Below are 265398 nucleotides of genomic sequence, written 5' to 3'. Positions count from 1 at the left end.
AAAGAACATGGGGAAAATTGAGTGTCTGTGACTGCATTTTTTGGGGAGGGTGGGTGGGTGAGGATACGATCTATGCTAGCACTGTCCAATAGAAGTTTCTGCAATGTTGAGAGTGTTCTAGAATTCTGTGCCATCCAACATTGTAGCCAAAAGCACCATGTGAGAAACTGAATGTTTGATTTTTTTTTTTTTTTCAGACAGAGTCTTGCTCTGTCTCCCAGGCTGGAGTGCAGTGGCTCAATCTCAGCTCACTGCAACCTCTGCCCCCCGGGTTCAAGAGATTCTCGTGTCTCAGCCTCCCGAGTGGCTGGAACCACAGGCGCGTGCCACCACACCTGGCTAATTTTTGTATTTTTAGTAGAGACGAGGATTCACCATCTTGCCCAGGCTGGTCTCGAACTCCCGGCCTCAAGTGATCCACCCACCTTGGCCTCACAAATTGTGGTGTGGGGATTACAGGTGTGAGCCACCGTGCTTGGCCTGAAGGTTTAAATTTAAATAACTTCATGCAGCCAGTGAGATTCCCAACGGAATCTGAGACCCCATTCCATGACATTCGTAACAGGCTTTTCCCTTCTCATTCACTCATTCAGCCTTATTTATTTATTTATTTATTTTTATTTTTATTGTTTTTGAGACGGAGTTTTGCTCTTGTCGCCCAGGCTGGAGTACAAATGGCGTAATCTTGGCTCACTGCAACCTCCACCTCCTGGGTTCAAGCGATTCTCTTGCCTCAGCCTCCCAAGCGGCTGGGATTACAGGCATGCACCACCATGCCCAGCTAATTTTTTTGTATTTTTAGTAGAGATGGGGTTTCTCCGTGTTGTACAGGCTGGTCTTGAACTTCCAACCTCAGGTGATCCGCCTGCCTTGGACTCCCAAAGTGCTGGGATAACAGGCGTGAGCCACTGCGCGTGGCCAACCATATTTATTGAGTCCTTGTGTTGGGGACAGCAGTGAGCTAAACAGATAAGGATTCCAGCCCTTGTGACACTCACCACTCAGTGGCAGAGATGGACAAGGAACGAAATAAGTGAGTGAACTTTATAATAGGTCAGGCGGTAGGAGGGCAAAGGAAGAGACTGATGTGGACGAATGTGAGGGCTGCAGGGTTTGTGTTTTTGTTTTTGTTTTTGTTTTGAGACAGAGTCTCACTCTTGTCACTCAAGCTGGTGTGCAGTGGCACGATCTCAGCTCACTGCAACCTCTGCCTCCCATGTTCAAGCAATTCTCATGCTTTAACCTCCCAAGTGGCTGGGACTACAGGCGTGTGCCACCACACCTGGCTAATTTTTGTATTTTTTATTTTTTTTAGTAGAGACAGGGTTTCACCGTGTTGACCAGACTGGTCTCGAACTCCTAACCTCACGTGATCCACCAACCCTGACCTCCCAAGGGTTACAGGCGTGAGCCACCGCACCTGGTGGGGCCACAGTTTTTAATAGGGTGGTGAGAGGAGGCCTTTCTGAGTGACATCCAAGAACAGAAGAGAGAGAGGTCAGGAGGGAACCATGTTGAGTTAGGGGGAACAGCGTTCCAGGCAGTAGGCACAGTCTGTGCAAAGGCCCTGGGGCAGGACCGCACTCTGCCTGTTAGAACAGCAAGGAGGCCCAGTGGCTGGAGTAGAGTGAGCGAGAGGGAGGGAGGAAGGGAGGACAGGGATGGCTCAGAGAAGGGAAGTGACTCATCTAAGATTCAAGGTCAGTGGAGAGTTGCCTGGTAACCCTCAACTTCTGAGTGGCCTTGAGTAACAAAATACCTCTGGTCTTGGGGACGAGTCTTTGTGATTTTGTACCACATCCTTTTTTTTTTTTCTTTGAGACATAGTCTTGCCCTGTTGCCCAGGCTGGAGTGCAGTGGCGCGATCTCAGCTCACCGCAACCTCCGCCTCCCAGGTTCAAGCGACTCTCCTGCCTCAGCTTCCCAAGTAGCTGGGATTACAGGTCCATGCCACCACACCCAGCTGATTTTTTTTTTTTTTGTATTTTTAGTAGAGACGGGGTTTCACCATGTTGGCCAGGCTGGTCTTGAACTCCTGACCTCAAGTGATCCTCCCGCCTTGGTCTCCCACAGTGCTGGGATTACAGGCATGAGCCACTGAGCCTGGCCTAAAAAATTATTTGTTGTTGATCTGAAATTCAAAGTTCAGCTGGAATTTTTTTTTTCTTTTCTGTTTTTCTCTTTCTTTCTTTCTCTTTCTTTCTTTCCTTCTTTCTTTCTCTCTCTCTTTCTCTCTTTCTCTCTTTCTTTCTTTCTTTCTTTCTTGAGATAGGGTCTGGCCTTGTCTAGGCTGTAGGGCAGTGATGCAATCATAGCTCACTGCATCCTTGAACTCCAGGGCTCAAGCAATCCTCCCACCTCAGCCTCCCAATTAACGGGCCACCGGCGCACGCCACGGTGCCGGCCTATGTGTAGTCTGTTCTGTTTCTGTTTGTGTTCAAACTGACAACCTTACCCCAAAACCCATGTCCCTTTCTGCCCCGCAGCCTAATCCTTAGGTCATTTCCCAGGCTTTTGGGGTTCCTTGAGGGCAGCATCTGCTGAGGAGTCCCCTCAGGACTGCCACAGTGTGAGAGGTAAGAAATAGCTACTGTTGCCAGGCGCGGTGGCTCACGCCTGTAATCCCCACACCACAATTTGGGAGGCCAAGGTGGGTGGATCACTTGAGGCCGGGAGTTCGAGACCAGCCTGGCCAACATGGTGAATCCTCATCTTTACAAAAAATACAAAAATTAGCCAGGTGTGGTGGCACGTGCCTGTGATGCCAGCCACTCAGGAGGCTGAGACACAAGAATTGCTTGAACCGGGGGGGCAGAGGTTGCAATGAGCCGAGATTGCACCACTGGACTCCAGCCTGGTGATAGAGAGAGACTTCGTCTCAAACATAAAAAAAGAAAAAGAAATAGCTACTGTTGGCCGGGTGTGGTGGCTCACGCCTGTCATCCAAGCACTTTGGAGGCCAAGGTGGGCGGATCACCTGAGGTCAGGAGTTCAAGACCAGCCTGACCAACGTGGTGAAACCTCGTCTTAAAAAAAAAAAAAAAAAGAAATAGCTACTGTTGACCTGGCGCGGTGGCTCAAGCCTGTAGCCCCAGCCCTTTAGGAAGCCAAGACAGGGGAATTGCTTGAACTCAGGAGTTCAAGACCGGCCTGGCCAATACGGTGAAACCCTGTCTCAACCACAAATACAAAAATTAGCCGGGTAGGGTGGCGTATGCCTGTAATCCCAGCTCCTCCAGAGGATGAGGTAGAAGGATAGAGACTGGTGGGGGCGGAGGTTGTAATGAGCCAAGATGGCACCACCGCACTCCAGCCTGGGTAACAGAGCAAGACCCTGTCTCAAAAATGAAAATGAAATAACTGCTGTTTTCTGGGCTATTTCATTACGTTATACAGTAGCCTTATTCCCATTTTCTTTTTTAAACATTTTTATTTATTTATTTGAGACAGAGTCTCACTCTTGCCCAGGCTGGAGAGCAGTGGTGTGATTTCGGCTCACTGCAGCGTCTGCCCCCCAAGTTCAAGCCATTCTCCTGCCTCAGCCTCCTGAGTAGCTGGGATTCCAGGCACGTGCCACCACGCTGGGCTAATTTTTATATTTTCAGTGGAGATGAGGTTTCTCCATGTTGACCAGACTGCTGTCAACCTCCTGACCTCAAGTGATCCATCTGCCTCAGCCTCCCAAAGTACCCGACCATGATTCTTTGGATCAGGAAACTAAGGATCAGAGAGGCAGAGTGACTTATCCCAGGTCACACAGCCAGAAATTGCCAGCCTTCGGGGTTTGAACCTTGGGTTATCTGTCTTTCAGGTCTTTGGCTTCTGTTTGTTTGTTTTGTTTTTTGTTTTGACAGGGAGTCTCACTTTGTCACTCAGGCTGGAGTGCAATGGCGCGATCTCAGCTCACTGCAACCTCCACCTCCTGGGTTCAAGCAGTTCTCCTGCCTCAGCCTCCTGAGTAGCTGGGATTACAGGTGTGCACCACCACACCCAGCTAATTTTTGTATTTTTAGTAGAGTCAGGGTTTCGCCATGTTGGCCAGGCTGGTCTTGATCTCCTGACCTCTCAGGTAATCCACTCACCTCAGCCTCCCAAAGTGCTGGGATTACAGGGGTGAGCCGCGGTGGTGCCCGGCAGGTCATCGTTTTTGACGCTGCCTCCTCTTTCTCTTCTTTCCTTCCCTCTCCACCCCCTCCCGCTCAATTCTGGGACTCCTAGCTCTTTCTCACTGAGAGTAGGGGAACAGCGGTAAGCATACTGCCACAAGGTGGCACTGCTGGTCCCAGATGGGTCCCTGCCTGGCCCAGGTGTTCCTTTTCTCTCCTTTGACCCTTCCTTCCCTCCATCCATCTGTTTTCTTTCTTTTTTGAGAGGGAGTCTCGCTCTGTCGCCCAGGCTGGAGTGCAGTGGCGCGATCTCGGCTCCCTGCAACCTCTGCCTCCCAGGTTCAAGCGATTCTCCTGCCTCAGCCTCCCAAGTAGCTGGGATTACAGGCAGGCACCACCATGCCCGGCTAATTTTTATATTTTTAGTAGAGACAGGGGTTTCAGCATGTTGGCCAGGCTGGTCTCAAACTTCTAACCTTGTGATCTGCCTGCCTCTGCCTTCCAAAGTGCTGGAATTACAGGTGTGAGCCACCGTGCCTGGCCTTTTTTTGTTTTTAGTTTTATTTATTTATTTATTAGTTACTTTGTCTGAGACAGAGTCTCACTCCGTCACCTGAGCCGGCATGCAGTGTCGTGATCTTGGCTCACTGCAGCCTCCACCTCCTCGTTTCAAGAGGTTCTCCTGCCTCAGCCTCCCGAGTAGCTGGGATTACAGGCACCCATCACCACGCCCAGCTAATTTTCGTATTTTTAGTAGACATGGTGTTTCACCATGTTGGCCAGGCTGGTCTCGAACTCCTGGCTTCAAGTGATACGCCCACCTCGGCCTCCCACTGTGCTAGGATTACAGGCGTGAGCCAGCATGCCCGGCCGGGGCCTGGTCTTTATCTTGGGTGCAGTGGGCGGCAATGTTGGATTCAGGGCAGGGGAGGGCCCTGATCAGGTCTCTGGGGAAGGGGCCTGTGAAATGTAGGGACTGGCAGGGGCCTGAGGGACCTGGAGGGGCCAGTGGGAGGTGCTGGCCCATGCCGGGTCTGCAGAGGGTGCAGGCAGAGGAGAGAGAGAGAGACTGCAGCCGGAAAGTGGACAGGTGAGGCTGACACAGGCCTCGGGTTGGGGGTTCAGGGGACAGGGCCAACGCTGAGGCAGGGACCGAGCAGAGGAGCATACTGGGGGATGTGGATGAGGGTGAGCTCCGTTGCCTCTTCCAGAACCCCCAGCCTATGGTTGCGGGGTTAGCAAATAAAAATACAGGACACCTGGTTAGATGCAACTCTCAGCTACACAGTGAATACTTTTCTCTTCCCTTTTGCGACAGGGTCTTGCTCTGATGCTCAGGCGAGTACGTGGTCAGGGCTCACTGCAGCCTCGACATCCCGGACTCAAGTGATCCTCCTGCCTCAGCCTCCCATGTAGCTGGTGGTACAGGTGCACGCCACCACACATGGCTCATTTTTGTATTCTTCATACAGGTGAGGGGTCCCACCATGTTGCCCAGGCTAGTCTCAAACTCCTGGGATCAATTAATCCTCCCACCTTGGCCTCCCAAACTGCTGGGATTACAGGCGTGAGCCACCACGCCTGGCCATGTGACTAATTTTTAGCATAATGTTCCAAATATTTTGAGACATACTTATGGTAAAAATCTTTTATTTAACAGAGTTTGGTGGCTCACGCCTGTAATCTACATGCTTTGGGAGACTGAGGCAGGAAGATTGCTTGAGCCCAGGAGGTCAAAGTTGCCGTGAACTATGATGGCACCACTGTACTCCAGCCTGTGTGACAGAGCAAGACCTTGTCTCAAAATCAATAATTCATTTTGGCCGGGGACAGCAGCTCATGCCTGTCATCCCAGTACTTTGGGAGGCTGAGGCGGGCAGATCACTTGAGGTCAGGAGTTGGAGACCACCCTGGCCAACATGGTGAAACCCCATCTCTACTAAAAACACAAAAATTAGCTGGGTGTGGTTGTGGACGTTTGTAATCCTGGCCACTTGGGAGGCTGAGGCAGGAGAATTGCTTGAACCTGGGAGGCGGAGGTTGCAGTCAGCCAAGATGACACCACCAAACTCCAGCCTGCGCGACAGAGGGAGATTCTGTCTCAAAAAATAATAATAATGGCTGGGTACGATGGCTCACGCCTGTAATCCCAGCACTTTGGGAGACCAAGGCAGGTGGATCACCTGAGGTCAGGAGTTCGAGACCAGCCTGGCCAACATGGTGAAACCCCATCTCTACTAAAAATACAAAAATTAGCTGGGTGTGGTAGCGGGCGCCTGTAATCTCAGCTGCTCAGGGGCTGAGGCAGGAGAATCTCTTGAACCTGGGAGGTGGAGGTTGCAGTGAGCAGAGATCGCACCATTGTACTCCAGCCCGGGCAACAATAGCAAAACCCTGTCTCAAGAAAAAAAACAAAAAAATCCGCAAATAATAATAATCATAACAACAATAATTCATTTAACTGACTGTCTTGTAATTAACCCGGCAACCCAGCTAGACCTTGTCCACGTCGACTCCAGCCACGTTGTGGCTCCAGCGAGCGGACGGACACCTGACCAGCTGTGGTCCTCCGGTGAGAAGGCAGAGGATTTTGTCTCTGGCAGTTCAGGCTTGCTGCGGGAAGCCAGGGGTCTTTTAACATGCAGGCCCTGGTCTGTCCCCACCCCCAGGACCTCATGGCGCCAGCTGCCCGCTGCCCCCTGCAAGGCGATGGCGGGTGTGGGGGAGGGGAGCCGCTCTGAGACCCACTGTCCCCTCTGTCGGCCTCTCCCAGGCCAGGAGTGTCCTACTGACTTGCACGCACGTACATGGAATGCCTGAGGGGACCTGGGGCCAGGCCTCTCCAGGCCTTTGTCTCCTGCGCCCTCCAGCCCTGGTGGCCCGTCCGGCTCTAAGCTGGACATTTAAGATGTCCTGCAACTCCCGCGAGTCCTGCAGGCAGCCGGGCAGCTTCCTCGTCCATGTCCGCGAAGGACGGAGGCCTGGGGCAGCCGCCCGGGAACCAGATCCCACGGCCCTGCCATCCCATTCCTTGGGGCCGCAGCCACCCGCCTAGCTGCCCCCTCCCTGGAGAGCCGTGTCCAGGGTGGCCAGGCCCGGCGGCTCTGGGCACGGCCCTCCCGGTGCCAGCTGCCAGGATGTGCCAGCCGCGTTGGCGGAGAGAGAACAGGCCGTTCTTGGCTCTTCCGGCTGCCTCTTTGTTCCCGGGGCGGAGGTGGGGGGCTGTTGTCTTGGCAACCAGCCCCTTTTCCCCAAAACAGTCACTTGAGGTGAAAACTGGGGACACCTCAGGCCCTGGGGGTTCAGGTCAGGAAGGGTCCCTGGTCACCTAAGGTGGCCGAGGACCTCCCTCCTCCCCGCCGGCCTGGCTTCCTCGGAGTTCATATTTCCTGGACGAAGGGGGAGGCTGGGTCACCCCCCCCCTTTGGGGATTGGAATGCCGGAGGTGGTGGCAGCAGGGGGTGGACATTCCCGGAGGGGCAGGCATGGTGGTAGTGGCAGCTGCTCGTCCCCTGGCTGTCCCACGTCCCCCAAGTGGGAGGCCGCAGCTGGTGTGGGTGACTTTGGTTCCCGGGGCAAGGGAGGGTTATTTTGGGAGTGGGGGCCAGGGAGAATGAGAGGCCCCTCCACGGGGCAGGAAGTGGGGCGGCCCCAGCTGCATTCTCCCGTTGGCCCACCTGGCGTGGCGGGTACTGCTGCTGCACAGGAAGCGTCCCCAACGCCCGCCTGTGTGGTCCACTGAGTCTAGGGCCTGGAGGCAGGAGGCAGCTGGTGAGGAGGGGGCAGGGCCCCACTGTGGGGGTCTGCAGAGCAGATCAGAATCTTCCAGAAGAGTCTGCTGGGGTAATGGTGGTGACTGTAGAGTGAGCGGTGACTTTGGTTCAGGCCATTTATATGCATTGGCTAGTTTAATCCAGCGTCTTGAATGAATCCCCCTTTTACACCGGGGGAAACTGAGTTTCAGAAACAGAAGTGACTGGCCCAAAGCCATTCAGCAAATAGACAGCAGAGGCCAGGCATGCTGGCTCACACGTGTAATCCCAGCACTTCAGGAGGCCAAGGCGGGCAGATCACTTGAGGTCAGGAGTGTGAGACCATCGTGGACAACATGGTGAAACCCCATCTTTACTCAAAATACAAAAATTAAGCCGGGCGCGGTGGCTCAGCCTATAATCCCAGCAGTCTGGGAAGCTAAGGCAGGTGGATCATGAGGTCAGGAGTTCAAGACCAGCCTGGCCAACATGGCGAGACCCCCATCTCTACTAAAAATACAAAAATTAGCTGGGTGTGGTGGCACGCACCTGTAGTCCCAGCTACTTGGGAGGCTGAGGCAGGAGGATTGCTTGAACCCAGGAGGTGGAGGTTGCAGTGAGCCGAGATCATGCCATTGTACTCCAGCCTGGGTGACAAAGCAAGACTCCGTCTCAAACAAACAAACAAAAAAGAAAAAACAAAAATCAGATGGGTGTGGTAGTCGGTTCCTGTAATCTCAGCTAGTTGGAGGCCAAGTCATGAGAATTGCTTGAACCCAGGGCAGAGGCAGAGCCGAGATCGCACCATCGAACTCCAGTCTGGGCAACAGAGAGAGACTTTGTCTCAAAACAACAACAGAAAACAGCATGGGCCGGGCGCGATGGCTCATGCTTATAATCCCAGCACTTTGGGGGACTGAGGTGGGCAGACCGCTAGAGCCCAGGAGCTTGAGGTTGCAGTGAGCTATGATAGTGCCACTGTACTCCAGCCTGGGTTACGCAGCCAGACTTTGTCTCAAAAAATAATACTAATAATAAATACACAGTAGTACTGGGATTCTCATGCATAGCATTCACTGTGAGACACAGTAACTGCACAGAGGCCTCCAAGTATATACTGTGCAGTTAGCTCTCAGCCAGGGGACACCAGGTGACCTCGGGGGATATGTGTGGTTGTCACTACTGGGGGTTACTCCTGATATGGAGTGGGTGGAGGCCAGGGATGCTGCTCAGCACCCTTCAGTACCCAGGATGGCCCCACCACAGACAAAGAACCCACCCCTAATGTAGAGTCATGCATGGCAGCTCACACCTGTAATCCCAGGACTTTGGGAGGCCGAGGCGGGTGGATCACCTCAGGTCAGGAGTTCGAGGCCAGCCTGGCCAACATGGTGAAACCCTGTCTCTACTAAAAATACAACAATTAGCCACCTGTGGTGGTGGGTGCCTGTAATTAGCTACTGCAGAGGCTGAGCCATGACAATCACTTGAACATGGGAGGTGGAGGTTGCAGTGAGCCGAGGTCACACCACTGCACTCCAGCCCAGGCAACAGAGTGAGACTCCGTCTCAAAAATAAATAAATAAGCTGGACACAGTGGCTCACGCCTGTAATCCCAGCACTTTGGGAGGCCGAGGCAGGCAGATTGCCTGAGTTCAGGAGTTGAGGACCAGCCTGAGCAACACAGTGAAACCTTGTCTCTACTAAAAATACAAAAAATTAGCTGGGCGTGATGGTGTGTGCCTGTAATCCCAGCTACTCGGGAGGCTGAGGCAGGAGAATCACATGAACCCAGGAGGCGGAGATTCCAGTGAGCCAAGATCACACCACTGCCCTCCAGCCCAGGCAACAGTGCGAGACTCCATCTCAAAATACATACGTACATTTTAAAAATGTAAAAATCGATTTTGCCTATTCCATTTTTGCTGGTTGTAACTTGACTACTAGGATATTTATTGATTTATTTTTTATTTTATCTTATTTATTTATTTTTTTTGAGACGGAGTCTCACTCTGTTGCCTGGGCTGGAGTGCAGTGATGCGATCTTGGTTCACCGCAACCTCCGCCTATTGGGTTCAAGTGATCTTCTTGCCTCAGCCTCCCAATAGCTGGGATTACAGGCTCATGCCACGATGCCTGGCTAATTTCATTTATTTATTTATTTATTTTGGATACAGAGTCTTGCTCTGTCCCCCAGGCTGGAGTGCAGTGACCCAATCTCAGTTCACTGCAAACTCCACCTCCCGGGTTCAAGCGACTCTGGCCTCAGCCTCCCAAGTAGCCGGAACTACAGGTGTGCACCACCACACCCAGCTAATTTTTGTATTTTTAGTAGAGACAGGATTTCACCATGTTGGCCAGGCTGTCATGAATTCCCCACCTCAGATGATCCGCTGCCTCGGCCTCCCAAAGTGCTGGGATTACAGGCGTGAGTCACCACGCCTGGCCTAGGAAATTTAAAATTACATTTGTGGTCAGGTGTGGTGGCTCACACCATAATCTCAGCACTTTGGGAGGCTGAGGCAGGCAGATCACTTGAGGTCAGAAGTTTGAGACCAGCCTGGCCAACATGGTGAAACCATATCTCTACTAAAAACTGCAAAAATTAGCCAGATGCAGTGGTACGTACCTGCAATTCCAGCTACTCAGAAGGCTGAGGCAGGAGAATCACTTAAACCCGGAGGTGGAGGTTGCAGTCAGCCAAGATCGCACCACTGCATTCCAGCCTGGGTGACAGGGCACGATGGCTCAGGCCTGTAATCCTAGCACTTTGGGAGGCCGAGGTGGGCGGATCACTTGAGGTTAGGAGTTTGAGACCAGCCTGGCCAACATGGTGAAATCCCATCTCTACTAAAAGTACAAAAATAAAAACTAGCCGGGCATGGTGGTGCACGCCTGTGATCCCAGCTACTACTCACAAGGCTAAGGCAGGAGAATCACTTGAACCCAGGAGGCGGAGGTTGTGGTAAGCTGAGATCATGCCATTGTACTCCAGCCTAGGCAACATGAGCGAAACTTCGTTTCAAGAAAGTAAATAGGCCCGGTGCAGTGGCTTATGTCTATAATCTTAGCACTTTGGGAGGCTGAGGCGGGATGATCACAAACTCAAGAGATCGAGACCATCCTGGTCAACATGGTGAAAACCCACCTCTACTAAAAATACAAAAATTAGCCGGGCGTGGTGGTGCTGCCTTGTAGTCCCAGCTACTCGGGAGGCTGAGGCAGGAGAATCACTTGAACCCAGGAGGCGGAGGTTGCAATGAGCCAAGATGAAACCACTGCACTCCAGCCTGAGCGACAGAGGGAGACTCTGTCTCAAAAACAAAACAAAAAAAGGTGGATCAGAGCAGGGCAGACGCAGGGGACAGGGAGGAGTGGGAGATGCTGGGCAGTGTGAGGACAGAGCCTGTATGGCTTATGGATGGATCGCACATGGGCAGATGGCACAGGCTTATCACCAGGAAGACTCTGGCATTGATCCCAAGTATGGGGGGGGGAGCCTAAGCTGCTGTAGGCAGAGGTCCGCAGGATCTGATTCGGGTGTGAGACCCTCAGAGCAGTCCCGGGGCTCCACAGCAACCTCTGTGAATTACACCGGCACAGAGTCACTCCCCCTTTGTACTGTCATATCATGGGCGGTATTTCGTTCTGTTTTGTTTTTGAGACAGGATCTTGCTCTGTCGTCACCCAGGCTGGAGTGCAGAGGCACAGTCATGGCTCACTGCAGCCTCAATTTCCTGGGTTCAAGTGATCCTCCCGCCTCAGCCTCCTGAATAGCTGGGACTACAGGTCGGTGCCACTACATCCACTTAAACATATATATATATATATATATATATATATATATATATATATTTTTATTTTGGGGACGGAATTTCAGTCTTGTTGCCCAGGCTGGAGTGCAGTGGTGCAATCTTGGCTCGCTGCAACCTCCACGTCCCAGGTTCAAGCAATTTTCCTGTCTCAGTCTCCCGAGTAACTGGGATTATAGGCGCACACCATCACGCCCAGCTAATTTTTTATTTTTATTTTTAGTAGAGACAGGGTGTCACCATATTGGCCAGACTGGCCTCAAACTCCTGACCTCAGGTGATCCACCCGCCTCGGCCTCCCAAAGTGCTGGGATTACAGGCATGGGCCACTGCACCCGGCCCAGGTTTTTTTTTTTTTTTTTTTTTTTTTTGTAGAGATGGGGTCTCACAATGTTCCCCAGGCTGGTCTCAGATTCCTGGCCTCAAGTGATCCTCCTGCCATGGCCTCCTAAAGTGCTGGGATTACAGGAATGAGCCACCATGCCCAGCCCCTTTGGTACTGTTGACATCTGGGCCAAACAATTCCTGATAGTGGGGGCCATCCTGGGCACTGCAGGGTGCTGAGCAGCGTCCCTGGCATCCGTGCACTCCACGCCAGTAGGACTGGCTTCTCCCCCAACTCCCTGCAGTCGTGACGGCCAATACAACCAGACATTAGCAGAGGGGAGAATCCCTCCATGTGGGACCCGTTGTCTTGGCACTATGAGACCCCAGTAGGCTGGGGCAGACTTAGGGTGGAAAAGGAGGGCTATGCCGGGGTTGGGTCTGGGGACGGAAGACATGGACGTCCAAACTGCTAGAGTTTGGGGAGGTGGCTGACCACGTGCTGCCCATGCCACGACTCATCGGAGAGTCACCTGTGCAAGACAGAGGGCTTCCTCCCGGTAGAGACTGATAAAGCTTTTTTTTTTTTTTTTTTTTTGAGACGGAGTTTCGCTCTTGTCACCCAGGCTGGAGTGCAATGGCGCGATCTCGGCTCACCGCAACCTCCGCCTCCTGGGTTCAGGCAATTCTCCTGCCTCAGCCTCCTGAGTAGCTGGGATTACAGGCACGCGCCACCATGCCCAGCTAATTTTTTGTATTTTTAGTAGAGATGGGGTTTCACCATGTTGACCAGGATGGTCTCGATCTCTTGACCTCATGATCCACCCGCCTCGGCCTCCCAAAGTGCTGGGATTACAGGCGTGAGCCACTGCGCCCGGCAGCTTTTTTTAATATTTAAAAGTTTGGGTGCTTAATTCTGGTGATCTGGGCTCACGGGTGACACTGTCCTCTGGCGGCTGGCCGCTGTCAGAGTCCACCGAGGCGCTGGTGATGATGATGGGAACCTTGGCCTTGAGGCTGGCCAGGGACCAGGGCAGGTGCACGGTGACGGCCAGCTCATAGCGAGTGTGCATGATGTCACCGTCCCGCGTGCCGCCGCTCACGGGCAGCAACAGCGGCAGCTTGAAGGTGCTGACGATCTTGGTGGTGTTGAAGCGGGTCATGGGGGTGCCGGCCTCCTGCCGCAGAAGCTCGCTGCTGTCCAGCCGAGACCGCCGCTCCGCGCCGGGCGTGAAGCCCTCGTGCTGCACGTGGGCGTACAGGGCGAAGATGACCGTCTTGATGCATTTGCTGGTCTGGTTGTTGATCTCTGTCGTGAACACGACCTTCTCTCCCGGCGTGAAGGTGTTCTTTTCCATCCGGATTTGCAAGCAGACGGTGCCCCGGCGGCAGCAGTCGTAGGAGACTTTCTTCTCAGCCTCCACAACCAGGGGGTTCTAGAAGAGGAGGGTGTGTGGAACAGATGACCGTGAGGGATCAGGGCCACAAAATCCACTCATCTGTCTTATCCAACCTGGGAGCTCCGCAAAGCCTCTGGGGCTTTGGGGGATCTCCGAGGAAGAGGCACTAGATGGAATCTGGAGCCCTGGGGATTTTGCAGCTAAAAACCTGGAGTCCTCTCTCCCATCACCTAGTGTCCTTTTTTTTTTTGAGACAGAGTCTCGCTCTGTCGCCCAGGCTGGAGTGCAGGGCTTTGATCTCAGCTCACTGCAACCTCCACCTCCCGGGTTCGAGCAATTCTCCTGCCTCAGCCTTCCAAGTAGCTGGAAATACGGGCATGTGCCACCAAACCCAGCTAATTTTTGTATTTTTAGTAGACATGGGGTTCCACCATGTTAGCCAGGCTGGTCTTAAACCCCTGATCTCAGGTGATCCGCCTTCCTCAGCCTCCCAAAGTGCTGGGATTACAGGCGTGAGCCACTGCACCTGGCCTTCTGTTCATCTTATAAAAAAATAATAGTTGCAGTCGGGCGCAGTGGCTCACGCCTGGAATCCCAGCACTTTGGGAGGCTGAGGAAGGCAGATCACGAGGTCAAGAGGTCGAGACCATCCTGGCCAACATAGTGAAACCCCGTCTCTACTGAAATACAAAAATTAGCTGGGCGTGGTGGTGTGCACCTGTAGTCCCAGCTACTTGGGAGGCTGAGGCAGGAGAATTGCTTGAAGCCAGGAGGTGGAAGTTGCAGTGAGCTGAGATCGCACCACTGCACTCCAGCCTGGTGCCTGGCGAAAGATCATGACTCTGTCTCTAAATAAATAAATAATAGTTGCAACCTGCTAAATGGATTTTTTCTGATATTGCCGATTTCTATTCCAGCCTATTTCTATTCTTGCCTAGTCCTTGTTTTATAAAAATATGGCAGGGTGCAGTAGCTCACACCTGTAATCCCAGTACTTTGGGAGGCCAAGGCAGGTGGATCACCAGAGTCAGGAGTTCGAGACCAGCCTGGCCAATGTGGTGAAACCCCATCTCTACTAAAATTATAAAAATTAGCTGGGCGTGGTGGCACGTGCCTGTAATCTCAGCTATCTCGGGAGGCTGAGGCAGGAGAATCAGTTGAACCTGGGAGACCGAGGTTGCAGTGGGCCGAGATGCAGCCCTGCACTCCAGGCTGGGCAACAGAGTGAGACTCTGTCTCAAAAAAAAAAAAAAAAAAAAAAGAAAAGAAAAAAGAAAAGAAAAGAAAAGAAAAAGAAAATGCTTATATTCCACCAAATGGATTTTTGCAACCCACTCCTGGGTTGTGACCTGTGGTTTGAAAAACATTGCTGGCCAGGCGTGGAGGCTCACGCCTGTAATCCCAGCACTTTGAAGAGGCCAAGGCGGGAGGATTGCTTAAGCTCAGGAGTTTGAGACCAGCCTGGACAATATAGTAACACCATGTCCCAAATAAATAGGAAGAAGGAAAAAGGAGGAGGAGGAGGAGGAGGAGGAGGAGGAGGAGGAGGAGGAGGAGAAGAGGAAGAAGAAGGAGAAAAAAGAAAGAAAAACACTGGGCCGGGCGTGGTGGCTCATGCCTGTAATCCAAGCATTTTGGAGGCCAAGGCGGGCGGATCACCTGAGGTCAGGAGTTCAAGATCAGTCTGACCAACATGGTGAAACCCCGTCTTTAAAAAGAAAAAGAAAGAAAGAAAGAAAGAAAGAAAAACACTGTAGCAGGAAGTCAGGTATGTTGCCTTTTTGAGAACCCAGGCAGATCCTTGACCCCCTCTGACCTCACCTCCCACTTTCCTGCCTCTGGCTTCTCTTCAGCCTTCCCAGGAGCCCCTGGAGCTCCCCTTCCTCTCCTGAAGGCTAATTGCAGTCAGTTTCATTCTAAATCCCTGCAGTCTTATTCGAAAATTCGTAACATGCGTTAGGACCCTACAGGTGTGAAAGACCCACTGCCCTAACTCAAGACAAAGCTGGTAGCTCTGTCCAGGTCCTGAAGGAGGTACCAAGAGCTACCAACGTTCTTTTATTTCCAACTGAGCTATTAAAAAAAAATTTTTTTTTTGAGATGGAGTCTTGCTCTGTCACCAGGGTGGAGTGCAGTGGTGCAAAGTTGGCTCACTGCAATCTCTGCCTCCCAGGTCCAAGCAATTCTGCTTTAGCCTCCCGAGTAGCTGGGACTACAGGTGTGCACCATCACACCCAGCTTGTTTTTGTAGAAACAGGGTTTCACCAAATTGGACAGGCTGGTCTTCGAACTCCCAACCTTGTAATCCACCCACCTCGGCCTCTCAAAGTACTGGGATTACAAGCTTGAGCCACTGCACCTGGCTTAGACAGTTTCACTCTTATTGCCCAGGCTGGAGTGCAGTGGTGTGATCTTGGGTCACTGTGACCTCTGCCTCCCGGGTTCAAGCGATTCTCCTGCCTCAGCCTCCTGAGTAGCTAGAATTACAGGCACACACCACCACGCCCAGCTAATTTTTGTATTTTTAGTAGAGACAGGGTTTCACCATGTTGGCCAGGCTGGTCTTGATCTCCTGACCTCATGATCAGCCCACCTTGGCCTCCCATAGTGCTGGGATGACAGGCGTGAACCACTGTGCTTGACCTTAATTTTTTTTTTTTTTAAATAGAGATACCGGCCAGGCGTGGTGGCTCACATCTGTCATCCCAGCACTTTGGGAAGCCAAGGCAGGCAGATTTTTTCAGGTCAAGAGTTCAGGAGCAGGCTGGCAAACATAGTGAAACCTCGTGTCTACTAAAAGCACACAAATTAGCCAGGCGTGGTGGCGGGCGCCTGTAGTTCCAGCCTGTAGTCCCAGGCTGAGGCAGGAGAATCACTCAAACCCAGGAGGCAGAGGTTGTATTGAGCGAAGATCATGCCACTGCACTCCACCCTGGGTGACAGAGTGAGACTCTATCTCAAAAAAAAAAAAAAAAAAAAAAAAAAGCCAGCCCTCTGACATTTGTCATCGCCCTAATGCTCTGATGACAAATGACTCCCTGGAGGGGCGAGGTGACTCTGGCCAGTGTCGCTCCTCCCACCTCGACTTTGCCTTTCCCTCGACTCAGGAAGGGACCCAGAACGAGTCCCGTGTTCAGCCGAGCGGAGGCTGCACGACCTTTCCTTCTCCTGGACTGAGGCCACCACCTCCACTGTCTGAGAGGTCAAAGGCCAGCGCTGGAGGGCTACTGAGTGTCCGGGCGTCTCTCCCATCCTGAGGGTCACGGTGGGGCCTCTTCTTGGCTTTTCCCAAGGGCTGTGTCTCCTCCTTGACAAGTGGACATTTGGACCATTCTCCTGGGTGGGGCCGTCCTGGGCACTGCAGGGTGCTGAGCAGCGGTCTGGCCTCCACCCACTCCATGCCAGCAGCACCTGCCCACCCAGCTGAGGCAAACAAAGATGTCTCCTGATATTGCCAAATGTCCCTTATGGTGATAAAACAGCACCAGCTGAAAACCACTGACTTAGTTCCTGCCCTTGTTTCTTTCTTTCTTTCTCTCTTTCTCTCTCTCTCTTTCTTTCTCTCTCCCTCTCTTTCTGTCTCTCTCTCTTTTCTTTTCTTTCTTTTTCTTTCTTTTTTTTGAGATGGAGTCTCGCTCTGTCGCCCAGGCTGGAGTGCAGTGGCCCCATCTCGGCTCACTGCAACCTCCGCCTCCCGGGTTCAAGCAATTCTCCAGCCTCAGCCTCCCGAGCAGCTGGGACTACAGACGCGTGCCACCACACCTGGCTAAGTTTTTGTATTTTTAGGAGAGACGGGGTTTCGCCATGTTAGCCAGGATGGTCTCAATCTTCTGACCTTGTGATCCACCTGCCTCGGCCTCCCAAAGTACTGGGATTACAGGCGTGAGCCACTGCAGCTGGCTTTGTTTCTTTTTTAAAAGAATATTGGCCGGGCGCGGTGGCTCAAGCCTGTAATCCCAGCACTTTGGGAGGCCAAGGCGGGTGGATCACGAGGTCAAGAGATCGAGACCATCCTGGTCAACACGGTGAAACCCCGTCTCTACTAATACAAAAAAAAATTAGCTGGGCATGGTGGCGCGTGCCTGTAATCCCAGCTACTCAGGAGGCTGAGGCAGGAGAATTGCCTGAACCCAGGAGGCGGAGATTGTGGTGAGCCGAGATCGCGCCATTGCGCCATTGCACTCCAGCCTGGGTAACAAGATTGCGAAACTCCGTCTCAGAAAAAAAAAAAGAAAAAAAAAAAAAAAAAAAAAAAAAAAAAGAATATTGGCCGGGTTCGGTGGCTCCTGCTTGTAATCCCAACACTTTGGGAGGCTGAGGTGGGCGGATCACCAGAGGTTGGGTGTTCGAGACCAGCCTGGCCAACATGGCGAAACCCCATCTCTACTAAAAACACAAAAATTAGCTGGGCGTGGTGGGGCATGTCTGTAATCCCAGCTACTCAGGAGGCTGAGACATGAGAATCACTTGAACCTGGGAGGCGGAGGTTGCAGTGATCTGAGATTGTACCACTGCATTTCAACCTGGCCGACAGAGTGAGACTCTGTCCCAAAAAAAAAAAAAAAAAAAAAAAAGCTGGTGTGGTGGCTCACACCTGTAATTCCAGCACTTTGGGAAGCTGAGGCAGGTGGATCATGAGGTCAGGAGATCAAGACAATCCAGGCCAACATGGTGAAACCCTGTCTCTACTAAAATACAAAAAATTAGCCAGGCATGGTGGTTTGAGACTGTAGCCCAGCTACTCGGGAGGCTGAGGCAGGAGAATCACTGGAACCTAGGAGGTGGAGGTTGAAATGAGCTAAGATTGTGCCACTGCACTGTAGCCTGGCAATAGAGCAAGACTCTGTCTCAAAAAAAAAAAAAAATATATATATATATATACACACACACGTATACATATATATATATGTACAGACACATGCACATATATATATATGTACAGACACATACACACAATTTTATTTTACTTTAGAGATGGAGTCTTGCTCTGTCGCCCAGGCTGGAGTGCAGTGCTACAAATGTGGCTCACTGCAGCCTTGACGTCTGGCTGCCCTGAGGTTTCTGACTCACCTTTTGTGAAATCGCGGGGCCTGGGAAGCTGCCAACACCCTTCCCTTCTCCCTATGGGACCGTCTCTGTCCCCTGCCCGTCCACCTTCCCTCTTCCTCCTTGGAGCTTGGAGAATGTTCCCATCCCCGCCTCTCCCCCATCAGTACCTGGAATGGGGTTTCTTTGTGGAAGGCAGAAGACCCTTGAACCATTAAGTACATCTTCTTCTTGGCTAAAATGTGTTCCCGGCCCATGCAGGAAGCTTGTACGAAGTAGAAGATGTGGCCGAATTTGCTGGTGAACGAAGAAGGAAGCCGGGGAGGCAAGTGGAAATGGAAATCAAAGGTGTGGCTGCCTGCGCTTAACCAATTATCTGAAAGCAAAACACACCGATGCCATCAGAAGGTTCTAGAATCTGTACTTGGGGGCTCTATTTTAATATTTATTTATGTATTTTTGAGACTGGGTCTTGCTCTGCCGTCCAGTCAGAGTGTAGTGGTGTGATCTCAGCTCATTGCAACCTCTGTCTCCCAGGTTCAAACAATTCTCCTGCCTCAGCCTCCCGAGTAACTGGGATTACAGGCATGCGCCTCCACACCTGGCTCATTTTTCTATTTTTGGTAGAGACATGGTTTTGCCATGTTGACCAGGCTGCTCTTGAACTCCTGGCCTCAGGTGATCCGCCCAGCTTGGCCTCCCAAAGTGCTGGGGTTACAGGCATGAGCCACTGCGCCCGGCCAGAACTAGCAATTTCTCACCACCTACTGTATACCTGGCCTTATTCTAAACCGTTTATGTGCCACTAAATCATTAAGTCCTTAACACAATCTTATGAAGTAAGGCCTCTTCCTATTCCCATTTTATAGATGCGTTGGCCAGGCGCAGTGGCTCACACTTGTAATCCCAGCACTCTGGGAGGCCGAAGCGGGCAGATCATGAGGTCAGGAATTCCAGACCAGCTTGGGTGAGATGGTAAAACTCCATCACTACTAAAAATAGAAAAAAAATAGGCCGGGCACCGTGGCTCACACCTGTAATCCCAGCACCCTGGGAGGCCGAAGCGGGCGGATCCCCTGAAGTCAAGAGTTCGAGATCAGCCTGACCAACATGGAGAAAACCGGTCTCTACTAACAATACAAAATTAGCCAGGCATTGTGGTGCAGGCCTGTAATCCCAGCTACTTGGGAGGCTGAGGCAGGACAGTCACTTGAGACTGGGAGGTGGAGGTTGCAGGGAGCCGAGACCACGCCATTGCACGCCAGCCTGGGCAACAGAAGTGAAACTCCGTCTAAAAAAAACAGAAAGAAAAGAAAAAAAATTAACTGAGCATGGTGGTGCTTGCCTGTAGTCCCAGCTACTCGGGAGGCTGAGGCAGAGAATTGCTTGAACCCAGGAGGCAGAGGTTGCAGTGAGCTGAGATCGTGCCACTGCACTCCAGCCTGGGCGACAGAGTGATACTCCATCTCAAAATAAATAAATAAAATAAAAATATAGATGGGCTAACTGAGAGACAGAGAGGTCACATAATTGCTCAGTATGAGAGTCTGGTAAGTTGATGTTTGTCCCCAGGATATTTGCATGGCTGGAGTCCCTCCCATCGCTTGGTCCTGTGCTCATTTGCCCACTCTTTGCACAGCGCTCCTCTGGTGAAATAGACCATCCTGTCTAAAACTGTAGAAGTCTAAAGTGGCCAGGTGCGGTGGCTCACACCTGTAATCCCAACACTTTGGGAGGCCGAAGTAGAAAGCTTCACTTGAGCTCAGGAGTTTCAGACCAGCCTGGGCAACATAGGGAGATCTTGTCTGTACAAAAAATACAAAAACTAGCCAGGCATGGTGGCATGTGCCTGTGGTCCCAGATACTCAGGAGGCTGAGGTGGGAGGATCGCTTAAGCCAGAGAGGTTGAGGCTGCAGTGAGCTGTGATCACACCACTGCCCTAGAGGGGGACAGATCAAGGCCCTGTCTCAAAAATAAATACATAGATAAATTAAATTAAATTACACTTTGTTCTCCCAAGTGTTGGCCATGTGTTCTGCTTGACTGCATAATACCTGGGGATAGCCCGGGCACGGTGGCTCACGCCTGTAATCCCAGCACTTTGGGAGGCCCAAGCAGGCAGATCACGAGGTCAAGGGATTGAGACCATCCTGGCCAACATGGTGAAACCCTGTCTCTACTAAAAATACAAAAATTAGCTGGGTGTGGTGGTGTACGCCCGTAGTCCCAGCTACTTGGGAGGCTGAGGCTGGAGAATCGTTTGAACAGGGGAGGTGGAGGTTGTAGTGAGCCGAGATGGCGCCACTGCACTCCAGCCTGGGTGACAGAGAGAGACTCTGTCTCAAAAAAAAAAAAAAAAAAAAAAAACACCCGGGAATATCCCCACAAACACGTTTTGAAAAGGACATATAATAACACCCCACAGCTCAGCAGACTCTCTGACATTTGTTAAGACTTCAGATCTGAATTGCTGGAACTGAGGACTTTCCCTGGAACTGAGGACTTTCCCTGGAACTGAGGACTTTCCCTGGAACTGAGGACTGTCCCTGGAACTGAGGACTTTCCCTGGAACTGAGGACTGTCCCTGGAACTGAGGACTTTCCCTGGAACTGAGGACTGTCCCTGGAACTGAGGACTTTCCCTGGAACTGAGGACTGTCCCTGGAACTGAGGACTTTCCCTGGATCTGAGGACTGTCCCTGGAACTGAGGACTGTCCCTGGATCTGAGGACTGTCCCTGGAACTGAGGACTGTCCCTGGAACTGAGGACTGTCCCTGGAAGGCCTCCCTCCCTCTTCTACCTCCACTATCTTTTGCTTTTTTGAGATGGAATCTCGCTCTGTCACCCAGGCTGGGGAGCAGTGGCAAGATCTTGGTTCATTGCAACCTCCAGCTCACGAGTTCAAGTGATTCTCTTGCCTCAGCCTCCCGAGTAGCTGGGATTACAGGCATGCACCAGCACGCCTAGCTGGTTTTCTGGTGGTTTTTGGCAGAGATGGGGTTTTGCTATATTGGCCAGGCTGGTCTTAAACTCCTGACCTCAAGTGATCCTCCTGCCTCGGCCTCCCAAAGTGCTGGAATTACAGTCATGAGCCACCACACCCGGCCTACCTCCACTGTCTTACTCCATGAATAAAGGACTCCCTACTTTGTCTCCTGGGGTTTTGCCGTCAGAGTGAAACTTAATCTGTAAAATATTAAGACTTTTTAGGGGCCTCACAAAGGCAGTCATAGGACTAAGCATTTTCCAAGGAGACTACTTGGAACCCTCATTTTGAATATCTAGGTTCTGATCAGCTCCTTGTGTCTTCTTCTTTTCTTTTTTTTTTTTTCTGAGACGGAGTTTTGCTCGTTACCCAGGCTGGAGTGCAATGGCGCGATCTCGGCTCACCGCAACCTCCGCCTCCTGGGTTCAAGCTATTCTTGCCTTAGCCTCCCGAGTAACTGGGACTACAGGCGTGCGCCACCATGCCCAGCTAATTTCTGTATTTTTTAGTAGAGACGGGGTTTCACCATGTTGACCAGGATGGTCTCAATCTCTTGACCTTGTGATCCACCCACCTTGGCCTCCCAAAATGCTGGGATTATAGGCGTGAGCCACCACGCCCGGCCCCCTGTCTTGTTATTTTCATGTTTTGTGCATCTCCTGGTCATTGTTCTACATGGCTTCCCTCCTAGGGAGAAATCAGATCACTGCCTATTTCTGGTAGCCCTGGAGGTTCCTTGATTGACTCCTGGATGTGTTTATTTTCCAGATCCAGGTTCCTGTCATGGCTAGGGGTGGCTGGTGGCCTCGTCCTTACCCTCCACTGGGAATATCTTTGTCTTATGCACGTAGTCTGCCTTGTTGTTGCAAATAACATCCCTGCTGTAATCTCGGGATGCTCCAGCTTCTTCACTCCACTCGACGTAACCCCTTCCCACGAGCTCCACCTTGACCATGGGGTCCACCAGGGTGCTGTTCAGGGTTAAAATCACCTGCCCTTTTATGCTGGAACCGGCCAGGTAGATTGCATCCTGGGGGAGCACCAATTCGATCGATTTCACCACAGACATGGGGGTTGAGGCGGTAGAGAAACATCTCTCTCCCTCCCCCATGTCCCTGAAATTTCCGGTTCCTTGGCCCTAGAAAGGTAATCTATCTATGACATCACTCAGCTCAGAGTTCCGGGAAGGTGGGGATCCCAATGGCCAGGAGGGGAGGCAAGCCTGTTGGTTAGGGTGGGTGGTTGCTTGGGAAATTTGTAGTCCCCACTGGTTCTTTTTTTTTTTTTTTTTTTTTTGAAATGGAGTCTCACTGCCACCCATGGCTAATTTTTTTGTATTTTTATTTATTTTAATTTATTTTTTGAGATGGTCTCACCCTGTCACCCAGGTTGGAGTGCAGTGGCCAAATCTTGGGTCACTGCAACCTCTACCTCCCAGGTTCAGGCAATTCTCCTGCCTCAGCCTCCTGAGTAGCTGGGATTACAGGCACGCGCCACCATGTCCAGCTAATTTTTTGTATTTTTAGTAGAGACGGGGTTTCACCATGTTGACTAGGATGGTCTCGATCTCTTGACCTCGTGATCCACCCGCCTCAGCCTCCCAAAGTGCTGGGATTATAGGCGCCGTATTTTATTTTTTAAATTTTTATTATTATTATTTTTTGAGACAGAGTCTTGCTCTGTCGGACAGGCTAGAGTGCAGTGGCACAATCTCGGCTCACTGCAACCTCCTCCTCCCGGGTTCAAACAACTCTCCTGCCTCAATCTTCCAAGCAGCTGGGATTACAGGCACATGCCACCATGCCTGGCTAATTTTTGTAGTTTTAGTAGAGACAGGGTTTTACCATGTTGGCCAGGCTGGTCTCAAACTCCTGGCCTCAAGTGATCTGCCTGCCTTGGCCTCCCAAAGTATTGGGATTACATTCGTGAGCCACCCTGCCCAGGTGCATACACACTCATTTTCATCTTAAAGACTCTTCATTTATATTGGTCATTTTTTTTTTTTTTTTTAAAGAGACGGAGTTTCGCTCTTGTTACCCAGGCTGGAGTGCAATGGCACGATCTCAGCTCACCGCAACCTCCGCCTCCTGGGTTCAGGCAATTCTCCTGCCTCAGCCTCCTGAGTAGCTGGGATTACAGGCACTCGCCACCATGCCCAGCCAATTTTTTGTATTTTTTAGTAGAGACGGGGTTTCACTATGTTGACCAGGATGGTCTCGATCTCTTGACCTCGTGATCTACCCGCCTTGGCCTCCCAAAGTGCTGGGATTACAGGCGTGAGCCACCGTGACCGGCCCTATATTGGTCTTATTGGAAAAAACATACAGATATGGCCAGGACCTGAAATCTGGTGTGTACTGAAGTTACTTCAGGGCATCCTGTGCGTAATTTGGACATTGACGCCATCAGGAAGCAACAACTCCCTGTATGATTGACATTTCTCTCTCTCTCTCCTTTTTTTTTTTTGGAGATGGAGTCTTGCTGTATCACCCAGGCTGTAGTACAGTGGTGTCACCTCAGCTCACTGCAACCTCCGCCTCCCGGGTTCCAGCGATTCTCCTGCCTCAGCCTCCCAAGTAGCTGGGATTACAGGCATGCACCACCACACCCGGCTAATGTTTTGTATTTAGTAGAAATGGGGTTTCACCATGTTGGCCAGGCTGGTCTCGAACTCCTGACCTCAGGTGATCCGCCCGCCTTGGCCTCCCAGACATTTCTCTTTATGCCTGCATCTCCCCCATTGTATGGGAAGTCCCTCCAGGGTGAGACTTTGTCTAAGTGAACATTGTGCTCACCGATGTCTGCGTGACCCAGGCAGGATCTGGCTCAGACAGGCGCCAGGGGTAGGGCGGGATTAATGAAAGTTTGTTGAATGACTTAATGACCTCTGAGAATGTATCATTTTGCAAAAGGGAAACTGAGGCCCTTTGGACTCTAGCAGTTATTCCTGGCACCTGATTTGCATGTGGGCTGGTGCCTGAGAGGGAGGGACGTTGAATCATAGGAAGTGCTAGGAAGTACCCATACTCTAGCCTGGAAGGCCTCGTTCCTTGTCTTGGCTGTACCTTGCTTTATTTTATGTGATGGCATTTGTGGTATTGACATCTTGTTTCCCTAAGTCAAGCTTGTCCAACCCTCGACCCACCGGCCACATGTGGCCCAGGATGGATATGGCTCAACACAAATTCATCAACTTTCTTAAAACATTACGAAACTTTTGTGCAATTTTTTTCTTTTTTTTTTTCAAGACGGAGTTTCACTTTTGTTGCCCAAGCTCAGCTCACTGCAATCTCCACCTCCAGAGTTCAAGAGATTCTCCTGCCTCAGCCTCCTGAGTAGCTGGGACTACAGGTGCGTGCCACTACGCCTGGCTAATTTTTGTTTTGTTATGTTTTTTGAGACAGAGTCTCGCTCTGTTGCCCAGGCTGGAGTGCAGTGGCGTGATCTCGGCTCACTGCAATCTCCACCTCCAGAGTTCAAGAGATTCTCCTGCCTCAGCCTCCTGAGTAGCCGGGACTATAGGCGCATACCACCACACGCCTATTTTTAGTAGAGATGGATTTTCACTGTGTTAGCCAGGATGGTCTCGATCTCCTGACCTCGTGATCCGCCGATCTTGACCTCCCAAAGTGCTAGGATTACAAGTGTGAGGCACGGTGCCTGGCTAGTGTTAGTGTATTTTATGTGTGGCCCAAGACAATTCTTCTTGTGTGGCCCAGAGGAACCAAAATATTGGACACCCCTGCTCTAAGTAGTTTGTGAGCTTTTTTTCAGAGATGCCTGGAATAGTTTGTTACTCATGTTTTTAAATGATTCACTTGAACAATTATTACTGTTTTTTGAGACAGGCTGGAGTGCAGTAGTGCAATCATGGCTCACTACATCCTTGATCTTCTGGGCTCAAGAGATCCTTCTGCATCAGCCTCCTGAGTAGCTGGAACTACAGGCGCACACCGCCATGCCTGGCTCATTTATTTTTATTTTTTTTTAGAGACAGGGTCTCACTATGTTGCCCAGGCTGGTCTTGAACTCCCCGGGCGCAAGAGATCAGCCTTCCTTGGCCTCCCAAAGTGCTGAGATTACAGGTGTGAGCCACTGCACCTAGCTGGGCAATTATTAACCTGAGCAAATTTGAGAAATTTTGACTTTCTCAAGGTGATTAGGGAACTGGAGCCCTCGATCAACAACCCTCAATATCTTTCCTGCAGGAGAGCTAGATACCTCCTCTGTGATGTTTAACTTCTGCTAGCCAAGGTGCCTGGGCTGTGCCCCTCACCACGTGTACATGAAAATGTATTCCCTGGCCAGGCGTGGTGGCTCATGCCTGTAATCCCAGCCCTTTGGAGGCCGAGGCTGGGGTATCACCTGAGGTAAGGAGTTTGAGACCAGCCTAACTGAAATGGAGAAACTCCATCTCTAATAAAAATACAAAAATTAACTGGTTGTGGTGGCGGACACCTGTAATTCCAGCTACTCGGGAGGCTGAGGCAGGAAAACTGCTTGAACCTGGGAGACAGAGGTTGCAGTGAGCAGAGATTGCACCATTGCACTCCAGCCTGGGCAACAAGACCGAAACTCCATCTTGGAAAAAAAAGAAAAAGAAAAAGAAAAGAAAAACAGGCTGGGCATGGTGGCTCACGTCTGTAATCCCAGCACTCTGGGAGGCTGAGGCGGGCAGATTACAAGGTCAGGAGATTGAGACCATCCTGGCCAACATGGTGACACCTTGTCTCTACTAAAAATACAAAAATTAATTGGGTGTAGTGGCATGCGCCTGCAGTCCCACCTACTCAGGAGGCTGAGGCAGGATAATTGCTTGAACCTGGGAGGCAGAGGTTGCAGTGAGCCAAGATCATGCCATTGCACTCCAGTCTGGACACCAAAGCAACACTTCGTCTCAAAAAAGAAAAAGAAGGCCGGGCGAGATGGCTCAGGCCTGTAATCCCAGCACTTTGGGAGGCCGATGCAAGTGGATCAAAGGTCAGAAGTTCGAGACCAGCCTGGCCAATATGGTGAAACTGTCTCTACTAAAAACACTAAAAAAATTAGCCGGCCGTGGTGGCGGGCGCCTGCAGTCAGCTACTCAGGAGGCTGAGGCAGGAGAATTTCGCTTAAACCCGGGAGGTAGGGGTTGCAGTGAGCCAAGATCATACCATCGCACTTCAGGCTGGGGACCAAAGCAAGACTCCATCTCAAAAAGAACAAGAAAAACGTATTTCCTCTTTCAGCCGTGTTGAGTTTTTGCGACAGTGCTGCAAGCAGATAATATGCTCCGATGGAAACAGGCTGGGTTTCTGTAGCACGTGCCTTCATTTTGGAGGGGCTCAGGCGTCCCACGTCCTCAGGTGGGCCTGCTCACACCTGTGGTGTGGTTTCTACCTGGCCAATGGCTGAGGGTCTGGGATTGTGTGCGGTAGCCTTGATCGTGTACTCAGGTTGCAAACAGTGAACGTAGCACCATTTGGACATCGTGGATTAGAATGCAGGAGTTTCCCAAGGCTGCTCTGACAAAGGACCTCAAGCTCAGTGGCTGGAAACCACATATTTATTAATTTTTTCGTAGACAGTCTCACTCTGTTGCCCAGGCTGGAGTACAGTGGCTCCATCTCAGCTCACTGCAACCTCCGCTTCCAGGGTTCAAGTGATTTTCCTGCCTCAATCTTTTGGGATGATAGGCACACACCACCATGCCCAGCTAATTTTTGTATTTTTAGTACAGAAGGGGTTTCACCATGTTGATCAGGCTGGTCTGGAACTCCTGACCTCTAGCGATCTGCCCGCCTTGGCCTTCCAAAGTGCTGGCATTCCAGGCGTGAGCCATCATGCCCGGCCCACACATTTCTTATCTTACAGTTTGGGAGGTGAGAAGTCTGAAATAAATTTTAGGGGCAGAGCGGGCTCTAGGTGTCTGTTTCCTGCTTTTTCTAGCCACCCGAGGCTGCCCAGCTTTCTTGACTCTTGACCTGATCATTCCAAAGCCTGCTTCCACTTTCCCATCACCTTTGACTTTGACCTTTTCATATCCCTGTTTCACTTATTAGGACCTCTTAAGAACACTGGGGCCACCTGGATCTCCCAGGAGACGCTCCCCAACTCAAAATCATTAACGTAATCACACCTTCGAAATTGCAAAGTCCTTTTAGCTGTGTTGGGCACAGATCCTGGGGCTGAGGACGTGGGGGTCTACAGGCGCCTATCTTTGGGGGTCATGATTCTGTCTCGTATGTAGGGACACAGCTGAAGTCCCGCTGACCAGATAGAGGAGGCTTAATAGATGCTTAAGAAACTGTTATAAATAGCTAAGTGGGAACTCAACGTTTTTCTGCTCACAGATCTCCAGCTAAAGACCAAAGTCCTCCCCTGTGGCCTTCAAGGTATTATATATCACCCCTCTGACCTCAGCTCCCCCTCCCCTTTGCTCAGTCGGCCCCAACCACAGCAGCCCCTTCCTGCTCCCTGGACACCTCTAAGCCTTTTCCGGCCTCTGGGTTTGACCTTCCCTCCTAGACCCATCTGTCCTTGGAGTCTCATCTCCCATCCCAGCTCAAATGTCATCTCTTCCGAGAGGCCCACCGCAGTGGCCCCAGTGAGAGAGTATCCTCTCTCCCCGCCCCCCCTCCACGTGGCCGCTGGTCCCTCTCTCTTATAAGGAATCGTCTGAAATTATCTGATGTATTGATTCATTTCTTGCCTGTCTCCCCCAGATAGGAATTTTCCCTCCCTGAGACCACCAACTGGGTCTGCCATGTACACTGCTGGGCCCCACAGCTCTGAGCAACCTGTCCCGCTGCTTTGTACGTGTACAGCCACGGGTGACTCGTGTGCCCGCCAGGACTGGTCAGAGTGGAATAGACAGGGCGGAGGGGGCAGGGCAGCCCTGCCCGCCTGGACTGCTCGGAGAAGGCGGGAAAACGAGGCGGGAAAAGACAGCAAACAAGCCCTGCGGGTGGGTAGGGTGGGGAGCGTTGGCAGGACCTGATGCCAGGCAGTCGGGCTTGGGGTGATCAGGCCAGCCATCAGGGTGCAGGTGGTCTCCTAGGGGCCCCCCACATTCCCTCGCAGTATTTCCACATTGATTCTGGCCTTCTTAGACCTACTGGTCAACGCGTGCCTGAGTGGGGGGCTGCGAACGGACTTGGACTTAAGACGTCTGTACCCTGGGGGTCCCCAAGGCTCCTAGGGGGACCCACGTGCGGGGGGTGACCAGGCCCTGCCACGCAGCCCCTTTGCCCGCTGGGCGCGCCCAGCAGAGCGCGCAGGACTGGGCGGAGCCGCGGCCCGCTGGGCGGAGGCGCCGTGGACAGAGGCGGGGGCGCCCCCCACCCTCTTTCTCGCTTCCCGCCACTGCGCCGGCCAATCAGGAGGCAGGCGCCCGCCCCCGGCACGGCCTCCTGCGGCCCCGCAACTCCCAAATGCCGAGTTTTCGCGGGAAAAAAATCAGAGCAGCTGGCAGCGCGGCGGGCAGCGTTTGCTGAGCGGGCACTTCGAGTTGCACGCACGTCCGCGCGGGGTCCGGGCCACGCACGCGGCTCCATCACCATCCCCAGCCGGGCCAGGCGCGCAGGCAGACGAGGGGTTCGCGGTGACTGGAGAGGTGAGCGGGCGGGCCGGGTCGGGGTGCCAGCCCGGGCCGGGCACACGGGGCTCGGGTGCTTTGCAAAACTTTCCCGCGCTACGAGCGCGGGCGCACGCGGGTCCCGCACACTGTCCCGGGATCCAGGGCCTCCCCTTCCGCCTAACGCTCGGGGGTCGCTCCCCGGCACACACCCGGCTCTAGCCGGGACCAGCGGAGCGGGGCAGGGGGTCGAGCGCGCCGGGTGGGGGAGGTCCCGGCGAGCGGCTGGGGAGGATGTCAGGCTCCGCGCCTGCGCGCGGGGTGCCCCGCGATTCAATTGTCGCGCCCGAGCCCGATTTCGCGCGCCCTGAGTTCCCCGGGCGCGTCTGGGCCAATGGGGAGCGAGCGGGGCGGGGCGGCCGGGTGCGGCGCAGCCAATAAGAGGCGGCTCAAGTGAAGGGGGGCGGGACTTGACGAGCTGGGGCCCTCGGTCGTCCCGGCGCGCGGGGGTGGGCGTGGGCTCGATAGCGCGACCCGCGCGGGCCGGTGGGAGTGTGGGAGGGACGCCGGGGGTTTGGGGTCCGAGAGAAGGCAAGCCACGGGGTATTGGGGGCCGAGGTGAGTCGCGGGGCGCGCGTGGGGGGGACGGGACGGGGCGGCCGGTTGCCATGGCCACCGCGGGGCGGGCCCGGTCGTGCACGCGCGCGGGGGGGGGCGGTAAGGAGGGGGGGCGCGGGCACCCGAGGGGTCCCGGGGCCTGCGGGTCTCGAGTGGGATCCTTCCCTCTCAGTCGTACTTGGTTGAGTTCCCCCCGGGACTTCTGAAGTTCCAGTCCGCGCTGGACTTTTGGGATTCCCTCTTCCGTAAATAGGAATCCGAGTAATGAATGAATCAATGAATGAATGAATAAACGAACAAACTGGGCCACTTGGCCCAGGCTTCCCTCCTCTGGTCGTGGGTGTTTTCCTCTGGAAGGAGGGGTGGGTTGGGTTGGGTGGTCTGAGATCCCTTTTGCTTCCCTTTCAATTCCGTCTTTTCATTCTCCTCCATCCTCAATTTTCAACACTTGGCTAGTCCTTAATGCATTAAGTCCTTTATTTACTGTGTCTGGCCCTGGCCGGGGTCTGGCTGTATATGGAAACTGGGAGGGCATCCTGGGAGTTTCCTGGTGTCCACAGATAGGACAAAAGCCACTCCAACTCCTTAGAGCATGGCATGGCTTGGAGGTGCTGGTGAAACTGATCTGGGGTTTTTGCTGTCCCTCCCCTCAGCGCCGACACCATGTGGATCCAGGTTCGGACCATGGACGGGAGGCAGACCCACACGGTGGACTCGCTGTCCAGGCTGACCAAGGTGGAGGAGCTGCGGCGGAAGATCCAGGAGCTGTTCCACGTGGAGCCAGGCTTGCAGAGGCTGTTCTACAGAGGCAAACAGGTACACCCGCCGCCAGCACCTTTGTTCTATGCCTGGTCCAGGCCCTGCGCCTCTGCAGCCACCACCGATACTTTCTCCCCCTCACCTCCCCCCGCAACCTCGTCCGGTCCCACTTCACCTCTCCCGGAAGAAGTCCACAGAAACCTCAAATGCCTGCGAGAGGAAGGAACAAAGGCAGGGCTCCAGATTGACACGCTGGGCTGGCGGCTGGCCTTCGAATCTATAGACTCAGGGCTTTTAAACTTTCTTCTTTTTTTTTTAAAGCTCTCCTTCAAAATAATGGCTAGAGAAAGAAGTTTTGGAGGTGGCCGATGGAAGGCTGAGGAATTTTCAAGAAAGGGCCCAGGACCCATCCCGTAGCTAGGACGGAAGGGACCAGGTTTTCTTTTTTAAACATCTACCACTGATAGCTCACAGCCTGTGCCGGTTAAGCGTCAGACCCCCAGAGTGTTTTTTCTAGAAATTTGGATTAGCTTATTCAGAGTCTGGGGATGGCGCTTGCTAATCAGGAATTTCCGCCACTCTGGGCCTGCTGTGCTGCCGCTGCTGGTGACCTGGGGCGTGTGGTCCCCGAGGGGTCCGCCGGCCCGCCTATGTCTCCCTCTGTTCTTTCCCAAGCCCCTCGTTGCGTTTAAAATGGCCACCTTCGATTTCATAGCTGCCACATTTGGGATGCTTCCTCCATTGACACCTGCGGGGGGGCGGTTCTACTTTGGCTGATGTCTTTGTTGGGGGACTGTGGGCACCTCCTGTGTGTGGTTTCCCGGCAGGATGAGACGGTGTGATCGAAGGTGTGGGTCCTGTCAGCTGGAGTTGGTTGGACGGTGGGGACGGGTGTAGACGGCTGGAACTGGATTAAAAGTCGTCAGTTGGGCTGCATGTACCCCACTGTGTTGTTGGATTTTGAACCGGGTACTGCTGCCATCTGGTGTCTAGGTTGGAAAATAAACACCGCCCCAGGCCAGGTTTTTTGGGGGCTGGGAGGTTCCTGCTTGCTCACTCCAGATGAGACCTGATGATTAATTTCTTTGGCTTGTGAGCCATAGGAGACCTTCCTTAGTCCTCTTCCCGTAAGAGACATGATGACTTGAGTCTTAAGAATCTGAGTTAACCTGGCCTACCCCGGTCCAGAGAACTTGGGGAGCTGACGGTACAGCCGCGTGTGTGCGTGCTAGGGAGAGGCAGGGGAGAGGCAGGGCCGGGCTCCACCGAGGAGCTCCGCCTGGCGCTTTCTCCCTCCTCCTGCCATGCGTGCTTCCTTTGTGCCTTCCAAACTGATTTTGATTTGCCGCTCGGTCTACTGGGTCAGCACAGGAGGCTTCATTTCAGTTGGGACCTGCTAAGTTCATGGCTTAGCTCAATGGCGGGTTGGACTCTCACCTCCCAAATCCAGGAGAGGGGCTGATGCTGAGTACCCACTCTGTGCCAGCCACGGAGCTAGCATTTTAATTCTTGCATTTTAACCATGCAGGAAAGGGAAAACACGTAAACAGAACTGCCATGTAGATTTCACCATCGGCATTCTGACGTATGAGTTTTCTCCTGAAGCCCTCTGTCCATCAATCCATCCTGTTAGGATGCATTTCAAAGTAAATTGCAGACGCCACTCCACCTTACCCTTTCTGACTGCAGCCACGCCATCAGTAACTAGAGTTCAGTATTTGTTTTTGGTTCTATTCTCATTGACTTTTTTTTTTCTTTTTGAGACAGGATCTCACTCTGCCCAGGCTGGTGTTGTGGCACAGTCTCAGCTCACTACAGCCTCAACCTCCTGGGCTCAAGCAGTCCTCCAGCCTCAGCCTCCCGAGTAGCTAGGACTATAGGCATGTACTACCTTGCCTGGCTAATCTTTGTATCTTTTGTGGAGATGGGGGTCTTTTTTTTTTTTTTTTTTTAGACAGAGTCTTGCTGTGTTGCCAGGCGCCAGGCTGGAGTGCAGTGGCGCGATCTCAGCTCACTGCAACCTCCACCTCCCGGGTTCAAGCAATTCTCCTGCCTCAGCCTCCCAAGTAGCTGGGACTACAGGTGCACGCCACCACGCCCAGCTAATTTTTGTATTTTTAGTAGAGATGGCTTCACCATGTTGGCTAGGATGGGCTTGACCTCTTAACCTAGTGATCTGCCCGCCTCGGCCTCCCAAAGCGCTGGGATTACAGGCGTGAGCTGCCGCGCCCAGCGAGATGGGGTCTTATCTTGCCTAGGGTGGTCTCATGGGGTCAAGTGACCCTCCTGCCTCGGCCTCCCATAGTGTTGGGGTAACAGGCGTGAGGTTCCATGTCTGGCCTAAAAACTTTGTATACAGCCGGGCGCGCCAGCACTTTGGGAGGCCGAGGCTGGTGGATCACGAGGTCAAGACATCGAGACCATCCTGGTCAACATGGTGAAACCCGTCTCTACTAAAAATACAAAATATTAGCTGGGCATGGTGGCGCGTGCCTGTAATCCCAGCTACTCAGGAGGCTGAGGCAGGAGAATTGCCCGAACCCAGGAGGCGGAGGTTACGGTGAGCCGAGATTGAGCCATTGCACTCCAGCCTGGACAACAAGAGCGAAACTCCATCTCAAATTAAAAAAAAAAAAAAAAACTTTGTGTACAGTGAAACGGAAATGGGTGTTAGGCAGACCATTTGAATAATTTTGACAAATGTCTACACCCATGCAACCCGAAACCCTTGTCTGCCTTCATCTGTAACATATACTTGATTCGTACGATAACGTCTGCCACATCTCTAAGTTTAGCATGGCAATGACAGGGACACGTATAACACCTATGTTAATTAGACACAAACATTGTGCTTTTTTTTTTTCTCTCTTGAGGCAGAATTTCGTTCTTGCCCAGGCTGGAGTGCAGTTGTTCGACCTCAGCTCACTGCAACCTTCACCTCCCAGGTTCAAGCGATTCTCCTGCCTCAGCTTCCCGAGCAGCTGGGATTACAGGCGGCCACCACCGCGCTCGGCTCATTGTTTTGTATTTTTAGTAGAGATGGAGTTTCCTCATGTTGGCCAGGCTGGTCTCAAACTCCTGACCTCAGGTGATCCACCTACCTCGACCTCTCAAGGTGCTGGGAGTACAGGTGTGAACCACTGCGCTCAGCCACGTGTATTGTGCTTTTGTCAGGATGTCGGCAGTGATGACACCTGGCCCTAGCCCTGCTGGAACTCAGCGGGACTGAACAGGGAACCGGGATTTGAACCTGGGACTTTAGTTTCTGAGGCTGGGCTCTCAACATGAAATGCGTCTCCCAGGTCAGCTCTGGTAGTTATGAAAAGATTCCATGTTCCTATGTAACCTTCATGACCGCCTCTTAGTCCCCTTCCCCTGTGGCTGTTCCCCACGATGTAGCTTTGAAGAGACCATGTCGTTGCTTCTGTCTTCTGGGCCTCAGAGAGGTGATGCAATTTCCCCACTTTCACGGCTGGGTAAGGGACCTGGCTGCAGGGAGGTCCGGACAGCAGCGGGAAGTGGGGACAGAGGCACAGAGCAGCCCCTCCCAGCGCCTGAAGTCTGCAGGCGCCCAGGCTAATGTGATAGAAAGCAGCAAGGTTCCCAGTGGGCACTAATGGGCTATTGTCTTCACAGAATGTTCTAGAGTGGGCTAGGTGTGGTGGCTCATGCCTGTAATCCTAGCACTTTGGGAGGCCGAGGCAGGTGGATCACTTGAGATCAAGAGTTTGGGACCAGCCTGGCTAACATGGTGAAACCCTGTCTGTACTGAAAATACAAAAATTAGTCAGGCACGGTAGATTACGTGCCTGTAATCCCAGCTACTCGGGAGGTTGAGGCAGGAGAATTGCTTGAACCTGGGGAGGTGGAGGTTGCAATGAGCTGAGATCGCACCATTGCGCTGCAGCCTGGGCGAAAGAGAGAAACTCAGTCTCAAAAAAAAAAAAAAAAAAGAATGTTCTAGAGTGTTCATAATCATTTTTTTGCTGCTTAAAGAAACCTTTGCCTAGTGGCCCAAGGTCTGCAGTGAAGTGGATGGAGACCTCGGAGCAGAAGAGAGTTGGGTTTGCCCGGAACATGTGGGATCTTGTGGTGGTCTCACTTGGTCTGAATAGGGTGGCGGTGATGTCGCTTGATTGGCGGAAAGGCAGGGAGCTGATCGGGGCAGTTGGTCCCTACCTAGGCAACGAGAGAGCCATCTGCGGCACCTCCCAATGTTTTTTTTTTTTTTTTTTAGACAGAGTCTTGCTTTGTCGCCAGGCGCCAGGCTGGAGTGCAGTGGCGCAATCTTGGCTCACTGCAACCTCTGCTTCCTGGGTTCAAGCAATTCTCGTGCCTCAGCCTCCCGAGTAGATGAGACTACAGGCATGTGCCACCACACCCAGCTAGTTTTTGTATTTTAGTAGAGACGGGGTTTCACCGTGTTGGTCAGGATGGTCTCGATCTCTTGACCTTGTGATCTGCCCGCCTCGGCCTCCCAGAGTGCTGGGATTACAGGTGTGAGCCACCGCGACCGGCCAATCTTTTTTTTTAATTGGCTGCACATCAGAATAACAATAGCTGTCCTCTGCGATGCCTTTAACCTGCTCGGGTACAACATCCTGCACTATACATCATCTGTTCGGCGTCCCTGACCAGAGACTCTCCAGCTCCCACGCCATCTTATTTCAGACAGGGCTGATGGCCACCACAGTGCAGCACAGTGAGAATTTAGTGAGGTTATGGATGTGAAGGGTGGAGGGAGCCCCGTGCCAGGCTCACGGTCAAAGTGAAATAAATCACTCAGCAGAGGGTCTCTCCCACTCGCACTGTGGGTGTTTGGGGCCAGATCATCCACTGGCTGGGGCCGTCCCGGGCTCCGCACGGTGCTGAGCAGCACCCCTGGCCTCCACCCACTTCATGCCAGGAGCACCCTTTCCTTACCAGGCATGACAACAACAAATATCCCCCGACACTTCATTCCTCAAAGGCAGTATCGAGATCAGTCTGATGCCTTAGTCGAAATGGTGGCTCAGGAACGGCCTTGGAAGGGTCACTTGTCACAGTGATGCCTCGGGTGTCCCCGCTGCATGGCCCCCTCGCAGAGACCTGCCCCTCTGGCTGCAGGAGGGAGGGTCCCTGCCACCAGCTCCCACTCACTGTGGCATCCCTCCCTGAGGAAGGCTCCCCGGTAGAGGGCGGGGTCTCTGTTAGGATTACTCACCGCTGCTGTCCTGGCCCCAAAGCAGCTGTAGACAATCTGTAAATGGGTGGGTGTGGCTTTGTTCCAATAAAGCTCGATTTATAAAAGCTGGTACGGCAGGGGGCGTGGCTCATGCTTGTAATCCTGGTACTTTGGGAGGCTGAGGCATGTGGATCACCTAAGGTTAGGAGTTCAAGACCAGCCTGCCAACATGGTGAAACCCACCCCCACATCTCTAAAAATTACAAAAATAGCCAGATGTGATGGTGCGCGTCTGTAGTCCCAGCTACTCAGGAGGCCGAGGCAGGAGAATCGCTTGAACCTGGGAGGCGGAGGTTGCAGTGAACTGAGATTATGCCACTGCACTCCATCCTGGGCCACAGAGTGAGATTCCCATCTCAAAACAAAAACAACAAAACCAAAACAAGACAGGTGCAGGCTGAATTGTCCCCGTGGACATAGTTGGTCAATTAGATTGCATGTTCACTCCAGCTTCAGTTGGTATGTCTGGGTTTTGAGAGAAACTAGGTTTTCCTTCCTCCCATCTCTCCCTCCGTCTGGAATGTGCTGGAACAGGTCCCCAGAGCACTGTGTTGAAGTCTTTCCAGGTCAGGGGTTCTTGGACTCAGATGGATCTCAGGACCCCTTTACATCTTCCAGAATGATCCAGGAGCCTGTGTCTGTGTGGCTTCTGTTGGATATTACTGTCTTAGAAACAGGCTGGGCGCCGTGGCTCATGCCTGTAATCCCAGCACTTTGGGAGGCCGAGGTAAGAGGATCACTTGAGGTTGGGAGTTCGAGACCAGCCTGGGCCATATAGCAAGAACCCCCATCTCTACGAAAAAGTAAAAAAATTAGCTGGGCGTCGTGGCGCATGCCTGTGGTTCCAGCTACTCGGGAGGCCAAGGTAGGAGGATCACTTGAGCCTGGAAGGTCGAGGCTGCAGTGAGCCAAGATTGTACCACTGAACTCCAGCCTGGGTGACAGAGCGAGACTCTGTCTCAAAAAAAAAAAAAAACTAAAATAAATGGAAAGCTGAGAAATTCAGAGCCCAGGAAGACACGCGTGCTCCCTTTTTTAGCTGCCAACATGGCGGAGCCGTGCCTGGTGACGCAGCCTCCAAAGATGCCCCGTGCCCTCCTGAGACCACAAGGGAAGGTGGCAGCGACAGTGATGGTGGTGTCTTTGTGGCAATCATGTTGACCTCGCCGACCCCTGAAGTGCTCCTCTAGGGTCTGTCCTCAGCGGTGGCCGGGCCGGGTCGCAGGGCAGAGTCCCGCTGTCACTAGTCCTCCACCCGTCCCATGTCCCGTGTGCTGGGATGCCCTCGAGGTGCTGTCCATGCCGCCGCCGCCCCGCCCCCACACCTGTGGGTTGCGTCTCTGCCGTGTCTGGGATCCTCCCGCATCGGTTTTTCCTTCCTCCCATCTCTCCCGCTGTCTGTCTGTCGTGGCTGCACCTGGGGTTGCCGCAGAGGCGCTGAGATGAGCCGAGCAGGAGCTGTGGCTGCCCCCCAGGAAGGCAGAGCAGTTGCTCACTTCCTTCCCCCCAGGTCTCGTCAGGCCCCTGCAGGCACACTCGCTTCCTGCTGTAGGTCCCTCTTGGTTCAAGGCTTACATGGTCCTTGCTGAGCCCCTAAAAGCCTGGTTTCTATCCCCGAAGTTCCTGTCCCTAAGCCAAGTGGAGAACAACACTCCCGAAACCCAGTGGGAGTGAGTTTTTGCCCTGCCGTGCCGCCAGGCAGCGTTCTGAACCCTGAAAGAGAGCCCCCGAATGGCACGATGCGGTAGGGTAGGAAGTGGGCAGCTCGGAGGGTGCAGCAAGCTTTTAGTCTTAAGTTTCCTTTCTTTTTTTGAGACTGAGTCTCGCCCTGTCACCCGGGCTGGAGGGCGCGATGGTGCGATCTCAGCTCACTGCAACCTCCACCTCCGGGGTTCAAGCCATTCTCCTGCCTCAGCCTCCCAAGTAGCTGGGACTACAGGCACCCGGCTAATTTTTGCAATTTTAGTGGAGACGGGGGTTTCACCATCTTGGCCAGGCTGGTCTCGAACTCCTGATCTCTTGATCCACCCACCTCAGCCTCCCAAAGTGCAGGGATTACAGGCGCGAACTATTGTACACAGCCACGAGTTTTTCATTTAATGGCTCTGTGATGGTCCAGTAATGACGCTGTAATTCCCTAGTTCTTGCAGTGGCTTTGGGGAAGACCTTTCATCTGGGTATTCTGTAACTTATTTACGAATTTATTCATGCTGCTGAGCTATTTGGTTATTTTTGCCATTAGATACAAAGTTGCAGTGAACATCTTCCATCCACATCTTGGCACACATGGGTGATGGGCTCAATTCCTTGGAGTGGAGTTGAGTCAGAGGGTACATGTGTTTTAATTTTGTGATTTTTAATTTTTTTTTTTTTTTTGAGAGTGAGTCTTGCTCTGTCACGCAGGCTGGAGTGCAGTGGCACGATCTCAGCTCACTGCAGCCTCCGCCTCCTGGGTTCAAACGATTCTCTTGAGTCAGCCTCCCAAGTAGCTGGGATTACAGGCCCCCGCCACCATGCCTGGGAAATTTGTGTATTTTTAGTAGAGATGGGGTTTCACCATGTTGGCCAGGCTCATCTTGAACTCCTGACCTCAGGTGATCTGCCCACCTTGGCTTCCCAAAGTGCTGGGATTCCAGGTGTGAGCCACTGCACCTGGCCCTATCTTATTTTATATTTTATATTTAATTTGTTTTAATTTTTTTCCTTTTTTTTTTAAGACGGGGTTTCACCATGTTGGTCAGGCTGGTCTTAAACTCCCGACCTCAGGTGATCTGCCCGCCTTGGCCTCCAAAGTGCTTGGATTACGTGGTGGCTCCAAAGTGAGCCACCACGCCCGGCCTGTTTTAATTTTTTGAGATGGAGTCTTGCTCTGTTGCCCAGGCTAGGATGCAGTGGTGCAATCTCAGCTCGCTGGAAACTCTGCCTCCTGGGTTCAAGCAATTCTTGTGCCTCAGCCTCCCGAGTAGCTGGGAAGACAGGCGCCTGTCACCATGCCCAGCTAACTTTGTGTTTTTAGTAGAGACAGGGTTTTGCCATGTTGGCCTGGCTGGTCTTGAACTCCTGACCTCAGGTGATCCACCCGCCTTTGGCCTCCCCAAGTGCTGGGATTGTGTCCGGCCCTTTACAACTTTAGAACAATTACTGCCTTACTCACCATGTTCTCTCTCACCTGTGGAGTCAGAACTTAATAACCAAGCTTCCTCCTCCCGGCTTCGGGTTGTGCAAGCTTCCTCCTGCCCGCTTTGGGGCTCTTCTGGAAAGTTCCAGGCATCAGGAGGCAGCCTAGCCAGCTTGTGAGTTGTGTTGTGGGGTCAGGACTTTGTGCCAGCCTGGGCCAGGTTCACTTCCCTGCCCTGTTCACCTGTCTCTTTTTTGAGACGGAGTCTCACTCTGTTGCCCAGGCTGGAGTGCAGTGGTGCAGTGGTGAGATCTCGGCTCACTACCGCCACTACTGCCCACGTTGAAGTGATTCTCCTGCTTCAGCCTCCCAAGTAGCTGGGATTACAGGCTCTTGCCACCATGCCCGGCTAATTTTTGTATTTTTAGTAGAGACAGGGTTGCATCATCTTGGTCAGGCTGGTCTTGAACCCCTGACCTCCTGCGCTTCGGCTTCCCAAAGTGCTGGGATTACAGGTGTGAGTCACTGCGCCCGGCCCCCCTGTTCACACAGTTGTACTGGGAGACCCTTCCTGTGTGTCCTGTGTAGCCTATCTAAGCAGGGTGCTTCTGCCTCACCATTCCAGTGCCAGAAGGGCTGGAGTCATGGAGGGGGTGGGTGGTCAGGCCCAGTGAGGTGGCATGGATGCCTGTCCCTGGCAACAGACATGAGGGGACAGGGTGTGGTGCAGGCCTAGCTCCCTCAGCTGCTCCTGCAGGTCAGGGGCTGCCCACCAGCCTGGCTGCCCAGTCCACAGCCCTCGCCCCCGTGCCCACCCGCTGCCAGTTCTCATCGGCCCTGCCTCCCTGCTCAGCTCTGCCACCCCGGCCTCCCCTCCTTGGTCCCTCTCCTCCTCCACTTGGCCTCTGTCTGAGTCCAGCATGACAGTATGACTGCCTGGCCCCCTCCTGCCTCCGTCCGCCCCTCCTGCTGCCCTCCGCTGTCCAGGTCACTTGGTTTGTGGCCCACCTGGCCCCCGCCACCCTGCTGGCTGCCTGCTCTCCAGGCCGCCCCTCACCCATGGCTGTGCGCCCAAACTGTCCTCTGTCTGGGTGGGGCTGGGACTGTATTTCCTGTTCCCTGCAGTGGGCCACCTTCCCTCCGCGTGCGCCGAAGCCCCTCTGCTCGGCTGCCCCTAGCTGCCCCGTGCAGCTGAGCTGTGAGTGCGGCCTGTCCGCCCCTTCTGCTGGCCGGCGCTCAGGTTGCTTAGGCTGTTTCTGGCAAATAACGCTGCTATGAACACAGGGTGAGCAGCTGCCCCTCCACGCACGTGGCCTTCAGATTCACGTGAGGGCCGCTGTAGCTTGGGTGCTCGCTGTGGGTGATTCTGCCCTCCAGGGGACCCTGGGAGATGTCTGGCGACATTCATGACTTGGGTGCTCCTCATGTGGAGTGGGTAGAGGCTAAGCACCCAGCAGGGCCCAGGGTGGCCCCACCCCAGAGATCGATCCCACCCCAAATGTCAGCTTTGGCAAGAGGGTTGTGCCCGGCCACAGACGGGCTGGTCCCGGATGCAGATGAGTGCCGTGTCCGTTCCTCTGAGCGCCGTGTGGCTTTTCCCATGCTGCCCTCCCTACCCCAGTGATACTGGGGGCACTTGTCTCCCCCCAACTTTTTTTTTTTTTTTTTGGAGACAGAGTCTTACTCACTCTGTCACCCAGGCTGGAGTGCAGTGGCGTGATCTCAGCTCACTACAATTTCCGCCTCCCAGGTTCAAGCGGTTCTCCTGCCTCAGCCTCTCAAGTAGCTGGGATTACAGGCACCTGCCACCACCCCGGCTAATTGTTTTGTGTGTGTGTGTGTGTGTGTGTGTGTGTGTGTGTGTGTTTAGTAGAGACAGGGTTTCACCATATTGGCCAGGCTGATCTTGAACTCCTGACCTTGTGATCTGCTCCCCCTTGGTTTCCCAAAGTGCTGGGGCGCTTGGCCTTTTTTTTTTTTTTTTAGGACAGAGTCTTGTTCTGTCCCCAGGGTGGAGTGCAGTGGTGTGATCCTAGCTCACTGCAACCTCCGCCTCCCGGGTTGAAGTGATTCTCCTGCCTCAGCCTCTCGAGTAGCTGGGATTAGAGGCACCCACCACCACACTTGGCTAATTTTTGTACTTTTAATAGAGACAGGGTTTGGTGATGTTGCCCAGGCTGGTCTGGAACTCCTGGCCTCAGGTGATCTGCCCATCTCATCCTCCCCAAATGCTGGGATTACAGAGTAAGCCACTGTGCCCAGCCTCTTTTTAAACAAATGAATAAACTTTATTTTCTTTTTATTTTTTGAGACAAGGTCTCACCCTGTCACCCAGGCTGAAGGGCAGTGGCGCTATCTCGGCTCACTGCACCCTCCGCCTTCTGAGTTCAAGCGATTCTCCCCCATCAGCTTCCTGAGTAGCTGGGATTACAGGCCTGTGCCACCACACATGGCTAATTTTTTTGTTTTTAGTAGAGAACGGGTTTTACCTTGTTAGGATGGTCTCAATTTTCTGACCTTGTGATTTGCCTGCCTTGGCCTCCCAAGGTTCGGGGATTCAGGCGTGAGCCGCCACGCCCGACCTGCTTCATGTTTTAAATAACAGCTTTATTATATCCTGGCAGTTCACCCAGTGACAGTGTACAGATCGGGCGCATTCCTCGTTGTGTCATCATCACTGCAGTCTATTTTAAAACCTTCGGTCACCTTGAAAAGACCCTGCACCCTGTTGCAGCTACTGCCCTGTTTTTCTGCTTCCCTTCCCGCGGCCCCTGGAACCCTGAAATCCCCATCCTGCCTCTGACTTGGCCTGTCCTGGAAATTTCATAAAAATGGGATCACGCACCGCGTGGCCTTTGGTGTCTGGCGTTTCTCATTGAGCGTGACGTCCTCAAGGTGCATGCACGCTGTGGCCTGGGTCACAGCCTTGCTCCTTTTGATGGCTGAGTCGTATTTTATTTATTTATTTTGAGACGGAGTTTTCCTATTGTTGCCCAGGCTGGAGTGCAGTGGCTCAATCTCGGCTCACTGCCACCTCTGCCTCCTGGATTCAAGCAGTTCTCCGGCCTCAGCCTCCCGAGTAGCTGGGATTATAGGCATGTGCCACCACACCCGGATAATTTTGTATTTTTAGTATAGATGGGGTTTTTCCATGTTGGTCAGGCTGGTCTTAAACTCCTGACCTCAGGTGATCCACTTGCCTCGGCCTCCCAAAGTGCTGGGATTATGGGCAGGAGCCACCACACCTGGCTTATTTTATTTATTTATTATTAATTTATTTATTTTATTTTTTATTTTGGCTTATTTTATTTATTTATTTATTTATTTATTTATTTATTTATTAAGATGGGGTTTCACCATGATGGCCAGGCTGGTCTTGAACTCCTGACCTCAGGTGATCCACCCACCTCGGCCTCCCAAAGTGCTAAGATTACAGGCGTAAGCCACCGCACCCGGCCGGCTTATTTTATTTTTTAAGACAGGGTCTGTTGTCCAGGCCAAGTGTAATGGTGCGATGTCTGCTCACTGCAACCTCTGCCTCCCAGGTTCAAGCGATTCTCCTGCCTCAGCCTCTGGCGTAACTAAGATTACAGGCATGAACCACCAAGCCCAGTTAATTCTTGCATTTTTAGTAAAGATGGAGTTTTACCATGTTGGCCAGGCTGGTCTCACCCTCCTGATCTCAGGTGATCCGCCCTCCTTGGCCTCCCAAAGTGCTGGGGTGACAGGCGTGAGCCCCGGGCCCGGCCTGAGTCGTATTTGAATGGCCACGTTGTGCCGATGCACCTACCCGTTGATGGACACCTGGGTTGCTTCCACCCTTGTTGTGAGTGACGCCGTGTGAACATGCGTGGACAGGTTGAGGTGCCTCTTCCTATCCATCTGTGTCACCTCTCCCTGAAGCCAGCTGCTCTGTGTTGGAGAGCGGGCCCTGAGCCACCTCATGGCACCCGGGCAGTGCCCAGCATGTTGGAGGCACTCATTGCTCGCTGGGAGAACAGAGGGGCTGAAGCAGGTGTTGGTGGGTTCTCGACGTCCACGGTGGGTTTCGGAGCAGCCCTTGAAACCGTTGTAGCTACAGGTGGGTGGGTGTGTACGTGTTCAAATGGGTTTTTCTGAAGCTGGGGGATTGCTTGGCTGAGCCCAAGAGTTCAAAACCAGCCTGGGCAACACAGCCGGACCCCATCTCTACAAAAAATTAGCTGGGCATGGGTGAGTGATGTGTGTCTGTGGTCCCACCTACTCAAGAGTCTGAGGCAGGAGGATCGCTTGAGCCCGGGGTTCGAGGCTGCAGTGAGCTGTGATTGTGTCAGTGCTCTCCATCCTGGGCAACAGTGAGATTGTTTCTCAAAAAAAAAAAAAAAAAAAAAAAAAAAAATCAAGCCAGGTACAGTGGCTCGTGCTTGTGAAGTAATCCCAGCTCTTTGGGAGGCCGAGATGGGTGGATCCCTTCAGCTTAGGAGTTTGAGAGCAGCCTGGCCAACACGGCGAACCCGTCTCTATCAAAAACAAAAAAAAATAAGCCAGACATGGTAGCTCATGCCTGTAGTCCCAGCTGCTCAGGTGGCTGAGACACAAGAATCACTTGAACCCGGGAGACGGAGGTCGCAGTGAGCTGAGATGGCACCACTGCACTCCAGCCTGGAAGACAGAGTGAGACTCCATCTCAAAAAGAAAAAGAAATTTTTTTCTGGAAAAGAGGAGTCAGCCTTTATCAGGTTCTTAGGTTAATGGTGAGCAAAGAAAGAAAGCCTGCAGAGAAGGGCCTTGGCCTTCACCGTGACCCCGACGCAGTTTGCATATGAACAGCCCTCAGGCCTTGGAACCCCAAGGGGCAGGAGGAGGAAGAGCTGACATTCCCTGTCTGTCTCTCTCCTCCCTTTGCCTAAGGATACTCCTTCTGAAACAGCCACATGGTGATGTCTGGGGGACATCTGTGGTTGTAATGACTTGGTGGACGCCAGGGATGCTGCTCAACCCTCTGCAGTGCCCAGGATGGCCCCACTGTCCAGCGCACAAAGGGAGAGACCTGCCCCACCCCAGAGCGGTCAGCCCTTATTTCAGCCATGCCAAGGTTGAAAAACCTGTGTTAATTGCATGGAGACCAACTGAGTCCAATCCTGCTCACACCAGGCAGCAAGATAAACTCACGGCGGGGCAGGCGGTAGAAACCAGGGGGACCCCCAGCTCCTGGGATTCGCCTTCTCTCTCCCTCCCCACTCAGTGTGTGGGTTTCAATGTGTGCAGCTTCCTGGGACCTTAGCAGGGCAGAGCATCATGGGATAAGGAGTCTCAGCCGGGCGCGGTGGCTCACGCCTGTAATCCCAGCACTTTGGGAGGCCAAGGCGGGTGGATCATGAGGTCAAGAGATCGAGACCAGCCTGGCCAACATGGTGAAACCCCGTCTCTACTAAAAATACAAAAATTAGCTGGGCATGATGGCGCGCCTGTTGTCCCAACTACTTGGGAGGCTGAGGCAGGAGAATCGCTTGAACCCAGGAGGTGGAGGTTGCAGTGAGCCGAGATCTCGCCACTGCACTCCAGCCTGGGTGACAGAGTGAGACTCCATCGCAAAAAAAAGTCTCTTGGGGACCTGTGGAATCCCTAACCAGGGGCTCTCACCCAGGGTGGTTTTTATACCCTCCCCATACTACTGGATGATGTCTGGGGACATCTGTAGTTGTCAAAAGTTTGGGGAGTTCCTGGCGTGGAGTAGGTGGAGGCCAGGGATGCTGCTCAGGTTGGGACGGTGGCCAGGATGGCCCCACCCCAGAGAATGATCCAGGACCTGGCCCCAGTGTCCATGGTGCCAGGGCAGAGGAACTTGTTTTTTGGGGGGCATCTAGATGGCAAACCACCAGGAGGGGTCCTTGTCGGGTGCTGGTGGAGCGTGGAGGGGCGGCTTCCGACAAAATGCCTCAGCTTCTCCGTCCGCCAGGTAGGGCTCAGGTGATGAGCTCCTGTTTGTACACCTGCTGAGCCAGGAGACCTGGGGCCAGGCTGTGGAGCCAGGCTCAGGACGGGCCCCAGGGGATGAGGGCATCAGGATAAAAGCTCTCACGGGGACGGGTGGAGCTGAGGGTCGGAGGAGCTGCCGTGGTGGACGCGATTGGAGCTGGAGCCTTACCCAGGAAGCTCATGATGCTGGCACGTGCCTCCTGCCGTCTGGGTGGGACAGGGTCTCTCCCTGTGGGCACTGGACAGTGGGGCCGTCCTGGGTACTGCAGGGTGCTGAGCGGCAACCCTGGCCTCCACCTACTCCATGCCAGGGGCTTCCCCCAGTGGGGACAACCACAGATGTTCCAGACGTGGCCCAGCGTCCCCCGGGGTCTGAATTGTGTTTGGTTGAGAACCAGGGACGGAGGTGACACATGTTCACTGTCACACAAAAGCTGCTGTAAACACGAAGGAGGAGTAACTCCCGAGACCCCGGTGTGTGCGTGGTGTCCCCTCGATGATCTTTTGTGCTCCTGGGTGCACCCTGCAGGTGGTAGCAGCAGCCTTCGCTAGAGGGTCCCAGGGCCTGACGGGAGGGACTGCCGTGCCACTCGTGAGCGGGACTGCCCCCTGGCATGGCCCAGGTCTCATGGCCCTTTGATGCAGATCGTCCCCCCCTACGAGGGCGGGGACGCAGCCTTTGATTCATGACTGGCACCCACAGATGCCTGCCTGGCGCTAGGTGGCCGAACACCCTCTGCCTCTGATGTCCCTGCAGATGGAGGATGGCCACACTCTCTTTGACTATGAGGTCCGCCTGAACGACACCATTCAGCTCCTGGTCCGCCAGAGCCTCATACTCCCCCACAGCGCCAAGGAGCGGGACTCTGAGCTCTCTGACACCGACTCCGGGTGCTGCCTGGGCCAGAGTGAGTCGGACAAGTCCTCCACCCATGGCGAGGCGACCGCTGAGACGGACAGCAAAGCAGGCCTGGCGGACAAAGACATGTGGGATGAGACGGAGCTGGGGCTGTACAAGGTGAGCCTCTTCTCCGCAGCCCCTTTGGGGTCGATGTTCTCCCTGCCGTTCTGGCCTTTGCGTACCCAGGGCCCATGAGAGGGGCTTCCCATACCCCTCTCCAGCTCTGGCTGGGCAGGAATGGCCAAGGGGTGGTTTCCTGCTTGTTCCTTGAGGGGGACATGGTACCCTGGGATTCCTTTGTGGCCCCCCCAGAGCAGAGTCTGTGTGGGGGCCTGCACATGTCTTCTCTGTGAACCTTGCAGTGCCTGTGACATTTCTGAATTGCTGCCACCACCTACCTAAGATCAGGAGGTGCCACAGAAAGACCTGGGTTTCCAGCGTTTTTCTTTTTTTTCTTTCTTTGAGAGGGTCTCACTTTGTCACCCAGCCTGGAGTGCAGTTGTATAATCAGCTCACTGCAGCCTTGAACTCCTGGGCTCAAGTGATCCTCCCACCTCAGCCTCCTGAGTAGCTGGCATTATAGGCGTGTGCCACCATGCCCAGCTGATTTTATTTATTTGTTTATTTATTTATTTAGAGACTGAGTCTTGCTCTGTTGCCCAGGCTGGAGTGCAGTGGCGTGATCTTGGCTCACTGTAACCTCTGCCTCCCGGGTTCAAGTGATTCTTCTGCCTCAGCCTTCCGAGTAGCTGGGATTACAGGCACATGACACCATGCTTGGCTCATTTTTGTATTTTTAGTAGAGACGGGGTTTTACCACGTTGGCCAGGATGGTCTCGATCTCCTGACCTTGTGATCCTCCTGCCTGGGCCTCCCAAAGTGTTGGGATTACATGTGTGAGCCTCCACGCCTGCCCTATTTTATTTCAATTTATTTTTTAATTTATTTTGAGACAGAGTCTCACTCTGTCACCAGGCACCAGGCTGGAGTGCAGTGGCACGACCTCAACTCACTGCAACCTCCGCCTCCTGGGTTCAAGCAATCCTCCTGCCTCAGCTTTCAGAGTAGCTGAGACTACAGGCGAACACCACCACGCCCAGCTAATTTTTTAGTATTTTTAGTAGAGATGGGGTTTTACTATGTTGGCCAGGATGGTCTCAATCTCTTGATCTCGTGATCCGCCTGCCTTGGCCTCCCAATGTGCTAGGATTACAGGCGTGAGCCACCGCGCCTGGCCCTATTTTATTTTATTTATTTTACTTTATTATTTTTTTTCTGAGATGGAGTCTTGCTCTATCATCGAGGCTGGAGTGCAGTGGTGGGACCTTGGCTCACTACAACCTCCGCCCCTCGGATTCAAGTGAGTCTCTTGCCTCAGCTTCCCTAGTAGCTAGGATTACAGGTGTGCACCACGATACCCAGCCAATTTTTTGTATTTTTAGTAGAGACGGGGTTTCACCATGTTGGCCAGGCTGGTCTCGAACTCCTGACCTCATGATCTGCCCACCCCGACCTCCCAAAGTGCTGAGATTACAGGTGTGAGCCACTGCACCTGTCCCTATTTTATTTTATTTATTTATTTATTTATTTTTTTTTTGAGACAGAGTCTCACTGTGTCGCCAGGTGCCAGGCTGGAGTGCAATGGTGCCATCTCGGCTCACTGCAACCTCCGCCTCCCGGGTTCAAGCAATTCTCCTGCCTCAGCCTCCCGAGTAGCTGGGACTACAGGCACGCACCACCACGCCCAGTTAATTTTTGTATTTTGAGTAGAGACAGGGTTTCACCACTTTGGCCAGGATGGTCTCGATCTCTTGACCTCGTGATCCGCCCACCTCGGCCTCCCAAAGTGCTGGGATTACAGGCTTGAGCCACCGTGCCCGGCCTATTTTATTTTTTAATACACAGTCTCACTCTCTCTCCCAGGCTGGAGTGCAGTGGTGCAGCCTTGGCTTACTGCAACCTCCACCTCCCAAGTTCAAACAATTCTTGTGTCTCAGCCTCCTGAGTAGCTGGACTTGCAGGCGTGCGCCACCATACCCCGCTAATTTTCGTATTTTTTGTTGAGACAGGATTTCACCATGTTGGCCAGGCTAGTCTGGAACTCCTGGCCTCAAGTGATCCTTCCACCTAAGGCTGCCAAAGTGTTGGGATTATTGTGAGCCACGGCACCCAGTCTGTTTTATTTTTTAGCAAACACAGGGTCTTACTGCCCAGGCTTGTCTTGAATTCGGGGCTCAAACGATCCCCATGCCTCGGCCTCCCAGAGTGCTGGGATTCCAGGTGTGAGCCACCACGCCCGGCCTGGATTTCCAGCTTCTCTTGACAAATGGGCGGCTCTGGTGTCTCAGAGCCTCCCAGCAGCTGTGGCTGAAGCTGAGTAGCAGGGGCCTTTGTTAAGATGGTCCATGCCCCCAGCCCCACACCCCTGTCATCCATGCTGAGCCGGGTTTCTCATGGGCGGTGGTTCCCGGCCTGGAAGAGAGACCCTGCTGTGGGCATTCGAGTGTGAACCCCGGTTCCGGAGCATCCCAGCGTCCGAGGACCAAGGGGGATGCCAGCGTCCCCTCGTTCCCTGCAGGTCAACGAGTACGTCGATGCTCGGGACACAAACATGGGGGCGTGGTTTGAGGCGCAAGTGGTCAGAGTGACGCGGAAGGCCGCCTCCCAGGATGAGCCCTGCAGCTCCACGGCCAGCCCGGCGCTGGAGGAGGACGTGATTTACCACGTGAAATACGACGAGTGAGTCCTGCGGGGGGCGGGCCTGGGCACTCGGGGTCTGTGGCGCGCGGCCTTGGCTGCGGGTGTTCAGGCCAGAGCCCGGCACTGTCTTGAGATGGCAATCAGGGTCTGGGGCCCCACCCTCGTGTTTCTGAATGGCACACAAGGCTGCCCACTCAGGGACCAGCCTGGGGACCCGAAGCTGGCTGCCCCCTCCTGCGTCTCCTCGGAGGGGTCTGCTCTGCTCAGCTGTTAACACTGCCACCCCATCAGTTTTTCTAGTGGTTTTTTTTTTTTCTTTTAATGTGAGATGAAGTCTCACTCTGTTGCCCAGGCTGGAGTGCAGTAGCGCTATCCTGGCTCACTGCAACCTCCACCTCCCGGGTTCAAGCAGTTCTCCTGCCTCAGTCTCCTGAGTAGATGGGACTACAGGTGCACGCCACCACGCCCAGCAGTTTTTTTTTTTTTTGTATTTTTAGTAGAGACGGGGTTTCACTGTGTAACCAGGATGGTCTCAATCTCCTGACCTCGTGATCCGCCCGCCTCGGCCTCCCAAAGTGCTGGGATTACAGGCGTGAGCCATGTGCCCGGCCCAGATTTTCTGTTTTATTCCTTCTTCCGGGTTTGTCATCTCTCTCTCGTCCCAACCTGACTTCCATCTTCAGTCCTTACACAAGTGTTTACTGGGCACTTTCACTCTGTCGCCAGGCTGGAGTGCAGTGGCGCGATCTCGGCTCATGGCAACCTCCGCCTCCCGGGTTCAAGGGATTCTCCTGCCTCAGCCTTCTGAGTAACTGGGACTACAGGCGCCCACCACCACGCTTGGCTAAATTTTGTATTTTTAATTTAATTTTAATTTTGATTTTAATTTTTTGAGACAGTCTCTCTTGGTTGCCCAGACTGAAGTGCAGTGGCGAGATCTTGGCTCACTGTAACCTCTGCCTCCCAGGTTCAAATGATTCTCCTGCCTCAGCTGGGATTACAGGCACCCGCCACCATGCCTGGCTAATTTTTGTATTTTTAGTAGAGATGGGTTTTTGCTGTGTTGGTCAGGCTGGTCTCGAACTTGACCTCAGGTGATCCACCTGCCTCAACCTCCCAAAACATTGGAATTACAGGCGTGAGCCACCACGCCTGGCCTCTCCTCTTGTTCTAAAGACACCAGTCCTGTTGGATTGGGGTCCACCCTGCTGCAGTGTGATCTAGTGTGATACGATTTCATCTACAAAGGTTCTACCTACAGCAACCCCGTTTTCAAAAACGGTCCTCTTTGTGGGTGCTGGGGATCAGGGCTTAAACATCCCTCTTTGCAGGGGCATGGGCAACCCATAACAATTCTGTACCTGGAGCATGCCTTACATAGCTGTGTGCTCTCAACACCAGCAGATGAGCCCATTGGGAGGGGGCCTCTGCTCACTGTCGTGAGCGGCTGTCTCCACCTCGGCTCGCTTCCCCTTGAGGGAACCAGCCTTGGTGTTACCGTGGGATCTAAGGCCAGGGCTTTCCTCCCAGCTACCCGGAGAACGGCGTGGTCCAGATGAGCTCCAGGGACGTCCGAGCGCGCGCCCGGACCATCATCAAGTGGCAGGACCTGGAGGTGGGCCAGGTGGTCATGCTCAACTACAACCCCGACAACCCCAAGGAGCGGGGCTTCTGGTACGACGCGGAGATCTCCAGGAAGCGCGAGACCAGGACGGCGCGGGAACTCTACGCCAACGTGGTGCTCGGGTGAGCCTCGCAGTCCCGGGGCGAGGCCTCCCTCTCTCCTTTCCTCGCTTCCCGGCTGCCCAGCCCCTTTCGGGGTCCCGGGAGTGGGTCTGAAGCCGTCTAGCCAGCGCTGTGTGTGCCAGGCCCTTGGCCTCCGGCCTGGCCTTCCTGCCTCCCCTCTGGCGTCCAGTCCTTGCTCTGCTCACTGCTAAGGATCTAAGGCCAACCAACTGCGCCCTTGGGTGCCTCTGCCCAGGGAACCGTTTCTCACCCCCGGTCCCTGACAGGCACAGTTGTCAAGCTTCCTTTTTCTCTTTTTGTTTCAAATTTGGTGAATAGGTCCCATTTTCTTGGTCAACTTTCAGAAAGCACCCAAGACCACACGTGAAGATTCTCCCTCCTTTACCTGGTCACCCAGTTCCCCTTTCTGGCGACACCACCGTAACCAGTACTTTGCAGGAACGTTCTGTTCATAAACATACACATCAAACCACATGGTTTAGGAGAGGCAAACTGCCGTCCACGGGCCCACTCCGGGCCTCTGCTGGGACAAATAAAGTTTGATTGGGACGTAGCCACGCCCGTTTTCATCTTCCTGCCTGAGGTTGCTTTTTTGTGTTATAAGGGCAGAGCTGCGTAGTTGCCACAGAGACTCTGCCTCCAAAGCTGAGAATACTTCTTTCTGGCCCTTTGCAGAAAAGTTTTGCCGAGCCCTGTTCTTCCTTGCCTCGTGTGTGTGTGTGTGTGTGTGTGTGTGTGTGTATGTGTGTGTGATAAACTGTATGTAACAGAAAATGTACTTTTTTTTTGAGACGCAGTCTCACTCTGTCATCAGACTGGAGTGCAGTGGCGCGATCTCGGCTCACTGCAACCTCCATATCCCAGGTTCAAGTGATTCTCCTGCCTCAGCCTCCTGAGTAGCTGGGATTACAGGCACGCGCCACCATGCCCAGCTAATTTTTGTATTTTTAGTAGAGACGGGGTTCCACCATGTTGGCCAGGATGGTCTCGATCTCTTGACCTCGTCATCTGCCTGCCTCAACCTCCTGAAGTGCTGGGATTACAGGCGTGAGCCACTGTGCCCAGCCTTTTTTTTTTTTTTTTTTTTACTTTGAAGTTGTTCCATGAATTTTTTTTTTTTTTAAATAGTCTCCCTCAGTCGCCCAGGCTGGATTACAGTGGCTTGATCTTGGCTCAGTGCAGCCTCTGCCTCTCAGGTTCAGGTGATTCTCCTGCCTCAGCCTCCCAAGTAGCTGAGATTACCGGCGTGTGCTACCACACCCTGCTAATTTTTGTATTTTTTTTTTTTTAGTAGAGTCGGGGTTTCACCATGTTGGCCAGGCTGGTCTTGAGCTCCTCACTTCAAGTGATTCATCCACCTTGGCCTCCCAATGTGCTGGGATCACAGGTGTGAGTCACCACGCCCATCCGAAAATTGACCATTTGAATCATGTTTAAGTCTACAGTTTAGTGGCATTAATTGCGCTTATGTTGTTATGCAGCCATCTCCAGCACTTTCTCTTCTTCCCAGACTGAAACTCTGACCCTGTGAAACACTCACTCCCCAGCCCCGGTCACCCCCTATCCTACCTTCCATCTCTGTGAATCTGATGACTCGGGTCGCCGCCTAGGAATGGGACCACACGGGGTTTGTCCTTGGGCATCTGCTCCCTGACATCACTGAGCGTGATGTCTCCGAGATGCATGGAGCCGTAACCTGGTCAGAATTTCCTTCCTTTGTGGCTGAGTGATAGCCCGTGACATTGTCTATAAACCCGAGTGTCTGGGCAACGGTGTGCCAAGTACAGGTCCTGGGTGGGGACGTTGATGGCACATGTGTGGCCTGGCAGGGAGGTCAGTGAGCTGCAGGGCAGGGATAGGAGTGGCCAGGGCTACGGGAGCCTCCTGGGTCTGTGTCTTCAGGACGTGCCAGGGTGTGGTGTGGAACTGGCATTTTTTCTCTGCTAGGGGCAGTTCTGAACCTGAGGTTTTCTGAGAAACTATCTGGATTGCTACATGGAATCTGATTTTTTTTTTTTTTTTTTGAGACAGAGTCTTGCTCTGTCGACAGGCACCAGGCTGGAGTGCAGTGGCGCAACCTCTGCTCACCGCAACCTCCGCCTCCCGGGTTCAAGCAATTCTCCCGTCTCAGCCTCCAGAGTAGCTGGGACTACGGGCGCGCACCACCACGCCCAGCTAATTTTTGTATTTTTAGTAGAGATGGGGTTTCAGCATGTTGGCCAGGGTGGTCTCGATCTCCTGACCTCGTGATCCGCCTGCCTCGGCCTCCCAAAGTGCTGGGATTACAGGCGTGAGCCACTGCGCCCGGCCAGAATCTGATTTTTAAATGCTGGTGACTAATTTTTTTTGAGATGGAGTCTTGCTCTGTCAGCCAGGCTGGAGTGCAGTGGCTCCATCTCGGCTCACTGCAACCTCTGCCTCCTGGGTTCAAGTGATTCTTCTGCCTCAGCCTCCCAAGTAGCTGGGACCACAGGCGCACGCCGCCACGCCTGGCTAATTTTTGCATTTTTAGTAGAGATGGGGTTTCACCATGGCCAGGATGGTCTCGATCTCTTGACCTCAGGATCTACCTGCCTTGGCCTCCCCAAAGTGCTGGGATTACAGGTGTGAACCACTGCACCCGGCCTTCATAGAATTCTTTTTTTTTTTTTTTTTTTTTTTGAGGCGGAGTTTCGCTCGTTACCCAGGCTGGAGTGCAATGGCGCGATCTCGGCTCACCGCAACCTCCGCCTCCTGGGTTCAGGCAATTCTCCTGCCTCAGCCTCCTGAGTAGCTGGGATTACAGGCACGCGCCACCATGCCCAGCTAATTTTTTGTATTAGTAGAGACGGGGTTTCACCATGTTGACCAGGATGGTCTCGATCTCTTGACCTCGTGATCCACCCGTCTCGGCCTCCCAAAGTGCTGGGATTACAGGCTTGAGCCACCGCGCCCGGCCCATAGAATTCTTTAATAAGATCATGGTCCAGGCAGAGTGGCGGACGCCTGTAATTCCAGCAGTTTGAGAGGCCGAGGCAGACAGATCACTTGAGGTCAGGAGTTTGAGACCATCCTGGCCAACATGGTGAAACCCCGCCTCTACTAAAAATACAAAAATTAGCTGGGCATGCTGGTGTACACCCGCAGTCCCAACTACTCGGGAGCTGAGTCAGGAGAATCACTTGAACCCGGGAGGCGGAGGATGCCTTGAGCTATGATTGTGCCATTGTACTCTAGCCTGGACAAAAGGGCGAGACTCTGTCTTAAAAAAAAAAAAATCTTTAGTGGTCATGGAGATCTGGAGACATCTTTTGGGGGAACCTTTATGAATTGAACTTCTTTGATGGTTATAGGACCGTCTGGGTTGTTTCACCGTGGTTGAGCTTAAGTACTTTCTGGGTTTTGGGGAATTAGCCGGTTTCTCTGAGCATCAAGTCGTTGGTGTTTCTTTATTCTCTGATGCCCGAGGATGTAGTGAGGTCCCTGTTTTATTCTGATACTGGTAATTTATGTGTTTTGTCTTCATTTTTGTGAATCTTTGCCAATTTTATTACTAGGATCTTAGGCCTTTCCCTGCTCATTTATTTGTACAGCAAGAATAAGACAGTTATTTTTATTTATTTCTTTTTTTTTGAGGCAGAGTCTCACTCTGTTGCCCAGGCTGGAGTGCAGTGGCCTGACCTCAGCTCACTGCAGCCTCTGCCTCCCGCGTTCCAGTGATCCTGACCTCAGGTGATCCACCTGCCTCGGCCTCCCGAAGTGCTGGGACTATAAGCCTGAGCCATCGCACGCTGCATAAGACAGTTTTGTTTTGGTCAGGTTTTTTTTCTTCTTCTTTTTTTTTTTTTTTGATAGGGTCTTGCTCTGTGTCTGGCGTACAGTGACAAGCTCTAAGCTCACTGTAGCCCCAACCTGCTGGGCTCAAGCAGTCCTCCCACCTCAGCCTCCCAAGTAGCTGGGACCATAGGCGTGTACCACCATGCCTGGCAATTTTTTTGTTTTTTTCTTTTTAGTAGCGATGGGAGTCTTTCTATGTTGCCCAGATTGGTCTTGAACTTTGAAGTTCAAGTGATCCTCCTGCCTCAGCCTCCCAAGGTATATTGGGATTATAAGTATGAGACACTACACCCAGCCTTAGAATATGTTTCTTTTGGCCGGGTGTGGTGGCTCATGCTTTTGTAATCCCAGCACTTTGGGAGGCCGAAGTTGGTGTATCACTTTGTCAGGAGTTTGAGACCAGCTAGCTAACATGGTGAAACCCTATTTCTACTAAAAATACAAAAAAATAGGCCGGGCGTGGTGGCTCACGCCTATAATCCCAGCACTTTGGGAGACTGAGGTGGGTGGATCACGAGGTCAAGAGATCGAGACCATCCTGGTCAACATTGTAAAACCCTGTCTACTAAAAATACAAAAATTAGCTGGGCATGGTGGCGCACGCCTGTAGTCTCAGCTACTCGGGAGGCTGAGGCAGGAGAATGGCTTGAACCCAGGAGGCAGAGGTTGCGGTGAGCCGAGATTGCGCCACTACACTCCAGCCTGGGTAACAAGAGCAAAACTCTGTCTCAAAAAAAAAAAAAAATTAGCTGGGTGTGGTGGCGGGCACCTGTAATCCCAGCTACTTGGGAGGCTGAAGCAGAATTGTTTCAACCCAGGAGGCGGAGGTTGCAGTGAGCCGAGATCATGCCACTGCACTCAAGCCTGGGTGACAGAGAGAGGCTGTGTCTCAAAAAACAAAGAATGTTTTTTTTTTTGGAAATTGAGTCTTGCTCTCTCACCTAGACAGAGTTCGGTGGTGTAATCATAGCTCACTGCAGCCTTGAACTCCTGGGCCAAGGCCACCCTCCTGCCTCAGCCTCCTTTTCCCTAACCCTTTATTTGTTGAGGAATTCTGGTCGTTTGTCCCAGGGTGTACAAACGGCTCTGTCCAGACTGTATCGATGTCCAGTAGGTGTCACTTGCTGCCGACATCTGTGCTACCTGTGAGCTGGCGGGTCAATGTGTTCCCACACTGTCCCAGAGCCACGAGGCACGAGCCACATGTGCCGGACTTGAAACGTGGCCAGGAGGGCCTGGAATGGACTGTGAGCATAAAATACACAGGGGCTTTCAGAGACCTGGCACAGAAGAAGAATGTAAAGTAGCTCATTAATAACGTTTCATATTCGTTCCCTGTTGACATAATCTTTTGTCTACACTGCGTTACATGAGACATATTCCAGTTACTTCCGCCCATGTTTAACTCAAACGTGCTTGTTAGAAAATTTAGAATTACACATGCAGCGTGTGTTCACGGCTCAAATTCTGTTTTCCTCAGACGTTGCTGATGGAGATGTCGATTTATTGATCTCGGGGGGTCAGTTTCACTCACAGGAGTTCTTGTATTTTGATGTAGGCCATTGGATCAAACGTTGCCTTTTTTTTTTTTTTTTTTTTCTTTTTGATGAGACTGAATCTCCCTCTGTCGCCCAGGCTGGAGTACAGTGGCGCCATCTGGGCTCACTTTAGCATCTGCCTCTCAGGTTCAAGTGATTCTCCTGCCTCAGCCTGCCAGGTAGCTGGGATTACAGGCGTGCACCACCACTCACGGCTACTTTTCGAATTTTTAGGAGAGACAGGGTTTCACTATGTTGGCCAGGCTGGTCTTAAACTCCTGACCTCAGGTGTTCTGCCCGCCTCAGCCTCCTAAAGTGCTGGGATTACAGGCGTGAACCACGGTACCTGGCCAACCTTTATGAGTCTTGCTTGTCAGGTCGTGTTAAATCGGTTCTCCTCACCCAAGGGTTAAACTCATTCTCTCCAGCGTGTCCTGCAGTGACACTCTGGTTTCCATGTTTTGGTCTTGCTTCTGATGCGTGCCGCTTTGATTGCTAGGGGGTGTAGCTGAGCTGATGCCCCAGGCTCCTAGAAGCCTCCCATCCAATGTCCTGAGGACCAGTGGTGTTCAGGCGCCCCGAGGGTAGGTGTAGAGGCCTCGGCGGGGTCAGGCAGCCGGAATGTTCCAGCGCCCTCATTCCTTGCAGGGATGATTCTCTGAACGACTGTCGGATCATTTTCGTGGATGAAGTCTTCAAGATCGAGCGTCCCGGCGAAGGGAGTCCCATGGTCGACAATCCCATGAGACGTGAGTTGTGAGCCCGCCTTTCCCCGTCTTCTGAGGTGGGCGCGGGGCAGGGGCTCCTGTCCCGCCTCTGGCTTGGCCGGGCCCCGCCAGAGCTGACCCTGCCGCCCCGTGCTCAGGGAAGAGCGGGCCGTCCTGCAAGCACTGCAAAGATGATGTGAACCGGCTCTGCCGGGTCTGCGCCTGCCACCTGTGTGGCGGCCGGCAGGACCCCGACAAGCAGCTCATGTGTGACGAGTGTGACATGGCCTTCCACATCTACTGCCTGCAGCCGCCCCTCAGCAGCATTCCCAGCGAGGACGAGTGGTGAGTGCAGCCCTGCCCGGTGCGGGGAGACCCCATCGCCTTCCACAAACCCCTAGAGGGGCAGTGAGAAGAAACAGGCGAGGGGTGGGCAGGGGGGCTCACACGTGCAATCCCAGTGCTTCGGGAGGCCAAGGCAGGAGGATCGCTGGAACCCTGGGGTTCAAGACCAGCCTGAGCAACATAGGGAGACCCTGTTTGTTTTCATTTTTTTTGTTTGTTTTTTAGATAGTCTCACTCTGTTGCCCAGGTTGGAATGCAGTGGCGCGATCTCGGCTCACTGCAACCTCTGACTCCCAGGTTCAAGCGATTCTCCTGCCTCAGTCTCCTGGGTAGCTGGGACTACAGGCACCCGCTACCACGCCTGGCTAATTTTTGTATTTTTAGTAGAGATGGGGTTTCACCATGTTGGCCAGGATGGTGTCAAATTTCTGACCTCAAGTGATCTGCCTGCCTCAGCCTCCCAAGGTGCTGGGATTACAGATGTGAGCCACCACGCCCAGCCTGGAGATCCCATTTCTACAAAAAATGTGAGAAAACTTGCTGGGTGTGGTGGTGCTCACCTGTGGTCCTAGCCACTTTGGAAGCAGAGGTAGGAGGCTTGCTGGAGCCCAGGAGGTTGAGGCTGCAGTGAGCTGTGATTACGCCACCGCACTCCAGCCTGGGTGATGAGAATGAGATCCTATTTCTTTAAAGAAGGAAAAAGGGGATGAGGAAATCTCCCCATGTTCCGTGAGTGGGCGAGACCTCTGGCTGGACCGGGAACAGAGTGCAGAGGGCTTCACAGCTTGTTTGAGAGGCGGTCTCAAAGCCACTGTGTTCCTGGCGCACGTGATGATAACTACAAACGTGGATGGGGAGGAGGCGACGCGCTAGGCTCAGGTCTGGGGACCTGTGTCTGTTCGTGGTCATTTCTTCCTCCAGCGCAGGAGTAGGTACTGTTGTCGCCCTGCGCCCTATCGTGGAGATGGGGAAACTGAGTCCACAGCGGTGAGAAGGCACCTGTGGAAGCTGCCGGTGGCTTTCCCACGTCCCACGCCGTGTTCTCTCTCACTGTTAGAAGATCCATGGAATTCTCAGTGGAAGACCCACGGAGAACCTGCTTTTTCTTTCTTTCGTTTTTTTTATTTTATTTTATTTTTTTGAGATGGAGTCTTGCTCTGTGGCCCAGGCTGGAGTGTAGTGGTGGGATCTCGGCTCGCTGCAACCTCTGCCTCAGCCTCCCCGGTAGCTAGGATTACAGGTGCCCACCACCGTGCCCGGCTAACTTTTATATTTTTAGTAGACATGGGGTTTCACCATGTTGGGCAGTCTGGTCTTGAACTTCTGACCTCAGATGATCCACCCACCTCAGCCTTCCAGAGTGCCGTGATCAAGGCGTGGGTCACTGTGCCCGGCCTAGTTAGAATGAATTTATTTTTTTTTATCCTTTTTTTTTAATATCAAGACGGGGTTTCACTATGTTGGTCAGGCTGGTCTTGAACTCCCGACCTCAGGTGATCCGCCCGCCTTGGTTTCCAAAGTGCTTGGATTACAGGCGTGAGCCACCACGCCCAGCCTAGTTAGAATGAATTTAAATGTAAATGGCCTCATGTACCAAGTGGACTGTGATGTGGACAAGGCAGGATGGTAATGGTGCCAGGCAGGGACAGCCATGTCTGTGGTGTGTGGGCAGAGGGCACTGGTTGGCTGGGATGTCTGCCAGGCTGGGTGTGGGCAGTGACAATCCCGACCTCACAGGTACTGCCCCGAGTGCCGGAATGACGCCAGTGAGGTGGTGCTGGCGGGCGAGAGGCTGAGAGAGAGCAAAAAGAAGGCGAAGATGGCGTCGGCCACATCGTCCTCACAGCGGGACTGGGGCAAGGTGAGGCGGGTCCTCCTCCCCACGCGCCCGGTGCCCCTCCCTGCCTGCCAGGGCTCACGCTGTCATTCCTTTGTGTCTGTGACTCGGACAGGGCATGGCGTGTGTGGGCCGCACCAAGGAGTGCACCATCGTCCCGTCCAACCACTACGGACCCATCCCGGGCATCCCCGTGGGCACCATGTGGCGGTTCCGTGTCCAGGTACCTGCAGCATCCCAGGGCTCCTCCTGCTTTTCTGGGGCAGTTTCTCCTGGCCTTGGCCAGCCAGGGTTCCGGGTGGTTATGGGATTGCAGCGGTGCCTCAGCTGCCCGAGGAAGGGTGCGGAAAGCCTGCACATCTGGGTTTACTCACCAGGGACCTGAAATCACTCCTCGGGGGCGGGGACCCGTGCTCCTCTGCTCAGAGGCGTGTCGGGTCATTTCCAAAGCGCCTGTTCCAGGGAGGAGGTGGCATCTGCCGAAAGGGACCTGTCTCAGCCCTGGTTGTGATCTGTGACTGGGGCGGCCCCCGTCTGTGACTGGGCGTTGACGGTGCTGGCTGCCGTCAACGGTGGGCCGTGTGTCATGGCAGACAAGACACTTCAGCACTAGGGACGTTGGAGCCAGATGGTTGTGTTGGGTGGGGCCGTCCTGGGCACTTCGGGGTGCTGAGCAGCGTCCCTGGCCCCACCCACTCCATGTTCTCCCAAGTCCTGACAACCAGAAACGTCTGGAGAAGTCTGAGTGTCCCCTGGGAGGCAGGATTGTCCCTGCGTGAGACGCACTGAGCTCCCAGCACAGCCCTGTATTTCCCATGCTCAGCAGCCAGCCCGGGTCCTATGCTCAGGCCAGGGCCTCTCGGGGCGTCTTGTGAAGTGAGTGGCAGGCTGGGCCTCCCCCTGCCTAGTGAAAGCCGGCTTTTATATCAAAACCTCATTTAAAACTCAGTCCTGCCAGCAGATACTCGTCATTCCACTTTTCTTTTTTCTTTCTTTCTTTTTTTTTTTCTTGAGACGGAGTCTTGCTCTGTCCCCCAGGCTGGAGTGCAGTGGTGCAATCTCAGCTCACTGCAACCTCCACCTCCTGGGTTCAAGTGATTCTCCTGCCTCAGCCTCCTGAATAGCTGGGATTACAGGCACCCGCCACCATGCCCGCTGATTTTTGTATTTTTAGTAGAGACGGGGTTTCACCATATTGGCCAGGATGGTTTCAATCTCTTGACTTTGTGATCTGCCTGCCTCAGCCTCCCGAAGTCCTGGGACTATAGGTGTGAGCTACCATGCCTGGCCAGTTTTCTTTTTGAGATGAAGTCTTACTCTTGTTGCCCAGGCTGGAGTATAGTGGTATAATCTTGGCTCGCTGCAACCTTCCTCTCTGGGTTCTAGCGATTCTCCTGTCTCCGCTTCCCAGTAGCTGGGATCTCAGACACTCATCACTTCGCCTGGCCAGTTTTTGTGTTCTTAGTAGAGACGGGGTTTTACCTTGTTGGCCAGGCTGGTCTTGAACTCCTGACCTCAAGTGATCCACCTACCTTGGCTTCCCACAGTGCTGGGATTACAGGCATGAGCCACTGTGCCCAGCCACATCACCCCCACTTTCTAGAAGCTGATGTGCGGTGCATGAGAGATCAGCAGTGAGGCCGCCCCACGCACATGTGATGGGGCTGGAATTCACGCCAGCTGTTGTCATGGTGCGGCTCAAACTCCGGCTGTCTCTGGCCGAGCAACACATGCAGTAGGTGGCCCGCAGGCCTGACGCGTTTGGCGTAAGAGTGAGACCACTGGCTCCTCGGGGCAGGAGGAGGAGAAGGGCGGGTGGAGCTTCTCGGAAGCAACATTGCAGAGGACGCCATGTGTGTCTTGGTGGCATCCTCAGGTCAGCGAGTCGGGCGTCCATCGGCCCCACGTGGCCGGCATTCACGGCCGGAGCAACGACGGAGCGTACTCCCTCGTCCTGGCCGGGGGCTACGAGGATGACGTGGTGAGCGTGCGCGTCGGGGAGGGGTGAGGAGGGTTGCTCTATTTTTTTTTTTTTTTTGGATAGTGATAAAATACATATACCAAAATTTCCCATCCTAGCCATTTTTAAGTGCTCAGTTCCCAGCAGCATGAAGTATATCCCCATTGCTATGCAACCATCCCCACCATCATCTCCAGAACTTCCTCACCTTCCCCACGAGACATCGTCCCCACGAAACACTCCCCGCCCCCTCCCAGTCCCTGGCACCCCCCATCCTTTCTCCCTCTGTCAGTCGGACAACTCTGGAGACCTAGGAGTGGAATCACACAGGATGTGCCGTCCTGTACCAGGCTTCTGTCGCTCAGCCTGACGTCCTTGCTTTGTCCACCTTAGCGCATGTGTCAGGATTCCCTTTTGTTACACAGCCGAGTCCGAGTCCTATTCTGCTGTGTGGAGGGACCACTCTGTTTTTCCTTTCTTTTTTTTTTTTTTTCTTTTTCTTTTTCTTTTTGAGATGGTCTCCCTCTGTCACCCAGCCTGGAGTGCAGCGGCACGATCTCGGCTCACTGCAACCTCTACCTCCTGGCTTCAAGCAAATCTCCTGCCTTAGCCTCCTAAATAGCTGGGACTACAGGCACGTGCCACCATGCCTGGCTAATTTTTTTGTAATTTTTAGTAGAGATGAGGTTTCACCATCTCGACCAGGCTGGTCTTGAACTCACGACCTTGGGACCACACTGTTTTTATCTGTCTGTCTATCCGTGGGCGCTAGGGTTCCTTCCCCACCCCTACCCCTGCTTTTTTTTTTTTTTGAGATGGAGTTTGGCTCTTGTAGCCCAGGCTGGAGTGCAGTAGCGTGAGCTCGGCTCACTGCAACCTCTGTGCCCCAGGTTCAAGCGATTCTCCTGCCTCGGCCTCCCAAATAGCTGGGATTATAGGCACACATCACCACACCCGGCTAATTTTTTGTATTTTTAGTAGAGCTGGGGTTTCACCGTGTTAGCCAGGATGGTCTCGATGTGATTCGTCTGCCTTGGCCTCCCAAAGTGTTGGGATTACAGGTGTAAGCCACTGCAGCCGGCTTGTTTTTTGTTCTTTTGGGTGTATACCCAGAAATGGAATTAATGGGTCCTATGATAATTCTATGTTTAGTATCTTTTTTTTTTTGGAGACAGGGCCTTACTCTGTCACTGGCTGGAGGGCAGTGGTGTGATCACAACTCACCACAGCCACTACCTCCTGGGCTCTAGTGATCCTCCCACGTCTGCCTCCCAAGTAGCTGGGACTAAGGGACTGCAGGCGTGCATCACCACCCCCAGCTCATCTTCGTATTTTTTTTTTTTTTTATGTAGTGATGGGGTCTCCTTAGGTTGCCCAGGCTGGTCTCGAACTCCTGGGCTTCAGTGATCCTCCCAGGTCAGCCTCCCAAGAAGCCGGGACTACAGCCATACACCGTCACGCCCAGCTAACTTTTGTGTTATTTTGTGGTGATGGGGTTTCACCATGTTGCTCAGGCTGATCTCAAACTCCTGAGCCCAAGTGATCTTCCCGCCTCAGCCTCCCAAAATGCTGAGGTTCCGGGTGTGAGCCACCGCGTCCGGCCCTCCGTTTAGTTTCTTGAGGACACATCACTGTTTCTGCAGTCGCTTCGAAGTTCTTCCTTCCCACCCGCAATTTACAAAGGGCTTCACTTTCCCCACATCCTCACCAACACTTGTTAACTTTCTGTTTCTTTGAAAGTGGCCGTCCCGGGGGGTTGGTTTTCAGTGGAGTCTCTTTTTGGCCTCTGCGGAGGGTTCACCCAGCCTTCTTGTCTGTTTCAGGACCATGGGAATTTTTTCACATACACAGGTAGTGGTGGCCGAGATCTTTCCGGCAACAAGAGGACGGCGGAACAGTCCTGTGATCAGAAACTCACCAACACCAACAGGTTCGTGGAATCGGCCTTCTTACTTCCTCGCCAGCACACATCTGCACAGTCCTTGGTTCTGTTTTGGGCCTCATGTCCAGCAAGTGATAGTCTCATTAGGAGTGTGGTAGAACATAGAGATGGCTGCCGTTTGGTTCCTCCTTTTGAGATGGCCCTTTGCTCTTTTCCCCCAGGCTGGAGTGTAGTGGTGGGATCTCAGCTCACTGCAACCACCGCCTTCTGGGTTCAAGCGATTCTCCTGCCTGAACCTCCCAAGAGGTTGAGATTACAGGCATATGCCACCACACCTGGCTGAGTTTTGTATTTTCAGTTGAAATGAAGTTTTATCATGTTGGCCAGGCTAGTCTTGAACTCCTGACCTCAGGTGATCCGTCCACCATGGCCCCCCAAAGCACTAGAATTACAGGTGTGAGCCAGTGAGCCTGCCATGTGCCACACATTGTGAGCCATGCAGATGGATGAAAGCAAACTTTCCTATAAAAGGCCAGATAACAGGTATTTATTTTTTGTTTGTTTTTTTGAGACAGTCTCTCTGTAGCCCAGACTGAAGTACAATGGCACAATCTCAGCTTACTGCAACCTCTGCCTCCCGGGCTCATGGGATTCTCCTGCCTCAGCCTCATGAGTAGCTGGGATTACAGGTGTTTGCCGCCCTGCCCAGCTAATTTTTGTGTTTTTAGTAGAGACAGGGTTTTGCCATGTTGGCCAGGCTGGTCTCGAACTCCCGACCTCAAATGATCCGCCCATCTTGGCCTCCCAGTGTTGGGATTACAGGCATGACCGTGGGCCTGGTGGCTCATGCCTGTAATTGTTGCACTTGAGGAGGCCAAGGCTCGAGGATTGCTCAGGTGCAGTAGTTCAAGACCAGCCTGAGCAATGTAGTGAGACCCTGTCTATGAAAAGTAAAAATAACAAAATTAGCTGGGTGTGTTAGCACATTCCTGTAGTCACAGCTACTCAGGAGGCTGAGACAGGAGGATCACTTGAGCCCAGGTGGTCAAGGCTGCAGTGAGCTTAGATTGCACCACTGCATTCCAGCCTGAGCAACAGACTGAGATTTTATCTCAAAAAAAAAAAAAAAAAACCTCCAAAATAGATTTCTTCAGCTATGCAGGTAACACAATCTATTCAGAGAACCTGTTCAGCTCTTGAATCTTAGCACAAATTCAGCCATAGACCATATGTAAGTGAATACACAAGGCTGCGTTCCTGTGAATTTTATTTGCAAAAGTATGTGATGGGCCAGCATTTGCTTGGCCCCTGATTACAGGATAGGGACGGACTTTTTCAGCATAAAAACCATCATAAACCCCAAAGGAAAAGAGATTCGATTATCTAAATATTATAAATATATTACATAAATAAATCCTAGAAGTTAAAAGGCAGATGACTAGGAAGAGTCTCTGACATGACACGTGATGACTATGTCTTTATTATATAAAGAGCTGTTGCAAATCAAGAAACTCATAGAGCCAGGTACGGTGGTTCACGCCTGTAATCCCAGCACTTTGAGAGGCTGAGGCAGGCGGATCACCTGAGGTCAAGAGTTCAAGACTAGCTTGGCCAACGTGGTGAAACCCCGTCTCTACGAAAAATACAAAAATTAGCTGGATGTGGTGGCGGGTGCCTGTAATCTCAGCTACTCAGGAGGCTGAAGCAGGAAAACTCTTTGAAACCGGAGGCAGAGGTTGCAGTGAGCCGAGACTGAGCCATTGCACTCCAGCCTGGGCGACGGGAGCGAGACTCCATCTAAAATTAAAAAAACAACACACAAGAAAAACTCATAGAAGAAAGAAAATACAAACTGAGGCCGTGGTGAGATCCTATTTATTTCCCCTATAAAGTTGGCCAAGAATTCTAAAAGGTTGAGGTAGGTCGGGGAGTGGACTATCACTCCACTGTTGGTAGAAACACGAACTGGGACTATCCTTCTGGAAATCTCTTCTGCCTGTTTGTTTGAAGAGCTTTATAAATGATCTACTCATGACTCCGTAATTCCGCTTTGAAAAATGTGTTTAGGACGGCTATGGCTAGGTAAAAAATGTAAGAGGGGCCGGGCGCGGTGGCTCACACCTGTAATCCCAGCACTTTGGGAGGCCGAGGCGGGTGGATCATGAGGTCAAGAGATCGAGACCATCCTGGTCAACATGGTGAAACCCCGTCTCTACTAAAAATACAAAAAATTAGCTGGGCGTGGTGGCGCATGCCTGTAATCCCAGCTACTCAGGAGGCTGAGGTAGGAGAATTGCCTGAACCCAGGAGGTGGAGGTTGTGGTGAACCAAGATCGCGCCATTGCACTCCAGCCTGGGTAACAAGAGCAAAACTCCGTCTCAAAAAAAAAATGTAAGAGGTAGTAATGTTTTCCATATCATTATCTGAAACAGCAACAGCATGCCTGTACACACACACACACACACACACACACACACACACACACACAGTATCTAAAAAAGGGATGGGCCAGGGGTGGTGTGTCACATGCCTGTAGTTCCAGCACTTTGGGAGGCCAAGATGGGAGGATTGCTTGGGGCTAGGAGTTTGAGACCTGATTGTGTAACATGAAATGACGAAAAATTAGAATTAAAATTTTTTTTAAAAGTTAGCTGGCTGTGGTCGTATGGGTCTATAGTCCCAGCTTGGGAGCCAGAGGTGGGAGGATGGTTTGAGCCCAGGAGGCTGCAGTGAGGAGGCATGGTCAGCTACTGCATTCCAGCCTGGATGACAGAGTGAGACCCTGTCTCTTTTTTTTTTTCTTTTGAGATGGAGTTTCACTCTTGTCGCCCAGGCTGGAGTGCAGTGGCATGATCTTGGCTCACTGCCACCTCTACCTCCCGGGTTCAAGCAATTCTCCTGCCTCAGCCTCCTGAGTAGCTGGGATTACAGGAATGCGCCACCACACCCGGCTAATTTTGCATTTTTAATAGAGACAGGGTTTCTTTCTTTCTTTTTTTTTTTTTTGCAGCAAAGCTCCCAGCATAAGAGACGGGGTTTCACCATGTTGGTCAGGCTGGTCTTGAACTCCCTACCTCAGGTGATCCGCCTGCCTTGGCCCCACAAAGTGCTGGGATTACAGGTGTGAGCCACTGCACCTGGCCTATTCTGTCTTTTTTTTTTTAAAACTGTGTGTGTGTATGTGTGTGTGTGTGTGTATATGTGTGTGTGTGTGAGCCACTGCGCCCAACCTAATTTTTGCATTTTTAGTAGAGATGGGGTTTCGCCATCTTGGCCAGGCTGGTCTTGAACTCTGACCTTAAGTGATCCATCTGCCTCAGCCTCCCAAAGTGCTGGGATCACAGACGTGAGCCACCGTACCCGGCCCCCGTGGTTTCTTTTTGTGTGGCATATCCTCACCTATAACGCACAGGGTCCTGGTTCTCCCCTCAGGGCGCTGGCTCTCAACTGCTTTGCTCCCATCAATGACCAAGAAGGGGCCGAGGCCAAGGACTGGCGGTCAGGAAAGCCAGTCAGGGTGGTGCGCAACGTCAAGGGCGGAAAGCACAGCAAGTACGCCCCCGCCGAGGGTAACCGCTACGACGGCATCTACAAGGTGAGTCCCCTCGGGGAGGCCGAGGAGTCCGTCCCCGCCGGGGCTGCCTCTGACGACGCTGCTGCCTGCTGCCCGCTCCCCGCAGGTGGTGAAGTACTGGCCGGAGAAGGGGAAGTCCGGGTTCCTCGTGTGGCGCTATCTCCTGCGGAGGGACGATGACGAGCCCGGCCCTTGGACGAAGGAAGGGAAGGACCGGATCAAGAAGCTGGGGCTGACCATGCAGGTGCGTCCGGGATGGGGGTTGGCCCTTGGGGAGGCTGAGGTGGATGGATCACTTAAGGTCAGGAGTTCAAGACCAGGCGGGCCATCGTGGTGAAATCTCGTCTCAGCTAAAAATATAAAAATTAGCCGGGCATGGTGGTGGGTACCTGTAATCCAAGCTACTTAGGAGGCTGAGGCAGGAGAATTGCTTGAATCCAGAAAGTCGAGGTTGCAGTGAGCTGAGATGGTGCCACTGCACTCCAGCCTGGGTGACGGAGCGAGACTTTGTCTCAAAAATAGGGGCACGACTGGGCTCCGTGATAGCTCTGGCACTTCCCATCTGGGCAGCCTGGGCGCCAACGTGTCGTGCTTGGAGGCTGTCATCACTGCAGTCACAGAAGGGGCCCGCCCTGGGCGTGTGGCACTCGTGGTCTGGCCCACGCCGAGTCCTGTGGGATGCCTCCTGTCCCGGGCCCCAGCTTTCCTGTTTTCTCTCTGATCCAGAACCATTTCCAGGGCCCCAGCTGACGGCACTGCCTTAGCTGTCCTATATAAATCCCCAGCCAGGGGGTGATGGGAAGGCACAGATGACATTTGCGTCTCCGCCTGCCGCATCTGAGTTTAAAACCAGACTCGCTTCTCTTCATTCTGTCTGTAAAGGGATCGCTGCAGATCAGGCAGGCATCTGGTCTCTTCTGTTTTCACTTGGCTCATCCAAAAAAAAAAAAAAAAAAAAAAAAAGGCAGAAACAAACCAACCAAATCGGTGGAATCCAGAGAGGTCCGGATGGGAACATGGGGAGGATGAGCGCCCGCGAGCCATCTCACCTCCTCGCCGCCGCTGCTGTGGGAGCTGCCGAGAGCTTGTTCAGCGAGCAGCGCGGGGTTTTTGCTGCACAATTAGGGTGTTTGTTTTTTTTTTTTTTTTTTTTTTTTTTTTTTGAGACGGAGTTTCGCTCTTGATACCCAGGCTGGAGTGCAATGGCGCGATCTCGGCTCACCGCAACCTCCGCCTCCTGGGTTCAGGCAATTCTCCTGCCTCAGCCTCCTGAGTAGCTGGGATTACAGGCACGCGCCACCGTGCCCAGCTAATTTTTTGTATTAGTAGAGACGGGGTTTCACCATGTCGACCAGGATGGTCTCGATCTCTTGACCTCGTGATCCACCCGCCTCGGCCTCCCAAAGTGCTGGGATTACAGGCGTGAGCCACCGCGCCCGGCCACAATTAGGGTGTTTTCTGTCCGTTACGCGGAGTTGCTTTCCAGCAGATGAGTTGTTGTGGGACTATTTAGGGAATCTTAATTGCTGTAGAGAGCCTGATATCGCCTCCCGGGGGCGGTCACCAAGGTTGTCTTTTGAACAGGTTTGTGCAGTGGGGAATTTCACAAGCTGAGGAACTAGGGAGAAAAATAGTAACAAGAGAGAAAGCCTCAGCTTCTGGTGGGAGTAGGATTTTTTTTTTTTTTTTTTGAGATGGAGTTTGGCTTGTCCCCCAGGCTGGAGTTCAGTGGCACGATCTGAGCTCACTGCAGCCTCTGCCTCCCGGGTTCAAGCAAGTCTCCTGCCTCAGCCTCCCCGGTAACCGGGATTACAGGCATGTGCTACCATGCCTGGCTAATTTTGTGTTTTTAGTCAAGATGAGTTTTCACCATGTTGGCCAGGCTGACTCAAACTCCTGATCTCAGGTTATTTACCTACCTCTGCCTCCCAAAGTGGTGGTATTACAGGTGTGAGCCACCACTCCCAGCCAGTTTTTTATTTTTTTTATTTTTTGAGACAGAGTCTTACTCTGTTGCCCAGGCTGGAGTGCGGTGGCGCGATCTCAGCTCATTGCAACCTCCACCTCCCAGGCTCAAGCGATTCTCCTGCCTCAGCCTCCTGAATAGCTGGGATTACAGGCATGTGCCACCATGCCCGGCTAATTTTTGTATTTTTAGTAGAGGTGGGGTTTCGCCATGTTGGGCAGGCTGGTTTCGAACTCCTGACTTCAGGTGATCCACCTGCCTTGGCCTCCCAAAGTGCTGGGATTACAGGCATGAGCCACTGACCCTGGCCAGGAATTTTTTTTTTCTTGAGATGGGGTCTTACTCTGTATCCCAGCCTGGTGGGTGTCATCTCAGTTCACTGCACTCCGCCTCTCGGTTCCCGGTTCAAGCAATTCTCCTGCCTCAGCCTCCTGAGTAGCCGGGATTACTGGCTCGTACCCCTATGTCCAGCTAATTTTTGTATTTTTGGTAAAGATGGTGTTTCACCATGTGGGCCAAGCTGGTCTTGAACTCCTGACCTCAGGTGATCTGCCCGCCTTGGCCTCCCGAAGTGCTGGGATTACAAGTGTGAGCCACTGACCCTGGCCAGGATTTTTTTTTTTATGACTGTCATCTTCATTGCAACTTAAAGGGTGTGAAAGGATACTGAAGATTTATCGAGGCACTGGAGAGTCACATGTGACTGTAGGTGCCCTCAAAATAGGGGAATGATGCCCTGTGAGGACAGGGAGGGCCGGAGTCCTCAGAATAATCAGAGTTTGGTAAACTAAGGCCCCGGGGTCAGGTGTTCATCAGTGAAGTTTCTGGAGAAGCAGTCACGCTCCTTCACTGCAGTAACCTGCCCTCTGCTTGAGGTCCAGACCCGTAAGGCTGGAAAACACTTACCGTAGGGGGCCGTAGAAGCTAACGTGTGCCCACCTTCATGTAAATGGCTAAGATAACAAAATCTTATTGATGGGATGTGACGCTGGACACTTCACCACCCTTTGCTCGTGTTAAATGCGCTTAACCGGGCCCTGCCATGTGGAGCCTGGCCGATTATGTCCTCTTCTCCTCTTGTTCCCAGTGAAGCTTTGGGATTAGACAGGATTAGCCATTGCTCGAGGCTCCGCAGTTAAGGAAGAGCTGAGCCCACAGGTGTCCCCCACTTACCAGAGTCCCCAGCAGATGCCCTGAAATCAGAGATAGTACTGAACCCTAGATACAGAATTTTTTTTTTTTTTTTTTTTTTTTTTTATGAGAGGGAGTCTTGCTCTGTCGCCCAGGCTGGAGTGCAGTGTCACGACCTCAGCTCACTGCAACCTCCACCTCCCCATGTTCAGGCAGTTCTCTTGCCTCAAGCTTCCGAGTAGCTGGGATTATAAGCACGTGTCACCATGCCCAGCTTATTTTTGTATTTTTAGCAGAGACGGGGTTTCCCGATGTTGGCCAGGCTGGTCTCGAACTCCTGCCCGCCTCAGCCTCCCAAAGTGCTGGGATTACAGGCATGAGCCACTGCGCCCGGCCATAATGTTTTGTTTTTTTTTTTTTTTTTTGAGACAGAGTCTCGCTCTGTCGCCAGGCTGGAGTGCAGTGGCACGATCCTGGCTCACTGCAATTTCGGTTTTCCGATTTCAAGCAATTCTCCTGCCTCAGCCTCCCGAGTAACTGGGACAACAGGCACGCACCACCACACCTGGCTAATGTTTTGTACTTTTAGTAGAGACGGGGTTTCACCATGTTGGCCAGGATGGTCTCAATCTCTTGACCTCGTGATCCGCCCGCCTCGGCCTCCCAAAGTGCTGGGATTACAGGCGTGAGCCTCCGCGCCCGACCCATAATGTTTTTTTGTATACGTATACTCGGGTGACGAAGTTTCACTGATACATTAGGCACAGTATGAGATTTGCATCTTCTCCTTCTCATGTTGGGTTCTCTTTAGCATATTCAAATTGCCAGCGTCACTACTCTTGCACTTTGGGGCCATTATTTTTATTTTTGAGACCAGGTCTCACTTTGTCGCCTAGGATGGAGTGCAGAGGTGCGATCATAGCTCACTGCAGCCTCAAGCTCCTGGGCTCAAGCAATCCTCCTGCCTCAGCCTCCTGAGTAGCTGGGACTCCAGGCGTATGTGACCATGCTGGGCTAATTTTTGTAGTTTCTGTAGAGAGGGGATCTTGCTAGGTTACCCAGGGTGTTCTCAAACTCCCTGCCTTGGCCTCCCAAAGTGCTGGACTTCTTTAGTAAAAATTATAATGTTTAATATTAGTATTTTATATTTAACCTGTAATCCCAGCACTTTGGATGACTGAGGCAGGTAGATCACCTGAGGTCAGGAGTTCAAGACCAGCCTGGCCTACATAGTAAAACTCCATCTCTACTAAAAATTAAAAAATTAGCTGGGTGTAGTGGTGGGTGCCTATAATCCCAGCTACTCATGAGGCTGAGGCAGGAGAATTGCTTGAACCCAGGAGGCAGAAGTTGCCGTGAGCTGACATCATGCCACTGCACTCCAGCCTGGGCAACAGTGAGACTTTGTCTCAGAAAAAAAAAAAAAATGTATATTTAATACTAAATCGTATTTAATGATGATTATAATTATAATACATTATTATTCAACAATGGGCCAGAGGCCATTAGTAAGTGAAACAAGGGTTCCTTGAACACAGGTACTGCGATAAGACAGGTGCTGAGTGACTGCTGGGCGGGTACCTGGGACAGCGAGGAGACGCTGGACAAAGGGAGGGTTCACATCCCTGCAGGACGATGCCGTGTTTTGTCACGCCACTCAGAACGGTGTGCAATTTACAAGTTAGGAATTGTTTCTGGAATATTCCATGTAACATTTTCAGTTGACTTTGGGTCACTGAAACCTCATCAAAACAAGATAAAGGAGGACTCCCCTGTGCTCTTCAGGAGATCGGGGGTCAGGTGCGTTTGGAAACCCAGACCTGGCAAGGGGACGGGAAGAGTGGGCTCTAGGTAGTGTGCGGACCATTCCAAATGGCCCCAAAGGCTGACTGGCACCCGTCCTCCTTCTCCTGCAGTATCCAGAAGGCTACCTGGAGGCCCTGGCCAACCGAGAGAGGGAGAAGGAGAACAGGAAGAGGGAGGAGGAGGAGCAGGAGGGGGGCTTCTCGGCCTCCAGGACGGGCAAGGGCAAGTGGAAGCGGAAGTCACCAGGTGGGCATCTCGTGGACATGGGAGCAGGTGGGCATTGTGGGGGTGTAGGGTCGGTATCTTGTGGGCATCTCGTGGGCATGGGGCAGGTGGGTGTCTCTCCGGCAGCTCTGGCAACGCGCCCCTCCCTCACGCACCCTGCTGTCTTCTAGGAGGTGGCCCAGGCAGGGCCGGGTCCCCGCGCCGGTCGTCCAAGAAAAGCAAGGTGGAGCCCTACAGCCTCACGGCCCAGCAGAGCAGCCTCATCAGAGAGGACAAGAGCAATGCCAAGCTGTGGAATGAGGTCCTGGCGTCACTCAAGGACCGGCCAGCGAGCGGCAGCCCGGTAGGCACGTGCGGCTCACTCGTCCCCCTGATTTGCACGGGAAAATGTACGAAGCCTATTTACCGTTTTCGCCATCTCGGTGGCACTGAGCACGTCCGTGTAGTTGTGCAACCATCACCATCATCACCTCCAGAGCTTTCTCCTCTCCCCAGACGGAAACCCTGGCCCTGGGAAACCCTTACTCCCTCCCTGGTGTCCCCTCCCTGGCCCTGACACCCCCTCCTGGGCCCCAGCACCCGCTCCCCGGCCCTGGCACCCCCTCCTGGCCCCCGCCGTCCTCCGTTCTGTTGGTGTCCCCTGGGACTGTTGGAAAGTGACCCCAAGCCTAAGAGTGCAAAGCAACTCACATCTCACAGCTCTGGGGCCGGGTGCCCGACATGGGCCTTGCTGGGCTAAAGTCAGGGCACGGGCAGGGCCAGCCCCTCCTGGGGGCTTTGGGGGAGACCCTGATTCCAGCCTTGCCCAGCATCTAGAGGCACCTGTCTCCCTCGGCTCAGGGCCCCTCTCTCCTCCTTCGCAGCCACAGCGCATGCTCTTCCAGTCTCTGTCTGACTCTCACCCTCCTCCCTTCTCTCGGGAGGACCTCGGGGTGACATCAGGCTCCTCCGCCTCACCCAGGATGCTCTCTCAGCTCCAGATCCTTCACTCAGTCCCATGTGCTATTCCTCCTCGGCTGTGGATGGTGACACAGTTGGAGGTCCCAGGATGCAGCTGTGGCCAAGGCCATCTCGGGGGTTCCTCTTCTCCCATTTCCTTCAGGCCATGCTCTTCACGGGGTTTTCTCCCATTCGCTCGCTGTCTCGGCTGCACCCCCCCCACCCCCCACTCCTCATGCTTCACTTGTGTCTATTTGGTCCCCACACTTAGCTCCAAGCAGGAGGAGGTGCCTTTCAAGTCATCCGCGGCTGGGCTCCTGGCGGCCCGTGTGGGTGTTCAGTATGCCTTATGCCAGCAGAGCAGAGACCCATCCCTCCGGAGAACCTTTCTTTCTTTTTTTTTTTGACAGCATCTTGCTCTGTCACCGAGGCTGCAGTGCAGTGGCACGAACACAACTCACTGCAGCCTCAAACTCCCAGGCCATGCCTATTTTTATTTTTTTATTTCTGTTTTTTTAAATTGAGATAGAGTTTCGCTTCTGTTGTTTAGGCTGGAGAGTGCAATCTCATGATCTTGGCTCACTGCAACTTCTGCCTCCTGGTTCAAGCGATTCTCCTGCCTCAGCTTCCCGAGTAGCTGGGACTACAGGCACCTGCCACCACGCCTGGTTAATCTCGTATTTTTAGTAGAGACAGGGTTTTACCCTGTTGGTCATGCTGGTCTTGAACTCCTGACCTAAGGCAATCCACCCGCCTCGGCTCCCAAAGTGCTGGGATTACAGGTGTGAGCCACCATGCCTGGCCTATTTTTTAAAAACTTTTTTTGTAGAGATGGGGTCTCACTGTGTTTCCAGGTTGGTCTTGAACACCTGGCTCAAGTGATCCTCCCGACTCGGACTCCCAAGGTGCTGGGATGACAGGTATTAGCCACTGCATCTGGCCAGGGGCAAAAGCCCTGTCTTGACTGAATGTGGGCATGCTTGGTGGTGCCAGCTGGTCGCATCCGGGTCCTTCCCTGAACCATTGAGGCCCGTGTCCCTGCACTGGCTGCACCCCATCCTCCCCACTTGGGGTGTTGGGGATTTCTGGTGAGGCTCATGCCTCTTGGGCCTCTGTTTTTCCTTTTTCTTTTTGAGATGGAGTTTCCCTCTTGTTGCCCAGGCTGGAGTGCAGTGGTGTGATCTCAGCTCACTGCAGCCTCTGCCTCCTGGGTTCAAGCAATTCTCCTGCCTCAGCCTCCCAAGTAGCTGGGATTACAGACATGTGCCACCGTACCTGGCTAATTTTGTAGTTTTAGTAGAGTAGAAACAGAGTTTCTCCATGTTGATTAGGCTCGTCTCAAACTCCCAACCTCAGGCGATCCACCCTCCTCGGCTTCCCAAAGTGCTGGGATCACAGGCGTGAGCCACCGCGCCCGGTGAGCCTCTGTTTTTCTCATCTCAGAATGGGGGCGATTGTGGCCCCCGCCTCCTGGAGTGAGGCTGGGAACAGAATTAGAGGTCCCCGGTGCATGCTTAGCAGGAGGCTGCCGATCTCTGGGAGCCCTGATTCCCGGGTCTTTGCTGGCCTCACACCTGCTTCCTTCTAGTTCCAGATGTTCCTGAGTAAAGTGGAGGAGGCGTTCCAATGCATCTGCTGTCAGGAGCTGGTGTTCCGGCCCATCACGACCGTGTGTCAGCACAACGTGTGCAAGGTGAGCAGGACTGCTGCGGGAGCCGGGTGGAAGGTTCTGGAAGGATTACCTGACCTCCAGTTCCCACAGCCGCTGCTGCAGATGGGGGCTCGTTGGCTTTGCCCCGCTCGCTCTGCAGCCATTCTCGAGGCCTTGTTGACTGCTTTTGGGGCGGCCTGTATTACGATGGAGGTCTGGAACATTCTACCCCCAGCCTTGTGGCCAAGGGGCCAGGGTGGGAGAGGATGGACCACAGTCCTGCCCCAGGGTCTGGAGAGGGAGGTGTGAGTGAGGTGCACATCCTCTAGGGGGCAAGAAGGAAGGCTTCCTGGAGGAGGTGGTGTTACAGGGCGGCATCCCAGATACCTGGGACAGCAGGTGATGAAGAGGCCTGGATGGGAAGCCAGCAGTGGGGGCCTGCAGTGGCTCTGGGGATTGGGGTGGTGGCCCAGCATGGGCTTTAGACTCAGGACAGGTGGTCTGTCTTAGGAGGGAAACATCCCTACTGATGCTTTTCAAAGAGATTGACTTGGGCAGGACAGGGTCTCTTCCCCTCTGTGCTGTGGGCATTGGGGCCAGATCATTCTCTGGGTTGGGGCCATCCTGGGCACTGCAGGGTGCTGAGCAGCATCCCTGGCCCCCACCCACTCCATGCCAGGAACGCCCTGCTAGTTGTGACAACTAGAAATCCCCAGACACCTCCCAGTGTCCCCTGGGGGCATAACTGCCCCCACCCACTCCATGCCAGGGGCGCCCCACTAGTCGTGACAGCAGACATCCCCAGACACCTCCCAGTGTCCCCTGGGGGCATAACTGCCCAAGTGGGCAGTGTGGGTCTGGGTGATGGTTCCTCTGCTGTGACCTCTGGCTAGAGCCGCCAGTCCCGATGGACAGGTGTGGAAGGGACTGACCCTGCCCCCACTCGGCTCTCCCCTGGCCTCTGAATCGCCGCTGGTTTTCCTTTTAACTGCAGTCCCGCAATCCTCCTCTCAGCCTCGGCCCACACCCCTGGGTCTCGGAGCTCATATTTGCCTTCATGGCAGGAGACAGATCAGGGAAGGTCAGGAGACGGAGTGTCCCTGGTCACCCCCATGGCATCTCTGCCTCCTCGGCCCCCGCCTCCTTCACTCTTTGGCCTGAGTCCTTTCAGCTGTGTGGGCCGCCGAGTGGCCTGAGTGAGGTGGCAGAAGGGGCGAGAGGCCGTGGTGTGTTTGGGGCTGGTGGTCCGAGTCTGAGCCGTCTCTCACCTCTCAGCCGTGAATGGCTACTGATCGCCCCAAGCCTCAATTGCCCAGAGTGAGAAGGGGCCTGGGGACACTGTGCTGGCCGCCAGGTTGTCCTGAAGGTCCCGGCTCAGCCCCTGGCAGGAAGGAGGTGCTAGGGAGGTGGGCACAGGCAGAGGCCTGGCTGTGGGGGGTGCTTGGAAGAGGGACACCTGGTAGCCCCGACTGTAGGAAGGACTGTGGGATGTTGTGAAACCACCTGTCCTGTGTCTTAGTGTGAAGGTGCGCAGAAGTGCTGAGAATGTAGAGGAAGGGGCTGACTGGCGTCACCGTGTCCCCACCATCTGTCCCTGGTGCTCTGTTCCGACTCGAGAAACTCAGCATCTGAGGGGTTCTGGGAAACAGGCTGTGACCTTCCACAGTGATCTTTTTAAATTAAAAACTTGAGGCTGGGCGTGGTGGCCCACGCCTGTAATCCCAGCACTTTGGGAGATCGAAGTGGAAAGATCACTTGAGGTCAGGAGTTCGAGACCAGCCTGACCAACATGGTGAACCCGGCCTCTACTAAAAATATAAAAAAATTAGCTGGGCATGGTGGCAGGCCCTGTGATCCCAGCTACTCGGGAGGCTGAGGTAGGAGAATTGCTTAAACCCTGAGGCAGAGGTTGCAGTGAGCCGAGATGACACCATTGCACTCCAACCTCAGTGTCAGAGTAAGACGCTTTCTCAAAAAAAAAAAAAAAAATTGAAAAAACATTTAGAGACAGTACCTTGCTCTGTCTGGCAGGCTGGAGTGCAGCGGCACAGTCATAGCTCATCACAGCCTTGAATTCCTGGGCTAAAGGGATCCTCCTGCCTCAGCCTCCTGAGCAGGTGGACCTACAGGCATACACCACCATGACTGGCTAATTTTTGTATTTTTTGTGGAGATCGGGGAGGGGGGTCTCACCTTGTTGCCCAGGCTGGTCTTGAACTTCTGAACTCAAGCGACCCACATGCCTCAGCCTCCTAAACAGCTGAGATCACAGGTGTGAGCCACCATGCCCGTCCAGGAGTTTTTTAAAATAGCAAACAATGTCCAGGCGTGGTGGCTTACACCTGTCACCCAGCACTTTGGGCGGCCGAGGAGAGTGGATCACTTGAGCCCAGGAGTTTGAGACCGGCCTGGCCAACATGATGAAACCCTGATGAATTCAACATGATGAATCTCTACTACAAATTCAAAAATCAGCTGGGCGTGGTGGTGGGTGCCTGTAATGCCAGCTACTCAGGAGGCTGAGACACGAGAATCTCTTGAACCCAGGAAGTGGTGGTTGCAGTGAGCCAAGATCACGCCATCGCCCTTCATTCGGCCTGGGTGACAGAGCGAGACTCCATCTTAAAGATACCAAACAAAAGCCACAGGCTGCCAGGGGCACAGGACTGTTGACTGTTTCTGGGCGTGTCCCCCGTGTTACCACTGCCCTCGTCCAGCTGTGTGACATTATCCTGCAGGCATGTGCCACCGCGCAGGTGTGCATTGTCTCACTCCTGCCTGGCGCGCAGCCAGCCCTGTGGCGTCTTGCCTGTTTGTCTGCTTGGGAAGTGGAGGCTCCAGACCTCTCAGCTCTGTCTCCTGGCTTCTTCCCCATGCCCGACTTGGTTAGTTGAGCTTGAATTTAGGAGTCTGAATCCACCAGACTTGGTTCCTTCCTCCTTTTCCCCTTTGTCCTCATTGATGTGTGTTTATTTTTTTAAGTTTTCCTATTTTTTTATTATTTCTTTTTTAGAGATGGGGTTTCACAATGTTGGCCAGGCTGGTGTTGAACTCCTCACCTCAGGCGCTCCACCCACCTTGGCCTCCCAAAGTGCTAGAATTACAGGCGTGAGCCACCGTGCCCAGCCCTATGTGTTTATTTTTTATTTTTATTTTCGAGACAAGGTCTTGCTCTGTCGCCCAGGCTGGAGTGCAGTGGCGTGACCGTGGCTCACTGCAGCCTCAGCCTCCCTGGGCTCCTCTTACCTCAGCCTCCAGAGTATCCATGCCTGGCTAATTTTTATTTTTTATTTTTTTGGAGACAGAGTCTTGCCTTGTTGCCCAGGCTGAAGTGCAGTGGCATAATCTCAGTTCAGTGCAACCTTTGCCTCCTGGGTTTAAGATATTCTCTTGCCTCAGCCTCCCAAGTAGCTGGGACTACAGGCATGTGCCACCGTGCCCGGCTAATTTTTGAATATTTATTTGTTTTTGAGACGGAGTTTCGCTCTTGTTGCCCAGGCTGGAGGGCAGTGGCGCTACCTCAGCTCATTGCAACTTCCACCTCCCGGGTTCAAGCAATTCTCCTGCCTCAGCCTCCTGAGTAGCTGGGATTACAGGCGCCCAACACCACGCCTGGCTGATTTTAGTAGAGACAGGGTTCTACCATCTTGGCCAGGCTGTTCTCTACTCCTGACCTCCTGATCCGCCTGCCTCAGCCTCCCAAAGTGTTGGGATTACAGGTGTGAGCCACAACGCTCGGCCTGATGTGTGTTCATTAAGCACCTACTGTATACACCGTGCTTGGTGTTGGAGACAACACAGCCTCAAAGCTCAGGGAGCCCCTGGCCTGTCGTAAGTAGATAAGCACGTTAGTATGTAAGATGGCTCCACAGGCGGAGGGAGAGGTGCCGTTGTGAAGGCAGAACGGGGCGAGGCGATAGGACTGACTGCCTCTGATACTCTAGGGAGGTGTCAGGGAAGGTCCCTTAGAGGGTGTGACTTGAGCCAAGCTTTTACTGATGAGAGCCTCGGGGTGAGTAGACCCGTGAAGCCACGTGACCTGCCGGGGACAATAGCCCGGAGGCTGGGTGAGGCCAGGCTGGTGCTGGGCAGCGGGTGGAAAGTGAGACTGAAGGTCAGGAGGGGCCTCTGGACCTTGTGAGACTGTCCCCGGGAGCGGTGGCCAGGAGCAAACCCGATGGTGTGGATGGCTTCTCACTCTGCCGCTGTGTCTTCCAGGACTGCCTGGACAGGTCATTCCGGGCACAGGTGTTCAGCTGCCCCGCCTGCCGCTACGACCTGGGCCGGAGCTACGCCATGCAGGTGAACCAGCCTCTGCAGACCGTCCTCAACCAGCTCTTCCCCGGCTACGGCAACGGCCGGTGATCTCCAAGCACTTCTTGACGGGCGTTTTGCTGAAAACGTGTCGGAGGGCTCTCTCATCGGCCTCGGTGTTCTTCTTAGTGGGCTTAACTTAAACAGGTAGTGTTATCTCCGTTCCCTAAAAAGGTTCGTCTTCCTTTTTTTTTTTTAATTTTTATTTTTCAAATCTATACATTTTCAGGAATTTATGTATTCTGGCTAAAAGTTGGACTTGTCAGTATTTTGTGTCGTGTTTTTTTTGGAAAACATAAAAGCCTGCAATTTCTCGACAAAACAACGTAAGACTTTTTTAAAGATGGAATCAGAAACTTCGTGGCGTGGAGGCTGTTCACGTTTCTGATGTCAGGTTCTCAGAAGCTGCTGCCACCGGCTCTAAGAAGGCCAAGGTCAGAGCAAGCATCTTTGGCTTTGTAGCATCTGAAGTCCAGTGACATGGTTCCCCGTGGTGGCCCGTGGCGTGGCGTGGCTCAGCTCTCTGTTGAAGTCGCAAGGAAAAGAGAAAACACCTCAGGCCCGGTTCAAACCTTTCTCTCAAAGCCATCCCCCTCCAGACTGCTTGGCATCTGAGATCCGCGTGAAAAGTCCTCTGCCCACGTGAGCAGGGAGCTGGGGCCACACAGAAATGGCCTCGAGGGGACTCTGCTCCACGTGGGGCCAGGCGCGTGGCTGATGCTGTCCGGCGAAGGTGGCCACGGACGGACGGCAGCACACGAAGCCACGTTCAAGTGCCTTTGGTTCCTTCCTCCTTTGCAAAGACGACAGTCTTTGTTGTTAGCACTGAATTGTTGAAAATGCCAACCAGATTCTAGAATCTGCGGTCATCCAGTTCTTCCTGACACCGGGTGGGTGCTTGGGAACAGTTTGAGTCTTACAGATCATTTAAATTCAATTTTTTAACTCTGCAATTGAGAACTTACAAGAGGGATTTTTTTTTTTTTAACGGACACATTTTCTAAATGAATTTTTTTTGTAGTTTACTGTATATGTACCAGGAAAGATATAACGTTAGGGGTTGGTTGTTTCTGTTTTTGTATTTTTTTTTTTAAAGGGTTTGTTAATTTTTCTAATTTTACCAAAGTTTGCAGCCGATACCTCAATAGAACAGGGATATTTTAAGTCACATACCTGCAGACCGACTGGAGCGATTTTATTTTTAAAGGGTTTTTTTTTCACTTCCTTATTCTTAGATTATTAATGTATTAGGGAAGAAATGAGGCAATTTTGTGTAGGCTTTTTCTAAAGTCCAGTACTCTTTGTCCAGATTTTAGATTCTCAGAAAATAAATGTTTTTCACAGACATACGTGATTGTGTCTTTGTATCTGCAAACTGCTTTGGAGCTTTCTGTGCACTTGTGTGCAGTGTTTTACAAAGTTCCCAGGAAAAAACTGGGACCCAGGAGATGAGGGGTATGGGCTGAGGTTCTAACCACAGCTCAGGAGGTGGCGGGCTGTTGACATTGCAGTGTGGAGCACAGCGGTCAGCAAACCACAGCCAATGGGGCCCGAGTCAGAGCACTGCCTGTCTTTGTAAATAAAGTTTTATTGACACCACCACACTCATTTCTTTATGCACACAATGGCATTTGCGCTGAGTAGGTACAGCAGAAACCATCTGGAACAGAGCTGAAAACTAGCTGGGTGGCAGAGCTTGCTGGTCCCTTCTCTCAGAAGGATCACTTGAGTGTAGGAGTTTGAGACCAGCTTGGGTAACATGGCAAGACCCCAACTCTACAAAAAAAAAAAAAAAAGTAGCCAGGTGTGGTGTCTGTAGTCCAGCTACTCAGGAGGTTGAGGGAGGAGGCTGATGGCTCCTCCTGAACTGTGATTGCACTGCTGCTCTCCAGCGTGGGCAACAGGATGAGATGCTGTCTTTAAAAATGTTTTTGTTTTGTTTTTTAAATCTCTGGGGACAGTAAAGATGAATTAATTCACGTCAGCCTATTACTGGGAACTTGTATTGATGGTTTAGTAACCATATGGGCAGATTTTGTTTTGTTTTTGAGATAGTCTTGCTCTGTTGTCCAGGCTGGAGGGCAGTGGTGTGATCACAGCTCATGGCAGCCTCCATCTCCTGGGCTCAAGTGATCCTCCCACCTCAGCCTCCCAAGTAGCTGTGACCACAGGCCTGCAGCACCATGATTGGCAAATTTAATTTTTTTTTTTTTGTAGAGACAGGGTATCATTATGTTTCCCAGGCTGGTCTCCAACTCCTGTGATCAAGCGATCCTCCCATCTCAGCCTCCCAAAGTGCTGGGATTACAGACGTGAGCCACCACATGCAGCCTGGGTTTCTTTGTGAGGTGGTAACAATGTTCTGAAATTGATGGTTGCACGTGTCTGGATGTACTAAAATCCACGGAATTGTACACTTCAACGGGTGAATTGTATGGTACGTGGATCGTACCACAAATACGTCAAATGTGAATGTGAAAATGGGAAAGATTCCCAGCTGTGAAGGCCACTCTGTAAATGTCCCCAGTGGGTCCTTCCTAGAAAACACTGAAGTGGGTTCATTGTTGAGATGGCTGCCTTTTTCATTTTTCTCTCACTTTAAAATTAAGAACAATGTCATGTTTAAAAAATGAGCAAAACCCAGAAAAGTATTTGTGGAACTGTTTTGCCACTGACTTTAATGTTGGGCATATTTCTTCCCTGGTTCACTTAAAGAAATTTTTTTTGGCCAGGCGCGGTGGCTCACGCCTGTAATCCCAGCATTTCAGGAGGCCGAGGTGGGTGGATCACGTGACGTCAGGAGTTGGAGAGCAGCCTGGCCAACATGGCAAAACCCCGTCTCTACTAAAAATACAAAAGTTTGCCGGGTGTGGTGGTGGCTGCAATCCCAGCTCCTCTGGAGGCTGAGGCAGGAGAAGCGCTTGAATTCGGGAGGGGGAGGTTGCAGTGAGCCAAGATCATGCCACTGCACTCCAGCCCGGGTGACAGAGTGAGACTGTCTCCAAAAAAACCAAAATTGTGTTTTTGATTCAGGATCTCACTTTGTCACCCAGGCTGGAGTACAGTGGTGTGATCGTAGCTCGCTGCGGCTTCAAACTACCATGCTCAAGCAATCCTCTTACCTTAGCCTCCTGAGTAGCTGGGACTACTAGAGGTATGAACCATCATGCCTGGCTAATTTTTTTGACTTTTTTTTTTTAAGTAGAAGTCTCACTGTATTGTCCAGGCTGGTGTGGAACTCCAGGCCTCAAGCCATCTTCCTGCCCTAGGTCTTCCAAAGTGCTGGGATTACAGGTGTGAGCAACCATGCCTAGCCTAAAAGTCTTTAACAGCTCTACTGAGACAGTTTAGGTAACACAAAAGTCACTCTTTTAAAATGTACAGTTCAGTGGTTTTATCTTATTTTATTTTTTTGAGAAGGAGTCTCTGTCGCCCAGGCTGAAGTGCAGTGACACGAGCTCGGCTCACTGCAACCTCTGACTCCTGGGTTCAAGGGATTCTCCTGCCTCAGCCTCCTGAGTAGCTGGGATTATAGGTATGCACCACCTCACCTGGGTAATTTTCATATTTAAAGTAGATACGGGTTTTACTGTGTTGGTCAAGCTGGTCTCGAACTCCTGACCTCAGGTGATCTGCCCGACTCGGCCTCCAGAAGTGCTGGGATAACCGGCGTGAGCCACCATGCCTGGCCAGCTCAGTGGTTTTAGTGTAGTCATACATGTACACAGCCAGCACCACCATCTAATTAGAGAACATTTCCGTCCACTCAAAAAGAAACCTCACACCCTTCTGCAGTCACGCCCTGTGTCCCTCCCCCAGCCCCTGCCAGCCACTGATCCTCGCTCTATCCTTATGGATTTGCTTGCCCTGGACATTTCATATAAATGGAATTATACAGTATGTATCCTTTTGTGTCTGGCTTCTGTCACTCAGCGTGGAATTTTCAAGGTTCACTGGCATCGTAGCCTGTATCCGAGCTTTATTCCTTTTCATGGCTGAGTAGTATTCCACTTTATGGATGGGCCACCTTTCTATAATCCCCGTTTAACTTGCTTTTTATTTTTTTAAAGATGGAGTCTTGCTGTGTTGCCCAGATTGGTGTGCAGTGGCACATTCTTGGCTCACTGCAACCTCCACTTCCTGGGTTTAAACGATTCTCCAGCCTCAGCCTCCTGAGTAGTAGGGATTACAGGCACAAGCCACCATGCCTGGCTAATTTTTTATATTTTTGGTAGAGATGGGGTTTCACCATGTTGGCCAGGCTGGTCTTGAGCTCCTGACCCCAAGTGATCTGCCCACCTCGGCCTCCCAAAGTGCTTGGGTTACAGGTATGAGCCACTTTGCCCAGCCTGACTTGTTTTTTGCTTTCTATTTTTTACAATTTTTAAAACTTTAATTTTTTGAGATGGAGTCTGCCTCTGTAGCTGGAGTGCCGTGGCGCAATCTTGGCTCACTGCAGCCTCCACCTCCTGGGTTCAAGTGATTCTCCTGCCTCAGCCTCTTGAGTAGTTGGGATTACAGGTGTGGGCCACCCAGCCTGGCTAAGTTTTTGTATTTTTGGTGGAGACAGGGTTTTGCCATGTTGGCTAGGCTGGTCTCGAACTCCTGAGCTCAAGCGATCCTCCCACCTTGGTCTCCCAGAGTGCTGGGATTACAGGCGTGAGCCACTGCCCCCTGGCCTGACTTGTTTTTTATTTTAAGAGACAAAGTCTCACCCTGTCACCCAGGCTGGAGTACAGTGGTGTGATCACAGCTCACTGCAGCCTCAACTTTTGGGCTCAAGGGATCCTCCTGCCTTGGCTTCCCAAAGCACTGAGATTACAGTCATGAGCCAAGGAGCCCAGCTGCCATCTCAATTTTAATTTTTTTATTTGAGACAGTCTCCATCGCCCAGGCTGGAGTGCAGCGGTGCAGTCTCTGCTCACCGCAGCTTCTGCCTCTGGGGTTCAAGCGATTCTAGTGCCTACCCCTCTTGAGTAGATGGGACTACAGACATGCACCAGCACATCTGGCTAACTTCTATACTTTTTGTAGAGACAGGGTTTCGCCATGTTGGCCAGGCTGGTCTCAAACTCACAGGCTCAAGTGATCCTCCTGCCTCAGCCTCCCAAAGTGCTGGGATTATGGTTGTTCAGCCACCGCCCGGCCTCCCATCTCAATTTGTTAGTGCAGCAGAGCAACCCGTAAGGGAATCTATGAAAGCATCGGTCATTTCTGTGCTCCACACCTTGCCTGTCTAGAAAGATTGATGGAGACCAGTCAGAAATTGAGCACTGGGCCTGCTAATTTGGGAGTGCTTGACATCTGAAAGCCACGCCGCCCCGTGTTGTTTAGTGGGAGGTGCACAAGCAGCATTCCCTGCCCCAGTCCTATGTGAGATTTGCACCTGACTGCAAAGGACGGGAGATACCACAGGGCAATAGGTGAGTGTTCCCTAAGCGAAACTGTCGGTTAAAATATTCCAAAGCGCGTTTCCTTCCTTTTCGAAGTGTGAGGGTTTCTACGTACCTGACAGCAATTATAGTGTGTGTTTTACATTTTAAAGTGAAGAGTTTCCAAGACTTGAAAAGAATCAGATGGTGAACCCTCAGAGATACCCACATTCTAGATTCTCTGATTGTTAAGTCTTTCTCATACTAGATGCCGTTAAAACTTTAAGCAAAATAGGCCGGGCGCGGTGGCTCAAGCCTGTAATCCCAGCACTTTGGGAGGCCGAGGCGGGTGGATCACGAGGTCGAGAGATCGAGACCATTCTGGTCAACATGGTGAAACCCCGTCTCTACTAATACAAAAAATTAGCTGGGCACGGTGGCGCGTGCCTGTAATCCCAGCTACTCAGGAGGCTGAGGCAGGAGAATTGCCTGAACCCAGGAGGCGGAGATTGCGGTGAGCCGAGATCGCGCCATTGCGCTCCAGCCTGGGTATCAAGAGTGAAACTCCGTCTCAAAAAAAAAAAAAAAAAAAAAAAACTTTAAGCAAAATAAAGTTGAGAACCCATTTAGGTTCCTCAGTTAAAAACATTTATGTTGTCTGTGAAACCTAAATACCCTCACTGTCTTGCAGAATATACCTGGAAGTAGAAGAAAGAGCCGTATGTGTGTGGGGTGGGGACCCCTTCCTTTCACGATTGCATTTTTTTTTTTTTTGAGACGGAGTCTTGCTCTGTCGCCAGGCTGGAGTGCAGTGGCACAATCTCGGCTCATTGCAACCTCTGTCTCCCAGGTTCAAGCAATTCCCCTGCCTCAGCCTCCTGAGTAGCTGGGACTACAGGTGTGTGCCACCACGCCCGGCTAATTTTTTGTATTTTAGTAGAGATGGGGTTTCACCATGACCAGGATGGTCTCGATCTCCTGACCTCGTGATTCACCCACCTTGACCTCCAAAGTGCTAGGATTACAGGTGTGAGCCACCGCGCCTGCCCCCTGCCCTTTTTTAAAAAAAAAACAGGATTTAAAGAAAAAAGTGTCAAGGTGCGATCATGACTCACTGCAGCTTCGACCTTCCAGGCTCAAGTGATCCTTCCTCCTCAGCCCCCCAAGTAGCTGGGACCACAGGCGTGTGCCCCCACAGTCAACTAATTTTTTATTTTTAGTAGAAGTCTCGCTACGTTGCCCAAGCTGGCCTGAAACTGCTGGGATCAAGTGATCCTCCCAGCTTGGCCACTGATGGGCTGGGATTACAGGTGTGCGCCACGGCACCCGATCTTTTTTTAAATTTTAATTTTTACTTTTTATTTTGAGACAAGGTCTGACTCTGTCACCCAGGCTGGAGTGCAGTGGCACAATCATGACTCACTGCAGCCTCCACCTCCCTGGACTCAGGTGATCCTGTTGCCACAGCCTCCTGAATAGCTGGGATTACAGATGTGTGTCACCATGCCCAGGTAATTTTTGTAGTTTTTTTTTTTTTTTTTTTTTTGCCTAGGCTGGTTGCTAATTCCTGAGCCCAAGCGATCTGCCTGCTTCAGCCTCCCAAAGTGCTGGGATTCCAGGCGTGACCTAAAATTAAATCTTAACTCCATGTAGAATATATGAATATGGTCCCATGAGAACTGAAAACACCCACGACGGCTTCAGTTCTCCTTTGACTTCGATTTTTACCAACATGTAACTTTCCTTCTCTCCCCAAGGAATTAGTGAGTTTCTTCGGTTTAGGAGTACTTTTTCTGGGCGTTGACAAGCATACATGCTCTTAAAAACCTCATGATACCATTTTCTCTGTGTGTTTCCATATATATGCTATTGAGTACAGGATTCTGGACCACTTTCCCTTGCTCAGCAAGTGGGAGATACATCATGACTGCATACAGATCAGACTCCTTTTCTTTCTTTCTTTTATTTATTTTTTTTTTTTTGAGACAGAATCTTGCTCTGTCGCCCAAGCTGAAGTGGAGTGGCGTGATCTTGGCTCATGGCAACCTCTGCCTCCCGGGTTCAAGCAATTCTCCTGCCTCAGCCTCCCGAGTAGTTGGGATTACAGGCATGTGGCACCACACCTGGCTAATTTTGTATTTTTTAGTAGAGACAGGGTTTTGCCATGTTGGCCAGGCTGGTCCTGAACTGACTTCAGGTGATCCGCCCAACTCGGCCTTCCAAAGGGCTGGCATTACAGGCGTCAGCCGCCTGGCCCAGCGCCTTTTCAATTGCTACATAGTACTGATTGCTATTAAGTTACTTCTCTAATCCCCCACTGATAGATACTTAGTGCAAAACATTGGAAACAGTTGCAGACAGCCCTGGGCTTCTTGAATTGTGTGTAAGCTCCAGACCTTTTCTCTGGGTTTATCACCTCCAGGAAGAACTGCTGGTTGGGTTATAGGGTGCATGCACTTACAATGTTATTAGAAAATGTCAAATTGCCCAATTTACACTCCTGCCAGTCCAAATGGGGGCGTGCCCACACCCCTGCGTGGTCCAGTACACAATGAATGCTCATTTTGTGAAGTCACAGGGTCAAACCTTTCTACCTGCCTCGTCCCCCTTAATTGTTGCAGCATTCTCAAGAGGCGGGTAGATTGGGTATGGCTACCATCATCATATCCATTGCACAGTTGGAAACTGAGGCTCAGCGAGGTTGCTTTGCTAGAGGGCAACCACAGTGAAGCATGGGGCCCAGCTGAGCTTTGAACCCAGTTCAGGAAGCACTGAAGCTCGTCTCTCCCATACATTTTAGGGAACTCTGGGAGAGAAACCCTAACTTTATTCGAAAGGCCTTGCCCCTTGGCAAAGGTTTGTTGATTGTGATGGATTGCCGGTGGGGGCGAGGTGGAAGCGCTTTCTGCTTTACCCTATATTTATCCTGTTCTCGGTTCTCCTCTGCAAAACGGATCGCTACGTCTCCTTGCTTGGCACTTTGCAAATTGGGGAACCCTACGCCCACATTCCAGCACAGGTCTCGAACCTCTAGCCGCCACGTCCCCTGCCGGTGCTGAAGCTGTGCTGGGTCTCACGTACTCAGCAGCTGCCTGATAACCAGGGCGGGGCACGGAGCTGGGGGCAGTGATTGGCACCGGCCCCAGCCTGTCCGCGCCTTGGGCTGACCCCGCAAGCCAATACTTGCTCCTCTCTGTGCGGTCGTTGGGCGGGCCCCGAGGGTCCCTTGTCAATCCGTGGCCCAGCCGCCGTCGGGTTGGTCGCGGGCGACTTAGCTGGCGTGCGCCACCTCCAATCAGAACGGAGCCGGTCAGCGGGCACGTGGGTGGGCGCCGGCGTGTCCAAGCCGGTCTGCCAATGAAGAGGCGAGGCCGGCGTTTGCTCCCGCCCAATCGCGGCGCGCGGTGGGCGGGCCGTAAGGTGTTGATGGGCCCGGCTGAGGGGAGGGGCGGAGCTGTCAGCGCTGGCCAATGGGCGTGCGGGCGTGGGTCCGGCAGCCAATGGCAGCTGGGGCGGAGCTGGCGCGCGGTCTTATAAGCCCCCCCGCGGGGCGCTCGCGGAGGGCTCGGCCGCCAGCAACCGAGCGGGGCTCGGCCCGATCGGGGCCTGGGGGTGCGACGCCGAGGGCGGGGGAGCGCGCGCCGCTGCTCCCGGACCGGGCCGCGCGCGCCGCCTCAGGTGAGCCCGCGGGGAGGCCGCCCGGCCGCGTCCGAGCGCGGACCCCGCCGCCATGGCCGCCCCCGCGTCGTGGCGCGGGGCTGCGGGCGCGCCCGGGACTCGAGGCCCAGGCCTCGGGCGCGGCCTGTTCGGGCCGGGCCTCGCGCTTTGTCCGGGCCGGCGGGGCGGTTGGGGGCGTTAACCGCCCGAGCCGGGGGCGCCCGCGGGCTTTCAGGCGGGGTCGGCGGGGCCGGACAATGGCGGGGCGCGCCCAGGGGTGGGAGCGGGGGGCCCCTTCCCGGGCCGGGGGCGCGCGGGGGGCTGGGCCCAGACGGCCCCGCCGCCCCGCACAAAAGATGACAGCGTGGGTGGCCCCGGCCGGGCCCTTTTATCACCCAGAACAACCTTCAGCCTATTATTATTATTTTTTAAAGAAAGCAAGAAAAAGAAAAAAAAAATACCCCAGTCCCTGAGTAACCCCCGCCTGCGTTTCTGGCCCTTGGGGCACCAGAGGGGCTAAGTGGAAGCCCCCCAGCCGGACGCCCAGGGGTGCCCCCTAAATGCCTATCATTCCTCCTGCACTGCCCCCAACCCCGATCAACCTGCTGTGGATTGGTGGCTTCCAAACTTGCCCCCCTCAACGTCCCCGAAATCCCCCACCCCCATAAGCATATGCAATCTGGATTTTAGAAAAAAGAAATCATCTTGCTATGCGATGGCAGCCTCCACGAGTCTCCCCGTCCCTCCGCCTTACAGCCTGATCGCCATCTCGAACGAAGCCCCCTGCTCTATTGAAATGAATTGAGGAGTTGCTTCCGCGGAGACCCCTTTCCTGCGTCCCCCGTGGACATCCCCTTGGGAGCTGGGGACGGGCTCGCTCTGAAATCTGCTTGACCCGGGGTTTGCCAGGGCCCGGGATCTGCGCTCAGTGGTGGCCATGACATCAGGCAGGACGGGGTCTCTGTCCGCCCAGGGACGGTGGAAGGTTTTAAGGGGCCTGTTCTCCCCCACCCCGGGGCCCGTGGAGGCACGGACTGCTTTTGGATGCATCCTATGTGTTTGCTTGGGGGAGGATGCTTTTGTTTTAATAATCCTCCAGCAGCTTGTGGGGAAGTGTTTCCCGAGTTGTGAAACTAGTGAGAAGGTGGTTCAGCTCCGTGGAGCCCAGTGATCCTGTCATATGTGAAGAGCGTCTTTTTCCGTGTGTTTCTGGCGGGGGCGGGGTGCGGTGCTTGTATTACAGCCAGTTGATTTGGGTCCCACCAGGGGCCCGCACTGTCTTGGGGTCTCTGGATACTGGGCTGAATTTAAGGGATCGGCGCCCTGCCCCACCCCTCTGCCTCAATGGCCATTTATTGGAATGCCCCCTGGCTGGAGAATGCTCCTAAAAACAGCCCCAGTCCTAAAGCAGGCTCGTTAGACGACTCCTATGGGCTTTTATCACAGCCAAGCAAGAGCTAATGACTCCCCTAATTCCCCAATAATAGCTTCCTTATAAGCCACCAGGAGAGTTTGTCAACACACGGGGTCAGCCTTCTCCTGCAGCCCCTGCTGAAGCAGTGGGCAGCCTCTCTCCTCTTTGCAGTTTATTTTTTGAAACGCTGAAGGTCGGAGCATGAAGCGGTGGTAGAGTCAACTTCTGATTATCTGAGCTGAGGATTTCTGGGACTTGCCAACCCCATCCCCGTCTCCGTGTGTCTGATTGGACACCTGGCAGATCTGGGCGCTCCCCCTCCTTGAGCCGGGGACACCAGGACGGGTCAGACTGTCCTGGCCTGGAGGAGATCGCCGCTGGGGAGGAAAAGGGGGCTACAGAGATTCTGCTGCGCAGATGGATGTTGGTGTACGGGCTGTCCTGTGTCAGGAGCTGCGGGTGCCTGTGTGTGCACGTGTGTGTGTGTGTAGTTGCTGAGACTTGAAATATGTATGTCTCAGTAACAATCGATTTGCTCGCATTTTCTAACCCTTTCCTCTTTGGGGAGGGGGCTGCTAAGGTGACTTTAACTCCTGGTGCTTAAAGGTACTGCTGATCAGCCACTGCGCAGCTCCCCGCCCGGCCTTTGTTGTACTTTTCTGTCTCGTGGAAGAGACCCTTCCTCAGCCTCCTGCCCTGTCTTCAGTCCCTGTCCTGTCCTGCGGGAGCCCTCCGGGGTGGTCAGGGGTCGTCCTGTGTCCTCCTCTCCCACCTGACCACTCTGCCTGTACTTTAATTCCTAATTTCTGTGTTTCCTCTGCTGGTTTCCTGCCCCCATTTGTCCTGTGCCCCACCCACTCCCCCATGAGCTGGGGAGGAACCTCAGCCCTGGAGAGCCCATCTGTCTGGGTTCCATCTGACCCCTGTGGGGATGGTCGTTGGGGTCATGCGCTCAAGTGCTGAGTGCCTTGCAGGGACAGGTTGGGAGGAGTCCCCGGCCCCTGTGGGTTTAGAGTATAGTGGGGGAGAGGGCGAGCTGGCTGCTCAGGGTCCGGTCACAGATGGAGTGGTGGTAGGCACTCTGCTGCCCTCAGGCCCAGCTCAGGGAGCAGGCAGCACGAAGCATGACTGATGGGGGCTGAGATGTCTGAGGTGCCATCCAGGAGCATTTGTAGGTGGCTTTCTTCCCTGGATCAGGGAGCAGAGTTGGGAGGTCAGAGCTGGGTGACCTTGGGCCAGTCACTTGCTTGGGAACAAAGGAGGTCAGGGCGCACTAAATCTTTCCAAGCTCACTGGTCAGCAGGGGTCCAAGAGCTGATGAACGAGGTTGGGGCTGGTGGGCAAATCTGCAACCCGCGCTGGTCACCGCCGTGACAGATCCCCTGTCCTCACCCACAGCCTTGGCCTGGGCTCCTGGCTCAGCTCCAGGGACCCGCCATGAGGCAGCTCGCTGGGGCCTGCAGACGCCGTAGCCTTCCCCCTTCCTGCCCCAGGGCCCTCCGCTCCTGGCTTAGGATGCTGGACAGGGGAGCAGGGGCCCAGCCCGGGCTCCATTCTCATCCGGTGGTCTTGGATATCTCTAGGTCTCTGCCCTCCATCCCACGCCCCGCACAGGCTTCAGAGGTGGAGAGACCTAGATTCAGATCCCTCCTCGGAGGCGGTCGCTTCCCCTCTCTGGACCTTGCTTTCTTCATCTGTAAAATGGGTGTAATGGGAAAACCTCCCTCCTGGGTGGTTGTGAGGATCAAAGGGGGTAAAACGCACTGAAATTTCACGGGGCACCAGGAGCTCTGATCTCTGAGTGGTTCATTACACCGCAGCGCCCTGCTGTCCTGTCAGGGTCTCCCCACCTCTGCCCTCTCCACGTTCTGGGCTGGGACATTCCATGATGGGGCCGTCCTGGGTGCTGTAGGGTGGGCGTGAGCGACATCCCTGGTCTCCACCCAGCAGAGGCTAGTAGCACCCTGTCCCCTAAGCTGTAGCAACCAAAAATGCCCCTTGGGAAGCATTGTTGCCCCCCAGTGAGAACCTCGGACTTGACCGCGAGCCCTGCAGCAGCTTGTGCTGTGACCTTGACATGCCTCAGTTTTCCCTTTGCCGCCTCCTGCCTCACCCTTTAACAGTGAGTGGCTCCTATTTGCAATTTGTCCTGGCCACACTCCTCGCCTGTCTGTTCAGATTCTCCGTGACTGTCCCTCTGCCCTTCCAGGGTAGCAGCTTCCACCTGAGAGGAGAGGAGCCCCCCACAGAACCCCGCAGCTCCCCTGCACTGAGGGGCAGCCCAGCACCTATGGGGTCTTCCTGGCTGTTCTCTGGCCTCTGGGCTCTGGCAGGTCCCTGCCCAGGGTTGCTTGGCTGCCCCCAGAGGTGGCGCTTCCATACCTCCCGTCACCAGAGCCCTGACCTGTCAGTTTGCTGGACGGTTTTTTTGCAATCCATTGTAGAATGACTCACCTCTTTGATCTTGGCCTCTTCCTGAACAGTAATGTCCCCAAAGCCATGGGACGTTAATGTGCTAGTTGCACATACTTTTTTTTTGAGACCTAGTCTCGCTCTGTCGCCCAGGTTGGAGTGCAGTGGCAAGATCTCGGCTCACTGCAACCTCTGCCTTCTGAGTTCAAGCCATTCTCCAGCCTCAACCTCTCGAGTAGCTGGAATTATAGGTGCCCACTACCGTGTTGAGCTAATTTTTGTATTTTTAGTAGAGACAGGGTTTCACCATTTGGCCAGGCTGGTCTTGAACTCCTGACCTCAAGTGATCTGTCGAACTCGGCCTCCCAAAGTGCTGGGATCACAGGGGTGAGCCACCCCGTCCGGCCACGCTGCACATACTTTTACTAATGCACATTCAAATGAGCTTAACCATTATATTAAAAAACTTGTATCTTCCCAAATACTGAGGCAGGAGTGGATTGACGAATTGATGTTTTTGGTTTTTAGACAGATCGATTTTCAAACTCACTCCCTGTGTGACTTGGCCTGTTCTGGGATGCTGGGCTTGGTCTGTCCATTCCCTCCTGAGGAGCCTGGAAAACGGCCTTCCCTGGGGGAGCGGGGAATATGGCAAGTCTCTACCTCCTGCTTGGTTTTGCTGTGAACCTAAAACTGCTCCCTAAAACAAATTATATTAAAAAAATAATAATAACTGGCTGGGTGTGGTGGCTGACACCTGTAATCCCAGCACTTTGAGAGGCTGAGGCGGGCAGATCACCTGAGTCAGGAGTTTGAGTCTAGCCTGGCCAACATGGTGAAACCTCGTCTCTACTAAAAATAAAAAAAAATTAGCTGGGCACGGCAGTGCGCACCTTTAGTCCCAGCTACTTGGGAGGCTGAGACGGGAGAATTGTGCTGAGATCGCGCCACTGCACTTCAGCCTGGATGACAGAGTAAGACTCTATCTCAAAATATATATGTATAATAATTAATAAAATAAAAATTTAAAAAAACTGGCGAGGTGCGGTGGCTCATACCTCTAATTCCAGCACTTTGTGAGGCTGAGGTGGGCGGATCACTTGAGGTCAGAAGTTTGAGACCAGCCTGGCCAACATGGTGAAATCCTCTCTCTACAAAAATACAAAAATTAGCTGGGTGTGGTGGCACGGGAGGCTGAGGCAGGAGAATTGCTTGAGCCCGGGAGGTGGAGGCTGCAGTGAGCCGAGATAGCGCCATTGCACTCTAGTCTGGGCGACAGAATGAGGCTATGTCTTAAACAAACAAACAAAAGAAGTTAAAGGAGTAAAAACCAAAAAAACCCAAAAGATCTTTCCCTGCTCAGAACCTTCCAGCGGCTTCCTATTGTCCTTGGGAAAAATTCCGGACCCTACGTGTGGCCCCTTTGCTCTGTCATCTGTGGCCTTGTTCCTCCTTCCCTCCCTCCCGTTCTCCCCCGCTCCTTTCCCAGCACAGCCGCCTTCCCTGCCCCACCTTCCCTGCCCCAGGACCTGTGTCCTCGCTGTGCCTGCTGCCTGGGGCTCTTTCCACCCAGCGGGCTCCTTGTCACTCCAGTCACCTCCCCTCCCTGCTTCTCCTCCTTTGAGTGTTGCACGATCAGAGCTGGGTATTAATCTGTTTATGTATCCGTTTGTCTCATCCACTAGGGCAGGGGCTTTTTCTGGAAGGGCAGAGAGTGAATACTTTTGGCTTTGTAAGCCAGAGGTTGTCTCTGTCCTGACTGCTCTGCTTTACCTTTGTAGCAGGAAAGCTCCCGTGGGCGAGTGTGCCTGTGTTTCAATAAAACTTTATTTATGGATACAGAAATGTGAATTCCATGCAATTTTTACATGATTAGACATTTTTCTTTTACTTTTTTCCCCCAACCATTAAAAAATGCCAAAACCATTCTTAGACTGCAGGCTGTACAAAAACAGGTGGCGGGCAAGATTGAACCTGTGGGTAGTAGTTTGCAAATACCTGGCTAGGGTGTGAGGGCCACACCACGGAAAGCTATGGAAATAGCGTCAGCCTCGTGACCCCCTAGGACATAGGGCAGCTTCTGGGACATGGTGGATGGTCAGTGGCCATTCCTTGTGGAATGGATTTTTTTTTTTTTTTTTTTTTTTGAGACAGAGTCTTGCCCTGTCACCCAGACCGGAGTGCAGTGGGGTGATCTCGGCTCACTGCAGCCTCCACCTCCCGGGTTCAAGCAGTTCTCCTGCTTAAGCCTCTCGAGTAACTGGGATTAGAGGTGTATGCCACCATGCTTGGCTAATTTTTGTATTTTTAGTAGAGATGGGGTTTTGCGGTGTTGGCCAGGCTGGTCTCGAACTGACCTCAAGGGATCCGTCCATCTCGGCCTCCCAAAATGATGAGATTGCAGGTGTGAACCATCACACTTGGCCTGAATGAATGAATTTGTATCTTTCCAAATTCAAAGCATTTAGAGTCATACTCTAGACTTAAAAAAAAAAAAAAAAAAAAGGGTCATGGCCAGGCGCAGTGGCTCATGCCTGTAATCCCAGCACTTTGGGAGGCCGAGGTAGGTGAATCACCTCAGGTCGTGAGTGTGAGACCAGCCTGATCAACATGGAGAAACCCTGTCTCTAATGAAAATACAAAATTAACCGGTGTGGTGGTGCATGCCTGTAATCCCAGCTATTTGGGAGGCTGAGGCAGGAGAATCGCTTGAACCTGGGAGGCAGAGGTTGCAGTGAACCAAGATCGTACCATTGCACTCAAGCCTGGGCAGCAAGAGCGAAACTCCGTCTCAAAAAAAAAAAAAAAAAATGGGTCATGGGTCATTTTGAGGATCATTAAAACTGCCGAAATGTAAGAAAAATGTGATGCTGATATCCACCCAGACAGCTTCGCAATAAAGGAAGAAAAAAGCCGATAGAAACAGTGGAGGTCGGGGGAACACTTCACTGTTGGAGATGCTGGACTCTCTCGGCCTGGGGTTCACGTGGTCGCCTTTCTGTTACAACTCAGCAAGCTCGGAACCGCATACTCGGCCTGAGTTCAGTGTCACCTGGCAGGAACTGAGGGTTTATTTAAAAGGAAGACAGCTTGCACAATTTCACAAAGCTTTTGTTTTATGAGCATCTGAACCCCCTCGTTACCAGTGCTAGCGCCCCCGACGGGAGGGGCAGGGAGTCGCAGACGGTGGTTTCTGCTCTCCCCAGCACAGAAATACTCGTGAGCAAGGTGGCTTAGCCGGTGCACAGCTCAGCTCCGCTCTGTAGAGTGAGTGGGCAGGCGCCCGCCGGCGGCCGTCGGTCCGTGGCCGAGCAGGGGACCGTGCCCGGTCTTCTTGCTCTTCTCCTGGCTGACAGGCATTTTCTGAGCCAAGTAGGTCTTTGGCATCTTAGATTTGGGCCTGTCCCAGGAACGTTCTGACTTGTCAAGAAATCGTACCATTAATTTACGGTCATGCTTTCTTTCCTTGATTGAAATAAACAATCTGGAGAGGCTTGCTCAGAATTTCTTGGCTTTCAAAAGTTGCCTTTTTTTTTTCTTTTTCTTTCTTTCTTTTTTTTTTTTGTGTGTGTTTTGCTTGCCCGCTGTGTCTGCCTGCTTCTCTCTCTCTCCCGCCCTTCCCTGCCTTTCTTTTCTTTCTTTCTCCACCTCAGTGATCTCAGTGAACACGAAGGGATGGATGACAAGTTTGCATCCAGCCGTCTCCGCCCCGCTGGCGGGCTGTGCCTCTGTGGCAGTGGCCGAGCGCGAAGTTGCTCTGTGGCTCTGGACTGGGATCGTGTTTGTTTAGTGGACAAAGGCTGAGAATCCCAGGGCCCACTGCCAATGCCTGCTGCACTCCGGGGGCCCTCAGGTGCACAGCGACAGTCACTTGCGCAGACCTGGCCCCGTTTGCCGGTAGGCGCGACCGCCGTTGCGTTTTTCAGACAAGCCTGTATGATGCCCTTTGAAAATGTGAGCTGAGGGCCTGGCGGCAAGACTTCCCCTGCACAGGCCTCCCTTCAGCATTCGTAGCTGGACCCAGGTGATGGCACCTTCTGGGCCGTGGGTGGTGGCTGTGGGCATGTTTTTGTTTTTGTGGCTGCGCTGGTCTTCGGGGACAGAACATGGAGACAGATGATTTGTGTAAGATGAACCAGCCGTGGATTCAGAGTCTCACATTGTGTGATGGATCCCAGGGGTCCCTTCTGACCACAGAGCCAGCCCGAAACCACCCACAGGTGCTGTGGACTCCTCAGTCACGGCGGGATGGAAATGGGCCGGTTCCTCAGCCAGGACTCAGGACCGCAGCATGTCTGGGCAGCATCCTGGAAGCTGGCCAGCCCAGGCGCCCTGGAGACAGCCCTGGACACTCTGGCTGGTGGTCTGAGTGAAGGGGTGGCACCCTGGGCTCCCTGCAATGCGAGCAGGACCCAAACTGGGTTGCTGGACTGGGGCAGTTGCGTCATTTTGCCATTGTCCCTCTCTCTCCTAAAATCTCATTTGTCAGACAGAGTCAGCTGTAAGCAGAGCAGGCCTCCTATCTTGCAGCCGGGCTGCATGGATCTCATTATCTTGGTCATGAGAGAGAGGAGTGCCATCTCTAGCGTGCGCCTGAGTAAAGCCCGTGGAAATTAAACTCTTATTCACTGCTCTATTCCCACTGCTTCCCCCAGGAAGGGTAGGGACAAGGTGGAGGAAGTTGCTCTCCTGACACCCCTTAGAACATAAGGCATCTTGGCCACGCACGGTGACTCACGCCTGTAATCCCAGCACTTTGGGAGACTGAGGTGGGTGGATCACCTGAGGTCGGGAGTTCAAGTCTAGCCTGGCCAACATGGTGAAACTCCGTCTCTAATAAAAATACAAAAATTGGCTGAGTGTGGTGGCGGGTGCCTGTAGTCCCAGCTACTTGGGAGGTCGAGGCAGGAGAATCGCTTGAACCTGGGAGGCGGAGGTTGTGGTGAGCCAACAGCAACCTGGAGTTGTGCACTCCAGCCTGGGCAATGGAGTGATAGAGTGAGACTCCTTCTTGGAAAAAAAAAAAACATAAGGCATCTTGTGTTACCGTCTGGGCTGGAGTTGGTGGAAGCCACAGAATTTTCTTGGCCCCTCCAGCCATGGGTGTCCTGCGTACCCCAAAGGCAGAGCAGAGCCTGGTTCTCAGCTACAGCTTAAAGGGCAGCAGTGTTCATCAGAACAGCTCCTGTGTGCTGCAGTGCCTGTCGCTGGCCCAGGGGAGGGAGGAGGCATGGGCTGCAGCCAGCAGGTGTGGTCAGGCCCAGGCTGGAGCGTGGTCATTGGGAGCTCGGGAGGCGTGGCTGTAGTGGCGCCACACCTTGGGTTCCTCTGAGTGGGTTTTCGTTGTCCAGCTCTGAGTGACAGTTGTCAAGTTCATGCGTGCCTGGTCAGGGGCTCAGGGTGGCCAGATTACCAGTGTCTCCTGCCCGCAGGGCCTCTTGGTGGAAGGAGATGGGGAAGAGCTGCCAAGAATGCTAGAAACCAAGCCCAGGGGCTGGACGGCTGTAACCCAGCACTGCGGGAGGTGGAGGCGGGAGGATCGCCGGAGGCCAGGAGCTCAAGACCAGCAAGGGCAACATGGCAAGACCCCATCTCTACAAACATTAGAAAACATTAGCCAGATGTAGCTGTATCTGTAGTCCCAGCTACTCGGAGACTGAGGCGGGAGGACTGCTTGAGCCCAGGAGTCTGAACCTGCAGTGAGCCATGACTGTATCACTGCTCTCCAGCCCAGGCGACAGAGCAAGACCATGTCTCAGAAAAAACAGAAAACTAAGCCCGGGGAAGCACGGGGCAGGCCAGTGCGCAGGGGGCTTCCCGGAGGAACTGCTGTGTGCACAGAGCCTGGCCCGTTGTGGAAGTATCACAGACAACTGCGAGTTTGGGAGCAGAGGGAGCAGGGAGGGGACTTAGGGCTGTGGCCTGGGAGCCCCGAGAGCGATGGGGTCAGGGTGAAGCCCTGCAGGCAGCCGGGTACCCAGGTTCTGGGGTGTCTCTGGAGGCTCCCTGGAACCAGTGTGGTCCTGGGGACAGGAGGCGGCAGGCAGCCCTGTCCTCCAGGAGCTCACAGTCTAGTTGGTGAGTCTAGAAGCCACTCCCGTCACCAGGGAGAGCTGCCTCACAGTTGCCCGACCACTGGCTTTGGTGTGCTGACCAGGTTCTGAGTTTTCTAGGACAGCCTCCCTTAGAGATCATCCTGTCATTTAAAAAAAATACTTTTGATGGAGATATCATTCACATACTGTAAAATTCATCTCTTTAAAGTATACAGTTCAGGCTGGGCACGATGGCTCATGCCTCCAATTCTGGCACTTTGGGAGGCTGAGGTGGGCAGATCACTTGAGGCCAGGAGTTTGAGACCAGCCTGAGCAAAATGGTGAAACCCTATCTCTAGTGAAAATACGAAAAAATTAGCCAGCATGGTGGCAGGCATCTGTAATCCCAGCTACTTGAGAGACTGGGGCATGAGAATCGCTTGAACCCAGGGGGTGGAGGCTGCAGTGAGTCAAGATCATGCGACTACACTCCAGCCTGGGTGACGGAGTGAGACCCTATCCCAAAAAAGAAAAAAAAAAAATACAATTGAGTGGTTTCTAGTACATTCACACAGTTGTGCAACCATCACCACTGTCAAACTCTAGAACATTCCTGTTATTACTCAAAGACACTGTCCCCACCAGCACTCACTCTCCATCCCTCCCCCATCCCCAAGCACCCACGCACCCCTTTCCTGTCTCTGGGTCGACCTGTCCTGAACATTTCATAGAGATGGAGTCACATGCTGTGTGACTGTTGTGTCTGGCTTCTCTCAGTGGGGGTGGCGTTCTCAAGGTGCATCCACCAATGGCCAGTGTCAGGGCCTCGTTCCTTTTTTTTTTTTTTTGAGATGGAGCCTCTGTCACCCAGGCTGGAATGCAGTGGTGCAATCTCGGCTCACCTCAACCTCCACCTCTCTGGTTCAAGTGGTTCTCCTGCCTCAGCCTCCCGAGTAGCTGGGATTAGAGGTACCTGCCACCATGCCCGACTAATTTCTGTACTTTTAGTAGGGATGAGGTTTCACTACGTTGCTCGGGCTGGTCTCGAACTCCTGACTTCAAGTTATCCACCTGCCTCTGCTTCCCACAGCGCTGGGATTCCAGGCGTGAGCCACTGCACCCGGCCCACCTCGCCCCTTTCATTGCTGCACGCTATTCCGCTGTGCCGAAGGGCCTTCTTTTGTTTATCCATTCATCTCAGTGGGCATTTGAGTTGTTTCTCATTTTTCCAGGCCCATCCCCTCCCTGGTCCATTGCAGAGCTCAGGAATTCCCATGCTGCACCATGCAGATTGGGGGCCCAGCTGGCCCAGAGCAAAGACAGCATAGAAATTATTTGTGGGGCTGTCTTAGGGGCTAGGCTGGGGTGGGGCGGGGTAGCTTGGCGGAGGCTGGGCTGTAGATGGGCTTCGAGGCGCAGTGGCTTGGCTGGCCTGCAGGGTTGCACAGGTACCATGTGAGGACACAGGGTCTGGGCTCCAGGTTGTTAGTGGTGAGTCTGGGGCACGGGCCTCCTCTCTGTGCGTTGTGCTGTGCTGCCTCCAGCTTGAGCTAGACCAGGTCCCACTTGGGCATGTGCCCCAGCCATTGGGGCACATGCAGCCACAGGGCTGCACAGAGCCTGGCCCGTTGTGGAAGTGTCCATGCAGCCACGGGGCTCCCGTGTCCCTGCTCCGCAGAGCAGCGTGGCCCCAGCTCACCACAGTTCTGCCCCGCCCTCTGCTGTGTCCTGTAAGGTCACCCCTGGTGCGCAGGACCCCTGAGTCTACCACACGGGGCCCGATGGCTGTCCTGCTCTTCCCCATCCTGTTGTTGGTGTCGCCCCATTGAGGTGGAGTCTTGCTCTGTCACCCAGGCTGGAGTGCAGTGGTGTGGTCTCGGCTCACTACAGCCTCCACCTCCCGGATTCAAGTGATTCTCCTGCCTCATCCTCTTGAGTAGCTGGGACTACAGGTACTCGCCACCATGCGCAGCTAGTTTTTGTATTTTTAGTGGAGACAGAGTTTCGCCATGTAGGCCAGGCTGGTCTCGAACTCCTGACCTAGTGATCTGCTATCCTCGGCCTCCCAAAGTGCTGGGATTACAGGTATGAGCCACCGCATGAGGCCTAAAAGTGATGTATTTTCTAACGCAGCGCCGTCCAGTGAGGATGCAGAGCAAGGCTGTGTCTGAATTTTCTGATAGCTGAGTTAAAAGGTGAAGAGAGGGGTGGGCACGGGGATCCCAGCACTTTGGGAGGCCGAGTGGATCACCTGAGGTCGGGAGTTTGAGACCAGCCCGACCAACATGGCAAAACCCCGTTTCTACTAAAAATACAAAATTAGCTGGGTATGGTGGTGGACTCCTGTAATCTCAGCTACTCGGGAGGTTGAGGCTGGAGAATTATGCCACTGCACATCAGCCTGGGCAACAAGAGCGTAACTATGTCTCAAAAAAAAGGGTGAAGAGAGACGGGGGAAATTAATTATAATAGCATATTGTACTGAGCCCAATATACCCCCAGTGTTACCATTTCAGCATGTAGTCGTGAAAACTGTTGGTGAGATGCTTCACACTGGTGTTTGTGGTGCTGTCTTTGACATTATTGTGTGTTTTCCCTGAGAGCTGGCCCTACACCGTTGATGATTCAGGGAGGATCCTGGCCCCAGATGCCCCAGGCGTGGTGCCAGCCTGGATGCTATAGATGGGGGGCCTGGTGCTTAGCAGACCAGGGCCCATGTCCCTTCCTGCCACCCCCCAATTCCTGCCTCCGCCTACCCTAGGCAGGAATGGTTCTGACGGTGTCTGGCTGGGGAGATGAGGCACACCTGACATTCAGCAGCAGTGGCAGGAGGCGCTGTGGCAGGTGCGGCTGAAGGAGAGCCAGGCTGTCTGGAGGGGTCCTGGGCCTGTCCTCCCCGCGGACCCTTGCCCGCAGCCTCTTGCCTCTGCCAGGGAGCAGTGAACCGTGTGCTGGTCCTGGAGGCCACAGGGTCCTGGCGGCCCAGCCCTGGCAGCACCTCAGGCATTGCGGCTGATGGGGAGGTGCGGGGCTGGTGGGACTTAGGAGGCGCTTGGCCCTGAGGAAGTGTTTCCGGGAAGAGAATGGCAGGAAGTTGGAGTGCTGCTTTGGCTGTCAGAAAGCCCAGAAGAGAGACTTGTGGATCAACACAGCTCGGGAATAATATCCTAGAGCCACAGGCGGCTTCAAAGGGCTTGCGTGATCAGGGTGGGATTGTGGGAGGATCGGCAGGAGGAGGATGGGCACCGGAGGCCTGCTACCCACGCACCTCGCCCGCCGGACTCAGATCCACCTCTCCTGGGTCTGTGTCTTTATTTCCACAGTTGGGGTAGCTCTCCAGTCCCCGCTTCAAGGCTGGGTGAGGTTAACTGAGTTCCTATGTGAAAACCCCTTGGTGAAGTATTTCTCACCCCAGGGGCAATTCTGTCTCTTAAGGAACGCCTGGCCACAGCTGGGGTTGTTTGCGATGGTCAGGATTTGGGAGTGCTCCTGGCATGGGGTGAGTGGAGGCCAAGGACGCTGCTCAGCACCCTGCGGTGCCCAGGGCGGCCTCATCCCAGGGAAGGCTCAGGCCAGCGTCCACTGAGCAGAGGTTGAGACCCCAACCCAGAGCGGCAGTGGCCAGGTGGGCCCCGAGAGGTAACAGTAATGATATTTCTCTGGGCTTGTTTCTTTTCTTGACTATGAATAGATGTTGTGCTAGAAGTTTCTAAAATCTTTCTCCATTCCAAGGTATCTTAGGATTTATGCTGCCCTTCGTATTTGTGCTGGGAAGGAAGTGACAGAGCCGTGGAAGCGTGATTATAAAGCAACTCGAAAATAGTTGTTTTTGCGGCTTCTTTATTATAATGGTGCAGCCAGGTGGGTTGACCAGGGTTTTATGGGCCAGGAAGCAGGCGTGGGGGTTTCTGGGGGAGGCTGGACCTGAGGCAGCGTTGACCCCAAGACCAGAACTCTGCGTCTCCCCTGTTCCGGCCTGTTCCAGCCTGTTCCGTATGCCTTGTTAGGTTTTCTGCTCCGGTGAACTTGGGGTTTATTGGGGAGTGACAGATCCGGAGAACGTGTTCTTTTGCTGAATGGCGCCACTCGGGCCCTTGGGAGGACTCGGGGTGTGACCGGTTCTCACAGATGCTCTGCTCTTGGTGAGAAGGATTTGGCTACATTCTGTGCCCCTGGGCTGTCCCCTGGCTCATGCACAGGTGTCCCTGCTGCAACCCCCACTTCTCAGGGTACCAGATGCCACTGCCCAGGAGTTAGTAACGTACCTGGGGGTCCAGGGCCTGCTCCATGAAACCCGAGGTCTCACTGAACTAATTAATTTGGCCTTCAACCAAAGGGCGGGCTGCAACCTCGGGAGCTGCTGGGCCGAAGTGGCTGCTACCCTAACAGGCTTTCTAGAGGGATGTTCATTAGAAAAATCATTTATGTTATGGTATAAAAATCAGCAATGACAGGCTGGGTGTGGTGGCTCACACCTGTTATCCCAGCACTTTGGGAGACCGAATCAGGTGGATTGCCTGAGGTCAGGAGCTTGAGACCAGCCTGGCCAACATGGTGAAACTCTGTCTCTACTAAAAATACAAAAATTAACCAGGCGTGGTGGTGAGTTCCTGTAGTCCCACCTACTCGGGAGGCTGAGGCAGGAGAATCACTTGAGCCTGCCCGGCGGAGGTTTCAGTGAGTGGAGATCATGTCACTGCAGTCTAGCCTGGGTGACAAGTGAGACACCGTCTCTTAAAAAAATAAAAAATCAGCAATGACGGTGAAGTGAAATCAAAACAGTACAATCTGCTAACATCTCCAGGGAGCTTCCAAGGTCTCCGCTCCATCCATGTGCATGCTTGGGAGGGGCCTCCGTGGGCTCCAGGGGGCTGGCTGGGGGGTGGTGGGGTGTTCTAGCTCTGTGAGGCCGAGACACCGGGTGCAGACCTGCGATGCCATCTGGCGACAGAAAGGCAGAGGACTCTATTGTGCAGGCTGGGGCTGCCATGGGAGGCTTGCAGCTGAGTGTGGTGAGGACGGAATAAAGGGACCTGGCCCCCATTGGCTGTGCTAGGTGCACGGCGGTCTGAGCATGACAGGAGGCTTGGGGGCTGGGTGTGCAGAGGAAGCCCACATGGTGACCAGATGAGCCGTGCCTGCTGGAACCCAGACCTGCCTTCACCGCCTGCAACGTTGGGCCAGGTCCGCTCATCCTGTGGGCAGTTGGTTTTGCCCTGAGCCTCAGCACGGGCTCCAGGAGCGCAGCCTGGAAACACAGGTTGGAACCGTCAGTCTCTAGCCAAGGCTGTGTGCGTCTCAGGAAGCCACCCTGGCCCTCCACCTCCATGTGTTCTGCGCCAGCCATCTCCTGGTTCTTTGCTCACTTTCTGGGCCCGGAGCAGCCCAGAAGAGAAATTGGATCTCTTTCAGCCTGAGCTTCTCTTTTAGCCTGAGCCGAAAGAGATCCGCTTTGGAATAAGCTCCCCAGCCTGGCTTGGACCGGTCACCTTTCTGGTGCCCCCAGGAAGTAGTGACCAATTCAGGACTTGGTCCTGGTCTGACCTGCAGTGGGGCTGTGATGGGTCCTGTAGTGCCCCGTGTGCCAGGAAGCCCTAGCCATGGCGCTCACCAGGGGCGCTTAAGCACGTCTGTGGGCTCTCAGGGGCTCTCTGGACCACATCCAGGGCAGCACTTGGTTTGAAGTCTAGAGCTAGACCTTGGCGTGGGACCAGAGCTCACAAACTCTGTTAGTGCCGCTGACTTGGGGCAGTGTTTCCGTGTGACTGCCTGCGGGGCGATAGTGAGGGTAAACGGTGATGGTCACTGAGCGCTCGCTGTGGGGGCTCGGTCCTGGCTGCCAAGTACAAGCTTCAGGGGTGCTCCTCATGGTCAGCTGAGTCTGTCATGCCTGACAGCAGAAGACAGCGAAGGCACCTGTACCCTGCCACGGCAGGTTGCTGGGCACAGAGAAGGGCTCGGGAGGCCGTGTCCTCCAATGTCTCCATGTTGACTGCACCAGGCCAGGTGCAGAGGAGCCAGCAAGGAACCCAAGAGGACAAGGGAGAGACTGGATTAGGGCCCTCGAGGGGCGGCGCTGCTTCAGCTGGGGGAACAGGGAGGGCCGCGCCCAGCAGGTGACCTTCAGACAGAGGCCTCTGAGGGCGCCCAGCTGCTCACCTTCCAGGATCTGGGACAGGAGCATGCCGTTCCCTTCCAGGGGAAGTGCAGGCAGCACGTGCAGAGGCCCTGAGGCGGGGCGAGGTGCAGATCACTGAGCTGGCAGGAGCGGAGACGGGCCGGAGCGGCAGTGCCTGCCGCCTAGTCAGCTGGGAGGGGCAGAGCTGAGAGAAGCTCAGAGGCCCTGCTCTCAGAGATGTATGCGTTTTTGTTTTTATTTTTTTGAGATGGACTCTCACTGTGTTCCCCGGGCTAGAGTGCAGTGGTGCCATCTCAGCTCACCGCAACCTCTGCCTCCTGGGTTCAAGCAGTTCTCCTGCCTCAGCCTCCGGAGTAGCTGGGATTACAGGCGTGTGCCACCATGCCTGGCTAATTTTCGTATTTTTAGTAGAGATGGGGTTTCACCATGTTGCCCAGGCTGGTATTTTTAGTAGAGATGGGGTTTCACCATGTTGCCCAGGCTGGTCTTGAACTCCTGACCTCAGGTGATCCGCCCACCTCGGCCTTGTAAGAGTTAAAGAAAGAAGAAAGAAACATAAATGCAGCTGGCAGTTAAAGACAGGTTTTCTTTGGTTAAAACTCGAGAGGTGCTCCCGGCTGACTGCAGTCAGGAACGTTTTCTCTTATAGACTTAAGAGTATATATTGGTTTTAGGCTGAGGGGGCGGATCACAAGCTTGGGATGTTTATGTGGGTGGAGAAGTTTATGGTGGGGTTGGAGTCTCTTTGGGAGGAGGGAGATTATCTCTGGCTGGCATCTTCCCGGCTGGAGGGGGTTTATCTCGGGGCTGGCATGTCTCTGGTCGGGGAGGAGTTTAGGATGTTTCTGGTTGGAGATGTTATTTGTGGTTTATGGTCATGCTGACCCTAGCCATTAGGCTGATGCCCTTTGGATTTAGGCGGTTTTTAATTAAGGTGAACTTTTAAAATGAGAGGCTTGTCCAAGATGGCGATGCTCCTGCTCTGTCAATCCAGACCCTAAGGCTATAAAAAGGAGGAGGGATGGCGTGTTCTTTCTGGCTACTTCCTGCTGACAAGGGGACGAACAGTTTTCTGGCCTTGGGTTGACTGTAGGAGCAGTGCCGTCTGCAGATGTTTTTGGGGAGTTGTCTGTGAAATGGCCATGATCCTGTCCGCTAAAAATCTTTGAAAAAGGTTCATTTGGCAGGGCAAGAACATTAGTGCAGGTACCTGGGAATGGGGCGTCCCACGCCGTGATTCTGTTTCCACGCGGTAGTCTGCTTGGTTATTTGGCGCTCCCTAGCTTTTCAGCCTTCCAGGTTTTAGCAGGCTCTTTTACTAGGCCCGATTGGCTGATAGAGAAGCTGCATTTCTTACCTAATGAGAGGCAGAGGCGCGTGTTTGGAAAGGCCCATGGGTTCTTTTCGGTTAGTAACCATTATTTCTGCTAGAAGGATAATAATTCAGCAAAATGCCGCAGTAATTGAGATTTTTTGTTTGCTCTTCCACCCTGAGGGTGCTGCAGTATACAGACCTGCTGCACACAGCGGAGTGACTGAAGCGGTTCCCACAAGGGCGGCCCCTGCTTTCGTCAGTCCACTGTGTGCAGCAGGTCTGTATAATTTAATGGCTAATTTCCATTAGAAAGTCGTAATAGGTGGCTTAAAAGGAGAGGTGGGAATGACAAAAGTATTTGGTGGGGTAGGGGTGGGAGTGAGTCAGATGAGTAGTTCTCACTTAGTTACTTAGCTCTTTTTTTTTTTTTTTTGAGATGGAAGTTTTGCTCTTATTGCCCAGGCTGGAGTGCAGTGGGATGATCTCGGGTCATCGCAACCTCCGTATCCCGGGTTCAAGCGATTCTCCTGCCTCAGTCTCCCGAGTAGCTGGGATTACAGGCATGCACCACCATGCCTGGCTAATTTTGTATTTTTAGTAGAGACAGGGCTTTCACCTTGTTGGTCAAGCTGGTCTTGAACTCCTGACCTCAGGTGATCCACTCTCTTCGGCCTCTCAAAGTGCTGGGATTCCAGGCGTGACCCACAGTGCCCAGCCCTCCATTTTTATTAAGAGACAAATCATGGTAGGATTGGTTTGCTTTATTACACTTGGCTTGATTATTTGCATATGGTGCAGCAAGAATAATTATTTGTTACATAGGCCCTTTAAATTGGCTTTGATGGAACTTTGTTTCATAGAAGGAATGTGAGATAAGAACTTTTTAAAGCCAAGCCCAGCCATGGATTTGTACCATCAAATACCTGTGAGTTGGGTGAATTCCTTTCCTTTTGAGGTCCTGAGATAACTTAGGGTTCCTGGCATGCCAGAAAGTGACCTTCTTTACTCACCACAGATCAGAAAGCCTGTACAGGGACTGTGTACACAGTATGAGGGCAGTTTCCAAGGGCTTTCTTGGCTCCATAAGTCAAGTTTGATTCCTTAAAGGAAAGCACGCCATTCCAGTTAAAGCCTTGGTAAAACTGACCGTTTTTCCAGTTGTGTCCTATTGCAAAAGAAAACAGATTCATGTTGCACTAACGCAAATAGCTGTATTGCCATAACTTCAGAATCTCACAGATAGTGTTCACATTCTGGAGAAAATCAGGTAGAGAGAAACAAGTATGTTCCAGATTTTGTTCATGGGAGCATACTGAATTGTTAGAAGCTGTTAATAGCTCAAAAGAGAAAAGTTTCTTTGACTTTGAAAAGCAAAACAAAGGGTTAGCAATATTTTCAGCAAAACATTAAAAAGATTGCTTCAGTCTCCTATTCGTTTGGTTCATGCAGTTCCTTCCTGTCCTGCTTGACGCTGATGAAGGTTTTAGCTCTTCAGGAGCCCTGGACGTTTCTCCACTCTTCTGATGTTACAGTCTCCAAAGTTATCAGGAGCACCTGTTAGAGCTTTATAGCTGGTTATAAAACCACCTTTTAAAGAGGACCGAAATAAGACAGCAATTGGTTATGGATGGCAGAACGTTTTAGGGTGCCATAGCTAAAGACACAGTTGACAAGGATATCTGTTACTTCTGTGGCACACAATAATTTTAACGTAACAATTTTAATTATTACTGAAACATACACTAAGATACATCAGAATTATGGGAGTCTCCTGTAACTTTGGGACACATAGCAATAACATATTTATACAAATGTAGCCCAAAGAAAGCCAGACACCATTTTATATGTGACAATGCTTCCTGTATGATTTTATATCAAATAAGCCAAAGTTTACCTTTGTACTAGTGTGCTACAGTAAGTTAAACTCAATTTTGAATAAAACCTTGCAGACACATTTACCTAATGTTAATGTCTGACCTACACCCTGTTTAACCCTTTATAATTTTTGTTAAAGAGCAGTTAGTACTTTAAGAGAAACCCACTGTGCTTTTATTTTAATGCTCAATTTACAGAAAAAGTGGATGATACCCCTTTAACTTTAGCCAGTATGTTTACACACAGAATTTCCTTTACAATTAACCTTCTGAAACTTTCTTCAATTTTCAGAACGATTCTTTAACCTTTTAATATGGGCAAAAAGCCACATTCTTATGCCTCCTTCTAATCTTTTTACCAAAAATGTATTTTACTTTTCTTACACACCTTGCACATTAGCCGTCTCTTCAGTAGTTTTAAATACATGTTACACTGTTAACTTTTAGCAAACCCTACCTTTGTTGAAAACCTTGGTAAGTCTGGGATTTTAATTCTGTGCTGGGGTAGCGCCTAGGACCCAGACGGAAGTGTGGCTAAGGTCTGGCTTATCCCAGCGTTTAACTCCTTGTGTCCTAGGTTTTCCCTAGCTGCAAAGCAGGTGAGTTGTACAGCTAAGAGTTATAGTGACATTTTATAAAGCACTCAAGAGGCCTAATCACTTTTAAATTGTACAACAGTTCTTGCATAAATTCCCTTTTACAAAATTTTTCACGACTTTCACAGACAATTTCTGCCATGCATCAACTTTCTGACTTGTTGTAAATATTCCTTTCTTGGCTGGGTGCAGTGGCTCACGCCTGTTATCCCAGCTTTGGGAGGCTGAGTCAGGCAGATCACCTGAGGTCGGGAGTTGGAGACCATCCTGACCAATATGGTGAAACCCCATATCTACCAGAAATACCAAAATTAGCCGGGCGTGGTGGCAGACACCTGTAGTCCCGGCTACTTGGGAGGCTGAGGCAGGAGAATCACTTGAACCCGGGAGGCGGAGGTTGCCGTGAGCCAAGATCGCGCCATTGCACTCCAGCCTGGGTCATAGAGAGAGACTCTGTCTCAATTTTTTTTTTAAATCCCATTCTTTAAACAACCAGTTAATTTACTTTAGGAAAAGAATTTCCCATATACAATTTTTAAAATATAAACTTCCTTTCATTAATGTCAAAGATGATAAACTGTTGTTTCCCAAAATAAACTTCCATCTAGCCTAGTCTAGACTAGACTGCCTAAGGCCACAAGATAAGAAGTTAGGGTATTTAACGAAATAGTATAAGATAAAGCTGTCTTCATTAAACCAAAATTAATGTTTTATTTATTTAAAAACTACACAAGTGAAGATTTATTTTGCTTAGGCTGAGTTATAGTTTTGTAGCCTCTGTGCCAAATTTTGACACCTTATAGTATTTGGCAGAGATAAGTATGAAGCTGCCTGGTTAATAAATGCAAACAATAACGTATGCCGGCAACTCTAATTCCTAATTTCATTGTACCAGTAAGTTTCAAAATTAAAGTCACGTGAACTGAAAGTTTCCACAGCTTTTACTTTTTTCTTAAAACTATTTGATTTAAGCACTTATTTTTCTTTTTTCTTTTTTTTGAGACGGAGTTTTGCTCGGTCTCCAGGCTAGAGTGCAATGGCACGATCTTGGCTCACTGCAGCTTCCGCCTCCCTGATTCAGGCGATTCTCCCACCTCAGCAGCCTGAGTAACTGGGATTACAGTCATGCGCCACCATGCCCAGCTAATTTTTGTATTTTTAGTAGAGATGGGTTTCACCATGTTGGCCAGGTTGGTCTTGATCTGACCTCGTGATCTGCCTGCCTTGGCCTCCCAAAGTGCTGGGATTACAGGCGTGAGCCACCCCGCCCGGCTGAGCTTATTTTTCTTAGGCCAATTAATTAGAGCTCTTTTACTAGACATCGTGCATATAACACATATGTAGCCACACAGACAACCAGAAGAGTCAGTAGTTACAAGATTTCTTTTTTCTGCTAATTTCCCAATTGGATTATTTGCCTTCGGATGAGGCCCTTTAAGAACAGGGCTAGGAGGCTGGGCACAGTGACTCACACCTGTAATACTAGCACTTTGGAAGGCAGAGGTGGGCAGATTGCCTGAGCTTAGGAGTTCGAGACCAGCCTGGGCAACACGGTGAAACCCCATCTCTACTAAAATGCAAAAAGTAGCTGGGCATGGCAGTGTGCACCTGTAATCCCAGCTACTCTGGAGGCTGAGGCAGGACAATTGCTTGAACCTGGGAGGCAGAGGTTGCAGTGAGAGGTGGAGGTTGTAGTGAGCTGAGATTGCATCACTGTACTCCAGCCTGGAACAGAGTGAGACTCGGTCTCCAAAAAAAAGAACAGGGCTAGGAAAACAGTTTCCGGGGCCTAATAAACAAGTATAGCTGGAAGACAAAGACAGATTTTGAGAGGGACTTATGCACCTTTAATTCCAGAGGTTCCGTAAGGAAAACAGATTTTTCCCAAAACGTGATTTGTGGCGCCTTTTCTGTTTTCCCAAGGAGTCCCAGGCCACCAGAACTTATTTTAGGGTCTTTTATATGTGCACCAAGAGTGGCAAGACAGTGGAGAAAACTAATTCAGTTAACTGGAAAAAAACCTTTTCCAGGAAAACAAGATTGATGAAGAGAAAAATATGAAGGCCTTTTGAATATACTCATAGCTTTGATCTGCGAGAAATCAGACATGGAGAAAGGGACATGCGACAGAGACCTGGATCCTCTTTCTAAAGAGGATGGTCAAGCTGAGAAGAAACAGGGTGTCCCCAAGATGATTTCCTCTGGTTTAGTCCTGCTGGTCCTCCGAGGACCAGGACAGCAGACCTGACTTTTCCTGGGTACCGTGAGAAATCGGGGGAGAGGGGAGGCAGGAGCCATTCTTTCTGTCGGCGGGTTGAGTGTCTGATGTTGGATGTTCCAGTTGGAATCGGCAAAGGGCCTCTTGGACTGCAGCTGCATGAGGATAAGAGAGAGACAAAAAAAAAAAAACAAAAAACGGGGAGGATGAGGGAAAAGTGAAGTGAGAGAAAAGACAGGGCAGGTGGCCAGAGACCCTCAGTATCCAGGAATTAACTCAGGATGAGCTGCTGTTGCCCACTGCTTCTTGGGTTGTAAGAGAGCCTCTGCCGGCCCCCTCCACCCCGCCGCCGCCCCCGGCACCCATCCCGGGTTTCGGCACCAAATGTGAGAGTTAAAGGGGAAAGAAACACCACGACACTTTAACTGCGGCTGACAGTTAAAGACAGGCTTTCTTCAGTGAAAACCTGAGAGGTGCTCCTGGACCATTGTGGTCAGGGGCGCTTTCTCCACACTCTTTTTTTTTTTTTTTTGAGACGGAGTTTCGCTCTTGTTACCCAGGCTGGAGTGCAATGGCGCGATCTCGGCTCACCGCAACCTCCGCCTCCTGGGTTCAGGCAATTCTCCTGCCTCAGCCTCTTGAGTAGCTGGGATTACAGGCATGCGCCACCACGCCCAGCTAATTTTTTGTATTTTTCGTAGAGATGGGGTTTCACCATGTTGACCAGGATTGTCTTGATCTCTTGACCTCGTGATCCACCCACCTCGGCCTCCCAAAGTGCTGGGATTACAGACTTGAGCCACCACGCCTGGCCAGGGGCGCTTTCTCTTACAGACTAAGAGTATATACTGGTTTTAGAGTGAGGAGGTGTGTCACAGCTTGGAATGTTTATGTGTGTGGAGAAGTTTGGGGGAGTTGGAATCTCTCTGGGAGGAGGGGAGGTTATCTTGGGACAGACATCTTTCTGGCCTGGAGGGGTTATCTCACAGGTAGCATCTTCCCAGCCAGAGGGGGCTTATATAAGGGCTGGAGTGTCTCTGGTTGGGGAGGAGTTTAGAATGTTTCTGGTTGGAGATGTTATTTGTGGCTTATGGTCATGCTGACCTTAGCCATTAGGCTGATGCCTTTGGATTTAAGTGGTCTTTTATTAAGGTGAAGTTTTAGAATAAGAGGCTTGTCCAAGATGGAGACGCTCCTGCTCTGTCAGGCCTCCCAGAGTGCTGGGATTTCAGGCATGCGCCACCGCACCCGGCCGATGTGTGTGTTTTAAAGACCTGTCTGGTGGTTGTCAAGAGTGAAAGCAGGGGACCTGTTGGGAAACTCCAGCCGTCACCCAGGTGACCTATGACAGTGGCTCTGGAGAAGGGGTTCTGGGTGTGGCTTTTGGAGGCAGACAGGACAGGCCTGGCTAGTGGGTCCACTGTGGGAGAAGGGGATCACTGCCACTCCCAGGTGGCAGCAGCTGGTTTCACGCCCCGGCTCGGCCACTTCCTCCCCAGCTCTGTGGTCTTGGGCCTGAGAACGTGGGAATAACAAGCTCAGTTTCTCCCAGGCTGTCGCTGCAGTCACACATCCCTTCCGGGGCACGTGAGCAAGTCAGCACTTCCGTGGATTCTGCTGCAGGGGCAGGAGTGGGGGCCTCCATTCAGTTCACTCCTACCTGGAGGCCTCCGGGAGACCCTCCTCACAAGCCTGCCCCCCACAGTTCATGCCAGCCACAAGCCCCAGGTTGTGCCCTGTGCTTCTGCGGGACCAGCTGGAAATCAGCCTCTCATGACCCCTTTGTTTTGCTTAATTTGCTAATGCACCTCTCAAAACTCAGGGCAGCTGTTACTTAAATTTACCACTCGCTTATAAAGGATCTTACAAAGGAGGCAGATGAAGAGGTGTGTAGGGTGAGGAATGTGGGAAGGGGCGCAGAGCCTCCATGCTTTCCCCGGGCCAGCCGCCTCCAGGAACTTCCTCGCATTCAGCTGTGGGGAAGCTCCTACCCCAGTCCTCCGGGGGCTTTTACCTCGGCTTCTTCACGTAGGCTTTAATTACATCAGGGTGCGGCCTGGGTGATCGGCTCACTCTGCAGCCCCATGCCCCGCCCCTCCCATCTCGCCTGGGTCTTTTCAGTGACCAGCCGCCTTCCTGGAGCTCCCTAGGGCTGCCAGCCCTCAGTCACCTCATTAGCACACCGGAAGACACTTATCACTTCCAGGAAGCAGGCCAGAGAGCAAATATATATTCCACAGTCTCACTGGGCCCGTCCTTTGGCTCCGCTGCCTTATCTGTGATGAGAGGACGGGAGGTGGCTGTGTGGACGGTGTCACTGGCCTGGAGGGACTGGTGGGCTGCGCTGTGAAGGGCCTGTGGCCTGGGGTGGGAGCCGCTTGCACTGCTGGTTCTCACCTCTCTAGGGACGGTGGGGCAGGGTGCGCCATGTTCACTCGTGCTGTTGGCTGTGTCCACCAGTCTTCCTTTCTCTTTTATTTTTCTTTTTTTCGAGATAGAGTCTCACTCTGTCACCTAGGCTGGAGTGCAGTGGTGCCATCTTGACTCACTGCAGCCTCTCCTGGGTTCAGACTATTCTTCTGCCTCAGCCTCCCCAGTAGCTAGGATTACAGGCACGTGCCACCACGCCCAGCTACTTTTTTTGTATTTTTAGTAGAGACGGGGTTTCACTATGTTGCCTAGGCTAGTCTCGAACTCCTGACCTCAGGCGATCTGCCTGCCTCGGCCTCCCAAAGTGCTGTGATTGTAGCATGAGCCACCATGCCTAGCCTTCGTGTGTGTGTGTGTGTGTGTGTGTGTGTGTGTGTGTGTGTGTGAGAGAGAGAGAGAGAGAGAGAGAGAGAGAGAGTCTTGCTCTGTCTCCTAGGCTGGAGTGCAGTGGCAGGATCTTGGCTCACTGCAACCTCTGCCTCCTCGTTCAAGTGGTTCTCCTGCCTCAGCCTCCTAAGTAGCTGTGATTATAAGCACGTGCCACCATGCCCAGCTAATTTTTGCATTTTTAGTAGACACGGGGTTTCACCTTCTTGGCCAGGCTGGTCTTGAACTCTTGGCCTCAGGTGATCCACCTGCCTCGGCCTCTCAAAGTGCTAGGATCACAGGCATAAGCCACCTCGCCTGACTCAGTCTTCCTTTCTTTTAACGTCACCCCTTGTTAGTCTCCTTTAGAAAGTGTTTGAGCCAGTGCGGTGGGTGGCTCTTGCCTGTAATCCAAGCGCGTTGGGAGGCTGAGGCCGGAGGATCACTTGAGCCCGGGCATTCGAGACCAGCTCGGGCAACACAATGAGACCCTGTCTCTACAAAAGTAAAAATAACGATGAATTGTAGACTCCCAAGGTATTGCAAAAATAATAAAGAGGTATCCCCACTCCTCACCCTGCTTTCTCCAATGGGAACATTTTATATAACTTTATTATGTACTGTTAAAACTAGGAAATTGACATAGGACACGATAGCTTCAGACCTTCCATAGGCTTCAGTTTTAGCACTCACTCATGTTTCTGGTGGTGTCTTTGTGACATTCTGTTACCTGCACAGATTCCAGGAACCACAATTGCAATCAAGATACAGAACTGTTCTGTCAACACAAAGGAACGCTCTGCTTTTCCCCTCTGTCGCCACCGGCCCTGGCAAAGACGGGCTGACGATCTCTGCATCTCTGTAACCTTGCCCTTTTGAGAATGTTATGTAAATGGAATCACAGCCTATTTAACCTCTTGGGATTGGCTTTTTTCGCTTGCAGTCCATTCAAGTCGTTGTGTCGTTACTTTGATTACTCAGTAGTACTCCATATGGATATTATTTGCTCATCTTCTTATTTCTGTGAGACGGGAGGCAGTGGTCAGGTCCTATCTCTCATTCCTGATTTTAGCAATTTGAGTTCTGCAGAGATGCAGGACACTCGGTGGTTGCCAGGGCCTGGGGGCGACAGAGTGGAAGCAGAGTGAGTTCCTTTGTGTTGACAGAACATCTCTGTATCTGATTGCGGTGCTGGTTCCAGGAATCTCTGTAGATAACGAAATGTCAGAAGACGTTCACCTTTGACAGTTCTGTTAATCTTTCCGAGGAACGCACTTTTGCTGTCATTGGCTCTCTATTTTGTTGATTTCTGCTCGTTGTGTTTGTTCTGTACTGTGCTCCATCTGCCGTAGTTTCAGTGGCTCTTCTTTTTCCAGTGTCTTAAGGTAGATGCTTAAATTAATATTTCAAGATTTTGCTTTTTTAAAAAACTATATAGGCAACTATAAATTTCCCTGTAAGTGCCGCTTTAGCTGCAACTTACATTTTTTTTCCCCCCTTGAAATAGGGTCTTGCTCTGTCGCCCAGACTGGAGTGCAGTGGTGGAACTACAGATCACTGCAGCCTCGACCTCTGGAGCTCAAGCAGTCCTCCCACCTTAGCCCGCCCAGTAGCTGGGACCACAGGCATGTGCTACGATGCCCGGCTAATTTTTAAAATAATTTGGTAGAGACAGGGTCTCACTATATTGCCCAGGTTGGTCTCGTACTCCTGGGTTCAAGCATTGCTCTCACCTTGGCCTCCCAAAGTGCTGGGATAACAGGCGTGAGTCGCTGTGCCTGGCTGTCCTCTAAGTTTTACTTTGTTGTGACTTCATTTTCATTCACCTCAAAATGCTTTCTTATATTTTCTTCCTCCTCAACCCCTTGATTGTTTAGGAGTGTGTTGGTTAATTTCCATGTACTTGTGAATCTCCAAATTCCTTTCTGTTGTTGGTTTCTAACTTCCGTTGTGCTTGCAGAACTTACTTCGGATGATCTGAATTCTTTTCGCTTTAACGAGGCTTGTTTAATGGACTGACGCCTGGTTTATCCTGGAGAATGTTCCGTGTGTACTGAGCGGAAGCATGTTCTGTAGGTTCTTTTGGCTTATGGTGCTCTGGTCTCTCGCTCTGTTGCTCTTCTGCCTAGTTGTGTTATCTTTCATTGAAAGTGAGGGTATGGTCTGGGCATGGGGGCTCACACCTGTAATCCCAGCACTTTGGGAGGCTGAGGTGGGCGGATCACCTGAGGTTAGGAGTTTGAGACCGGCCCGGCCAACATGGCGAAACCCCGTCTCTGCTAAAAACACAAAAATTATCTAGGTGTGGTGGTGCACGCCTGTAGTCCCAGCTACTCAGGAGGCTGAGGCACTGGAATCGCTTGAACCCAGGAGGCGGGGGTTGCAGTGAGCTGAGATGGCACCACTGCACTCCAGCCTGGGCGACAGAGTGAGACTCCATCTCAAGAAAAAAAAAAAAAAAGGAAAGTGAAGGTATTGACATCTCCAGCAGTTGAATTATCTCTCCTTTTATTTCTGTCGTTTTTTGCTTCATGTATTTTGGGGTTCTGTTATTAGACCCACATATGTTTATAATTGCTATACCTTCCTAACAGATTCACCTTTTTATCATTATAAAATGTCCCTCTTTATCTCTAGTAACTTTTTTTTTTTTTGAGACGGGGTCTCTGTCGCCAGGCTGGAGTGCAGTGGCGCAATCTTGGCTCACAGCAACCTCTGCCTCCCAGGTTCAAATGATTCTCCTGCCTCAGCCTCCCGAGTAGCTGGGACTATCAGCACACACCACCACGGCCAGCTAATTTTTGTATTTTTAGTAGAGACGAGGTTTCACCATGTTAGCCAGGATGGTCTCGATCTCCTGACTTCGCGATCCGCCCACCTCGGCCTCCCAAAGTGCTGAGACTACAGGTGTGAGCCACCACACCAGGCCATTTTTTTTTTTGGAGTCTCGCTCTTTTGCCCAGGCTAGAGTACAGTGGTGTGATCATGGCTCACTGTAGCCTCAACCTCCTGGGCTCAAGTGGTCCTCCCACCTCAGCCTCCTAAGTAGCTGGGACTAAAGGTGTGTGTTGGCATGCCTGGCTAAGGTTTTTTGAATTTTAGCAGAGATGAGATCTTACTACGTTGCCTAGGGTGGTCTCAAACTCCTGAGCTCAAGTGATCCTCCCACCTTGGCCTCCCAAAGTGCTCTAATTACAGGCATGAGTCATTATGCCACACTTGGCACATTTTTAAAAAAGTCAGTTTTGTCCGTTGTTAGTGTAGCCACTCCACCTTTCTTATGGTTGCTGTTTGCAAGTTACATGTTTTTTTTCATTTTTATATTTTCAGCCTGTTTTCTTTCTTTCTTTTTTTTTTTTTGGGACAGAGTTTTGACCTCCTGGGCTCGTACGATTTTCCCATCTCATCTCAGCCTCCCAAGTAGCTGTAACTACAGGCATGCACCACCATACCTGGCTAGTTTTTGTATTTTTTTTCTGTGGAGACAGGTTTTGTCACATTGCCCAAGCTGGTGTCCAGCTCCTGGGCTCAAGAAATTTACCTGTCTCGGCTTCCTGAAGTGTTGGGATTACAGGTGTGAGCCATCGTGTCCAGCCTGTTTTCAGCCCGTTTGTATCTTTGAATCTAAAGAGTATCTCCGGCCGGGCGCGGTGGCTCAAGCCTGTAATCCCAGCACTTTGGGAGGCCGAGGCGGGTGGATCACGAGGTCAAGAGATCGAGACCATCCCGGTCAACACGGTGAAACCCCGTCTCTACTAAAAATACAAAAAATCAGCTGGGCATGGTGGCGCGTGCCTGTAATCCCAGCTACTCAGGAGGCTGAGGCAGGAGAATTGCCTGAACCCAGGAGGCGGAGGTTGCGGTGAGCCGAGATCGCGCCATTGCACTCCAGCCTGGGTAACAAGAGCGAAACTCCGTCTCAAAAAAAAAAAAAAGAGTATCTCCTGGAGACTGCAAATAGTATAGTATATAGTTTGATCTTGTTTTTTAAGTCCAGTCTGACAATCTCTGTCTTTTGTTTGGATTTTTAATCCATTCATATTTAATGTCATTATTAATATAGTTGGATTTATATCGGCCATTTCCCTTTTTGTTTTCTGTCTTTTTTGTTCCTTTATTTCTCCGTTGATGTTTTCTTTTGCATTAAGCAAATATTTTCTAATGTAGTATTTTAATTCTTCTCATGATTGTTCGCACCATATTTTTAGAAGTATTTTCTTAGTGATTGCTATCGGTCTTGCAGGCGTCTTAACTTCTCAGCATCGACTTCAGAGTCCCAATGTTGTTTGACGCAAAGCTATGCTTATTCCCTTTGAACTGTGCTTAGCAATCAGGATTTCACTTAATCAGCTAAATGGCTTGGGTTTTTAAGAATGCTGATGTATTTGCCTGATGGGTGCCCCTTCTTTTGCTCATTCCTCGTCACACTCAGTGAAATGAACTCATCAAAGCCCTCTGAGGACCTGTGATCATCAAAACCATCTGGAGACCCCACTGTCTCGGGAGCAGACTTGGGAAGGACCCTGGCTCCCCTGTCTTCCCACTCCTCAGGTTTTTGGCCTCTTTTTTTATCTCCCTTGCACCACCGAAGCTGATGAGTTTGTGGCCCTGTTCCTGACACAAGACTCCAAATCCGTGTCAGTGGGTCTGACCCACTTGGAGGCAGGTCTCTCTGTGTGTGTGTGTAGTTTTGTTGTTGTTTTTGAGATGGAATCTTGCTCTGTTTCCCAGAGCAAGAATCCTGGGTTCAAGTGATTCTCCTGCCTCAGCCTCCTGAGTAGCTGGGATTACAGGCGACCCAGCTAATTTTTTTGTATTTTTAGTAGAGACGGGGTTTTGCCATGTTGGCTGGGCTGGTCTTAAACTCCTGACCTCAAGTGATCCTCCCACCTCGGCCTCCTAAAGTGCAGGGATTACAGGCGTGTGTCACTGCACCTGGCCGGAGGCAGGTCTTTGGTTTTTAGGAGCGTGTAGTACAAGAAAGCCCCAAATCAGCCGAGAGGGAAATGCACCAAAGACCACCAGGGTGATGGGCTCTGGGGGTGACATCACAGAGCTGCTTGCTGGCTGTGACCATTCATTTGAGAGCCTGGGATGTGGCCTGTGTGGTGGCGGTCATGGTGGCACAGGGCCAGAGTGCTAGGCAGCCGAGGGAGCGGGCGCCTCTGGGCATCGGGAGAGTGAGAGGCTGCAGTGTTCGAGGTTCATGTAGTTGAAGCTTCCAGACAGCATTGAAGTATTGATCAGAGCTTTGCAGAGCTTGTAGACATTTATTTTCTGACTTTTTTTTTCCTGAATAACAGCTTTATTAAGTATAACTCACATGGCATACAATTTGCCCTTTTAAAGTATACAGATCAGTGGTTATTAGTATATTCAGACTTGTACGGCAGCCATTATCACTGCCTGCTTCCAGGACATCCCGTCACCTCAAAAAAAAAACCCATCTCCATTAGCGATCACTCCCCATCCCCTCCCCCAGCCCATCGGCCACACATTCCCTTCCTGCCTCTGTGGATGGGCCTGTCCTGGACATTTCCTAGAAATGGGATCACGCATGGTGTGACCTTTTGTGTCTGGCGTCTCTCAGTGGGCGTGACGTCCTCAAGGTGCGTCCGTGCCGTGGGCTGTGTCAGAGCCTTGCTCCTTTTCGTGACTGGGTCCTGCTCCAGCATCTGCAAGGGCCACACTTAGTTTATCCATTCTTCCACTGCAGGATGCTTCTGTGTGTATTCCCGCGTTTTGGCTACTGTGAGTAACACTGCTGTGAACGTTCCTGTATAAGTCTTTGTGTGGACGGGCATGTGCGTCTTTCTCGGGTGGATATTAGGAGTGGAATTGCTGGGTCCCATGCTAACTCCATTTGAGAAGGTGCCAGACTGTTTTCCAAAAGGGCTGCACCATTTTACAATCCCACTAGCGATGTAGGGGAGTTCTAGTTTTTCTTGACCCCGCCAGAGTCCGGGTCTCACTCCCTTGTCCAGCCTGGATTGCAGAGGCGTGATCATAGCTCACTGTGGCCTCCCACTCCGAGGCTCAAGTGATCCTCCCACCTCGGCCTCTGGACTAGCTGGGACTATAGGTGTATGCCACCATGCCTGGCTAATTAAAGAAACAATTTTCATAGAGATGGGGTCTCACTGTGTTAGTTAGGCCAGTCTTGAACTCTTGGCCTCAAGGATTATTTTTTTTTTGAGATGGAGTCTTGTTCTGTTGCCCAGGCTGGAGTACAGTGACACAATCTCGGCTCACTGCAGCCTCCGCCTCCTGAGTTCAAGCGATTCTTGTGCCTCACTGAAGGTAGCCGCCCACACCCAGCTGACTTTTGTGTTTTTAGTAGACACGGCTTCTCCATGTTGGCCAGGCTGGTCCCAGAGTCCTGACCTCAAGTGTTCTGCCCGCCTTGGTCTCCCAAAGTGCTGGGATTACAGGTGTGATCCTCTGCCTGACTGAGGCTTGGCATTTTTAATTTAAACTGGTATAGAGAGAGGGTGCCGTCATCGTTTTGGTTGCCGTTCACCCCCAGGAATGTACATCCCTTTCCTGAGACCCACTCGCACCCTCCTCACAGAGCAGCCAGTGAGCTGCCGAAGGGCCCTTGGGTTCCAGCACAGCGTCCCAGGCCGGCTCCTTGTAAATGCTCATCGTTTTTATAAAAGGGCTATGTAAGTATGGTTGGCATGTGACTTACAAACGTCCCTGCATGCTGCACCCCTGAAATGGCCTGTGTTGGTGTCGGCGCTCCTGGTCGCCACAGTGTCAGGCATAGATCTTTGCTTCTCAGTGGCTGCGCAGTCCTTTACTTCGGTGCAGATATGTGTAATTTACTTACCCATCCTCCTACTAATGAATGCCGACTTTTCTCTCTCTCTCTTTTTTTTTTAGACAGAGTCTTGCTCTGTAGCCCAGGCAGGAGTGCAGTGGTGTGAATTCGGCCCACTGCAACCCCCGCATCTGGTTCAAATGATTCTCCTGCCTCAGCCTCCTGAGTAGCTGGGATTACCACACTCAGCTAATTTTTGTATTTTTGGTAGAGATGGGGTTTTGCCATGTTGGTCAGGCTGATCTCAGACTCCTGACCTCAGGTGATCCGCCTGCCTTGGCCTCCCAAAGTGCTGGGATTACAGATGTGAGTCACCGTGCCCGGACCCACTTTTTTCTGTTTTAAACAATGCTGCTGCCAGCACCCTTGCTGCCAGGTCTTCTGGGTGAACTTTTATGAGTGGGGCTGCTCAGAGTGTGTGTACCTGTTTTGTTTTTATGCTTTTGAAACAGGGTTTTGCTCTGTTGTTCAGACTGGAGTGCAGTGGCCCGATCACAGCTCACTGCAGCCTCCACCTCCTGGACTCTTGCTTCAGCCTCCCAGGTTGCTGGGACCATGTGTGTGTGCTACCACGTCTGGCTAATTTTTTTTTTTAGTAGTGATGAGGTCTTGCTGTGTCGTCCAGGCTGGAGTTTATTTTGAAGCATGTTGCTCAGCCATCTCCCGAAAGGTGGTCTGAATTTGCGCCCCCGCAGTGGTGTGGGCCAGTCACTGTGCTGGGGGCGGCTCTGGTCTCTGCCCCTCCTTATAATCCATTTTCTCGTGTCGGTTCTTGTTTGAGTTGCCAGTTCATAGCCTTTCCCTGCTTGTTCATTTGGCGTGTTTTTTTTCTTGACTTAAAAAAAAATCCCAGGCCGGGTGCAGTGGCTCACACCTGTCATCCCAGCACTTTGGGAGGCCGAAGTGGGTGGATCACGAGGTCAGGAGTTCGAGACCAGCCTGGCCAATATGATGAAACCCTGTCTCTACTAAAAATAAAAAATTAGCCAGTTGTGGTGGCGTGCTCCTGTAGTCCCAGCTACTTGGGAGGCTGAGGCAGGAGAATCACTTGAATCTGGGAGGCAGAGGTTGCAGTGAGCCGAGATCGCACCACTGCACTTTAGCCTGGGCGACAGAGTGAGACTCTGTCTCAAAAAAAAAAAAGAACAACCCCAGAGTTTCTCAGATGCGGCACTCTTGCTGTCTTGAGCTGGGTCATTCTCTGGAGTGAGGCTGTTCTGGGCCTGGCAGGGTCTGAGCAGCTTCCCTGGCCTCCACCCACTGCGTGCCAGGAACACCCCTAGTTGTGAAAACCACAGACCTACGCAGTCCTTCCAGTGTCCCCTGGGGTGAGAGCTGCGCGGTTGGGCAGTGTGGGTCTGGGGGAGTGGGTTCTTTGCATCCCTTGGCTTCTGCCCGCTCCATGCCGGGACCACCCTCAGTCGTTACAGCCACAGATGTCCCCAGACATTGCAAAGCGTTCCCTGGGGGGCACCATCAGCCTTGGCTGAGAACCCTGTTTTAGAATAGCCCTCTCTGTACTCGAGCTATTAGCACCCGATTGTGTCACCTTTTTTCTCAGCTCCTCGCTTGTCTTAGTTTTATTTTTGGTGCGTTGTTACATAGGGTGTTTCATGTTGCCAGATGTGTTCTTCCCTTTAGGGCTTCTGCGTTTGTGACCTGCTTAGAGAGATCTCCCCTGCCCTAGGAGTCCAGGAGTGTCGGCCTCTGGCCTGCTTCCGCTGTGTCCTTCTGTGGTTCATGAGGACCTGCGGGCGGGGTGGCAGGGTGGGCTGGGCTTTGTGTATCCAGCGTGTCTCTCCTCGCTCCTGTCGGCTGGGCCTGTGCACCAGTGGACGGCACCCAGGTCTGGAGATGCCTCCCTGGTTTTGGTCCCCAGTTGTTAGCTGTGTGATCTAGGGCAGGCCACTTCCTGCCTGTGCCTCAGTTTCCTCTCTAGTGCGCTGGAATAACTGTCCCTGCTTCCTCGGGTTGCTGGGCTGGTAAGCTGTGCCAGCCACTCAGAGCCATGCCTGCACTGGGGCTCCAGGACCCCATTGTCAGCCTCTTCATCCTTACTGTCAGGTCTGTTCCAAAGGCCACACACCCAGGAAAGACAGTGACGCTCCGGGAGGTCGCTGGAGCTGGCAGGCCCCAGGGCCAGGAGTGAGGGGCAGGTGCCCCACTCTGCCCTACCATCTCTCTCCACCCAGGCCGTGGGGCTCCCAGACAACCATGAAATTACAAGGCAGATTTATAGATGCATAGATTATTTTGTTAATGATTACGGTTCTAAATGGTTAATTGTGGAACATCAAAGACCTATAAGTAAGTGTGAGAGACGGACTGATCCTCACGTGACTCCTGGCTGGGTGGGAGCCTGCTGGGGGGCCCGAGGCCATGGGCATCCCCTGCTCTGTGTGGCTCCATCCCCTCACCTGGGGGTAGTGAGCGGACAGGGGGCCTTTGCCCATGGTGCTCCCCAGACCCTGATGAGTGCCTGGTGGAGATGAAGGTGGGCTACATCTCTCTTTGTGTGGAACATTCCAGAAGGAAGTACCAGGTAGCCAAGCCTGCATCTCTCATGGGTTTTCTTGGCTCTTCACCCAAACACTTCCCCCACTTTTTTTGGTTTTAATAATTTTTTTTGTACAAAATTTCAGACAGACCCTAAAGTTGCAAGAATAATAGGAAGCATTCCCAGGTACCTTTTACCCAGGATCCCCATGTGGCGACATTCACTGCTTTGCCTTTAATCCTTTCCTCTCATTCTCTCCCGGCTCTTCTTCCTGAACTGTCAGCCTGTGGCAGACATGAGCATCCCTTTACCTCTCCTCCAGTGTGTATTTCCCCTGGAATTTTCCTATCAAGTTATCAAAATCAGAAATTCACACTGATGAAATGAAATGTACAGACCCTGTTCTGACCTTGCAGTATGTCCTTCAGTATCAGAAGAGGATCCGGGATCCCACACGGCACTCACTTGTCCTGCCTGTCGGTTCCTTTTAACCTGGGGCTGCTCCTCAGTCCGTCTCTGGGTTGTCTGACTGATGTTTTGGGGATGTACGGGTCGTCATTCTGTTAAATGTCCCCCAGGTGGGTTTGTCTGATGGTTCTTCAGGACCAGATGCAGGCCACATCCTTTTGGCAGGAAAGTCCCGGAGCCGACGTTGGGTGCTTCTCAGTGCGCCCTGTCAGGAGGCCCATGGTGCTGATGTGTCCTGTTTCTGGTGATGCTAACCTCGATGCTTTGGTCAAGGTGGGCCTGCCCCAGTTTCCCACCCTAACGTTGCTCTTGTACCATTTGCACCTCCTGGGAAGGCCAGTGCAAACGCCGTTCCTCCTTAAACATTCACTGCTTGTCTCAGCAGACGTTGATTCTTGCCAAGTGGTGGTTGTCCAGTCGCATCATTTCTTTAGCATTTGTTAGTTGGCGTCTCCTTTACAGGACAGCTGTCCCTTGTTCCTTCCTTCCTTCTATTAGGGTGGGCTTATGGATTCCTACTTTGTTCAGTGCGTCACAATGCACTGTCATCACGATCGATCTGATTGCTCAAATGGCCCCAGGTTTTTCCAGAGAGAGCCCTATCAAGCTGGCTCCTGGGCCACTTGACATGACCCCACCCTGCTCTGAGCCCTTCCCAACTTTTTGGCCCTGGGATGCTCCCAGCTCATCCTGTAGTCTCCCTCCCTGTGGTTGATCCTGGGATTGACCAATCTCCGAGGAGCCCTGGTTCTGTTTGTGGAGAATGCCACTGAGAAACCAAGATCCAGGTGCTCCGTGTGCTCATTGCTACTGGGATGTCATTGCTTCTAGGTCCTCTAATCAGACGGAGCTGGGAAGTGGATGTGTGTACATCTTACACACATACACATTAGTGTGTGGGTATGTGAGTACATATACACACACACACACACACACAGACACGTGGCATCTGTATGCATCTCTGTATTCATCCATCCACCCACCCACTCATCCACCCATCTGCTCACTTATTCATCTCTCCACCTGTCTGTCTATCCATTCATCCTCATCCATCCATCCACCCACCCACCCATCCATCCATGCATCCATCCATGCATCCATCCAACCATCCATCCATCCATCCATCCACCTGTCCATCCATCCATCCATCCATCCACCCACCCACCCACCCACCCACCCATCCATCCATGCATCCATCCATGCATCCATCCATTCATCCATCCATCCATCCATCCATCCATCCATCCATCCATCCACCTGTCCATCCATACATCCTTCCATCTGTTCATTCACTTATCCATCCATCCATTCATCCATCCATCCGTCCACCTGTCCATCCATCCATCCATCCATCCATTCATCCATCCATCCATTTCATTCACTTATCCATCCATTCATCCATCTGTCCGTTCACCCCTCCCTCCCTCCCTCCCCATGAATGCCCCTGAGTTCACACTGAAACCTCTAGTGCTAGCCCCACACCCAGGGTCCTTTGCCATCTTTCCCCATCCTTATTTGCAACTCCCTTGGCTGACAGTGAGAATCCACCCACTGCCTACCATAAAAGCACCTCCAGGGTAGAAGCCATTATTTCTTTTATCTTTATCTCAAAGACGTACAGTCCTAAACTGTATTAAAAAGTTTATATGGGGCCGGGCGCGGTGGCTCACGCCTGTAATCCCAGCACTTTGGGAGGCCGAGGCGGGTGGATCACGAGGTCAAGAGATCGAGACCATCCTGGTCAACACGGTGAAACCCCGTCTCTACTAAAAATACAAAAAATTAGCTGGGCATTGTGGCGCGTGCCTGTAATCCCAGCTACTCAGGAGGCTGAGGCAGGAGAATTGCCTGAACCCAGGAGGCGGAGGTTGCGGTGAGCTGAGATCGCGCCATTGCACTCCAGCCTGGGTAACAAGAGCTAAACTCCGTCTCAAAAAAAAAAAAAAAACTTTATATGGATTAGTTCTTCCATTTCCCCCCCTTCTTTACTGTGGTTATATTGTTTGCTTAAAATAGGGTTTGTTTTACTTGTTTTTGTTTGTGTTTTGCATAAGGACTTTTCTCCTCAACTCTTGCTGCTCTTATTTACTTACTGACTGATTCCTTGATGCAACATACTTAATTTAGTGTATGGAACGTTAGCATGGTTCCAAAGTCAGGACTGTACAAGGCGTGGGGGGAGAAGGGTCACCCACCACCGCCTTCTTCCTCCCCATTCCCACTGTCCCCTGCAGGAAGGGAATCTCATTAGTCTCTGGCTCAGCCTTTCAGGGCAGCTCAAAGAAGCAGGTGTGTATTTTTTTTTTTCTGAGACAGAGCCTCACTCTGTCGCCCAGGCTGGAGTGCAATGGCGCAATCTTGGCTAACTGCAACCTCCGCCTCCTGGATTCAAGCAATTCTCCCAGCTCAGCCTCCCGAGTAGCTGGGATTACAGACACCTGCCATCATGCCTGGCTAGTTTTTCTTTTTGTGGAGACAGGGTTTCACCATGTTGCCCAGGCTGGTCTTGAGCTTCTGACCTCAGGGGATTCACCAGCCTCGGCCTCTCAAAGTGCTGGGATTACAGGTTTCACCCACTGCCCCTGTCCTGCAGATGTGTATTTTTTAATGTCCCCTTTTTTTTTTTTTTGAGACAGTCTTTCTCTGTTGCCCAGGCTGGACTGCAGTGGTATAATCACAGCTCATTGCAGCCTCCACCTCTTAGGTTCAAGTGATCCTCCCACCTCAGCCTCCTGAGTAGCTGAGACCACAGGTATGTGTCACCATGCCCGGCTAATTTTTGTATTTTTTTGTAGAGAAATACAGGGTCTTGCTGTGTTTCCCAGGCTGGTCTCAAGCTCCTGGGCTCAAGTGATCTGCCCACGTTGGGCTCCCAAAGTACTGGGATTACAGGTGTGAGCCACTGCACCCAGCCTAAAGTCCTTTTTTTTCCCATGCAAAGGTGGCACTGTGCTCTGTTTGCTTAGCCGCGTGTCCTGGAAAGTACTTCGTTGGGCAGGGAGCTCTTCCCGGCTCCTCCGCACAGCTGCGTAGTGTTCCCTGCAGGGACGCAGCGAAGTCCACCCAGCGGCTCTCCTGCGTGCATGCATTTAGTTTGTTTGCAGGTCTTACAGTGGCCAGCTGTGCTGCTGTGAGTAACCTGGTGTCTATGGATTTTCATATTGGTGGAAGGGTGTCTTCAGGGTAGACTTCCACAAGTGGGATTGCCGGGCCAAGAGAAGTGCAGACGTACTTTGTTAGCTTTTGCCAAGCACCCACGTAAGTCCTGTTCTGCCAGTTGTGTCCCCGCCAGCTGTGTCGGCTGGGAGGGTCTGGTTCCCCCGCCTCGCCAGCAGAGTGTGCTGTTCCACGTCTAAAAGACCAGTCCCAGTGCTGAGAAACGGGAGCTCAGTGGTTTTAATTATTGTTCCTGTAGTTATGAGTGGTGATGAACAGCTTGCTATGATTAAAGCTGTGAACTGTCTCTTCCTGCTTTTCACTTATTTTTTCTGTTGGATATTTGGCCTTTTCCCCCTAACTTAATACTCCAACATGTAAACCTTTGTGGTATGTATTACAAATATTTTCTTTCTTTTCTTTTTTTTTTTTCTTTTGGATACCGAGTCTTACTCTGTTACCCAGGCTGGAGTGCAGTGGCACAGTCTCGACTCACCGCAACCTCCGCCTCCTGGGTTCAAACGATTGTCCTGCCTTAGCCTCCGAGTAGCTGGGACTGCAGGCATGTGACACCACACCTGGTTAATTTTTGTATTTTTAGTAGAGATGGGTTTTGCCATGTTGGTCAGGCTGGTCTCAAACACCTGACCTCAGGTGATCCACCCACCTCGTTCTCCCAAATTGCTGGGATTACAGGCGTGAGCCACCATTCTCAGTGCAAATATTTTCTCTGGGTCTCTGGATTACCTTTTGATTTTGTTATTGGTGTTTTGTTTTCTTTTGCCTTGTAGAATGTTTCACCCCCCACCCCTCCCCTCCCCTCCCCTCCCCTCCCCTCCTCTCCCCTCCTCTCCCTTCCTCTCCCTTCTTCTCCCCTCCTCTCCCTTCCTCTCCCTTCCTCTCCCCTCCCCTTCTCTCCCCTCCCCTCCTCTCCCCTCCCCTCCTCTCCCTTCCTCTCCTTTCCTCCTCTCCCCTCCCCTACTCTCCCCTCCTCTCCCCTCCTCTCCCTTCCTCTCCCTTCCTCTCCCTTCCTCTCCCCTCCCCTCCTCTCCCTTCCTCTCCCCTCCCCTTCTCTCCCCTCCCCTCCTCTCCCCTCCTCTCCCTTCCTCTCCCTTCCTCTCCCTTCCTCTCCCTTCCTCTCCCCTCCCCTTCTCTCCCCTCCTCTCCCTTCCTCTCCCTTCCTCTCCCTTCCTCTCCCTTCCTCTCCCTTCCTCTCCTTTCCTCTCCCCTCCCCTTCTCTCCCCTCCTCTCCCCTCCTCTCCCTTCCTCTCCCTTCCTCTCCCTTCCTCTCCCATCCCTTTCTCTCCCCTCCTCTCTCTCTCCCTTTCCTTTCTTTCATTTTTTTCTTTTTTCTTTGTTTTTCTTTTTTCTCTTTCTTTCCAGATGAGGTCTCACTTATGTTGCCCAGGCTGGTCTCAAACTCTTGGGCTCAAGCAGTCTTTCTGCTTTGGCCTCCCAAGCAGCTGGAATTACAGGTATGAACCACCCACCTGGCTGATTAAAAAATAAAGTCAGCTGGGCATGGTGGCTCACACCTGTGGTCCCAGGACTGTGGAGGGTCACTTGAGCCCAGGAGTTTGAGACCAGCCTGGTCAACATGGTGAGATCCTCCATCTCTACAAAAAAGAAAGGAAAAAAAGTTAGCTGGGCGTGGTGGTGTGTGCCTGTGGTCCCACTTACTCAGGAGGCTGAGGTGGGAGGATTGCTTGAGCCCAGGAGTTCAAGGCTGCCGTGAGCTATGACCACACCACTGTACTCCAGCCTGGGTGACAAAGTGAGACCCTGTCTCAAAAGTCACATTTCTGAGCATTTACTTTCTTTGGCTCTCAGTTAGAGTTGTGGTTGGAAAGCCCTTTCCGCCTCTGGGGCTGGAGAGGAGTTTCCCTCGCTTTCTTGTGGCGCGCGTATGATTTCCTCATTTATATTCAACGTTCTGATTCTACCCCCGTTCATTCTCACCGATGGCGTGAGCTGGGGACCTCACTTTATTGTTTTCTGAACGGCTGCCCAGTTGTCCCAGCTCCACTGATTAAAAAATCCCTGCTTGGACCAGGTACATTGGCCCACACCTGTAATCTCAGCACTTTGGGAGGCTGAGGCAGGTGGATCCCTTGAGGTCGGGAGTTTGAGACCAGCCTGGCTAATATGGTGAAACCCCGTCTCTACTAAAAATACAAAAATTAGCTGGGCATGATGGCAGATGCCTGTAATCTCAGCTACTCAGGATGCTGAGGCAGGAGAATTACTTGAATCTGAGCAGAGATCATGCCAGCACTTTGGGGGGCCAAGGTGGGCAGATCATGAGGTCAGGAGATCAAGACCAGCCTGGCCAACTTGGAGAAACCCTGTCTCTACTAACAAACTACAAAAATTAGCTGGGCGTGGTGGCACATGCCTGTAATCCCAGCTACTAGAGAGGCTGAGTCAGAAGAATTGCTTGAACCTGGGAGGTGGAGAGTGCAGTGAGCTGAGATCACACCATTGCACTCCAGCCTGAGCAATGAGAATGAAACTCCGTCTCAAAAAAAAAAAAAAAAAAAAGGTCCCTGTTTAACCCCTGTGCCTGGCCTTCCTCATCTCCGCACAGCAGGTCTGCCCCCTGGGTTGTTGGCCACGGTTGGGTGCTTGGCTGCGTGAGAATACTCTGTCCCCTGCCTGGGTGCATCAGGCTTCTCTCTGTGTCCTGTTTGGTATTATCTTTTAGGGTTTGTGCATTTCTCTGTGTCCTTCGGTGCACAAATGCTTCTTTGCAGTTAATATGTGGCAGTAATGCTGGCACTGGGCACAGCTAGGGCGGTGGATGGCTTGTGTCCTAGAGGGCAGGTGTGCTGTCAGGGACTTGGGGGTGAGGTTAAGGATTCTCCTAAGTCCTTTTCTTCTGGGGAAAGAGACTCACGGGAACCCCTCCATTGCAACGGCCTCGCCACTTCCACACACCAGCCCCTGGCCCTTCCCACCATTTGCTTACCCATGCTCCCACAGTCGCGGCCCTTGCCCTGCCACGGGCCCTTGCTCCCTCCTCACCCGGCCTGGAGAGCATGGCCCACAGTGGGCCTGTCCTCACCGCCATCCCGCCAGCTCCTTGGCCCTGCTCAGCCCTTGCTGACCCCCGGGCTCATCCACCTCTACCCACGATCTGGAGATGGATCGTCACAGGCACAGGGTCCAGGCCCCCCCAGCCCGGCAGCTTCCTAGAGCAGGGCTCTCAGCCTGGCGTGTTGCCTGGGGCGCTCGGCAGTATCTGGAAACAGCTGGGCCCTGTGAACCGGTGTACACATGCTGCCATGCACGTCTCAGAGCCCCCGTTTCATGTGGTTGAGGACGCTGGGCTGTAATATGCACCATGGCTCCGTGCCCACTGCCAGTGCCTGTACCCCGTGTGGTAAGCGTGAGAAGTCACCTGCAGAGGGGCAGGAAGGCGGTTATATTTTATAAATCCTAAGGAGAATCCTAAGTCCTTTTCTTCTGGGGGAAAGAGACTCACGGACACCTTCCATTCTAACCAGGAGTGTCCCGGGCAAAGTGAGACGAGCCGGTCCCCCCCTGCTCAGTCCCCCACGTCCCGTGCAGCGTCTTCCTTTTCCACATGCTCGTGTGTGCTGGGCTGTCCTGCAGCCGTCACTTGGCGGGTGGGGGCTCACCGCTGGGGGCCCTGTCCGGGACTGGGATCCAGCATGTATCTCAGAGACGTGTCTATGCAGCCCGCCCCGTGGCTGCTTGTGGAGTTGATGGCAGACTTCTGTCACCCCCTGACATCCGAGGCTAGAGGAGCGGCCTGTAGAGGGTGTTGGTGGCCAGGTAGGACCAGCATGGAGAACACAGTTGCCCGGGAGCAGTGGGTGGGAAGGGGCAGGCGCTTTCGAAAGAAGAGATGTTACCAAACTGTCCTTCCCAGCGGTGCTGCCAGGCCACTGGGGCATAGGTCGGTGAGGGCGCCTGTTACTCCATGGCCTCTGCGACCTCCCGTGTCACTGGACTTGCTGGTCTGTGCCTGAGCAAGTCTCCTGAGTGACAAGATGGTGACAGCTGCCACTTGGGGGGGTGCATGGTGTGCCTGGCTCTCCCTCAAATGCTTTACGTCTGCCACCTCATTGAGTCTCCCGAAGACCCCATGAGGAGGGTGTTAACATGGGGAGCCCCCTTTACAGATGAGGAAACTGAGGCCCAGAAGTGGGGTCCTCGCCATCCTCTGGGCCTTATGGTGGGCGGTGGGGGCTCACCTTCCTGTATTTGGTGTGGATATGCAGAGGTTCCAGCACTGTTTGTTGAAACACCTTTTCTTTCTGCATTCAGAGGACCAGGTCTTGGGGACCTGTGCTCTGTACCATATCCCCACCCAGGACCTCCCTCTAAGAGCAATCTTAGAGGATACAGGGCCACAGCGGGAAGGTCCCCCTGTTCCCTAGCAGGTGCCTTGCCACACAGCTGGGAGGGATGCGGGGTAGAGAGTCCCCCTTGGCGCTGGCCCTGGGAGTCTAAGTGGTGTGGGGGACAGGGGTCGCCCCTGCAGTTACAACGTCCTCCTCTGGCAGAGGCGAGTGGTGATGCTGGGTCACGAGAGGTGGCTTCTCGCCCCTGTGATCTCGCACTGCACCCTGGGGCCTCCATCACCTGATCTGGGGGCTGTGGGGGTCCCGGGAGAGGGAGAGCTGGGGAACGCAGCAAAGTTCTCTCAGGACTGGAATGTGAATGGCAGCTCTTGGCCAGGCTCTGCCATGTCAGAGAGGGTTCTGGAAGGTCCCGGAAGCCACCTGGTCCCACGCTCGTCTCGGCATGGCTTTGACCTCTCCTTTTCTCCCTTGCTTCGCTGCTGTGATGTCAAGCGTCTCTTCCTGTGACTGTTGACTCCTCTTGCATCTTCTCTGGAGAAATGTCTGCTCCATCCTTTGCCCATGTTTTCTGTTAGGTTGTTTGTCTTTTGTTAAGTTGCAAGAGTTGTTGATATAGTCTGGATACAAATTCCTTGTCAGGTAATGATTTGCAAGTACTTTCTCCTATTTTGTACGTTGTCTTTTCACTTTCTTTCTTTCTTTTTTTTTTTTTTTTTGAGACAGAGTATTGTTCCATCACCCAGGCTGGAGTGCAGTGGCGCAAACATAGCTCACTACAGCCTCCAACTCCCAGGCTCAAGCGATCCTCCCATCTCAGCCTCCCGAGTAGCTGGGACTACTGGTGTGTATCACAATGCCTGGCTGATTTTTTTCTTCTTTATTTTTTGTAGAGATGGTATCTTGATGTGTCGCCTAGTCTGGTCTTGAACGCCTTTGCTCAAGTGATCTTCCCACCTCAGCCTTCCAAAGTTCTGGGATTACAGACGTGATCTGCCATGCCCTGCCAAGTTGTTTCACTTTTTTGAGGCCTATGCAAACAATTTTTCTTTTCCCACATGCACTTTTGATGTTATAGTTAGAAACCATGCCTGATCCAAGGTCACGAAGGTTTAATCCTATGGTTTTCCTAAGAGTTGGATAGCTCTGAGCTGGGTATAGTAGCTCACATCTATATGCCCAGTGCTTTGGAAGGCTGCATTGGGAGGACTGTTTGAGGCCAGGAGTTTGAGACCAATGTGGGCAACATAGCAAGATACTGTTGTAATGTTTACTCAAAAAGTTTAGAGTTTTATAGTTTGGGCACTTACATTTAGATCTATGACCTATTTGGAATTAGTATGAATATATGGTGTGAGGTAGGGGTCCACCTTCATTTTTGTGTGTGTGAATATCCAGCTGTCCCAGCAGTATTTGTTGAAAAAAACTGTTCTTTTTCCATTGAGTGGTCTTGGCACTGTTGTTGGAAATCACCTGCCTTTAAGTGTGTGGGTTTATTTCTGGACTCTGAGTTTTCTCCTGTTGATCTGATGTCTGCCCTTATGCCAGTATCATGCTGTCTTGATTACTGTAGGTTCATCACCGTGAATTATTTTTTGTCTAGTCTTGAGTATAGATGTTAAGGAAAAATAATGTGGTTCCTACATGAACATGTAGGGACCCAGATTAGCTGATGAGACTATAGCCTTCTTATTTGGGATTCAGAAAACCCTGGCTGTTTGCTGCCTTCTTTTTTTTTGGAGACAGAGTCTCACTGTGTTGCCCAGGCTGGAGTGCAGTGGCGCGATCTCAGCTCACTGTGGCCTTTGCCTCTGGGATTCAAACAATTCTCCTGCCTCAGCCTCCCTAGTAGCTGGGACTACAGGTGGGCGCCAGCATGCCCAGCTAATTTTTGTATTTTTAGTAGAGATGGGTTTCACCGTGTTGGCAAGGCTGGGCTTGAACCCCTGACCTTGGGTGCTCTGCCCACCTTAGCCTCCCAGAGTGTTGGGATTACAGGCGTGAGCCACTGTACCCAGCCTATAGATTCTGTTAGAATTCCACCGGTTTTTCCAACAGCGTCCTTCCTGGTCCAGGACCTCATCCAGGACCCCACTTGGCATTTAGTCTCATAGGCTCCTCCGGGCGTGTCAAGGCCTCCCTCTTGTCTTGACTTTCATGATCTTGGCGCTTCTGAAGAGCACTGGGTAGCTGTTTTGTAGAATGAGCTTCCCTTGGCTTTCAGATGTTTTCTCGTGGTTAGCCTGGGGCTCTGGACTTTCTGGAAGTGCACCATAGGGCCGACGTTGCTCTTTCCCCGTGCAGCGTATCAGGAGGTGCGTGTGGCTGGTGCGGCTCAGTGTGGTGATGTTGACCGTGGCCGCCTGGCTGAGGCATTGGCCAGGTTTCTCCACTGCAGAGTTACTCCTTTTCCCTTCGGGACTTGGAGCCTGTGAACACGTCCTGTTCCTTCAGCTTTTGCCTGTCCATATTTGCATCTCTGCGTGGCTCTTTCCTGCAGGAATTATGCCCGTGGTGTTGGAATGGTGATTTCATGTTAGGCTTATTCCTTTGACACTTACGAAGGAGAATTCTTCTGTGGAGGAGAGTTGGCCCTCTTCCCCATTTATGGATTGCATTTTATTTATTTATTTATTTTTGAGACAGGGTCTCACGCTGTCGCCCAGGCTGGAGTGCAGTGGCACGGTCATAGCTCACTACAGCCTCAACCTCCTGGGATCAAGTGATCCTCCCACACAGCCTCCCAAGTAGCTGGGATTATAGGCGCCCACCACCACACCTGGCTAATTTTTGTATTTTTAATAGAGGCGGGGTTTTGCCATGTTACGCAGGCTGGTTTCGACCTCCTGACTGCAAGTGATCCACCTACTTTGGCCTCCCAGAGTGCTGGGATCACAGGCGTGAGCCACCACTCCTGGCCCTTGATTGCGTTTTATATGTTCTCTCCAGAAAGCTGTCTGTGTGTGTGTTTTATTCTGTGCCTTGTAACGTGATGCTGGCATTCATCTTGGTGCTCAGGTGGTCCTCATTTTGGCCATTGGGAGCCCCTCCTGTGTCCTTTCTGCCCGCTTCCGTCCTGTCAAGCCTTCTCTTCCTCTCTGGTCCTGCAGGACGGTCTGGGCTCATCTTGTATACTCCCCACCCCAGCCCTGGAATTGACCACCTCTCCTGCAAGGAGCCCTGGTTCCTCAGAGTGGGGATGAGATTCACACACCGTGGCCTGGGTGCTGGCCGTGCTTGATGCTGTTGGGGCATCATTGCTTCTGGATTCTCTCTGCCGACAGGGCTTGGAAATAGGAATGCTAACCCATGTGTCTATCTCACTGTCTGTCTCTTTCAAAGCTCCTGAGTTCCTGCTCATAGGGCGTAGAGTGTTCATGTCGTGGGTCTGTCTGAGGCTTTGGGTGGGCATCCCTGACCTGCAAGGGATAGACAGAGTTCCTTGGAGAAAGGAGGATCTTCCTGTGGGGCTAAGGACGTGGCTGGGAGGCAGGAAATGACCTGTCCTTTTTGAAGGCTACCTGGGGCTTGTGGCCATGGGAGAGGCGGACTGGGCCAGGCATTGAGCCGTCCTGGGTCAGGTAACTTTGGCAGGCGTGCAAGTGAGAGGACCCTTCCTTCTGGTTCAGAGACTGCTGTTTTGGAGCTCGGGCCCAGCCCCAGGGCAGGAGGTGGGCAATGTGGTCTGGTGGGGTCCCAGCCTTCTGAACCCACCCGAGGGCTGGCCCTGGGGGCTCTGGTGACTGGCAGCCCCATGGCCAAGAGCAACTCCCTTTGCGGGGTTCTTGGGCGGCCAAGTCCTGGGGTTGCTGGGCCTTTGTGCTGTGGCACCGCTGTCTCCCCCTGGATTCCCGCTGGTGGTCTCTTCTGCCCCACCTTCCGGGCTTGTGGGAGGGGCTCGCAGAGTCTGCACCGCATCTCCGGCTCCCTCAGCACCTGTGCCCTCGGGGTCAGCTCGTGCAGGGCAGCAGCGCAGCTCGTGCTTTTTTGGGGGTGTTGGTGTCCGCTGCCTGGGCTGTCACTGCAGGCTTCTGTCATGCTGCAGTGGGCTCCCCTTGCCAGTTCTATTCCTAGTGCCCCAGATCTGCCCAGAAGCCGCAGCAAGCTCAACGCGCTGGGCCCATGGCAGGACGCGGCCAAACCTAGAGCACCTGGGTCTTCCCCTCCCCGCAATTAACAGAACTTATTTTTGGAGCAGTTTTAGATATACAGAGAAACTGGGCAAGTGGTGGTGAGAGTTCCCTTCTGTCCCCACCCCCGCCCGCTTTCCTTATGGGAACATCCTGCCTAGCTCGCTGGCGAGTTTGTCTCCTGATGGCTGATACTGACACATTGTTAATGACAGTTCACACTTCACTGGGATTGCCTCTGCTCTTCCCTAATGGCCTTTTTCTGTCCCAGGGCCCCTGCCGGGATCCCTCCTCAGGCTTCTCTGGGCTGGGACCGTTCCCCACATGTTCTCTGTGTTTTGTGCCCGGACGGTGTTGGAGGGGGGTGGCCAGGCAGATGGTAGGGTCCCCCTCGACTGGGGTGTGTCTGGTGTTTTGCTCAGGTGAGCACAGGGTGGAGACTGTTGGGAGGACCTCAGCGGTAAGGGCCCTTCTCGTGACATCATGGCGAGCATCAGGACGTGGGCCATCGGCAGGACTGGGTTGGAGCCGTGCAGCCGTTGCTGCTGCCCTGACAGCCTGGCTGCAGGGGTTCCTCAGCCTCTCCCTGGGACACTGTCCCCCAGCTTCCCATCCGAGCGTTCCTGGATCCCTGCACAGCCCATGCATAAGGAATGGAGAGCTGCCCGGGCCCGACCCCTCATCCTCCCTCCCGGAGGGCAGCGGAGACGGCCTAGCCCGGCCTCTCATCCGTTGTGGATGGGGCCAGGGTGGACAGAGGCCTAGGCTCGGCTGTGCCTTGAAAACTGGGGCCCAGCCTCAGCCCCAGAGCCTCCAGCCTCCCAGCTTGGAGCAGGCACTTATGGGGCCCCAGAGAGGAGGGCAGAAGGACCTGTGGTCTCAAGCAGCCTCGGGGCAGTACCGGGCTGGGGTCTGTCCAACTGAGAGCCTCAGTGTCTGGTGGCTTCCCTGCCTTCTGGACCACGTGCTGAGGGCGGGGGTGGCCTGTCGTGCAGCGGGGGAGACAGCTGTGCAGAGACAGTTACGCGTGGCAGAGGAAACCCAGGATCCTGTGGGGACCTGTTGGCAGCCAGAAGCAGTGGGTCACAGCAGAGAGGTCTGGGAGTCTTCTGGGAGTGGAAAGGCACTCGCCTCCCCTGAGGACAGGGAGGTGCCCTTTGCTGCTGTGACAAATGACCACAGGCACGGCGGCTGAAGACAGCACCAGTTCATTCTCTCCCATGCCCGGGGGAGTCTGGGGCAGTCTCCCTGGGCTAAAATCACGGTGCGGGCAGGACTGTTCCTTCCGGAGGCTCCCAGAGAGGGTCCATTCCTTTACTTTCCCAGCGTCTAGAGACGCCCGCAGCCCTTGGCTTGGGGCCCTTCCCCCCTTCACAGCCACAGCACAGCAACCTCTTCCAGGCTCTGACTCACCCTCCGTCCGGTCTCCTCTCACGAGGACGCTGTGAAGAGATTCAGCTCCCTGATCCTCCGCTATCTCAAGATGCCTAACTCAGTCTCATCCGCAAAGTCCCTGTTGCCGTGAAAGGTGAAATAGTCCCAGGGTCTGGGGTTAGGATGGTGACGTCTTTGGGAACCATTGTTCTGCCGGCCGCAGCTGTGTGGAGGGATTCCTGAGTGCTCAGGTCCTCGGGTTCAGCTGGTGACAGTGTCAGGGGCCGGCCTGGGCACGTGGGAGAGGTGGTGAAACCCTTTGCAGGGCACTTGGCTGCTCAACTGGAGCAGGGGAAGAGGTGCAGCCCGTGGCCCAGCACCTGCTCCTTCGTACCTGGGGTGTGGCCTGTGGGAAGATACCGTAGTCGGATGAATGAGCCGTGCCCAGTGATTTTAAAAAGCAGATTAAAATAACATAGAGAATGTCAGAGCTGTAGGGCATTTGTGAAACTTGCATTAATTATTTCTTTTTTGAGACAGGGTCTCACTCTGTTGCCCAAGCTGCAGCCTTGAACTCCTGGGCTCAGGTGATCCTGCTGAGGAGCTGGGACCACAGGCACGTGCTACCACGCCCTGCTGTTTTAAATGTTTTATAGAGACCCTATCTCACTATGTTGGCCAGGCTGTTGAGACTCTTGGCCTCAAGTCACCCTCCCTCCTCATCCTTCCAAAGTTCTGGCATTACAGGCATGAGCCACCACACCACTTGGTGTTGTTTATTTGTTTGTTTGTTATTTATTTTGAGACATAGTCTTGCTCTGTTGCCCGGGCTGAAGTGCAGTGGTGCGATCTTGGCTCACTGCAACCTCTGCCTCCTCGGTTCAAGTGATTCTCCTTCCTCAGCCTCCCAAGGAGCTGGGACTATAGGTGCCCACCACCACGCCTGGCTAATTTTGTGTATTTTTAGTAGAGATGGGGTTTTACCATGTTGGCCAGGCTGGTTTTGAACTCCTGACCTCATGATTTGCTCACCTTGGCTTCCCAAAGTGCTGGGACTACAGGCGTGAGCCACCATGCCCGGCCACTTGGTGTTACTTAAAGATCTTGGTGAGTAGTAAAAATTGTGCAACAGGCCGGGTGTTGTTGGATCGCGCCACTGCACTCCAGCCTGGAGGACAGAGTGAGACTCCAGCTCAAAAAAAAAAAAAAAAAGCGTACAACAAAACCAGGGCCCCAGGGGGTGAGCTTCTCTGCCCCAGAGGTCGGGCTCACTGAGGGGACCCTAGAGTTGCTTCTGAAATGTGAGTTGGCATTAGCTGAGCAGAAGGAAGCAGAGGGCAGCCTGAGCTGAGAGCCGGCACGGGCGGGGCTCTGAGACGGGGGCTCGAAGGCCTGGGCACCCACCGAGCCCCAGGTGTGCCAAGCCCAGTGGGAGGTACAGGTCAGATTGTGAAAGTCTTTTTTTTTTTTTTCCCCCGAGACATAGTCTTTCTCTGTCACCCAGGCTGGAGTACAATGGTGCAATCTCGACTCACTGCAACCTCCGCCCCCCTCTCAAGCGATTCTCAAGCGTCAGCCTCCCAAGTAGCTGGGAGTACAGGCATCCGCCACCATGCCTGGCTAATTTTTATATTTTCAGTAGAGACGGGGTTTCACCATGTTGGCCAGGCTGGTCTCGATCTCCCAACCTCAAGTGATCCACCTGCCTCAGCCTCCCAAAGTGCTGGGATTACAGGTGTGAGCCACCACACCCTTTTATAAAAGTCTTGATTTTGGCTGGGGCGTTGGCTGACACCTGTAATCCCAGTACTTTGGGAAGCCACGGCAGGAGGATCACTTGAGGCCAGGAGCTCAAGACCAGCGTGGACACTGTAGCGAGACCCTGTCTCTTAAGAAAGTAAAGAAGTCTTGGCGCCGCTTCCAAACCTTGGAGTTCCATCCCACATCCATCCTACCAGTGTCCCAGCGCCTCTGTGTCCAGGTCCAAGCTCGCTGCCTGGGCTGTGCCCTGGCCCCTGCGGGGTTGCAGCCCCTGCCCCTGCCTCCCTCTCTCCCTGTGCCCTGCCTCTTGGTGTGGCAGGGCTGGGGGCAAAACTTCTTGAAAATCTCTTAGTAGCTGTCTGTGTCTTAAGGCTTCCAGAAGCTTCTTTGGTTTCATTTGACTGTTCACGGGTGCTCTCGCTGCCTCAGCCCTGGTTTTTAGGTGCTGAGCCTAAAATGGGCCCTCATTGGAAACTTGACTGGGTAAAGTGCTTATAGTTACAGATTTTTGCGTTGTTAAAAATTGACAAGAATGTGGAACATCTGAATAAAGGCAAGTGTGCTTGTGCTGTGTGCAGCTGGCGGGAGTCGGATTTAGAATTAAAACTTGAGCATGCGATCAGTTTAGTTAATCATGCTTTTATTTGCACGTTTTAGGAACCGTCATCCTCACTGGAGGCGCCTGACAAATCCTAGCTAATTTTTGGAGCACCTCCACCTGGGAACCTCACCACCCGGAAGTAAGTAACACGGACCTGGCCTCCACGTGGCCCCACGGGACCAGGGCCTGGAAGGCTGTGGCCTCTTCCCTGGGTGGCCCGCCAGGGAGAAGGGGGTGGCCTGCCCGGCTCTGAATTCCTGGGACATCAGGAGCAAGCTGTGCTTGGACAGGAGCCTGCAGGCCACGGTAGGGAGGTTCCTCTGGAAGTTTTTGCAGGTCTGTCTGCTTTGGGCTTGCACCTTGCCCTTCGGCATCGAACCACCCAACCCTCACTTCACATTTCGGGAGACACTGGGGTCACCCAGGACCCACTGCCCTGTCTGCTTCATGAGTATCGGCCCTGGGGATACCTGGGTTCATGCACACTGCCAGAAGTGGGGAGCAGTTAGAGCAGGGGTCTCTAGAAATAGAGGCTCCTTTTTAAATGCCTTTGGGATAGTTCCGTGGCCTGGCTGCCCTGGGTTTTCTTGTGCCTTTCTTATAAGCCAAGGACGGCGGGTTTAAAGAGGTGCCTCTGGTGGCAGCCCAAGGGGCCACTCAGGAGAAGAGAGAGAGTGACCTCATCCCTTCTGGCCACGCCCACAAGGTGCGGATGACCTGCGGGAGGGCGTCAGATGTGGGGTGCGCAGTGCCCCGTCCTCCTGTTGAGGCAGAGGCGGTGGTGGCCCGCAGAGCACTGGGGAAAGCTCCGTCGGGTGCTGTGGCATCACTCTTGGAGTCTGCGCCGCTTCCCTGTGCAGAGGGAGGAATGTGCCTGTTCAGGGCCCCCTGTAACTAACAAGGGCGAGTGTGGACTTGAGCTGGGGCCCTTGCGCCATTTGTGGGTGCCATTTCTGTTCTGCCATGAATAGGACCTCGAGGAGGGTGGTAGAGCCCAGCCTCCCTTTGGAAGGCGTGAAATAAGGGAAGAGGCTCTGGGCACGTGATTGGCAAACTATGGTCCCTGGACCCAATCTGATCCCCTGTTTCTGTAAATAAAGTTTTATTGGCACGTGGCCGTGTCCATTCACCTGTGTATTGTCTCTGGCTGCCTGCTCCTCACGGTGGGAGGCGGGAATAGCTGGAGCGGAGGGCGTGGCCTGTGCATCCGAAGGTATTTCCTGTCTGGGCCTGTGCAGATAATCATGTACCTCCTTCGTCCTGGTTAACTTACTGCTGTCTGGGCAGGATGGACAAGTCCCTTGGTGACTTGGTTTGGAAATTGGCAGCTCTGTCTGTGCCTCCTGAAATCTTGCTTTTACCCTTCGACAGTCAATTTTCTAAAACTCAGCCGTTTTCTTTGTTCCAAAATTAACGTAGCACAAACCAAGTAAGCCACTTGCTCTGTCAGTTAGCTTTGTTTTTTTCTGAGATAGGGTCTTGCTCTGTTACCCAGGCTGGAGTGCAGTCACAGCTCACTGCAGCCTCCACCTCCTGGGCTCAAGTGATCCTCCCGCCTCAGCCTCCTGAGTAGCTGGTACTACAGGCGTGCACCACCACACCTGGCTAATTAAAAAAAGTTTTTTGTAGAGATAGGGTCTCTGCTGTGTTGCCCAGGCTGGTCTCAAGTTCCTGGCCTCAAGTGACGCTCCCACCTCGGGCTCCCAGCGTGCTGGGGTCGCGGGCATGAGTCACCTCATCCTGCTGCAGTTCACCACATAGCCCTTGATAAACCCACTTTATATCCGAAGGTGCTGAGTGCAGCGACCAGGAGGTGCTAGAAAGTACTCTGGGAGAGCACGGGAGACAGGAGCAAGGGAGCTGGGCACCTGCTTCCGAGGAGGACCTCAGGGCACACCGTGTGGGCTGGCTGTGGTTTGGCAGGGCCCCAGATAGGCGGCCTTCACTTCGTAAAAAGTAACTTTGATTGAGATGAAATTCACCCTTTAAAGGCTATAATTTGGAGATTGTTGGCATCACGCTAATTGCAGAGCATCTCATTGTCCCAGAGGAAGCTCTGTCCCCATCAACACTTGCTCCCCATCCTGCCCCCACGCCCAAAACCAGACATCCCCTTCCTGCCTGTGTGGCCCGGCCTGTCCTGGACAGCTCATGGAAATGGGATCGCGGACTGTGTGGCCTTTTGTGCCTGCGCCACTGCACTCCGGAGTTCCGGGCTGCAGAGCCGTGACTGCGCCACTGCACTCCAGCCCGGGCCGTACAGCAAGACCCTGTTTCACAAAATCAAATCGAATCAGTAAAACATGCCAAAGGGAAAGAGTAGCATGCAAGCTTGGCACAGGTTTTTAATTTAAGAGACTTGGCACATGTGTTTCATTGCCTCTGTCTGCTTTCCATAGGCCCCCAAGCAGGGAGGAGGTGTGATCGCCCATTTGTTTTCTCCTCTGCAGTTTGGGGGTCCTTGGTTGGAAGGTCTGGGCATTGAGCTTGGATCAAGCCCCTGGTTTTATGGACAGAGTTGAGTCGCCGGAGGTGGTGACTTGCGCCACGTTCCTTGTGAGGGTTTTGTTCCATGGCTCATTCATTCAGCATAGGTGGGTACTGTGTTCCCTCTAAGAGTGCGGCCCTGGTCCCTCGTCTCCTGGGGATTAGTGGCGGGCCCCGGGAGCTCTGGGTCTCATGCCTGTCCTTCCCTACGCCAGCTTTGCTGGGCACGCAGGGCATAGGGCACAGGACCTCTGCACAAGGGCCACCGTGCTCAGGCGTGGTTCACTCCTCATGGCTCACATCTTGTGGCTTTGTCTTGAGGCTGGTCTGCCTGCTTGTCTCACCACGCTTAGGTCTGAGTGTCTGAAGAAGTAACGAGCTGCAAACCTCATGACCTGACATTCCTGCCTTTCGGAGCCCAGGCCTCAGGAGGAAGCAGGCTGAGGATGCTGGGGGCGCCAGCAACTGGAGCCTGCTTCCAATTGCCTCGCTCAGGCTGCTGGCTGTCCCCACAGATGGTCTGGGAGTTAGCTCTGGGACCGGCTGTTCCCGCTCCACCTCCTGGAGCTCCGTCTCCATGTATTGGTGTTGCAGGGTGCCGGGTTGGGAGAGCTCACCCCAGCGTCTGATTTTCTGGAAACCATGCTCCTGTCTGAGTGAGCGCGGGCAGGAGTGCTCAGCCTCCCCGGAAACCGTGCTCCCGTCTGAGTGAGCGCAGGCAGGGGTGCTGAGCCTCCCCGGAAACCGTGCTCCCGTCTGAGTGAGCGCAGGCAGGGGTGCTCAGCCTCCCCGGAAACCGTGCTCCCGTCTGAGTGAGCGCAGGCAGGGGTGCTCAGCCTCCCCGGAAACCGTGCTCCCGTCTGAGTGAGCGCAGGCAGGGGTGCTCAGCCTCCCCGGAAACCGTGCTCCCGTCTGAGTGAGCGCAGGCAGGGGTGCTCAGCCTCCCCGGAAACCGTGCTCCCGTCTGAGTGAGCGCAGGCAGGGGTGCTCAGCCTCCCTGAGGCGTGCTGGGCAGGAGTACTCTCTGGGTGGGAGGGCTTGGAGGGATGTGGGGGTTGGTGCTTTTTTTTTTAAGTTTTAATTTACAGTTTTTATGGGTACAAGGTGTGCTTATTTCTTTGCATGATATATTTTTCACGTGGCAGTCGTGGTGGACTGAATAATGGTCCCCATAGATGTCCACATCTTAATCCCTGGGACCTGTGAATATATTACCTTAAATGACAAAAGGGACTTGTTGCGGATGGGACTGAGTGAAGGACGTTGAGCTGGGAGATGACCCTAGATGCTCCGGGGAGCCCGATGTCCTCAGCAGGTCCTCATGAGAAGAGGCAGGAGGTTGAGCGTCAGAGAGAGGCTGGAAGAGGCTGCGCTGTGGCTGCAGAGGTGGAGGAAGGGCCCTGAGCTGAGGGAACCTGGCACGCGCTGGTGCTCTCTGGAGTAGGACGAAGCAGAAAATGTTCTGGTGCCAAGTTTTCTTTCCTGCCTGAGGGTCCGTTATGTAGATCAGACCGGAGACAAGTGAATCCTGGTCTTGCCAGGGGAGGCATTTGGAGCTGCTTGTGGGATGTGATGTGGTGCCAGGCCATATGCCCGGGGCTGGGGCCGAGGGGCGTTCTTACACCGTCTCTGTGGCCAGGTTTCACTTGGAAGCCTGGCTGCATCGTGGGCTCCTCCTGGGCCGTCTGGCTCGGGGCTCCTCTGTCCTTGGTCCCTGCTGGGAACTGTGCTTTGGCAGTGGGAACCCAGAGAGATGGCAGCACAGGGGCCGGAGGCCAGCTGGGGTGGCCCGGGACAGGGACCGGCTGGGACTCGCTGGGATGGCATGGGGCTTCACCTGACGGCCAGCTCTTCTGGGACAGGGACCGACTAGGACTCACTGTGGAGGTGTGGGGCTTCACCTGCTGGCCAGCCGTCCTGAGACAGGGAAGGGTGGGAGCAGGAGGTGGGGCAAGAGGGCCAGTACCCGAGGGAGCCCCCACACTTCCTACTCACAGAGCCCCTGATACTTTTCAAAAACAATGCACTCTCTTTTTGAAAAATTTATTTATTTTTTTATTTATTTTGAGACAGGGTTTTGCTCTTGTCACCCAGGCTGGAGTGCAGTGGCGCGATCTCAGCTCACTGCAACCTCTGCCTCTCAGGTTCAAGTGATTCTCCTGCCTCAGCCTCCTGAGTAGCTGGGATTACAGGCATGTGCCACCACGCCCAGCTACTTTTTGTATTTTTAGTAGAGACAGGATTTCTCCATGTTGGTCAGGGTGGTCTCGAACTCCCGACCTCAGGTGATCCGCCTGCCTCGGCCTCCCAAACTGCTGGGATTGCAGGCTTGAGCCACGGTGCCTTTTTTTTTTTTTTTTTTTTGAGACAGGGTCTCACTCTGTCCCAGGCTGGAGTGCAGTGGTGCTGTCTGGGCTCACCACAGCCTCGATCTCTTGGGCTCAAGGGATCCTCCTACCTCAGCCTCTGAGTAATTGTAACTATAGCTGTGCGCAAGCACGCCCGAGGGATTTTTAAATTTTTTGTAGAGATGGGGTCTCGCTATGTTGCCCAGGCCAGTCCTGAACTCCTAGCCGCAAGTGATCACCCACCTCGGCCTCCCGCAGTGCTGAGGTGACGGGCATGAGCCTCTGCCTCTGGCCTTCTCATTTTTAAACCGATTCTTTGTCATCAGTTTTGGTGTGGCCACCATTAGGTGGCGGCTGAAAGTTGTCACCTGGCCGTTTCTTGGGTGGCCCTTGAGCCAACACCCCTGCATCCTGCCCCACTCCCAGGTTCTTCCATTCCAGAGTGGACTCTGGGTCAAGGAGAGTCCTTGGATCCTGGGGACACGCCAGTTGTGGGGCCTGGGAGCATGTGGACAAGATGCCGGCCCCGCCCCAGCAGTGCCAGTGCAGGTGTAGTGGAGGCCTGATGGGGTCAGCCAGACTGTCCCACCCGAAGGCCCCTGCCAAGTCCCTGCATCTGAAGACTGCAGGGTTGGGGCGGCAGTCTGGGAGGGTGTCCCTGGGCCAGGCATGTCAGCGACCAGGAGAGCAGCCCAGGCTGGAGCATGTGGCCCTGCTTAGCCCGGCTGGAAGGGTCCCCTCTTGTCACCAGTGTCTGGCCTGACCCTGCTCATTCCTCTCCTGGGTTGCAGAGGAGACGTGCAGGACCACCAGGGTGGGACCACCCATTAGATGCAGCTTCCGGTCCCACGTGGCAGCTGCTGGGCTGGGAGCACGGTCACCCCAGGAGGGCTGAGGAGACAGGCCTGGCCCAACGCATGCAGGGTCCCCCGAACACACTGCTGCCTTAAACAAAAGGCATTACTGAGATATAATTTACAAACCATACAAGTCACCCATTTGAAGCATGTAATTCATTGGTTTGTAGTTTAATCAAAAGTTTGCTCTTGGGCCTCAAAATGAGTAAAGGGGAGAAAGGGACCTTTTTTGTTGTTAAGAGATTTTTTTTTTTTTGAGACAAAGTCTCGCGCTGTCGCCCGGGCTGGAGTGTCAACTGTGCGATGTTGGCTCACTGCAACCCCCGCCTCCCGGGTTCAAGCGATTCTCCTGCCTCACCTCCACCACGCCCAGCTAATTTTTGTATTTTTAGTAGAGACGGGGTTTCACCATGTTGGTCAGGGTGGTCTCAAATTCCTGACCTCGTGATCTGCCCACCTCGGCCTCCCAAAGTGCAGGGATTTCAGGCATGAGCCACTGCACCCGGCCTGTTATTAGAGATTTCGAGAGCTGGGTTGGGTTGAGCGCCTTCCATGCTAAGCTGAGGGCCAGGGAACCCAAGTCTGTCCTGAGTCCCCACTTCCCATTAGGAAGAAACCCAGGGCTGGGCGCGGTGCCTCACGCCCATAATCCCCGCACTGTGGGAGGCCGAGGCGAGAGGATTGCTAGGCCCAGTTTGCCCTGGCCCCCCAGCTTCCTCTCTGGTCCCCCAGCCAGGAGCAGCTGTAGAATCTGTGGATCCTACGTAAAATGAAGCCACAGGCTCCCCATGCTAAAACCGTGAAGGCTCTTCAGATGGGACCAGCTGGGCCTTAAACTGCACGTTTAACTGAGCAGGGCTGGGGGTACCCATGGGGGCTGCATGCCCTGGAAGGCAGCCCTGTTTGCAGTCTGCTTCCCACAGCCAGAGGGAGCTTTCTAGAAATTTCAGTTGGATCATGTCTCCTTGCTCTAAACCACCTATTGGCTTCCCCTCCAACCCCACAGGAAGGGCAGGCTCCTTCCAGCCCAGCCCCAGGGCCCACTCGTCTAGCCTTGACCCTGCCGCCACCTCCACGCTCCCTGCCGCCCTGCCTCTCGGGCCTTAGCTCTTCCCTGGCATCGCTGGGTCCTTCCCTCTACCTGGACCTTCCTCTTGTCCTGGACTTCCCAGGACTCGCCCCCTGCGTGTTCGACAGTCAGTTCCAGATGCAGGCCCTCTGCCGCCCAGCCCTCTCTGACCCAACCAGCTTCATTTGTCTTTCTCTTTTTTGTTTCTTTTTTTCACCTCCACCTCCCGGGTTCAAGAGATTCTCCTGCCTCAGCCTCCCAAGTAGCTGGGATTACAGGCGCCCGCCACCACACCCTGCTAATTTTTGTATTTTTAGTAGAGACAGGGTTTTACCATGTTATTCAGGCTGGTCTCCAACTCCTTGACCTCAAGTGATCCTCTGGCTTTGGCCTGCCAAAGTGCTGGGATTACAGGTATGAGCCATTTTGACCGGCCTTAAAAGTTTTTTGAGATGATCTGGCTCTGTCGCCCAGGCTGGAGTGCAGTGTTGCCGTCACGGCTCACTGTGGCCTCAAACTCCCGGACTCAAGCGATCCTCCTGCTTCAGCCTCCCAGAGCACTGGGATCACAGGCGTGTGCTGCTGTGCCTGCCTTCACTTGTCTCTGAAGCTCTTGCTCACTCCTTTAATGCCATTAGTCAGTGTCCAGATTGAGCCCTGTTTCGTCCCAGAACCGAAACTCTACCAGGCAGTGGTGGGGCCTGCACATTTGCTCAGTGGAGGAGGATTCCAGGGACCAGGTGGGTTCCAGAGGCCGGCAAGTTGGCTCCGAGCTGCCCGGGGGCTGGGTCACAGTGGGGAGGCTGGGGCCAGCACAGAGTGGGCACAAGGCCGTTTTGTGGTTTTGAAATTGGGTCTGTATCATGAGCGTTACTGCTTCTGTAAAAACTTGCTAGCAGGGTACTGAGAGAAATTCAAACAATAGCTGAGAATAAAATCCCTCCCTCCCGCTGCCCTGGTGTCCATAGGAGCTGACTGCCACCCCCTTTATGCAGCATTAGCTATCATCTAGAATATTCTACAAGGATAGGGCAGGGTAGTGGGAGCAGGGTTCAAGGGCCCCAGTTGTTGGGATGTATGTTGGTCCGGCTCCAGCCAGGTCACACCACAGGGCAGCTGAGGCTTCCTTTGGCCCAGCTGGGGCCTTCACTGCACCCCGAGACCCAGCGTCCTGTGAGCAGGAGACGGAGAACGGGGTCTCCAAGGAAGGGTGGACCTGGCAGCAGCACTGTGAGAGGCCGGCAGGTGCAGGGTGCCACCAAGCAGAGGCCGGCAGAGGCACACGCCGGCGCGGTTGCCCTGCGTCTCTTTCCGCGTGTGCGTGTTTGTGCCAGGGCTGCTAGATACGCAGAGCAGGCGTCGTGGTGCTCTCCCCACATCACCAGAAGGACGTGTCTCCCTGCGACCATGGAAACCCACCACCACTTCACGCCTGGCTGTTTCCCGTGCCTCCCGCCTGTGCCCAAGCCAAAAGGTCTCAGGTGAGGCTGCCGTGTGCACTGCGTGGCTGGGGATGTCTCCTTGGCCTCTTTGAGCTGAGGACAGCACTGCTTTTCTCTCTTCTTCTGCAAGTGCAGGAGAACATTATTTTTTTCTTTTTCCATCCTTCCTTCCTTGCTTTCTTCACTCTTTTTAATTTTTTTTTGAGATGGAGTTTCTCATCACCTAGGCTAGAGTGCAGTGATGCGATCTTGGCTGACTGCAACCTCCACCTCCCAGGTTCAAACGACTCTCCTGCCTCAGCCTCCCGAGTAGCTGGGATTACAGGTGCCTGCCACCACACCTGACTAATTTTTGTATTTTTAGTAGAGACGGGGTTTCATCACATTGGCCAGGCTGGTCACGAACTCTGTACCTCCAGTGATCAGCCTGCCTCGGCTTCCCAAAGTGTTGGGATTACAGGCATGAGCCACTGTGCTTGGTCTTCTTTTTAATTTTTTTTTTTTTTTTTTTTTGCTAAGTGCTTTATTAGATATAATTTGCACACTCATTTGTTCACCCATTTAAAGTGTTCAGTTCCATAGTTTTTAGTATATTCAAAAACTTGTGCAACTATTATCACAGTTTGATTTTATCTTTATTCATTTACTTTTTAGAGACAGGGTCTTGCTCTGTCGCCCAGGGGCTGGAGTACAGTGGCACAATCACAGCTCACTGCAGCCTCGAAATCCTGACCTCGAGAAATCCTCCTGCCTCAGCCTCTTGAGTAGCTGGGACTGCAGGCGTGTACCACCATGCCTGGCTAATTTTTTATTTTTATTTTTGGTAGAGATGGGGTCTGCCTATGTTGTCCAGGCTGGTCTCAAACTCCCAGGCTAGAGCAGTCCTCCTGCCTCAGCCTCCCTGAGTGCTGGGATTACAGATGTGAGCCCCATGCCTGGCTCTCAGTCAGTTGGAGAACATGTTCATTTCCCCACAGAGAAGGCCTGTAGCCTGGGGGGTGGCACATGGCCTTCTGTGCCTGGCTTCTCTCACTGTGATGTCCTCAAGGTTTACCCACGTGGAGGAGCCTGTGTCACAGCCCCGTTCCTGTTCATGGCTGCGTCATACTCCACTGCAAGGTTGGACGTGTTGTGCTGATGCATTCTTCCGCTGGTGACACGTGGGTTCTTTCCACCTTTAAGGGCTGTTGTGAATTGTGCTGCTGGGGAACATGGTGTACGAGTCTCTGCATTGATGGATGCTTTCATTTCTCTGGGGCAGATCCCCGGGATTGGGATGGCTGGGTCAAGTGGGATTGATGTGTGGCGTTTCCGGGAACCTCCAGGCCGCCCTGCAGAGCAGCTGCCCCCCATCACCCTCCTGCCTGCCTGTGTTCGAGGGCCCCGGTTTCTCCACATCCCCACCCACACCGTGACCGTCTGCCGTTCTGATTCTGGCATCCTGCTGGGTGTGGGGTGGCAGCTCATCGTGGCTCTCACGTGCATTTTCCTGGCACTAAGTGCCGCTGGGCACCTTCTCCTGTGCGCGTTGCTTGTTCATCTGCTTTGGAGAGCTGTCTACCCAAGTCCATGGCCCGTTTTTTTGTTTGTTTGTTTTTGAGACAGGGCTTCACTCCTGTTGCCCAGGCTGAGAGGCTGGAGTACAGTGGCGCGAGCTGGGATTACAGGTGCAGACCACCATACCTGGCTAATTTTTGTATTTTTTATAGAGACGGAGCCTCACTATCTTGCCCTTGCTGGTATCAAACTCCTGGCCTCAAGTGATCTGCCTGCCTTGGCCTCCCAAAGTGCTGAGATTACAGGCATGAGTCACCGTGCCCACCAGCCTTGATGCATTTTTATTGGGCTGCTTGTCTTTGGCTGTGAGTTGAGAGCCCCCTCCTCCTTGGTGTGGCCCCGTCTCGAGTGTGTCACTGTTTCCAGGCAGCTCCTCTAGCCCTTCAGGGTGTCTGAGCCCCCAGGTCATCGTGTGCCACCTGTCTGCTGTGTTCCTGGTGATGTGAAATGTTGGCCGCAGGGCCGCGTTTCAGTACATCCCCTCTTCACTGTCGAGCTGTGTTGCATGTGTGTCAAGGTTATGGAGTGTGGGAATTGTCAACCATTTTAGTTTTCCTCTTTGTAATTTACCTCCTAAGCAATGTCGTTTCAAAAGGCACAAATATCCAGTCACGGTGGCTCATGCTTGTAATCCCAACACTTTGGGAGGCCATGGTGGGAGGATCACTTCAGGCCAGGAGTTTATTAGCAGTCTGGGCAACATGGCAAGACCCTGTCTCTACAAAAAGTACAAAAATTAGCCAGGTGTGCTGGCACACACCTGTGATCCCAGCTGCTTGGGAGGCTGAGGCGGGAGGACTGCTTGAGCTCAGAAGGTGGAGGCTGCAGTGAACCGTGACTGCGCCACTGCACTCCAGCCTAGGCAACAGAGCCAGACGCTGTCTCAAAAAACCGTAGTAATTTTTTAAAAAGTGGACACAGCTGCCCCTAGGGGGCGTCAGTGGGTGGAGTGCCTGAGCACCTTTGTAGGGAGTGGCTCCAGATGGAAGGGCTCTCTGGGTCTCCCCAGTGTGGGTTTTGATGTGGAACCTGCCACAGGCATATGTCACCCAGCATTGCAGTGTGTGCTGCCAGCAGCTGTGGCTACAAGCTTTCCAGATGAGCCCTCAACCCTGCGAGATGTGGGGAGCCCCCATTTTATTATTTATTTATCTATTTTTTGAGACATCCCTTGGGCCGCCCAGCCCTGCCCCAGGCCCTGTCCTTCCTGGGTGGAGCTGGTTTCGGGAGGACACGGGAGTGTTGCAGGCTCTGTACTGCACAGGTCACCCTGTGGCCAGGCCTGTGGGGCAGGTGGGCTTTGATGACCTGGAGGTCAGAGCCTGCAGAGGGTGGGTGGGCCAGCCCCCGACAGGACTCTTGCTTAAGAGCTTCCTGGGAGCTGATGGCCTTTGCAGCGGGTCACTGGGGGCAGGAAGAGGCCATGCGTGAGCCGCCTGCAGAGAGGCAGCCAGGGATGAGAGCTGCTGGGTGCAGATGGGCCCAGTGCTTCACCAGGTGCCAGAGCGCAGGGGGAAACTCAAGAGGTCACGGCAGTGCCCTGATGTCACATGCAGCCCGGCTGCCTACCTCCTGTGTGGCCTAGGCCCACAACCGCTCCTTGTGGGCCTCCGTGTTCTGCTCGTAAGCTCAGTCGACTGTATCACCACCTGTGATGCACAGAGCAGAGTCAGGCACCCAGTAAGTGCTGATGTGGGGACCACTGTGGCCACCACCGCATCTGGGCACTGTCTGCGGCAGATTCAGGGACAGCCTCAGGCCTTCTGCCCGGCCTCTGAGGACTGGGGACCAGCGGGAGGCCCGAGGGAATGGTGTTCTGCCACCCCGTCCTCCCTCCTGTCCCATGCCCGCCCTCACCAGTGCCCAACGAAGGCTGGCACCGAGGGTCCCACAGTGGTCCAGCCACGGCCTCTGCTCCCTCTGAACCGGTGGCTCCCTGGGGACAGTCTCGTCTGTTGCCACACTCCACTGTCTGGAACGCGCAGGCCTGGGTGAACGCCGCATGGCCTCGTCTGGGTGAGAGCAGGAGGGCAGGTGCAGCGTGCGGGGGATCGCCGGGCCTGTGGGGCTGGCTCAGTTGCAGGGAGGATTAGGTCTGGGCCTTCTCTGTGGGCGAGGGGCCTACTGGGACAGTGTGGTGGCCTAGGAGGCCCGGTGTGATCAGAGGCTGGTCTGGGCACAGGCAGCTCCCATGATTGGGCCACGTGCCGTCCACGGTGCATTCGGGGCCTCCTGTGCAGACACTGGCTTTGTGGCTACCCCATGGAGACGTCTCGAGGACTCTGCTCAGAGCAAGGGTGGCGGGCAGGGTCTCAGCCAGGACTGGAGCTTGGAGCTGCGGGGTTTTGTCAACTCTTGTGGGTTTCTCAGCAGCAGCCCGGCTGGGGCTCAGTGCTGGGTATCAGCCTTGTGTGCTGTAGGCGGGGTACAGGGTGGACCCAGGGCAGTCAGGGGAGGCTGGGGGCGCCCCGGGTTTGCTTCCGCCTGGATGGAGGTTCTGGACACCCGTGCAAGCCCAGCTGGGGCTGCTGAACCACCCTGCACGGATTCCTGGGTGTGTGCTGCCCTCTAGTGCCCACAGCAGGGAGCGCGTCTGGGAGCGGGTGGCTGTGCCTTGGTGGCCAGGAGCCCAGCTCCCAGGACTGACTGGCAGCTCCCTGCTGTGCTTTCTATGCCCTGGATGACTTCAGGGGTCACAAGGTGGGGAGGTGGATTTTGTTAAGTTTTCTCTAAGTTTTTGGATTTGTACGCACTTGGGTCCTTCTTATCATTTCCAAATCCTAGAGGGATTCTGCCTTGCATTTGGAGACTAACCTGCCAAGGAGGACCCTTCCCCAGAGTCTGTGATTGAAGCCTCTTCCTGGTGGGGCTGAGCTACCAGTTCCCGCTAGCTCCCACCAGCTCCTATCAGTTCCCACCAGCTCCTATCAGTGCCTACCAGTTCCTTCCAGCTCCTACCAGCTCCTACCAATTCCTACCAGCTCCCACCAGCTCCTACCAGCTCCTACCAGCTCCTACCAGTTCCTACCAGTTCCTACCAGCTCCTACTAGCTCCCGCCAGTTCCTTCCAGCCCCTACCAGCTCCCACCAGTTCCTACCAGCTCCCGCCAGTTCCCGCCAGCTCCCACCAGCTCCCACCAGCTCCCACCAGTTCCTACCAGCTCCTACCAGTTCCTTCCAGCTCCTACCAGTTCCCACCAGCTCCTACCAGTTCCCACCAGCTCCCACCAGCTCCCGCCAGCTCCCACCAGCTCCCGCCAGCTCCCGCCAGCTCCCGCCAGCTCCCGCCAGTTCCTACCAGCTCCTAACAGTTCCTACCAGCTCCTAACAGTTCCTACCAGCTCCTAACAGTTCCTACCAGCTCCTAACAGTTCCTACCAGCTCCTACCAGCTCCCGCCAGCTCCTACCAATTCCTACCAGCTCCCACCAGCTCCTACCAGCTCCTACCAGCTCCTACCAGTTCCTACCAGCTCCTACCAGTTCCTGCCAGCTCCTACCAGTTCCTGCCAGCTCACCAGCTCCTACCAGTTCCTACCAGCTCCTACCAGTTCCTGCCAGCTCCTACCAGGTCCTACCAGCTCCTGCCAATTCCTGCCAGCTCCTGCCCTCTCAGGGCAGGAGGGAGCTGCTCCCGCCCGCAGCCCCTGTGGATAGGACAGTGTGATTCTGACATTTCCAGGTGGTTGCCGGTGGTGAATCACTTGGCCAGGAGACTCGGCCTCGATCCCCCATTCTGTGTGGGCCAGCCGGCTGGTTTATGATCCGCGTGACCCTGGGCAGCTGTGATGGTGGGAAATGAGCTGTCCCGACCTGGCCTCCTGCTCTCCCTGGGTCAGGGTTCCTGCCGGGGCCTGAGTTCTGCTGGCAGCAGCCAGTCCAGCCCCCCGTGACCCACAGGCCTGCCCCGAGGGGTGGGTTCCCCCGCCTTTGAGCGTGTAACCCTCACCGTGGCCTCCCTCACTTCTGAAAACCTGCAGGTGCCTCTGCCTGTCTTGCGATCTGGCTCAGAGCAGAGAGAGCAACCTGCAGTGGACGCCGGCACACCTGGGGCGTCTCTGATGAGAAAGCCGTTCTTCCGAGGCTTCGTTTAAAATTAGCGCACTTGCTCCCGGTGTCATCTTGCCCTTAGAAACTAGGACGCCTCCGCTTCTCGTGAGCTGCAGCCCTCGGGCCCTTCGTGCTCAGCAGAGAGACGGGGTGCTCCTGGTTTTCTCTCTTGCCCCTGCTCGGCCACGAGGGCCCGGCTGCCTTTGTCCTAGCGGTTGCGGTATTTTTAGACGCTCCGTTCTGAGGGAGGACGGACTCCGAGGGCCGGGCGTGGCGGCACCGCTGGCTCACCTCTCTCGTCTTCCTCCACAGGTGTGGTTCCCGCACAGCTGCAGCCATGGGGTCTGAGGACCACGGCGCCCAGAACCCCAGCTGCAAAATCATGACGTTTCGCCCAACCATGGAAGAATTTAAGGACTTCAACAAATACGTGGCCTACATAGAATCGCAGGGGGCCCACCGGGCGGGCCTGGCCAAGGTGGGTGATGTCCCGGCCCCAGCGCGGCCCTCCATCAGCCTGCGCCTTGGGGCTGCAGACTTCCCGGGTCCCAGCTCAGCCAGCCCCACAGGCGAGGCCCGAGCACGTGGACTGTTTCGGGGCCACTCAGCTCGCAGACACGCACTTGTTGATGGCTTTCTGACAGTGTGCCAGGCACCGTTCTAGGCACTGGACCTGAGAAGTGACCAGTGCAGGCCCGGGCTCCAGGGAGCTGGCAGGTGGTGGTGAGGACACACAGCTGTGCTGCAGTGAAGTCCAGTGGGCAGTGGCCACCAGGGCGTTCCGGCTGGGAGCTGACGTGTCACTGAGGGATAGCAGGAGTCTAGGAAGCCTTCCAGGGGTGGTCAGTGCCCGAGGAGGCCTTATTTTCCTAGTCAAACAGTTGTTTTTTATCTGGGTGTGGTGGTGCTTGCCTGTGGTCCCAGCTACTTGGGAGGCTGAGGCAGGAGGATTGCTTGAGCCCAGGAATTAGAGGGTGCAGTGAGCTATGATCGTGCTACTGCACTCCTGCCTCGGCAGTAGAGCAAGACCGTCTCAAAAACCAAGTCAAACCAAACCAAAAACAATGTTTTTGAGATGGCAGTGGCTGGGTCAGGAAACTTCGAACAGTGCAGCAGTGCAGGCAGAGAGCGACCAGTGTCTCCTCCGTGTCCCGACCAGCCCCCAACTTCTCCCCAGAAGCAGCACTGTTACCAGGTCTTCTGTCTCTCTCCCGGTGTTTTGTGCACGTGTGTTTGTGTGTGTGTTTGAATACAGACAGAGACCCCCAACCCCACGTGCTAAGTATCTACAGTATTGTGCTGCTCGGCTGGGCACGGTGGCTCAGGCCTGTAATCCCAGCATTTTGGGAGGCTGAGGTGGGAGGACCGCTTGAGGCCAGGAGTTTGAGACCAACCTGGGCAACATAGTGAGATCCCATCTCTACAAAAAATACAAAAAATGAACCGGCTGTGGTGGTGGTACATGCCTGTGGTCCCAGCTATTTGGGAGGCTGAGGTGGGAGGATCACTTGAGCCAGGGAGGTTGAGGCTGCAGGGAGCTGAGATTGAGCCGCTGCACTCCAGCCTGGAGGACAGAGCAAGATCCTGTCTCCAAAACAAAACAAACTGAAAAGTCTGTGCTGCTCTTCTGCACGTTTCGTGGTTCCCGAAGGTGGGTGCTTTGGTCCGTGAGTCTCTGTGCTCTGGTGTGAGCCTGTTTGGGCAGTGCTCACCTCTTGTCTGGAAGCTGAATCATCTTTGCATTTGGGTTCTTCCAGCTGCCTGCTGTGTGACACTCACTGCTCTTCCTCAGCGAGGCCGGGGCTCGGCAGGCGTTCTCTACACACTGCCAGAGGCTGAACGCCTAGGCTCTGCGAGCCAGACTGCAGGGCAGCCAGATAGCCTGTAAACGAAAGTGCGAAGCCCTGTGTCAATAAAACTTTATTCCTGAACCCTAGAGTGCAAACTCATATTGTTTTCACGTGTTCTGAAGTAGTAGTCTTTTTTCTTTTCCCCCAAACACTTAAAAATGAAAAAAAAAGAAATAAAAGAAAAAAGCCTTCTTAAACGCTTATACAGAAGCAAGAAGGGGCTGGATTTGGCCCGAGGGCCGCAGTGTGCTGACCCCGAGGCCGCCTGCATCTCCTGGCCCTCCCCCGCCCTGCCCTCCTCCCCTGCATCCCTGGCTTTGGTTGGTTTTGTCATTAGCATTCGTCTCTCTCCTAGTGATCTTTCAGTACCAAACTTGCATCGTTAGGTCTTCATCTCCCAGTCTTAGAGTGAGGGAAGCCGTCTGACGCCGTCTTTTCCCCACCAAGGCGGATGTGTTTTCTGTTTTGAGATGAGGTCTGGCTCTGTTGCCCAGGCTGGGGCGCAGTGGTGCGATCATGGCTCGCTGCAGCCTTGACCTCCTGGGCTCAAGCGATCCTCTAGCCTCTGTTCCCAAGTAGCTGGGACCACAGGTGTGCATCACTAAGCTTGCTGTTTGTCTGTGACACAGCATGACGATGTGGGAATGGCAGCTCATCTGTGTCAGGGGCGGAACCGTGCCGGCTGCTGCTGGCCTGGCTTCAGTTCTCTTTTTAAAAGCCTTCGGTTCTCCTGTCTGATCTTAAACTATCCTCCCTGGCCCTCCAGGCTGCAGGCCGCCATCCCAGGAAGGGGCCAGGTCCTCCTCCTCTTCTCCCTGGCGCCCGTAGGGCGGGTGGGACAGGCATGGCCTCCCTTTATCCGTTCGCCTCTGTCTCCTGCCCTTGACCTACTTGCGCGTTTCCCAGGATGCAGCAGCTCTTTCTGGTTTTGGATCCACGGCGTCCTGATGTAAGGAAGTTGTGGGAAGTCAGCATCTCAGACTGCCCTGCGCTCTTTCCTGGGGCACCTTTAAAGGCCCACCCCGTCACTTCTTTCTCATTCCTCACCTCCCACCAGGCTCTGTGGCCCTGGCTTCTGCAGCTCCCTCTGTCCTCCACACGGCGGCCTTGGGCGCGGCCTCGGTTCCCAGCTGGACTGTTGTCTCCCACGCCGGCACCTCCGCTCCGCCTCTCCCTCGCTGCCTCCTTTGCTGCCGCCTCTTTCAGCCCCAATGTTGCTGCTTCAGGCTTCTGCGCCCCCACCGAGCCAGTTGCCCCTTGAGATTCTCGGTGCCAGGGTCTTAGGGAGGCCGATGTGGGGAGTGTGGTTTCCTGCCTTGTGCTCTGCGTGTTCCTTCCCACGCCCCTGCAGCGGCCTCCCTCCTGTGCTGCTTTTCCTGGGACGCATGCGGAGAATCCTTTTTCAAACCCGTGGAGGGGGCTGGGCAGTAGGGGCTGCCAGGGGCCCGTGCCGTGGAGGGGATATGTGTGTGTGTCTGTGTGTATGTGTATGCGTGTTTATGTGCATGTGTGTGCATGTCTGTGCATGTGTGTGCATATCTGTGCATGTGTGTGTGTGTGTCTGTGTATGCACACGGGAAACAGAGAGAGGGGGAGGTGGCTCTCACACAGCCCAGAGAGCTTGGCAGCTGCAGAGTCACGTTGGCACCCGTGTGTGGCACGCACATACCCCCTTGTGCAGTTCTGTGGGGACAGATGGGCTCAGGGAAGCATCTGGTTTGGCCCTGGGCAGCCCTGCATCGTCCAAATAGGGGGTCCTTAGCTGGAGCAGTCAGCCTCTTTAGAGAAGGAACACAGGTCCCTGCGGGTTCTGAGCGAGCTGTGGGGGTGTCAGGGTCCCCCTCTCACCCTGGTCTCCCTGCCTTGACCACCCTTTGTGTGTGTGTGTGCGTGCACGCCTGCCTGTGTGGGGGTGGGGCTGGAGGGTTTCCTGGTTCCTTCAAAACTGTGTTTGGTTATACATCCCCACTTTCCCCCAGCAGAGCTCTGTAGACCCCATGGAGCTGGGTAGGGGCGGGAGCTGCGGGCACAGCCCTGAGAGGGCGCTGGAGCCAGCGGTGCCCTGGCTGCTGGGAGCCCCCCATGCGTTGCTGGGGCCTCCACAGCCAGGTGTCCCTGGCCACTCGGGAAGCACTGGGGTGAGAGGAGCCCCAGGAGGCCCTGTCTGGGATCCTGTTAGGAGGAGTGGGAGCTTCTGGTGCCCCCTTTCAGCTGCCTCCCAGGTGGGCACCAGCAGGGGAGGCCCTGGCCACCCTCAGTTGTACTGCTCGCTGGCGTCTGCCTCTCACCATTGGTGTGTGGCCTGTCGCCCTCCTGGCCCCAGTTGAAGCTGTCCCCCCAGGAGTCCTGCGTGAGGGACTTTTGGGGACTGCCCCAGGTCTGGAAGGCGCACGTGTGGCAGTGGGATCGCCCTGAGCAGCTTTCACTGCCTTCTTTTCAACGTTCCCACCTGGAGCCCTCCTCCTGGATCCGCGTCTCGGCAGGAATGTGGGCTGTCACTTCTGTCCTCTAACGCCCTGTGGGATTTTCCCAGAGCCTTCGGGTTTGAGCCCAGCTGGAAGTGGCCCTCGTTCACGCCTCCTGTCAGCACCTGCCTGGGGTGTGGCACCTAGAGTGTGGCTCCGTGCGTGCGGCGCAGACGCCGTGGGGGTGTTCGGAGCCTCCCGCGTGGCTCCCAGATGTCTTTACTACACAGCGCCTGCCGAGGAGGGGACGGATGAACAGTCACCCAAGGCGCTGTTTCGAGAGCGGGGAAATCGGGAGTGAAGCGTTTTGTTCATTTCGCAGACTAGGATGATGGACGAGTTTTCTCTCATGGCACTGAAGGGGCGAGTTCACGGCTTCCTCTCGGCCAGCAGCCTTGGCCTGGATGTGGAGCCGGACTGGGTTGGTGGAAGTCTCTTGCAGAAGCAGACTGGGGCTTTTTGAGGGGGAGACGGCGCCTGTGTGATTCAGAGCGGCGCCGGCCCGTGGAGCCTGTCATCACCCAGCTCCGTTCTCGGCAGGAGCATCTCGTGCCTGGGACTCAGGCCCTTTTGTTGCTATTTCTTGCCTTTCCACTCCCGAACATCTTGGCGTCTCACTGATTCTTCAGCTGCCCCCTTGAAATGGAAGAGAAGGGCATCCCGGCTGCTGCTCCGGCACCCTGCCATCGCACGGCCGGTGCCAGTGACAGCAGCCCCAGGCACCTATTGCGCTGTGGCCACAGTGGACATGGAAGGGTGGCGAGTCTCCAGAAAGAGCCGGCACGAGCCTGGACTGTCCTTTCCTTGGGACCTGACTCACCTTGGTTTCACTCTGCTTCCCCTTGCTTGGCACTGCGCACCTGGGGCCGGGTGGTTCTCTGGGGCGGGGCCATCCGGGCACTGCAGGGGTTGAGCAGCATCCCTGGCCTCCACTTACTTCCTGCCGGGAGCACCTTCAGTCATGACAGCCACAGATGTCCCCAGACATGGCCAGGTGTCTCCCAGGGGACAGGACCCCCTCAGTTGAGAGCCATCTGCTTGCTGCGGCTACTGCTGTTACTGCTTTTGCTGAAGAGACCGCGCGTACCGGCCGCGGAGGCCACACCTTCCCGTCATTAACAAGCACCTGGAGGATAAGTGTTTTCATTGCCAAGCAAAACAGTCTCTTAGCTCATGCGATCGCTGGGTCCCTGGGGACGGTAAATGGATTTCAGCCATTCTGGAAGTTGCCAGCGACGTGGGCCTCAACACGGAGCTCTTCCTTCGGGGGTCCTGAGCGTGGAGGGGCGGCTTTCCAGGTTCCTGGCAGATGAGCTGGAGCTGGGGGGTTAGTTCTTTCTCCCTGTGCAGTTGGGTGGCCTGGGTGACCCTTGGAAGAAGGCGTGGGGCCTGCAGACCCCACCCTAGGACTGAGTGTGGCCACCCAGAGCGGCCGGGAGCGCCTGCACAGAAGGGTGCCTGGTGCCTCGAAGGCCTCTGGTGCCCACTGGCTGCCTGGAATCTGGGCTTGTCGGCTCAGAGGCTCACTCCCACCAGAGGAGGGAGCACAAGGCTGGGGATGAGGCTAGGAGCCCAGGGCTAGACGTGTGCCCCTGATAGCCCTGGTCCCTCAGCTCCTGGATGGGGCACCTGACGGGTGCCAGTCCTTGTCCTCTGCTGTTTTGTCTGCATGTCTCAGTGTCCAAGGTGGCCCAGGGCTTCCCTGGGGTGCTAGAATTCCATGTGGCTGCCAAGCTAGAGGTCCTGGGCCACAGTCTGCCCACCCACCCCAGTGGTGCCCTGGGCTGTGTTGTGGATTGCTGTGTGCCTCAGTTTCCTCAGTGGTCAGATGGGAACTTCGCTGTTCCTCCCGCCTAGGGGATGTGTGTTCTGAGCCCCAGCACACTCTGCACAGTGCCCAGCTCAGCACAGCTCCTGTCCTGCCCTACAGCCCCTGACCCTGCCCCCGTCCCATGTGGTGCAGTCACCCTCCCTGCGCTTCCTGTCGGCCTGCTCCAGGCGGTGTGGGAGGCCCGTGGGGTCGGATCTATTTCCCAGCATTTCCTAGTGCCTAGAAGTTGGGTTGCCCCATAGTGGCCTCGGCCAAGTGGAGCCACTAGAGTGAATCTTGACTCCAGCCCCTGGTGTCCAGGTGCTTGTGGCCCCTGGTGACCTCGTGGTAGCCGGCGGGCACAGTTCTCATTTCCTGCTGCTAGAGGGCATGGTGGGCTGCAACGCTTACGACCAAGTGGGAAGAGTCCCGTTTTAAAAATGCTTTGCCCAGCACATTGGGAGGCTGAGACAGGAGGATCACTTGAGGCCAGGAGTTTGAGACCAGCCTATGCAACAAAATGAGACTCCATCTCTACAGAAAATAAAAAATAAAAAATGAGCTGGGCATGGTGGTGCAAGTCTGTGGTCCCAGCTACTCGGGAGGCTGAGGTGGGAGGATCTCTTGAGCCCAGGAGTTGGAGGCTGCAGTAAGCTGTGATTGTGCCAGTGCACTCCAGGCCGGGTGGCATAGCAAGACCCTGTCTCAGAAACAACAACAACAATCACACATGCCTCAAAATGTGAGTCTGTGAGCCTCCAGATGCCAGAACACACACACGCCCCATCCCCCCATGTTTGCTGAGTCTAATCCTGCACACATGTGTCAGGGTCGGCCCTGGTGCTGTGGGGGGCTGTGCCCAGCTTCCAGTCCTGGGAGATGGCTCTGCCCTAGCAGGAGAGGCGCTTGTTGGCTGCAGAGTCTCCCTGGGAGTTTGATAAGGCAACAGAGGGGGGTGTCCTGAGGTGCAGATCTGGGGGGTGCTGGTCCCCGGGGAGCCGGCGTTGCAGTCTGCTCTCTGGCCTCGCCCTGAGGCTCCAAGGGTGCCACCCACTCGTGTCTTGGTCTTGCAGATCATCCCCCCGAAGGAGTGGAAGCCGCGGCAGACGTACGACGACATTGACGACGTGGTGATCCCCGCCCCCATCCAGCAGGTGGTGACGGGCCAGTCGGGCCTGTTCACGCAGTACAACATCCAGAAGAAGGCCATGACGGTGGGCGAGTACCGCCGCCTGGCCAACAGCGAGAAGTACGCAGGGCGGGCGGTCTGGCCCTGGCTCCCGGAGCGCACCTGCTCATGGGAGCCCTGGGGGCAGAGAAGGCGTGGCACACGCAGCCCCCACAGCATGCTGGCCTGCTCTGTGTGCCCAGCGTGGGCGGTGGCAACCCCTGAGCCAAGGGTGGATCCGGACCCTCTCCCAGCCTGGGCTGACCCACACCGCCCTCACCTCAGCTTCCCAGGGCTCCCCAACACACAACGGGCGGCGCCCCAGTCCCCAGCCTCGGAGCACGTCCTCCACACCCTCCTGTGATGCCTGGGTGGCTGGCCCCTCCTCAGAAAGGGCTCCCTGACTGGCACAGGCACACACTAGAGCACAGGCACACATGAGGGCACAGACACGAGGGCACAGACACAGGTACCCATGAGGGCACACAGGCATACACGAAGGCACAAGCACACATGAGGGTACATGTGGACACACAGGTACACATGGGCACACGTGCATCCATACACAGGCACACACAGTACACACAGGCACACTCATGTCCTTACATAGGCACACACAGTACACACGGGCACATATATGTCCATACACAGGCACACAAGTACACACGGGCACACACATCTCCATACACAGGCACACAGAGTACACACGGGCACACACATTTCCATACACAGGCACACACGGTACACACGGGCACACACACGTCCATACACAGGCACACGGTACACACGGGCACACACACGTCCATACACAGGCACACACGATACACACGGGCACACACACGTCCACACACAGGCACACACTGTACACACGGGCACACACATCTCCATACACAAGCACACACAGTACACACGGGCACACACATCTCCATACACAGGCACACACTGTACACACGGGCACACACATGTCCACACACAGGCACACACTGTACACACGGGCACACACATCTCCATACACAGGCACACACTGTACACACGGGCACACACATGTCCATACACAGGCACACACAGTACACACGGGCACACACATCTCCATACACAGGCACACACAGTACACGGGCACACACATCTCCATACACAGGCACACACAGTACACACGGGCACACACATCTCCATACACAGGCACACACAGTACACGGGCACACACATCTCCATACACAGGCACACACAGTACACATGGGCACACTCATGTCCTTACACAGGCACACACAGTACACACGGGCACACACATCTCCATACACGGACACACACTGTACACACGGGCACACACATCTCCATACACAGGCGCACAGTACACACGGGCACACACATCTCCATACACAGGCACACAGTACACACGGGCACACACATCTCCATACACAGGCACACAGTACACACGGGCACACACATCTCCATACACAGGCACACAGTACACACGGGCACACACATCTCCATACACAGGCACACAGTACACACGGGCACACACATCTCCATACACAGGCACACAGTACACACGGGCACACTCATCTCCATACACAGGCACACACAGTACACGGGCACACACATCTCCATACACAGGCACACACAGTACACATGGGCACACTCATGTCCTTACACAGGCACACACAGTACACACGGGCATACACATCTCCATACACGGACACACACTGTACACACGGGCACACACATCTCCATACACAGGCGCACAGTACACACGGGCACACACATCTCCATACACAGGCACACAGTACACACGGGCACACACATCTCCATACACAGGCACACACAGTACACGGGCACACACATCTCCATACACAGGCACACACAGTACACACGGGCACACTCATGTCCTTACACAGGCACACACAGTACACACGGGCACACACATCTCCATACACAGGCACACAGTACACACGGGCACACACATCTCCATACACAGGCACACAGTACACACGGGCACACACATCTCCATACACAGGCACACAGTACACACGGGCACACACATCTCCATACACAGGCACACAGTACACACGGGCACACTCATCTCCATACACAGGCACACACAGTACACGGGCACACACATCTCCATACACAGGCACACACAGTACACATGGGCACACTCATGTCCTTACACAGGCACACACAGTACACACGGGCACACACATCTCCATACACAGGCGCACAGTACACACGGGCACACACATCTCCATACACAGGCACACAGTACACACGGGCACACACATCTCCATACACAGGCACACAGTACACACGGGCACACACATCTCCATACACAGGCACACACGGTACACACGGGCACACACATCTCCATACACAGGCACAGAGTACACACGGGCACACACATCTCCATACACAGGCACACAGTACACACGGGCACACACATCTCCATACACAGGCTCACACAGTACACACGGGCACACACATCTCCATACACAGGCACACAGTACACACAGGCACACTCATCTCCATACACAGGCACACAGTACACACGGGCACACACATCTCCATACACAGGCACACACGGTACACACGGGCACACACATCTCCATACACAGGCACAGAGTACACACGGGCACACACATCTCCATACACAGGCACAGAGTACACACGGGCACACACATCTCCATACACAGGCTCACACAGTACACACGGGCACACACATCTCCATACACAAGCTCACACAGTACACACGGGCACACACATCTCCATACACAGGCACACAGTACACACGGGCACACACATGTCCATACACAGGCACACACAGTACACGGGCACACACATCTCCATACACAGGCACACAGTACACACGGGCACACACATGTCCATACACAGGCTCACACAGTACACACGGGCACACAGATCTCCATACACAGGCACACAGTACACACGGGCACACACATTTCCATACACAGGCACACACGGTACACACGGGCACACACATCTCCATACACAGGCACACAGTACACGGGCACACACATGTCCATACACAGGCACACATCTACACACGGGCACACACATGTCCATACACAGGCGCACACAGTACATGTGGGCACACATCCATACACAGGCACACAGTACACGGGCACACACATGTCCATACACAGGCATACAGTACATGGGCACACACATCTCCATACACAGGCACACAGTACATGGGCACACAAATGTTTATACACAGGCACACAGAGTACACACGGGCACACACACATCCATATACAGGCACACACATGGGTATACGTGGGCATGTTTACTGGACACGGGCACACGTAGGCTCATACACATACCTGTCAGGCACACCCATGTGGGCACACCCATGGGCACATGCGTGGCTACACATGGCACCTTCATGTACTGGCAGTGTTCCGAGTGTGGGTCCCTGGTTCCACAGGCACAGCCATGCACCCTCTGTGCTGTGCAGGCCCATCCCGTCTCTGTGCCCTCCTCCCTGTCTGTGGCCCCCACCCTATTGCTCTCTGAGGTCCACATACCTTGTGGCTCTGGCGCCAGGGCAGGGCCTGGTCTGTCCTGCTCGCCTGACTTTCCCAGCCCCTGGTCTGTCATCTGAGCTTGGTCTTTGCCACACAGGGATGACAAGAGCCACCCGGGGCCTCTGTCCCATGCCCACTTCCCCTGGCTTGTTTTCTGATGTGGGTGCCCGGGGCCAGGATAGCTGAGGGGCTGCGTGGGTTTGCACCACTTGCTCACCCGTGGAAATGCTCTCTCCCACACTCAAGCAGGTTACGTGGTACCCTGGGCGGGGGCAGTGGGCAGTCTTAAGCAGAGCTCCTCCTGCCTCTGTCCTGGGTGCTCTGGGTTCCTGGTGGCTGAGGGTGGGCTGTGTGGCACCCAGGCCCCACCCTGAGCTGGTTTTGGGGCGTTTGTTCACCAGGTACTGTACCCCGCGACACCAGGACTTTGATGACCTTGAACGCAAATACTGGAAGAACCTCACCTTTGTCTCCCCGATCTATGGGGCTGACATCAGCGGCTCTTTATACGATGACGTGAGTACGAGGCCCTGGGGAAGAACAGGACCAGCTTCCTCGAGGGTGGCGGCAGGGAGGGCCCTGAACGGAACTCTGCCTTAGCAGATGAAGCTTCCAGGCGGGCAAGGTTGACCGCCTCGCCCCGGCTCTGGCTGCAGGCCATGTCCTGCGGTGAAGAAAGAGGAAGCCAGGCTTTTTCTGATTTTTGCAGGGCCCCTCCAGCCACACCCCGCAGCCCCTGTCTTGAGCACACCCTGGCTCCGCCTCTGGCCTCAGCAGCCGGCACACGGCACGTTACACACATGTGTACTTTTCTAGTCCCTGTGCTCGTCTTCCTGGCACTGGGGAGCCTCAAGTCCTCAGCCAGCCAGGCCGCCTGCTGGATTTGGCTCCAGCCCGGTCCCTGCCTTGCGCTTAGGGCCCCAGAGACTGGGGTGAGGGGGCCCCGTTTCCCTTCTGGGGCCTGGCCTGCTGGACCTCCCCTTGTCCGCACAGCCCAGGCCCTCCATTGAGGGCAGCTGGTGGGCACCCCCAGAGGCCCGGCCTCAGGGATAAGGCCCCCACGGCCCTGCTGGACGCCAGAAATGTGGCCTGCGTGGCGGACATGTGTAGAGCAGCGTCGGGAGGCCGTGGCCGGCCTTGCCCTGCCCCGTGTAGTTTAGCCTGGCTGCGCTGTGGCCCGCGTGGGACTCGGTTTGCTCTCTGAGCCGAGGACGCCGGTTTCTCACACAGAGGATTCTGTTCAGTGAGCCCCGCTTGGAGAAGCTGAGGAGACTCCCTCAGCGTGGAGCCAGGCATAAGGCCCAGGCATCCATCCGCCAGCTTTGCTCCCGGCCCCGCCACCTCCTTCCTGGGCCTCAGTTTTCCACTGATAGAATGGGGCATGGGGTGTGCAGCCGTCCTCCCAGGACGGCGCCCGCTTTCCCCCAACTCCACAGTGGATGGCAGGCTTGTGGAGGGCGCACGGCCCGGCCTCCTCTTGGGGAGCTTTCAGCCCCTGAGCGCACAGCTGCAGTCCTGGTGTGGCAGGCCGGTCCCATCTGCACGTGTGGCCGCCCCGCACCTGGTTCAGCTCGAGGGGAACAGCTGTGTGCCGGGGGAGCTCGGGCAGATGCAGCAGCCTTGGCCACCTCCTGTTCCCTCCTGTCCCAGTGCACACGCGGTTCCCACGGGGGCTTGGCCACCCCAGGCCTTGCACCTCCCAGAGTCCTTGCTCGAAGGAGTGTGGGTTTGGCCCCAAAAGCCAGCTCAGCAGCAGAGGGTCCAGCGGTAGATTGACAGGGAGCTGCTTCCTGGAGCTGCCTCTGGTCTGGCGGGGCTGGCTGTCCCCTGCTTCCCTGCTTGCTTTGAAGCCCTCCCGGCTGAGGCAGAGGGGCCCAGCCTCCCAGGCTGCCCGTTTCCCACGTCAGGCAGCTGAGGCTCGGAGCGGCCCTCTTGGGCAGCGTGAGTTCAGGACTGGGCCTCCCCATTCTATCTGGTTTCAGGCCCACTTTCCGCCCTTGCCCTTGGCGCCTCCTGGAAGCTGCTGAGGTAGGGGGAGGCCAGGGCTCCATCCACCCGGGCCCAGGATGGTAGCCTTGCCCCCGATCTGTGGCTGTGAGGGAGGTCTTCCCAGTGACTCTGACAGGAAACCCCTGGCTTTCTAGGAGCCTTGGAGCCCCTTTGATCTCTGCAGACATGACAAGAGCCATCTCCCTGGCCACCAGGCAGGAGCAGGAATAGGCATTGGCATCGTGGGCAGGGGGCGGTCAGCGTCAGCAGCCTGCCTGCTTTAGGTGGGGACACTGAAGCCCAGAGCTGGGACGTGTGCCCGTGGTCACGTGCTCTGTGCCCAGTCCGGAGCTGGGGCCGTCTGTGGGAGGGGCAGCCACTGTGCCCGCACACTGGTCACTTCCCGCCCTGGTCTCCACCGCAGCCTGGACGGTGCTCCCGGTGTGCGCGGGTTGGCATCAGGGACTCCTGGCAGCCCCAGCATCCCAGGTGTGGCTCTGCCACCCACACTGTGACGTGCTGCTGCCCGGGACGGGGGGCGTTCACGCCCAGGGACCTGAGGGCCTAAGGCTGCGTGCTGGTGTGAGTGTGCAGTCAGGCCTGCCCGGCACGTGGCTGGTGTTGTCCACGTAGCATTTTAGGCTGTTTGTATTAGGCGGGATCTTTTGTTAACGGATCTGTTTCTGTTTTAAATAGCACCCTTCAGATGTCATGCACATGCCCCTCAATTCACCCATTTAAAAAGTTCAATTCCATGGGTTTTAGTACATTCCTTCAGAGTCATGCAGCAGTTACCACTGTCAGTTCTGGAACATTCCATTGCTGCGAAAGGAAACCCTGTCCCCATCAGCAGCCACTCCCTGCTCTCCCTGTCACCCCCAGGCTGGCACCCACGCATCCTCTTCCTGTTTCTGGATGAGCCTGTCCTGGACATTGCATAGAAACGGGATCACACGCTGTGTGGCCTTTCCTGTCTGCTTTCTCTCACCAAGTGTGATGCCCTCAAGGTTCATCCACACTCTGGCCTGTGTCAGAGCCCCATTCCTTTTCATGGCTGAATAATACTCCACTGCAGGGATATACAGGTTGAATATCTCTTATCCGAAATATGTACATGAGTCCGGCTTATTTCAAATTTGGGATTTTTTTTAAATTTTGGAATATTCACACATACATACTGAGATATCTTGAAGATGGGACCCAAGTCTGTAGTAGTTTGTTCTTGCATTGCTGTAAAGAAGTACCTGAGGCTGGGCATGGTGGCTCACGCCTGTAATCCCAGCACTTGGGGAGGCCGAGGCAGCTGGATCACCTGAGGTCAGGAGTTTGAGACCAGCCTGCCCAAAGTGGCGAAACCCCATCTCTACTAAAAACACAAAAAATTAGCCGGACATGATGGTGCATGCCTATAGCTACTCGGGAGGCTGAGGCAGGAGAATCACTTGAACCCTGGAGGTGGAGGTTTCAGTGAGCCGAGATTGCACCACCGTACTCCAGCCTGGGTGACAGAGCAAGACTCCAGAAAAAAAGAAAAAAAGATTACTAACACCACGGCTAGGCATGGCGGCTCACACCTGTAATCCCAGTGCTTTGGGAGGCCAAGGCGGGTGGATTACTTGAGGTCAGGAGTTCGAGACCAGTCTGGCCACTGCACTCCAGCCCAGGTGACAAAACAAGACTCTGTCTCTGAAACGAAAGAAAGGAAAAGAAAAGAAAGACCTGAGGCTGGGTAGTGAGTGGCAAAAAGCTTTAATTGGTTCATGGTTCTGCAGGAAACATGGCTGGGGAGGCCTCAGGATTTGCAGCAGAAGGTGAAGGAGAGGCCGATTCAGCTGTCTTATACAGCAGGAGCAGGAGGACGAGAGAGGGGCAGTGCCATGTGATTTTAAACAGCCAGGTCTCGCGAGAACTCACTATCGTGAGAACAGCAGCAAGGGGATGGTGCTAACCCCTTCATGAGAAATCCACCCCAACGATCTGGCCGCCTCCCACCAGGCCTGGCCGCCAACTTTGGGACCTGCAGTTCGACATGAGATTTAGTGGGGTTGTGGAGCCAAGCCATATTAAAGTCTACACACAAAATTCATTTGTGTTTCATATGTACTTTAAATATGCAGTTTTTAATAATTTTGTGCGTGAAACGAAGTGTTGGCCGTGTCTTAACCATGACTGGCCACGTGAAGTCAGCTGCGGAGTGTTCACTTGCGGCGTCCTGCCTGTACTCAGGACATTTTGGACCTTGGCGCATTGTGGATTTTGGATTTTGGGGGCAGAGGTGTCCACTGCACACCACGTTGTGTTTGTCGGTTCGTGTGCTGATGGACATTTGCGTTGTGTTCTCTCTCTGCCTGTTATGAACAGTGCGGCTATAAACATTTCTTGTGTGTTTGTGTGTTTTTGTTTTTGAGACGGAGTCTTGCTCTGTCATCTAGGCTGGAATGCAGTGGCGTGATCTCGGCTCACTGCAACCTCCGCCTCCCGAGTTCAAGCGATTCTCCTGCCTCAGCCTCCCGAGTAGCTGGGACTACAGGCGCCCGGCACCACATCTGGCTAACTTCTATATTTTTAGTAGAGACAAGGTTTCACCGTGTTAATCAGGCTAGTCTTAAACTCCTGGGCTCAAGTGATCCTCCCACCTCGGCCTCCCAGAGTGCTGGGATTACAGGCGTGAGCCACCACGCCTGGCCATTTTTTCCCCAGTTTTTGAACCGGGCTGTTTGTCGTCTTCTGGTTGAATTGTGAGAGTTCACTGTGTATTTTGGTTATCAGTTGTGTCTTGCAAGTTTTTCTTTTTGGTCTGGGGCTTGTCTTTCTGTTCCGGATCCTGCCTGACTGTTTTTGAGTACGAGTCCAGCCTTAGAGCCCAGTGCAGAAGAGCCTCTGGGTGGGCTGACTGCAGCCACACACAGGCTGTGCGGGCCCAGGCCGACCCGCCACAGGCTCCAGAGGAAGCTTGGGGGCTTCCTTGGCACGTATTTGCCACGCCTGACCTATGCACCAGCCTCCTTTTACAGGGGCGGAAACTGAGCCCAGAGCAGAGAAGCGACTTGATCTGGTCCCAGGATGAATTCTCGCCCAGATCAGCCTGGGCTGGGGGCCTCCCTCCTCCCCTCGGGGTCTCCTCACTGCCTCCCTCTCCTCCTCCCTCCGTGCCTCTCTGGGCTCCTGCCAGGGCTCAACTTGCAAAGGAACTGCTGGTCCTGCCAAGTCCCAGAGCCAGTCAGGCTGGCACGGGAACAGCTGGTGTGCGGAGGATTCCGGCTTTGAGAGGAGCTCAGGTTCCCAAGCGTGTCTGGGTTCCTCTCAGCCTCTCGGCAGGCCGTGAGCCTCTCCGGAGACTGCAGTGACTAATGCGTATTTTATGAGCTCTTAGGACAAGACGGGGTTTGTTTGCTTGTGGCATTAAGAATAGATGTGCCTGGTGGGTGGGTGTTCGTCCTTGTTTGCCTGGTTCTGAAAGCTTTCTTCGTCCCCTCGGTCTGAAGCTGTGGCAAGGCTGTCACTGAGCCTCAGCTCCGGTATCATCTCTGGGTTAGCCCCGCGTGGTGACTGTTTTTCTCCTTCCGTGTCATTGACTTAGAGACACGTTAATTATGCACAACCAAACTGCAGGTTTCGACATAAGGCCCCCGCCCCAGCAGGAAGCACACGGCTCAGTGGAATCTGGCAGGCCCTGCCCGCCTGGTACACATTGGCAGTGTGCTGAGGCCTTTCCTGGAAGGGCCAGGCTGGCATTGAGCCCTTCAGAAAAGGTGTCTAGGCCGGGTATGGTGGTTCATGCTTGCAACCCCAGCATTTAGAGGGGCCAAGGTGGGAGGGACGCTTGAGCCCAAGAGTTTGAGACCAGCCTGGGCAACAGAGTGAGACCTCATCTCTACAAAAAAAAAAAAAACAAACCTAAAAATGAGCCAGGCATGGTGTCCTACGCCTGTAGTCCCAGGTACTCAGGAGACTGAGGCAGGAGGATCACCTGAGCCAGGGCAGTCGAGGCTGCAGTGAGCTCTGATTGTGCCACTGCATTCCAGCCTGGGCGAGAGTCTCACACAGAGAAAACAAGCGTGTAGAAGTCTGTAGGGTGTGACCAGCCCTGGGGGCCTCAGGTACTGGGGTGGGCCAAGGTGGGCAGCGACCCCCTGGGCCTCGCAGGCGCCGGGGGTGGCCGGGTGGTTGCCGATGCTGCTCTGCCGCCCTGCAGGACGTGGCCCAGTGGAACATCGGCAGCCTCCGCACCATCCTGGACATGGTGGAGCGCGAGTGCGGCACCATCATCGAGGGCGTGAACACGCCCTACTTGTACTTCGGTATGTGGAAGACCACCTTCGCCTGGCACACCGAGGACATGGACCTGTACAGCATCAACTACCTGCACTTCGGGGAGCCCAAGTCCTGGTGAGTGTCTGCGGGGTGGATCCCGGGTACGTGGCTGGGTGTGGTGTGGTGGCAGGGTGAGGCCGGCAAAGGTCGGGGTGTGAGGGCTGGAGGTTTTCTGGACCGCCCGGGGTCACCCACTAGCTTTGCAGAGGGGGATGTGTATCCCCAGAGCCAAAGCTCCCAGGCTGCCAGAGCTTGTGCTCTGCACCCCAGAGTGCCTCCCATTGAGCTGTGAGTGGCCCCAGGTGTCCCCAAAGCCAGGAGTGCTGTCTTGAGCCCCCTGACCGCTGGGCTGTGCTGCCTCACGGCTGAGCGGAGGCGATTCCTGGTGAAGGGTCACCGTCCACACTGCCCAGAAGGGGCCTGGCCAGGATGACCCTGCAGCCGCTCCCTCTCAGCCTCTGCTGTGGCACGTCCGGGCCAGGCCCTGCAGGCAGGAGGGCTGGGCGGGGTGCCACAGCCGCGTGTGGAGCGCAGTGGACATGCCCCTTCCCAGGAGGTACCGGCGCAGCCGGGGTGCTGCTGCGGTGGGCTGAGTTCCAGGACCGTCTCCTGGCTCCCTGTGCATGTCCGCAGCGAGGCCGTGCGGTGGGTGCGTGAGTGTGCACGTGCGCGCGTGCATGTGAGTGCGCGTACATGTGACTGTGTGTGTGTGTGTGTGTGTGTGTGTGTGTGTGTGGTGTCGCTGGGCTTCGCTGGTGACTGGAAACCCTGCTGGGTGTGCAGCGGGACTTCCCTGCGCCATCCTCCGAAGGCCACTAGGTGGTGCTCCCGCCCTTCCCGGGGCCGCGCTGGCTCCTGGAATCTTCCCAGGCCGTCTTGGCTCCGGAGGAGGGCGGAGCCTGTCTGCCTGGAGGGCGCAGGAGCACCGCCCTGCCTGGCCCTTCCCTGGGTTGACGCTGTAAGGGGAGAATGCTCTACCTCTTCCTTTACCAAAGCACAAAGAGCAGGAAGGGGCAAGCCGTGTGTACCCTCACAGGCGTCCCGAGGGCAGGTGGAGCCCGAGGGGGAGGTCCTGTAGAGGACCCTCTGTGACTTGGGGTGAAGGGAGGCCTCCCAGGGCTGCGTGAGTGGTGGAGTGCCCGAGGCGTGGCCAGGTTTGTGTCTCTGGAGGGACTGTCTGCCCTGTGCAGAGTCCCTGCTGCAGCAGGTGGCAAGCAGCCAGTGAGGCCCGTTGGCAGCCACAGAGAGAAGCAGGAGGTCAGGGATGTTGGAGGTGGGGGACCGGCCAGTGAGTCAGATGTGAGGATGTCAGCACCAAGGCTGGCAGCACCAGTGGCTCCGTCTCCTGTGAGGGGCCCTGGTAGTTGCTGGCGGTCGCGGGAGCCTGGGCTGGGGTAGGCCCTATGGCTGGGGCTGTAGTGGGTCAGATGCTGGGGGTCCCTGCTGACTGGTCGGAGGGCCCTCTGCAGGAGGAGGGGACAGTGGCTCCCTGGAGGTGGCAGGGACCCGGCCACAGGCTGTCAGAGGGGCTAACAGGGATGCACCAGGAGCCAAGGGCCTCTCCTGAGCTGGTTTGTCCAAGATGCAGCCACTGAGGGCGTCCCTCACCCCTCCCAACTGCCCCTTACCACACCCCTCCCCGACTGCCCCTTACCACACACCCCCCCCACTTTGCCTGGTGCCTCAGGTGTCCAGCTGTCACCCCCTGTCCATACTTCCTCATGACCCGATGTGGGAGATCGCTCAGGGGAGACAGCCGGCGGCAAGGGCAGCGTTGATTACGCATCAGTTCTGGGAAGGGAACTTCTGGAAGCACCTTGACCTTGGTCTTGATTTCCGCCTAGGAAGGGGTGAGGATGACAGGGGTGAGGCCCCATGCTGTCCAAGTGTGGCCTGGCAGAAGGGGCCCAAGAGGTGCCACAATGTGGGCTTGATCTGCAAGGCCTTTCTCCAACCCGCCAGAGCTCCCTACTTGCCCCCACAGTCAGCTCAGCCCATTTAGCACGTGGGGCCCCTTCCCTGCTCTCTCCCCAGGGCTGAGGCAGGGCCCAGGTGTTCCCACAGCACCCAAGCCTGTCCTTAGGGCAGACATAGACCAGGGTACCCCAGAGTTAGCCAAGGTCTACTGCGTGCCATCAGCCCTCTCCAGCAGATGGTGGGGGCCCTGGTCACCCCGTGTCCCAACTCCTAGTCGGGGCCTGGCACAGAGCGGCTCTCAGATCCTCACTGTTTGTTGTGGAAGCTGACTCCCCCTCCAGGCTGCCCTTCCAACTTGCAGGGGGTGGGGAGGAGGTACCTGGAAAAGGTGCCTGACCTTTGGTCCCTGGGCTGGGGTTCAGGAAGCTACTTTCCTCCCCTCCTCAGGCCCTGGGGGTAGGTGGGCCTCCTAGCCACAGATCACCAAGGCCACGCCCCATCTGTCTGGCTGGCTGTCTCCCTAATTACACCGCTTTGCTTGCCTCTGCAGCCGCTGAATTGCAACCATTTCAGAGTATTCCGGTGTCATTTTAAAAGAAGTGTCGATGTACTCAGGTTTACAGCATTTTATTAAACCTTTCTGGGTCTGTTGCTACTTTGGTAGCTTGATTTGTGTCAAAGTGACGTGAACAGCCTGGTGTCGGTAACAGACAGAAACGTGCTTCAAAAGGCCGGTGTTCTGCGGCGCTCGCAGGCAGCGGGGCTGAGGATATCTGAAGCAACTGAAAACCTCAAAATCTCTGTGAAGCCAGACCCAGCACCTGTATCTCCCCCGCTGGGCTGCCCGCAGTCCCTTCTGCCAGCCAGGCCAGGGGCCGGAGTGCAGGTGGGTGTGGAGAGGGTCCGAGCTTTCAGCCCGACCCTGCGTCTTCCTGGGGTTGGAGGTGGCCTAGGGTTGGTGCCCCGAAGGCCATGCCCCGTAGAACCCACTGTCTCAGGCTGCACTCCTTGCTCTAGATCAAGACTCTCCTGGGGCCGGCGCAGTGGCTCACGCCTGTAATCCTAGCACTTTGGGAGGTCGAGGTGGGCAGATTGCCTGAGCTCAGGAGTTCGAGACCAGCCTGGCCAATGTGGTGAAACCCTGTCTCTACTTAAAAAAAAAAAAAAGGCAGGGTATGGTGGTGGGCACCTGTAATCCCAGCTACTTGGGAGGCTGAGCTAGGAGAATGGCTTGAACCTGGGAGGTGGAGCTTGCAATGAGCTGAGATGGAGCCACTGCACTCCAGCCTGGGCAACAGAGTAAGACTCCATCTCAAAAAAAAGAAAGACTCTCCTGGAACCTGGGCCCGGAGTAGGGTAATTCAGCCGAGCTCACCCTCCAAGGCCGGCCCCGCGCTGCTCCCCGCAGGCCTCCCCTCCCCGACCTACACTGTGGCAGCCCCTTCCTGCAGGGCTCACCCTCCTGCCCTGCCTGGGCCAGGCACTAAACACACGTCCCCACGAGGCTGAGCACCGCGCTGCCAGCGGTGTCACACGCCACATGGCCCCTCGAAGAGAGTTCCAGGCTGGGGCGGGAGGACATCAGGCCTCGGCCAGCCCTGGGAGAGTTGCTGGCCCCAGGGCACTACTGGGCCATTCGGGTTGTGCTATGTACCCCAAAGAGGAGAGTGGAGCGACTGTCACCCCTCGAGGACACCGGCCCATGCTGCCCCACAGTGTCCACTATGCAGTCCTGTGTAGCCATGTGCTGGGCTGGGGCCTGGCCGAGGCTTCAGGTGCCTTGTTGACCCCAACCCGTCAGACACCCTGCAGGCAGTGGGGGGTGGGGGCTGTGGGCCACTGCCAGAAGCAGGATCTCTGGCTCTCACTGCAGCAGGGAAGCCAGATGGGGAAGCAGCGAGTCCCTGCGGCTGTAGGGACTCCCAGGGATGTCGTGAGCTGACAGGACGTGGCCAGCTGCTTGCACCCGTGTTCTAGGGCGGCTAGAGAAAGGCCCTTTTGAGGAGTGCTGTGGGGGGTGGGGGGTGAGTGACGGTACATGGCAGCCGCAGAGGCCTCTGCTTAGGCTTAGGAGAGAGGGTCCCCAGGCTCCCTCCAGCTCCGCTTGTCAGGAGGGGGGTCATCCTGCTCCCAGGTAAAGCCCCCAAGAGCAGTGGGGTGGAGAAGTGCTTGCCTTGACTGTAACCTTGACCTGCCTGTGACCCGCAGCAGTCTGACAATCCTCATTGCGCTGGGCAGGATGCAGGTCCCCCAGGGTCTCATCTCTGACTGTTTCCTCTGGCGTCTCTCTGCCCACCCCCTCCTGCCTTCATTTACCTTGGGCACACTCAGTCCCCCGTGCAGGTGTGGGAGCTAAGGGTCTCAGAGCTTGTGCTCCTGAGAAGGGCACGGAGCCCCCACTTGCTCATGGCCATCCTGGCCTGCCAGGAGCCCAACCCTCCTGAGCCCGGTGGAAAGGGCTGCCACGGAGGGTGGGGAGAGAGGATTATCAGAAAACTCCTCCAGCCTCCTTGACCTTTAAGGAGCCGCAGGCCGAGAATTTTCCCTTTTGATTCGGCTGTACCTCGGGTTTTCTCTCTGGCGTTTTCACTCAGGGGAATTTCACAGCATCTTTTTTTCTTGCTGCCAGGGAAACTGGACTTCTAGCGGGCACAGCCGTCTTTCATTTATTCAGTGTCCCTGGAGGTGTGCGTGCGTGTGCGTGGGCGCGTGTGTGCACTGAGGAGCCGTGCTCCCGGGGCTGGGGGTGGTGTGGGTACCAGGCTGCAGTGGGCCAGCCCGGGCTCCCTGCCCCGTGGCCACGGGTTGGGGGAGGCAGAGCATGGGGTCGATGGGTCTGTTGCCAAGCCAGGACCTCCTTGAAGCCCACACCAAGGCAGCAGCCCTCCTGCCTCCCAGCTGCATCTCCTGCTGGCAGCTCCTGCCTGGGGGCAGACGTCTCCCTCCCTCATGGACTCCCACCCGTGTGGTCTGTGCTGCTGCTGGCGAGTCAGCCACTGGGCCTTCCAGCTTCTAAGCCCAGCACCTGGTGGTCCCACCAGCAGTGGGGACCCAGGGGTCCCAGTCCACTGACCCTCAGACGTGGCCCCTCCAGTGACCCAGGCATTCCTTCCAGCCGCCTTGCTCTGGCTGTGCCGAAGGGAATCTGGTGGCCTTAGAGAGGGCTCTGCAGAGATGGCTGCCCTGTGGGGGCGGCATCCCCTGAGCTGAGCACTGGTTTCCAATGGAGATCGCCCAGAGCCTGACGCTTCACAGATTGACTTTAATAACTCAGCTTCCCCACACTGCACCCTGTCACCAGAACAAGATGCAGGAGCGAGATAGATCCTCTCCTCGCCACCCCAGGCCCAACCCCAGCTAGGGTGCCAGGGGACAGAGCTGCACTAGCAGCTCAGAACGGCTGCGGTGCCCGGGGAGGTGAGATGGAGAAGACCCCGCCAGGCTGATGAGGCAGCCGGTGAGTGTCTCGCACACAGGCAGGGGACCGCAGCCAGGCCCTTCCCAGCCACACACGCGGAACCTGGATGACAGAAATGGAAAGGAGGAAGCGGTTTGGAGCAGAGAGCTTCTGCGGAGAGTAGATCGGATCCAGCAGGGAGGCGGAGGGACCCTGCTCATCAGAAATGACAAGGTATCGGGACCAAGGCCTCTTGCTCAGGGCCCGGGTTCCTGCCATCAGGGGCTCGGCACTTCTTCCCTGGCCCACCGAGACCCACTGTAGTGGCCCCAGCCCAGGGTCCCTGGGAGCCTTATCCTTGTGGAAATGACCGTCTAGCCTGCACAAAGTTATCTGGGGAGGCTTTTGATGGGGGTGGGGGTGTCACCTCTGCAGAAGGCACCTCTTTTTGAGTGAAGACAGTTGTTGTCACAGACGAGTGAGACCCCCAGACCGAATGCCCAGGCCAGCCACTATCCCACAGCAGTGCTCAACAGCACCCTAGGGGCCCAGCATCCCATCTGGCTGTCCCTGGGTCCACGTGGCTTGCCGTCTGTCCAGGCACACCTGGCGCCCAGCTTCTGTTTGAGGAGTGTGGCCGTGAGCAGGCAGGAAGCTCCTTTGTGGTCACCTGTCACCATCCTCTGCTTCTGATAGTGACTGTGGCCACAGCATCGGTGCAGTGGTTCTTTATTTCTGTGTGTGCCTGACCACGTGTCTGAAAGTGTATGTGACTGGGTCCGAGTGACCAGCTTGGTTCTCCTAGCTTTACTCATTTTATTTTATTTTAGATGGAGTCTTGCTGTGTCACCTGGCTAGAGTGCAGTGGTATGATCACAGCTCACTGCAACCTTAACTTCCTGGGCTCAGGTTATCCTCCCACCTCAGCCTCCTGAGTAGTGGGACCACAGGTACATGCCACCACGCCTGGCAGATGTTTACGTTTTTCACTGAGACAGTCTCTCCTCATGTTGCCTAGGCTGATCTTGAATTCTTGGGCTCAAGTGGTGCTCCTGCCTCGGCCTCCCAAAGTATTGGGATTGCAGGTGTGAGCCCGACCCTATCCCACTTTTAAAACTGGAAGTTTCATATCCTGGAACCTGCTCAAATGAGTGACCTGTGATGCTCAGTCCCCCTAGAAAGAGAGTGTGAGAGTGTGTACACGTGCATGTGTTTGCTAGAGAAACAAGGGCCTCTGGTCATACTGGCTATCTGGAAGGGAGTCTGGCCCCCTAGGACTATGCCAAAGACGAGACTGGGATTCTGCCGGGCAGCTGAGAACTGGACTTTACCCAGTTAGCTGCAAGAACCTGGGCCAGGAACCGAGCTGCCAGCAGGGCACTGCAGCCGTGCGCCCTAGAGTGTGGTGTGCGGTGCTGGTGCTGTGTTTGGACGAGTGGTCCAGGCCGTGGCCAGGAGGGCAGGCACATGGGAGCTGTGGACGGCAGCTGTGTCTTCCCTGGCCCGGTCCCTTCCCCGGCCCTCCTCATCCAGCCCTTCGCCTCGCTCTTGTCACCACCACGCCGTCAGCCTGATGCCATCAGCCCAGGCCTGCTGCTGAAGATTGGGGAGTGAATCGAACACCAAAAGCTGGCTTTGATGTTCGAAAAATTAACTCCTGATGCTGCAGAGACCTTTGAGTCTCACGCTGAGGCGTCCACAGCGAGGCTGGGATTGCAGCTCTGTGCCCGGCGTGTGGGGCACAGGCGCCAAAATTACAGCCCCTCCCTCTGGCCTGATCAGCCTCCTGCCAGCCTCGTTGATGCTAAGCGGTCACAGCCTGATTGTGCCCCCAGGACAGGCAGGGCCCTCAGCTGTGTCTCATGACAGCATCCCCAGGGACTGGGAGGGCACCTCTGGGCCAGGGTGGCTAGGAGCGTCATGGGGCACGTGGGGGTGCTCGCCAGGGCTCCCACGGTACCTGTCCCAGCCAGGATCTGTCCCAGCGGGCTGGCTCCTGGCTCTTACTGAGAACTGGCAGGGACAGACACAGACACACTTGGTGTTTGTTCAGGGACTACAGAGCAATTTTCATGTCGCCTTTTGCTGTATGAAAATCGCACTGCGAGCTCTCCTCCAGAGCTGCGCCGCCGTGTCGGGGACTCCGACGTTGCGATGATTGATTGCCCTGCTGTGCGTCTGGACAGCAGGCACCATTCCCACGGATCCGGGAAATTGTCTTCTTGGTGAGCAGAGGCGGTGGGCCCGTGATGGGGCCGGGAGAGCACCCGCAGCAGTCGGGTGTCGGGGGTTCCCTGTTCCCCTCATTGTTGTCCCAGGCTCACACTTGTGTTTCATCTGCTTTTTTGGTAACGTCTTCTCTTCCTTTCTCTCTCTTTAAATGGACTCTTTATTAGACCTGTTTTAGATTCACCAAAAATCTGGCAAGGTCGTAAGCACAGAGAGTTCCCTACCGGGTTCCCTGGCATGAACACTTTGTATCAACGTGGTGCCTTGTGATAATCAGTGGGCTGGCACTGACTCGTTATCAGCTGAAATCCGCACTTCATTCGCATTTCCTCCGCCCTCCCCCATCCAGGCTCCCGTGGCGTTGTCCCATCTCAGTAGGGCCCTGGGCTGCGACCCTTTCTCAGGCCTTCCTGGACAGGGTTGAGGGGGGCTGGCTGAGGGTTTTACAGGACGCCCCCCAATCCGCATGTCCCCTAGTCAGCATGTATGATGTTTTTCTCGTGGTTAGGCCAGGGTGACGTGTTTTAGGAAGGAAGACCGCAGGGGTGAAGGGTCCTCCCACCACGTCCTACCGAGGGTCAGGGCGCAGCCATCTGCGAGACGTCACTGCTGATGTTGACCCTGGTCACCTAGCTGGGTGTGGCTGTCCGGTGTCTCCATTGCAGAGTGACACTTGCCCCGTTTCTATGCTGTCATCTTTGAATGTCAGCCCACCAGGATCATCTATCTCTCTTTTTTTTTTTTGAGATGGAGTCTCACTCTTTCTCCCAGACTGGAGTGCAGTGGTGCAATCTTGGCTCACTGCAACCTCTGCCTCCTGGGTTCAAGCAATTCTCCTGCCTCAACCTCCCAAGTAGCTAGGCTTACAGGTGTGTGCCACAACGCCTCACTAATTTTTGTATTTTTAGTAGGGATGGGGTTGCACCATGTTGGCCAGGCTGGTCTTGAACTCCTGACTTCAGGTGATCTGCCCACCGTGACCTCCCAAAGTGTTGGGATTACAGACATGAGCCACCGCACCTGGCCATCTCCGTTTCTTAAGGTTACCTGATTTGGGACCTTCATCACATCCACGAGGCCCTCACAGCATCAGTGCGAGGCGTGTGTCACGCAAGGAGTGTGGGAGCCTCAGGACGGGAATCCTGGGGTGTCCAGAGCTCTGCCTGTCCTGAGGCTTCCCTTTTGGAGGCATATCTTGCTGTGAAACATGATTTGGTACAGAAACAGACATAAACTACGTACGTACCAAATATATACGTGTGTATGTGTGTGCACACGCATTTGTGAACTTTAGCAAATGGCTCTTCAGCCGTCCCCTTGTATCCCACTGTCGGGACATGGCCCACACCCATGCCTCCTTTTCCCTGACCCCTCTGTACGCCGTGGTGTCGACATCCCCCGGCTCTGCTGGTGGCACCCTAACTTCTCCCTGTCGCCTGGCAGCGTGTGCCTGTGGCCCAGACAGTGTGGCTGTGCATGGCTGCGTTGGAATGGCAGCGTGGCTGTGCGGGGCTGCATTGGAAGGGCAGCATGGCTGTGCGGGGCTGCGTTGGAAGGGCAGCGTGGCTGTGCGGGGCTGCGTTGGAAGGGCAGCGTGGCTGTGCGGGGCTGCGTTGGAAGGGCAGCGTGGCTGTGCGGGGCTGCGTTGGAAGGGCAGCGTGGCTGTGCGGGGCTGTGTTGGAAGGGCAGCGTGGCTGTGTTGGAAGGGCAGCCTGGCTGTGCGGGGCTGCGTTGGAAGGGCAGCCTGGCTGTGCGGGGCTGCGTTGGAAGGGCAGCGTGGCTGTGCGGGGCTGCGTTGGAAGGGCAGCGTGGCTGTGCGGGGCTGCGTTGGAAGGGCAGCGTGGCTGTGCGGGGCTGCGTTGGAAGGGCAGCGTGGCTGTGCGGGGCTGCGTTGGAAGGGTAGCGTGGCTGTGCGGGGCTGTGTTGGAAGGGCAGCGTGGCTGTGTTGGAAGGGCAGCCTGGCTGTGCGGGGCTGCGTTGGAAGGGCAGCCTGGCTGTGCGGGGCTGCGTTGGAAGGGCAGCGTGGCTGTGCGGGGCTGCGTTGGAAGGGCAGCGTGGCTGTGCGGGGCTGTGTTGGAAGGGCAGCGTGGCTGTGTTGGAAGGGCAGCCTGGCTGTGCGGGGCTGCGTTGGAAGGGCAGCGTGGCTGTGCGGGGCTGCTTTGGAAGGGCAGCGTGGCTGTGCGGGGCTGTGTTGGAAGGTCGTGCGGGTGGGCTGATTTCCTTGCGTTTCTGCTCGGCGGTGCGTGTATGAGATTGATCCTGCTGGGTGTGGCGGCAGCACACTCATCGTCAACGGCGGTGAAATTCTCCACTGTGTGACTGGGCTGGAGTTGACTTTTCCATTCTGCCGTGGATGGACGTTTGGGCTGCTTCCAGCATGGGGCTTCTGCGGAAGACCTGTCCTCTCTTCGCCTGGTGCTCATGTAAGATGTTGATTTTGATCGTAAGCCTTGCTGTCAACAACTGTGACTGTGGCTGCATTGATGATGTTCCGTTCCTTCTGCAGCAGCTTGGCCTGGAGTAACCCTTTGACTCGTGCCCCTGGCTCCACATCCTTGTTCACAGATGAGGCGCAAATTGAGGAGACGTCACTCAGCCGCAGAGCTGGGATATGGTAGGGCTGTGGGGCCTGGGACGCCTCCTGGGCGGCCTGGCCGAATCCACGTTCCCAGCCGCTGCTCCAACCTGCCCTTGAAGCATTGCCTGTGGGATCAGGAGGGCAGCGGGTCCTGGCAGCAGGTGCCAGGGTGACATACAGCCTTGAGGACAGGGTGTGTGCCAGTTGGCGAGGGTGGCCTGAACCCGAAGGTGTGGGTGAGGAAGGACCGTTTCTAATGGAGTCACCATATTAAGCCCTGCTTAGCCAAACTTGAAGTTTGTTGTGGGAGACGGAGATGATACAGGAATGCAGGGACCGAGGCCAGCCTGTGGGGTGTCCAAGGTCGCCCTGTGTGCTGCTGTACAGACTGAGGAGGAGAGATTGATGGGCGGCTTAGGGGGCCATGTCTGAGGGCAGGGCCCATCACTTCTGCCCACACCTCATTGGCCAGCACCCAGGGTCACATGGCCACACTTTGCAGCCAAGGAGGCTGGGAAATGTAGTCCGACCACATGTCCAGCTGGGAAAGGGCCAGTGAGCCTTGGTTTCTCTCTCCTGCCATGTGGGTGCTGGGTGTCCTACAGGGGCTCAGCCAACAGGGTTTCCAGGTTGAATAGACGGGTCTGCTCAAGCCCTGATGGAGTGCTCATGCCCGCTCAGGGATTTTGGTGTGGCCAGGCAGCCAGACACTCCATGCCCAACCCCCAGAACAGGACCAGGCCTGGGAGCCCCTGGGATGGAGGCAGGAAGACCGGGGGCTCTGAGGACTCAGGAGGGGATCTCAGGGGAGGATGGGAGACCAGCTCAGGAGCAGGGGCAGGAGGGCATGCGTGGAAGGTCCCTAAGCGAGGGAGCTACTACTCTTGGCTGTGTACCGGGAGGATGGAGTGGCCGCGGGAGCGGGGCCCAGCCCCCCAGGGCAGTCAGGCCAGGACCTGGGTGTGGTGGGAGCCGGGGCGGCTCTGGACCCTGAAGGGTTGCCTCAGCCTCACGCTGTCTGACAGCTTCTGCCCCACGTCATGTGCTGACTCCTGTCTGTGGCCCCTGCTCACCCACTGGCTTGGTCTGGCAGGAGCAGATGGACCTCATTTTGGAGTCTTTTGTTCAAAGCGGGTGCTTCGGGTTGGAGTGGTGGTGCACACGCTGGCTCGTGTTGCTTGTGAGGCCGCAGGAGTTTTGCTTTAGGGAGGCAGGAGCCAAACAAACCCGGCGCCTGCTTCCAGGCTGCGCCGTGCCGGGTGAGTCGCCGGCATCCTGTCCCTGCCCACTGCTTTAAGAAACTGTTAGTTCTGTTGGAAATGTCATCAGTGGGCGTGAATTCCCATCTTCAGATAATCCCACCAGGCGGTGTTTGGATGAGAAGTTTATTCAGGCCATGCGGGTCTGCTCACACCCTCGGGTCCCTCCCACTGCAGCTGAGGCTGGCCCTGACCTGGAGTTGCTTGCCCACCCTGTCTTGTAGGCATCAGATGTTTGGGTTCTGAGTGCAGGGCCTAGTTTCCATGGCAAATTTCTCCCCGTTGATGAGGCTGCTGCCGGCAGGGTTCAGCTCCCTAGAAGGGAAATGGCTGCAAGTTTGTGGGAGGAGGGAGTCTTCGTTATCTTTGCTTAAAAATTGGGCAGCGCACGGCTTCCTCCCTCCACACTCGTCAGCAGCAGGGGACGGCAGCGCTGGCTGCCTTCTGATCAAAGGGGGCAGGCGCAGGACGAGCTGATGACAGCGTCGCTAATGGCCCTCGTTCAGCAGCCTCCTGCGGAGGGCTCGGCTGCCTGCTCTCCCCGACCTGATTGCGAGCGGAGCAGACTTAACCCATGCATGAGCCATACCCTCCCAGCTCCAGAGCCCTGCTGGGGCCCCGAGGCCCAGGGAGGGACCCAGTGTCCTGTGGCCTCTGCCTTGGGGGGCACAGGCTGAGAGTTAGGTTGCAGTAACAGGAGCGTGTAGCCCCTCTGGCCATCAGCCTGTGTGTGAGACAATTTAACCCCCGTGCTCTCCAAAGCTAGTCCCTTCATTAAGGGTACCATTTAGGATGCCCTGGGCCATCTCCATCACCAGGGTCCAGGCCGTCACCGTCTGTCCTCATGAGGTTCAGTGGATGCTGTGTGTCTGTGGGTGCTGGTGATGAATTAAATGTAAGCATTGAGGCATCAGAGCCTCCACAGCCTACAGGTGTCGGGACCGCGCTCTGCACAGAGACCCAGACTCCCATCAGGGCCTCACACCCTTCTGCCTCTCCAGGACCCCTGCACGTGGCTCACTCCTGCCATGGGCGCATTAGCCTGGTGCCCAGCTGGCCTTCTGCAGAGCTTGGTGAGGCCGGAGCAGCTTCTCGACTTCTCTGCTGCCTCCTTCCCACAGCCATCCAGGGCATCAGAGCAGCTCTCAGGCTAGCACCTCCTTGGGCCTGGGTCGAGGTCCCTCGGGGCTGGGCTCGTGTGGATGCTAACCTTGGCCGTTACCATCCCTCACTGCTCTAGACAAAGGGAGCCGTGGGCTAGGCGCAGTGGCTCATGCCTGTAATCCCAGAACTTTGGGAGGCTGATGTGGGCGGATCACCTGAGGTTACCAGCTTGATGAACATGACAAAACCCGGTCTCTACTAGAAATACAAAATTAGCCGGGTGTGGTGGCAGTCACCTGTAGTCCCAGCTACTCGGGAAGCTGAGGCAGGAGAATCGCTTGAACCTGGGAGGTGAAGGTTGCAGTGAGCCAAGATCATGCCACTGCACTCCAGCCTAGGCGACAGAGGAAGACTTCATCTTGGAAAAAGCCAAAAAGAGGCATGCTCTTTCTCCAGCTGTAGTCGCTGTCTCTTCAGACACTGTTGTACTCTTCAGAGATCTGTCCTTGTTCTTCCTGCTTAAACCATCCTGTGCCTTTTAACACAATAAATGGTGAAGGGTTTCCACTCAGCTCGAATCATGTTGAGGAGGACTGTGGGTCCGGGCACGGTGGGGGCTGCCTCCTGGTTGTTGATGAGCAGAAATTCAGGCCAGTTTGACAGGGGGCAGGTGAAGGAGGCTGCTGGGTGTCCACGGCCCTGTGTCCCTGGCACCTCGTCAGAACCTGACAGCCGCAGCTCTGCCGCTGGGCACCTGCCCTGCACACCCTCCCCTGTGATGGGCACAGCTTTCCCGGAGAGGCTGCAGGAAAAACATCATCACAAATAACTCGCACATGACTTTGCGTTTTTGGTCTTGTCATATAATAAAAGTAATTTGCGGGCCGAAAATACACATCAGGGCTGGAGATGAGATGCCTCCAATCCGGCCTCTAATTGCAGGCAGGGACACTGCTTGTCTCTGTGAGTCTGCTCCTAATGAAAGTGGCTGGCGATGTGTGAGATCCGCCTGGCTCCTTGGGGTGCTGACCCAGCCCAGGTCCCTGAGGGCCAGTGTGGTGACACCTCGTGGCCCGGGAGAGTGGGTGAGCCAGCACGGTCACCATGCCTGGAGTGAGGTCTCCTGGCTGGCCCTGCGAGACCTGAGAGCTGCGTCTCCTCCTGCCCACAGTGTCAGTCTTCCCTGAGCCAACACTCCCGGGATTCTGCTGGTCTCCTGTGTGTCTCAATAAAAATGTCATTATTTGAAATCATCGACCCTGCTGGTGTAAGATACCACATTCCATCGTCTATTGTCCCCTAGAACGATCCATTACAGATAAAGCCGCTGTAGCTCAGTAAGACTGCTTCCTGGGAGCAAGCCACCCTGGTCCCTGGCAGATCCTATCTCTCGAGCAAGTGTTAATATCTGTCACATAAAGGGGCCCTTGTGCTGGGGACAAATGAGGAAGGCGGCCTGTCCCTGGCACGAGGCTCCTTGAAGGAGGATTTTTCCAGTAGAAATAGGCAGGTTGGGTCATGCGTATAATGGCAGAGCTTTGGATGGCTGCGGCCAGAGGATTGCTGGAGGTCGCCCCTGGAGTTCGAGACCAGCCCGAGCAACGTTGCAAGACCCCATCACTACAAAGAAAGAAAAAAATGAGCCGAGCATGGTGACACTCGCCTGTCATCTCAGCTTTGCAGGAGGCTGAGGTGGGAGTGTTGCTTGAGCCTGGGAATTTGAGGCTGCGGTGACTGTGATGGTGCCACTGCAGCAAAGACCCTGTCTCTTAAAAAAAAAAAAGAAGAGGAAGGAAGAAGTAGAGTAGCTTGCCATGGGACATGGGAGGAGTTCAGTGGTCGCCTCTGGAGGAGCTGTGCAGCTTGGGCCTGGCTCCATTTCTGCAGCGCTGGCCGTCTGGGGGAGCAGGGCTGGAGCCTTCTCCGTGGGGTCTGCACCAGCTCTGGGGCTCCCGTTTCTCCCATGAGTCTCTGGGAAAGGGTCTCACTCCTCCTCTTCCCGCCCTCTGTCCCATCCTCTGTGATCTCTCCCTTCCAGCAGGCTAGGGTCAGGACAGCTCCTCTCCTCTCTCAGCGGGGATACAGGACCTCAGTGTTCCTGGCAGTTCCTGGGCTGTCGTGTGTCCTGGCCGTGGATCCACTCCCTTGCCTGCCTAGGTGTTTTTTCTAACATCTTTATCTCGCCTGACTCACCTGTGGGGCAGCCTCCTGTCCTGGGACCCTGTCTTCCTGGGGTGGATGTCAGTAGCATCCTGCTGCTCGCGCCTGCGTGGTGAGCTCCGGCATTTGCGCTTCCTCCCACCCACACGCCCGTCCCCGTGTGTTGTTGCAGGGGCATGGAGGGGTTTTACCCAGGTGGACGTGGCTTCCCAGGTCAGCCTGTGAGTCTAGCACGCAGGTGCACTACCAGCTCCAATGTGTGACCTTGTCTGTGTGACCTGCTCCTCCACCTCAGACGAGGGACATGTTCACCCTAGTGGGTTTAGAGTGTTCTGTGAATGTTCTTTCTGCTGTAGAGGAAACCTTTTTATTTATTTATTTTTTTAATTAAAAATTCTGCCACCTTGCTGGGCTGTTTAATTCCGTAGTTTTACCAGTTTGTTTGCTTAGATTTCCTAAGTAGAAACGTATGTTATAATTAAACTTTAATCTTTTTTTTTTTTTTTTAGAGTCTGGGTCTCCCTCTGTTGCCCAGGCTGGAGTGCGGTGGTGCAGTCATGGCTCACTGCAGCCTCAACTGCCTGGACTCAAGTGACCCTCCTGCCTCAGCCTCCTGAGGAGCTGAGAACACAGGCACGTGCCATCATGCCTTGCTTAGGCATTTATACTGTGATTTTAAGAAGTTTGTCTCATCCCTTTTGCTTGTTAAACTCTTTGTGTTTTTCTTGATGTATCACGTTGGCCAGGTGTCTCCAGGGCAGCATGATGCGTGCCCTATGATGGGTGGGTTGTGTCCTCTCCTGCATCGCCATGAAGGTGACAGTGCAGGAGTCTCTGCGAGTCATAGTTTCCTGAGAATTTTTGTACCGAATACTTTGGAATTTTTGATAGATTTCAATTTTTGGAATGTCTTTGCACCCTTGGGTCTTGCAATACCTTATTGTGCTTGACTCGTGTTGTGTTTAGAATTTCACATTCATGTGGTGCTGGCTTATCCTTTTCCTGTGTGTTCTTTGTTGGTGATAGGGCTTCCCATGCGTTCATTTGTTCATCCATTTGGAGAGTATGCCAGATTGAGAAAACAAGCTTGGTAACATGGCATCTTCTTTACTGCTTGCCAGCCACATGTGTACGTGGGCACTGCCTGTTTAGATGAAGGTCACTGGGTAGGATTCAGTAAAACCAGCTGGGCCTGGTGCCTTTCCCAGAGAGGACATCTGTGACCTGGTCCCTTCAGGGTTTCTGGTGGGGCCCCTGTGGACCTCTTGGACACCCTGGATTCCACAGCGCTAAAGACACTCTGAAGAGCCACGTGCGTCTCTGAGCCTGAGCCTAGCAACTTAGGCAGGGACTGGGACCCATCCTTGTGTCCTCAGTGCTGGAGGTTTCTGTGACCAGCTTTGTTGAGGCGTGATTTCCATGGCACACACAGAAGGCGCCTGGAGAACTCAGACCCTTCAGTGGGCAGAGTGGACATGGCGCAGCCCAGTGGCCATTACACAGGCCCGTGCTTCCCCGGCCTGGTCACCGTGCCGCTCTGAGGAGCAGAGCTGAGGAGCTGCCCTGTCCTGACTTGTCTTCAGCCAGGTCCTGGCCCACATGGTGGCTGGGGGGCTTGCGTGGGTATGGGGCTGGGACAGCAGCTCTCTGCTGGGTCTCACAGGCACCTGCAGCTGGATCACTCTTATCCCGGCCTGTGCCAGCCACAGGGCATTGCGCTGGAGCCATTTTGCTGGGTTGCAGGCCCCGGCTGCCATAGGGCTTTGTTGTGAGGGTTGTGGTCACCGTGGCTTTTCTGTTCTGCTGTCACTCGGGGGTCTGGGGGCGCTGCTGGCACTTGGATCTGCCGTGGCCCTCCTGGGCTTGTGTGGGTGGCTCGCTCTGCCAGGTGGCCTGTGTCCAACCTGACACCTGGTCCCGGGCACTTCCAGCGTGGTTTGCGCGGGCTCTGCCTCCCTGGTTCTGTGTCTGCGATGATAGCGCATTAAATGGCGAGGACCCGTCTGCCCAGGCTTGTGCAGACACTGTGAAATTAACTTCCTCACCCTCCAGCATGCATTGGGCTGCGCCGACATCTCTGAAGGGCTCCGGTCGGACCCCCGCTCTTGGCACACATTCCTCAGCGGTGGGGGCGGAGGGCAGGGAGGAGAGTGTTTTCATCCCTGGCACCTGATTGCTGACAGCCTCCATTGGCGGGAGCTGGAATGGATTCCAGGTGCCACTGTCACCCGGAAGAAAGCTGCACGAATCTTAAAAAAAAAAATCTTACACTGTGATGTCCCATCTCTGGGTTTGGAGCCATCCATAGGGACTGAGCACAATGATGCCAGGCAGCCACTGCCAGGGGCTGAGGGGCCACAGACCCCTGGCTTGGGAGCCTCCAAATAGCCCATTCCCTTTGCAGCAGGAGGGAGAGGGCGCCAGGAGTGACCTGGTCGCTGTGGCGGTGCTGCCCAGGTAGGGAGCCTGGGGCAGCCAGCCCGCGTGGTGGGGACATGCATGGTGGGTGCCAGCATCATGCCCCTCAGCCTGAGACTTTGCCCCGATCTCGGGCTTTCTGCCTGGCCTGAGAGGCAGTGACCCTGCTGGCATTGCCTGCCCTTGGCTGGGAGAGGCAGAGGCTGCGAGGGGGCGGGATATTGGAACTCCACCCCCTCTGCCTCGGGTTCTGAAGTCAGGCGCAGCCATGCTTTGGCCGTAGCAGGCGGGGTCCCTGGGGGTGCTGGGGCGTTGGCCAGGCAGGCAGTGCCCACAGGTAAAGCAGGCAGCCCTGCCGCGCAGCGTCTCCCAGCCCAGGAGGGGCCACAGTGCCCGCTTCACAGAGCCCAGCGGGGGCCAAGCTTTTATGGAGCCACACGTGGGCCTGCCTCAGGCTGAGGCCCTGTGGAATGGCACCCAGGGGACCCAGGGGTGGCCCAGGCCTCGCGTCACCATTGTCGTAGCTGAGGCCCCCGGGCAGATCCCGGCTGCCCAGGCCGGCCTGTGTTCCCTTTCCCAGCACACTCATTTAATTTTTAACTCAAAGGCATTTGCTTATTTATTTTCATTGTTCTTGATAATAATTCTAAGCCATTAGAGGGGAAAATTATATTCAAAAATGCTGTTTCACACTTTATTTGTTTGATGATTTAGAGCGATAGAAAATAGCACATTTGCTGGCTTTTATAGTCTGATAATTATTCACATCCATCAAGCCATTCCGGGGGAATAAACAAAACACCAAGAAAATTACACTATTAATAGCATCCTCTGCAGCGGACAGGAAGACTCTTTCCTGGGCCGGTGTGGCGGCGAGATGACAGTGGCCCGTTCCCTGGCTGGAGGTGAGCGCCTGCCTGCAGAGAACACCTTTGCTTTGATTCCTGGCTCTGGCTCAGGAGCTGCCTGCCCATCCATGGCCCCTCTGCGGGCCCGAGGGCTTCTGCTGGGGCCCATGGCAAAGCTTCACCCACCCGTCGCCGGTGACCCTGGGGAATTGCACAGGCAGAAGCGAGGCTGTCAGGGCCTCCAGCATCCCCCAGACGGCTCTGCCGCCAGCCCGGACTCAGGCCTGGTTTCAGCACCGCTGGCTGAGCCTGGTGGGGCGTCCTCACCCTCTGACCTTGGCACTGAAGCAAGAGCACGTGGCTCGGCGCTGCTCACTTGGGGTCCAGTCCTTGGCGCAGTCCTGACCTCCTGTGTGACCAGCTTCGTTGGACCCTGGTCAGACTAGTGTGTCAGGCCGCAGGGCTCAGCCTCAGTTGCTCTCCGCTTCTGGGTCCCAGCCCCTTGAGAGGTGGCCTGGCCCCCACTCTTGCCCTGTGGATGGCTTTAAGGCCTTTAGCTTTGCCTTTCTTGGGTGGCAGTAAGTGTAAGGTTGGTGACATTCACTACTCAAAACACTTCAAAGTGTGAAAACCCAACCTGGAAGGCAGAGGGTCCAGGGGCCGCCCACCCACTGCCCCCGCGCCGGGCGTCCTTCTTCTGGAACTCAGATCCTCGTTGGTGAGTCACTATGCCCCTCACGCGTGTCTCCCCATAGGCCTAGGAGCTGGTATGCTGCTGGGACATCATTCATTCCTTAAGCATCATGACCTCACACGTCCCATGTGCCCAGCTCCAGGGGGCCGAGTCCCGGCCCTTGTCTCTCTGTGGTTTTGTTTTCTCACCCACGCCGCTTTGGCTTGCAAAAGGCGAGCGGTGCCTGGGCTTGTTTCTCGGCCTCCCGGCACCCATGTGTGGCTCTCACAGCCTGCGGGGCCTTCTGCGGCCAGCGCCGGGCACCAGGAGAGGTTGCCAGGTAGATGGCTGCAGAGCCCGGGCTGGAGATGCAGAGCCAAGTTGCTATGACTTCGTGGGTTAGCGTCTTCCAGAAGGACATGTGTAGAGCATTCCAGAACAGAGAGAGTGGGTGCGGGGGTCAGACAGGCCGGGCTCTGAGGGCCAGGAGAGGGAGACCCCTCAGGGTGCTGTGGACGGAGGAGCAGAGGAGGGGCGATGCCTGGGGCCTGGGTCCCGAGTCCTCGGAGGGGCATCTCGTAATTGTATTCACCCCAATTTAGAACCAGATTCCTCCAGGCAAGGCCAGGGCCTGTGGCGGGGGCACCTAAGGAACCTGTACAGGCCGCCCCGCCTTCCCTCCTGAAGGCTCCCCTGGCAGCCTCTTCAACTTCGCTGCCTTTAGCCCCCGCCCAGATGCACCCCTGGGCGTCTGCCCTGTGCTGGGAGAGCTGAGCGTGCTGGAAGCATCCTGTTGCACTGAGCTGCGTCTCCCCACCCCCTTAACGTTTCCGATTCTGTCCTCGGAAGCCCCGGGGCCTGTTCTGCCTCCCACAGCCCGACCAGGTTCCAGGCCTCGCTCTTCCTACTTCCTTTGTCCTGACCTCTCCAGATTGCTCCAGCAATCCCCGTGAACTGGGCTGCAGACCCTCTGCACCCTGGCTTAGGGAGAGCTGATGGCTGCAGAGAGCATGGCACACACAGCCCCAGTCCTGGGGGTGTGCTCTGAAGATGCCAGAAGGGAGGGACATGTGCACTGACCTGGCCTCCAGGGCTCTAGAGGGTGAGAGGTGGCCAGCCCCTGCGGGACAGAGAGGCTGGTGTGGGGGCCCTTGTGTCAGCAGGAGGTGGTGCTGGTGGGGGAGGGAGGGGTGCCAGGGGTTATGGGCAGGGCCCGTGCAGGACATAGAGCCAGCAGCATCTCAGAGCTGGACAGAGACAGGAGGCTGGGAGCAGGCACACCAGGGGACCAGTGGTGCCCACACAGGAGGGCCTGGGCAGCTGTCTGTCCAGAAAGTACAAGAGCCCTGTGCCAGCCAGGCAGACAGGGCTGCCGTGTCCAGAAGGACACCTCCTGGGGTCGCAGGCAGGCAAAGCTGATTGATTTTGGTCGTGAAGTTTGACCTTGTGATGGGGACCGAGCTCCCAGGGAGCGAGACAAACTGCCTCCCTGTGCTGGTGGCCAATAAGCCTGGCTTGGTTTTATAGCCCCGAGAAATTGCTCGCTAATAGCCAGACAGATGCTCCCCCTGCCTCAAGCTTTAGTGAACAAACATTTCCACATTTCCAACCCAAATAGCCACTTTTTTTTTCCTTCAGAGCCAAGGCCAAGTGTCAGGGATGCCCCAGCATGGCCCCGAGCTGGGACTGTGAGGAAGGGACTGTGCATTCTGCACTCTCTGGGGGCCCTGGGCCGAGGACCCTGCTGAGATGCCCTCTGGGGGCCCAAAGCCTCCCTGAGCCTCTTCTCCTGTGGCGACTGTAGGTCTCTGCAGTGCGTCTGCTTCAACCCGCCAGCTCCGTGGCCTGCCCACCAGTGCCGTCACCATCCTGTCCTTTGAACTCGGCTTCCCAGACACCCAGAGTGCCTTGATGTAGGAAGCAGCCCGAGGCCACCTTCTAGCTCCCATCCTGGTGTTGCTTCCCCAAGTGGAACCAGGGTGTGCTTTCAGCCCTGCGTGGATGAAGCGTGGCCCCTCCAGCCGGCACTCAGCTCTGTGTCCTTAAAGCCCTGTCTGGCACTTTGTCTTGGATACTGAGGTTTTACTTCTGCCTGCGTCCCTGGCGGTGGCTGAGAGGCAGGTCTGCCGGCATCAGGTCTTCTGGTCCCCGAGGCCGTCGCAGGGTTGCTCCAGGAGGTGGGAGGTGCTGCCAGGCGCTGGCGGCGGCAGAGTCCAGAAGTCTCCATGGCTGTCTGGCCTCCCATCCAAGAGTCCTTCGTGGTCTCTCCTGGGGCCGCTCCTCTGAACGCTGGGCCGGCGTCCCGAAGTCTGTGCTTTCTGATAACGCCGGAGCCACGTTCCAATGTATTAAACTTTTAACATTTGCCAGATTCAATTAATCTTATCTTTACAACTCCCAATTACAGGCAGTAATTAAGTGGAGCAGCATTGTAGGCTGGGGATGCGGTATTAATCATTGCAGCCTTGGAGCCATAAATTAGTTCCTTCCCGTCCCCGGCAGCTTCCCAGAAGGAGCGGAGTGCTCCATTCCCTGTGTGGAGGGGCCTTTCATCCCACAAAGGTGCTTTGGGTTGGGATGAACTTTTCTCATCTTTATGTAAATGATGAAAGGCCATTTAAAAAAGAGGAACGCACCTCTTTCCAGACAATGGAAGACAATCTGAGGACTAGAGTTGAAGGTGCTGGGGTCGCCTCTGCTGGGGACCTTGGGAGCAGGCCTGGAAATTAATTATTTGTGTTCTATTAGATTAGAGGCTTTGTGATGTTCGCCTGGTGTCCAGCCCCTGTCCCCTCTTTATTTATTTATTTTTTTTCAGACAGAGTCTCTCTCTGTCGCTCAGGCTGGAGTGCAGTGGCACGATCTTGGCTCACTGCAGCCTCTGCCTCCCAGGTTCGAGTGATTCCCCTGCCTCAGCCTCCTGAGTAGTTGGGATTACAGGCAGCTGCCACCATGCCTGGCTAGTTTCTGCATTTTTGGTAGAGGAGGGCTTTCACCATGTTGGCCAGGCTGGTCTTGAACTCCTGACCTCAGGTGCTCTGCCCACCTTGGCCTCCCAAAGTGCTGGGATTATAGGTGTGAGACACCCGCCCCGCCTGGCCTCGCACCTGTAATCCTAGCACTTTGGGAGGCCAAGGCAAGCGGATCATGAGGTCAAGAGATCAAGACCAGCCTGGCCAACATGGTGAAACCCTGTCTCTACTAAAAATAGAAACATTAGCTGGGTGTGGTGGTGGGCACCTGTTTTCCCAGCTACTCTGGAGACTGAGGCAGGAGAATTGCTTGAACCCAGGAGGTGGAGGCTGCAGTGAGCTGAGATTGCGCCACTGTACTCCAGCCTGGAGACAGAGTGAGACTCCATCACACACAAAAAAACCAAAGTCGCCTTTCATTTGGAAGGGGCTGCAGCAGAGCCGGGGCCGTCTCCCACTGTCAGCTTTTCCTTGTCTTGCTTCCGACCCGGGAGGGTCTGGGGGAGAGACCAGGTCACGTGTCCTCTCATCTGTGTGACAGTTCTAGAATGGGAGCTGTTGGCCTGTTGAGCAGGGTCAGGGACGGGCCTTGACCACCCTCAGTTGGCCCTCAGCTGTGCGTCCTTAAGTCCCCAAGGCCCTGTCCTAGTGGCCTTTGCTTGGAAATTGAGGTTTTCATTTTGCTGGAGGCCTTGGGAGTGGGCTGGGTGGTGTCCCCATTGGCATCGGGGCTTCTCGCTGTCCCCCGAGGCTGTGGGTCCCGGGGCCCACCCGCCTGGATGGGAAGAGAGTCCCAGCGTCCGGGTCGCCAGCTTCCGTGTGTGGCATAAGCGGGATGTCACCCCCCACTTTGCTTCCTGTGTTTGCAAACTTTCATCTTAACATTTTCTTATTCACAATGGAGCCTCGGTGATCTTTCAGATGTAAACTGTGTAAAAGTAAAACGAAGTCAGTGACAAATGTAGCTTTTCTCATTCCGAAGCTGCGGGAAATGGTTGACGCGGGCCTGGAGACCTGCCTGGCAGCTCCGGGGCCCCTCGCCACCCGAACTTCCAATCCAGCGCTTGCTTTTATTTTTTGCCTTTTCAGCCTCCTCAGGTTGGAGTGCGCTTAACCAGGAGAATCTCCACTCCCGGCTTTCTGAGTGTGTCTCAAGCCTCTGAGCGATGGTCCGTACTCCCCGCTCCTCCTGGCCGCCTCACTTCCTTATGGATTCCGTCCTGAAAGCCCCTGTTGCCAGCCATCCCCTCCCCACACTGTTGACCACGACTGCACTTCGCTTCTGCCCTGGGCACTGTCTGTGTCTCCCCAAGGCCAGCCCCATGCGTGGCCGCCACTGACCTTGCCTCTGACATGCCTCCCTTCTCTCGCAGGTACGCCATCCCGCCAGAGCACGGCAAGCGCCTGGAGCGGCTGGCCATCGGTAGGTGACTGCCCCTCGGCCTGGGAACCTGGGACTGGGTGGGAGGGGCCTGTGGGCGGGGAGGAACAGCTGGTATCCCCCGGGCTCTGCTGCTGTTTGGTTGTGGGTTTGGGGGAGTGGTAACACGCTTTGAGCCATTACTGTGTGATTTTGCCATTTCTTTTCACCCTCGTGGTCAGACCCATGCCCTTCTGCAGCGAGGTTGGTCCCTCATGAAATCCACACACAATGCCCTGACATTCCTGTTTTCCAGTTCTCTTAGTGCAAACTTCTCCGACCTGGCCAAAGGCGGCCAGGGCCCTGGGAGGGCAGCCTGTGTTCATTTTCCTCCCATCGCCCGGCCCCACACCAGGCCCTTGCTAATTCTGAGAACGCCCAGGAAAGGATGCAGTGCAGCCAGCAGTCTGCTCACCTGCGCAGGAGCCAGTGTAGTGGCTGCAAGGTGTTTGCCTTTGTTCTGCTGGGACCTGGCCTGTGTGCCCTTGGCAAATGTCCTCACCGGTGGTGTCATCAGCCTGCGTTCACATGCTCCCTGGGAACTCTTGGGAAATGAGGGCTTTGTCATAGAGGCTCCTGGCATGTGCCTGAGGGAGGGCTGGATCCTCAGGTCATGGGATACTTGGAAAGAAGCCAGACATCTGGAGACACCGGGCTGGGGCCATCCTGAGCGCCCCTGACCACCCCGCCCTGAGGCACCTGAGCAGGTGCAGTGAGCAGGGTCCCCGAGTCAGCCCTGGTGGCACAGCACAACAGGAATGTAGATTTCATGGCGCCCCACTGCTCCCGAGTGCCTAGAAAATTAAGACACAACTGGCTGACACAGTTTCTGCCTCCCCCGGTCCATTCCCAGCCACCCCAGAACCGGCTCCTCCAAGCTGGCAGGTGGACAGCTTGGGGCGTGTGAGGGGTGAGGGTCTGAGCACCCCGCCCTTCAGCAGCGTCGGTCAGCCACGGCTTTTCCAGGAGCCCTTGCTCAGCCTCGGTTCAAGCTCCTGGGACTGCCTGGCTGCTGTCCTTGGTCCCTTCCAAACCTTCGAGCCAAAGAACACCCACCACATGCTTTCTTCCCCCTTCCCGTGGGCTTTTGGCTTTGGAGATGGGAACTGCGTCTTTCTGGGAGAATAAGGCTCTCCTGTTCCAGAGACTGCACCAGGAGCCACGTGGCTGTGCAGGAAACGTTGCCTGAGTGCTGTGGCTTCGGTGGCGGGGACGGAGGGGAAGGCGAGTCCATGGGCCGTGAGCAGGGCCCTCTCCCGGCTCTGGACTGACGGCTTTGCTCTTGGTATTTTTGATCATTTCTGTGGGAAACTTGGGACCTGTTCTTATGCACAAATAAGTCCTGGTCATAGGAGCACGCTTTTCATGGTAGAAATTTGCAATTACAGACAGGCCGTAGCAAAGGTCCAGCTTGCTTACATACCAAAGCTGTGAAAGAAAAGCCAGATTAAAGCATTTCTCCTATTGTAGTTTTTAATACCGATTTCCAAAACAAATTTGAAGACATAAGCTAAAGAAACATTCCCCACCTGTGTTAGCTTCCTGCGGCTCCTGTAATAAATGGCCACAGAATCAGTGGCTGAAAACAACCACGTTTATCCTCTTACAGTTCCGGAGGTCAGGAGTCTACAATGTACACGAAGAGGCTAAAACTCAGGTGTGGGCAGGGCTGGTTCCGTCTGGAGGCCCCAGGGGAGAATCCATTTCCGCCTTTTCCAGCATAGAGGCTGCCCTCATCCCTTGACTTGGGGCTGCATCACTCTGCCTCTGTGTCTGTGGTCTCCTCACTTTCCTCTGCTCTGACCAAATGTCCCTCTGCCTCCCTGTTATGAGGACCCCCGTGGATAGCCCTAGGTGCTCTCCCACCTCAAGAACCTTCACTCAGTCCCATCTGCAAAGGCCCTTTCACCATGGAAGGTACCACACTCACAGGTCCCAGGGGTTAGCACCTGGACGCCTTGGAGGTCTGTTATTCAGCCAGCCACACTTAGAAAGCCACAGAAGAAAACCTCACTGAGCCATCAGCTTGGGTGCTCTCTGGTACCTGGATCAAGAGGGCCACCCCATCCTTGCCAGCCACTCCTCCCCGTCCCTGTTAAACAGAGACTACAGTTAGCCACTGTGCATGCCTCTCACCCAGTGTCCCAGCCGTTTTCTCTTGCATTAGAAAAGCAGGGGTTGACAAGAGCCCTCTGGAGATGCCGCAGGCAGGGTCTGGCAGTGCCACTGCCACATCCTCTCTCCCTAGAATATGACTGGTTCTTCTCTGAGGCCAGGCAGGGACCTGGAGGGCTGGATCGCTTTCTTGGTGTGCAGAGGGCCCAGTGCCTGGGCTGGGTTGGGGGAGCCAGTGAGGATCTCGGTGTGCAGAGGGCCCAGTGCCTGGGCTGGGCGGCGGGAGCCAGTGAGGAATTCCTTCTTTGTGGGGCCTCCCTGCCCTTGGGTGCTTTCACAGGGGTTCTTAGGAAATACAGACTCTCCGGCCAGGTGCATTGGCTCGCACCTGGAATCCCAGTGCTTTGAGAGGCTGACATCAGAGGATTGCTTGAGCCCAGGAGTTCAAGACCAGCCTGGGCAACACAGTGAGACTCTGTCTCTGTAAAAATTAGCCGGCTGTGGTGCCGTGCATCTGCAGTCTCAGCTACTCAGGAGGCTGAGGCAGGAGGACAGCTTGAGCCCAGGATATCGAGGCTACAGTGAGCTGTGATTGAGCCACTGTACTCCAGCCTGGGTGACAAGCGAGATCCTAGTCACCCTCAGCAAGGCAGAGCAACTCCCAGAATTCTAGGAGCCAGCCTAGCTGTGAACCCAGAGGAGGGTCGGGAAGGGAGGTGGGATGTGTCAGACAGCTGCGGCTGCCTGGAAGCACCTGGAGTCCCGCATGGCCTCTGGCTCAGGATCCTGCCCTCCCCTCTGGATGGCAGCTGGGGGAGGATGGGGCAGTGCTAGGGTAAGAGACCCCACCCCCCTATGTTCCTCGGTGCCCCTCCCAGACTCCTGAGGGAAGCGTCGTGCTCCATCTTTGGGACGGTGGAAGGGTGTGCGATTAATATGGAAAATGAATAGCTGTGCTCCACATGGGCTCGCCGAGAGAGTTGTGGGGCCTATGGAGAGAGCATTAATGTGCTGGAGCCTTATTGGTGCTAATCACTTAAAATGTGCGCCTTTGTTAGAGCTTTAATGAGAGCCACTTAAACTGTGCATTAAAAAGAGGAACTGCAGAGAGGCCGGCGGGCCGGGTGGCAGGCAGTCATAATTCTAATTGAAATGCTTTTAGCGCAGAGAAAAGTTGCTGGATTCGTCAAACCCCTGTTCTTTGCAGAACCTCACCGTGATGTCTGTGCAGCCGGGTTCTGGCAGAGGTGGTGCGGCCCCACTCTCCCGCCTCTGCCTGTGCCGGGCCTCCGTGCACTGGTGGTCGTGCACACACGTGTGCCTCTTTCCACTGACGACCCACTGGGGACGTGTCCCAGCCTGGAGGCGCTTGAGGTCTGTGCAGGCTTCTCGAAGGGCCTTCAGGCCGGCCGAAGCTGCAGGTCCGTCCTGGCAGAAGGGGACGTCTGTGGGCTCCCTATCTGCTGTAGGCGTGACATGCCCACACCTCCTGTCACCCACAGGGCAGCACCTCTCTACCGCCACGGGGCAGGGACGTAGGCACAGCCTGGGAATAGCCAGCAGCCCTGGTGGGGAGCAGGTCCCAGGCTCCGAAGTCTGTCCTGGAGCCAGGCTTCACCCGGGGGTTCCTCCCAGGGTCCTTCTGCTCCTGGGCTGGCCTCCTCCTTCTTGTCACTCGCAGAGTGGGTGGTGGGGCAGGAAGTGCCTGAGAGGAGGCTCCCTCTGTGCTGGCTCCGGTGACCAGCTGCTTCAGGGAAGGCCCTTCTGCATAGGGTCTGTGCTGCACACCGAGGGTCTGGTCTCAGCAGCTGCTTCCGGGCAGCCTGGGCGTCCTTACCTCAGCCCCGAATACACATCTTCACCTGTGATGTGGTAACGTCCCTGAACTGTGCTAGTTAGGAAGTTTGGTTTATTTATTTATTTTTTTTGTAGAGATAAGGTCTCGAAATGTTGGCCAGGATGGTCTCCAACTCCCGGCCTCTAGAGATCCACCTGCCTCGCCCTCCTAAAGTGCTAGGATTCCTGGTGTGAACCACCCCGCCCGGGCTGCCTGTGAGGTTTGGGAAGGTGCCGAGCCACTGCTCTGAGTGCCTGCTTTCCAGGCGCTGTTTTAAGTCAGCTGTGGCGCGCACTCCTGGGCATACAGCCCCACACACGTGCAATCAGCCCAGCCTAACAGGGTCGGCCCTGCTCTGCCACTTCCTGGTGGTGCTGGGGCCGAGGGTGAGTTGGTTGGTGGCCTGGGCCTCGATTTCCTCACCCCTGCAGTGGCAGAGGACACCCGTGGTGCTGTGTGTGGGGCAGGTGCTCAGTCTCATTCATGGCCTTGACGGCAGGTGCACAAAGGGGAGGCAGCACCACTCACTCCCACCGTCACCCTGACCGTCACCCTCACCATCACTCCCCACCGTCACCCCCACCGTCACCCCATCACTCCCCACCATCACTCCCCACCGTCACTCCCCACCGTCACTCCCACCATCACCCCCACCATCACTCCCCACCGTCACTCTCCACCATCACTCCCACCGTCACCCCCACCGTCACTCCCCACCATCACCCTCACCGTCACTCCCCGCCGTCACCCCCACCGTCACCCCCACCGTGACTCCCACTGTCACCCCATCACTCCCCACCGTCACCTCACCATCACTCCCCACCGTCACTCCCACCGTCACCCCCACTGTCACTCCCCACCGTCACCCCCACCGTCACTCCCACCGTCACCCCCACCGTCACCCCCACCATCACCCCCACCGTCACTCCCCACCGTCACCCCCACCGTCACCCCCACTGTCACTCCCCACCGTCACCCCCACCGTCACTCCCACCGTCACCCCCACCGTCACCCCCCACCGTCACCCCCCACCGTCACTCCCCACCGTCACCCCCACCGTCACTCCCCACCGTCACCCCCCAACGTCACTCCCCACCGTCACCCCCAACGTCACTCCTCACTGTCATCCCCAACGTCAACTCCCCACCGTCAACCCCACCGTCACCCCCACCGTCACCCCCACCGTCAATCCCCACCGTCACTCCCCACTGTCACCCCCACGTCACTCCCCACCGTCACTGCCACCATCACTCCCCGCTGTCACCCCCTGCCATCACCCCCTACCGTCACCCCCACTGTCACCCCCCACTGTCACTCCCACCATCACCCCCACTGTCCCTGGCTGGGCTGGTTCTAGAACATCATCTCCAAGAGGAGAGCAGCCACACCGTGTCTTTCCCCAGGGTTGTGCTCTCTTGGTGACTGACATACCGTGGGGGCCGCTGTACAGTGGATTTTCTCTGGGGGGAGGTCGGAGGGGAGGTCTCTACATAGCTGTGCCCTGTGAGGGACCCAGGTGTGTGCCATGGTGGGCACTTTGTCACATGAGTAACCTGGTCCTTCGAATGGTGAGGAGGCTCCAGACTGCCCCCGCTGCTTGGCGGAGATGAGTCCAGGCGTCCGTTCACGTGGTCACTGTGCAGAGGCCAGAGGGCATCACCACTGTCAGCCTCCAGCGAGTGTACAGCAGGGTACTGTGGGGCGGCTCCCCTGCGTCCTCCCCTTCCCCCCCAAGCTGCGGACACTGGGCCCTGAGAACCAAGGGCAGGTCCGGCTATGCTCCCTGCTCCCACGTGCCCGCTCTCCGTGCTAAGAAAGGGCCTGCTCACCCACAGGGCAGCGTCCTCACTGACCCGCCGGCCATGGCCCGGGAGACCCATGCCTGTGTTTTCTGCCCTAGGATTCTTTCCCGGGAGCTCTCAGGGCTGCGACGCCTTTCTTCGGCACAAGATGACCCTCATCTCGCCCATCATCCTGAAGAAGTACGGGATCCCCTTCAGCCGGGTGCGTACAGGGAAGGGCCTGCACGCCTGTGGGTGGAGGGGTGCTGGGCCTGGGCCCAGGTGGCCACACATACCCCAGGAGACAAGCTGCTTCACCCTGGAGAAGTTTCTAGAACAATGGCTAGCAAGCCAGAGGAGGGCCACGTTAGCAGTTAGCCTCCAGCTCTTCCACGGGGGAGAAAGGGTGGTAGAGCTTGAATCTGGTGAGGTGTTAACCTTCCCTCCCAAACCAAACCAAACCAAACCTCCTCCTGGTTGTGGCCATCGGACGCCCCTCTGCAGGGGCTGCAGGGGTGGAAGGTCAGGGCGACCCCTGCTGGCCTGGCGGGAAGCTGCCAAAGAAACAGAGGGCAGGGTCTCTCGCAGCTTCCCACCGCCCCAGGCCACACCCTCGCTCTCAGGCGCCCCACGGCCCATGTCACCTGGTGAGAACTGCCTGTGTAGAAGTGACTCATGGGGCGCTCCTGCACTGTGCAGACTGTGAACTCACTTAGTGTGCTGCTTCAGGGGCTGCTGGCGGAGGCTGCGATGGAGGAGACCTGCAGCTGGGGGTGGGGGGTGTCTGGCTTGCAGAGCGCAGGCGGGCAGGGCCTCCCTGCACCCGGATTGATGGACAGCTGGGGTTTGGCGTCCCAGGAGCAGAGCAAGCTGTGCTCTTGACCCAGCAACTGCACCCACTCGAGGCAGTTCCTTCCCCATGGAGAAGCCTTCATGCACGGGAGAGGCTCGGCCTGTGTCCCCAGCTCTGCCCAGGCAAGAGGCGCGTGCCTGGAACCTTCTAGGCAGGTCTGGGCTGCAGCCCTGGGTGCTGGGCAGGAGTGGGGAGCAGCTGGGGAGCCCAGCTCAGGAGGCGCCGCGGGAAGAGTGATGTGCCGGCTTGTGAGCGTGCTCTGTGGCGAGGCTCCAGTGTCAGCCAGCCGGAAGTTGCTTCTGACATTTCAATCAAACCGCCAAAGCGTCAGCTCACACATCAGGGATCTGCTCTTCCTGGCGGGGCTGCAACCAGGAGGCCGCCTCCCAGCCGCCACGGGCGTTCATCAGACTGCACTGATCTCGCTCGGAGAAGTGCAGGCTTCCGGCCTTTCCTCTTCTCCCCCGCCTTCTGGTTGGAACATCATTCATTACCAACAAAATGAGACAGAACACGGCATCGCTCAGGGAAGTGAGAAGTACTGATTTTCCGGCTGCTTTGTCTAGAACCTTCTCCAAAGTGGTGCTTCCTGGAGGGGCGTGCCCACTGAAGGTGTGGGCAGGCAGTGGGTGGCCTTGGACTCCCAGGTCAGCGTCTCTATCGCGCTACAGTTTGTAAAGTCCCTGAACCTGACCCAGAGGTGGCTCTCCCCTGGCCCCGGAGCGGCTGCTGGCACCATGCATGGCAGCAGGCAGGATCCGGGCAGGGCAGCCACTCCGCCCCACCCTCCCCACCCCGGTCAGCTGCCTGGTGGGCCGGGCGCCAGTTTCTCCAGAGGCTGCCACAGTGAAGGCCCCTGTCCCACTGCAGCACACAGCCCCTCTGCCACCTGGCCTGGGGACTGGCCTCCAGCCCCTCAGGCACCACGGGCTCAAGATGAGCATCCCTTTTGGAGAGTGGCGTGTGTGGGTCCCCTCATCTGAATTCCTGGCAGCCTTCAAATCAGTGACTCCCCACACTCCACTTATAAATCTTTGTAATGGTATTTACTTCTAGGAGAAAAAGCCGATCAATAGCAGAGCTTTTTAATAATTAAAAGTGTGTATTTCTGTAATCTGCCATTGACTCCCTCATTTATTCTGCAAGAGCTCACAGAGGAAACTGCGTTCCGGGCCTTTTCCATGCCTGGTGTCTGGGGCTGCGTCTTGTCACTGCTGACGACTTTGCCGTGAAGCCTATTCATCATCCCAGCACCTTCTAATTGATTGTCGGATAATGTTGACAGCAGTGACATGGAAGACAGATGCCGTGGGTGCGGAATGAAGCCGCCAGGACGCAGGTTTCCTCGCAGGAACGTCATCTTCTTGTCCTGACCGAGAGCATTTCCTGTTCCAGGCCTTGGTTCACGGGAGGGGTTGGGCCAGGGGAATGAGGTCCTGACATCCCTGAGAGCCTGGCTCTCTGCCGCCATCACCCCCATTTGGGATTTGATCTCGGTATTCTGGGTGCCCAGCGGATCCCTGAAGGCTCTGAGTGTGCCTCGTGCCTGCAGGTCTGGTCCTCTGCCACATGCGAATGGGCCTGTGGAAGAGACGGGGAGTGTCAGCTGGCCTTAGAGGAAGTGGTGGGGAGAAGGCTTTCCGAAGTCTGCTCAAATAGCATAAAGGAATCAGTAATGGCATCTACTTTAATTTTTTTAATTTTCTTTTTTCCCCTAGAGATGGGGTCTCACTATGTTATCCAGGCTGGTCTCAGGCTCCTGGGCTTACACATTCCTCCTGCCTTGGCCTCCCAAAATGCTAGGATTACAGATGTGAGCCACCGTGCTGGCCCAGTAATTACATTTTTTGAAAAAGGCCCAAATCTTAATTTTCTTTGGCCCTCATTTCACAGAGCTCCAAGTGTAGTGGGGAGAAGTCGGCCCAGAGAACCCCTGCGCCCTGCATGGTGGGGGCGGGGCCTCAGGGGCGTGTGTGCTCGCCCCACCCCGATATTTTGCCGTATGCTCTATCTGCTGCATGTGGCTGTCACTTCAAATTCACGTGAATTTAAAAATATAACTTAATGCACGCTGACTTCCCTTGATTGGTGCAATTAATTATTTGAAAAGAAAAATATCATCGTGTTCTTAAGGGCTAGTGTTTTTCTAAGCTGCATCGGCCCTGACTGATGTCTGACGCTGTGGCTGGCTTCTGCAAGCCTCGCCAGTTCTGACGGCCTGCTGGTTACTTCAGCGTATTCAGCGATCTCTGCTCATCTTTCTGGAGGAATAAGTAATAATCGGCAGGCCTGAGAACTCCTACAAATGAAAGGTAAGAAGAGAAACGCCCAGTGATTCGGGATGAGGGGCCTGAACAGATGCTTTATGAAGGAGGTGCAGCAATGAAGGGCACCGTCGGGGCCCGGTATCGGTAGAAGAGAGGCAGCCAGTCAGGAGATGCCGCCAGCCCCAGGATGGCCACGTCAGAACACCGCCACCAAATGCCAGTGAGGAGGGGCAGCCGCACGGCGTTCACAGCCAGGCAGGTGCCGCATGGGGCCGTGGCCGTGGAAAGCTGCTCGGCGCTTTCTTGGAAACTGAAGCACATACCCTGTGCCCCAGCAGTGGCACTCTGTGTATTTACTCAGGAGAAATGAAAACATACGTCTACAGGAAGATTGGTACATCAGTGTTCTTAGCAGCTTTCTTCACAAGAGCCCCCAGCGGGAAACAGCCACACATCCATCAACAGGAAGATAAATAAATGACCATAGATCTGTGCATGAGATAGATAAATGACCACAGACCCACGCACAACTGAGTCCTGTTTAGGAACGAAAAGGAGTGGCCGCCTGGTGCACACAACGGTGGGAACACATCTCACAAACGCACGCCAGTGGCAGACACCAGGCACGTGTCGCTGCCATACAACACGTTCACTTGACCCCCTAGGAGGGAGCGAGGTCCCTGATGACTGAGAGCGCGTGCGTGGTCGGGTGGGGGTGGCCTGGCGGAGGGCTTGGGGGTGGCGCCCGGGTGCCCAGCAAGGTCTGTTACTCTGGAGCCGTGGTTACACCCAGAACTCTGAGCAGCCTGTAATCCGTGTGTTTTACTGGATGTTGAATAAAGACAAGGGGCCCACTTCACTTCAAGGACACTCACTTCTAGTCCATGAGCCTCAGTTTTCACGTCTGTGGATTAGGCCTACAGTCCCACCTCTTAGAAACGCTTGGCCTGAGCCCTGGGGTATGGCAGGTGGGAGTGATGGCTCCAAGTTTGTCGTTGATCTTTCTGGACGGTCGTCTTTCAAAGGCTTTATTGATGGGCTTAGCAGTGAACAGAGAGTGGGGGGTCAGCGTGGTCATCTCAAGTGTCCCCAGAGTGGGGAGGGTTCCCAGGGCAGGAGGCTGCAGCCCACTAGCACTGGTAGGCAGCCCCGCCTTTTCTTCCAGGCCTTGGGGTCGTTGTTGGGAAACCTTGGGTCTGTGGTCATTGTGAGCCCCACCCCAGCCACGCGCACCTCAGTTCCTCAGTTTAGGGGGTCCTGGTTCAGAGACCTGTGGAGTCTAATGGGCTGACCTTCAGAATCGGACCTGGATCTGGACGTGTCGTCCCGCTCTCCAGGGTGCTGATCTGTGGTGTTGGGTCCTGCCCACAGCGTGCAGGTGTTTCTGGATCTCCACGACCTCATGGAGCCCCTCTTGTTGGGATGTGATGGGGAGACGGCGTGGGATGGCAGCGTGTCTTGGGCCCCCTTCCCGGTGTGTTTTGCCCGTGCAGTGGTGGTTCCTTTCTCATGCGAGGGCAGCAGGCTGTCCTGAGCGCACGCCGTGTCTTGTCCTCGGAACACTCTAAAGCTGCCGCTAGCACCACCCACCTCGACCCCAGCCCCAGCTGCTTCAGGCCATGTCAGTGACTGTGTGACTCAGCCACCTCCAAAGGAGGAGGCCCCCGTCGCTCCCAGTGAAGGCCCAGCTGGAGGCATGCTCACGGGCTCTGTGAAGGTCCAGCTGGAGGCACGCTCACAGGCATCGCGTCCAGCCACAGCTCCATCTGCTATTCTCCCGCCAGGGTGATGCTGACGGCTGCCTTGGGGCAGGGCAGGGGCTGCTGGGGTCTGGAGGGGCCCGGAGGAGCCGAGTGCAGGCCGCAGAGCTGTGGATGCGGCTGCTCACCGTGTCCTTCGTGAGCCTCGTGGGAAATGGAGCCCCTGGAGTCCCGTGGAGCCTCCTTTGACTTTGTGCAACCCCATGGGCTCGGAAGCCAGGCTCCCTGGCACTCACTGGGAAGTCCTCCAGCCCCATCCCTGCCCCCTGCAGCACTTCCAGTGGCCCTGCCGTCACCCGTCCCCTTTCCCTCCAGATCACGCAAGAGGCCGGGGAATTCATGATCACATTTCCCTATGGCTACCACGCTGGCTTCAATCATGGGTTCAACTGCGCAGAATCTACCAACTTCGCCACCCTGCGGTGGATTGATTACGGCAAAGTGGCCACTCAGGTAAGAGCCTGCAGCTGGGAACAGGGCCCAGCAGGGCGGGAGGCGGCTCCTCTCTGCCTCCGCAGCCACACCCCCACAGCTTGTCCAGCAGTTGTTACGCTCAGCCCAGGGCCTGGACTCTTGACCAGTGTCTGTCTCTAGGCTCCTCAGAGAGCTTTTGCCCAGAACGCTCCTCACCTTGAAGACTGGAGAGGAGCTGGGCGGGTCGGGTGGACGACAGTGGCCCAGGGCCCTCTCTGGCACGTTCTGTACACCAGCTGCCCAGTGGCCTGCGCGGGCCTCCTGGGTGCGGCCCACTGCTCAGGTCTTGCGGTTGGGGTCTCTCCTCCGCTGGCACCATTGTCCCCCCTCCTGGCTGGCCCCTGGGTGTCTCCTGGCCGTCGTGGTCCTGAGGATGGGTTGTTCGCTGACATCGCTCTCCTGGGGGCTGCTTGGCCGGGCAGGAAGTGCACTCAGGCATCTGCCCTTATCCCTCTGCGCCTCCCCGTCGGTGGCAGCACCCCCAGCTCCTCAGAGCCTGGCGCTTCCTGCTGGCGGGGTCCCTGGAGGTCATAGAGAGCTTAGCGTGCCTGTGGGAGACTCGCAGTGAGTGGCCCTCGCTTGTTTTTTTCCCGGTGATTCTCGTTCCTGGTCTCAGAAGGCCGATCGTTAGCCAGCGATTGGCATCTGACTTGTTCTCACCTTCTGACGCCACGTGCAGCTGTCTGCGTGGCTGCTGTTGACCACGTGGAGGGCGTGGGAGGCTACTGGATGGATGGGAAGCCCATACAAGCTGCTGCTGGGCATGTGTGGGATGAGGTTGCCTTGGCTGGCCACCCCTCCTCCGTAGTCTCTGCCTTGGAGTCCCAGTGACGGGACATGGAAGCCTTACGAACCCCAAGCCTCAGAAGGGGGAGTGTGGGACCCAGCAAGGAAGCAGCTAGGAAGCTGTCTAGGTGCCTGTCACAGGTCTATCCCTTTCCTGGCTGCCTGTCCGGGGCTGGGGGCCAGGGAGTGTCCTCCCAGGGCTGTCCCTGCAGTCCCCTGGGTGCCTTTCCTGGCTGCCCCCAAGGAAGACTGAGCTGTCCTGTCAGGCCAGGCTCAGCTGCGTAGCCCCAGCTCAGGGCTGCTGTTTCTGAGTAGCATTGAACAACTCAGTTCCTCCCGACCCCTCTGTCTTCCCCGCGGAGACAGCCCCAGCCTGAACCCCTCCCGGTGTCTCCCTCTGGTTCAGGGGCCATGTGACTGCTCACGACGAAGCAGACGGGGTCATCCCCCGCCAAGCCTGGCTGGCCAGAGTGAGAGCAGGTGCTTCCTCCCAGCACCCCTCCCACTGTGGAGACTTGCAGTTCCTCCAGCCCATGGTCAGCACAGACAGCGGACTCTTCTCAGATCCAGTCATGGGAGCAGGTGTGATAGGAGAGACCACAGGGCCAGATCCGGAGTCTTCTGACTCTCCCAGCATTTTCTAGATGTCAGACCTTGGCTGGATGTGGTGGCTCATGCCTGTAATCCCAGCACTTTGGGAGGCCAGGGCAGGCGGATCACTTGAGGTCGGGAATTTGAGTCCAGCCTGGCCAACATGGCAAAAGCCTGTGTCTACTAAAAATACAAAAAATTAGCCGGGCGTGGTGGCACATGCCTGTAATCCCAGCTACAGGGGAGACTGAGGCAGGAGAATCGCTTAAACCTGGGAGGTGGAGGTTACAGTGAGCCAAGATCATGCCATTGCACTCCAGCCTGGGCAACAAGAGTGAAACTGTCTCAAAAAAATATATATATATATTTATATATGTGTGTATCTATATGTGCGTGTGTATGTATATGTATGTCTCAATTTTATATGTACGTATGTATACTATATGTGTTTGTGTGTGTATATATACATGTATACATATGTATGTATATAAAATTAAGATGGTTTTTGGCTGGACACGGTGGCTTCACGCCTAGAATCCCAGTGCTTTGGGAGGCTGAGGCTGGAGGATTGCTTGAGCCCAGGAGGTCAAGGCTTCAGTGAGCTACGATTGCACCACTGCACTCCATCCAGCCTGGGCAACAGAGTGAGGCCCTGTCTCAAATTAAAAAGATAAAATGAATTTAACCTGTTTCTTTTTACTTTTTTGTTTTCCGTTTTACAGAGACAGGATCTTGCAATGTTGGCCAGGCGATGCAGAACTCCTGGGCTCGGGTGATCCACCCACCTCGGCCTCCCAAAGTGCTGGGATTACAGGCGTGAGCCACCGCGGCACGCCAGCTCTTTTTGCTTTTGTCGCCTGGCTGCTGGAAAAATGGAAACAACGTAGGTGGCCTGAGTGACATCGCTCCTGGCCGCGCTGGTCTGGACGAATGAGCTAACCTTTATTTTTCTGGCTGTTTCTCTGCCTTCAGTTCAGTTTAGAAGAGCAGGACTTTCCAGCAGGAAAGACTTGAGAGGTGCCCGCAGGACTCAGTTCCGAAAACGTCTCATATCTCTGGTGAAGACTCTGGGCTTAGCTAAAGGAAGAGAGATCCGAAAGTCGGGATTTCGGCTCTTTGATCTAAGGGCTGTGGCTGTTTTGAGAGGGCGTGTGCCTGTGTGTTTGCGTTCCTGAGGGGACGCTGCGGGTGTTGTGACCAGCCCAGCAGCAGATTGAGCTGTAAGCCCTGGGGCCGAGGCTTGTCCTGGAGGTGGCCTTAGTGACATCGCTGTCACAGCTGAAACTACAGCGGGGTGGTGGGGACTGCCCAGATATTAAAAGCAATTTGGGGTTCAGCCATGTGTTCACAAACAAGTGACATTTGGAAAGTGCAGCCTTAGATTGGGCGCCACGCTTACATTGTCAGGCGGCGCAGCGTGAAATTGCTGAGCAAGCGGCGTGCAGCGCGGAACACGTCAGGTTCCAGGCGGGCGCCCAGGGCCTGGACTCCCTCCTGGAGCCCCCAGCCCCACCGTGCCAGCCCCTGCTCGGGCACCCCCTGGTGTAGTCAGGCTTGGTCTGGGCGGCGAGGGCCTCACTCAGAGTGTCATTAGCCACGAGGCCTCTGTGTCCATCTGGTGGGGTCGGGGACTCTCAGGCTTGTTGGCAGGGCAGCCGGTTCCTGACTGTGGCGGGGTTTTCTGCTCCCATGAGCAGCCCAGGCTGGAGAGGCTGCTGGAGCGGCTTGCCGCACAGATGACAGAGGAGCGTTTAAGGGCAGGGGAATGGTCCAGGTCAGGGCGTGGGGGTGCTCGGACCCTGTCCAGGTCTTATGTGCAGCCTGATTGGAGGGAAGGGGCAGCCCAGAAACCCCCTTTTCTGGCTTCCATCTGGCCAGTCCACCTCCCCATCCCGTTTGCACTTTGGATCACTTTCTTTGGAGCACATTCTTCAGAAGAGAGCCAAGGAGGAGGCCTTCCTCCCCCTCGACTTGCTTAGAGGCCTTTTTGCTTGTTGGTTTGTTCACCTTCTTTGACTCCCAGCGACCCCCGCCTCCCCCACCAGTTGCCCCCTTTTCTGTCATTTTTATACTCGGGAGCTGACAGATGAGAAGCTACCCCCCGCCCTGGCTGGGCCCTATGCATTTTGGGTGTCTGTGTTCATGCGTTGGCGAGCTGGGGCTCAGATCTGCAGGCAACTTTATGCCTTCTGCAAACTGAGCGAGAGGCTTACATCTTCAGAGGGTCGTGATGGGAGGGCAGTTAAAAGGGTGTGTGACCTGTGACAGCCAGACCAAACTGAGCCTCACTCCATAAACGAGCATCCCGTGTGTACAGCCACACCCAGGTGTGGAGGGGGCGTCTGTGTCCCCTTCGCCTTGCAGAGGCGAGTCGTTTGCACAGAGACTACCTGGCCCAAAAAGCCAAGAACCACGTGCTGTGTGGCCTTGCAGAGGAAGCCCGTCACCCTCGGTCTGCAGAACCTAGGGTGGCGCATGGGAACTGGCCTCTCCTGCCAGCCTGGCTCCAGCGAGGGTAAACCCTGAGGACGCCGTGCCCAGTGACAGCAGCCTGACCCAGAGGCCACGCAGTGCGAGACCCCGTGTCCACGAAATGTCCAGGACAGGCCGGTGCTCAGAGGCAGGACGTGGGTGTGTGGGTGCCAGGGCTGGAGAGTGCCAGCGGATGGGGCTGGGTTTTCTCTGGAGGATGGAAGTGCTCTGCCTGTGCTTGCGAGGGTGGTTGCCCCACTCTGTGAATACACGAAGAGCTCCTGGATCGCACACTTGGTGAATTGTAGGGCACGTGACTCTCACTGAAACCCTCCAGAAACATCCCTCCCCTAGATCAGTTCTTAGGAAATCAGGAACTGTAATCCACTATGAAAATGGTGTGGCCTTTCTGGAAGGCCGTCTGCCATGGGTTGCACGTGTGTCTCCTGGAACGGGTCTCCGGGGGCGGCTGGAGGGGTCTCCAGATGAGGCAACTCCCTGTCTCAGAGCAGACAGGTTCCATGTCTAGGGATGGCTGTGCTTCGTTTATTGTAGTGGAAAATTCTGTGACTGGGGGATGGGTTCAGCTGGTGGAATATCATACACCCATGAAAATGGGTTTGCTCTGTGGGTTTTGCTCTGTATCTTTGGGCATGGAGAGATGGGCGTAGCACTTTAAGTGAAAAAATAGACTATGGACTGTGACTATTGTTACCCCATTTTTTGTGGGGTCGTGGTTCTCAAACTGGGAAGGGGAGATGTGTCCCCCATTGGTTGATACTAGCTTAATGTCATGGAATTTGGGATACCTTAAGAATACACGTTAACTTCTCAGTGTGGTTCTTTTTTTGTACTTTAAAAAAACTCACACGCTCCTGTTTTCATTGTCAGAGGAGTGCACCTCTGGGGAGGCTGGGCTCGGTCATTTCTGGGTGCTTCTTCAGCTAGCTCCCCACAGCTCCCAAGCGGGAAAGGCTGTTGGTGGTGGTGGTGACAGCTTCGTTGCTTTGTTTTCAGAATGGGAATTAAAAACCAAACAAAAGGCCAAACACGGCGACTCACGCCTGTAATCCCAGCACTTAGGGAGGCCACGTAGGAGGAAGTTCAAGACCAGCCTGGGCAGCATAGTGAGACCCCGTTCTCCACAAAAAGAGGGGGGACAAGACAAAAAAGAACTGTGAAGACCCCAAAGCCTGGCTCCTTCCCTCCCCTGCTGAGCGGTCAAGGCAGTGCTGGAGAGAAGGCAGAGTGGAAGGTTCCAGAAGCCCAGCCCAGCGTTGCTGAGCACCTGCTGTGTGCTCGGGTGGGGTCCCAGCCCCCGGGTCTGCCAGAGAGTGGTGAGAATGCAGAGCTGGTGGGCCCAAGGGCCTCAGGCCTGCAGATGGGCAGCAGGCTTGCCCCCCTAGCCACACACCGCGCCCCGAGCCTGACCTCAGGGCCTTAGGGTGCAGTCCTGGCTTTGTTTTGAGAAGTCTCTTTTCTCAAGTAGAGCTGTCTCAGTGGTAATGTCCTCTCTCTCTCTCTCACTCTCTCTCTCTCTCACTCTCAATCTCTCTCTCTCGCTTGCTTTGCTGACAATACCCACCTCCATCAAGTGCTGCCTCTGGGCCTTGTCACCTTGGGAGGACCAGAGTAGTTCAGTGACTTTGCCAAGGTCACACAGCAGGAGGCTGGGCCCAGCACACCCTTGGCCTTCCTCTGCTTCCCTCACCCCACTTGGCCGATGGGGCACTAGGGAGCCCACGCCTCCCCTGCCCCCGAGGTGTTTCCTGCACCAGCAGCTTCGTGTCCTGGGCACGTGTCCTGTGAATAGCCTGGCGGGGGCGGCTGGAGGGGTCTCCAGAGGCGGCGACTCCCTGTCTCAGAGCAGAACTCCCCCGGCATGTGCTCCAGCAGGCAGGCTTTGTAGTGGAATTACTAATGGGCCATATCAAAAGCATGCTCCCGTTTCACTCAAGGAAATGAAATGTGCACGCACCAGCCTTTTTCACTCTGAGCTTGAGTTAGTCCTACAGGCCTTCACGCCATGTCAGATTAGCTCAGCACGTGTTCACGCTGGCCCCGTGGTGGGTGGTGCATGTGCCGGGAGACAAGGGGTCTCTTCTCCAGAGCCCAGGACTCAACGGCGTCCCCAAACCCCTCTGCCACAGGATTAAACAGAGCACGAGATGTGAAGCCGGGCTCGCAGGCCAGGGGGACACGCACTCTTCACTGGTTCTGTGTCAGCTGTCTGCGAGCGCGGCCTGCTGTGCGCCAGCCTCCCCGGGGACCTCGGGAGGTGTGTGGCAGGGAGAGCTTCTGCTGAGCTTGGGAAGGGGACAGTGACTTGGATCCCCCAGAGGCGCCGTTCCTGGAAACCGCCCACTTGGCGCCACCCATCTCCCCCCTACCTCCCGCATCCAGGCTGGGGTGGGGTGGGGGCTCCAGCAGGAACCCAGCCTCTCCTAAAACCCCAGCCCTGGGGTGCACTGAACTTAATCACTGTAAAATTCCAACCAAATTGTTTCTGCTGCCTGGGAGAACTGTGTGTTCCTTCTGTTTGGTAATGAGGCCGCCAGCTCTGGGTGATTAACCCGAAGCCTAGGGGGAGGCGGCAGAAGGCGGGGGCTGCGGAAGGGTGGGAGGGAGGAGGGCCCACTGAGGCTCCAGAAACTCCAGGCACTCCTCTCACCCCCGAGGCTCACGGCCGTCCTGCGCCCTGCCTGTGGCTCCTGCCTCACTGACCCTCTGATTGACGGTGTTGCAGGGCTGGGCGCACCGTGTTCGCCGTAAACTGCCACGTGAAATGTGTTTCCTTTGCTCCTTCTCCTAGATCTTCCCTGTCACTCTGTCCCTGATGAGGCCTTTGGGGCCCCTTCTCACGGGTGGGCCTTGGAGGAGTCACGTCACACAGAAATGTGGGGAGACTCTGGAGCTAAGAGCATGTGGAGCGGGTCCCGGGCTGGCGCAGAGTGAGCTGCCTGTCCTGGCTCTTGCCTAGAGTTTATGCTGCGCCTCTGGACAGATCTGGGAGAGGAATGATCTGGAAAGAAGGCCTAGTTTAGAGTCTCTCCCAGGCTGGTACTGCGGACTCTAGGGCCGGATCCTTCCTGGGCACTGCAGGGTGCGATCAGTGCCCCTGGCCTCCACCCACTCCATGCCAGGCGCAGCCCCAACCCAGCTGTGACAACCACAGATGTCCGCAGACATCCCCGCTCCCACAGGGGACAGGGCCCCCCTGTCCAAGACACCTGGGTCTTGAGACTCCCTGCTCCTCCAGCTGTTCTTGGCTTCTGAGATCAAACCCTCTATCCCCGGTTCTGCTGCCCAGGAGGTCTGGAGGGACACATCTGCCCCGAGGAGGGGCCAGGCTTTTCCAGATGGAGGCTCCTGGTGTGGTCCCAGGGCCTTTGCCAGCTTGGCAGCACCCGGTCTTCTTATCATCCTGCATGGACGGGGCTGGTTCTGGGGCTGCAGCTGGATGCTTCCTGGCAGCGAAGGAGCAGGTCTGCTTATGGGTCAGGCGGGGGCTGGACCCCCTTGAGGGACACTGGCGAGGGAGCCTGGGGAGCAGCCATTGGAGAAACAGGAGAGCCGGAGGAGCGGCCTCAAGGGGCCTGGCCCTGAGTCAGAGCTGGTGGAGGCCCCCGCTCTCCCGTCTCAGGGTGTCCCAGCTCGTGGTCATTCCTCAGCTGTGGTGGACGAGTTGTAACCTCCGGGAGCAACTGCTGGCAGGGAGACATGGCAGGGCTGGGGCCTCTGCACCCCTGACCACGCGTGCCCTCCCCACCCGAGGTGTGACCCTTCATGGGGCCCTTGGTGCAGACCCGCCCCTCCTAGTGCTGTGCCTCAGTTTCTCTCCTTGGGCTGTTGGAAGTGACATGGAGCAGCACTTGGGTGGCACCTGGCATAGAAGCAGGACCACCGTGGCTATTGAGGACCCTTCAGGTTGGCATGTGGAGGAGAGGGGCAGGTCTGGCGGCTGGAGCCAGGCATGCAGCCGCCTGCTTGTCATGTTCCTGCAGGAGCTCACAACACTGAGATGGACTCGAAGCGTCTTCCATTTCGGGAGGAACAAAGGGGATAGTCGGGGCCTCCCCAGGCACCTGGGGGATGTGAGGGAGCAGCATGGAAGGCCGTGGAAGGCCGTGGAGGCCCAGGACCTTGCCTGGCCTGGCTGGCCAGGAGGGGCTGGGAGTCGCTCGCTGTGCTGCCCGGAATGGCCCCGCGGCCGAGGCCCAGGGAGCCCAGGGAGCCCTGGGAGCGGCGCCTGGTTGTTTTGTTGACGCGGCCGCCGAGCGCTTCCAGTGGGTTTCCTAATGAACTGGTTTGTTATCGGCCTCGCTGCAGCGCTGATAATTACATCAGAAACAGGGGGCCCACTCGTCCTTCCCACGCCTTCTGTGAGCCATCAGCGCAGATGCGGGCTCCTCCGCCCCTTCCTCCGTGCTTAACGCTTTGTGTGCCGAGGCACCTGCCCCCGCGCCCACCCCAGACAGATGCTCTCGATGGCTGAGAGGAGCGTGACCACCACTCGCCCCGGCCGGCATCTGCTGGACAGCGGTCAGCTGCTGGGGAGGCAGCGGGTGAGGCCAGCGAGGTCGAGGGAGGAGACAGGACATGAACAAGGGTGGGAGGAGGAATTTCTGCTCCTAGAGAGGCCGTAGGGATGCTGCAGCAGTGGCCTGGTGTGTCTGCCACCTGGGCAGCCCAGTCTACAGCCTGGGCGGCTAAAAGCAGCAGACGTGTATCCTCTTGCTGCTCCGGAGACAGAGGCTGAGATGGGTGTGTGGCGGGCCAAGCCCCCTCGGGGCGCCAGGGAGACCCTCCTGCCTCTTTTGGCTTCGGGGCTGGCCGCCATCTCAGGCCTGCTTGGCCTGCAGGGCGTCGCTGTCTCCTCTGCCCCACAGTCACTCGGCCCCCTCTTCCTGTCTTTGTGTCCTCTTGTCTGCTTCTAAGGACACCAGGCGCTGGCCCCGGACAGGCCTGGATCCCATGTGTGATTCCCCCGCACTGACGACAGCTGCCACCACCCTGCTTCAGCGAAGCTCCGCTGTGAGGCCTCCAGGTGCAGGACACTGGGGAGTGTGGGGAATAGCACTGCGGGGGAGGAACGGAAAGTGCGAGGTCCCTGAGCGGGGTCCTGGCAGAGGCCAAAGGTCAGAGGTCAGGGGCTGCGACAAGGGCCCTTAAAGTTAGGTTTCATTGCCATGAGCTGGGGAAGACAGGGAGCCCGGTGGGGATGGCCATTGTCTAGGCGGGCATGGGGAGAGGGAATGGCATGGGCCTGCATTTTAGGGATGGTGCCTGCAGGACCTGATGATAGACAGAGGTAGGGGCATGGGGAGGGGCAGAGACTTGGGCGTGTGAGTGCTTGGTGGTAAGGGAGAAGGAGCGGGACTGGGTGTGGCATCCAGATGCGTCAGAGCCTGCCGTTTGGTGTGGGAGCCATGGACCACACACTGCACCTTATCCATTAACCAAAATGAAATAGGATGAGCCCTCCACCCCTCAGCTGGGCCAGTTGTGGGTCCAGCCCTTGCTCATAGCCAGGTGGGCTGGCGGCCGTGTCCTGGGCAGCATAGGTGCAGGTCACCGCCGTCACCGCAGACAGTCCTGTTGCAGCACTGCTGAGGTGTCCCGTAGAGGGGTCCGCAGCCGGGGGCGGGGCAGGGCGGCCAGAGGGTTGGGACCTGTCGAGCCATAGCTGTTGCGTTGGCAGCTGTGAGATGCTGCACCGTCCTCACACCGGGCTCGCTGCTTCTAAGGCCGCCGCCCGTAGCCATCCCCGTCCACAGCAGGGCAAGCACCAGCCACGCAGTGTCTGTCGCCGTCGGCTCTGGAACCACCTGCTGGTGGCTCCGTCGTCCTAGATGTTCCGCCCTGGTTCCCAGATCAGAGGCTGGGAGTTGGCGCCGCAGCTGACGAGAGCGTTCGTGATCCCTGTGGTCAGATGCTGTTTGGGTTGATGATTTTATTGGACCACATTTAATGTTCTCTTTAGGCTAGTGGCTGCGTCTCCTCTCTGCCACTCTGCTGTTTTACATGAGCAGACTCTAGTATCTGTTCAGGCTTTAAAAAGAGATGGCCTCTGGTGAAAGCTCAGTGCTGTTTGAGTCAGGGAAAGGTGGCAGGTGAGCCCCCTGGTCTCCAAGGCAGCGGCAGTAGCCCACTGTGCCTGCAGGTGGCCAGGGTCCTGCGATGATGCTGCCAGCCAAGCTCCTGCACTGAGAGCGGGGGGCCCACGAGCCTCGGTGCTGGACGTCACCACAGTGTGGGTCAGATTGCATGGGGCCGGCCCGGGCAGGGCAGGGCAGGGCCTGATAGGAGGGCGGGCTCCTCAGCCTGGGGACACCCCCAGCAGCCGCAGGCTTGAGTGTGTGCCGCGTTTGTGGCGAGCACGTGGCTTGTGTGTGCATTTCCCTGGGAATCAGACCCCGGCAGAGGCCCCCCCCCCAGTCTATAGAGTGGCTGCTATAGACCCCAGCCGCTGGCAGACAGAGTGTGTATCCGCAGTCCCCCAAGGGGCCGGCTGTCCTTCAGGCTGCACTCGGGCTGCAGAAAAGTCAGGTTCACAAGGAGCTTGTTTTAGGAAGAGGTTCTCGTGTTATGGAAATGCAGGCCACAGACACACACACACACACAGAGCCAGTGGACAGCGTAGGGAATCTTTTTTTTTTTTTTTTTTGAGGCAGAGTCACGCTGTGCCACCCAGGCTGGAGTGCAGTGGTGCAGTCTCAGCTCACTGCAACCTCTGCCTCCCTGCCTCAGGCCTGTCTCCTGCCTCAGCCTCCTGAATAGCTGGGACTACAGGTGCACCACCACACCCAGCTAATTTTTATATTTTTAGGAGATACGGGGTTTTACCATGTTGGCCAGGCTGGTCCAGAGCTCCTGACCTCAGGTAATACACCTGCCTCGGCCTCCCAAAGTGCTGGGATTACAGGCATGAGCCACCGCGCCTGGCCATGGCGTGGGGAATCTTCACAACCCTCCTCCATCCCGACTCCTGGCAGTGTGGAGTGGTCTCACCTTGGATGGGCAGCACGGTCCGAGGTCTCCACAGGGCTGGGGGACCCCTGGGGTGCCTGCTGGCCTCAGCGCCCCTGCCCAGAACCCAGTTTCTCACTTGCGTGTGATGTGGCATTTCTGCACTTGAGTCGCTGGTGACGTTGGTGGCATGTGTGGCCGCAGCACCTGCCTGGTGCTGTTGATGGCAAGTGTGGCTGCGGCGCCTGCCTGGTGGAGGAAGTGCCCCTCATTTCTGGGTTTGCCTGAACAGCTCAGAGAAGGCTGCGGGAAACCTGACGTGATTGGAAACACCCCATGCTAGGGAGGGGCTTGGGGGGCCACACAGGGTGGCTCCATCACAGTCCGTATTTTAAAGGGCATGGGCCGGCAGCACGTGTGGTGTGGAGTCAGCAGGGCGGGGAGAAAAGGGTGAGGCAGGCGCCCCACGGCCATCGGGTGATGGGGATGGTGCCTGTTGGCAGAGAACAGTCTCCAAGGGAAGGAGGTGAGTGGTAACCAAAGCCACCGTGATGTCAATCTCACCGTGCACAGGATTCTTAAATATGGAGTAAAAGGCTGTAAACACCTAAATGGCGTATGCAACTGGCATATCCAGGCTTCATGTTTTTGTTTTTTGTTTTGTTTTTTTGAGACAGAGTCTCAAAAATCTCCAGGCTGGAGAGCAGTGGTGCAATCATAGCTCACTGCAGCCTTCACCTCCTGGGGTTAAGAAGTCCTGCCTCAGCCTCCCAGGTAGCTGGGACTACAGGCATTGTACCACCATGCCCAGCTAATTTTTTGTAGTGTTTGTAGAGATGGGGTCTCAATGTGTTGTCCAGGCTGGCCTTGAACTCCTGAGCTCAAGTGACCTCCCGCCTGGGCCTCCCAGAGCGCTGGGATCACAGGTGTGAGCCGCCGCACCCGGCCTGTGCAGGCCTTGGTGGAGCTGCTGCTTCGTCCTGGTGTGGATGGAGCCTTTCCCACATGTGCCCCGTGGAAAAGGCAAGGCACAGAGCAGGGACCGTAGGCTGTCACTGACACAGCGGGAGGCTGGGCCTCGAGGCAGACGGCTTGTTGGCCACCTCCCCTTTTGTTCTCCTGGAGCTGGATACTGGGTATGGTGTTGGCTGTTCCAGAAAGTCTGTGAGTTTCGTCTCCGTTTTGACTCAGAGTTCTCCTGTGGGAGGTCCCAAGCCAGGGTGATGCCCCTCTGCCCCCAGCGAGATGTGGACCCTCCTCCTCCTCTGAGTTCAGCGGAGCCATCGTGGACCTGGGGCACCCAGCTTCTTTGGATCTCAGGCAGGGGGAGCTCAAATGTTAGTCGGGAGTTGTCAAGCTGCATGGAAGGTTTTTGCATGTTTGCCTGAGCCCCGCTGGGAGGGGCTTCAGAAGAGCTTGTCCAGGTGCAGCGCAGGAGCCCTGCAGAGCGAGGCAGGGGCAGGGGCAGGGGCAGACACGGCCCCCGGCTGGGCTAGGGCAGGAGCAGCGGCGGCCTCCAGGTCACAGGGTCAGTAGAAGCCCCATTAACAGCAGGGGCCTTGGCCTCTGCGGAGTAGATTTCTTTTGCAGTGCGGTGTCAAAGGAAGGTCTGGCATTTAGCATGCTTTTTATTTTATTTTTTATTACAGTTTACGAAAGCACACCACCAGTTTGATTGGATTTCAGGCATTTTGCATGGGATCGTTATGGCTCAGAGGGCATCATCTCAGGCATTGAGATGAGAGTGGCAGGCTTGGGAATTCAGACCCGGAGAACAGCTGCACTGCTTATTTTTCCCTTGTAGGTGACTGGCAGGTCTTGCTTTATACCAGGAATTGCTCCCGCGGTGGCCCTGCCTTTCCCAGGCTACGAGCTTTGCTTGTATTATCTCATTTGAAGCCCCTGGCAGCACAAGGTGGGTCCTCCTAGTTCCCTAGAAAGGTGCCGTGGACTGAATGTCTGTCCCCTCAGAGTCATCTGCTGAGTCATCACACTCCTCCCCAGGGTGATGGGACCTCTCGGAGGCAGTAAGGGCACGGGGCGACGCCCTCGTAGATGGGATCAGCGCCCTTATGAAGGAGCCCAGAGAGCTCCCTCGTCCCTCCACCATGGGAGGACTCAGTGAGAAGATGCCAAGAACCAGGGAATGACCCTCAGCAGACACCAAACCTGCCGGTGCCTTGATCTTGGACTTCCGGCCTCCAGCACCGTGAGAAATAAGCAGCTCGCTTGTAAGCCCCCAGCTTATGGTATTTTGTTCCAAGAACGGACTAAGACAACAGGCTCCCACATGCCATGTCCCTCCTCCCTGCCTCCAAGGGGCGCGCAGGCGGGTTTCTGAGCCTGCAGCTGCGGCTTCCTTTCCATTTGGCAGCGATTCTTTGAGGGGGACCTGGGTCACACAGACCAGCCTCCAGTTCGGTAGTGCTGGGCACACACTGGGTGGCAGTGGGCAGTGGAGAGGATTGCGGGGCACCAGGAGGCCCATTCATTTCTTTTCTCTTTAAACATGATGAGCGGCTCCGTGCAGATCTACCCCAAAGTCAAAGGATGCTGAGAGGCCAAAGAAAGAGGCTGGGACCCAGTGTCTCAGAGAGAAACTTGTAATAAGGATTGATGAAGAGAAGCCATGTCCGTGTCTGGGTGGCAGCAGTGAGACGAGACGGTGGTCCCTGCATCCTCAGCCCCAGGCCCAGGGCTGAGACCATAGGGAAAGGTCGTTCAGGGGTGCGCGGGACAACTGAAACCTGGAAACCTCAGGGCCGTTTGACCGAAGGGCAGCATTGACAGTAAGTACCGCCTCTTACAAGGAGCGGTAGGTGAGCTGGAGCTCTCAGCCCTTCCCGGGAGCCAGCATGCCGGGTTAGCGGCCAGGGTGGACCTGCTTTGGCCTCCACACCTGCTGGGACCTCATTTCTGAGGGACATACCCTCCAGGGGCTTCTCGAGAAAGGAAAGGCAGTAAAGTTTTGAGACTTTTCTCTTTTGAAAACAGGGCCTGAGGGTGGCACCATCTTGGAGGAGATCAGAGCCCTTAGGAAAGAGCCCCAGAGAAATCCCTCACCCCTTCACCAGAGGAGGACACAGCGAGAGGGCAGAAACTCAGAATGAGAAACAAACTCCACAGGATGGTCAGGCAGCCACAGGGTCTCACTCCAGAACGAGACAGGGTCTCAGGCTAGACTACCGTGGTGCAGTCATAGCTCACTGCAGCCTCGAACTCCTAGGCTCAAGTGATCCTCCTGCCTCAGCCTCCCAAGTGGCTCGGACCACAGGCCGGTGCCACCATGTCGGCTACTTTTCTGTAGAGATGGGGTTCTCTCTGCATTGCCCAGGCTGGCCTTGAACTTCTGACCTCAAGTGATCCTCCCGCCTCGGCCTCTCAAGGTGCTGGGATTAAGGCGTGAGCCACCATACCTGGCCTCTTTGTCTTTTGTATTGATTTTTTTTCTGGGAGGGTTCCTCAGCTCCCTCACTAAACTGTCTATAGATGTGTTTTTATTGGTGTTTTTCATTTCTGCCCTCTTCTGTCCTCCTGATGTTAGAAGCCCTGCTCTTCTTTCATGATGTAGTATCTTTTATTTTGGAGGATGCTGATTAATGATAGGTTTAAATTCTTTCTGAGTATGCCTTTTCTGCCAGACATGGTGGCTGACACCTGTAATCCTAGCACTTTAGGAGGCCAAGACAGGTGGATCATCTAAGGTCAGGAGTTCAAGACCAGCCTGGCCAACACGGTGAAACCCCGTCTGTACTAAAAATACAAAAATTAGCCGGGTGTGGTGGCGTGCGCCTATAATCCCAGCCTCTGGGGCCCCTCGCCATCTCTGGCTGGTCTGGTATTGGGAGGGATCTCACCACAGCAGGGAGTCGAGGCTCCCCTCAGGCCCTCCCTTCACAGGGACGGGTGGTGGGTGCAGCACCCCCTGCCTGCAGGAGAGAGCCCTGCTCCACTGTGGCCTGTGGATGCGGCCCCTGACGTCAGCGTCTCTCCCGCTTCCTCCCCCGGCCTTCCTGATGAGTAGCTCTGTGCGTCTGGTGCTATGGTGGTGCTAAGTAAGAAGACCTCCAGCTTTTATTGGGCATTCATATTTATTCCCATGAAAAACTTAAATTTATTTCACTTGAAAGCCCCAGGGAGTGCAAGGTGGAGCCAAAGCCACCTTTCCTGGTGATGGCCTGCCCATCCCCCCCACCCCTCCCACACAGGCCAGTCCTGGTGATGGCCTGCAGGGCAGCCTGGGGTGTCCTGGCAGGCAGGGCAGGGCAGGACGTGTGGGGCAGTTGGTGGCACCCCCTCTGGAAGGCGCTGCTGCCAGTGGGGCTGGTGAGCCTTCCAGAAAAGCCAGGGCAGGCCTGGCCACCCCTTGGCTCTCTGACCCTTTACCCTGCTGTCTGCAGCAGGCACCACATGAGCCAATTACGGTTGGCACGACGTCCTGAAGCAGGCCCTGGGCTCTGCGGCTGCCGGCTCCAAGCCCATCTACGTTCTGATTTCTATTTTTTTCATGCTTTGGAAGAAAGAAATCTATTTGTCTCTGCACCGGCCCTGCTTTGCATAACCGGAGGCAAACCAGCAGCCCCGCCTGCTTTCTCATTTTCCTCGCAATGCGGCGGGTCCTCTGAGACCTGTGTCGGGAAGATCGGGCCGTCGGATGTGCCAGTCTTCAGAGGCAGGTGACGGCCGTGCTGCCCAGAGCGCTCTGGCTTGGTGTCCAGGCTCCAAGTAACAGGGTCCAGCCAGCAGCACCAGTGTTGAAGGTAGTCCCGGGCTCCTGAACGCTGCGGTCATCCATCCCGGGCTGCCGTTTGCAAGCGGCCTCTACATCTGGTCCAGCCTTCTGCTAGACCCTGTCTCCACCCAGGGTTTTCTTAAGCACCTAGGGCAGCATCAGTCAGTGGGGACTCACATTAGCCATGTTAGGAGACTGTGTCGGAGGAGGACAGGGGACAGCCCTGCACTCGGGGGGCCTGTCTTCTGCTCTGTGAGGCTCGATCCACACCCCGTTCCCTTCCCGATCCCCTTCCCCCCTGCCTTGATCCTGAAGGAGGTGACATGGGGGTGCACGGCCACCTTCTACAGAACCAGGGCAGGCCAGCCACCTTCACACCAGGTTCTCGGAGACCTTGGTGAGGCTCGGCCACCTGCACGTCACGGGGTGGGTGAGGGGCAAGAGGAGGGGCCTCCCCACGTCCGCCTGCAGCCTGGCCCTCCTTGACGGTGCCTGTCTGGGAAAACGTGTTCTGTGGCTGCTGTGCGGGTGGCAGGGAGGCCGGCCGAATCCCTGGCCGACGCGTCCCACTGTCAGGACCCCGAGAAGCAAAGGAGCTCACTCTGGCCCGTGCACCCCCACCCCGGCAGCGACAGGACAAGCACGCACGCCGGCGCACGGCTCCTGGGCAGGAGGCCGCTTTCTGCTCCCGGGTCCCCCGGCTTCTCACGTGTGTTTATTTTGTCCCAGTTACACTGAGCTGCTTCAGGGCAGGAGCCTGGCGTTGCACGGTGAAACTGCATTAATTCAGACTTATTAATTCAGAGCCTATAGTAGTTCAGACATGGGAGACGTGACTCTTCTGGAGCTAAAAGTTGGAAACCGTTTTGCTCTGGGTTTTATAGCCACGATTGCAGAATCTAATCTAAGATTAGTACCTTTTTTCTTTTTTCCAGCAACTAAAACCTTGGGAAATTAAAGGTCTTTAAAACGTGCTTTCAATTCTGAGGCAGACGGCTCCGAACCCGGCCAAGAGCGGGTGCAGGGATGCTCTGGCTGGGAAGGGGTTTTGTCTGGGAATGCCACTTTCAGGATTCGGACATCATGTGTTTCCTGCAGGGGCTTCCAAAATAGGACTGCTTTTAGGTGGAGCGTATTGGAACTGAGTTCGGGGAGAAAATGGGCACCCTCCCCGCCCCCCAAAATGAGAGGCAGAAGAGTTCACTCCTGAGGCCGTGCCCCTGCCCTTACCCAGGCCCTGGGCCGGTCTCGGCAAACCCGGGCAAGCCAGAGCCTGACTCCTGGGTCCCGAAGTTATCATTTCAGGGACCGAAGTTGCTGTTCTCTCCCGTTTGGAAGTGTCTGGGCTCGTTAAGACAACTGGGGCCGTCCCAGCAGGAATGTGCAAAGTCCGTGGCCTCTGGGAGTTTGGAGCTGGGTCAGGTGTGAGGCCGGGAGAGTCACACCCTCTAGGCTCCATCTAGGCAACAGGGTCCAGGCCCCCCTGAGGCTGAGGTGCAGTGGGCCTGGCTCCCTGAGCTGCCCCTGGGTTCTGGGGGCAGTGTGCCCACAGCGTGTGGCTGTCTTGGGCCCACGGTGCTGCGGGCACAGGACTCGGGGCAGAGCGGGAGGCTGGGCCTGTCCGTGCCTGGTGCTGGGCCGCTTCCCAGCAGGGGCAGTCAGAGGCCTGGAAGCCAGTGGTGGGGTGTGCGCGGCCGCCATGTTCAGCAAGAAATGGCACTGCTGCCCATGTTTACACAGACACACCTATGACTGCTCCCCTAGTGCTGAAGCTGCTCTGTGGGATATGATGTACCCCGAGGTTGTTACACTGCAAGTTACAGTACCAAAGTGACTTCATGGCTTACGTCAGGCTCCAGCAAGCTTTTTATTCTGAGTCGGGGTCTCAATCTGTCAGCCAGGCTGGAGTGCTGTGGCATGATCACAGCTCACTACAGCCTCGACGCCCTGGGCTCAGGTGATCCTCCCACCTCGGCCTCCCAAGTAGCTAGGACAGTAGGTGTGTACCACCACACTCACCTAATTTTTTAAAAAAATTTTTGTAGAGACAGGCTTTCACTTTGTTGCCCAGACCCGTTTTGAAATCCTGGCCTCAAGCGATCCTCCTGCCTCGGCTTCCCAAAGTGCTGGGATTACAGGTGTGAGCCACCATTTGAGCCAGCCCAAATTTAACTGTCAAGGACCTGATAGTGACTGTTTGCAGCTTTGCATTCCCCTTCCTGAATGTTCAGCTCAGAATGGGTGTGGCTGTGTGCCAATAAAACTTTATTCACAAAAACAAGTGGCAGGCCAGATGTGGCCCATGGGCCCACCTTAGATGATATGCCTTCTCAATAAAGAGATTTAGAGAAATAAGTAGCATGGAAGTGCTTAATCCCACCATTGAAAGAACCACAGTTAGTGTGTGGATGCATTTCCCTGTCTTTAAAGACCCTTGTCCATAATCGGGGTCTTGCTGTATTCACCATGCATTTTGTATGTCTTTAGATAACAGACAGTCCCGAGGATGTTTCTGTCATTGAAAGGGGCCTGTAGACTACGTCTTCCCAGCGCACGCCACCCTGTTACACGAATCTATCATTTATTTAATCTGTGCACGATGGTTGAATGGTTTGGTTAGAATCGTGTGTGTGTGTGTGCGCGCGCGTGCAAGTGTGCTTGTCTTTCAATATAAAAGCAAAGGATGTCTTTGAATTCCTTCCTTCCTTGCGTGAGATCGCTGGCAGGGGGAGGTTAGGGACGAGCTTGCCTGGAGTGTGCAAAGTTCCGCCTGTCATCCGAGGCTCTGTGGAGCTGCTTGGCTCCTCCCTGCGTCCTCCTGAGGCTGCCAGTGTCTGCTCCACCCTCGCTGGGGGCCGACTGGGGGTTGTGATGTGGACCCACCCTCCTCCTCTCGGTGATTCTGCAGGACCCAGCAGCCACCTCTCCCTCTGCCGTCGGTGGTTAGGGCATCGCATGTCTCCTGCGTGCGGGAGTGCTGTGAACCTTCGCTGATTCACCTGTGAGCGGCGCTCTCCAGCCCCTGAGGTGCACTTGGCAGGTGGTCACGCTGCCCCTTCACGGGAGCGCTGTCCAAGAACCCGGTTCTGTTTGGCGTCTGGGGCATCCACAGGGGTGGCCTTACTTTGAGGCTCCGCTCTGCTGGCCTCACCTGGGAATAAGAAGTTCATGGGTTCGAGCCCAGGCCAGAGCAGTGAGACCAGGATCTTCGGGCTGGGGAGAGTGATGGGGGCCGAGGGCTGCAGTTGGCAGGCCCAAGCCATAGATGAGAGGCTGATCCCAAGGCAGGGCAACTTGGGGCTGTGACCCGTAGGTAACGTGGCATGTTTGGCCGGCGGTGGGGGCTTCATGCTCTGCATTCCCCACCTAAGTCCCCACCTCCTGGCCTTGCACCTCTCCCTGTCCTCAGAATCCGCTCAGCACTGAGGGGGCACCACCACCCTGTCTTGGTCAGACTCGCACAGCTTCTCCAGTGGCTCTCGGGGCGGCCCCGCCCGTGCATGCGGTTCTGGTGGCTGTGTGTATCACGCAGTTCCACACCGTGGAACACGGGGCCCTGGGGCGTGCTCAGGCCTTGGGGGGGCCGTGCAGGCCTCCTCTTGCCCTGTTTGTTCCTGATTTCTCCATCAGAAACTAATGACACGGCCATATTCCCCTGGAGGGCGCCTTCCATCTCTGTCGTGAGTGCTGATGGGGGACTGCCAAGTCGGGAAGCAGGAATTGGAGCAGGCAGGATCTGTCCCCTCCAGTCACTCCCGCGTGGCCTTGCAGACACGCGTGTCCCAGAGAGTGGGGAGTTGGGCAGGGCTGTGGTGAGGACAGTCGGGGCCTCGCTAATGAAAAGAATGAAAGCAGACAGCGAGGTCTGCCCTGTCTGAGGACTCTGCAGCGAGGCTCCCTCCCGCCTGCGCCGAGCCCTTCCCAGCCGCAGCACTACAGCCCAGCAAGTCCTGACGTGCCCGGCTCACCCTTGTCGGGGGACGTGGCTCCTGCAGGCGCGCAGACGAGGCCGGAGTTGGTGGCCGCGGTGGGGGCTGGGCATTCAGCAGAAGGCTGTAGCTCAGGGGAGCTGGGTCTCCTCATGGCCCTAGCGAGTTCCTCTCCTGCACTGTGGCCCTGCCAAGCTGCCCAGCACTGAGAAGTGACCACCCTCTGTCCTCGATTCCTTGAGGCTGTGCTTCCCTCGCTGTGACCCCCTGGCCTTGCCTCTTTCCCCCTGTTTCCTTCTTGGGTACCCTGGCTCCCCAGCTCCCTGCAGAGCCACATGGAGACTCGCAGGAATGCTCCCAGCTGCCCCTCCTTCTAGTCCAGCCATGGGCGGGCTGGCACCAGCAGCTTCGTCCTGGCAGTGGCATCAGCCCGCAGGGCAGGGAACGCGTCCGGAGCTGGGCCAGCCCCGGCTGGGCGAGGGGGTTCAGGCTGGACTCCAGGCCGTGGCGATGCGCTCCGTGGAGCACGTCTGCCTGTCCCCTCCGTGGGTGCACACAGGTGCTTTTTTTAATTACTTAAGGAGACACAGTTGCAAAGCCACTCAATACAAATCCCCTAGGCTGCTGTCGATGGGGATGCCGGGGCGGCTGGCCCGGCCAGGAGTCTGAAAAGTGGGCACCATCTGTGCTCCCACCACTCTGCGGCCAAATGACACCACCAGCCTTTCTCTCCCGCAGAATCTTTCATTAAATGAATTGAGTTTGCTGGGAATCGCTTGGCCATAAATATTCCCTCCTGCTCGGCGTGGTCGGGCTTCAACTGTTCCCAAGTCCCTGCTCCCGGATCTAGCAGAAGGTTCCGTGGCTGCCCCTGGGACCGGGGAAGATGGGGAGGCAGAAGCTGCGGGAAATGCCACACGAAGGTTTCCGCCTGCCCCCCACCCCAAAGCCTCAGATTCGGGGTCGTAAATATGTCAGTGTCTCCAGCAAAGTGTGGGCCGCCTGGAAAGGTTTGTCAGGGCAAGGGAATAGTCGAGTTGAATGACGTCTTTCCCTTCCCGTGTCCTTCATCCCTTTGAGCACGGGTGGTGGCAGCAAGACAGGTACTTGAAACAGAGGAGTGTCTTATGATGTTTGGAAACGGACTTCTCCCGTGCCTGATTGATGGAGAGGCAGAAAGTTCCACGTGGATTTCCGAGACTGAGGTGAGGGCTGACAGAGGTCAGGCAGCCTGTGTCTAGCACATGTCCCTGGGCCTGTCTCTCCCCAGCAGGAGACAAGGTCTGTGTCCCCTTGGGGAGGGGAGCGTGCCTCTGGACCCCCAACCCCCCAGAGCTTCTGCATGGCCCTTCATTATGGCTGCGGAGACTCCCAGGGGCTACTTTGTCTTCTAGAGTCTAGACCAGGAGTCTCCAAAATGCTGCCTGTGAGTCAAATCTGGCCCTGGTCTGTGTTTGTCAATGAATTTTATTTATTTTTTATTTTTCTATTTTATTTTTTGAGATGGAGTCTCACACTGTCGCCCAGGCTGGAGTGCAGTGGTGTAATCTTGGATCACTGCAACCTCCGCCTCCCGGGTTCAAGCGATTCTCCTTCCTCAGCCTCCCGAGTAGCTGGGAATATAGACGCACGCCAACACGCCCAGCTAATTTTCGTATTTTTAGTAGAGACAGGGTTTCACCCTGTTGGCCAGGATGGTCTTGATTTCTTGACCTTGTAATCCGCCCACCTCGGCCTCCCAAAATGCTGGGTTTACAGGCATGAGCCACCATGCCTGACTGTCAATAAAGTTTTATTAACACACACCTGTGTGCGTGCATTTGCACATTGTCTGTGATGCTTTTGAGGTATGGCGCGGCAGAGTTTCTCAAAGCTGAAAACACTTGGGGTTTGGGCCTGTGTGACGCTGTTTGCCAGCCCTGCCCTTTCCCCCTTCCTCTGGAGGTTGGTGTTTTTCCAGTCCCATCTCAGCCTTGTCCCAGTGAGTAAGCGACAGACCAGAGCTTCCTGGCCGCCTCCTGGGTTCTGAGTACCATGGTGGGAATCGCCACTTGGGCGTCTGGGTTCATGCCCTCTGGGCACTGGCTTCGAAGCCCCTGAAATGTTGAGGGTCACCAGGTCACCTGTGGAACGTCCTTCGCAGTGCCCAGTGTGACAAAAGTGATGCAGCGGCAGAGCCGCCGAGAACAGTGACCTGGGAAGGGCTGAGGGCGTGAGAGCGGCAGGTCTGCCCGGGAGGCAGCCGGAGGGGACTTCAGCTCGTCCTTGCCACTCGCCTGAGGTTCACAAACTCAAGGGGCCATCCTGTCGGGTGTTTGCTCCATTCCTGCAACACCCCAGGCAGGCTGGCCGCAGCCTGTGGCACGTGAGTCCTTGAGCCTCCCAGACCCTCAGCCCCTTCTTCGGTCACATTGGCATCCCTCCAGCCCTGCAAGATGGAGGCAGTCTGGTGAGGCTGCAAGAGCCTATGGGCTGCCATAGCCCTAGCGAGGCCCCTGAGGAGGGCTGTTGTCACGTTCCGGGATTCCTCTTGGCTCTCAGCTGTTTGGGGACTGCTATCCTTTCCCCTCTTCCCAGCCCTCTTGGAACGAGTGCTATCGTAAAATACTCCACATCCATTTCTACCCACCTGGAGGCGTTCTGCTTGAACCAACGGGAGGCATGAGCACCTCAACCCTGCTGGTCTCTGGACAGCTGTATGTGGCACGGTGCCCAGTCCTGACTCTCAGGTCCCTTGTCGAGCCATGTGCCCAGCCCCTGTTTCTCCTGGATGCCTGCTCTTGGGTTGTTCCAGCTCCATTAAGGCAGACCAGGGACTCACAGTGGGGGAATGCCATCTCCTGACTTGTGATAGAAGTTCTAGAAGCAGACCAGGAGTGGTGGTGCACACCTGTAATCCCAGGGCTTTGGGAGGCTGAGGCAAGAGGATCACTTGAACCCAAGAGTTCAAGACCAGCCTGAGCCACAAAGCATGACCCCATCTCTAAAAATTATCCTAAGAATCAGCCAGGCATGGTGGTGGGTGCCTGTAGTCCCAGCCACTTGGGAGGTTGAGGCAGGAGAATCGCTTGAGCCTGGGAGGTTGAGGCTGCGGTGAGCCATGATTGCACCACTGCACTCCAGCCTGGGCAGCAGAGTGAGACCCTGTCTTGAAAAGAAAAATGTTCTAGAAGCGGAAAGCGCAGCGGTGGGATGGGGCGTGGGAGGGTGCCATCACTTGACCTCACGGTGCTGGACCACACACGGCCCCACCTGCTCTGGGGTGCGGCGCAGGGGCTCAGGCGCCTGTCTCTGCCACAGTGCACGTGCCGGAAGGACATGGTGAAGATCTCCATGGACGTGTTCGTGCGCATCCTCCAGCCTGAGCGCTACGAGCTGTGGAAGCAGGGCAAGGACCTCACGGTGCTGGACCACACACGGCCCACGGCGCTCACCAGCCCCGAACTGAGCTCCTGGAGTGCGTCCCGGGCCTCGCTCAAGGCCAAGCTCCTCCGCAGGTGAGTTCCCAAGGGGCTGCCTCGTGACTGGCCCGGCGTGATGGTGGGTGGCCCCGGCCCTTCCCACCAGCAGGAGCTCCAGGCGTGTCCCACTCCTCGCTTCCGGTTCCCGCCCCACCTCCTCGTTCATCCCCCTCTTCCTGTTCTGTCTGTTTCTCTTTGCGTCTGAGGCACAGTGTTTTCTGGAGGCCTCGCCTTGCTGTGGGCGGGGGTAGGCCCTGCTCCAGCGGGCCGTGTCCCTGCTGCTCACACACACGGGCTCCCACACTCCTGTCACGTCCCCACCAGGAGGCTGACCCTCGGTGGCCCCAGGCCCTGCGCCGTTGCTTCTGCAGAGTCACCAGGCCATGTAGGTCCCTGTCCCTCTCTGTCCCCACGTTTCTACTGTTGGGCTACTTAGGGCCCTCCCCGGTGCCGAGAGCGGGCGGATCCCGTGCGAAGACTCAGGGGCATCAGGTGGGCCTCGGGGCCCCTTCCTTTCTGTGTCTGCGGCTGCTCCTTTGGTGTAAAGGTGCTTCTTGGATTGGAGATCGTGGCGAGGATTGCTGAAGCCGGCCCCCCGGCATGACCCTGGATGCCCTCCTCCTTCCTCCTACTCAGAACCCCTCCTTGCACAGCCGGGTCCCCACTGCCGCACAGACCCTCCCAGCTAGGGTCTGGTATCTGCTGGGAAGAGAGGGCAGAGCATCTGTAGCCTCTTGGCCTCTGACTGCAAGAGGCCGTGGGGACACTGAGGCAGGTCCTGGCCGAGAAGATCCACTTCACGCCCAGGGTGAAGGCGAGGCTGGCCTCCCCACCCCTCCTCTGGGAAGCGTCCAGGCTTCCAGGCCTCTGAGCTGCCCTCGGCACAATTGTTGACAGATTTCACTCCTATTTGGTGCCCAAGGAACATTCAGGAATCCCCTGAGCTGGAGCTGGAGCCGGTGGTGGTGGAGGAACGGCACAGAGTGGACTTAGCCCACTCCTCCTGGGAAGGGCCGGAGAGCAAACATTTGTGACATGGCGACTTTGCAGGCCAGACCTCCTGTGTCTCCACTTGTCCACTCCGCATGGCAAGTCAAGATCCCTGCAGATGACAGACAGCGAAGAAATGCACATGGCTGTGTCTATGCAGCTTTATTTATAGACCCTGAAACCTGGATCTGATAACGTTCACATGCTACCAAATAGGAGAATTTCCTTTTTTGAGCTACTTAAAAATGTGACCATCGGCCAAGCTTAGTAGCTCACACCTGTAATCGCTGCACGTTGGAGGCCGAGGCAGGAAGATCGCTTGGGTCCAGGGGTTTGAGAGCAGCCTGGACAACATAGTGAGACCTCATCTCTACAGAAAATTTAAAAACTGGCCGGGTGTGGTGGTGTCCTCCTGTGGTCCCAGCTACTCAGGAGGCTGAGGCGGGAGGATCACTCAAGCCCAGGAGGTTGAGGCTGCAGCGAGCCAGCATTGCACTGCAGCACTCCAGCCTGAAGGACAGAGCAAGACCTTGTGTATTCAGGGAAAAAAAACACATAAACACTGTCCCTGGCTTGTGGGCTGTACCTAGACAGGCTGCTGGCAGGGCTGGTCTTCGGCCAATCGTGGTGGCCCCAGTGTGGGGGCGACCTCCCCTTCCCTTTGTCCAGTCACTGCTGGCCTGATCCTGTCCCAGCTGGCCATGGACGGTGCCCACTCGAGACCCAGCCACTGAGCACCGAGGTTGGGGGCGGCTCAGCTTTGTGGGGTGGAACCCCTACCTTGGCCCCCGCCACGCTCTGCAGAAACAGACCTCGGAACTGGTTTCTGAAAAGTCACTGCTGGTCCAGAACCTTCTGTCCTAGTCGGGGGCCACCTTTTTCCACATATCCATCTGTCCTTGTCTGGGACTCCTGGGCAGTCTGGGCCTAAGCCTCAGCCTCCTCTGTCTTCCCCACCCTGCGGCCTCTCTCGGGGAATGTTCCCTCCGCCCCGTGTTTACGCTGCCCCTCCCGACAGCCCCCAAGGTGAATCCGCCTCTCTGGCTCTTGTTATCCGCCTTCTGATTTCCTGCGTCCTGCGTGCTCCTCATGAAGAGCCCCCACCAACCCGGCACAGCGTGTGCAGCCCAGCTCCCAGGCCAGGCTGGACATGCTGTTTGCATAATGGTTAATTGATTGTGGCTCAGGCTAATTGGTCAACAGAGTGGATTGCCAATAAACAGGCGCTGTGGTTCCCGGAGTGAAATGGGACTAGAGGCCATCTAAATTGCCTGCCGGGAGGAGACGCGGAAGCCGCTGCGCATCTCCTGTGCGCACTCCTGTGAGGAACCTTCTTTGCACACAGGAAGTGAACCCCCCAGAACCAGTCCCTGCACAGCCTGGCCTCCTTGCCCCAGCCACCCCTTGCTCCTAGTCACGACCTGCTCCTCCCGGGAGCCCCCCTCCTGTCCCCGCCCACACCGCCATCCTGGGGGCTGCCTTCACCCAGCAGCGAACCTGAATAACAAATGAAGTCAGCTTCCCAAGGATGTAATTTTCTTTAAAGCCTCCAGTATGTAAAACAAGGCTGATTTTTTTTCTTTTGCTTTTTTTTTTAAGTCATGGGGGTGCTTTTCTCTGGAGAGGCGGATGAGTGACTCACGTTTCAAAGCCCAAGTCTACTGTCCTCCCTCCGCCAGGGAGGTGGCTGGTTCTCAGAAGAGCCTCTGCACTGGCCCCTTACCCGAGGGACCCTCTCTGCAGGGCTCACCTTCTCCCCTGAGCCAGGCTCCCTCCCTGAGGGCGTGTCCTGGGGCCAGGGTGGCCCCGTCCGAGCATCTGTGGCTCTGGCTGGGTGGGGAGACGCAGTAGACTGGCTCTGTCTCCCAGATGAGGGGCTTGTGGACACAGGCTGGATCCTTCTCTGATGGGGTTCGTGGGGAGCTTCCGGGGCCCTGAAGGGTGCTGAGCAGCTTCGCTGGCCTCCACCCACTCCATGCCAGGAGCATCCCCAGTTGTGACAACCACAAATGTCCCCAGACATCACCCAGTGCTCCCGGGTGGGAACTCCAGCCCTAGACCAAGGGATGGCATCAGGGTGGGTGCCATGCTCTCACCCCAGTGGGGTCCAAAATTCCCTGCTCTCGGCATGGCTGTGGGAGGGCCCCCATGTGTTTACCAGGTCCCCATGGGGTGCGGATGGCTCGGCACAGCTGCTTGAGCTCAGAGGACACAGTCTGCTCCCACTTCACGGCCTTACATGGGTCTCTTCCAGAGCTAAATCTTGTTGGTCGAGTGTTAGAGGCTGTTTGTATACTTCCCTGATTAATGGGTCACCTAATACTGCAGCCTGGCTCCTGGTGGCGCCCACACCCGCCCCTCTCGTGGTGGCGCCGTGCGTTCTGGCTCCCTGCCTGGGCTGGAGCCCTCTCAGTGCTCTACGGCATCCACGCCACGCTCGTCCATGCAGGGTCTTTCCACGTACACGTGCTCCAGCAGGTGTGAGCTCCCAGCAGGTCATTTGTGCACCCGCCTCACCACAGCCTCCCTGCCCACTGCTGCCCTGTGAGCCTGCTAGGCCAAGGCCTTGTCTCCCCCACCCCTCCGAGCTCCGTGCTGCCTGGCATGGCTCTGCCTTGGCCTGTCGCCCCCGAGCCGGTGCAGGACACCACCTGGCCTCGACTCCCCACGGGGGCTGCCACACCCGGGCTGCATTCCTGAGCCCTCCCTGCCGACAGGGACCTCAGCCCTCGGGGACAGAACCTCATGAGCACAGGGGCCCACTGGCCCCTGCAGGGCACCTGTAGCTTCAGGGACTCTCTCGCTGTCTCCTGTCTCTTTCCTAGAGCAGCCCTTCAGTTTCCCAAAGGTGTAATTCCTTAGCACAGGGTCTAGTCTTGGGGCGGGGAGCACTGGGTCAGTGGGTAGGGGTGGAGGGCTGGGTCTGAGGGCTCAGTCTGGGGCTGCCCTCATAGCTGCCTCTAAGCCTGGGGCCAAGGCTGGGGCAGCCCCACTCCTCCCTGCCCTGTGAGAAGCCCTGAGCCAGCGCAGCACGGAGAGCTGATGGTCCCCCCCTGGGGGCTGCAGGTGCCCAGTGTTACTTGGTGACGGCGTCAGAGGCCGTCCACCCCACCTCCTGCCATGCGAGCTGTGAAGGACACCTGCTTCCGCCTTGTGCAGTTACCTGGACTACCGCCGACATTTGGCGCGCAGGAATGAGCCTGGGGTGTCCAGTTAAGCCTGGCAGGCTAAGTGCCTGTTTATCTCCACTCTCTCCTGAAACACCAGGGAGTGAAGTACAGAGAGCAGGAGAGGGGCTAGTGGCAGCTGAGCACGTCTGCAGGCTTTGAAAAGAAGGGAAGGGTGGGCAGGAGACGCCATAGGCCAGCAACCGGGAGGACAGCCGGCAAGGAGCGGCTGGGCCGCACCACGGGGCTGCAGAAAGACACAGCGGGCAGATGTGGGCAGCTCCTGGGGGCTCAGGGTGTGGGGGGAACCGGCAGAAAATGGTGGGGGGCTCTGGGCAGAGGGAGGCGCCTTCCTGGGGTGGGCAGTGGGGCCTGGCTGACAGTCTCACCCACCCCCAAGGCCAGAAGAGACAGATGAGAGGAGCCAGGGTCCTCTCCCAGAGAACAAAGGGGCCCAGTGGAGCGAAGCCACAGATGCTGATCCTGGGGCTCCCCCAGAGTCACAGGCCACTGCCTTCACCAGGCCCAGCTCACACACGGCTCAGCACCGCACACAGAAGGACAAAAGGCCGTGGGGCCCCACACACTGGCGGCTGCGCTCCCGTGACAAAGGCAGGGCCTGCACAGCAGATAAAGGCAGAGCTCCGCAGAAAGAGAATGCAGTGAACCCAGGGCCCTGGAGCGGTGCCGGGTCTCTGCCGTCGCCGTGAAGAAGAAAGTTCCCGGGACAAGTGGCTCTCGGCTGTTACCATCCAGAGAAGAGAGAAGCCCCACTGTGGACTGGGGGGTGCTCGAGGAAGCCCCTCCCACAGCACAGACAGAAAGAGTTGGAAGATAGGAAGGATTAGGAAATCCAGTCCCTGACAGGAGTTTCAGTAAAAGAGAAAAGTGTCCCAGGACCCAAAGACTTCGCATTTCCAGGTTAAAAAGTCTACCCAAGGATGGAAATTACGCAAAACACAATGCATCCCTGTGAAATTTCACAACTCCTGGATGAAACAAAAGACCCTGAAAGCTTCTGGAGCAAACAGATCACATAAACAACTCACCAGACCGGGGCTGGGTAAGGTGGCTCACGCCCGTGATCCCAACACTGTGGGAGGCCAAGGCAGGAAGATCACTTGAGGCCAGGAGTTTGAGGTCAGCCTGGGCAACATAGCAAGGCCCTGTCTCTGTCAAAAAAAAAAAAAAATTAAGAAGAACAGGAGACCCTATTAGCACTGGATTTACAGTCATGATGCCTCATCAAGCTAAAAGACAAAGGAACAAGGCCTTCAAAAGTCAAAAGAGGAATATTCTTCCCAAATCCTTTACCTAGCCAAATTGCCAAGAAACGTGTGAGGAGAATAAGGATCTTTTTAGACATGCAGAGTCTGGGATTCCACCTCCTTTCTCAGGAAGCTGCTGCAGGATGTGCTCCAGATAAACAAGGATGTAAACCAAGAAAGCCATGGGACTGAGGAAACAAGAGCTAACCCAGGAGAGTCAAGGCGAGTCTCAAGATCATGGAAGAAGGAACCAAGACCCCCAGGGGTGTCACTGGGGAGTGGGGGGCACCCTGCATAGGAGGCCACAGCAGGAGTTTAAGAGCAATGGCAGGGAGCTCAGAGATACCAAGGAAGCTAAGCATCCAAAGCAGGAGGCCAGTTCCAGACCCCGGGAAGGGCGGGCGGGGAGTGCAGCCCAAGTTGCTCTGCAGCTCATGAATGCACAATGTTTATGGGGCATAAAAGCGTAAATGTGGAATTTGGCAGCAATGGAAGATGGTGGCAGGTGCAGACAGAGAAGGGGATGGTCGTGGAGGCTGGCGAGGATGGCCACAGCCTCAGTGCCTGTGCCAGGAGCCAGATCCAGAAACAAGCATCATCTACTGCAGAGACACGAAGGGGGATGAAGGCGTCAGGGTCGGGAAGAGGAGTGCTCTTAGGACCCTGGAGATACCCCAAGTGATGGATGCCCGTCTGCCGTGGGCCACGCTCCCCTTGCTGCTGCTGTGACTTGAGCTCTCCCCAGTTCCGTGTAGTGTGGAGCCCGGGGGTCTCAGCCTGGCGCTGCTGTGGGCAGGGAAGGGCTGCGCTGCAGGGATCAGGTCCCAGAGCCCTGAGCCCAGTAGGTGTTGGGCACCAGGACAGGCCGGGGGCCCTCTGGGTCAGGCACAGTAAGGCTTGAGGGCCGTGGGGGTGCCCCTGGTCAGCTGTAGGAGGGGAGGGCCGTGGTCAGGAGTGACCTCTCTGGCGGGTTTTTAGGGTAGGGGTGGAGGGAGAGACTGCAGTGGGTGGGAGAAGGGGCTGCGGAGCCAGGTGAGTGGAGTGGGGGGTTCCCTTCTGCTGGTGCTGTCTGGGACCAGGGCAGCCCCACTGTGGCATCCCGGCCCTGCAGCCCTTGGGCATTCCCAGACCAGGAGGGCAACCCGCCTCGGGACCACAGTGGTGACAAGAGCCAGTTGCACCCCAGTGCCACTCTGAAGCTCCCTACTCCTGAGCCCACTGTCTCCATGTGCAGCAGGCACCCAGAAATTCCCCAGCCCCCGAGTGGAGGCTGAGGCTGCCTGCCCAGAGCCGTCCTCTGGCTGCTGTGGTGGAGAATGTTCCCTGGAGGGCAGGGGCAGCCCCCGTGTACCCCACCCACCTCCTGCTCCCTGTGTTAGTGACTCTGGCCCCACGCCCGCCCCTGCCTGCCTCCCGCCTCCGCCCTGCTGCCCCGCAGCGACCTCGTGTGCACCATGCTGTGTGATGCCATGCCTCCGGTCCACCCGCTTTCTGCCTTGAGTCATCGTGGTGGGCCATGCTGCAGACATCGGGGAGCACTGATTCTAGCAAGTCAGGCAGTTGAAGAGCAAGGAGGGCCGGCAGTGACTACTGTTCTAGGAAGGCTTCCTGGAGGAGGCGCCCCAGAAGCCAGCATGGAGCACAGGGCGGGCAGAGTGGCTGGGAGCAGCGGTGGGCAGGGGTCAGGTCCAAGGGTCCTGGGGGAGCGTGGGCTGCTGCTGGCCCATGTGACAGCCTTGCCCAGGCAGTGACAAGCTGGTCCTGGTGATGGAAGCCCCACTGGCGGGCCCGCCCCACCTTGCTGACCACTTGGTTCTTGGAGGGGCAGCTGCCACAGGGACCCCTGTGGGATTGAGGTGTCCGAGTCTGAACTCACAGGGACAGTAGACACAGGAAGGGCCTAGAAGCCACAGCTGGCATTGGCAATTGTCCCGGAATAGCTGGCACTCCCAGCTCTGCTTGGCGGCAGGCAGGCTTGTCGTGTCTGGATCTCAAGTGGGGAAGGGGAGAAAGGCAGCTGGGGAGCTGGGCTGTGTGGCCTCAAGCTCATGGCCTAGGGAGGGCCCTGGTCAGGCCAGGGCGTGGGGCAGCCCAGGGGTGGGCCTGGAGGAGATGCAACATCACTTGCCCTCGGGAGGCACTAGTGACCCGCCAGGCCTCGGCTTCTCTGCAGTCCCGGCTTCTGCCTGAGCTCCCTGAGAGCCACCCCCTCCCCATCTGCAAAAAGCTTTTGCTTCCTTGCTGGAAAGGCCCCGGAGGTCCTGGGGGAGCCGGTGCGAGGCCCTGGCCGCTCAGCTGCAGGTTCACCGGCTGTGCCCCTTCTCCTTCTTCCTTTCTCAGCCCCTCTCGTTCTCATTTTAAGTCCCAGCTCAGCCACGCCTGTATGCCTCAGGCTCAATCCCTCAGTTGGGGCTGGTGTGCAGGGACTGGGGCCTCCCCGCTGTACCCCGGGATCATGGTGCCCAGGCTGGGCATGCAGAATGCGCCATCCTCTTGGCCCACGCCTGCCCTGGGAGCAGATCCTGAGCTCAGGGCACAGAGGAGACCCTGGCAGGCCCTGGGGCGTGGGCACAGGTCAGAGCAGTGGAGTGTGAGCTGGGGGCTCCCATTCGTCTCAAGGGCTGCAGAGAGAGGACCCAGGGAGTTGGGGACAGAGCCAGGTGCCCAGGACCAGGTGTCCTGGGGAGTGGAGCAGAAGTCCTAGAGAAAAACCCCCTGAAATTTACATTCTAGACAAATTAGTCTGAAAGAAAGCAGACACTGGAGAAAGACTGAGGAGGAGAGGAAACCAAGTCTAGAAAGGAAGAAAGAGACCAAAAGGCCGGGGCTGTCGTAAGTGTCCTTCTCGTTCCGTTTGTTGTCTAGGCATTTTCCATGAGCGCTGTTTCCTGCGGAGCTCACACTCCGTGTCTGTGTCCCATGGCACATGCGGCTCCTGCCGCCCCGTCCCGCCCGTCATCCCACCTGGTGTCAGTCGGCTTCCCATCTCCAGCTGTCATCAGCGTCCCCCGCTTGACACCGTCCCCACCGCGTCCATTGCCCTGTCTCCCTTCGGCCTCTCCTCCCATACAGCTCCTGCCCCCCGAGAGCAGAACCCCACCCAGGGTTCCCCTCATCCCCGGCCTGCAGCTGGGAGGCTCCCTGCTGCTGGGCATTCTTCTGGGGTGGGCGGGGCTGCGTGCTGCCAGACGGAGTGCACGGACCAGAGGCCCTTCCCTCCCTGGTCTCCCCTCCTGCCTGATAAACCTCCCTCTCCAGGTCTCACCGGAAACGGAGCCAGCCCAAGAAGCCCAAGCCCGAAGACCCCAAGTCCCCAGGGGAGGGTGCGGCTGGGGCACTCCTGGAGGAGGCCGGGGGCGGTGTGAAGGAGGAGGCCGGGCCGGAGGCCGACCCCGAGGAGGAGGAGGAGGAGCCGCAGTCACTGCCACACGGCCGGGAGGCCGAGGGCGCAGAAGGTCAGTCCCCGAGGGGCCGGGCCTGGCACCGCTGCCTTCCCACACTCACTGGGCGTCTCCTGAAAGGAGCCAGTGCCTGTAGCAGCCAGAGGCCGGGCTTTGTAAGAATCCGATCCAGTGGCTTTCTTGCCAGGGCAGGGCATCTCGCACAAGTAGACACTATGGGGTGGAGGTCATTAGAAGTGCCTCCTCCCCCAGAATCGAGAAGAGCAGTTGTGAGTCTGGGCGCAGTGGCTCCCACCTGTAATCCTAGCACTTTGGGAGGCCAAGACGGGAGGATCCATTGAGTCCAGAAGTTTGAGACCAGCCAGTGTAACACAGGAAGACCTTGTCTCTACTTACAATTTTAAAAAAAAATTAATCAGGCTGGCTTCCTTGCTGGAAGGGCCCTGGAGGTCCCCAGGGAGCCAGTGCGAGGCCCTGGCCGCTCAGCTGCCGGTTCACCGACTGCGCCCCTTCTCCTTCTTCCTTTCTCAGCCCCTCTCATTCTCATTTCTAAGAAGTCCCAGCTCAGCCACGCCTGTATGCCTCAGGCTCAATCCCTCAGTTGGGGCTGGTGTGCAGGGACTGGGGCCTCCCTGCTGTACCGGGATCATGGTGCCCAGGCTGGGCACACAGAATGCACCACCCTCTTGGCCTACGCCTGCCCTGGGAGCAGATCCTGGGCTTAGGGTACAGAGGAGGCCCTGGCAGGCCCTGGGGCGTGGGCACATGTCAGAGCAGCGGAGTGTGAGCTGGGGGCTCCCATGCGTCTCAAGGGCTGCACCTATAGTCCCAGCTACTCAGGAGCTGAGGTGGGAGGGTGAGGCTGCAGTGGGCCATGTGTGCACCTCTGCACTCCAGCCTGGGCACCAGAGCAAGACCCAGTCTCACACACAAACACACACACACACACACACACACACCCTAAACACCCCCCCCACACACACATATACACCAAACACACACACCCCCCAACACAAACGCACCCCCAGACATACACACACACCCCAAACAGACACACCCCCCCCCGAAAAAAACAGACAAGGATGCTGCATGTGGCCCAGACGCTGGAACGCGCCTGCAGTGGCCATGGCCGCCTCTGAGCAGAGGGCCAGCTCTGACTGCTCTGTTTAGAGCTTTAGCTTCTGGGAGTCTGCTCAAAGTGGCTACTACCAGCAGGGAGCCCTTCCCTCTCCCACCCTTTCTGGGCACCAGGCAGGGAGTGTGTAGGGTGTGCCAGCCAGCCCGCCTCCCCTCAGGGTTGCCTCCAGTCGTGACGCCTCAGGCCTAGGTCATGGGACCACATTCACCAAGGGGTCCTGGTCCTCAGTTTCCCTCTGTATGAGCCCAGCTCGGCATGGTCTACCTCTGAAGCGTCAGGCTTCCAGGACGTGCTGGTGTCCAAGGTGAATGTTGTCAGAACGTGGTGAGAGGCCCAGCCGTGGTGCGCTCAGCAGGTGTGGGTCCCTCCCACCCGCCGGGGGCAGCCATGGGGCACCTGACCTGTAACGATGGGGTCACAGCCCTCATGGTACTCCCAGAGGCGGGCACGTCCCTGCCCTCCTGGGTACATGGGGCTGGTATTAAGGGTCACAGTTGGCCAGCGGCTGCGTCCCTGAGGTGAGGAAAGCAAGTGTCCCGGGGGAGAGAGCAGAGGCCAGGGGTGAGTGTGCCTCTGACGAGCTGCCTACTCGGTGTGCCATGCCGGCCCCATGTGTGTTCAGCACGCCTCGGGAAGGCCTGCCGGCTGAGAGAGGCAAGATGAGGAAGGAAAAGGTGTCGTGGGCAGGAAGAAAACGCGCAGCCGCCGTGGCGCCGTCTGCACACAGCCACGATTCTCCGCAAGAAGCAGCAAGCCAGTCTCCAGGTGGAGCCACATGGTGACTCGGGGATCGAGCGGAATGGCCGGAGATGAGCCACAGCCACAGAAACCCGATCTCGCTTCTCATGTGAGCCGCTCACAGCAAACAAGGCTCCCAAAGCTACGCCCCTTGTGATGCTAGCAACCAGAAAGACGGATCTTGGAATATACCTAATGAGAAATGATCTTTACAGAGAAAATTAGACACTTGCTTTAGAAATAAGGAATTGCTAAATAAACAGAAGGATGTGCCAGGTGTCAGGAGCGCCCCTGAGCAGACAGATGGCAGCTGCCCCCGCGTTCTCCGCAGGTTCAGTGCAGCCGCCTTCGGGATCCCAGCAGCATTCGCTGGTTTCAGTGCAGGTGGATAAAAACCCAGGGCCTACCGAGGCCAGGGCCACCCTCACAAAAGCCAGGCTTCCCACAGAGCTGCAGGACCCCAGCGAAGATGACAGGTCAAGGGTCTAGGAAGAGGAATCCTGGAGCAGCAGGCGTGCTGTGAGACCTGGAGGCCTTCCCTCCCGCCGTCCACGCCGTGGCCTCTGTGAGCGCCCTGTGGCCGCCGACGTGAACCACCACGACCCTGGTGGCTTAAAACAGCACATGCCTTCTCTCACAGCTCTGGAGGTGAGAAGTGTGACGCGGGCCTCACTGGGCTGAAATCAGGCCGCGGGCAGGCGGCTTCCTCCTGGGAATCTGGGGGGAGCCTGTTTCCCGCCTTTCTCAGCGTCTGGAGGTGCCCACGTCCCTCGGCTCGGTGCCCCTCCTCCCCTTCACAGCCACAGCGCAGCCTCTCCCAGCCTCTCTCTGCCGCTCACACTCCTCCCGCTTCTCGTGAGGACCCTGGGAGGAGCCTGGGCCCCCAGTCACCCAGGATGCTCTCCCGTGCCAGGGCCTTCACTCAGCCCCACCTGAGTGTTCCTTCTGCCGCAGGAGGGTCAGTCACAGGCTCTAGGGCTGAGGATGCAGGCGCCTTTGGGGCCGCTCCTCTGCCTGCCACATGCCTAGGAATTTGTGTGGCAAAGAGAACTGGCAGCCCATAAACACAAAGCAGGAAAGTGTCTTTATAACCCAAGGCGAAGTGACGCTTTATTAAAAGCACAACCCAGAAAGAGGAAGATTGACAAATTCAGTGACTCTCAGATACACTGCTGTTTATCCAAAGATGGACCTTTAAGAATGTGAGAAGGCCAGCTGACGGGTAGGGAAGGCACCTGCCATTCCGTCACCAACCAAGAGCAGATAAGGCCTGAGGATCAGGAGGAGCTCGGCTCCCCAAGGAGGTGGCCACGGAGGGGGAGACCCCTGAGGCTGATGCCCGCAGCCTGCTCTGGGAAGCGAGCGGGAGACGCTGCTGACGGCTCACTGTAACACCAGAGGTGGAAACCCCCACCGTGCCCAGCAGCAGGAGCCGGTGCAGAGGCAGCGCAGTCCCCCGCTGCCTGGGACCTGCCTGAGTCCAGCTGCGTTGGAATGAGACCTGGCCTCATCTGGCCAAGCAGAGCGTTTGCAAACTGCACACCCAGAGCTGTCCTCGGGGCATGTTTCCTGGAGAGACCTTTGCTGGGGGGCACTAGGACTGTGCAGATGTGGGGGCAGGCAAACCAACCAACCAAATCCACGGAGAGGGACGGGGAAGCAGCACCTTCGACGCCCTCGTCTGCCCCGCAGGCATGAGCACTGGGGGCCGCTGCTCGCCACCCTGTGGCTCTCGGACACGAGCTTGCGTGGCACAGGGGCTCTCATAGGCTGTGCTCCGTTTGTTTAAAGCCCACAGATGGGGCGGCTGAATGTACAATCTCACCGTCTGTGGAGGCTGGACGTTCACAGTCCACGTCAGCCAGGCTGGCCCATTCTGAGTTCCCAGGAGGACCTGTCCCCGGCCCCTGTCCTGGGATTGGAGGCGGCACGCTGACGTTCACTTGGTGTTCTCCTGGAGCGTGTCTGCTGGACTCCCCCTTCCTCACGACACCAGCCCACCCCGAGGACCTCATTGTAACTCCTTGCATCTGGGAGCTGGAACTCCCTGGCTCCACCTCAGCCTCTCAAAGTGCTGGGATCGCCAGCATGAGCCACTGTGCCCGGCTCTCTCTTCATTCATGTGACTGACTGATCTACGAATCTGCCCAAGGCCACCGCCTGCAGACAGCCGCGCCTGCCCATCCCGGCGTGACCTTGGCCTCCGAGTCTCAGGTTCAGGGAGGTGCTGGACCAGTGGGTCCTGGCTCTCCTCTGCTCTCTCCTCCCATGCGTGGGCCTGCCTGAATGGGCGGCACTCCCCCCGCCGACAGGGAAACTTGCCTGCTGGAGAGAATCCTAAGCCGCGTAGGGGAAGGACTTGGGGAAGATGATGCCCCGTGCAGGCAAAGCCCTGGCCTGGTCACTCATAGTCCTCCTTAAAGATGTACAGGTTGACACGGCCCCACCCGAGGTCCCCGGCGGTCCATGCACCTCAGCGGTGGTCACGGTGGCGGGAGGCTGGGCCTGGGGCATCTCTGCGGCCTGTAGCTTCCACGGGCTCTGAAGGGCATGAGCCCCCACAGAAAGGCCAGAGACCGGCATGGAGGGTTAGAGGCCACCTTGGTGCCACGTCAGGGTCTCTGCCCAAGGAGGGCTGAGGGCTGGCGCTGCCCCGCTGACCTGGACACCCCATCTCTGTTCCATGATAGAGACTCCTTCCTGAGAAGGCCCGGATCTGGCAGGGGTGGGTGTTTCTTGGACACAGCCCTTTTCCCGGGAGCCGAAGTCCCGGGCGCCTTTGGACGGGAGATGCAGCTCGGGAGAGCCTCACATGAATGCCTCCTCACAGTCAGGGACGGGGGTGCGGGAAGGATTTCCTCAAGTGGTTTCTGGTCTTCCTTGAATACCAGTTTCATGCCCCTAAAAGCTGTGCCGCCGACGGAGCTTTCAGGGCCTAGCAGTGGGGTGTGGGGTTTGTGTTTTTACATGGAACCAGCCAGGAGGGCCGGCAGCTCTTGGTGCTGGGAGGGAGGCATCAGCGGTCTCGGAGCAAGCCCCTCGGAAGGGTGGGGCCCGGATGGCAGTTGGGAGGCTGCTTCCCAGTGGCCACCTGTGCCCCTACCCCATTCTCACTGGCTGCTTTGAGATCTGGGAATAGCGGCCGCCCTGTTGCCCAGCCCAAAGAGGGACCAGCCAGCCCCACCAGCCAGCCCTGACCCCAGGGGCACCAGAAGGCAGGAAGGCAGCCTCGTGCACCTCTCCTGAGCCCGGGGGAGGCCCTGCCTCCTGGGAGAAGGCCTGCAGTGCAGGACACGCAGGGTCTGGGGTGCAGAGCCAGGACGGCGACCCAGGAGGGCTGGCACAGTGCTGTCCTGCCTCCCAGAGTTGGGGGAGGCAGTGGTGAGAGCAGACAGCAACCGCCCTTCCCTTCCCTCGCCCTGGAGTACCACTCTCAGGAAAGCCCTCATGGCTGGCAACTGGCTTTAGGACACGGACAGTAAAGGCTGCCATGTCTCGAGGGCAGCCCCAGTGCCTAGTGAAGGGCTGTGAACTCAGCCCGGGGACCCCAGCACATTCCAGCCGGGCCTCCAGCGCTGTCAGGCACATCCAACTGCAGGCTTAGTATGGGAGGATGGCAGTGTTAGAGGGGGTGGCCAGAGAGCCCCTGAGACTGGGACTGGGTTGGCCCAGGCATGAAACGTGGGGGAGGGGTCCCTAAACCAGACCGCAGCTGGTGGTTGATCTCGGCAGCCTTGGAGCAGGAACAGAGCCGTGTCTTTGGAAATGGGTGGTTTCCCGCCCTCTGCAGGGCAGCCTGGGCCTCTGGACCTGTCTTGGGGTTTGCTGGAGGCTCTGGTGGAAACCCTGGTGCTGGGGAGGGGTGGTCCTGCAACCAGGCAGGCTCGTGAACCCTGATGGTGGGTGTTGCGTTGTGACAGCTTCCCTCTCCCCCAAAAAGAGTGTGAGCAGGGCGTCAGCCGGCTGCCCTCGGGGGCCTGGGCGCACCCCCGGCCTGTCTGTTCAATAGTCCCTGCTCCGTTCTGCCCCTCACCCGTCTCCACTTCCTCAGGCCAGGCAGGTGAGGGGAGGGCCAAGGTCCCTGTGGAATGCAGGGACAGAGCCCCGAGGCGCTGCTGCAGAGTCTGTGGCCATCTTTCACCTGTCTGTCCTGGCCAAAAGGTCCCTGTGCGCCTGCCCTGGCCTCACAGAGCCTGGGAGCCAACGGAGAGAGGCCTAGAAACTTTTCTTGCAAGTTTGAACATCCAGGGCACCAGCAGGCGTGGGCTGTGTGTGCAGGTTGAGGCTGTCGCCGTTGTCATTCGCCACTGGCTGCAGGCAGGGATGGGGCAGTCAGCCGGGCACCCGAGGCTCAAATTACCTCCCGCTTTGGCTCCCATGCCTGGTCCCTCCGGGACGCAGAACCAGGCACCCCAGCAGGGAGGGCTGTGGGGAAGCGGGACTCGGGAGCAACCCCATCCTTGGAGGAGGAGGGAGAGAGTCCTGCAGCGTGGCCCTTGGTGGGAGGACAACCCCTGGGGGGGCTTGGCTCCCACCCATCCTCGCCTCCCCAGCAGAACCAGGGCCTGGGGCAATGGCACCAGATGCTCAGCTCCCAGGAGGCCCCGTGGTGGGGGGAGGATGCCAGCTCCTTAGAGAGGCGGGGACTCCCCAAGGACCCTCTGAGCAGACACCTTCTGTGGTACCATGTGCTGACAGCCCGCTCTGTGTCCCTGGCCCCACAGCCCTTGTGCGTGGAGCGGCCTGTTGTGTGTGAGGGGTGGGTGGGAGCCGGGTGGGGCTCTGATGAGCGTTTCCTCCTGGCAGCTGGAGGCCGTGAGCTGTGTCCTGGAATCTTCCTCCCTCTCCTGAGACCATCCTTGCCCCAGCTGGGGGCCTCCTGGGCCAGACCCCACACCAGCCTCTGCCCCTGAAGATGAACCAACTGGGGCGGCCGTGGCTTGGGGGGGCGGCCGTGGCTTGGGAAGCCGGCCCAGCGGCGTGGGGGCCGAGTCCCAGTCCTCCATGAGCCTGGGTGGGCAGCGCACCCTGCAGTGTGGAAGGCAGATCAGATCTGCGTCCTGAGTGAGGCCGGGCGGGCGCTGTCTGGATTTCCTTAGGGGAACGAAGCTGTCCTCAAGTGCCTTTTACACACACAGGACAGCAGCTTTCCTGACAGGTGCTCATGGTGGGGTGTGCAGCCTCTGCAGCCTACCTGGGCTGCTCCAGCTTCCCATGGGCCGGGGCGCCCTGGTGAGGTAGCCCCTCCCCCTGCATCTGCAAGGGAGAAAGTTTCTTCCCATGGCAGCCTGCCTGCTGTGTCCACTGTTTACCTCCCCTGGCCAGATAACAGCGGCAGGGAAGACAGCGCTCCCTGCAAGGCCAGACGGGACCTGGGAGCGTTCCAGGCTCCCCTGCCAGGGGCAGCGGTGGGGGAGGAACCCGACCAGTGCCCCCAGTGCCCCAGAATGCTCAGGACTAGCAGGGTGGGGGCCAGGGCGGGGGCGGGGCTGCCTTCGCCTATGGCCGCTCACTTGTCTCTCTTGAGAAACAGGTGGGCGTGTGCCTGCCAAGGACACCGTGGGCGGTCCCCGAAGCCTGCAGATGGAGCTGGGGTGGGTGTGGGGAGGCGAGCTGGAGCAGGGAGGACAGGGCTGCCTGCACTCCTGGGGGAGGCTGTGGGCTGGGGCCCCTTGTGGGAGAGGGTGGGGTGGTGTGGCTTCCTCCCGCCTGCAGGGTCTGCTGGGGAAGGGTCCTGACTTGACCCTTCCTGGGGTCAGCGCAGGTCAAGAGTTAAGTGGTCACCCCTGGCCCTTGGGAGCCCTGTCCCTGAGGTCCTCAGCGCTTACCACTGTTCCTGGCATCACGGACTGTGGAACCGGGGGCAGCTCGTGGTGGGTTTTTAGCAAGTGGTGAGATGGGGCGCTGTGCTCCAAACCAGACCCCAGGACGGGCCACCTGGTCACCAGTTGAGTGTGCAGGGATGAATTTCCTTCCCTTGATTTTTCCTTCCTTTCCAGCCTGCTAGGGAGGTGGAGGTGGTGAAGCGTTAGCGCAGTGACTGGTTCGTCCTTGTCTGCCTGAGACCTTCCAGTTTTAGCACGGAAAGCCCCACAGCCCAAGAATCCCTTGGATATCAGCCCCTGTCCCTCCTTACAGGATGTGCCGGGAGCCCTGGGGCATGGAGACACACAGATGGGCGCCTGAGCCCCCGTCCCCGTTCTCCAGAGGCAGCAGGCAGGGCGCCAGGGCTCCAGGGCTCACGGTGTTCCAGGGTGCACAGTGAGCTGGGCGGCCAGGCTGCTCTTCCTTTGGAACAGGGCTCCAAGGTGCCATGCCACGCCTCACCCCGAGTGCGGCAGCCCTCAGAGGGATCCACCCTGCACGAGCTTCCCACAGCCTGACACGGCCCTGCTCGGCTCACGTGGAGCTCACGTGGGGCTGTGTGCAGGGCCAGGCCCTCCCGGGGCTCCAGGGCGAAAACCTTTCCCAGTGTCTCGAGGTGCCTGCATCCCTTGGCTCAGGGCCCCTTCCTCCCCCTTCACAGCCACCGCACAGCCTCTTCCAGCTTCTCTCGGACTCTCACCCTCCTGCCTCCTCTCGTGAGGACCCTGTGAGGACACTGGGCCTCCGTGATCATCGAGGATCCCCTCCCATCTCAGGGTCCTTCACTCAATCCCACCCGCAGAGTCCCCTTTGCCACGTCGTGTCCCACATCCACACATCTGGGAGAGCTGGGCGCTGTGAGTTAGCCAGCCAGACGGCCCATCCCAGTTTTGATTTACTGCACACCTGTCCTGGCCCCAAAGTAAAATGCCACAAAGACGTGTCACCTGACCCCTCCCCGCCACCTGTCAGGACATCTCCCCAGCGCGACCCCTGGGGATTTCCACTCAGAAGGCCCATCTGCTCGCATGGCACTTGGTCAGGGTTCATTGATAGTTTCGTGCGTCGTTCAAAGTTTTACTTTTGTCAGAAGCAAAACCTTAAATAGCGTTTTCACATCCACAGTAGAAATGTACACAATTCCATATGTGGGAACAGAAAAAGTGCTTCTCCCTCACCCGCACCCCCACCCCCACCTGGGGAAACGCCCTTTGGTGCGGCCCACCCAGGTGGGAGCTGGGAGGACAGAGCAGCTTCCCCGAGCTGGGTTTGGGGACCCACCTCCCACCTGCCGTAACCCCGGAAGGTGCCTAGAGCAACACCTGGCGAGTCCTCGCAGGCCTTGGCAGGTGAGAGCTGCTGCCGGGCTGGCGTTCCTGGGAGACCTAGGCCCTGGGGGTGCCTGGCCAGGTGCCCCTGAGGTGGTCTGAGGTGGTCTAAAGCCTGTGCTCTCTGCCCACCCGTGTTCACGTGGCCTCTCCGGGCTGGAAGTGGCCTTCAACCATCCCAGCCAAGGTTGGGGGATTTCTGGGGAGCGAGGGACTGGCAGCTGAGCTGGGGTTCTCTTCCCTGACCGCCCTCTCCTCTCCCCACAGAGGATGGGAGGGGCAAGCTTCGGCCGACCAAGGCCAAGAGCGAGCGGAAGAAGAAGAGCTTTGGCCCGCTGCCCCCACAGCTGCCCCCGTCCGCTCACTTCCCCTCGGAGGAGGCGCTGTGGCTGCCGGCCCCGCTGGAGCCGCCGGTGCTGGGCCTGGGCCCCGCGGCCATGGAGGAGAGCCCCCTGCCAGCGCCCCTCAACGTCGTGCACCCCGAGGTGCCCAGTGAAGAGCTAGAGGCCAAGCCTCGGCCCATCATCCCCATGCTGTACGTGGTGCCTCGGGCCGGCAAGGCGGCCTTCAACCAGGAGCACGTGTCCTGCCAGCAGGCCTTCGAGCACTTTGCCCAGAAGGGCCCGAACTGGAAGGAGCCGGCCTCCCCCATGGAGCTGACAGGGCCCGAGGACGGTGGAGCCAGCGGTGGGGCCAGCCGCGCAGAGAGCAAGGCCCGGGCCGGAGAGGGGCAGGTGGGGCAGAGGGGGGCAGGTGGGGAGGATAGAGGGAGGTGGAGAGGCGGGGGGCAGGCCGGGTGGAGGAGGTCAGGGGGGCGGAGGGGCCAGGAGGCTGCCTGCTGGTTTCACAGGGAACTGTGGCTCTTCTTGCAGAGCAGGTGGAGTGTCTAGTTAGAGAACAGAGGTGCCTTGTGGCCCTTTCCTGGGACCGTCACCCCAGAGGAGGAGACTCAGGCCTTGGGCTTACTGAGGCTGTGTCTGACTCGGAGGGAGCCCCTCAGGGGTCTGTAGCCTGGCCCTTACCGCAGCTTGGTGTGTGTTTCAGGCACCATCCACATTTTCCAAACTGAAGATGGAGATCAAGAAGAGCCGGCGCCATCCCTTGGGCCGGCCGCCCACCCGGTCCCCGCTGTCGGTGGTCAAGCAGGAGGCCTCGAGTGATGAGGGTGAGTGGGGGTCCCCAGGTCGGCTCTCATCAGCCTTGCTCCAAGCTCTGCTGCTATGGGGGGCCTCCCACCCCTCCCCCAGGTCTTCCCCGATGATCCCAGGCCCTTCTGTGGCTGCGCCACCTTACCTGTAAAATGGGGGCCGGTCCTCAGCGAGTCCAGTCGGGAAGGCTCACAGAGCTGAGGCTTGGAATCCCCAGGCCTGGGCCGAGTGCTCCCTGCAGACCCGGCTCCTGCCAGCGCCCCTCCCCAAGGCCTGGGCCAGGTGTCCCCGCCAGCTCATAGGTACCCAAGGCCGCAGCTCCTCCCTCTCATGGCCTGGGAACTGCCCCGTGCCCGTGGCTCCTCATGTTCTCCAGACCATTGACAGAGCGTGACAGTGCGAGTGTCGGGGGCTGTGGGTTGGATGGGGGCAGAAGGGCTGGCCACCCCTCCCAGGTGGAGGTGATGGAAATGGGGTCAGAGTTCGGGATAACCAGGTGAGGCCTGAGAGCTTGGCGGGGTCAACACGCAGCCCCTCCCAGTGTCTTACTTGTTTCCACTGCAGACATTCTCACAGCCACATCCATTGCTAGACACGGCCAGTGAAGATGTCTGTCCTCAAAAGCACTGCGGCTGCCTCGGGGGCAGGGGGAGGTCCCCTGTATTCCAGCTGCATGACCAGAGGAAAGCCCCTCACCCACCCTGGCCACCCTGACAGGTGGTCACCCCGGGACAGGCAGTCACCCAAGGCAGGCAGTCACTCCAGGGCAGGTGGTCACCCCAGGGCAGGTGGTCACCCCAGGACAGGTGGTCACCCCAGGACAGGCGGTCATCTTGATAGGCAGTCACCCCGGGACAGGCAGTCACTCCAGGACAGGTGGCGGTCACCTCGATAGGCGGTCACCCCAGGACAGGCAGTCACCCCAGGACAGGTGGTCACCCCAGGGCAGGCAGTCACCCAGGGCAGGCAGTCACTCCAGGACAGGTGGTCACCCCAGGGCAGGTGGTCACCTTGATAGGTGGTCACCCCAGGACAGGCGGTCACCTCGATAGGTGGTCACCCCAGGACAGGCGGTCACTCCAGGACAGGTGGTCACCCCAGGGCAGGTGGTCACCTTGATAGGTGGTCACCCCAGGACAGGCGGTCACCTCGATAGGTGGTCACCCCAGGACAGGTGGTCATCTTGATAGGCAGTCACCCCGGGACAGGCAGTCACTCCAGGACAGGTGGCGGTCACCTCGATAGGTGGTCACCCCAGGACAGGCAGTCACCCCAGGACAGGTGGTCACCCCAGGGCAGGTGGTCACCCAGGGCAGGCAGTCACTCCAGGACAGGTGGTCACCCCAGGGCAGGTGGTCACCTTGATAGGTGGTCACCCCAGGACAGGCGGTCACCTCGATAGGTGGTCACCCCAGGACAGGCGGTCACTCCAGGACAGGTGGTCACCCTGGGTGAGCAGTTCCCTGGGACAGGCCGTCACCTGGGCAGGTGGTCGTGCAGGGAGGCAGTCACCCTGGGTAAGCAGTTCCTTGGGACAGGCCGTCACCTGGGCAGGTGGTCGTGCAGGGAGGCAGTCACCCTGGGTAAGCAGTTCCCTGGGACAGGCCGTCACCTGGGCAGGTGGTCGTGCAGGGAGGCAGCTGATGTTGGAGATGCCCCTGCTGCCTGGGCTGCCCACCATAGGGGGTTCAGGGCTTGTGCCTCCCCACAGAAGAGTCCTCCCAGGCCTGAGCAGGGCCCATCCGGGCCTTTGAGAGGTTGGAACAAAAGGCTCTGGTGAGTCTTTGAGTGGGAGGGGAGGAGACAGAATCTTCCGTGGAACCCTCAGCCAAGAGCCGCTGTCTTGTGTGCAGAAATCCTGCTAAGCCCGTTTTTCTTCTCCTGCTTCAGCCTTTGGTTGGGGATGTGCATAGAATATGAAAATGGCCTGCATGACGTCTTTCATCCTGTGTGTAATTGCAAGGGTGGGCAAGGAGGGTTCTAGGAGCGCTGGGATCACAGGGCGGGAGATCCCAGGAGTGGAGGAATCAGCATGGGGACAGAGGAGTGACCAGGGGCTCTGAAGGGGCCTTGCCTTCTAGCTGGGTATCCTTCCAGAAAGCCTCTGTGGACCTCCAGGGCCTCTGTGGACTCCCCCCCTCCCCACACCCCACTGTGGCCCTTTGGTGAGACCGTCACGGACCCAGAACCCCAGGCATCCTGGGGCCGTGAGTGACGGATGTGGCTGGTGGCTCCGTTCTCATCCCCTGGGCCTTGAGCCGCTTAGGGTCTTCCCTGGGCTCAGCTGATGGGACTGTCGGGTCTGAGTTTTCAGAGGAGTCTTGGCCTAAGGGTTCCTGAGTCCACCGTGGGGGTCCTGGGCCTCCACCTCGGGGAACCTGCCCTGCCCTCCTCTGAATGAACCAGGGTCAGCACCACAGCTGGGCTGATCCCAGGACCCCAGACTCCCCTTAGGTTGGGCTAAGGGTTGGGCCACAGAAACAGGTACCCTTCTCCTGGGGACAGCCCCCCCTATGTCCGCAGGAGATGCAGGGAGGGGACATGGCGAGATTGGGGTGCGGCAGCTGGCAGCGGAGGCCATTAGAGTCCAGTGGGGATGGGCGGCAGGTGGGAGAGAGACCGCTGCTGCCTTACCAGAGTGTCCCTGTCACGAAGTTCTTCCCGGGATGGGATGCCTTGGCTTCCCAGCCCTGGTCATGGCCCCTCCTGACTCCCTGCCTCACTCCTCCTGCACCTCCCTTGAGTTCAGGGAGTCTGTGCCCACCCAAGACAGGAAGGACAGTGTCCCTGAGTATCACTGGGTCACTCCCGAAGCCCCCACACAGACTCAGACCCCAGAATGGGTGCAGGGCATCAGGGGCAGGGCTGGGCACTGAGTTTGGTGGGTCTTTGGTCCGGAAGGCCCCACGTGAGTGTTGGAGTGGACAGCTCCAGATGTCCAGGGAGAAACAGATGCTGGGGGAGGGGCTCAGAGGAGCCATGTTTAGGGGCTGAGGCCTCGGGTGGCAGTCAACCAAGACAGATGTGTCCCCTCTTGGTGGGATGGGATGCTGCAATGACAGCTTGTTGGGCATCATGGAGAATGGGGCAGCCAGGAGGTGGGTGGAGGGGGAGCCGTGGACCAGGGGCCCTGCTGGGCTGCAGACCCGGCCCATCTCCTGGGCAGTTGGAGTGATTCCTCAGGCAGGTTTTTAGGGGCTTCAAGTGACGCTCTTTCCTCCGTTCTTCTAGAGGCATCCCCTTTCTCTGGGGAGGAGGACGTGAGTGACCCCGACGCCTTGAGGCCCCTGCTGTCCCTGCAGTGGAAGAATAGGGCAGCCAGCTTCCAGGCCGAGAGGAAGCTCAACGCGGTGGCTGCACGCACGGAGCCCTACTGCGCCATCTGCATTCTCTTCTACCCCTACTGCCAGGTGTGCAGGCGAGCCCCGTGTTGGCAGAGCTGCCTTGGGCGGGGACCTCACCCCCCAGGCGTGTGCTCCGGCCAGGTCTGGGTAGACAGAGGCAGCGAGGGTGCCATGCTGAGGGCGGCGAGCCTGTCTGGGGGCCCTGCCGCTGAGAGCCGCCCACACCATACCTGGGAGCCGGATTTAGCGCTCTGGTCCCTGAGACAAACAAGGCCTGACGCCCCACACCATCTCCAGGCGCGCACTGTCCTTCATGAGGCTGGAGAGGCTGCTGGCAGCGACAGGCTGGGCAGGCCGCGTCTGACGTGCGTCTTCCTAACATCCCTTGCCAGGCAGAGCGTGGTGACTTGTTCATCACGTGCCCTCCAGCACACCCCAGCCCAGGGGCCACTTAGGCAGCCTGAGCTCTGTGTCTGATGCAACCCTCATGGGAAGGTCTTCATGGGGTGGGGACAGGGCCAGACAGTGTTTGGGGATTCTGGCTTTCTGGAGGAGTGAGAAGAGGAGTCGAGGTGGCCCTTGGCACTGTTACACCCAGGCGAGTTTAAACAGAAGCGCCACACTCTGAGTTTGTTGAGAGTCCACTGTTAATGGCCGGCGTCCTAGAGTCAGCTAGAGCTCAAACCTCTTGGTCCAGGACAAAGGCCAGTCAACACTTCTGTATCAGTTTAGGGTCAGGGGCAGTAAGCAGATTATTACAGAAGCAGAAGGAGCAGGTTAGGGGAAGGTAGAGGCTAACAACACAATTCGATTTAAAGTTTTTACTCAGGATGTGGGGTAGGCAGTTACACAGTCGCAGGTGCAGGACGTATGGGCCAGTGGACTTGTTTCTCAGAAACTGCTTACAGAGATGCCAGGTGTCTCAGACCACAGGCTCTCGGAACAGAGTGCCCTGCATAGCTCAAGGCGGGCAAAATGGAGTTGACAGGATCGTTCAAAACGTGTTCATCACAGCCAAGCTAGCGTATTTCAGCATCTCACCTGGTTGAGCAGGGTCAGGCATCTCCCGACTCCCCTCCATCAAAGCGGGCCCTATAGCCAGAGGGCGTCAGAGCCCTGAGAGAGGTCTGCACTGCCCACCCATCCCCCACACAGCTCTGTCCCCTGAAGGCCCCCTCTCCCCTACAGGCCCTACAGACTGAGAAGGAGGCACCCCCAGCCTCCCTTGGAGAGGGCTCCTTGGCCACGCCTCCCTCCAGAAGCGGCCAGAAGACAAGGCCACTGATCCCCGAAATGTGCTTCACTTCCGGCGGCGAGAACACAGAGCCGCTGCCGGCCAACTCCTACATTGGCGATGACGGGACCAGCCCCCTCATCACCTGCGCCAAGTGCTGCCTGCAGGTTCATGCCAGTGAGTGCTGGGGGCCCAAGGAGCCGCGTCTCCAGTGGGGTGCCGTCCTCCCCTGCAGAAGCCAGGCCGGACCCTGTCCCTGGCTGCTGTTTCGGGGCTGGGGCAGGGGGCCTCCCCCAGTGACTTCCTGCAGTTTCTGACTTTCTCGTCTTTCCCGTCGTGGGGCTGCTGGGCTGCAGTCCCGCCATCTAGAGAAGGGGAAAGGCTGTGGCCATGGTAGGGCTGGGTGACCCCCGCCACCCGCAGGCAGGACAGGCCTCTGCTCCCCCAGGGTCCGGAAGACGCCAGTGCAGGTCCAGGTGCCAGCCTCTAGGGGGAGGAAGCCTCTGTTCTGAGGGCCCTGGGCTCATCTCGCCCTCTCCCTGACACCGGGAAGCTCACCCTAGGGCCAGAGTGAGAAGTGGGCCAGGCACGCCCCAGGAGGACCAGAGACCCGCGCCCCGCCTCCTCCAGGCGGGGTTCCCTGCCAGGCGCTCTCTCTGCCAAGCAGCCTTTGCGGGCAGACATCCCTGCCCTTGACCCTGGCCCGGGCACAGTCCGTCCTCTTTGTCCCTCTGGACAGTTCTGCCGCGTCCTCCTTAAGGCCTGGGAGGCAGCAGGAGGAGCTCAGGCGCCTGCTACGCCTGTGATTTGGGGCCGGGGTTGAAACCGATGGTCACAGTGAGATTGCAGCATGGTCAGGGTGTCTGATTTATCTCTGTTCTCGGGGACCACTCCCCAGTCCTGAGGCTCAACTGTGGACGCAGACAAGGAAATGGATGTCTCTTTCCCAAGCGCTAGAGGGTGGCAGGAAATGAACTTCCAGGGCAGGGGGAGGGCTTTCTGGAGAAGTTTAATTTTCTGTGCCCTGGCCAAGGCAGCAGCCATCCATCTCTGTCGGCTTCCTCCTGGCAGTGGTCGGCCTGGGGGCTCGCTGTGTCTCCTGGCTGGGAGGGTGTTCACTCTGCTTTGCCGGGCCTGGGTTTGGCATGTGCCCCAGGCAGGTGGGCTCCCTGGGGGAAGCGTTGCTAAGGGCCCCAGGCCTGCCACAGCCAGGCAACCCCAGCCAGGGTCACCCCAGCAGATGTCCCCCCAGCCGTGCCCACCACTCTGCTGTTCTGGAGGCAGTGAGGTCTGGGCCATCAGCCCTGGCAGAGAGTGCTTTCCACACTGCAGGGCAGTGGTTCCCAGCAGAGGCAGAGTCCTGGGGGCAGGTGGAGCCCCTGCCGTCGCTCTGGGGGCATGACTTGGCCCTCCATGCCCTCTCCCCACTTCCAGACCCAGGGCCACGTCCAAAGGCCGTTGCCTTTGCGGCCTGGGCCTTTCTGGGCACAGCAGGAGGAGCCACTGTCGGGGGTGCAGACCCCCGACAAAGAGGGGCCCTCAAGACACCACCAGGCCGAGCACAGCAGACTCAGCTGGAGCTCAGGGGCCCTGCTCCCCGTCCCTCGTCCTCCTTCCACACGAGCAGCTTCCAGACCTTTCTCTCACTCCACGTGCTGTGGCCTGGAAAGACTCTCAGAGGGTGGTAACAGCAGACACCCTGAATGCTGCAGCTGTGTCTGGAGGCCCTGTCACCCCACGTGCAGACGCCGGCCCCTGAGTTACCCGCACCTCCTCCCGAGTCTCACCCGCTCCCCAGATCTCAGCTGGCCCCGCTGTCTTCCAGGTTGCTATGGCATCCGTCCCGAGCTGGTCAACGAAGGCTGGACTTGTTCCCGGTGTGCGGCCCACGCCTGGACTGCGGTAACTCGCTCCCTGCGGCGGGGTTGGTGCTCTGAGAGGCCGGATCCCTGGCCCCACTTCAGCTCTGGGCCATGACTTTGGGCTGCAGCCTCCCCTCCATGGGCCTGGGTTCCTCCACCTCCTTCACCTCTGCCCTGAGCAGGTGGAACCCAAGGGACTCCGGCTATCACTTCGGTGGCTGCTAGTTGAAATATAAGGACCGTGGGCTGGGGACAGTTGGCGGATCAGGCCCCACGCTGCGTTTCGGGGAGCCTGCCCAAGCCACACTCACCCACGGCTGTCTGGTCTCCACAGGAGTGCTGCCTGTGCAACCTGCGAGGAGGTGCGCTGCAGATGACCACTGATAGGAGGTATGTGGCGCCAGGCGCGGGCCTGGGGGGCTGGGGGGCTGGGGGGCTGGACGGGAGCCTGCCCTGGGCTGAGGCTCCATGGGGTGTGACCCCAGTGCCCAGGGGTCAGCCGTCACCTTCGTGTAACCACCCAGTGTCATGGATGGGGTGGTCGGGGCCGAAGAGGAACACATGCCTGACCTCCCTGTAGGTCCCTAGGCCCTGACCCAGCTGACAGCCGCATCACGCGCAGCCCCTCTGTGGCTGGCCCAGGCCCTCAGAAGCGCCCCTGACCCCACCCCCCCGCCCTGCCAGGTGGATCCACGTGATCTGCGCCATCGCCGTCCCCGAGGCACGCTTCCTGAACGTGATCGAGCGCCACCCGGTGGACATCAGCGCCATCCCCGAGCAGCGGTGGAAGCTGGTAGGTCCTTGTGGTTGAGGCCCGCCCTGCCCACACCTCTGGGACCCGCCGGCCAGGCCCAGCTCCCCACCTGCTTGGTCCAAAGCGGTCTTTCCTCCAAGCTCTGCGTCTCCCCGGGGTTGGGCAGCTCTCAGGAAGCCAGTCACACCAACTTTAGCAGGTGTGTTCCTTTTTGAATCGTTCGCTGAGGCACAAGGTACAAAGGTCAAAAGGCATCCAGGGCGCCACAGACAAGCAGGCCCGTCAGATGCGCCTCGGCCATGCTCTGCAGATTCGAGCACCCCACGCGGTTCACACCTTTCTACAAAAGCCGAGGCGCTGCACACGCCCCTATACAACCGGGCCGTCTGAATTTGGTGGTTTTTCTAATAACAAGTCTGGGCAGCATGGTGAAACCCCATCTCTATAAAAAATGAAAAACAGTAGCCAGGCAGGGTGGCGCATACCTGTGGTCCCAGCTGCTTGGGAGGCTGAGATGGGCGAATCGTCTGAACCCAGGAGATCAAGGCTGCAGTGAGCTGTGATTGCACCATTAACTCCAGCCTGGGCGACACAGCCAGACCCTGTCTTAAAAAAAAAAAAAATTGTAACAATGCTTAGCATGGTAGCTACCCTCTTAACAAGCATCTGAGGTCCAGTACAGCATCCATCACGGGCCCAGTGGGCAGCAGGGCTCTGCAGCCCGTTCACTGTTGTGTATCACTGAGACTTCACACCTGCTGAGCAGCAGCACCCCCACCCGCCCCGGCACCCGGCACTCTGCTTCTATGTGTTTGCCGGTGTTATAGAGCCCATGTGAGTGGGATTGTGCAGTGTTTATTCTGCGACTGGCTTCTTTCTTAAGAGACGGTCTCCACTTGGGGAGGCCGAGGCGGGCGGATGAGGAGGTCAGGAGATCGAGACCATCCTGGCCAACCAGAGATAGAGTGAAACCCCATCTCTACTAAAAATACAAAAGTTAGCTGAGTGTGGTGGCAGGCACCTGTAGTCCCAGCTACTCAGGAGGCTCAGGCAGGGGAATCGCTTGAATGCGGGAGGTGGAGGTTGCAGTGAGCCGAGATTGTGCCACTGCACTTCAGCCTGGCGACAGAGCGAGACTCCATCTCAAAAAAAAGAGAGAGAGAGACAGAATCTCACTCCGTTGCCCAGGCTGGAATGCAGTGGTGCCGTCAGAGCTCTCTGCAGCCTCAAACTCCTGGGGTCAAACAATCCTCCCACCTCAGCCTTCCAAGTAGCTGGAACCAGGAGCACACACCAAAAACTTAGGTTAACTCCTAACTTTTTTGTTAAGAGATGGGGTTTGACTATGTTGTCCAGGCTGGTTTGGGACTCCTGGCCTTGAGATCTTCTTGCCCTGACCTCCTGGGTAGCTGGGATTACAGGCTCAAGTGGCGACTTTCTTTAGCATGATGTCTTCAAGGTTCATCCATATTTATTCAACCCAAATATGGCAAGAGTTTCTTCTTTCCGTGGCTGAGTAACGTTGTGCCGTGTGGATGGGCCGTGTTGCGTTTATGCGGGCACCGTCGGTGTCTCTGCCTTCCGGCTCTGTGCGTTGCGCCGCAGCGGATGTGGGAGTGCGGTTGTGGTTTGGGGATTCTCATGTCATTTCCCGTGGACACAGACCCAGCAGTGGGACCGCCGGGCCGCCGGGCAGCTCTGTTTTTAGCACTGGAGGAAACTGCTGTCCCTTGCGGCTGGACGGACTCCCATTCCCACCCGGGGTGCCGGGGCCTCCTCTTGACTCATCCTCACCCACACCTGCCTTGGACTCTTCTGTAGCAGCCCCTAGCTGCTGCGCGCTGGTGTCCTGCTGTGGTTTGACGTGTGTTTCCCTGACAGTCGGTGATGCTGGGCACCTTTGCAGGGTCCCACTGGCCATCTGCATGCCGTCTTTGGAGAGGCATCTGCTCCCCTCCTTCGCCCGTTTTGTGCCCAGGTGGCTTGGCCTTTGTGGTGGAGTTGGAGGAGCGCTGCCGCTCCATGCTCGGTGCACACTGTGGCTCCCCTGTAGGTGAGCGCAGCCTCCTCAGTGTGGCGGGACTCATGCTGGGGGCTTGTGAGGCTTCCTTCTGCTCTCGGTGGTGACGGCCCCCCTTGGGAGAACCCCTTGGAGCCACAGGGCAGCCAGGGAGTGGCCACTGCTGGCCACCAGCTGGCTGTGCACTAGGGGCAGATTGCTCACCCTCACTGTGCCTCGGCGTTCCCCTCTGTGCTGTGGGGTTGCAGCGGTCCCGCCATGCAGGGCTGCAGTGATGTGAGCTGGGCCCACTCCCTTAAAGCATGGACCACCCCATGTGAGCATGAGCGGCTGCTCAGGGCTGGTCGAGTCTGCAGCCTCGTCCCCGGACCCTCAGTGTCCCTTGCTGCATCTGATCCGTGCGGTGAGAGACTGTGAGGTTGCCCCACACTGTCCATTGTGCAGGTGAGGGGCCCGGGGCCCGGAGGGCTCGGCCGATCATGGCCTGGACTGCAGCCCCGCAGGGCCGCCTCTGCCTCACAGCCTCTAGCCCACCTGTGCACACAGCACTTGGGGCTGTCCCCTCCTGCTGGAAAATGACGCTCGGCTGGCCCTTTAAATCAGCTTCCTGCGGAGCCTTGGGATCTGGCCCAGAAAGGAGATGAGGAGGCCGGGCGCGGCGGCTCACGCCTGTACCCAGCACTGTGGGAGGCCTAGGAAGGCGGATCACCCGAGGTCAGGAGTTTCAGACCAGCCTGGCCAACATGGTGAAACCCCATCTCTACTAAAAACAAAAAAAGTAGCCGGGCGTGGTAGCGCGCGCCTGTCATCCCAGCTACTCTGAAGGCTGAGGCAGAAGAATTGCTTGAACCAGGCAGTTGGAGGTTGCAGTGAGCCAAGATCGCTCCAGCCTGAGTGATAGAGCAAGACTGTCTCAAAAAAAAAAAAAAAAAGAAAGAAAGAAAGAGAGAGAGAAAGTGAAGGGCAGACACTGCCAGGCCCACACTGCATGAGGCAGTGCTGATGAGGGGACACATTTGTCCCCATCCCCTCCGGCCTCCACACACGTGTCTCGTGGGCCCCTGGAGGGTGGGCCCACGTCCCCAGTAAAGGCTGTGCATGAGTCAGTGCTGACAGGGGGACACGTTTGTCCCCATCCCCTCCAGCCTCCGCACGTGTGTCTCATGGGCCCCTGGAGGCTGGGCCTGCAGTCTGTGGCACCCCGCAGCATCCTGCAAGGTTTTCCTGCCTGGTTTATCCTCCAGCCGCGGACACAGTGCCTGGTGTTGACATTCAGGCTCCTGTGGAGGTGGGGCTGGAAGCAGACACATCCGGCTGGCAGAGTGGGTCTGCTGGGGAGACCCGTGAGGGTCGGACTGATGCCCGCCATGGAGCCCAGGCTCCCGTGCACTGGTGCTAGGTGCCCATGCGCCCGGCGGGCCAGGATGCCACGCTTGGAGCCCACAGGTGCCGGACCACCTCAGCAGGGCCACGCTGGCAGTCACCGAGGCTTATCTGGAAGGGGAGACCTCGATCATGGGGTAGAGCGTGAAGCAGGTCACACCAGCGTGGCCAGGCACGGCTGGGCACAGCCGGGTGATTAGGAAGCCAGCAGCCCGAGGGTGATGCTTCCAAGGCACCAGTGACTCAGTCCACAAACTCGGGCATAAAAGGCCTCATTATTCAGGTGGAGTGATGGCGCGGTGCGCGGCGCCAGTGATAAATCCTCCTGCCCCGACGCCTTATGGATCATCTGACATTTCCAGAATGCAGCCTCTTCATTACTGGTGCTTGTAACGATGAATTAAAAATCCTTTTACACAAGGCCCGCTTGTACTGCTTAATGGAGCTTTGCAAGGAGGCGGCGGTTAACTCCTGCTCGCCCAGCCACCCACCCACCTTCGCGGGCCACGGGCAGGCCACAGGCACGGGTGCTCACTCCTGGTTCCCTGTCCATCAGTCTGTCTCTGGGACTCCGGAGCCACTGGCTCGGGGCTGCAGGCAGTCCTGGTGAGTCAGGGGCCTCTGGCCGGCCGCCTGCCTGCCTGGGCCAGGTTAGCACCAGGTTCTCAAGGTGTGCAGCTAAGAAGCTCCCTCAGCTACCCGCAGGGCTGGCTCCTGGCAGCGGGCAGAAGCTCCCTGGAGGAGCTGGGAGGTCTGGGAGGGGCTGGGATGGGAGGAGGCAGCTCCAGGGCAGCAGGAGGGGCAGCTGCACCAGCTCTCCACACTGCCACTGCCCTGCCTGGAGGGTTAGGGCTCGGTCATGGGTGGGGTGCTCTCGACTCCTCAGGGGTTGGGGTTGTTTGTGAAAGCAGGCTGGTAGACAGCCTTATGCCCCAGTGTGGGACAGGCTGAGGACACGATGTCATGGGTGGCACCCAGTGGTGACCACCTGCCTCCTCTAGTCCGTGGCGCCCTGCAGACCTCCAAAGCCCACCACGCATCATCCTCACAGCCCTGTGGCCTCCGAGGAAGGGCACTGAGCTGTGAACTGTGAACCAAACACTGATATCTGGGCTCTTCTAGTCCCCACAGGGGCCATAGATCCCGGTTCCCTGGCCACCTCTCCTACACACCGGCAGCTCTGCAGGAGGAGAAGGCTGTGCTGGAGGGCTCCGTGGCTCATGGCACATGTCATGTGACTGCCCTGGGCCAGGCTAGCACTGGAAGTGGCTCTTCAAACCGCAGCTCCAGGGAAGGGAGGTGGCAGCGAAGAACACTTGCCTGACCTCCCGTGGCCGCAGTGCATGGTGTGACCAGGACCTTGCATTGGGGGGTGGCTCTGGGCGGCCGTGGCCCCAAGTGCAGCTCCTGACAAATGGCCCCATGGGTCCTGGGGCACGCTCTTCACAGCGTGGAGACTCAGGGGCATGGGCTGCCTGCCACTACAGGACGGAAGGGGATGGTGCTGTACACCAAACCCAGACTGCCCCAGGGGCAGGTTTCTCCTGGGCCTGGGTTGAGGGGCGGACGCCTGTGGGTGGTGATGTGTCGCAGACGGCTCAGCAACCCCACCGGACAGTGTCCAGGCGGGGCCTCTCCCCACCCCCAGGCCCCCCAGGGAGCACAGCTGCAACTCCTACACACAGGCCGATCTGCAGGAGGGAGAGGCCACGCTGGAGGGCTGTGTGGCGCATGTCGTGTGACAGCAGAGTTGGGTATTGACGGTTCGATAATGGGATTTTGATGCTGTCAATCGGCTGCTGCAGCCTGTGGCTTATCTGGCTTTTGAGCGTGGTTTATGGAGCAGTGACGGTGCCACGTATTAAATGCTTAGCTGGGCCCGGTGCAGGTGTGGCAGCCACCAGGGCCCAGTGCTAACTCGGGCAGGTGCTACAGCGTGAGCCCCACCGGCTGGAAGGTCCAATGCAGTGCTCCCTCCTCATCACGCAGGCTCCTCTGCGGGGCTTCTTGTTAAAATCCGCCATAAAGGACCCACACGGTGGCGCACGCCTGTCATCCCAGCACTTTGTGAGATCAAGGAGGGAGGATCCCTTGAGCTCAGAAGTTTGAGACCAGCCTGGGCAACATAGCCAGACTCCACCTCTACAAAAAATTACCAGTCATCCCCATCCCCTACCCTGGTGCCCATGAGTCCACTTCCTTGTCTGTGGGCTGAGTCCACTTCCTGTGTCTATGGGCTGAGTCCACTTCCTGTGTCTGTGGGCTGAGTCCACTTCCCGTGTCTGTGGGCTGAGTCCACTTCCTTATCTGTGGGCTGAGTCCACTTCCCGTGTCTGTGGGCTGAGTCCACTTCCTTGTCTGTGGGCTGAGTCCACTTCCCGTGTCTGTGGGCTGAGTCCACTTCCTTGTCTGTGGGCTGAGTCCACTTCCCGTGTCTATGGGCTGAGTCCACTTCCCGTGTCTATGGGCTGAGTCCATTTCCTGTCTGTGGGCTGAGTCCACTTCCTTGTCTGTGGGCTGAGTCCACTTCCTTGTCTGTGGGCTGAGTCCACTTCCTGTGTCTGTGGGCTGAGTCCACTTCCTGTGTCTGTGGGCTGAGTCCACTTCCTATGTCTGTGGGCTGAGTCCACTTCCTTGTCTGTGGGCTGAGTCCACTTCCCGTGTCTATGGGCTGAGTCCACTTCCCGTGTCTATGGGCTGAGTCCATTTCCTGTCTGTGGGCTGAGTCCACTTCCTTGTCTGTGGGCTGAGTCCACTTCCTTGTCTGTGGGCTGAGTCCACTTCCTGTGTCTATGGGCTGAGTCCATTTCCTGTCTGTGGGCTGCCACCCTGGTGTTGCAGATGCCAGGTCCCACGATCTGGCGCATGCCGGCCGCCTGCACTCACGGTGGGGCCCCCAGGATACATCTCTGTCGCCATGTGGTTCCTCTCTGGCTGAGCGACACCACATGGGGCTCCTCAGAGTCCGTCCCAGCAGTCAGTGACACACAGGGGGATGGGGGGGCACTCCTGAGTGCCCCAGTGACTACTGCTTCCCGGGGTCCGGAGGGCTCTGCCAGGGAGGCTTCGGGCTCTGGACTGGGATGGAGGCCCCTTGCCGGGCGGAGCACCAGACCCCTCCCACAATGCCTCCCTTGAAGGCTGTGCTGGGAGGGGCTGGAGCCTCCACTCCAGGGTCTGTAGGGAAGCTCCCAGCCCCATGCCCCTGCCTGTGTCCCCATCCCCAGAAATGTGTGTACTGCCGGAAGCGGATGAAGAAGGTGTCAGGCGCCTGCATCCAGTGCTCCTACGAGCACTGCTCCACGTCCTTCCATGTTACCTGCGCCCATGCCGCCGGGGTGCTCATGGAGCCGGACGACTGGCCCTACGTGGTCTCCATCACCTGCCTCAAGCACAAGTCGGGGGGTCACGCGGTGAGTGCCTGCCCACCTTCTCGTCCCCGGCTCCCCGCCCCCGCCGGTGCCTGTGCTGACTGTCCCCCTGCCCCCACACCCTCTGCACCCTCCCAGGTCCAGTTCCTGAGGGCCGTGTCCCTAGGCCAGGTGGTCATCACCAAGAACCGTAACGGGCTGTACTACCGCTGCCGCGTCATCGGGGCCGCCACGCAGACCTGCTACGAAGTGAACTTCGACGACGGCTCCTACAGTGACAACTTGTACCCCGAGAGCATCACTGTGAGTGTGGGGTGGGGGTGGGGGGAAGTTGGGCTATGGGGCGTGGGTGGGGGGTGATGGGAGAAGTTGGGCTGTGGGGTGGGGGCAGGGGTGGTGGGGGAAGCTGGGAACAGCCTGACTGCAGATCCCTTCATGGGGTCCCCTTGTCCCCAGGCCCCTTCAGGAAGAGCACTGCTCACTGTGCCGTGCAGAAACAAAGCAGAAAGCTTGATCAGTGCAACATGACCCACAGCCGGGCCTGCGCACCTGCCCCTGGGCTCCCTCGGCCGGCCATGGGGCTGCAGGCAGAAAACCTTGCTTGCCGGCACAGGGGAGGGTCAAAAGCCCAGCGAAAACCCCTGGCGTAGTGTGGCCAGCACCTCAGCTCCCACCTGTTCTCCCTGCAGAGTAGGGACTGCGTCCGGCTGGGACCCCCTTCCGAGGGGGAGCTGGTGGAGCTCCGGTGGACCGACGGCAACCTCTACAAGGCCAAGTTCATCTCCTCCGTCACCAGCCACATCTACCAGGTGAGCGGGGCCTGTGGGGCCTGCCTGGTGCAGAGGCACAGGGCATGTTGGTTTCAAAGCTAAAAGGGGCCTCCACTGGGTGACATTTCCCTCCGAGACAGCTTCGCAATTCTTAACGTAAATTCACCTTTTCACCGTTTCGGAGTGTACAGCTCAGTACCTCTGGAATGGTTTTTTTGTCAAATTGGTAGCGAGTTTCTTCTCATGACTGTGGAAGAGAAATTATTTAAAAGTGTGGAATTTTTGGCTGGGTGCGGTGGTTCACGTCCATAGTCCCAACACTTTGGGAGGCTGAGGTGGGAGGATCACTTGACGCCAAGTTCAAGACCAGCCTGGGCAACAAAGTGAGACCCCCCCACCGGCCAGCTCTACAAGAAAATTTTAAAAATTGGCTGGGCATAGTGGTGTGCACCTGTAGTCCCAGCCACTCAGGAGGTGGGAGGATTGCTTGAACCCAGGAGGTTGAGGATGCGATGAGCTGTAATTGAGCCACTGGACTCCAACCCGGGCGACAGTGAGATGCTGTCTCAAAAAAAAAAAAAAAAAAATCTCTGCTGGGAAGCATTTGGTGCGTGCAGTACACGGCGACATGGATGGGGGTTTGTGTGATGGTGACAAGACCCTCTGCCTGCCCTGGAGCCTCGGAGTCCGGCCCAGGCAGGTCAGACTAGACTCCGAGGAGGGGAGGTTGAGCCAGGATCTCTAGAACGAGGTGGAAGTCTGCTCCAGAGACAGGCCGAACACGTCCCGGTCTCCCCGCTTCCCTCAAGAAACCTATGAAGACGATGGGAAACGTGAACGAATGAAGTAGCCATTTATAATGTATACAGAGCACAGCCACGCTTGAAAATGACAAGGGAAACTCAGGGTGGGTCTTGACAACACGTCCCACAGAAGAACCGACGGAAGCAGCCCTGCCCTGGCGGGGAACGGAAGCGGACTGTGCTGGGGGCTCCCAGGATTGTCGTCACAGCACCAGAGCCCAGGCGGGGCCGGGGTCGGACTGCGGGGGAGCTCGCCCCAAGGAAGCCCAGCTACTGGGACAGTCAGTAATGAGATGATGCCAGCCGGGCAGGTGTGGGGCTCAGGCCTGTGATCTCAGCACTGTGGGAGGCTGAGGCGGGCAAAGCGCTTGAGCCCAGGGGTTTGAGACCAGCCTGGGCAACACGGCAAAACCCTGCCTCTACAAAACACAAAATTAGCTGGGCATAGTGGCACTGGCCTGTAGTCCCAGCTGCTTGGGAGGCTACTTGGGAGCTACTTGGGAGGGTCACTTGAGCCCGGTAGGCTGAAGTTCAGTGATCCAAGATCGTGCTGCTGCACTCCAACCTGGGCAATAAAGCAAGGCCCTGTCTCAAAAAAAAATGTCACGTCTCCAGAGTGCCCAGGGGCAGGGACTGTGAAATCAGGAGTGGGAGGTATCGGAAGCCGGCAAGCCACTGTGGAACGCCCGCCTGCCTGCGGGGACCTCGGCCACAGGATCCTGGGAACGCCCTCTGTGGTGGCCAACGAGGTGGCCCGGAGCTGCCCGCCACGCTCCTGAGGCTGAGGCTGGGCCTGCGGGCGGACTGGTTAGCGGGGGCTCCGGCGGGCCCTGGTGACTGCAGAACCGAGTGGATGAGACCCCCACGCCAAGGCTCCAGCAGCCCACCAGCCTGTCCGGAACACACGCAGCACCTTTCCCTCGTACGTGTGGATGAGACCCCCACGCCAAGGCTCCAGGAGCCCCCCAGCCTGTCCGGAACACACGCAGCACCTTTCCCCGCACGTGTGGATGAGACCCCCACGCCAAGGCTCCAGGAGCCCCCCAGCCTGTCCGGAACACACGCAGCACCTTTCCCTCGCACGTGTGGATGAGACCCCCACGCCAAGGCTCCAGGAGCCCCCCAGCCTGTCCGGAACACACGCAGCACCTTTCCCTCGCACGTGTGGATGAGACCCCCACGCCAAGGCTCCAGGAGCCCCCCAGTCTGTCCAGAACACACACAGCACCTTTCCCCGCACGTGACCCTTAAGATGCTTCTGAGAAGCGCCGGGCACGATGTCCCCATGGGAAGCCTGGGCGGAGGCACGTGCCTCTCTCATTTCCTGCATCTGAAACTGTATCCAGTTTTCTCCAAATGTTAAAAAGCAAATGCTGCCTTCAGAACCCGCCCCACGGAGACTCGTAGTGAAAGCGCAGGTTCCAGGGAGGCCTCTGGAGGAAACCGATGTGAGTCTCCAGTCAGCCCACAGTTCCCAAATGACCTGAGCACAGAGGCTCCCCGGGAGCCCACTTGGACCCGGCCGTGTGAGTGCCACCCTCCCAGGCGGCTCTGTGCTCCTGAGAATCTGGGGTGGGTCTCCCCAGTCTTCCTGACCCAGAAATCTGAGCCAGTTTGAGCTGAGTTTCTAGACCATGCCTTCTCCTCCCAGCAAAGCCGCTTCTGTGCCGTGCCTGAATCACTGTGTGCAGCACCTGCCGGAAGCATAAGAGACCGATTCGGGGCCGGGGAGCTGGGGAAGGGCTCCGGGTGGGGCCTCGGACCCCTGGGGTGGGAGCTCCAAAACCGCTGCTGCCCCTGCCACACTGGGGGTGGGAATCACCTTCCAGGGCTCGGACACCGGGACTCCTCCACCTGGATCCTCTTCGTGGGACAGGCGCTGGGAAGGGACCTTCTGGTGGCTTCCCTTTACAAATGAGATGGGAGGGACAGGGCAGAGGGTGGTACCTCGGGCCCTCGGTTCCGGGCAGCCTCCTCCACACATCCCCGAGAGATCTGTGCTGTCGCCCCAGGACACGGCCCAGAGGCGACCAGCCATCCCAGAGTCCACACTGGGCACTCCCAGCCCTGCTCCTCCCACCACCAGCTGACACACTCCGTCCCCAGGGCCCACCCCATCTCCATCCCTGGAGGAGTCACAGTGACCAGCAGGCCTGGCCGCCCTGAGGCAGGGTCTGTGCCTGCTTTGAGAGGGAGGGGCTGCAATCCCGGCCTCCACCCTGCACACCACCTGGGACATCTGACCCCAGACACATCTGTATGGTCTTAGTGTGTGGGTTTTGTTTGTTTTGAGACAGAGTCTCGATCTGTCACCCAGACTGGGGCTCGGCGGCGTAATTAGAGCTCACTACAGCGTCAGCCTCCCAGGCTCGAGAAATCCTCCCACCTCAGCCTCCTGGGTAGCTGGGACCACAGGCACACGCCACCATGCCCAGCTTGTTTTGAGTTTTTAAACATGGAAAGCGAGTCCTCTGCGATGGGAACGTTCTCCCCCCAGAGCAGAATGGTCGTTAGAGCCAGGGAGTGACCACGGCCCCTTTCCTGGCTCGGGGACACGGGCCTATCGCAGTTATGAAGTGGGCCTGGAGACGCACGCCCCTCTCTGGCACACCCTTCACAGGACAGTGTCATGTTGCCAGAGTCCCCCAGAGAGTCTCTGTGAGCCTGAGCTGGCACCAAGCTTAACGAGGAGGAAGCGGGGTGCCCTAGTGCCCCTCGCCAATCAGGCCTGGAACAGGACACCAGCTGGGGAGGTTGGAAGGGCGTGGTTTGTCTCTGAATTGAAGAGAAGAGGTGACTGAGCAGTTTTCAGGGGCCACACATAAGCCAGGGGCCCTGTACTTCACCTTCTGGTTGGGGGCTCCCGAGCTCAGGCCCCCACATCCCCCTACCTGGCCTCACCTGCCTCCCAGGCCCTGTTAGGGCACTGAACCTTCTGTCCCGCTCTGTGCCCACCCAGTGACTCTGTCCCCTCTTCCTGGGGCTGTGTCTTCATGGAGACAGATGTCTGTCGAGCTGGGAGGAAGTGAGGAGTGAGGCTCTGTCTCCATGTGGGGACTGCTGGGCCCCCCACTGCCCCAGGCTGTCCCATCCTCCACCATCCTTGCCCCATGGGGCAGGGCCCTCAGGCTGATCCTGTTTGCTGCAAGCGGCGTCAGAGGTGGACATGAGCTTCGGTGTGGCTGCATGTGGCCTCCTGCGGGCCCCATGCACCCAAGGGGCCAGGCTCCCAGCTCGCACGGTCGGGGCCTGCCCGGAGCACCTGCCAGCCTGGCCGTGCGGGGCCCCTGAGAGCTGACTCCCCCTGCAGGTGGAGTTTGAGGACGGGTCCCAGCTGACGGTGAAGCGAGGAGACATCTTCACCCTGGAGGAGGAGCTGCCCAAGAGGGTCCGCTCCCGGCTGGTGAGTGCGCAAGGCCGGCCCGGTGGCTGCTGGTGACTCTCAGGGAGCCTGTCTTGGACGAGGCAGGGCATGGACTGCGGCTCCCGATGGCGTGGGCCACCCCCCTCCTCCCGCACCTCTGCTGGCGTCCCGCTGGCTCCGCCCCAGCACAGCTGGCCCCTGGGCTCTTGGCAGGAGACCCTTCCTCTCCCTTGAGCCCAGGTGCACAGCTCCTGTGTGATGCCCGTTGTGTGGGGAGGGAGGATTGGAGGATCCCCGGCCCCTCCCCTTGTCATCCATGTAGAGCAGACCCACCAACTCCCCTGTGCCCTGTGGGACCAGCGCCGCCCAGCCCTGCAAGGGGCAGCCTCAGCCATCGCAGGTTTCGGGGCACAGGCAAAGTAGCTTGCCCAAGCTGGAGGCTGACGAAAGCTTTCCTGAGCTTGTTCCTTATTAAACGGGAGCAAGAGTTCTGGAGGCAGGGGCCGCGCCGGCTTTCTCTGGCTTTCCCTCCCACGGCCCTCACCGGCTTCCTTTATTTTCTTCCTAATGCAGAGGGGAGGCGTTGAGGGGCAGAGCCCACGGGGGAGGTGCCTGCTCCTGGGCACAGCTGCTCAGCTGCAGAGGGGTCCCTCAGGGAACAGATGGGGCTGCCAGACAGACAGACGGTCCCAGCCCCAGCCAGGGCTCCCACCCCACTAGGGGCCAGAGGCTGGGGTGGAGTGCGGGACCGTTCCCTCCACTGGCAGGATCAGGGGTTTGCATGAAGACAGGAGCTGCCGAGCAGCAGCCCCAGCGATCAGGGATCTGTGTCTGGCCGGCTCATCTCAGAGGCCATAGACAGTGGCCGGGGCCGCGCAGAGCCACGCTAACCACTGCACTTCCGCTCTCCCGCAGTCACTGAGCACGGGGGCGCCGCAGGAGCCTGCCTTCTTGGGGGAGGAGGCCAAGGCCGCCAAGCGCCCGCGCGTGGGCACCCCGCTCACCACGGAGGACTCGGGGCGGAGCCAGGACTACGTGGCCTTCGTGGAAAGCCTCCTGCAGGCACAGGGCCGGCCCAGAGCCCCCTTCTAGGACAGCTGGCCGCTCAGGCGACCCTCAGCCCGGCGGGGCAGGCCATGGCACGCCCTGGGCGTTCGCTCGCTGTGAATTCCTGTCCTCGTGTCCCTGGCCCCCAAGAGGCCACCTCCAAGCCGCGGGTGCCCCCTAGGGCGACAGGAGCCAGCGGGACGCCGCACGCGGCCCCAGACTCAGGGAGCAGGGCCAGGCGGGCTCGGGCGCCGGCCGGGGTTGCACCCCACTCAACTACTCAGAATTTTAAACCATGTAAGCTCTCTTCTTCTCGAAAAGGTGCTACTGCAATGCCCTACTGAGCAACCTTTGAGATTGTCACTTCTGTACAGAAGCCACCTTTGTGAGGCTCTTTCTATAAATACGTATTGTTTAAAAAAAAGCAGGAAAAAAAGGAAAACCAAGGAAAATATCCCCAAAGCTGTTTTCTAGATTTGTGGCTTTAAGGAAAACAAAACAAAACACGTTGTTTTTCTCGGAACCCGGATTCGCTGCGAGACTGAAGCAGCTCGCTGTGTTTTTGTTTGTTGTTTTAAAATACTACGATTTGGCTGCAGAGCAGGCAGGGAAGGAGGCCTGGGAACTGGGGGGGAGCCCGGCGGGGGGCAGGGCGCCCCGCCTTCAGCACTCGGCCCCGTCACTCACTCACCGTCTCGCCTCGCCTCCCCCGGCTCTGCGCCTGCTGGGAGGAGGCCTGGGCTCTCCGCTGGGCGCCCCTGTGTGCCAGGGGAAGCCAGGGGTCTGGGGCCTCCCTCCGCTGTGCCCAGCTTTGCAGAGTGAACTCTCTCCTGGGGTTTGTCTGTCTTTGTTTCTCTCACCCAAGAGAATCACAGGCGTTCCAGAGACTTCCTTGCAGACAAAGCACCCTGCCTCGGCTCAGGGTGAGGAGGCCCCAGGCCCTTCTGGTCAGTATGAGTGTGGGCAGCTTCCCAGCTCTTGAGGTGTGACCCTGAGTGGGTCGGGGGACACAGGGCCAAGACAGGCCTTTGGGGGTCCCATTTACCCGCTTCTGAGCAGGGACGAGGCCAGGGGTCCTCGGTCTGCCCACCCACGCTGCTGTCACCTGAGGGGAATCTGACTCTTAGGAGTGGGTTGAGCTGATAGAGAAAACATGGCCTTCAGCCCAGGCTAAGAAGCAGCTTCTCTGGGTGCCGCTCCCTCGCCAGCTCTGCACTCTCTGCGGCGCTTTCTCCACCTCAGCAGTCACCTGCCAGAGGGAGGGGTGGAGGGGATCGTTTGTGTGACAAAGAGAAAACGGTGGAGGCAGGAGTTTGGGACCAGCCTGGGCTGCGTAGTGAGACCCCATCACTACAGATGCTTTACACACTAGCTTGGTGTGGTGCGCGCCTGTGGTCCCAGCCATGTGGGAGGCTGAGGGGGAGGATCTCTTGAACCCAGGAGGTGGAGGCTGCAGTGAGCTATGATTGCGCCACTGCATTCCAGCCTGGGGGACAGAGTGGGAGCCTGTCTCAAGAAGTAAATACGTAGATAAATAAAGCAATGTTTATATTATAAGAGGGTGTCCGCACGGGCCCTGGGCTGGAGAGAGCTAATGGAATGGGAGAGCGTGACGCAGGAGCAAGCCCTTCCTTTTCTTGGTGGGGGAGGGGGGCGGTGACCCTGGAGAGGGCCGGGGTTGGGGAGGTGGGGGTGTCAGCCAGAACGTGGGGGCGTCCCTCTGCACGCAGCAGCCTCACCCAGCGTGGCGCTGACACTGTATTCTTATGTTGTTTGAAAATGCTATTTATG

The 265398-nt window shown here is 56.0% G+C and overlaps 3 protein-coding genes and 2 pseudogenes across 10 annotated transcripts; 3 read left to right on the top strand and 2 right to left on the bottom strand.

The window, feature by feature from the left end:
* Positions 1-12904: 12904 nt before the first annotated feature.
* On the bottom strand, positions 12905-22511 carry ARRDC5 (arrestin domain containing 5). The gene is given in 4 exon segments (XM_064382051.1): positions 12905-12932; positions 12934-13430; positions 18611-18816; positions 22244-22511. Coding segments are annotated over 4 exon segments (984 nt in total). The 5' UTR covers positions 22497-22511.
* Positions 22512-28568: 6057 nt separating this feature from the next.
* Positions 28569-29652, bottom strand: LOC110569485 (uncharacterized; annotated as a pseudogene).
* UHRF1 (ubiquitin like with PHD and ring finger domains 1) lies at positions 28950-79045 on the top strand. 4 transcript variants are annotated; one of them, XM_064382049.1, is made up of 17 exons: positions 28950-29021; positions 30254-30416; positions 45417-45677; positions 48139-48299; positions 49791-50006; positions 56009-56109; positions 56226-56412; positions 58150-58273; positions 58365-58472; positions 60126-60230; positions 62033-62139; positions 65525-65687; positions 65773-65910; positions 70680-70815; positions 70965-71137; positions 73322-73426; positions 77603-79045. In XM_064382049.1, exons 2-17 carry the CDS (start codon positions 30264-30266, stop codon positions 77747-77749), a joined length of 2385 nt encoding a protein of 794 aa, XP_064238119.1. In that variant the 5' UTR covers positions 28950-29021; positions 30254-30263; the 3' UTR covers positions 77750-79045. The 4 variants fall into 4 exon arrangements, with proteins under 4 accessions (XP_064238119.1, XP_064238117.1, XP_064238118.1 ...); XM_064382047.1 differs by having other exon boundaries at positions 70680-70842; XM_064382048.1 differs by lacking the exon at positions 28950-29021 and adding an exon at positions 29579-29600 and having other exon boundaries at positions 70680-70842.
* A 7585-nt stretch (positions 79046-86630) lies between these two features.
* Positions 86631-263652, top strand: KDM4B (lysine demethylase 4B). Of its 5 annotated transcripts, none has more exons than XM_021676631.2 (24): positions 86631-86748; positions 136721-136803; positions 150785-150950; positions 157671-157846; positions 161709-161823; positions 167492-167685; positions 190539-190588; positions 196438-196541; positions 201514-201651; positions 224452-224648; positions 232771-232869; positions 233296-233492; positions 242775-243241; positions 243552-243672; positions 246887-247065; positions 248188-248410; positions 250059-250135; positions 250430-250485; positions 250780-250888; positions 257480-257665; positions 257762-257926; positions 258313-258432; positions 262507-262599; positions 263476-263652. In XM_021676631.2, the coding sequence occupies exons 3-24, from the start codon at positions 150810-150812 to the stop codon at positions 263650-263652; spliced, it is 3384 nt and encodes a 1127-aa protein (XP_021532306.2). In that variant the 5' UTR covers positions 86631-86748; positions 136721-136803; positions 150785-150809. The 5 variants fall into 5 exon arrangements, with proteins under 5 accessions (XP_021532306.2, XP_021532308.2, XP_064238116.1 ...); XM_064382045.1 differs by lacking the exon at positions 86631-86748 and adding an exon at positions 98657-98673; XM_021676632.2 differs by lacking the exon at positions 86631-86748 and adding an exon at positions 129278-129642.
* On the top strand, positions 225790-228819 carry LOC135276685 (uncharacterized; annotated as a pseudogene).
* Positions 263653-265398: the final 1746 nt, after the last annotated feature.

This window comes from Aotus nancymaae, unplaced genomic scaffold (assembly GCF_030222135.1).
Source record: "Aotus nancymaae isolate 86718 unplaced genomic scaffold, 86718_ANA_hifiasm-v0.15.2.pri h1tg000028l, whole genome shotgun sequence".
Taxonomy (NCBI): domain Eukaryota; kingdom Metazoa; phylum Chordata; class Mammalia; order Primates; family Aotidae; genus Aotus; species Aotus nancymaae.
The sequence above is the reverse complement of the archived record's forward strand: the minus strand, read 5'-3'. Positions and strand labels throughout refer to the sequence as shown.

Bases quoted from the DNA above. Each gene is read 5' to 3' on its own strand.
- KDM4B (XM_021676631.2), top strand. From the start codon at position 150,810: ATGGGGTCTGAGGACCACGGCGCCCAGAACCCCAGCTGCAAAATCATG. The intron at 161,824-167,491 runs GTGAGTACGAGG...GCCGCCCTGCAG, and splicing joins GCGGCTCTTTATACGATGAC to GACGTGGCCCAGTGGAACAT. The intron at 250,486-250,779 runs GTATGTGGCGCC...CCGCCCTGCCAG, and splicing joins CAGATGACCACTGATAGGAG to GTGGATCCACGTGATCTGCG.
- UHRF1 (XM_064382047.1), top strand. From the start codon at position 30,264: ATGTGGATCCAGGTTCGGACCATGGACGGGAGGCAGACCCACACGGTG. The intron at 65,688-65,772 runs GTGAGTCCCCTC...CGCTCCCCGCAG, and splicing joins GCTACGACGGCATCTACAAG to GTGGTGAAGTACTGGCCGGA. The intron at 65,911-70,679 runs GTGCGTCCGGGA...CTTCTCCTGCAG, and splicing joins AGCTGGGGCTGACCATGCAG to TATCCAGAAGGCTACCTGGA.